Source organism: Dendropsophus ebraccatus, chromosome 7 (genome assembly GCF_027789765.1).
Source record: "Dendropsophus ebraccatus isolate aDenEbr1 chromosome 7, aDenEbr1.pat, whole genome shotgun sequence".
NCBI classification, from domain to species: Eukaryota; Metazoa; Chordata; class Amphibia; order Anura; family Hylidae; genus Dendropsophus; species Dendropsophus ebraccatus.
In genome coordinates this window covers 85,720,044-86,008,401 of record NC_091460.1, presented here as the reverse complement: position 1 = coordinate 86,008,401, position 288,358 = coordinate 85,720,044, and the positions used below count along the sequence as shown (strand labels likewise).

At 43.3% G+C, this 288,358-nt stretch overlaps 1 protein-coding gene and 1 long non-coding RNA gene across 13 annotated transcripts; both read left to right on the top strand.

Annotated features, from left to right (window-relative positions):
* The first annotated feature begins 16,230 nt into the window (after nucleotides 1–16,230).
* Nucleotides 16,231–20,053, top strand: LOC138796888 (uncharacterized). The gene is made up of 3 exons (XR_011363837.1): nucleotides 16,231–16,310; nucleotides 17,547–17,730; nucleotides 19,889–20,053. It is a non-coding gene; the product is annotated as an uncharacterized lncRNA (long non-coding RNA).
* Nucleotides 20,054–52,339: 32,286 nt separating this feature from the next.
* On the top strand, nucleotides 52,340–263,570 carry RAPGEF2 (Rap guanine nucleotide exchange factor 2). 12 transcript variants are annotated; one of them, XM_069977844.1, is made up of 30 exons: nucleotides 52,340–52,764; nucleotides 125,778–125,848; nucleotides 129,298–129,354; nucleotides 150,142–150,225; nucleotides 179,353–179,428; nucleotides 180,348–180,515; nucleotides 185,485–185,502; nucleotides 228,096–228,227; nucleotides 235,680–235,857; nucleotides 237,154–237,290; nucleotides 237,777–237,935; nucleotides 238,953–239,105; nucleotides 239,420–239,584; nucleotides 240,012–240,119; nucleotides 240,235–240,438; nucleotides 240,661–240,769; nucleotides 242,115–242,361; nucleotides 245,789–245,946; nucleotides 247,724–247,964; nucleotides 248,268–248,651; nucleotides 249,343–249,554; nucleotides 249,630–249,753; nucleotides 250,312–250,335; nucleotides 253,056–253,279; nucleotides 253,515–253,694; nucleotides 254,684–254,791; nucleotides 255,136–255,352; nucleotides 256,630–257,189; nucleotides 259,483–259,806; nucleotides 261,882–263,570. In XM_069977844.1, the coding sequence occupies exons 1-30, from the start codon at nucleotides 52,696–52,698 to the stop codon at nucleotides 261,905–261,907; spliced, it is 4,917 nt and encodes a 1,638-aa protein (XP_069833945.1). In that variant the 5' UTR covers nucleotides 52,340–52,695; the 3' UTR covers nucleotides 261,908–263,570. The 12 variants fall into 12 exon arrangements, with proteins under 12 accessions (XP_069833945.1, XP_069833940.1, XP_069833942.1 ...); XM_069977839.1 differs by having other exon boundaries at nucleotides 254,639–254,791; XM_069977840.1 differs by having other exon boundaries at nucleotides 52,341–52,764; nucleotides 254,639–254,791; nucleotides 259,501–259,806.
* The last annotated feature ends 24,788 nt before the right edge of the window (nucleotides 263,571–288,358 follow it).

Below are 288,358 nucleotides of genomic sequence, written 5' to 3'. Positions count from 1 at the left end.
GGTCAACCTCACCAAGGATGAAAGGTAGTGCCTAAGAGGGTCAGAATATGATGATGCAGGATTGTGTATGCACTTAATATTATAAGCTGCAGATTTTCTGCACACACATACTTATGGTCTGCAGTCAGCGGGGAAGGGTGGGGGCAAATTTACACTACAGGTATACAGGACCTCGGAACTATACACTACAGGTATACAGAACCTCCATCAACTATATACTACAGGTATACAGGACCTCCACTAACACTGTCAATGTTGTATATAACCAGGCTCAGCCTAACACTACCAGGTTGTATATAACACTGCCAATGTTGTATATAATGAGGCTGTATGTAACACTGCCAATGTTGTATATAACCAGGCTGTATATAACACTGCCAATATTGTATATAACCAGGCTGTATATAACACTGCCAATGTTGTATATAACCAGGCTGTATACAACACTGCTTATGTTGTATATAACCAGGCTGTATACAACAAAGAAAAATGTAAAATACTGTGAAAACCCCCCAAAAATTCTTCAAATATATAAATGCAAAAAAAACAAGGTCAGAGCATGTAGGACCCCTAAATAATGGTGATGGGCAGTTAATAACTGGGGATCAGGAGAAAGCTGAGTTACTTAATGGGTTCTTCAGTTCTGTATATACAAAAGAAGAGAATGGAGCTGTGGTGGGTGGGGCCAGTACTGAGGTGGGTGGGGCCAGTGCTACTAACACGTGTAATTTACTGAACTGGTTTACTATAGATATGGTGCAAGATAAATTAAATAAACTCAATGTAACCAAAGCTCCAGCTCCAGAGTTTTTAGGGAACTTAGTTCTGTAATTTCTCTACCCTTGTATGAAATGTTAAGTGATTCTTTGCTTACTGGTATTGTGCCGAGGGACTGGCGTAAAGCAAATGTAATGCCGATCTTCAAAAAGGGCACTCAAACTTCCCCAGGTAACTATAGACCCGTAAGCTTAACGTCCATTGTGGGGAAACAATTTGAGGGGCTTATAAGGGACTACATCCAGGAATATGTAGTGGCTAATAGTATTATAAGTGATAGCCAGCATGGTTTTACTAAGGATAGAAGCTGTCAAACCAACCTAATATGTTTTTATGAAGAGGTGAGTAGAAGCCTGGATGGGGGCGCAGCTGTGGATATCGTGTACCTGGATTTTGCAGAAGCGTTTGACACAGTTCCTCATGGGCGTCTGATGGGTAAGTTAAAGTCTATCGGTTTGGAAAGTTTAATGTGTAACTGGATTGAAAACTGGCTTAATAATCGTACCCAGAGAGTCCATGATTCCTACTCCGAATTGTCCCCGGTAATAAGTGGTGTACCCCAAGGGTCAGTACTGGGCCCCCCTCTGTTTAACTTGTTTATTAATGATATTGAGAATGGAATTAACAGCAATGTTTCTATCTTTGCAGATGACACCAAGCTTTGTAGTACAGTACAGTCTATGGAGGATGTGCAGATGTTACAGGATGACTTAAACACACAGTGTGTGGGGATCTACTTGGCAAATGAGGTTCAATGTGGATAAATGAAAAGTTATGCACCTGGGTACTAATAACCCGCATGCATCATATGACCTAGGGGGAGTTACTCTGGTAGAGTCGCTGATAGAGAAGGATCTGGGTGTACTTGTAGATAATAGACTACAGAACAGCACACAATGTCAGTCAGCTGCTTCTAAGGCCAGCAGGATATTGTCATGCATTAAAACAGGCATGGACTCTCGGGACAGGGATATATTATTACCGCTTTATAAAGCTTTGGTGCGGACTCATCTGGAGTATGCTGTCCACTTTTGGAACCCGATTCATAAAAAGAATGTTCTAGAGCTGGAGAGAGTACTAAGACGGGCAACTAAACTAATTAAAAGAAGATTAAAAGAATTACATTTGTTTAGTCTGGAGAAGAGACATTTAAGGGGAGATATGATTAATTTATTTAAATATAAAAATTGCCCCTACAAGAAATATGGGGAAAAGATGTTCAAGGTAAAACCCTCTCAAAGGACAAGAGGGCACTGTCTCCGCCTGGAGAAAAATAGGTTCAATCTCTGGAGGCGACAAGCCTTCTTTACAATGAGAACTGTGAATCTGTGGAACAGTCTACCACAGGATCTGGTCACAGCAAAAACAGTAGAGGGCTTCAAAACAGGCCTAGACAAGTTCTTAGACCAAAATAACTTAAATGTATATGTATAGAACCTATCACCCCTCCCTCTTCCCTGTATCCATCCCCTCCTTGGTTGAACTTGTGGACATGTGTCTTTTTTACAACCGTATTAACTATGTAACTATGTAACACTGTCAATGTTGTATATAACCAGGCTCAGTATAACACTGTTAATATTGTATACCAGGCTGTATACTGTATAACACTGCCAATGTTGCATATAACCAGGCTCATCATAACACTACTAATGTTGTAAATAACCAGCTGTATACTGTATAACACTGCCAATGTTGCATATAACCAGGCTGTATATTACACTGCCAATGTTGCATATAACCAGGCTGTATATTACACTGACAATGTTGAATATAACTAGGCTGTATATTACACTGACAATGTATATAACCAGGCTGTATATAAAACTGCCAATGTTGTATATAACCAGGCTCAGTATACAGTCTGATCACATGACATCTCAGTTTGGCTATTATGTATTTAGAATGTTTAAAGTTTTCAGTTTATTTCTAATGTGCATAAGCTACAATTTACATAAACAGTGCAGAACTGTCGGGTATATAGCGTATAAAGGGGTATATAGGGCTCCTGGCGATTTCCCCTTAAACAAAAAAAAAAGGTCATAGATTTGCCTCCTGGGCACCTTGGAACAAATCTAATTAACACACTGACACTTTATACCCAGGCAGCGCCGGGTACATTTTCTAGTTTTAAATAAAATTGGGACCCTTTGACACCTGATTACAATGTGTTGTGTCTTTATTTTGCATTCTTTGGTTTAACTTGCTTGGGGTTGGTGGTCCATTACCTATTGCAGAGCCATAAAGCTGGACATCTGTCTGCTACACAAAGCTATCACCTGCACAATGCGTGCAAGTAGGATGGAGCAGTGGACAGTAGAACTCCTGCATGTATGTGTGTATCCCTGGATTAAAGAGACACTCAATTCTTAAAAAACATGCATCGCAAGGTTTATACCTACATCTGCAAGGTTTGTGTCAGGGACGGCCAAACACAACCAGACAGTGGGCCCTGATCTGAACCCACCCACTGTCCCTGCCTAATTGCCTCAGTCGACCTTAGGCGGTCGCGGACAACCACGAAGACGTTCCCTGCACTGAGTACGTGGGACACAAAACACGACAGACAAACACAATAGAGAGTAGTGAACAAAGCTAGGTCAAACCACACGGGCAATGCGGTACAAAATCGGCACACAAAGAATAGTCACAGGTCAGGCGGGAGGTCAGGAACACGAGTAAGGAGGCAGAATTAGGAAAGGCAGGAATAGACTGGGGAGAACTGGGACCAGGGGTTACCTAATAGCCAGCGATATTACACAGGCTAACACTTTACTATATACTGGAACAGGAGCCCGGACCAAAGGCTGATTGGTCCGGCCTCCTGAGTCTAGCCATACTGCAGCTGATGCACTGCAGACCTAGTGGCCGGGTGCAGGACTCTCAGCTGCGTGCCGGCCAGCCGGCCGGCAGTCACGTGAGACCACGGCGCCCCTGGTTGCTAGGGACGCCGTCGGGTCTCCGTGACGTCACTCCGAGCTGGAGGCAGACGCCGCTGGATCGAGGTGAGGTAAGTTCCTGACAGTTTGGCAAAAGTTTTTTTTCAAGTGACGGTCAGACCAATCATAGCATATCATAGCAACATGGACACCACCATAAATATACATCATATATACTGTATGTTGCAGGGAAATGATAAAATTATGGATTTCATCAAATCCCTAAGGATTCGATGTACGTATTATGCATGTGTGTGTATTATGTATGCATAAAGGTAATATGCATTTCTTTATATCTGTGTATGATGTGTGTATATATTGTGCATATTTGTATGTAATATGTATGTACATGTTATGTTCACTTATTAGTAACTCCCCCTCCCATACCTAAACCTGCCGGGGACTCAGCGTTGCGTGTCAATTAAGCAGGAAGAAGCCTCTTTGACTCTTTGTACCAGAGAATAAAAGCATGTTCTATGCTATGGAGGATTTAAGGTACCATGTGTCTTCTTGACCTAACAGCAACAGTGTCAGCAGTTTGGAACATGAATTACAGCTGACAGATTCCCTAAAGGAGAAGTCTTATGGAACTATCAAATGACAGACAGGCAGGGGGGTGTGTGAAGATAATAAAGAAAGTATACTTACCAGTTTCTGTGCCCCGTAGTGCTGCTCTTGGGTCTCTCTCAATGCTGCCAGAAGTAATTTTCCCCCAGGCTCGGTGTATGTCTGAGCCCTGGCTCCTCCAGCTGCAATGTCAAGGAGCAGCTGATGCCTGCTCAGCCAGTCAGTGATCACCCAGCAGTGTTCTGTCCCAGTCTCTGATTGGCTGAGTGAGTGACGTTGCAGCTGGAGGAGCTGCAGTAGGCTGGCGTCTGTCAGATATTTTTAAGGAAGCCCTACGAGGGCACAGGGACAGGTAAGTATACTTTTGTTATTATGTTCCTGCACCCCCTGCCTGCCTGAGATTTGTTAGTTTTTTGACACTTCTACTTTCAAGAAAATGAAGCGGCACACTATGCTCATTGAATAGAGTGACTAAAAAGTTATTAGCAGTGAGCTAGCATCGCAGATCACATACACAGCTCTGTGCAAAGTTCTTATAGTAATGTGAAAGGTGTGACGCTGGTTATATCTGGTATATGTAGGGCGGGCCCTTAGAATTAAATTCCCTGGTGGGCACAAAGTACCCCAGTCCCACACTGCTGAAAACTGAGTGAGCAGGAGACTAGGCAGCATTGATTATTCTTGAAGAAGAGGGAGGAGGAAGGAGTGGTGAGGTGTGCCAGAGTATGGCACAAATAACTCCTATTTGACACTTTATTACAGTACGAGACAAGAGACTGTGCATAATCCACTGCACGGAAAATTACCAAAAGGCACCATGCTCACTAGGGGAATGCCAGTTACAGCACACTGTCAGCACCTTAGGTAGGGCCTGGGAGCTGACAGATTCCCTTTAATACCTATAAGCAAGCCGCTATTTATTTTTATTAGTGCTCAGGTCCATTAGAGCACAAACGTGATGTGACTTTAGTCAAGCTACAGTGCCTAGACAGAGTCTCAGATAGTCTGACATCCACCTCCTAACTCCTCACTGGTTCATTCTGCTGTTCTCCTCCTCCCCATCACAGCCCTGCCTCCTCAGATTGGCTGACTATAAACACAAGTCTATCATATGATCAACAGGAATTGTGTGCACAAAGAGCTGAATTCTACTAGAGCAATTGTAGAGCACAGAATAATGTGCAGATAGATACATAACTAGGCTTTTATTCACCTTGGGCCGTGGTGGTGAGCCTATGGCACTCCAGTTATTGCAAAACTACAATACCCATCATACCTGGGCAGCCATATCTTTGGTTATCCAGGCATAGTGGGAATTGTAGATTTGCAGCAACCGGAGGGCTGCAGGTTCCCCATTACTCACCTAGGGCAAAGATGAGGTTGAACCATCAAGTTATTGCTCAAAGAATTCCCCTAGGGCAGGCATGTCCAAAGTCCGGCAGGAGGGCCATTTGCGGCCCGCGTTCAGAACTTTTACGGCCCCCCAGGTATCCAGCTTGCTATTATCTGGCTGTGTTATAAAGCATATAGCATGTAGCATGTAAATTGGTCGGCCCTCGCACATGTTCACTTCATCAAATTTGGCACTCTTCGAAAAAAGTTTGGACATGCCTGCCCTAGGGGGACCGCAAAAGCGTGTCAATGTGCAAAATTACAGATTTTTGGTCACATCACACCTGAGAAAAAAATAGAATAAAAAGTGATCAAAACGTCATAAATTTGAATGGAGTGAATGGAGACATCAGGCTCTGACAGATCATAAATCATAGAGGAGCTTTCACACTGCGCTTGTTTTACAGGCCTGGCATTAGCTCATGTGTGGCTTGGAATTACATGCTGCTGTAAGATTGGAAGTCAGTCCCTAGCTGTTCTGCTGCCGGAGGCAATAGACACAGTGTCTTCCTCTTGTAGAATGTCATACACGTCAGTGTAATGTAAGCATTTCTATTAGTTTGGTGAACACAAAGAAAAAGAAGAAATATTGTTTGTTCAGTAGACGGGACCAATAACATAATCCCAGCTCTGCCCTGTATCATCTGGGAACGTCTGTCACAACTAGATTCTCCTCAGCAGAGAATGTCAGCTGACAAGACAAATTGTATTTTCTACAGCAATCTAAGTGACAACCTACCCCATGCTTGTGCTTATATATATATCTTCAGCTCTCCCACTGTAAAGAATTCTCATTAGGAATCCAGTCATATATGGTTGTATAACAGAAGTTATACAGTTATATCATAGTCAAATGGCTTGTGTCTTTAGAAATTCTCTTCTTTCAGTAGTTTTTGGACTGCTTTTGATTTACAGTCTATTATTTCAAAGGCTGTTGAATAATGACAGTACAATGGCACAACAGTTCTCATTGATGATTCCCAGGACCTGGATTTTTACTATAACTCATGGTGTTACTATATCATTACAATATATTTATACTTCTACACCTCCTATAGTGACAGATTGTAAAAGAAAAATGAAAGTGGTTGCCTGAAAGCATTGCTAGATCGTCCGGGCAGCCCATTGCGGATAGTGGCGGTCTGCTGCCGCTACTCCTATTCCACGGAGCGATGGCAGCAGATTGCTGCTATCACAGTCACTTGTTTTTCAACATGTTTGAAAAACAAGCGACACAACGATCAGCCAGCATGAACGATGCCGGCTGATCGTTGCCCTCTATTCCACGGGACGATTATCGGCCATATACGGCTGATAATCGTTCCGTGGAATAGGTCCTTCAAGTTGCCTATGTTCCCCCCCACTACCTGCTGGCCCTGGATTCTTTGATTTCCCCAGAGTTCTACTTTAAAGAACTACTGGTACTGTCAATCAAAATGTAAAAAACCTTCAAACCTGAATATTTAGGAAAGTAAAAAGGTTTTGGCGCATGGGATATTATGTGTGGATGCGTTGGTTTGTCACATTTTCACGAAACCAAAACAATAGAAAAAAAAGCACCAAAATGTGTCAAAACTGGTCTTAGAAATATCCCCTTATAGTATTTACTAGTACTGCTTATCAGAGGAAAGAAAGGAAGACACTACAAGAACTGTACGTTACATTTATGAGAGGCCGTATCATATGGTACTGCTGTGTAATGTTAAAAATGTCACTTAGAATAAGAATTATATAATATGTGTAAACCATACACTGGATAGGCTATTATTTCCCACCAGGTAACAAGCTCATATCTATTTCTCCCTTTAACCTGCAGTGAATCCAGACAACTACTGACTTGCTGCACGTCAGGCCTCATATTATGTTTTATCTAAAAAGCTTCTCTTCTTTTCCAATTACTAAAGAATAGAGGATTTGATAGACAGAAAAGCCTGTTTCCTTTTTCTCTGTGGAAGTTGCTAGGCAACACACAACCGATCAGCGGATCCTGGGTTAGCGCGGGCTCCATGGTGCTCCTGAGATCACAAATAATATACAGACAGCTGCTCAGCACCCAGTCACACAGCATCCAAAGGGTCATTTTACTAAATTGAACAAAAGGCATTTATGTGATGTTTGGCCAGAAAAACCTTCTGACTAATACGTTTACTGACAGACCTATAATTTATGTTTTCTGCTTTAAAATGAACATTTGTATACATGTATCTCTAGCCGCTATCTCGGCACCCTGATCCTTCTTTGGCTAGGCTCAACCCAAATTCAGCTATTACATTCGGATGTACCTTTCAAAATCTATCAATCAGCCAAACATATGCCTCAACATATACAGATGTTTATGTTATTCATTGACTTCTATTAAAATACACAGTATACAATTTTGTTTGCAAAAAGTTATATTTATTACATTAGTTTTTATTGATTTTAATACAATATAATATTAGGTACTACTAAACCATTATAAAGAAGTATAAATTCTTGGAAAGAAAGTACCAATTAGGAAGTCAAGACTGTATTGTATGATGAGTCCAAACATATTTTCCAGTTGTGGAGAAATTTGGCAAAGGAATTTAATGATGAGGTAAGGTTAGATTCATACCAGCAGTTGTTGTTGATATAAACAAGCTTATAATCAAGATCAAGGAGGATCAAGGAGCATGTTCATGACTACACAAGCATGGATGCATGGTGGCTCCCTATTCTAGTTCTTAGAGAAGAGTCACAGACAGGAGGTGACCCTATTGGGGATTCTTATTAGGGTTGCCAACCTTTCTGGGAAGGGGGGGGGGGTTGATTTAAAAATAATGGACAATTAACATTTTCTACAGAGCTGATAAAGATTATACATAATACAGTGAAACCTCTCCAAAAGGCCTTCTCTTAAAAAGAGTTTGCAAATGACTTGCATTAGCATTAGCGTTTACACAGAGAGATTTATCTGACAGATCTTGGAAGCCAAAGCCAGGACTATTAAGAGGGAACAGGTCATAAAGGAAAGACTGAGAATTATCCTCTTTTCAAATCCATTCCTGCCTTTGGCTTCAAATATCTGTCAGATAAATCTCTCTGTGTAAACGCACCATGACCTGCTCAAGAACCACCAGACTCAAAAAATCAAAGACACATCACTTTTGTTTTCACAGACAAAAAGATTGTCTCTTTTTATGGAGTGCCCAGGAACTTATGGACGGTTGGTGACCCTAATAGAGCACATGGGCAGTAGTTTTCTCTTTTACTTAAAGAGGTAGTGTGATGCTACTTATTCACTAAATAAGTGAATGGACCCCTTCCCTATGTTCCCCCCACCCCTGGAAGCATGGTGCATTATACTCACCGAATTACTGTCGACCCCGGCCGCCATCTTGGGACAATGACGTAATCTTCAGGAGGCCGGCCGGACCGCTCCAATCGTCCCTCATGCCAGCCCCCCTCCAGCGCTTCATCAGCTCATAACTATGCTCAACCGATTGCGGCTGAGCAGCTGATGACGCGCCAGAGGGGGTCCGGCATGGGGGGCGGCTGGAGCGGTCCGGCCGGCCTCCTGAAGATGACATGTTCGACCCAAGATAGCGGTTGGGGTCGACAGTGATTATGTGAGTATAATGCATCACACTTCTGGGGTGGGGGGAACACGGGGAAGGGGGCCATTCACTTAAATAACACACATTACAAAGTTGTATAACTAATGTGTGTTATTTAGTGAATAAATGTGTTGCACCGCACTACCCCTTTAAGAATGGCCCCACTCCTACAGAAATGTTTTCTTTTACTGCAGTTTCCATGTAATGATTGACTTGGGAAAACTAAAGATTCCATTTAAAAATTGCCTCTGTAGTAATATAAAAATATCATATGAAATGTATGTGTGCCTTGCGGCCATTTACATACTGAAGCGTATCCTCTAGTGTATTTCCTTTTTGTATGTACTTTCCATTATTTGTTATAAAGGTGTAACAGCTTCCAGTTTGCTCAGTAATTACACTCATGTGTCTAGGGCTTACAGCTTTATCCTCTAAGTGGCTAAATACACCACGACATACCCAAACATGATAAGTTTATTGGATGAGTCTGTGCTAATCATTCCTAACATTAGTTTACTGGCATAAATGAACTTATCGGCACTCTGGCCGCTCTAACACAGTGCAGGCCGCTCTAACACATATAATATGCATGCAGCTTTAAATTACACAGTGCATCTAATAGCTGACTCAATACATGCTACACTTATTGACAAAACACAATTCACCTGAGGGTGCTCTTACACAGTCCTATTTTCAGGTGTGGATAATAATGAATACTGAAACATAGCCCAAGGCCTGCACAAGTTTAGTGTTTTTTTTCTAGCCTGTACTGTATATTCTTTCCGCTATCAGGGTACAAACACACACACCGTATACGTAGCAGATACGCAGCAGATCTGCAGCAGATTTGATGCTGTGTTCAGTTATTTAGATCTAATCTGCTGCGTATTTGCTGCGTATTTGTTGCGTATTTGCTGCGTATCATAGCAGTAAATACGCTGCGTATACGGTGTGTGTGTTTATACCCTCAATGTTCGCAATCCACCAAAAAATACGGATTGTGTATCTGTAGTGCATCCACAATCAGTATTTTTTTGCAGATCTGTTAAATCTCTACTAGTTTAAATAAAGTTAATCAGGTCAAAAAAAAGATGTAACCAATTTGCCTAGTGCAGATCCGCATTTTTTGCAAACAAATACGGATGCCAAAAAGTTACAATCCGTAAGAAATAACGGATCCCATTGACTTCTATTGGTGAATTCACAGGGAAAAAAAATGGATCCACCCTAGGACATGTCATTTTTATTTTTATTTTTTGTGGATCAGAATGCAGACTGACAATGAATAGCCCTATAGAAATCAATGGGTAATAACTCAAGTATGTAACTGCGGATCTGCAATTGCAGACACAAATTCGGAACATGTGAATAAGGTCTAAGGCTATATTCTCACACTATAAACAACAGCTGTTTAGTGTGAATGGCCGTTTTCTTAACAGTAACTACAGCTGAAATTAATGATCATGATCATTAATTCCAGCGGTAGGTAGTGTTAAACAACGGCCACTCACATGGAACATAGTCTAAGAGCGGCCATAGGGTGGATTCACACATACCGCATTCACAGCAGTTATAGCGTTACAAGTTTCTCTGCTGCAATACCTGACAATATCTGTTAAAGTCTATGCCACTCCATTCCTGCAGCGCATTTAAATTCCACTGCAATAATATTGTGCTATAGAGCTTGGGAGCTTCTAGGCAGTTTAAACGTTCATGCTAGTGTACTGTGCTGACGGCAGGGCTGTGTCAGTACACTACTGCCAACCATACACTGACCCATTTGGACACCAATGGTACCCAGGCTCTGCACACTATATAAGTGATTACGGTGCAGTTTCTAATGACTCACAGGTGAATTCTCTGATTGCAGTCACTCACTTTTCGATTTCTTCTGGCATCACCATCACAAAGACTTTTCCGGCCACAACCTGTCTGCAGGGGGGCAGCTGGGGGTGACAGGGGCAGTTGGGCAGCAGGGGTGACTGGGGATGGGAGGCAGCTTGGGGTGATGGGGGCAGTGGGGAGTAACAGGTCAGGGGGAACAGCTGGGAGTCACTGGGGCAGCTTAAGGGTGACAGGGCAGGGGCAGCAGCTGGGGGTGAAAGGGGCAGGAGGGCAGCAGGGGTGACTGGGGAAGGGAGGCAGCTTGGGGTGATGGGGGGGCCAGTGGGGAGTGACGGGTCAGGGGAACAGCTGGGGGTCACTGGGGCAGCTGAAGGGTGACAGGGGGAGCAGCTGGAGGTGACTGGTGCAGCTGGGGGGTGACTGGAACAGGAGGAGCAGCTGTAGCCGATTGGAGCAGCTGGGGTGACTGGAGCAGCTGGGTGTGACTGGGGCAGCAGGGGGCCAGGAGCAGGGGGAGCAGCTGGAGGTGAGTGGGGCAGCTGGGGGTGACTGGGGCAGGAGGAGCAGCTAGGGGTGAAAGGGGTAGGGTGGGACAGCTGGGGGTGAAAGGGGCAGGGTGGCAGCTGGGGATGATGGGTAGGGTGGGGCAGCTGGGGGTGGCAGGGGAGTCAGTTGGGGGTGAAAAAGGGGAGCAGCTTGGGGTAACAGTGGAAGGGTATACATCACCAAGCCACATACACAATATACTACTCCCCTGCATCAGCTCCAGCACAGGACCCTGGAGGGGGAGCTGGAGCACAGATGGCAGGGACTGCCTGATTTGTTGACGGGGCAGCTGGGGGTTGCGTGCGCGTGGGAGGGGTGGAGCCTCCATCTGATGACCTTGAGAAACCTTTATGGCCTTGATGACCTTATGACCATTTAAAAAAACAATACTAGGAGTAATGTATCCATGTAAAGTATAAGTGGGTGGCATGGCCCCCCAGGTTTAGGTGTTGGAGTCAACTCCTTACAACAGTAAGGCTAAGTTCACACAATGTATATTTTCAATTTATTACGGCAGTTGTTGCAAATTGCAACACGGCCTTTGATTAATTGAAAATATACATTGTATTGAAGTCTGTGGGATCCCAGCCGAAGTGTATACACTCTGTATACACTCCGGCTGGGATTCCTTGTGGCCTCACGAAAAAACTGACATGTCAGTTTTGTGCGGAGCTATTCATTGAATAGTGGCTGCGCAAAACTGACTGTGCAGACAATGTAAAGTGCGGCTCCGGCCGCACTTTACATTGTGTGCTATGGGTAATTGGAATGTGGACACACCAGAATGCGCCCACATCCCAATTAAAAAGAAATGAAGTACCGGCCAGGATGAACTTCACTGACTCCGGCCATTTTGTGACACAGCCGTGTCACAGAATGGCCTGTGTCATAAGCTGTGTGAACCGGGTCTAAGGGCACAAACACACTGCCCCATTAACCCCCAGCCACAGGAGTGTATATATCACCGGGTCCCCCCTCCCCCGAAGCAAGCTTGAGCGGGGACCCGGTGATGTATACACTCCAGCGGCTGGGGGTTAACGGGGCGGGCTGCTGACAAACTCGCAGTGGGATGTCCATCCTGCTGCAAGTTTGTCTGCCCATAGAGTGTACAGGGCAGGAATCCGCAGTGAGAAAACCGCTGCAGATCCGCCCAGTGTGTTTGTACCCTATAAATGGAAACTCTGCACCTTACTGTGCTGCCCAATAAGACTTGCGACAGTTCACGATACTGCCTGTGGACTGCCTACCACTAATACAGTAGACCACATCTTATTGGTCAGCGTACAGTACAAATAGACAAGTTGAGAACCATATAGAGCTTCATATGTTAAGACAACTGAATAGATCCCAGATGTTGCATAAATGGTACAATCATTCTTTGGGCCCACCCTTCAACACTGCTTCTCTATCAGTGTTGGACTGGGGTACCTTGAGCCCACCAGAGAATTTAATTCTAGGGGCCCACCCTACATATACCAGATATAACCAACAGGAAACTTTTCACATTACTATAGCAACTTTGCACAGAGCAGTGTATGTGACCAGCAATGCTAACTCACTGCTAGTAACTGGTCAGTCACTCTATGCAAACAGCATGGTGTGCCACTTAATTTTCTTGAAAGTAGAAGTATCAGGACACTAACAAATCTCAGGCAGGCAGGGGTGTGTGGGAACATAATAACAAAAGTATACTTGACTGTCCCCATGCCCTTGAAGCGCTTCCTTAAAGATATCTGACAGTCTCCGGCCTCCTGCAGCTCCTCCAGCTGCAACGTCACATACTTGGCCAATGGATGACCCACTCAGCCAATCAGTGGCTGGGACGGGGCACCGCTGCAGTCACTGACTGGCTGACATTGCAGCTGGAGGTGCCAGGGCTGAGACTGACACTGAAACAGGGCGAAAATTACTTCTGGCAGCTGGGAGAGAGACCCAAGAGTAGCGCTATCGGGCACAGGGACTGGTAAGTATACTTTATTATCTTAACGCACCCCCCTGCCTGACTGTCATTTGTTAGTTTCACAAGAATTCTCCTTTAGGGAATCTGTCAGCTGTAATTCATGTTCCAAACTGCTGACACTGTAAGATGCTGTTAGGTCAAGAAGACACATGGTACCTTAAATATATTTGTCTGTGCTTCCATAGCATAGAAAATGCTTTTATTCTCTGGTACAAAGAGTTAAAGAGGCTTCTCCCTGCTTAAATGACACTTGGACACTGAGTCCCCAGCAGGTTTAGGTATGGGAGGAGAACAAATTAGTGAACATAACGTGTACATACATATAATATACAAATATGCACAATATATACACACATCATACACAGATATAAAGAAATGCACATTACCTAAATGATGTATACATAGTACACACACACATATGCACAATACCTACATCAAATCCTTGTGTGACCCTGTCACTTTATAAAAAACTTTTTACAAACCTTGCAGATGTAAGTATAAACCTTGCGATGCATGTTTTTTTTTTTTTTAAAGAATTAAAGGGGTTGTCCAGCGGAGAAAAAATTATTTTAAATCAACTGGTGTCAGAAACTTAGATAGATTTGTAATTTACTTCCATTTACTTCCCATACTTATCAGCTACTATATATCCTGCATTAAGTGTTGTTTTATATACATTCAGAAACAGTGCTCTCTGCTGACATCTCTGGCCGCATCAGGAACTGTCCTGAGCAGGAGAGGTTTTCTATGAGGACTTGCTGCTGCTCTGGACACCTCCTAACTCGGCCAGAGATGTCAGCAGAGAGCACTGTTTCTGAATGTAAATAAAACAACACTTCCTGCAGGACATACAACAGTTGAGAAGTGGATTTGAAAGAAATTTTTTTTTTTTTTTGTTGGACAACCCCTTTAAGTGTCCCTTTAATCCAGGGATATGCACATACATGCAGGAAATCTACAATCCACTTCTCCATCCTACTTGCGCGCATTGTACAAGTGATAGCTTTGTGTAGCAGACAGAGGTCCAGCTTGGGGTAGGTGGGATACAATCCAGTAGTGGCTGCACCTATACACACTCTGTGATACCCCCTTTCAATGAGCAGTGAAGTTTTATGCAGGTGTACTACAAATCCCAGCAATACAATGTAGTACAGCAGCACCACCAGCCACAAAATCATAAAAGACTACTGAGCACTTCTTAGGGGGTCTGTATGCAACACCTAATGTCCCCTTTCTGCCAGCAGCCGATTACCACAGTGTGCTGGTGAAATCGTGGTAGCAGCACTGCAAGTCCCAGCCAGCAGTCTGTAGTAATACTATTAAAAAACGATTTAAAGCCCTTAAAACGGCTGTTTGTTTGTATTGCTAGTATACACCCTGCCTACTGGAACGCTCAATCCTACACTGACGCTCTCCCTGACCAGCAACAGCTCTGATCTCTTTCAGCATACATGTGAGCCGAGCACTGCTGGCTGCGCTTTTTATATGGCAGGGTCATCTGATCTGGCCAACCAATCGCTGCTATCGACATGTATGGGTCCCACGTGATCGTAGGATGTACCAAAGAGTCTTCTGCATGTTTATTGGCTGAGAAATAGCGCCCAAACTTACAGGAAACGGATGATGATATTTTCTCGAGTATCGCGAGATGCTCGTCCGAGTAATGAGCACCATCGAGTACCCTAATGCTCAATCGAGTACCAAGCTCGGACGAGCATGCTCGCTCATCACTAGACACAACACATTGTAATCAGGTGTCAAAGGGTCCCAATTTTATTTATAATTACATGACACTGAAAATGGCAGACCCTCAACTCATGAAGAGTCACCTTCCAGCACTCAGGCGAGGTAAGACCCCCTGTGGGGGAAACCTTGAGGGAGCCATGGCTGGAAAGTTGCCCCTCCCCTGGGCTTAGAGGGTTATACCATACTATAAATATAATAAACTGGATGTGAGAGAACTCTGGCTGCAATATCTGTCACCTTACTGATGCCTAGGCAGATGTATCTCTTCTCCCTCACAGATCCAGGTCCACTTCTCAAGAAGGTGTAGACTTGATGAAGGGGTAGTCTAAAGCAGACCACCCTTTTTCCCCTGTTAGAACTTTCAAATTACATCTAGGGTAGGGGGCAGTAAAGTAGTCAAGCTCAAGGTCCTCTGGCGAACCCAAGATGGCACTGATCAGGGCGCGGTGCTTTGCTTTATGGAATCTTTCTTATGACATAAGCGCTTGTCATCACAGTGCACGGTTGCCATGGTTACTGCAGGTAAACACATCTTAAGCATTAACCCATTAATGACTGATGATTCGCTTTACTGCAGAGGACACTAAACACACTTGTAACCAAGCAAACAGCTTATGGTTAGGCCACACTAAGAACAATAAATAATATGTTTGATGTGGCCCATAGAAACCAATCACAGCCCAGCTTTCTTTTCTCAAATTACTCTGGTAAAATAAAAGCTGAATTGTAATTGGTTGCCACGTGCAACTTAGTCTAACTTGCCCATAGCAACCAATCAAAGCTCAACTTTAATTTTATAAAAGCTTGTTAAGATATGAAAGGTGAGCTGTGATTGGTTGCTATAGGCGAATCAGACTTTGTTTTGTCTCTGGCAGGTTGATAAAGCTGCTCCATTGCTGTAAAGTTTCCCTGCTCCCCGTGGGCCAGTCCGAGCCTGTTACCTATAACAGCATTATTAGGGTAAATATACTGTAGATACTTTTTGAACTGGGCTCCTCATATATTCTTCCCTCATGGACCACCATTCTCATATATGCTGGTCCCATGAGCCCCCTCTTTCACAAATGCTTCTGTCAAGGGTCTCCCACCCCCTCATACTGTATATAATGCTACCATAGGTCCCCCCCATCATATATACTGCTACCATAAGTCCTCTTTCTCATATATACTCAAAAAAAATGTATGTGACTATTTTTACAAAAAACAAACTCTTAGGGTATATTCACACGGGCGGGCTCGCAGCGAGATTCTCGCTGCGCGCCCGGCAGGTCCTGTCAGTTCCCATAAACTACATACTTGCTGCGGTCTAAACGACCGCAGCGAGTATGTAATTATACCGCCCTTAACCCCTTCTACTCCCGCCGGCTCCCCCGCTGTAAGCAGCATACATTACCTGTCCTTGCTGCACGGGTCCGGCGTCCTGCTCTCCCGCCCGGCCAATCAGTGGCTGCGGCTGGGCAACACACTAATTGGCCGGACGGGAGAGCAGGACGCCGGACCCGTGCAGCAAGGACAGGTAATGTATGCTGCTTACAGCCGGCGGGAGTAGAAGGGGTTAAGCGCGGTATAATTACATACTCGCTGCGGTCGTTTAGACCGCAGCAAGTATGTAGTTTATGGGAACTGACAGGACCTGCCGGGCTCGCAGCGAGAATCTCGCTGCGAGCCCGCCCGTGTGAATATACCCTCAAAGGGAAATCTTTCAGCTGTGTTTGCTGTTGAGAGCTATAGACACTGTGGGATAGTGCACAAAATTAAACTGTAACTTTCCTGGAGCTGATGGGGGTTTCCAAACTTATAAAATCACCTTTTCATTTCTCATTCAAGTGTCAAGGAGGTGAGGCCATACTGCTCAAATGCCACAGCCTGGCACACGTCCTTGTTGACCTTTACCTCCTTTAGGGGGCATTCACACATTCCTTGCACAGAAGATGTGCTATATACTGGAATCACCCAACTCCTGGCATCAGTTTAAATCTTCTCCCTACAGTACCGACACATAAGTCATGATGCCAGGAGCTCAACATTCCGTTCCATAGCACATCATCTGCAGGGAATATGTTAATACCTCCTTATATTAATCAAGAAATACTGTCATGATAAAGGGGAGACACCCGAATTGGTCTGTTTTTGTAATGTTCTGTGAAGTTTTTATTTGCTGCAATAAAGTTTGAAGATTTTTTTCATCATTTGCAGCTGTGGATCCTTATCTTTATGGATTGGACTACTTGCTAGGAGACGACCCAAGATGTTTAACCAATTGCTTCTGTCTGGAAACAAATAACTCTACATGGCATGTGAATTATTGTTTGTACATCAATCAAGCACCTCCTTGATTGATATAAAGAGCCCTGAACTTCAGACTAGAAGCAGCTTAGAGGTGAGTGAGGAGGCATCCCAGACCTCCCTGACCTGTTTTTCTTTTTCAGAAATACCTACAGCTGGATTTTTTTTTACAATAACCAAAGTTTTCTCCCCTCATCCATCATGGAATCCAAGGAGTTAATTCTGAACAAATAAAGCATCTGAGTGGATATGCTTCAGAGGTGACACATGCCATCAGCTTTCTAATCTTCCACAAACACTATCTCTAGATATAATGTGTGGATGAATCTCTAAAGAAACAGCTGGGTTACTTCCAAACAGCTTGGCACATTCTTTTCTGTTAAAGATTAATATTTGCTTGCTGTCTCAAGGAATGATTTACTGCAATTAAAGAAGGCAAATATTTAATGGCAGTGTCATGTTTATTAGGCCAGTGTATGGTAGCTAAAACAACAGCTCAAATGCATTTTATATGATGCATTTCCAAAACACTAATAGTGATCTAAATAGGCGTAACAAGTACAAAATGATGCAATAAGAAAGGTACTCACCTGCTGTAATGCCTGGTTACCGCTGCTCACCAATTCCTGCTGTCTTCTTGATATAAGGCAGTGCCCGCTGAGGCTGGTGACCTCTATTACCAGGCAATCGGGCAACCAGAAAAGAGCAGGAAGTGCTAGTAGCAGCAATCGTGATTGGTGGAGGATTCGTACAGATGACTACACTTTTTTTTGTTCATATTTTATAATGATGAACAATTTTATAGATATGGCCATACATATTTTAGTTTAGATTGACTGTCATAGTTGACCACACATGATTAATGACCCTGGGTAAAGTTCAAATGATTTTTCTGAGAATCTTCAGGGAACATTCTGCTTTAACTTAACTTTAACTATTGTGTGGGCAATTAAAGTTTACCCAGAAAGCCTTTTCAATGTATAACTTTAGATAAACACTGAATGAGAGTATGGAATGTCACATTTTTTTTATTAGTTTTTTATTAGTAGTTATTATTACATAGTATGTGTGCAAAAACAACACTTGGTCTATCCCAAAGATAGGTAATCTCAACACAGAGCCCATAGTCCTTACTGTATGCCAGAGGTGTCTTTCCCATTGGGCAGGGTAGGCAGCTGCCTGGGGGCCCATGACTTATAGGAGCCCCTCTGCACTCTGAACTGCAGCTCAGAGGAGAGACCAGGAGAACTACATGGAGGAGGTGGTCCCAGGCATCATCCACTAGAGCAGACTGAACAGGAGGAAGCAGGCACTGGACCGGATTCGCCTCGTTTCCCGGCCAAATCTCTGTTGCCGTTTGAGAGATGACCTGTGGCTGTATAGCAGGACAGGGCAAAAAAAAAAAAAGATGGGGACGTCTTCCAAGGTCCCAAACTGTCACTACCCCGGGTAGAGAGCACTAGCTGACCCACAAGAAGAGCCCCTCACTGCCCGGCACAGCCTGCATAAAAGATGTGCTGCACTTCTCAGTTCACAGCTCTGCCCAGGGGCCCATAATGCTGTTAAGACGCCCCTACTGTACACCATAGTATCAAACTGGTGAAAGGAGAACGAGCAATATAACTGGTCATTATGCCGACTGCATATGTGCTACCAGATGCCGTAGAACAGGATTTTTCAAGCAGTCTCCGGGTGCTTTAGACGATGACCAGAAAGTATGACAGCCAACATTCTTTACTTAAGTAAATAAATATAAGCTTTGAAGCTCCTCAGCTGGATTTCTCAAATTACTACAATGCATAAATGTATTAATAAGACTCATACTCAAATATCCAAAGTACCAATGCATTTACCATAAGTAGGTTGATCTAACAATTTCCACTGTTCACTGCTATACAATTGAATTACAGCATTTCTAGTGTAGGCTGCGGGATACCTAATTGATGAAGTCATTGTAATGGACATCTGTAGTCAGCGGCGGGTGATCAATATGAAAGGCATATCTGCACGTTTTCTTGCTATGTAATATTACTAAAAAATAAGTTCATACTTTTATATATACACAACATTATATTATTAGTACTAATGCAGCAAGACCTTAAAGAAAGATTTTAAAACAGTACAGTACTTAGTAGGTGCAATTCTTTGTTGATGGAAGATGTGGAACAGGATTTGACTGTTTTTATGGCATATGTCACAGATTCAATTTCTTCAGTCTGTCATATTAAGGCACCAAATGTCTCCCTCTGCAGCAGATGGGCAGTGTGTATGAGAGGACCTTTCAGTGTCGGATTACCTGTAACAAGGCTTACATGACCCACTCAACCTGCTGGCTCTCCACTACAGACTAGAGAAAAGGACTATTAAAGTACTAATCCGGTTTTCTGCCCTAGCAGCGTCAGGACTAAAGCAAGCAAGTTGACACTTTTTAACCCTTTGCTATAGCACAAGCTTATTATAATAAAATTATTATAAAAAATATTTATTTTTTTCACCAACCATAATATTTAACAAAGGATATAAACAATGACATGATTTAAAGGGGTATTAGGTTAGGATGTATATATAATACCATATTGATGTGTTTAAACAGAGCGATTTAACAGAGCGATAACAATCGTATTTGAGCGATAAACGACACGTGTAAAACACAGCGAACGATCAAGCGATGAGCGAGAAATCGTTCATTGTGATCTTTCAACATGTTCTCAAATTGTCATTGGTCGTTCGCTAAAAATTTGCAGATCGCTTTGTGTAAACAGTCTTTCACTGATTCACCCTATGTGTAAGATAGGCTAAAGCGATCTTAAAACGATCGCAATAACAATTTTTCCAAATGATATATTGTTCCATCTGAATGCTGATCGTTATAAAAAAACACATTGTTACTTCGAAATCGTTAATCGTTCGTCTCCGAATAATTTGGTTATGTCTGGATATATGTTCTCTAGATTCTCTGGAATAACAATATAAATCATGGACTAGCCTTATGGTGCGTTTACAAGGAACGATTATTATTCAAGTTTTCGTGATAACGATCGCATTTGAGCGATAATCGGCTCGTGTAAACACAGAGAACGATCAAACGACGAGCGAGAAATTATTCATTGTGATCTTTCAACATCTCAAATCGTCATTGGTCGTTAGCTAAAAATTTGCAGATCGATTCGAGTGAACAGTCTTTCACCAATTCACCCTATGTGTAAGAAAGGATTAAGCAAAATGTCTCCTCAGACACTGGTTACAGTCTTCAGTACCAACACTAGCAGAGATCACGGACACCATGAATCAAATATTGCACCTGGACAGGCTAGAGACAGAACGTCACAAAGAAAAGAATGCAAAAGGTTCCTTCAAAAAATGGAGAGCGTTTATTGAACACCACTACACAACGAGGGAAATTGAGGAGCTCATGTTAGTCTTCAGATACACAGAGTGGTACAACAAGGAGGCACTAAAAAAAAATACACTGGGCAAGCTACGACTACCTGACAGAAGGGGAGACGAGAGAAAAAGGGGGGGGAGGGGGGGTAACAGTTGGGTTGTGGGGCGGGATATAGTTACCAACTAATACTTTTACTGTACAACACTAAAGGGCCTATTACACGGGTCGTTTAGCTATTCAACGCGGCTGCAGCGAGCGGGTGAGTGCGGGAGGGGGCGGCGGGGAGCTTCGGGGGGGCTGCCCGGGTGATCGCTGATCGTCCGGGCAGCCCATAGGATATAGCAGCGTCTGCTGCCGACGCTCCTATTCAACGGAGCGACGGCAGCAGATCACTGCTATATCAGTCGCTTGTTTTTCAACATGTTGAAAAACAAGCGACTGCAACGATCAGCCGACATGAACGATGTCGGCTGATCGTAGCACTCTATTCCACGGGACGATTATCGTCCGTAGTGGCCGATATCAGCCGAATACGGACGTGATCGTTCCGTGGAATAGGGCCTTTAGTCACTTTTTCCGAATCCGGTGTCACAAATGTTTCGGTTATAAAAATGTATGAAGAGCTGTTCAGACATTATTCTGATGGTCAAACTAATTAACTCAACGGCTATATTACTTTTCTGTGACGCGATTGAAATGTTTTCATGGTTGTAACTCTACTGGAATGTTGCATTGTACATTATGAATATGCCAAGTGTTGTGACGTATATTCTAATAAAAAGATTTTGGGAAAAAAAAAAAAAAGAAAGGATTAAGCAATCATAAAACAATCGCAATAACGATTTTTCCAAACAATATATCGTTTCGTCTAAATCGTTATGAAAAACATATCGTTACTTCAGATTCGTTAATCGTTCAATTGGGAAAATTATCACTCCGTGTAAACGCAGCATTAGGTTTGCCCATCAACATCAGATCGCTGTGGGGACCATTAATATTATGATCTTAGAAAACCCTTCTAAATATCAGTCTGTTTTATTGAGATCATTATAGTTATGTTGTTTGATACAGTAATATGAAAATATTCTGTATGTTTATGGTACTTAATAGTAGTAATTTTACAGATCCAACATATTATTATTCTATAATTTAATCGCTCGCAACCAAACCCTTTTTCCGACCTTTATTCTAGAGTGATAACTTTCACTTCTGCAGAATAGCAGCTGAATGGACAAGTGTGGATGTGGAGGTCAGCTGTCAGTACATACTTGTAGGTACATAATATATTAGTCATATGTGACCTATTTATTATTTCATTGTAGTCCTCAGTATGTTTTTTTGCAGTCTATTCAGAGAAAGGTTAATAAAATCAATTATATCTAAGGTCTTCGTGAAGGGCTCTACTCCACTGAAATGTTGATGTTTGCTGAGTTAATCTTCCTCTGCATGAATATTGATATATGGATTCTAGAATGACATCCAACTGGGGATGTCACCACTAAAAGGCAAACCAAGGAAACCCTGCAAGGTACAACAGTTGTACAATTAGCTAACCCAAACCTTGGAACACTAATACCTACCCAGGATGTCTTTCTTTCTGTCTTTCTAAAATATAACAATAAAAGGCAGGGAACCTTAGGTAAGTTCCTTATAATAAACTTGGCCTTGGACTAGAGAGGCCTACAAACCAAACCTCACAGATACAGCAGAATTGCTTCCCTCTAATTCCAGATTTAGGTCGCAGTTCCTAGCCCACTTGTACTTACGACAGGTCTTTCGTTCGCTTAGACGGAAACTCACGGCTCTGGTTAGATGAACTATCACTCCTCCCAAAATTACCTGAAAAACTGATCTCCATTATTTACCAGAAACTATTATTAGATATTTCATCTGAGGAAACAGTTTCAGACTAGCCTGGGAGAAAGAATTAAAGGACTATACACTTATTGCAGGAAAGTGCTTTTTTCCCTGCAATTATTACTGCATCAAGGCTTCACTTCCTGGATAAGTCAAAACAATACTTGTTAACTCCTTTGGTTTCTCTAGATACTAACCAGATAGTATAGGACCCCAGAGTGGTTATACATCCTTAAGTTGTCCCAACATAACTTATGTTGGAGGTGTGGAAACTCCCCTGGTAACATTTCACACATCTAGATTACCTGTCCAGCACTTTTTGGACTTCCCGAACTGGAGAGAATGGAACCGCTGCACATCCCATCTATGGCTGATACTAATGCCGTTAGGCCTATATTAAAAATCAACACCAGAGTGTCTGTATATGAATTGATCAAGCCATATTGCCCCGTGTACCACCGCGCAGGTCCTCTGGTCCACACGGGTCCCTACGCTAACTCCACACCGTGTCGGTCAGCGACCGCCAACCCCGCAAAGCGTGCACGTGCAGGGAAGGGAGGCCATGGAACGGCCCTGCAACCCCAATGTCACAGGACCAGACCCAAAAAGCCCCACCAAAACCCAGCCAGCACCACCGGCGGGGAAGGCTGCCCCCAAACGACACAAGTATGGATATGGTATTACACTTACCATTGCTGCTCTCACAGAATGGGGAAGACATAGGGTCCAGACATGTGAGCACAGGCATATCCTGCCAATTTTGGTCATGTGGGTCTTATAAAGGAGTGCTAGCTGTTCAGAGAGGGAGAATTGTAAAACACGAACTGGAGAGAATGGAACCGCTGCACATCCCATCTATGGCTGATACTAATGCCGCTAGGCCTATATTAAAAATCAACACCAGAGTGTCTGTATATGAATTGATCAAGCCACTGATCAAGCCATATTGCCCCGTATTTAGCCTAGCGGCACTAGTATCAGCCATAGGTGTGAGGTGCAGCACTCTGTTTCTTCCCTGAACCACTTTTTGGACTTCCGTCTTAGACAATATCTCCAAAGTCACTGAGACATAGTCCCTCTCCCTCCCCTTATCCTACTTTGGGATCCGTGTTAATCGTTTACCCCCCCAAAAATCCAATCTAACTACTTACATGCACACAGCAACAAAATTATTAATCCCCACTTTATGGCACCTTACCCAACCGCCCTCCATTACGGCTTGGACTACTAAACTTGATCACTGCTGCAGAATGTAAGAACTCGCCAGCTGGGAGATCAGAACCGACAATAAATATGCACGCATGGAAAAAATATTAGAGAAACCTTAACTCCCTCATCCAATCAACCTTTAACTTAACAATCTCCTCCTGTAATATATTTTTCCCTCCACCCATGCCAAATAACCCATACATCTGAACTTCTAGACTACACAAAGCGAGATTATTTCTGCAAAATATCTCAGTACATCACACACAATCTGGACTGTATATAGCTCTATTTTGTTATCTTTACTATATTTTCCATTACTGCTCATTGGAATTGTATTCGTAATCGTAATCATATTTTATTGTTATATTCATGCACTTATCCTTTAATAAGCAGGGCACTTAATGTACAATGGATGTAATTCAGTTAACTCTGTTTTCTTAATAAAAAAAATAAAAGTAATAAAAAGAAATTTAGAAAAAAAAACCTTGAATGTCATTAAGTTGTGTTGCAGTGTATGGAACATGATCATAAGTCACAAGGCAGCTTGGCCACAATAGGGGACATTTTGTAAGACCATATTTTACTACAGTTTATTAAAACTCAAACACCATGCCTCCTCCTCACTTTGCCGGGTCCCTCTGCCTACCTATCAGGTGAGCAGGCTGCATTCCTTGAAAAAAGTGCTTATTTTTGCGCCACAGGGGAAAGAAAGTTCTCCTTTTTCCTTTCATCCATGACTTCTCCAATTCCTCAGTTGAGCTCAATGAACATATGTATTTTTTCGACCGTGTTAACTAAATAACAATGTAACTAACTGAGGAGGGATGTAAACTTATAAAGGTAAATACAAGTCAGGTCTGTAGAGATGAGCTGTGGAGCTTAGAGGCTTTATAGTCTGAACCCTTATCTCCCCTGGGACAGCTGAACAGCCAACACACACTATTCATACTCACAGCAGGGAATTGTAAGTGACTCAGCTTTTTCCTAATCACATCATACTAAAAGATTCATGACTTGACCTCAAGCCTTCTTGTAGCCACTAAGGGTAAGCACTCACGCAGTTCACAGGAGTGGCTGCCTATAACAAATGCTAGTTTCTCTTAACATTTCCATTCACAATATGGATTGTACATTTGTAAAGTAACTAAACTTTATTCACTCAATGTGAATTGTACCTTTGTAAGCAAATCCAAACATTTGGAATCCTTGTTTACAAGCAATATACATCTGTGTGAACCCTACTTCAAAGCCTAGTAAGAGATTCATACATTAGCAGTCTATTGTAAAAAAAAAAAAAAAATGTGTGAACTTGACCCAAAATTAACTTTAGATATTTCTCAATCCCCAGCAAAAGTATCAGCCCCTTACAGCCAGGAACGTATATATACGGTCCTGCTGCACGGGGCATCTGCAGCAGAAATGTATATATATACGTATGGCTGACGCGAAGGGGTTAAAGAAGCATTCCGTTTCTCTTTGTTTTTTTGTTTCTCTAGCTGCCACATATACTTCAGCTTCATTACAGTCCATAAGTATGCTCGGATCCTGCTGACGCCCATGTGACCTGTACAGCTTCAGTTCTGCAGCTCAGGAGGCCGGAAATCAGGGTCTCCAATGCATCTCTATGGGAGCATGCAATGCTTATTTAATCCTTTTAAATAAATTAGCAAAGATTTCTAACATTCAGTTTTCACATTGTCAATATGGAGTATTGAGTGTAAAATGATGGGGGAAAACATTTTATTTATTTTTTTTATTTTAGGCCACAACAATAACAGAATGTGAAAAAAGTCTAAGGGTGTCACAGACAGCAAATGTGGACACACTGTGCTACTTAACTGTTTTGGCTTTCCGATAATCTCCCGAATCAGGCCAATCATGACAACAATTATGGGTTATATCTTTTTGTCCTGACCAAAAATTATCTGCTGCATCGATTTGGGTAACAACAGGGAGGCAGATGGCTGACGACTGTGTAAAGAAAATAATAAAGTACCGTACTTACATACCTGTCCACACTGAACAAGGAAGAAAACAATGAATCCAGCATTCAATAAAACTTGTAAACTTTATGCCAAAAGTTAAAAATTCGACAAGACACCATTCAGACTCCACCAGACTACACAAATTGACAACATACCGTTGCTGTAACATAAATGCACAATTAATAATGAAAAAGCAATTCACCTCTAACATTGAGATCTAATAGAAATCTAGCATTTAAAGGGAACCTGTCACCCCCCGTGCTGGGGTGACAGGCTCCCAACCCCCCTATACAGCGCCCTGTACTCACCGGATCCCACTTCTGGATCCGGTCGGGTCACGGAGATCTCAGCCGCTGCAGCCCGGCGTGCGCTGAGATGAGTCCAACGCTCACAGTGAATGACAGAGCGCTGGACTCTCCTTTCATTCTCTATGAGTGTTGAACTCATCTCTCAGCGCGCACCGGGCTGCAGCGGCTGAGATCTCCGTGACCCGACTGGATCCAGAAGCAGGACCCGGCGGGATCAGGTGAGTATAGGGGGCTGTAGCGGGGGGTCGGGAGCCTGTCACCCCAGCACGGGGGGGTGACAGGTTCCCTTTAATTTAAATTGCCAAAATGCTTCCCTATCCAAAAGTTTGCAGTGAGTATATTTACCGCCTCTAGGGTGCATAAATATCTTCTCTATACCAGAAATACGACAACTATCCAGCTGTACATTGAGTTTTTGTAGGAAGTGCAAAGACACACTTGACCTGTCCACACTCCCCAGTGTCTTTCATGCTTCTGCCCGCTGTCCGCAGCCACCAGTGGAACTTCAGAGCTGGTCTCTGAAGTGGCAGGACACTGCCGCAGCCAGTGTTTGCTGAGCAGCCTGTCCCTTCAGAGACCTACTCTGAAGTTCCACCAGCAGCAGACAGAAGAAAGACACCAGGGAGCATGGTCAGTAATGTATGTACTTTATTATTTTACACTAAAGACAATATCTGTGCATCCCTTGCTGCACAATAGTCAAGCCATGTAAAAGGCTCTGTAAATAAGCCCCAATCTAGTAGATCAGCGCTCGTTTACATTGTTGATTGTGCTGTGTAATATGGCCCTACATGCCCTCTAGGTCTTAACCCGTTATCCCACTCCAGAACGTAAAAACTTGACTTCTGCGGCTAGAGGACAAAAGGTCACTCCATAAGTGTGGTCCCGATATTAGCAGCAGCTGGTTCCCAAGAACTAGAGTTAGTGCGAGGCACTGAGGAACAGGTCGAGTATAAATGGTCAGTGCAGTACCAAGGATGAGACAGGTATCATCTTCAGACAGGCAAAGGCTCAGCCAATCCGAGTTGTCAACAGGAGAGGGAGGTAGTACAGATGCAGGCCAGGAAGAAAGCATAATCTGAAGAACAGACACAGGTCAGAATACACAGGAATACAGCAGGAAAGAGGCAAAGGAAAAAAGCAGAGGCAAAACCAGGGAAAAGGTGGATTAGTTGGGCAGCAGAGTTAAGGCCCTATTACACAGAATGATTATCATTTAAAAATTCGCTAAAACGATCAAAATGAACGATTATCTGTCTGTGTAATAACACCCAACGATGAAACGGCAAATTAAAAATCGTTCATTTTGGTCTTTCAACATGTTAAAAAAATTATCGTTGGTAGTTCGCCAATTGTTCGCATATTTGTTCGTGTAATAAGTCGTTCGCCGATAAAACATGTTGTGTGGGTTGTCCTGAGGAACGATTAGCGACCATATAACGACGTAAAAGTGATCGTTCATAACAGTAATTAGTGAATATAATAATGTCAGAATCGTTTGCTTAAAGTGTCACTGTCGTGAAATTTTTTTTTGCAGAAATCAATAGTCCAGGCGATTTTAAGAAACTTTGTAGTTGGGTTTATTATCCGAAAAATGCATTTTTATCATGAAAAAGCAGTTTGAAGCTCTCCCCCCTGTCTTCATTGTTCTCCTATGGAGAGAGCTAAAGAAAAGACCAAAACAGGACAACAAAGAGTTAATCTACAAATCCCTCACCCGTTATCTGTTCTGACCATCACCAGTGACCTGTCTGAGCTCGGATTACAGCTGTCACCCAGCTCCGTGCCTGTAATCCTCTGTTATCTGCTTTCTGCTGCCGGCTAACTCCCTCCTTCCTCCTCCCCCCTCCCCTCTCCCTAGAGCAGACTGGGGACGTCTCCTGCAACAAGTCACAATTTTCAGATTTTTCAGAGTGGATGAAAAAGAGGAAGGAGGGGGGGACCTGGGAAAAGGCTTTTTACATGCAGATAATGGCAGATTTGGCTAATAAACCCAATTACAAAGTTTCTTAAAATCGCCTGGACTATTGATTTCTGCAAAAAAAAAAAATACGACAGTGACTCTTTAAAAATCACTAGTTATCGCTAGCGAACAATCGGTATAGCGAATCTTCAAAAGATAATCGCTACGTGTAATACGGCCTTTAAGGATAGACTGGAGGGGAGCAAGTGTGTTAGGAAGGCCGGAGAGGAGGATTTTACAGTAGTTGAAGAGGAACATAATTAGTTTGTCTAACCTGCTGATAGTTTCCCTTTAACCCATATCAGTTTTTTATATACCCCAGTCAGACATACTGAACAGCCAGTTTGAAGACTGGACTATTGCTTTAGCCAACCTGTTATGGTTAGGAATAATCGGAAGGATGACTGTTTATCCCAGTATAATGTCCTGGTCTGGCCTGTTTGAGCTAAGTTTGCCTTTGTGGTTATAGAACTATTTTTTATTCTGTACAGGCGATACATAGTCCGCTGTAGAGTTAATGACTTTAATCATTTAACAAGCACAGGACACTGTGTACTAGACAGAGCTTGTTTTGTTCAGTGTGAACAGCCGACACAGTTAACCCCAGGAGAGCGAGCCTTGTACTACTCTATGGCCTAAAATTCCTAAGACTGATTAACTAAGAGCTGATAAGTTACCCAGTCACAAGCAGTTTTGAAAGTTTTTCAGTGTTGCCAGGTTACAAAAAAACTATTGCTCAGAAATGGCCATACTTCAAGAAAAGAATCTGGCAATTCTAGGGTTTTTATATTTTTTAAAGCCACGGCTACTTAGTATTCCAAATCATGTCTTCATAAGAGATACAATGGATCTGAGCCATTATTTGTCCGGACAGATTTGGCTACACAGCTATTGAGTTGCTCTATCCTTATCACTTCTGCAGAATGGGAATGGAAAAATGACAACTATGTGCTTGCAAAGCTATTTGTGTAGTTGTAACGGTGCCCCTAAGGAATGCTGTATTAAATGTTCATTGCATTAGTAAAATAACCATTTAGACTTTACATAGTGCTCAATAACTTAAGACTTCAAACTTTTTCATGAGATAGTTTGAATTTCCAGCAGAGACATTAACTTGTGATGAACTTCTATGATATTCTTTTATGTTTGCCGTATAACTAAAATCAACTATGGAGTTGAATCTATTTCCATCTACCAATGCTTCTGGGAAGAATTGTAAAAAGGCCTATTTATCAAACAACCCTGTATTAACACGTTCCTTTGTAGTTTATCACTGTGAAATCAACCATTTTGTTTAATAGATTGCCTTTACTGTAAAAATACATTAAGGAAAGTTGTTTAAATTAAGGGCATTTTCCCCAGCTAAAATATGGATGGTGTATTCTAAATTCCGCTCAGCCACTCAGTGAAGGAGGCGGGATCCCGTCTCCTTCACTGACTGGCTGAGTGGACCTGAGACGTCACGTCTCGGGCCCGCGTCAGACACCTGGAAGCGGCCGGGAACAGGGCACCGAAGTACCGCAATGCGGGACCCGCTGCTGGAACCGGGGAGGTGAGTGGACGTCTTTTCCCTCAGCACCTCGGTCCCAGCGCAAAAGTGCCCCCACACTGGAGTACCCCTTTAAGTAGCAGTTAACAGAATTGTAATGGAGCTCTATTAAAATTCCGGTACAGTGATTACCGGAAGTTCTATAGGGTTCCATTACAATTCTGTTGATTGCTACTTAAGCAGTAAGTTGAAGGACAGTGTTTTTTTTATTTTTTTTATTAAACTTTATTTTATTTTTTTGACTGTTTTCCATCAATTAGTAGCAAAAAGAAAACAAATCACATATCAACATCCAAGTATAAATTAGAAATCACATTTTATAAAACAACCTTATATCCCCTTCCCCCCCACCCCCGTCCGATGAGAGAAAAATAAAGACAAATAAACAAAATGGAGAAGAAGAAGAAAAAAAAACAAAAAAACCCCCTTTCAACACTTTTCATACAAAGTGACACATCTTTCCCAGTCCCAGACTTTTGGTGCTTCTTTTGCTGCCCAGTTCCTTACCAACACCAGCCTAGCATAGAAAATGAGTCTCACTATGATCTGTCTCTGATTTTTTCGCAATTTAATGCTACCCGTGTCCCTCAAGAGAACGAACTGGACCGTTCTCGGGATTTTCACCCCTACCTCACTCTCCACTCTCTGTAGAATAGCGGACCAGAATTGAAAAATCTTTTCACAGACCCACATCCTATGTATATAATCTACTCCACTCACTCCACATCTCGAACACTGGTCATGGGGTTTACAACCAATCTTGTAAAGAAAAACCGGGGTATAGTACAGGCGATGGACCAGGTTAAACTGTACAAGTTGGTGATTACCTGACCTGGAGACCCTTTTTATATTCTTAAAGATTAAGGACCAATTCCAGTTCACCTCTTCCCCAACTTCTTTTTCCCATTTGTGACAGCTTCTAAGCCTAAGAGCTGAGTCCATTACATCATTACTCAAGTGTTTATACAGGAAGGATATTTCCTTTTTCCCAATATTTTGACCCATTAATTTTCCCACTAGCCAATCTTGCCCTATGACTTGCCACGACCTCTGTTTTAAGTCTGCCATCAATGCTGATTTCAAACCCTCATATTCTAGCCATAGGCCCTGGTCAATATTGAATTCCTCCCTTACCCAACTTTTAATTACCACTCCCCTTACAATATCCCCAACTTTCTGAATTCCCAGTCTATGCAACCTCTCTATCTTCTCTAACTTGCTAGTATTCTCTAAATAACGATTCCCCCAAAGCGGGGCGAAATCACAGAGTCCCCTAATACCACGCAACCTTTTCAACTCTTTCCACACCTTTATAAGCAGTTTTACCATGGGCCATTGTCTCAACTCTGCCACTTCTAGGCTCCCTGCCTCCAATTTTTGGAATATATCCCAACCCTGATTTTCTCCTTTTACTCTTAAATGGCCAAAAAAAGAGCTAGATCTATATTTCACCAACCAGTATACTTGTGAGGCCAACCAGTACCTTTTTATGTCAGGGACCCCCAGACCACCCTTTTCCCTTGAGATGCATAACATCTCCATTTTTATTCTAACTCTACCCCTGCCCCAAATTAATGCATTAAATAAGGATCTGATAAGTCTAAAGAATCTTTCCTCAATACAACATGGGGAAGCAGCAAACAAAAATAATAATTTTGGAAGGCACACTGCTCTAATTAGTGTAATTCTGTCCACCCTCGATATTGGAAGGTTTCGCCATACTTCTATTTTTCTAGCCAACTGATCAACTACCGGCTTAGTATTAAGGGAGTTAAATTCTTCCAGCCTCCTGGAGACACACACTCCAAGGTATCTAAAGGAGCCATTCATCTCTAGGGATCTCAAGGGGGGGAACTCAAGTCTCAAGTGTTCATCTAGAGGCAATAACACCGACTTGGACCAGTTTATCTCCAAGCCAGAGAAGGCCCCCAACTCCCTAACTATTTCCATCACCCTGGGAACAGATGTCTGCAGATCTTTCAAAAAAAGGAGCTAGTCATCTGCGTATAGAGACACTCTGTCCCCCTCGCCCCTCGCCCCAAACCCTATTAGACCTTTGTCTAATCTAATTTTAATCGCTAAAGGCTCTATACACAGGGCGAAGAGCAAGGGGGAGAGAGGACAACCCTGCCTTGTACCTCTGCCAAGAAGGAAAGGACCAGAGGACTCTCCTTCCAGCGAAACGGAGGCGCTGGCACCTGTATATAGCAATTTAACCATACTAATAAAGCCCTCTCCAACCCCAAAATTTCTTAAGGTCTCCCACAGGTATTCCCATTCCACCCTGTCAAAGGCCTTAACTGCGTCCAAAGACAGGATGGAGTGGGAGACCGGCGTTATTTCAAGTTGCATATTTTCATACAAGGAGTTATTGGGGATCCTTGCAGTATCATTCAACCTCACTCTATCCATACCTTCATCAACTACTGAGTTGAAGTCCGCTGCTACTAGGACCGGACACCCCGGAAATTTTTGAACATAGCTAAACAGTTGCAGCAATATGTCTGATCTAAACGGAGGAGGAAAGTACATAAAAGCTAAGATACAAATTAATCCATCCACTTTACAATAAAAAAATATAAACCGCCCCTCCCTATCCACCCTTAAATCCATAACCTCCCAATTAATACCCCGATGTACCAGAACTGCAACCCCTCTTGAATAATTAGAATGAAAAGAAAAATATTCCTTAGCCCACCATGATTTGTGCACCACATGCTTAGTTTCCTCTACTAGATGAGTTTCCAAGAGGGCAACAATACCTGGCATATAGTTTTTTTTTATATAACTCATAACTCCCACTCTTTTCCTCCTCTCATTTAGACCTCTGACATTCCATGTCAAAATTTTAACTGTCATTTAGCTAGAACCGGGACAGAAAAGGGAAAGAAGAGAAAGAAAGGAAGAAACCCCCACCCCCCACCCCCATACTGCTTCTAGACACGTCTGTGTCCAAGCTGCCTAACTTGGAGCATTCCTCCAGTTCTCCCTACCAAAATCATACCATTTAACAACTGCCAAATTACATGCCTCTATGTTCCATCCAAGTGCTAGCTTCTTCTGGCGAACCAAAATAATGGGCCCTATCCTCAAAAACAACCTTCAATTTAGCAGGGAATAACAGAGAATATTTAACATTTTTTTCCCTTAGCCGCTTTTTGATTCCCAGAAAGGCCACTCTTTTCTTCTGGGTTACTGAGGAGTAGTCAGGAAAAATAAAAATCTTGTTATTATTGACTAGGATTTCTCCCAACTCCCTACCTTTCCTGATAATAGCCTCTCTATCTCTAAAGCTTAGCACTTTGATGATAAAGGCTCTCGGATAGGCCCCTGGCGGTGGAGGTTTCGCAGGCATTCTATGGGCCCTTTCAATAGAGAAATTCCCTGACAGGCTTTCTTCCCCTATAGTTGTAACCAACCATTTCTGAATGAATCCAACCAGGTCCTTTTCTTCAATTCCCACCGGGAGCCCTACCAATCTCAGGTTACACCTCCTCGCTCGATCCTCCAACTCTGACACCTTTCTCTGCAAACTCTGATGTTCCTCCTTCCAACCCATCCATTCTCTTTGTATTATTTTTATTTCATTTTCCACGCTAGAAATCCTTTTATCAGACTCTTCAACTTTCTCTCTTATTTTACTCATATCTGCCCGTAACGTGGATATTTCAGTTGTAAGAGACCCAACCTGGGACGAGAGACCAACTATTGATGCATCACATTTTTGTATAGCGTGCAAAATGTCACTTAACCAGCTGGGCTGTTCACCGTCCTCTTTCCCTATTGCCGACAAAGATTCATCCCCCCCACCCTTTCCACCTATCTTCCACTTAGCACCAGCTCCTGGGGAGAAAAAACTCTTGTCTATTTTTCCAGATGACTTTTCCTTCCCATCTTTGCCCGGACTGTTCATCTTAGTGGCCTTACGATTTATCTTGACCACTTCCTCCCACTCCTTAGGTCACAGTCACTCCTCAACTTGAAAACAAGGAGATTCCAGTGCGACTCAAAACCACTAAAGGTGTTTGATCAGTTCAACCCCTGTGGAAAAAAAGTAAGTTTTTCAAAAGATAAGAACAGCGATAATCAGTAGATATTTGCAAGGAGACTCCTTATTTCTTAGCTCCTTCTCAGAAATCCTAGGGGAGCGAGAAAATCACCGTAGCAGTTATGGGTTTTGTGAAATAACACCTGCTTGGCCCCCCTTCGGTTGCTTACAGCCCCTGTAGCTGCGCCGGAAGTCACACCTCCAGCCGTGACAGTGGCAACAGCAGTTTACACAGACTCCCAAACGATATTCTTATCAAGCACTGCCTGTATTGACTCCTCCCAGGGACCCTCCAACTCAAATTCCAACATGGACTTTAAGAGTCCATCCACTGTTGAGAAAAAGTTAATAATTCCACCAGGGGCTGTATTCCACCTCCATGTATTAACCAGGTTACCTAGTTGGATCACCAAGTTCACAAAACCCCAAGTCACTCGGTCCAGCCAGACAGGGGCCACCCTATGTGCACAGAACGGAATCCCCTTTAACCAAGTCAGTCAGTTAACCCTTGAACTAAGGAACTCTCCACCTTAGCTCAATCAATGGCCGAATCTCAGGTGGATAGAAGATTAGTTAGTAGTTAGTATATTAGTCCAGCCATATAGCAGCCCATGCAAGCCCATAGTCTAGTGGCAAGCACCGTTTGACTACACCTTTCCTTCCACCAGATATCGGAGCAGGGATTACTGAAACCCCAAATCAGCTTCTTGGGAACCTCAATCACAGTCTCAGTGTCAAAGGGTCCTTATGCCTCAGGGCCCAAACCCTGTTCCCGTGGCAAAGTCCGCAGCAGTGAAAGGGTCAATAAATATATATGATAGTCAGTGATTAATTCTGGCCACAGCACTCCACAAATTACACTGAGAGTAGTGAGCACCTTAAAGCTTTATCCGTCTGCTGCCGGGAGACCGTTCCATATTTTTAAAACAGACATAGGCAACTCACCACCGTGGCCCCACTTCACCTCTCACCAATCCTCTGCTCGGTTTGATGCTCTGGCAGGTGAACCTCTCTCACCGGTCCCACCGCCTTCCGCACCTTTTCTCTGATGCGGCGCTTCAGACCGAAGCCGTCGGGGACCAAGACGGTGCTCGCTCTCCGCCCAACCGACAAGCCACCGGCCCGGAAAGGGATTCCACCTCCTCCACTGCAACGGACTCCAGCGGGCCACCGTCTCCTTCCCAACCCAGGCGTAATACTGTTTGCTCCAGAAGTGCTCCGACCTCTCTCACTGCTGCCCGCAATCCTTCACTCCGCTCCAAACTACCACTGTCCACGGGGCCCCAGCGTTAGACAATCATCGGCACCTCTGCAGCCTTAACCTCCTCTCACATGGCATGCTCAGGATCTCCTGGAGACTGGACGGACGAGGTGAGCCTCAGCCCCTTTTCATGCTCCTCCCCCTCCCCTGAGTACTCGATGATCAAATTTTGTTATTGATCTTCAAGCAACCCTATCATGGATCAAGAAGGACAGTGTTGGGGGTCTCAGCATCTGGAGCCCGACCGATACAAACCTCTGACATGTCCGATGATATGCCAGAAGTTTGTTTAAATGATAGGTACCCTTTATCAATATGCAAATTGTAGCACCCCTACCAATCAGCTACCACTGTGGCAATTATCAATTTCCCTTCATTATTTATCAGGTGCAGCTCTGAACTTTTGGTAGTGGACATGTTTGGTATTGCAATATAGTCGTTTTTCAAAGGGGTAATCTGTGACAGGAACTGTCCAGAGCAGGAGAGGTTTCGTAAAGGGGATTTACTACTGCTCTGGACAGTTCCTGTCACAGACAGAGGTGGCAGCAGAGAGCACTGTGTCAAACTGGAAAGAATACATCACTTCTTGTAGGGAATACAGCCGCTGATACATACTGGAAGACAGGAGATTTTTTTTTTAAATAAAAGTAAATGACAAATCTATATAATGTTCCGACACCTTTCGATTTGAAAGAAAAAAAAAATTGTCAGAGTATACCAGGGACAATTATCAAAAGTACAGAGCACAGTCCCTTCAGCTGATTGATGGGGAGGGCAGAGTACAGGCTTCCTTCAGATTAATAACCTATTGTAAGGTTATCACATCCAAACACATAACCTCAGTGCGGAGGAAAGGAAAGTGTTAGGAAAATATTTAAAATATATATCATAAAAGTAGGGCTGGGCGTTATTGGCCTAAATCAATATCGCGGTTTATCGCACATGTAGCCGCGGTAACGATAATTCAACGATAATTATGACACGCCCCTTTTAGCAAACCACACCCACTTGCCATGCCAAACTGGCGATATTTTGATTAGAAAAAGTAAAAAAGAACTGAACGGCAACCCATGGTTAGTCTATTATCATTATTACTATTTGTCATTATTAGGGGTCTCAGCAGAGACCTGGATGTGTATATACAGGTATACAGCCTTTACAGGATGTGTATACACAGGGGGTCATATAGGAATACATGTGTATAACTATATGGGGGGTGGATACGTGTATATGACTATATGGGGGGGATGGATTGGGGTGCATTACTATACAGGAGGTACATAGGGATAGAAGTGTATGACTATATGGGGGTGGATCGGGGTGTATGACTATACAGGGGGCACATAGGGATAGGGGTGTATGACTATACAGGGGGCACATAGGGGGAGGGGCAGATAGGAGTGTATGACTACACGGGGCACATAGGGATAGGGGTGTATGACTATACAGGGGGAGGGGCAGATAGGGGTGTATGACTATACAGGGGAGGGTGGACAGGGGTGTATGACTATACGGGGGGATAGGGGTGTATGACTATACAGGGGAGGGTGGACAGGGGTGTATGACTATACGGGGGGATAGGGGTGTATGACTATACAGGGGAGGGTGGACAGGGGTGTATGACTATACGGGGGAGGGTGGACAGGGGTGTATGACTATACGGGGGGATAGGGGTGTATGACTATACAGGGGAGGGTGGACAGGGGTGTATGACTATACGGGGGGATAGGGGTGTATGACTATACAGGGGAGGGTGGACAGGGGTGTATGACTATACGGGGGGATAGGGGTGTATGACTATACAGGGGGATAGGGGTGTATGACTATACAGGGGGGGATAGGGGTGTATGACTATACAGGGGGGGATAGGGGTGTATGACTATACAGGGGGGGATAGGGGTGTATGACTATACAGGGACGGCGGACAGGGGTGTATGACTATACAGGGGGGGATAGGGGTGTATGACTATACAGGGGGGGATAGGGGTGTATGACTATACAGGGGGGGATAGGGGTGTATGACTATACAGGGGGGGATAGGGGTGTATGACTATACAGGGGGATAGGGGTGTATGACTATACAGGGGGGGATAGGGGTGTATGACTATACAGGGACGGCGGACAGGGGTGTATGACTATACAGGGGGGGATAGGGGTGTATGACTATACAGGGGGGGATAGGGGTGTATGACTATACAGGGGGATAGGGGTGTATGACTATACAGGGGGGGATAGGGGTGTATGACTATACAGGGGGGATAGGGGTGTATGACTATACAGGGGGATAGGGGTGTATGACTATACAGGGGGATAGGGGTGTATGACTATACAGGGGGGGACAGGTGGTGTATGACTATACGGGGGGCACATAGGGATAGGGGTGTATGACTATACGGGGGGGACAGGGGTGTATGACTATGGGGAGGAGGACAGCGGTGTATGACTATACTGGTGGGGGGGGCGGACAGCGGTGTATGACTTTACTGGTGGGGGGGCGGACAGCGGTGTATGACTGTACGGGGGGGCGGACAGCTGTGTATGACTTTACTGGTGGGGGGGGCGGACAGCGGTGTATGACTACTGGTAGGGGGGCGGACAGCTGTGTATGACTGTACTGGTGGGGGGGGGGGGCAGACAGCTGTGTATGACTTTACTGGTGGGGGGGGGCGGACAGCTGTGTATGACTTTACTGGTGGGGGGGGCGGACAGCGGTGTATGACTGTACTGGTGGGGGGGGCGGACAGCTGTGTATGACTGTACGGGGGGGGGGGGGGGGGCGGACAGCTGTGTATGACTTTACTGGTGGGGGGGCCGAAAACTGTGTATGACTGTACGGGGGGGCGGACAGCTGTGTATGACTGTACGGGGGGGGGGGTATGACTGTACGGGGGGGGGGGGACAGCTGTGTATGACTGTACGGGGGGGGGGGGGGGCGGACAGCGGTGTATGACTGTACGGGGGGGCGGACAGCGGTGTATGACTGTACGGGGGGGCGGACAGCTGTGTATGACTGTACGGGGGGGGGCGGACAGCTGTGTATGACTGTACGGGGGGGGGGGGCGGACAGCTGTGTATGACTGTACGGGGGGGGGGGCGGACAGCTGTGTATGACGGTACGGGGGGGGGGGGGCGGACAGCTGTGTATGACTGTACGGGGGGGGGGGGGCGGACAGCGGTGTATGACTGTACGGGGGGGGGGGGCAGACAGCTGTGTATGACTGTACGGGGGGGGGGGGGGCGGACAGCGGTGTATGACTGTACAGGGGGGGGGGGCGTACATGGGTGTATGACTGTAGTCTTCTCAGTAACAGTACAGGACTGTAACATAGGAGGAATGGATGTGCTGCAGCTGGCAGGATACCACACACAGCTACAAGTTATCCTGCCTGCTGCAGCCCATTATTCCTCCTATGTTACCACTCCTGTACTGTTACTGAGGGGATGAGAGGACAGGTCAGCTGCTCCTCTACCTCCAGCGCTGACACGGCCGCATCCCTGCACACACAGGACAACGTGTGCAGCGCTCGCCGGCCGGGTGGGGGGGGGGCACTCGGACAGGACTGGTCCGGGAGGGGGGACCAGCACAGTCCCGTCCGAATTCCACCCCCCCACCCGGCCGGCGAGCGCTACACACGTTGTCCTGTGTGTGCAGGGATGCGGCCGTGTCAGCGCTGGAGGAGCAGCAGCACGTGAGGGCGGCTGTCCTGTACTCCCCACAGTGAGCAGGGACGCCGGACCGGACAGGTGGTGGGCGCATGGACGGTGCGGCTGGACAGGTGCGCGCACGGGGGGGCGGGGGGAAGGTCGCTTGGACCAGACGGGGGCGGTGCGGGCGATACCGGCGTCCCTGCACATGACGTGCAGCGCTCGTGCCGGGCCGCTTGTGTGTGTGTGTGCGCGCGCGCGTGGGGCTCTGACAGGACGGGCGCGGGGACATAAATATACAAAAATACCGCAATTACCGTCCTGGCTAAGTTGAAGTCGGTTAACCGACGCCAGTGACGGTATCGGTATTTTTGCGGTATACCGCCCAGCCCTACATAAAAGCCATACAAGCTCTAAAACTTAACACGGATATCACCATTAAACCGTCAGATAAAGGAGGAGCAGTAATGATTAGGAACTCATCAGATTATATCCAGGAAGCAAAAAGACAACTCTTGGACAGGAGATACTACAAGCCACCTCAGGAGGACTCACAGGAGACCCAGTCATTAACACATGGACTAAACCTGGCACCTGGATTTATCACCCACTACATTGACACACTCCACAGATAAAACCAAACTGTTAGGAATCATCAGCAAACATGTAGAGCAACACGGACAAGTGAGCCCTAAACTGATACCCAGACCCATATCTCTGCCTACTTACCACACTCTGCCCTTAATAGCAGCAGGTAACTTGGAGATGGTCCCTGTCCTTAGCAGGTGAAACACTGAACACAGTGTACACTGAACATAGAGAAGTTGATAGCCCGGGTAATAACTGACAGGTAGCAGAGGTACTGAATCATGAAAAAAAAGCAAAGTCAAAAGTCAAGCAAGAGTCAGGGCAGGTTGCAAACAAGAAAAGTCAGAAACTTTGACTGGCAGCATAGCTGTCAGTCAGTGAGCAGAGACAGGTCCTTTTTATTGCACTGGCTTAGGCTTAGGTTTTTTAAGCCAAAGCCAGGAACGGATTTAAAAAAAAAGGAGAAATCTTAGTCTTTCCTTCATGACCTGTTCTCTGTTTATAGTCTGTTCCTGGCTTTGGAGTCAAAATCTGTCAAATAAATCTCTCTGTGTAAAGGCAGCCTTATGTGTTGCATCTACCCACCCCCTACCCTCTCTTAAGGTCCTATTACAGGAAACGATTGTCGGCCATATTTGGCCGATAATCATCTCGTGTAATAGTAGACTCACATCAGCGCAAGTATTCTCTGATTTGGCAACCAGTAATTTTCACAATCACACTTTACCATGCTGCTTTTATGGTATGGTCACATGTGGCCGATTAGCAACAGACACTTCTGTAAATATTCTATCGTCTCAATAGGGTTGTGTCTGCAACGCCATTCAGATGCATAGAATGTTTTCAAAAATTTGTGTGACAAATCTGCTATGTGTGAACATATCCAAAATAGTCCTATAAGAGATATAACCAGTGTACTAACACTATGCCATAAACTTAAACTAGTAGCTAATATGCCTGCTATTTGTCATTTCTGGGTAGTGTTGTTCTCATATACAATTCCCAATGTAATAACTTCTCTTAAAGCCATACAGTATCCATCCAACCAACCCCCCCAACTGCTGCTTCTGTTGTTTAAGGACAGTAAGTCCTTCCCGATTGTGTCTTTTAAAATGCCTCTGTTGCCTTGGTTAGGGTAAAAAAATCATCTTTTGATCTGCAGCAGCTGAGTCATTGATGTGTTGGCTAAGGCAAAGAAGCCACATTGACTTGGCTGCTGCAGATTAAAAGATTTTTTTTTTTACTCTAATCATGGCACCGGGCACATTTTTAAAGATACAACCAGGAAGGACTTACTGTCAAACAGATACCAGTACCAGCGGTTTGGGGTGGGGGGTGGGGTCTGTTGGTGGATACAGGTTCACTTTAAACAGTTGGATAGAAAGGCACCTTGTATCTTTTTGATGTATCCTTAAAGCAAATAGTAATTTATACACCATGGCAATGTCCATTACTCAGAGAGGCTGGCAAGCCTTTTATCCCATCCTGTTTAGACAGAATCATGGAAGTGTACTGTAGTCCGGGAAACTGAGGATGAGTTGTGCCCTACTTTACACTCATTGGATATTATTAATAATGTAAATGCAGTAGTTTATCCCCCTGGGCTTCTCTGTTCTAGCTTTTTCCTCTCAGACCCTCTTTTACTACATAACAGCATACAGAACCTGCCTATAAGTCCGCCATTAAGAAGTGACACATGGGATTAATATGAAGGAGAATACTGATCTCATCTAATCTATCAAGCAAGCTGGTTCCTAGCGGTGAAAACAATGTATGTTACTAAAACAGGCATAGAATTTACATAGAAAAAGCCTACAATATTTAAATCATGATATAGGCCATCTTCTTATATAAAATACTCGTCAGACTTAGCCATTATTACCATTCCCGTGTGCAGAATATTACAGATGTCTGACTAGTTTCTCTGTATCTACAGTGAATCTGTCAGCTGCAATTCACATTCCTAACTGATGACAATATTACATAGCTGTTATATCAAGGAGACACGTGGTACCTTTTATAAATCCTTCTGTGTTTTTATAACAGAGGAAAAATGTGCTTATTCGCTGGTTCGCTAAGAGTCAAAGAGATGTTCTCAAGCTCCTGAGGCCTAGCATGCCTCCTCACTCCCTCTCCAATTCCTATCCCTGCTTGATTGACAGTCAAGGATCGGCTCTTAAAATCTAAGGCGTTTTGTAACCAAAAGGCTGTGGGCCTCCTATGGCCATGTATCATGGGCCACTGCTTTTAAATGCAATAAGGCTTATTAGTGGAAAATCAATCAGTGGTAAACAATGGTTCCCAAAAAGAAATCATTCTGTTGATTCCCAAGGCCTATAAGAATACTAATATTAGAATAGTAATGGAGACTCAACCAATAGGAGCCATACCAAAAAGCATACCTTCTGCTCCAGTATCTTCTCTTTTCTGTTAAGCAGGGCAAAAGCACTGCATAATAAAAGGACTGCCCCCATCTTATAGAGTATAACCACAAGGATATGACACTGATCACCAGAAACAAAGCATCAAGGTCCTTACAGATTAAGCTATGCACATATGTGTTGTCAGCTAACCACTGTGCAGGAAAATGCAATAAAGACCCATTTATGTGAATGTGGTAGTGTTGTAGGGACATACTATTAAGCGGATATTTTTGGCCCTATTCACATGTGCCCTGTGGTTTCTATGTGTAAAAGAAGTCACCATAATAAGGATAGAATAGGATAATTGGTGCCTGACTGCTGCGTTCCTATCCAGGTATTGTGGTGCCCATCAGCGTTCCTTTCTTTCCATCTAATAGGAACTTTCAAGACACAAATGTGAAAATACCCTATAGATGACCTCTCAGCTTCCATGTTTTATTCCTTAAAAAGAAAATCTCTTAAGTATCTTTTTATATAACTCTGCACTGTGCCATATAACTACTAAGCCATTCCTCTGTAATTACTCCTGTGAATGTTTACCATTTCCCTGTCATTGATTAGACCATGCAGGGACACATCCTGTTTACTAGGGGGTTGGTAACACCAGCTGTTAATGTATTCATATATTTCCAGGAGGAATAAAAGAGGGATGCAGAGATTAGAGATGAGTGAAATTACAGTAATAATGAAGCAAAGCACTTCTCTATTTCCATTATATCAGCCCCAAGATTGATTGTTTGCAGGAATTATACATAATTTACTTAGACAAGTCAGTAGAGTTCACATGCGAAAATTTTTTATTAATGTATTGTATTGTCCCCAAAAAGTTATACAAATCAACAATATACACTTATTACGGGCAATGTACATAAAGTGCTTTTTTCCCTACACTTACTCCTGCATCAAGGCTTCACTTCTTGGATAACATGGTGATGTCACTTCCTGGATAAAATGGTGATGTCACGACCCGACTCCCAGAGCTGTTTGGGCTTTGGCTGCTGGAGAGGATGATGGCAGGGGGACATTGAGGGACACAGGGCACTGGAGGGACACTAAGCATCCCTCTGCCATCATCCTCTCCAGCAGCCAAAGCCCACACAGCTCTGGGAGTCGGATCGTGACATCACCATGTTATCCAGGAAGTGAAGCCTTGATTCAGTAGTAAGTGCAGGGAAAAAAGCACTTTATGTACATTGCCCGTAATAAGTGTATATTGGTGATTTGTATAAATTTTGGGGGGCAATACAATACTTTGATAATAAATTTTGTTGGACTTCTCCTGTAAGCATTTGTCAACATTTTGTGAGGGTTCTTTAAAAAAAAGTTCTTCTTGTTCTAGCACTTTCTGATACATCAATCATATATGATAGGTAGTCAGTTGCCACATTGTTGAGTTTCTATTTGCTGCCCTGAATGAATGGATCCCGGCCCCATGCTGAGTGGTGAGATTCCCAGAGGTATTCCTACAGTCTGTCCACTTGCTTTAGGCTTTCTTAGTAAAGTGTATATCATGAAGGGTGGTCCTATAGTATGCTGACAGATCTGAGACAGAATTTTGGCTCCTTGCTGTGGCTTTGCTCAAGATTCCCTCCCCCAGCTATAGAACTGATTAGGCTAAAGGTAACATCATTTTCAGTTCTTACAGTTGTTGCTGTTCTCGTGCCTTAAAGAACATAGATGTACACATTTTTCGGGCTTACAGGCTTTATCAGATAACAATAACACTGCGCAAATTGCCAGGTACCTCTTCATAATAAGTTGACTCCTTCTTGCACTTGATTCAAATTATTGGTGGTATGGTTGTCTGTCACCCCTAAAGAAAAGATCCACAAAAAAGAGCTACTTCAAACCCCATTTATTAAAGGTAACATAATGCTCATAAAAATATTATAAGGCGATGTTCACACATAGTAAAATAAAAGCAAATTACGGATGTAATTTTGGGGTAAAAATATGTCTGTATTTTCATTGTAATAACGTATTGTGCTGCACTTTAGTCAATGGGAAATTGGACGGCAGTGCACACATTGTACTGAGTAATGGTTGTAACTGATTGAGACCATAAAAATAATGAACCTGCTCCTTTTTTTTGCATGCTTACACATTGTTTTATTTTGACTCAAAATTACACTTGTATTCTGTTATTATTTACTGTGTGAACATAGCCTAATATGAATTCTAACAATTAGGTCTATTATGCAGTTATTGGGGCCAAAACTAAGGGTGGTATTACACGAAGCGATTATCGTTCGAATAATCGTTCAATCGGTCGTATTTGAACGATTATCTTTAAGTGTAATAGTAGACAACGATTAAACGACGAACGATTGGTCGTTGGTCGTTTAATAGGTTTTGGATCTATTTTTATCGTTTGTCTTTTACACATCGTTCGCACATCGTTCGTTTGAATAAGATGTCGTTAGCCGTTCCCTGTTCATTCGCAAATTGAAAGGGGAGTGTTCTTGAATTTTGTTGCTCCAATATAACCGATAATCTTTCCGTGTAGTAAAACGAACGATTATTAGGCAACCGCTATTGCGATCGTTGGAGATCGTTTATCGTTAATCGTTAATTGAAAAAAATCGCTTGGTATAAAGCTCAAAAGCAGCTAAAAAAAACCCCTCACAACAGACAATGCAAGTGATTTTTCCCCCAGAAAAAGTTGAATCCAGATGTCAGTTGGTTGTAGGATAATATAAATTGCTATACCCACAGTGCATTTTTTCCCCAAGGGTTAATTTTTCCAAAATGAAGCATGCTGCAGCTATGGCATTATTTCACATAGTTTGACACTCATCACATATAGAGTCAAGAAGAGAACGAGGAAGTGGGGATTAGTGTGTAGCCAGGCACTGTCTAAATGGGGGGGGGGGGGGGGGGAAGGGGCATTAATACGTGTTTTTTTTTCACACCCTGCCATAGTTTATCTCACACAGAATAAGATATTGTAACAACACATAGAGTACATTAAACATATGAAAATGCTTATGAAATACATGAATACATCAGGTACAAAGGTGACAGCCTTTAGCATTAAAGGAGAAGTCCGGCCAAATCCTTTTTTTTTTTAAAGGCAGGGGCAGATGGGGAGATTGGGAACACCTCTCCCCGTGCATGCCATCCGCTGCTTGACCGGCCATGGACCCCCAATGGAAGGCATTTTCTCCCGAGTTGTGATGACGCCACGACTTGGGAGAAAATGCCTGTTCCGGTTGATGGACTGACCGCTTAGCCAATCAGTGACTGCAGCAGCGTTCCACCTTAGTCACTCACTGGCTGACCGGCCAGTCAATTAACTGGGTAGCAACGTTGGCTCTGGTTGAGATCCCTGTGCCCAGTAAGGGTCACGGCGCGGGCTCCAGCGCTGAAGAGACACCGGGAGAGGTGAGTTGAGAAAGTTCTTTATGTTCCCCTCCTGTCTCTGCTTTAAAAAAAAAGTATTTGGCCAGACGACTTCTTTAATTATGTCCAAGATTTGCAGCCCTGCATAGGCCTTACATCAGGCATGTCCAAAGTCCGGTCGGAGGGCCATTTGCGGCCCGCGTTCCGAACTTTTACGGCCCCCCAGGTATCCAGCTTGCTATTATCTGCCTGTGTTATAAAGCATATAGCATGTAGCATGTAAAATGGTCGGCCCTCGCACATGTTCACTTCATCAAATTTGGCACTCTTCGAAAAAAGTTTGGACATGCCTGCCTTACATGGTTAAACTCATAAAGGTGCCATGTAAGGTATTACGAGAGATGTTAAGCGCTTGTGACAAGTAGATCTTATTGTGTTGGGGGGAAGGGTTGGATTACTATCAACTGGATTACAGCTCTAAAAATACACCCATAGGCCACGTTCACACAATGTATTTTTTTTTATTAAACAGCGGCCGTTGTTGCAAGTTTGCAACCAAGGCTGATTGCATTAACCTCTATGGAATCCCTGCCGGAATGTGTCCACACTGTACTCATTGAACAGCAACTGCACAAAATAAACTGTGTAGACAATGTAAAGCTCAACTCTGGTTGCACTTTACATTATCTGCTAAGGCTCCTTGGAATGCGGGTACACCCAAATGTGCCCGTATTCCAATTAAAAAGAAGTGATGTTAACTGGGCCGGTACTGCAGTTGAACATCTCAAACAGCAACCGTTCTGTGACTCAGCTATGTCACAGAACGACGGCTGATTTGCCATGTGTGAATATGGCCATAGACACATTTTGCGTGCATGCTTATGGTGTGCATATACTGCACTTCTCAGGAGCCTTGTTGTAGGCAGAAGTAGCTACCGTAGTAACTTATTTCCCTTTTTCCTCTTAGCTTTTCACAGACCTTTATAGCCTCGGGAAAGGAAATGTCTCAGCTATTTTTTTTTTAAGCCCAAGGCCTCTTCCACCCACCTGCCATTGTATTGTGCACCTCTGGCTTGACAATAGCTAGTTTCTATAAGGGGGTTAGTAATCTTAGGGCCCTATTCCACCGGACGATTATAGTTCGCATAATCGTTAACGATCCAAACGACCGCTATTACGAAAGACCTGAAATCGTTCGCCCATTTACATGGAAAGATAATTGTTACTTATGATCGTTCTTGCGGTCGTCTCCTCTATTGCGTTTGTCACTACTGCGAACGACCGAACTTCTTATTCAATGCGAACGATTTGCGAAAGAGCAACGATAAAAATAGGTCCAGGTCTTATTAAACGACCAACGATTTGTCGTTCGTTCGTTAGTCGTTAACTGCTATTCAAACGAATGATTATCGTTTAGATTCAAACTATTTAACGATAATCTGAACGATAATCGTCCGGTGGAATAGGGCCCTTAGAAGTATCTATTTCTGATAAAGTGGAATAAGAACTAACAGATGAGTTGTGGATTTGGGAAATCTATCAAGAAAATACTACAAATGTCATTGATCACTTAGAAATAGTTTAGTTTTGTTGATTTTCTATTTGTTCTTTTACATATCCATCTGTTATAGCAACTTTTCAATTAACAAAGCTTTTTAAATGAAGGTATATATCTGTCAAGGCACACAGCATGTAAAAAATGCAAGCCTTAAAGGACAACTCCGGCGAAAATTTTTTTTGGCTTATTTAACACACATTACAAAGTTATATAACTTTGTAATGTGGTTAAATACCCGGTCTGGCCCCCTTCCCCCACTTTCCGACTCCCGACCCCCCACCCCGGAAGTTAAAGAATGTATACATTACCTATTACGGTCGTCACGGTCCTCTTCTCCCGGGCGGCATCTGGTGACGGGTGACGTCAGAGCTGGGGGGCGGTCCGGGTCTTCTTCCTCTTCGGCGTCTTCATTGAGAGTGAATGGGAGAGAAAAGGCTGCTGGTGCACATGCGCACCAGCAGCCTTTTCATTGGCTATAGCGCATCACATGGCTTCCAGCTTGCTCAGCCCTGATTGGCTGAGCTTGCTGGAAGCCATGTGATGCGCTCCAGCCAATGAAAAGGCTGCCGGTGCGCAAGCGCACAGGCAGCCTTTTCTCTCTCATGGACCCGGAAGCAAGAGACATCGCTGGACGGCGGACGCAGGTGACAGTGAGGTGGATGGCGGGCGAATGGAGTGGCGATCGTCACCGGAGGGATGGTGAGTATGGTGTCTGTGTGTGTCTGTGTTTTTTTTTTGGGGGGTCCCGCCGGAGTTGTCCTTTAAAGGGAATTGTCCATGCTGCTGGCACTCTGTAAACTGCCCCAGTACCTTGTAGCTGCTGGGTACAGCTTTCTCTCCAGCCCCATGCCTGTCTGTGGCAAGTTGACTTTTTGAATTATAGGTCTTTAAAGGAAACCCATCACTAAGATAATGCTATCTAATCTATAAACATCATATTATAGAGCAGGAAGAACTGAGGAGATTGATATATATCTTTATAAGAAAGATTGTATTGTCACTGTTGATGGACAGTGTCACTCAATGGACTGTACTCCTTAGCATGGAAACATCAGAGTTTTCAATAAATAAATTATGAGTTATACTAAATCATTCAAAAACAGAAAATTGCTGCAGCAAATACACATGAACTGTGCCATGTAACAATTTAGGTTTTTTTATTTTTTTTATTTTTGTTCAGAAAATTAGGATCTTAGCAAATGGTTTGATCAAACAGAATGTACCAACTGAGAGCTTCATAAGTGTAAGGTATTCTGGGAGTTGTAGTTTTTGCTATTCAGGGAGCTGTGGTCACAGATACATCAGTACAGGATGGGTCCAGGTCAGCATGTTGCTTCTGATGGGGTATTTATTTGGGTGCCCTCCATGATCAGTTCTATTGGTGGGCCACAGGTACCCCAGTCCTACACTGGGGCCTGCACAGACTACAGTACAGTCCTTTAGTGAGCCCTGGCATCTGTGCTGCGCTGTAGGGCCCTCTCAAGAAACCAGGACACATGTACCGGATACCTGGGGGTACATATGTGTGTGCCTTTAAGGCAGATAGTTGGAGAAACTAATAGATTATGGGGGCCCAAAAATGTTTTTGCACAGATTGTTTGTCTGCCCCAACAATCACCTAAAAAACTCCTGTTACACTATGGAAATATGCACCCAACACATTTCCCAGACATGCTTTTACACCTCCCTCCCTGCAATGTACAACCCGCAAACTTACTTTATAAACTTGGCGTGCTGTAATTCCGACAATAAGTGCCAGGCTTTTCTGCATTTGGGCAGTACAGCACGGATTGGACCCGCTGTACTGCGCAGGTGCCGCACAGTAAGAACGTAGGCGCACCGATGTGAGGATTGACGTGCCCCCCAATGAGGTCACAGCAATTATGCAGTCTTATAACGCGCAGAGGGTGATTACCGCGCCAAAGCGCCCAGGAGACAGTGGCTACATGCTGGCAGCTCACTGCCCAGATGACTACTTGGTGACAATTTACATACAGAGCGCCAAGTGTGTGAAAGCAGGTCTGGGAAGTGTGTTGGGTGCTGCTACAGCACATTGCCATAGTGTAACACACATTTTTTAGGTGATTGGTTCCCTTTAAATAAGGGCAGCATAAAAAAGTGACAAAAAAAACAGACGGGTGTATTACTTACAGCTGATTTGTGCTGCTTCCCCCCTGGAATGACATATAGACCACAGGGTCTAGGCACTGCCCAGCACCAGGAACAGGGGATGTAGGTGGTGATATAATGGTTATACTGGGTACAGCCATACCGGTATAATAGGGGATGTGCGTGGTGACATAATGGTTATACTGGGCACAGCCATCCCGGTATAATAGAGGATGTAGGTGGTGATATAATGGTTATACTGGGCACAGCCATCCCGGTATAATATAGGGTGTACACTACCATTACGTTTGGGGTCACATTGAAATGTCTTTATTTTTGAAGGAAAAGCACTGCAATTTTCAATGAAGATAACTTTAAACTAGTCCTAACTTTAAACAAATACACTCTATACATTGCTAATGTGGTAAATGACTATTCTAGCTGCAAATGTCTGCTTTTTGGTGCAACATCTACATAGGTGTATAGAGGCCCATTTCCAGCAACTATCACTCCAGTGTTCTAATGGTACAATGTGTTTGCTCATTGGCTCAGAAGGCTAATTGATGATTAGAAAACCCTTGTGCAATCATGTTCACACATCTGAAAACAGTCTGGCTCGTTACAGAAGCTACAAAACTGACCTTCCTTTGAGCAGATTGTGTTTCTGGGGGGTCAATTAAACGCACAAAAAGGCCAGAAAAAGAGAACTTTCATCTGAAACTCGACAGGCTATTCTTTTTTCTAAAAATGAAGGCTATTCCATGCAAAAAATTGCTAAGAAATTGAAGATTTCCTACAACGGTGTGTACTACTCGCTTCAGAGGACAGCACAAACAGGCTCTAACCAGAGTAGAAAAAGAAGTGGGAGGCCGCGTTGCACAACTAAGCAAGAAGATAAGCACATTAGAGTCTCTAGTTTGAGAAACAGACGCCTCACAGGTCCCCAACTGGCATCTTCATTAAATAGTACCAGCAAAACACCAGTGTCAACATCTACAGTGAAGAGGCGGCTGCGGGATTTTCGCCTTCAGGGCAGAGTGGCAAAAAGCCATATCTGAGACTGGCCAATAAAATAAAAAGATTAAGATGGGCAAAAGAACACAGACATTGGACAGAGGAAGACTGGAAAAAAGTGTTGTGGACGGATGAATCCAAGTTTGAGGTGTTTGGATCACAAAGAAGAACGTTTGTGAGACGTAGAACAAATGAAAAGATGCTGGAAGAATGCCTGACGCCATCTGTTAAGCATGGTGGAGGTAATGTGATGGTCTGGGGTTGCTTTGGTGCTGGTAAGGTGGGAGATTTGTACAGGGTAAAAGGGATTCTGAATAAGGATGGCTATCACTTAATTTTGCAACGCCATGCCATATCCAGTGGACGTCGCTTGATTGGAGCCAATTTCATCCTAGTACAGGACAATGACCCTAAACACACCTCCAAATTGTGCAATAACTATTTACAGCAGAAGCAGGCAGCTGGTATTCTATCGGTAATGGAGTGGCCAGCGCAGTCACCAGATCTGAACCCCATTGAGCTGTTGTGGGAGCAGCTTGACCGTATGGTACGCCAGAAGTGCCCATCCAACCAATCCAACTTGTGGGAGCTGCTTCTAGAAGCGTGGGGTGCAATTTCTCCAGCTTACCTCAACAGATTAATAGCTAGAATGCCAAAGGTGTGCTATGCTGTAATTGCTGCAAAAGGAGGATTCTTTGACGAAAGCAAAGTTTGATGTATAAACAATGTTATTTCAAATACAAATCATTATTTCTAACCTTGTCAATGTCTTGACTCTGTTTTCTATTCGTTTCACAACGTATGGTGGTGAAGAAGTGTGACTTTTCATGGAAAACACAAAATTGTTTAGGTGACCCCAAACTTTTGAACGGTAGTGTAGGTGGTGATATAATGGTTATACTGGGCACAGCCATCCCGGTATAATAGAGGATGTAGGTGGTGATCAGGGCCGTTTCTTGCTCCGGGCGGGGCGGGCGACGGCACGGGGCGCCGAGAGTTACCCCTCACCCAGACCCTCACCCGTCCGCCCGGCATCTCGCCCCCCCGATCTGTCAGATGAGCGGCATGGGACGCACATGTGAGCGACAATCCCGTCCGCAGCTGCCGCGACCGCGCTCATGTGACTTGTCCCGGCCGTCCCTGCGCCTCACCTACTGCCCGCACTCCTCCAATCAGCGCAGAGCGGGAGCGTGGGGCCGCTGCGGCCGGCCGTGGTGCACGCAGCCAATCAACGTGTTCGCCACGGCCGGCCGCAGCGGCCCAACGCTCCCGCTCTGTGCTGATTGGAGGAGTGCGGGCAGTAGGTGAGGCGCAGGGACGGCCGGGGCAAGTCACATGAGCACGGTCGCGGCAGCTGCGGACGGGATCTGACAGACCGGGGGGGCGAGATGCCGGGCAATGCGCACTACTACCGCTGCAGCTGAGAGGTGAGAAGACAGCCATCTATGTAATATGAAGTGGGGTAGTGTGTATGTGTGAGGAGGAAGGGGGGGGGGTCAGGGGTATAGTGTGTGGAGGAGGGGGGTTAGGGGGGATAGTGTGTGGAGAAGGGGGGTTAGGGGGGATAGTGTGTGGAGAAGGGGGGTTAGGGGGGATAGTGTGTGGAGAAGGGGGTCAGGTGGGATAGTGTGTGGAGAATGGGGGTCAGGGGGGATAGTGTGTGGAGGAGGGGGGGGTCAGGGGGGATAGTGTTTGGAGAAGGAGGGGTCAGGGGGGATGGTGTTTGGAGGAGGGGGGGGTCAGGGGGGATAGTGTGTGGAGAAGGGGGTTAGGGGGGATAGTGTGTGGAGAAAGAGGGGTCAGGGGGGATGGTGTTTGGAGAAGGGGGGTCAGGGGGGATAGTGTGTGGAGGAGGGGGGGTCAGGGGGGATGGTGTTTGGAGAAGGGGGGGTCAGGGGGATAGTGTGTGGAGGAGGGGGGTCAGGGGGCATAGTGTGTGTGTGTGTGTGTGGAGGAGGGGGGGTCAGGGGGATAGTGTGTGGAGGAGGGGGGATCAGGGGGGGATAGTGTGTGGAGGAGGGGGGGGTCAGGGGGGATAGTGTGTGGAGGGGGTGTCAGGGGGGATAATGTGTGTGTGTGTGTGTGTGTGGAGGGGTTAGGTGTGTGTTGGGGGGGGATTAATGGCGTAGTGTGTATGTGGGGGGGGGGGGGCGCTTTTATCAAGATTCGCCCTGTAGTCAAAATTACCTAGAAAGTGCCCTGGTGGTGATAAAATGGTTATACTGGGCACAGCCATCCCGGTATAATAGAGGATGCACGGGGTGATACAATGGTTATACCGGGCACACAGCCTGTTAGATGCGGAGAGCCGAGTCCGCGCACCGGCCTCCCTGCCCCGCCTGTCTGGCCGCCGCCGTCTGTGTGACGCCTCTGAGACGCGCTAGGTGTCAGTAGAGAGCCGCAAGGAGCGGAGTAAGGAGGACAGGAAGGGGAAGGAGGAGGGGGAGGTCTTCCTATGTTACTTGCACACCCTCTTCCTGCCCTGTGTGATGCTCCTGTGTGCCCCTCTCAGTATGGCTGCAGTGCTGAGCCCCCTGTGTGTGCCTGTGGGGGGCATGTGCCGGCCCCGGCGTGTATGAGTGAGCAGCCGCCACTTGCCGCTGCCAGGTGCCCGCCGCTCCCTGACACTGTGTCGCCAACAACTCTCGGATTAGTTCGCTGCGTCTTGGAGGCGTTTTCTCTGCGGGATTCTCCCCCTGTGCTTGTCAGCCGATAGGACGGAGCAGCCCGCCCGGGACCCTCACTCCTGCCAGATACCGCGCTGAGACCCCCCTCCCGGCAGGGTGCGGGCGGTCCGGGACCGGGACGGAGAAACATGGCGTCCTATGTGGATAATAGCTTCAGACAAGCGGTGATGAAGCCCCCGGCTGACAGGAGTGCTCAGGTATGGTGGGGGGTGACAGGAGGGCTCAGGTATGGTGGGGGGTGACAGGAGGGCTCAGGTATGGTGGGGGGTGACAGGAGGGCTCAGGTATGGGGGGGTGACAGGAGGGCTCAGGTATGGTGGGGGGTGACAGGAGGGCTCAGGTATGGGGGGGTGACAGGAGGGCTCAGGTATGGTGGGGGGTGACAGGAGGGCTCAGGTATGGGGGGGGTGTGACAGGAGGGCTCAGGTATGGGGGGGGGGGTGTGACAGGAGGGCTCAGGTATGGGGGGGGTGTGACAGGAGGGCTCAGGTATGGGGGGGTGACAGGAGGGCTCAGGTATGGTGGGGGGTGACAGGAGGGCTCAGGTATGGTGGGGGGTGACAGGAGGGCTCAGGTATGGTGGGGGGTGACAGGAGGGCACAGGTATGGTGGGGGGTGACAGGAGGGCTCAGGTATGGTGGGGGGTGACAGGAGGGCTCAGGTATGGTGGGGGGTGACAGGAGTGCTCAGGTATGGTGGGGGGTGACAGGAGGGCTCAGGTATGGTGGGGGGTGACAGGAGGGCTCAGGTATGGTGGGGGGTGACAGGAGGGCTCAGGTATGGGGGGGTGACAGGAGGGCTCAGGTATGGTGGGGGGTGACAGGAGGGCTCAGGTATGGTGGGGGGTGACAGGAGGGCTCAGGTATGGTGGGGGGTGACAGGAGGGCTCAGGTATGGGGGGGGGTGTGACAGGAGGGCTCAGGTATGGGGGGGTGACAGGAGGGCTCAGGTATGGTGGGGGGTGACAGGAGGGCTCAGGTATGGGGGGGGGGGGGGACAGGAGGGCTCAGGTATGGGGGGGGGTGACAGGAGGGCTCAGGTATGGGGGGGGGTGACAGGAGGGCTCAGGTATGGGGGGGGTGTGACAGGAGGGCTCAGGTATGGGGGGGGGGTGACAGGAGGGCTCAGGTATGGGGGGGTGACAGGAGGGCTCAGGTATGGTGGGGGGTGACAGGAGGGCTCAGGTATGGTGGGGGGTGACAGGAGGGCTCAGGTATGGTGGGGGGTGACAGGAGGGCTCAGGTATGGTGGGGGGTGACAGGAGGGCTCAGGTATGGTGGGGGGTGACAGGAGGGCTCAGGTATGGTGGGGGGTGACAGGAGTGCTCAGGTATGGTGGGGGGTGACAGGAGGGCTCAGGTATGGGGGGGTGACAGGAGGGCTCAGGTATGGTGGGGGGTGACAGGAGGGCTCAGGTATGGTGGGGGGTGACAGGAGGGCTCAGGTATGGTGGGGGGTGACAGGAGGGCTCAGGTATGGGGGGGGGGTGTGACAGGAGGGCTCAGGTATGGGGGGGGGTGACAGGAGGGCTCAGGTATGGTGGGGGGTGACAGGAGGGCACAGGTATGGGGGGGGGGGTGACAGGAGGGCTCAGGTATGGGGGGGGGTGACAGGAGGGCTCAGGTATGGGGGGGGGGTGACAGGAGGGCTCAGGTATGGGGGGGGGTGACAGGAGGGCTCAGGTATGGTGGGGGGTGACAGGAGGGCTCAGGTATGGGGGGGGTGACAGGAGGGCTCAGGTATGGGGGGGCGGTGACAGGAGGGATTAGGTATGGGGGGGGGGGGTCAAGACTGACTGACAGACAACTTTATCCTGTCTCCATAGAAAGTAACTGGGGGCCCAGGTGACGGAGTGTTATATCTCTGGCTGTCACTGGTCTGGGCTCTTCTATACCTGATGTAACATAGTGAGCTGTATGTACCTCGCTTTGGTGTATGTTGTTGCTTCTGACTCCTCTACACTGACTACACTACACTACACTATAGCGGTGTTACATAAATTATGGTCCCAGAAAATGTTGTTAGATCGCACATCTCGTGCCAAGTCCTCTGGGGTACTCTCACCATGATATAAATGACATTGATGTGTGGGCACTCACCTGGTGTAATAGTGTAAATACATAGGTCCACATTTGCCATGCTGACTGTTTCCCAGATTTAGATCCTGGGCTAGATGTTCTGTACAAAGTTCTAGCAGTTGTAACCATAAAATAGTGGGGTGCACGTTCATTCCCCACCACCCTACAACACCTCTGTTACTGGAACCATCACTGATCTGACAGCACTCTGTGAGAAGCCTTGGCATGGGCACATATGACAGCTGAGTTGCCGTCCCAGGTCTCCTAGTGATCACCCAGATCCATCTGTCATTGGCACATTGATGAATGATAGATGAAAACACAGCAGCATTGTGCTCACAGATCTGCCCTCACCTCACCCACGTAATTCCTGCTTACTGTGCCCGAGGTGATGGGCATCGGCAATGCTATGAATGCCACATAGACTTGTAAGGAACCCTCACTAGTTCCCCAACAACAAGTCATTGTCAATTGTTTCCTCTGTAACAACACGAAGCCCATTCCTGATAGACAGGTTAGAGACATATGTGATGTCACAGAGCGGGAGAAGTGTGGGCATGGGCACAATGTGCCCATTCTGTGTCAGGAGTATAACAGAGACTGGGGGTGGGAGTATTTATGTTCCCTCCTCTGTAGCTGGGCTGGGTCCTAGCAGATGATATCGTGCTGCCCTATATTGTCATAGCATGAGAGGGCCATGCTGCCGTGTGACAATGAACTTTATGTGAACACCATTGTCCCTGGGCTTTTCATTAGTGTACAATTTGTCACACCCATTTCTGGATACAATAAGATCAGTAATTGTTCACCTAAGGGCCTGTCTGCCAAGTCACTTCAGAGCGCAGAAACCTCATTACACACCGCCTCTGTATATTGTAGACCAGGGGCATGGTGCTGGGTCAGGTGCTGCCTTATAGCTGGTATCATCTGATGTCAGCACAGAAACCTCATTACACACCGCTTCTGTATATTGTAGACCAGGGGCATGGTGCGGGGGGCCTTGGTCAGGTGCTGCTTATGGCTGGTATCATCTGATATCAGCACAGAAACCTCATTACACACCGCCTCTGTATATTGTAGACCAGGGGCATGGTGCTGGGTCAGGTGCTGCCTTATAGCTGGTATCATCTGATGTCAGCCCAGAAACCTCATTACACACCGCTTCTGTATATTGTAGACCAGGGGCATGGTGCGGGGGGCCTTGGTCAGGTGCTGCTTATGGCTGGTATCATCTGATATCAGCACAGAAACCTCATTACACACCGCCTCTGTATATTGTAGACCAGGGGCATGGTGCTGGGTCAGGTGCTGCCTTATAGCTGGTGTTATCTGATGTCAGCACAGAAACCTCATTACACACCGCTTCTGTATATTGTAGACCAGGGGCATGGTGTGGGGGGACTGGGTCAGGTGCTGCCTTATAGCTGGTATCATCTGATGTCAGCACAGAAACCTCATTACACACCGCCTCTGTATATTGTAGACCAGGGGCATGGTGCTGGGTCAGGTGCTGCCTTATAGCTGGTGTTATCTGATGTCAGCACAGAAACCTCATTACACACCGCTTCTGTATATTGTAGACCAGGGGCATGGTGCGGGGGGACTGGGTCAGGTGCTGCTTATGGATGGTATCATCTGATGTCAGCACAGAGACCTTATTACACACCGCTTCTGTATATTGTAGACCAGGGGCATGGTGCTGGGTCAGGTGCTGCCTTATAGCTGGTGTTATCTGATGTCAGCACAGAAACCTCATTACACACCGCCTCTGTATATTGTAGACCAGGGGCATGGTGCCGGGTCAGGTGCTGCCTTATAGCTGGTATCATCTGATGTCAGCACAGAAACCTCATTGCACACCGCTTCTGTATATTGTAGACCAGGGGCATGGTGCTGGGTCAGGTGCTGCCTTATAGCTGGTATCATCTGATGTCAGCACAGAAACCTCATTACACACCGCTTCTGTATATTGTAGACCAGGGGCATGGTGCGGGGGGCCTGGGTCAGGTGCTGCCTTATAGCTGGTATCATCTGATGTCAGCACAGAAACCTCATTGCACACCGCTTCTGTATATTGTAGACCAGGGGCATGGTGCTGGGTCAGGTGCTGCCTTATAGCTGGTATCATCTGATGTCAGCACAGAAACCTCATTACACACCGCTTCTGTATATTGTAGACCAGGGGCATGGTGCGGGGGGCCTGGGTCAGGTGCTGCCTTATAGCTGGTATCATCTGATATCAGCACAGAAACCTCATTACACACCGCTTCTGTATATTGTAGACCAGGGGCATGGTGTGGGGGGACTGGGTCAGGTGCTGCCTTATAGCTGGTATCATCTGATGTCAGCACAGAAACCTCATTGCACACCGCTTCTGTATATTGTAGACCAGGGGCATGGTGCTGGGTCAGGTGCTGCCTTATAGCTGGTATCATCTGATGTCAGCACAGAAACCTCATTACACACCGCTTCTGTATATTGTAGACCAGGGGCATGGTGCGGGGGGCCTTGGTCAGGTGCTGCTTATGGCTGGTATCATCTGATATCAGCACAGAAACCTCATTGCACACCGCCTCTGTATATTGTAGACCAGGGGCATGGTGCTGGGTCAGGTGCTGCCTTATAGCTGGTATCATCTGATGTCGGCACAGAAACCTCATTACACACCGCTTCTGTATACTGTAGACCAGGGGCATGGTGCCGGGTCAGGTGCTGCCTTATAGCTGGTATCATCTGATGTCAGCACAGAAACCTCATTACACACCGCCTCTGTATATTGTAGACCTGGGGCATGGTGCGGGGGGCCTGGGTCAGGTGCTGCCTTATAGCTGGTGTTATCTGATGTCAGCACAGAAACCTCATTACACACCGCCTCTGTATACTGTAGACCAGGGGCATGGTGCGGGGGGACTGGGTCAGGTGCTGCTTATGGCTAGTGCCATCTGATGCCATTGCAGCACAGAAAACTCCTTACATACTTCTTCTGTACTGTACACCAGGGGCAACTGATTCCATGGTTACCCAGTGCACAACTCTTATTACACGCTGCTTGTCTATGGTAGACCAGGGGTATAATGCTGTTTATAGATGGTGCTTTCTAATGCCTGTGCTTCCTTATCCGGAGACAATAAGCCCGGCCCCAGCCCGGTAACCATGAATAGAGTGGTGCTGTACGCAGGAAGCGGGCCACAGTTCAAAAAAAGGACTGCGGTGCCGGCGTCATCTGATTCATGTGTAATTTTAAAGGGTGAACCTGATGGTTAAACTGAAATATAAAAGAGGTTGCACAGCCTGTATGTACAGTGACTAACTTCTCTGGAGTTTCTACTTCTTGTTGGTCACATAATGGTGAGTTCTTTTGACCATTGCTTAGTAATGCCCCAGAGCTGTGCTGTTCACTTGCATAAAGCAGGACAGAGGGCTACTGTGCCTGTTCTGGAAATGCCTCCTTCTTAGCACTTAACAATATACATAGGCACAACCAGTGCAGGGCCTTAGTGGTGGCTGTGAAAACAGCAGAATAAATGGTAGTTAGAATGTTCTGGAATAAAGCCATAGAAGTGCTGAAGGTATGTGAAAACTAGCATATGACTCCAGGGCAGGGAATATGAATCCCCTGTACTCATGTCTTTCCGGCACATCTGTACGTTACACATGTGGATTGCTGGGAGAACTTGCAGATGGGTATGTGACGTGTTTTTGTGTCCTGTGAGAACTTACCTTTTGCTGTAGTCTTTCTATAGAAGATGTATCCAAGAAGTGTGCACTTAACTGGCCTCTGGAGCGGTTGGTTTGTTCATTAGGATACATATATATATATCTGACAGTATACAGTAATGGAGTTTCTGCAGAAATGTATCCGATGTGCAGGAACTACGTCACTGCTGAATACAAAGAAAACTTAGTAGACGTATTTGGTGCATAGACCTATGCAGGAAATGATTCACTTGTCTTACAATAACAAAGGGGGGAAATTTCCTCACCGTTTCCTCGCTGGGTATGGCAGACAGCACCTGCATGAAACCCCCACAAACACTCTTCTGTGCTGCTCTTCTAGATGAGAATACCCCTTTAAGTGATCACATCTCCTGAATATCACTAGGATATGCTATCACTTTACTATCATTGATGGTCCGTTCCTCCCCACTGATCGCACAAGGAGATGCAGTGCTGGTCTAGCAGTGGATTACAGTGTGGTCCTGTATAAAAGAGAACTGGCTTGGTATCTGTTCTCTCTGCAGCTGTTCAAAGAGAATCTAAATCTGCGCTGCATCCCCTTTATTCTCCTGATTGATAGGGTCCCAGAGGTCTGACCTCCACCAATCCTAGTGATGGCATATCCTAGCAAAATGCCATCACTTTGAGATTGGGATACCCCCTTTATAGGCTGATCCCTACAATCTCCACTCCACACTTAGAAACTGGACCTCCTCTTGTGTAACTTCACTCCCTGCAGTAAAGCTAGTGGATCACTTCCCTAGTGTGCTGTGTCCTGTTGTCTGTATTACACAGCACTGAGCTCTAACAGGTATACCACCATGTAGAAGTCACTAGCCGCCAGCAGGAGCCAGGCAGATAATGCATTAGTTCCAGGGTTTCTCCTAGTGGATGTCTAGGCCTTTGGCACCCCAAGGGTTACACACCCATATTGTGGGTGCAGTCTTATTTAGGAAGATGCCACAATCTATAGCCATCTGCCTACTTTCTCCTGTAGACTGTAGTTTCCTTGCCTGGTTCTTATGAAGAGTGGATTTTCCCTGTTTCTTTGTTTAGTTAAGCGTGGCCTGTAGCTGGTAGCTGTAATTCTCCCGGGAAGGGAAAGGCTTACTTGCCAGTAATTCTTTGAGCGATGGTGCTGGAGTTCACTTGTAGGAAAAGTACTGCCTGGATGTGCAGCTGAAGAAAGGACAAAGCTACCTTTTATTCATTGTGTGCAGTGGAGCCGCAGTCACTTATAGCATGCTTTGTTTCTCCTCTGTGAGGATGGACCTGTACCTGGGCCGGAGTCAGTACCAGGCTTATCTGGGCAAGTGCCGGGGCCCACAGCAGCTTTAGGGGCCCAGAGAGGGAGAGAGGCTCGGTGCTCTAATGTTCAGCCTGCTCACTGTAGTGTAGGGTGAGAGGGCTGAACATCAGAAGACAGAGAGAGAGCAGTAATGTGTGTGTCAGTCAATCAGTAATGTGTGTGTTAGTGGTGTCTTAAATGATTGTGCACAGATGGATGAGGGGCCCACTGAGGCTCTGTCACCCAAGGGCCTGCAAAAACCTGGAGCGGTCCCTGACCTGTACTATACTGAATAGACTTTCCTGATTCCTATGATAGTGACCATTAGAAATATTATAACAGCGGATTGTCAGAATAGATGGATGACGGTATATAAGCCGCACTGATACATCGATCACTGAGGAAGGCTGGCTGGTGGCTGCAGGTCTGTATGTGTATGCTTCAGATAACGGAGTTCATAACCTCCTTAGTATATACTTTACAAGCATTGTCTGCAGTCCTGCGGTTATACAGCAGATGTATTGCATGTGACTGTAATCCTGTAATCTTCACGTGTAACCCTCTTAGTGCCCGGTGAAGCTACAGATTGGACACCCTTTTAGAATGGCACCTTTTCCTGAACTGTGTAAAGCGGAGCAGTCAGCGTGTTGTGTAAGAGCACAAGCAGTCACAGGGTTTATGAATAGAGAAGTTCTCTTACTTGGTTGCACAAGTTCTGGTCACCAGTCATTGGTGATATATAAGGCCTTATTCATCCATACAATGCATTACACCATAGGGTCATTAGTGTCTGAATTTATTGGCTTACAACGATGACATCCGTTCACATATGGGTGAAGACGAGAGAGTTTATATGTTTATTAATGAACCAAGAATATGAGGTGTATGAGTACACTGTAGACTTTAATAACATCTTTATATATTTTATTGTGTCCTCTACAAAAGATCTGCAGAGAGTGATGACTGTTGAGGCATACCGGCACCATAAAGTGGGTAGTACCATACTTGCATCCATGCATCACAGTGAGTGGTGGTTGTCAGCCTAGCTAATTTTAGAAGCCGTATAAAAGGGATTTATGGTAATGTTTAAACCTTTCTCCTGAAAGGTCTGATGACTACTAGCCACCATGTCCAGCTGATCTCACCCAAATAAGGTGCCGTTTCTTATGCTATTTAATATCGGATATTGCATGATGATGTTTGAGTCGTTATTCAGCCATGATAAGCCTTCCGGAGGGACAATACCTGTTCCAGCAGATATCCGCCTCTTATTTATTAAGGAGGGGCATGGGGACACCCCTGTACAGTGATGTGACATAGGATATAGTCACTGTCATTAAAACAGCTCTTTGCATGTCCAGAGTTATTGATCCCAGCGGGTGTCACTGCTGATACTCTCGGTGATCAGGGAAAAATGCCGGGGAGAGAACATGGCAGCAACGCAGTCTAGTTCTTATATGCCTTATAGACTTCTGAATTAGCCGATCAGGAGATACAGCCAGAGAGTGGACTGTGCTACTTTCACTGCGCTGTCTCCCAGGTTTATCTCCTGATCACGGAGAGTCTTGGCAGTGACACCTGCTGCGACTCTTAATGACAATGTGACAGGGAACCTGTCACATTGAAGGTGAATTCCAATCTGCATGCTTCATGTTATAAAACAGGTGGAGCTGAGCAGATGGATATATACTTTTGTATAAAAAGATCTAGCACAACTTTTGTCATTTATTCATGGAAATCTCTGCTCATTCTGGGCTCAGTAGTTAAGTGAGGGGGGCTAGTCAGTGATTGATGGCTTATTCCCCACACCCGTGTTTGCCAGTGACAGAAATTAGGGGTGAGATCAGCATGTGTTGGGTCCCATAGCATCTGCATTGTCTGTCTACTCCATTGCCTCTGTATGACCCTAATGTCCCCTAATTTATAGAAATATCATTTGTGGATGCTGTCTTGTACCTTTGTAGGGTGTGACCCCCTCATACCTACATAAGTTCTTATTTCTGGTGCACTTAAAGGGGTTATCCAGCGCTACAAAAACATGGCTACTTTCTTTCAGAGACAGTCCCACTCTTCTCTCCAGCTTGGGCGGGGTTTTGCTGCTCAGTTCTATTGAAGTGAATGGAGCTTAAAGAGGTACTCTGGCGGGGGGCTTTTTTCCGATCTGGCCAGGGAGGAGGTGGTTGAGGGCAACGATGTCCACTCACCTCCCCGGTTCCAGCGGCGGGTCCCGTATCGTGGCGCTTCGGTTCCCCGCTGCCTGGCCGCTTCCGGGTCTCTGACGCGGGTTCAAGACGTGACGTATTAAGTCCGCTCAGCCAGTCAGTGACGGAGGTGGGATCCCGCCTTCGTCACTGACTGGCTGAGCGGACTTGAAACGTCACGTCTTGAGTCGCGTCAGAGACCAGTAAGCGGACGGGCAGCGGGGACCGGAGCGGCACCATACAGGAACCGCTGCTGGAACCAGGGAGGTTAGTGGACGTCGTTGCCCTCAGCCACCTCCTTCCCGGCCAGATCGGGAAAAAGCCCCCCCCCCCCCCCCGCCGGAGTACCCCTTTAATTGCACACAGAACCTGAGCTGGAGACAAGAGTCGTGTTGTCTCTGAAAGAAAGTGGCCATGTTTTTGGAGCACTGGACAACCCCTTTAAGTGAATCTGTCAGCTGCAATTAATGTCCCAAACTGCTGATGCTGTAGAGCAATGAGGCTCATAGTACCTTTCATATTCTCTGGTGTACAGTGTCCAAGAGGCTTTCCTGAGCTCCTAAACTGCTGAGGGCTGTAACACCATCCCACTCCCCCTCCCATACCAGACCCTGCTTGAGACTTGGCTTCAAACTGACTGTCAGTCAAGCAGCCATGGATATGGGAGGGTACCATGTGTTTTGTAGACCTCCAGCAGGCCGGAATGTGAATTACAGCTGGCAGATTCCCTTTAAAGATTTAGATTAACTTCTGGCTTGTTTAGTCTCTGGTTCTATATCTAGCACCAGACTCCAACCAGTTATTGATTGTAAAGTTTGTTGTCCGAATCCCTTTAGGTTCTCTGGCTGTTAGGGCTGTTTAAGCCAAAGCCAGGAATAGATTTGAGAAGAGGAGAAATCTCAGTCTTTCCTTTGTTACCTGTTCTCTGTGTATAGTCCACTCCTGGCTTTGACTCAAAACAATCTGTCAGATAATCTGCTGGTGTAATAGGGCCCTTAGTATATGGTTGATTGTCTATAAATAATGTTTGATTTTAGAAGGATCACTGATTTGGTTTATGAGCTGTATTTATACATAGTACTTTGTGTGTGCTGATACACATGAGTACACAGGAGTTCTGTTATGTCAGTGATTTACATAGTATGTGGTACAGAACGCAGCAACAGAAGCATTTACATCAGCAAAAAGATCAAGTAGGATAAGCAGGAAAATGGCTGGATTTCCTCCATGGAGATGATTGGCTTACTTTACTGATGGCAATCTGTGTAAGCTATAAGAAGACTGGATTACTGTGTCTCTGGTACTATGTCAGTGGCTGGTGCGGATGTACTAGACAGGACCCAAATAGCACTAGGAATGGCTTAGATGATCTATTTTAGCCTTTCTGTATGCTATAGTATGCAGTTGCATGAAGTAAAGAGCGAGCGGCCGCTGTAAGGCAGGCGTGTGGATACTGATAACTAGATAATTGTTTTGCAGAGACTAATGTTAAAATAAAGATGGGCTTTTTCAGGTGACACATAGCAAAAACATGGCTGAAAGGGCTCTGAAAGTGGCATGACCGTAAACCCCAGTGACAAAAACACAGCATGGCTGTGGTATGTGTGGGTACACACCCTAACCTAACTACCTTGTTTTGTATTCATGATTGGTATCCACGTAAAAGATTGTTAGCATATGTACTGTCATAAACATAATCCTAATGGAATCTCGTTTGTATCACTAGAATCTTTTTCATCATGTTGAGATGGCCCTATATATAATAGCTGTAGGCCAAACTCTTGTTAGGCTGGGTTTACATATATAAGTTGGCATCAGTTGCGTTTTTTGCCTAAAAACTGACCACAACTGATGTCACAACTGATGCCAAAAATGCATCAGTTGTGATCAGTTTTTCTATCCGTCTTTTCATTAAAAACCATCAGTTCCCATCAGTTCCCATCAGTTCCCATCAGTTCCCATCAGTTCCCATCAGTTCCCATCAGTTCCCATCAGTTCCCATCAGTTCCCATCAGTTCCCACTAGTTGCGCTCATCAGTTGACATTTTTTTCCCCAGTATGTTTTCCTGTCATTTTCAATGGGATTTGCGGGGGAGCGCACGGGGGCTATATACTAAATTGGGGGAGCTCACAGGGGAGCTATATACTACAAGGGGAGAGCGCACAGGGGGGCTATATGGGAGGGGGAGAGCGCACAGGGGGGCTATATGGGAGGGGGAGAGCGCACATGGGGGGCTATATGGGAGGGGGAGAGCGCACATGGGGGGCTATATGGGAGGGGGAGAGCGCACATGGGGGGCTATATACTATTGGGGGAGAGCGCACAGCAATGCTGTATACTAATTGTGGGAGAGCACACAGGGAAGCTAAATATTACTGGGGGGGCAACAGGGGGGCTATATACTACTGGAGGAGAAACAGGGGGGGTGATATACTACTGGGGGACCAAGGGGGGACTATAGGGGAGGGGGAGAGCACACAGGGGGAGATATATGTTTATTTTGCCTGAACGCCGGATGCCAGAGCCGAACGGCATGCGTCCTGCCCGGCGAGGCATCCGGCGCTCTATTCGATTGAATTGGTGCGGCGCCACATCACCGAAGCGGCGGTCCGCCAGGACGCTGCAAGATGCGTCCTAACGCACCGACGGTCCGGTGATGCGGCGGCCGCACATTTTGAACGATCCCATTGAAAACAATGGGATCAGTTCAAAGATGCGTTTCCCTCCGGCGCTTTTCTCCTGCGCCGGAGGGAAACGCCGCTGCACCGCCGGACATATGTAAACCCGGCCTTACATCGATTCTCTCTAATCTCTCTCCTTTCACCTACTGTATACACGTACATTCAGTATAGCTGAGCATGCGTATGAGAGAGAAGGGGGCGTAAACTGCTTCCGAGCAATTTTGTTGGTGACTAAAGGCCCTATTACATGGAGTAGCAAGTGAGTGCCGACTGTCAGATCAGCGCTCGCTTGCTCCTTGTTCCCTGCTCGCTGCCGGTGCTATAATACGCGCCGCCAGCGAGCGAGGGGGCTGCGGGAGGGGTTGCCTATGCGATCTTTAAGGCCCTATTACACCAACAGATCTGATGACAGATTATCTGCCAAAGATTTGAAGCCAAACCCAGGAGTGGATTTGAAAAGAGGAGAAATCCAGTCTTTCCTCTATGACCTGTTCTCCTTTTATAGTCTGTTCCTGGGTTTGGCTTCAAATCTTTGGCAGATAATCTGTCGTCAGATCTGTTGGTGTAATAGGCCTTTAGATCATCCGTGGGGCCCATAGGAGAAGGAGAGATGACCAGCAGACCATCATTATTGTTCACAGATTTTTCAAAGACAAGGATCAGCTGACATCATGCATGTGGGCTTATCGTTGCCTTTTATGCTGATTACACGAAACGATAATTGGCCCAATTGTACGATTAACGATGTCTGAGTAATGATTTTTTTTCATAACGGTCAGCGTTTAGACGGTACGATATATCGTACGGAGATTCGTTTTGCAATCGCTTAAGCCTATCTCACACATTGGTTAAATCGGCAAAGGACTGTTTACACTGAACGATCTGCAAATTTTTTGCGAACGACGATTTTTAGAACATGTTGTAAGATCAAAATGAACAATTTCCCAGTCGTTTGATCGTACGATTATCGTTCGAATTCGATCGTTATTGCGCGTTTACACGTACGATTATCGTTCGAATTCGATCGTTATTGTGCGAATTCGCACGATAATCGTTCCGTGTAAACGCAGCATAACTATAAACTATTGCAAAATAGAGCTCCCTTAAATCATCCCCCATATTACACAGAACGATAGTTGTTAGTTACGATGGTTGCCATGATCATTTACTCCATCTGATCCCAGTAAATAAACAATGTGGAATTATGGTGCGTTTACACAGACAGATTTATCTGACAGATTTTTGAAGCCAAAGCCAGGAATGGATTAGAAAAGAGGAGGAATTTCAGTGTTTCCTTTATGATGTGTTTTCTGTTTAGTCTGTTCCTGGTTTTGGCTTAAAAAATCTGTCAGATAAATCTGTCTGTGTAAACGCACCATTACTCTGAACGATTAGCAAACAAATGAGGAATTACAGCAGATGTTTTGTGAATGATTAACAATGATTTTAGGTACAGCTCAAAAGATGCGATCAACGACACGCAAACAGTTTTTCAATTGTTGCCTGCATTCATCTGAAACGATTATGGTTTAAATTTGGAAAATATGATTTTTTTTGCATGATAATTGCTCCATGTAATAAGGCCCTTAGAATGACCATCTGGATAAATTGACCTTTACCATGATCTGCATTTTATGGTGCGTTTACACATAGATTATCTGACAGATTTTTGATGCTAAAGCCAGACTATAAGCTGGGAACAGGCCATGAAGCAAAGACTATTTTTCCTTTTTTTTTTTTTTTAAATCCATTCCTGGCTTTGGCTTCCAAAATGTCAGATAAATCACTGTGTAAACGCATTAAGGCCCTATTCCACCAACAGATCTGACGACAGATTATCTGCCAAAGATTTGAAGCCAAACCCAGGAACAGACTATAATCTGAGAACAGGTCAAAAAGGAAAGACTGGATTTCTCCTCGGTTTGGCTTCAAATCTTTGGCAGATAATCTGTCGTCAGATCTGTTGGTGGAATAGGGGGTTTACTCCGGACTTACATGGATGGAATAAAGATCTACCATTTGGCCTGAATGACTTTTTAGCTACAGCACCTGACTACAATGGATGTCTGCTTAATGGTGCATTTACACAGGCAGATTTATCTGACAGATTTTTTAAGCCAAAGCCAGGCACAGACCATAAACCGGGAACGGGTCATAAAGGAAAGACAGAGATTTCTTTTCTTTTCAAATCCACTCCTGGTTTTGGCTTCCAAAATCTGTCAGATAAATCTGCCTGTGTAAATGCGCCATTAGGGTTTATTCTTCGGGCGGACGAAGGAATCTGCCTGACCATAGAATGGAGTCTATGGGATGGTTGGACAATGAATCGGGAGCGCGTGGAGAAGAGTGGCAGAGTCTGTGGCAAATTATCTGTGTGATTTCCCTAGTGTGGACATACCCTAAGAAGAGGTGTCTGCCATCAGTTGGGTTCTGTCATGTTTGATCATGTGCATCTATGGCATATATAGTTGGTGGGAAATAATCTATATAGGCCTTTTGGGCCAGAATCTGTAGCTTGTTGGTAAGAAGAACTTTTTGTAGTGAAAATTATGTTGAAAGATGTATGGAGCTTTAGTATGACTGTGTGCAAGGCATTAGATAAAATGTAGATTGCATATATATGACTGTAATAAATAAAACAGCTCTAGTAAATATCTATCCATGTATTATTTGCATTGCTTGGGACATACCGCTTGCCATGTTCCTTCTCGGACAGTTGTAACATTCAGACTCAAACATTCTACAGATCCTCCTTTGTCTTACCCTATTTGTAGCCTGTACCTTGTAAAGGATATACAACATACCGATTAGCAAGAAGCCTCGGATTCTAGGTGTAATGTGCATTGAGATCAGGTTTTGGTGTCTTTTCCTGTGATTTTATTTTATTTTTTTCTCTCACTGGATTTGCAAGTGTTAACTTTTGTTTCTGTAAAGTTTCTTAGTAAGAAACTGAGAAATATATAAAATATATTTTTCTGTGCCCCAGAAATTCAGCCATGTATCTGGCTGCAGCAGGAGCCTCCCCCTCTGTCCTGATTTCTGGGTCTAGCGTTCCCTTAATATTTAGCACTTCCAATGGTGTCTTTGTTTCCTAAGCTGCTCTGGGTTTGGCTGATGCGTTCGTAGTAGTCATATGTGCCACTGAGTAATGTCTGTGACAGGATAAAAACAGCATCACTTGTCAAAGGACAACACTGACAGTGCTTTTCCACATTGTATGATGGGAAGAATGACACCTGTTTGTTCTCTGTGGCCGTCACTATGTAGGTGATAGAAGAGAGAGCTGTGTTACATTATCTACCTCCCCTGCCCCTTGGTAGTGTAGCACGTTTCTTCTGTACTAGATGAAACCTCCTTTTCTATATGAGATCCCTGGAGTCTTGTTCGCCCTGGTATTGGTATGATCTGAGAACAAGGAGCAGGCATATGGAAATAGTTGTGAAGTAATTGTGGACAATCCCATTTTTTTTTTATAACTGTAATTTTTATTGAAAAGATTTTTCAAATTTTTTTAGCAAAGACATAACAAAGAGGTACAGGGTATGTACAAAATAATGTAACAAACAGTAGAATGATGGGGTATCAGCAGTAGAAAACATATCAGGCACAAGTAGAGAGCAACAATGGTAACATCTAGCTCTTACATAGTCATAGTGGCACAGCGTAATTCTACAAAGAGAGGTAGTAAATGAGAATAATACAGCAGCTGCCAGCCGATGATAGATCACTGCTACTTATGGCCCAGGTGAGGAGTTGTAACCATACTACATCCCAATATTGAAACCCTTTGACAAACAAACAACACATACAGACTAAGACAGGACTCAACACCAAGGAGGTGGGGGAAGGGGAGGGAAGAGAGGGGAGGTGGGGGGAACAAGGAAACTAGGGTCTGCTGCCAGAAGTGGAAGTCCTATCAAAGGAGTCCCACGGGATCCATATGGACTCGAATTTATCAATGGCATTATTAAGGGAAGCAGTAAGCTTTTCTAGGGAGCGCAACTCCCGAATTCTGGTAAGCAAGCAGGGCCGGGAAGGAGGGGACGTCTGCTTCCAAGCACGAGCAATCAAGGTCTTGGCCGCCGTCAGGATAGTGAGTAATAGCTTTGTCTGCTTTTTCCGAAGAGTCTTTGGGAACAAATTCAAAAGACAAATTCCTGGGTCCCTACTAATGGTAGTGCCCAAGACTGTCGAGGCCAACCTGCAAACCTCTACCCAAAATGGGCGAATAAGGGGGCAATCCCAAAATATATGAAGGAGTGACCCCACACTACCTGTGCACCTCCAACAAAGCGAAGGGATAGCATTATTTAGTTTATGGAGGAGTTCCGGTGTATGGTACCATAGCATTAACAGCTTATAGTGGGATTCTTTATATGTAGTGCAAATAGAGGATTTCCCATATCACATCCCAACATTCCGGCGGAAGCTGTCTGCCCAATACTGCCTCCCACTTATCCATGTAGTGATGTCTAGCCTGGGAGCCATCAGAAGGTGAATTCACAATTCGATAAATATCTGATATCAAACCCGATGTAGAAATGCCACCTCTCACTAATTGTTCGAAGGCAGTTGGTTTCGAGACTGTGAGGGATCCCAGGCGAGACAGCATAAAATGGCGGATCTGTAAATAGGTATATTGCTCTGAGGACGGTAGCTCAAATCTGTCCACAATCCTATGGAAGGGGAGAAGGGTGCGTGTAAGCAGGTCTACAACGTCGGCGAACTGGAACAGCTTTTTGGAACCCCATAGCCTAACTGTATGAGATTGTAAACCAGGCTGGAAGTCAGGATAAAGAAGGAAAGAATTTAGAGGGGACGTTTTGGAATAAAGTTTAAATTTGGATGAGCAGGTGGACCAGATGTGCAAAGTAAAGTTAATGGGGCCAAGCAGGTTTAAATGGGAGAAAGAAGGCGGGCAGGGATGCCAAAGAAAGGAGTTAGGATGGAAAGGCGCTAGCCATACTTTTTCAATCTCAGCCCATTTCTTATAGGCTAGATACTTAGACCATGCAGTAATTTGTCGCAGATAAGTTGCATAATAATAATGTAGGATATTAGGAACCGCGAGGCCTCCTTGGGTTTTACTGCTCATCATAACCGAAGCGGGGATACGATGCCGCTTTGCCGCCCAGATAAATTTAAAAATGTCCCGCTGTAGGGTTTTTATCTCGGATAGTGGTATGCGCACTGGAAGGGTTTCAAAGAAGTAAAGCAACTTCGGGAGAATCGTCATCTTAACCGAAGCCACTCTACCCATGAGGGAGATGAAATGGGAGTTCCATTTGGACAGAAGAGCCCTGAGTTCTTTAAAAAGAGCAGGATAGTTGGCCGTATATAGGGAAGAGTACGCAGGTGTAAGATGAATTCCTAAATATTTAATAGAGGACTCAGACCATTTAAATCGAAAGACAGATTGAAGGTGTGTTACCGTGGAGTTAGGGAGGTTAAGGGGCATGATTTCAGATTTAGAGGTATTTACTTTATAACCAGAGAGTACTCCAAACCGGGAGAGCAAGGCCCTAAGCGCCGGCAGGGTCGTATGAGGGGACGACAAGGTGAGGAGGACATCATCTGCAAAGAGCATGATTTTGGACTCCTTGCCCCGAACTGAGGACAATCCCATTTTTATTCTATGTTCGGCATGTAATGAGGGTGGAATAAGGCCACAGGCCGCTCTATCTGATCCTGTTCCTTAGGATGGTGGCAGGATGGCGTGCTTTTCAGGAATATTGATATAGACCTCAGTGCAAGAATTTCTCATCAAGAATAAATCTGACAATGTACACTGTGTGCTCGATTTGACAGATTAGTTGCAAGCAATTGTCTTTCTGAAAATCTGTCCCATTCATCGAAATGAGGACGTTTCTGCTCTATGATGATCAGGGCAGTCGCAGACATCTCTGCTTATTGGGAACATACACTGATTTATGTGGGATCTGCCTACTGTCTAATATGTATGGCAATGAGAATGGGGGGAGGTAGAACAGCCATGTTGAATTTTAACGGCCTGGTTTTTACCCTGAACATAAGCCACCCACCCATATGGGCAGCTGGGAGTGCTACTTTGCAGGTATGATCTTGGATGGTGCATCACTATGCCACTGTTGTGTCCCGGTCATTGTTCAGATTGGTGGAGGGCCCAGAGACTTACAGGATATCCTAGCAATATGCAATTGCTTTGAATCTGTAGAGTTGTCACTCTTCATTACACTCGATAATAGCAGTAATGGAGTTTCTAGCCATGTGGAAGTTCTGCCTTGTCTATAAGACATATGCAGAATGCCTCTCACATCTTCCATGCAGCCAGTATACTGTAGCTGTTCACTTCTCTGGGTCTGGTCCTGATGTAGTTAAAGGACAAGTGCCATGAAAAACTTGTTCCCAGTAATTGAAGCACATTACAAAGTTATATAACTCTGTAATATACTTCAATCACCTATCTGCCTCCCTTCCCTGTCTTTTCCCCCCTCCACCCCCCACCAGGAAGTGTCCTAACTCACACAGACCTAATGACTGCCGTCACCGTCACCAGGCAGCTCCTCCTTGTGAGGATGAGTCATCAGCAGGAGGGCTGCTCTAGCTCCTGTTACACCAGCCTCCCCTCCCCAGTCCAAGTGATGGCTTGCAGTTGTTCTGCCAATGGGAGCTGAGCAAGCCTGTCACCTGACAAGGCAGGGGAGGCGGGAGGCTAGTGTAACAGGAGAAGGAGCTGAGAGAACAGCTTGGTGACGGTGATGACAGTAATTAGGTCTGTGTGAGTTTTTCACTTCCTGGTGGGGGGTGGAGGGGGGAAAAGACAGGGAAGGGAGGTAGATAGGTGATTGAAGCATATTACAGAGTTATATAACTTTGTAATGTGCTTCAATTACTGGGAAAAAGTTTTTCATGGCACTTGTCCTTTAATTACTAATATTGGCTAAAGTCCAGAGTTTGTCAGGTTTAGCTTCTTCACACGGACAGGGGGTGGGAGCCATGGGGTGCTTCTTCTTGGTCTTAGGGCTCATTTCTTGGTACTTTTTTTTTCTTTCCACATTTGTGGTAAAATCGGAAAAAAATGACTGGACAAGAAACATATAAAACCTGTATGTCCCATATATAATTCCTGCAGTGTATTTTTGGGACTGCTGCCCAGACATAGCGATGCTGTCACAGGAAAGTTGGATTTGTTGTGCTCAGACATCTGAGACTGCAGAGTATTGAAGTGTTCTTGATGCCGTGTTCCCTCCTAGATGTGAGCTGGCATAATAATAATGGATCAAGCATTTGTAAAGTGTTGGCCTTCAAGTATCTTTTCTCTGTGCTTTTTTAGTGTATTAAAGACACTTGTGCTCTGGCTCTTAATCTTTATCTACCACTGCTTATTGAACTATAACACCTGAAAAAGGGTGAACCACTGTAATGATCCCTGTATTGGCACTTGTCACGATGCAGGGACTGCATATATATTATATATATATTATACACACACGCACAGATTGAGTTGTAGTTGTACATTGCTCTTCTGTCTGACTCACCAATTTGTTACAAGAAACCAGTAAGCCTTTTCTCCCTCACATCTTGGTCTGTGGAAATGCTCAAAGCTTTCCTGGTCTCGGCCCGGTGTTTGATCTGGCCTCTGCTCATAGGTTCCAATGTTTTTAGTCTAAACACGATCATTTCATTAAACCGCCTTCTCTCTGAAGAAAACCTTCTTACTTGGATGAAGTCTGTGCTGGGTCATTACATCTGCAGGCATTTTTGATACATCTGCACCTTTTGAGATGAGGGCATCTGGAAACATTTTCAGCAGCACATGAACATGAACAAAGCACGCGTCCTGTGCCTGGCCCAGTACACAGCAGGAAGAGTAGGCGCACTTGACTTTTGGTTCCCATTAGCTACTTGGTACTATGCTGAAATGTACAGATTGGTTTGACGCTATAAAGGATCATTTCTAAATTGCTGGAGTGTATGGGTGGTGGGGATGGAGCTGGGGAAATGTGGGCAATAAGCAATGTGCTGCCAGTGCCTGGGTGTTCTGTGTTAGTAAAGGTGTCTATACACCTTCAGTAGCTGGAAGGTTCGCCTGAAAGCTATTCTTCCAACACCCTGGTATACACAAATGTCCAGCCCTGTTGAGCATGCGCATGTTTTTAATTGTGAAAAGAAGGAAAGCTCTTGCTGTGGAATTCTGAATTGGGGGTTAAAATGCAACATGCTGCCTTCTCCTTGAGTGATATTAATTAGAGATGAGCGAAGTAGAGTCGATCTGAACCCGAACGTGCGGTATTTGATTAGCGGGGGCTGCAGAACTTGGATAACGCTCTAAGGTTGTCTGGAAAACATGGATACAGCCAATGACTATATCCATGTTTTCCACATAGCCTTAGGGCTTTATCCAACTTCATCAGCCGCCGCTAATCAAATGCCGAAAGTTCGTGTTCGGATCGACTCGAGCATGCTCAAGGTTCGCTCATCTCTAACATTAATACATTATGTCCGGCGGGGAAAGAATCCATTGTGGAGCTTCCCTGTCTGTGCTGTCCGTGTTTCACAGAACGTGGGAATAAGCCCTTGGACTGTGTAGAACCTCACTGATTTTGTGACTTCTGCAAATTTGTGTAATGTCCAGGGTTCATCACAGGTGTTTTTCTCAGATAAATGAGCTGATTAAACTTGGTAATCACATGGCAAAGCCTGACAGTCAATTGAAGCAAAATAGCAAAAATCACATAATTAATTAGGCTTCGGCTATGTAACCAAAGAAAAGCTACAAAACTTTGAATGTGGAAACAAGGCTTTATAGTGAACGGTTGTATCTCTATTGTGGTGCCGCAGCTCCCCAAAACACCGAAACTGTGTTCTTTGTGATGCGTTCTTATCATATACAATACTGTAGCGTCCTTGACTCTCATGATTCAGAAGTCTTGGAAGGGAAGAGTCCCTCTTGGCTGTAGTAGCTGCAGTGTAGCGACATAACATACAGCAGATCAGGAGTCCTGATATTGTGGCAGTAGTGTTGGAAACGCTCCCATAGGGTTTCCTGGCACATGATGAAACCTGTGGTATAATTGCTCTGGGTGTTTGTCAGCGTTCCCCCGGTCCCTGGCGTCCGCCCTTATCCAGTTGTGGCTGCTCTCGGTCCCATTTCACTGATTAGAATTGAACCATTTCTTGTGCTCCTCTCCTGGGGCCTTGTATACTGTGGGCATAAAACTAGACCTTTTAATAGATTAACTTTGAGATGGCTTTATGGATATACTAAGCATGTGCTTCAGGAAACTGTAAAAGTATAATACCGGGAAATGCTGTCATACCAGTCACATGGACAAATGCGGGGACTGTTGAGCTGAGTTCTTCCTTATTGTCCATTTACTAAGTATTTGTGTGTAGTTCTCCTACATTCCCTTGGCTGAAAGCTGTGTAAGGTTTAGAGGCACCAACCTGCATTGTTATACAATCTGCATTCTTTGAAGGTTTTCCTATTCACATTGCACTTGTAGAAAGGTAATCCTGGAGCTCTTCTATTTGCAGGGAGTTGAAGGACACGGTACACTTGATGTTTGTATTATTACAGCTCTTATATTTAGCGTATTTCCTGGTTTATAATGCTTAGAATGTTCTCTTCATTTAGTGTATATATACAAAGACTTGGTCCTATCTATATTCTACTTGAGTGTTTAGTGTCCTCTGGTACCATGTAGATGCTTTTTGTCATCTAGAACTTTTTAAGCCAGCAGAAGCCGATCACTATCTGTGACGTGCTGCAGAGCAACTGATGGCAAATGCTCGTTCTGGTGTCATTGCTCCCCAAATGCTTGTTCAGGTGTCATTGCTCCCCCTTTCCATTACACATGAATGCTCTCTTTAGTGGAGCGTGCGCATGTCCTCAGTCAGGAATAAGTCACTGCTAAACATACGGTGGAGACTTGCTCACAAGAGACTCAACGACTACTCTCTCATATTCTCCATATCCATTGATGTCTATGCACTGTATGTAATCTTATAGTGTGTATATGCTGTCCATTTATTAACTTATACTGTGTTTGCAGGAATTATGGGCTTTTAATTAAGTGGAGTGAACAGTCACTACTAGACTACGTTCAGTGGATGAGCTGGTATATATTAGCATACTGCTTTGCCATTGTATACCACCACAATCATACTATAGTTTCTGATGTAAACTTCTTCTTATGGAGACCTCTGAACAAATTTCATGACAAAGTACATACTGTAGGAACATAAAGAATAGAAGTAGCAGGTGTATCCTGTAGAAGCAGTATCCTACCTGTTCATGTATTCATAACCCTATGAATTACATTGCTGGCCAACACAGTACAGTGCTCAGCTGCTATAGTTTGCATAGTATAGTCTCTCTTTGCACTGGGCTTTCAGTGTTACATCTTTCTTTTTAGGCTCCTTGTCTGGTGAATGTGGCGAGTGTGACAGAATCCCATGACTGGTATCCTCCCCACTTACATCCCCTATTGATGCTTTACTATCCCAACACAACTGCCAGAATGACATGTAAGGATGGATCTGATGTAAAGATGTTCTCTGAGGGCACAGTCCAGTCTGCAGGCGTCACTATAGAGCCAGAGGAGCCAAGCAGGTTGATTTATTCCTTTGTGGGAATAAGAGATTAGCGATCCTTGAGCACGCTCTTGTTCATCCATTCCTAAGCATGCAGCGTTTGATTACCAGTGGCTGAAGAAGTTGGATACAGCCCTAGGGCTGCCTGAAAAACATGGATACAGCCATAGGCCATATTCAGCTTTTCCAGGACTCCCTAGGGCTGCATCCAACTTCTTCAGCCACCGCTAACAAAATGCTGCGTGCTTAGGCTCACTCACCTGTAGTGGATATTATTTACTCATTCTGGGCTTAGCAGTGAGCGGTCCTACTCAATAACATCATTCCATATGCAGATTTATGTGCAGCTGTCACTCATGGATTAGCCTCTTTAATATGTATTCCAAAATGAGTAGAGATTTACATGACTAGATGACAAGTTTTTCTGAAACTTCTCTGGGATACTTATGGATAGCCTGGGAAGATACCTGTGCACCTGCAGTGGTAGCAGTGTTGTATATCATTATAAGTGTGCACTTTCCCCTTCTATTTATTGTATATATTCAGTGAAGGTAAACTGGTCCGTTATTGTCACAGGATATGTGATTTCCATGTTTTATGACACTCCAGACCTTGTGGTTGTGTATTGGCCCATGGTGACTGGCACTTGCCTTTCCATGTGACTGATCTTCTCTGGTGAATCCAGGTTATCCACTTGGAACTAGGGCTGGGCGATAATGGCCTAAATTAATATCGCGGTTTATCGTACATATTGCCGCGGTAACGATAAATTGAGCGATAATTATGACACGCCACCTTTTGGAAACCACACCCATTTGAAACACGACGTTTCGGCGTCTCCTATGCCATTTTCAAGTGGCACTTAGGAGACATAGGAGACGCCAAAACCCTGTGGTTTACTTATGAAGTTTGCTGCACATCATTTTATGGAATAAATCCACATTTTCACATTTGTACTACAATCAGAGTGCTGCAGAGTATTTTTTACTAGCTGATCCAAGGTCTAGGATTTGTCTGCTGGCCCCCACAGTGCTGCCTATATTGTTTGCTATAGCTATCTATCGATCAACCTCTCTATCTAAGATAGATAAATCAGAAGAATACCGCAGCACTCATGGGATAGAATTCAACACAACGTGTTTATTTCCCCAAACACGTTGTGTTGAATTCTATCCCATGAGTGCTGCGGTATTCTTCTGATTTATATTACCTATACCGGGTGGTCGCTGGTATGTACCGCCTGGCACCACATTCATCGCTACACGAGTGCTGCATTCATTCTGAATTTCTAAGATAGATAATAGATATTAGAGAGAGGAGATATATTATAGATAGATTATATATCGATAGGAGTCCTATCTATCTTGTATCTATCTACGATCTGTATATCTATCTATAATATATCTCCTCTCTCATATCTATCTATATATCATCTATCTCCTATCTATATATAATCTATCGATCTAATATAGATAGATTTTATATAGATAGGAGATAGATGATATATAGATAGGAGATAGATTATATACAGATAGTAGATACTAGATAGATAGATAATAGGTAGATAGATAGGAGATAGATAGGAGATATATATATATATATATATATATATATATATATATATATATATTATATAGATAGATAGATAGATAGATAGATAGATAGATAGATAGATAGATAGATAGATAGGAGATAGATAGATAGGAGATAGATAGATAGATAGATATATATCTCTATATATATATATATATATATATATATATATATATATATATATATATATATATGCAAAAGTCTGTTTGTTGGTCAGCTCACCTGCTGTGGTATAGCCGTCGGTGCACGGTAAGACCCGGAGCCAGGGTCACAGCATACCAGAGAAAAAAGTCCAGCACCAGGTCAGCATATACCATTAAAATTCCATACTTTATTAGAAAATCTTCACATAGGACAGTAATAAAAGTTTACGCGTTTCAGCGCTTCTCGCGCCTTGTTCACAACTGAAGCATGATACATACAAGCTCATATTGCTATATAAAGGGTAGTGCTGTACATCACATGACTAACCCCCAATTAAGAACCATATAACACATGTTAAAAACTTCACAGGCTTGGAAAGCAAGTTAACCCTTAAGGAGTAAGTTCAAAGTAGAAAGTGAATATAACCAATTTTAATAATAAAAATCTTACGATCCGTAGTGCAGATAAAGGTGGAGCGGTAGTACTGCTTGACTCGGGTTTATATGAAAAACTTAATTATGAAATGCTTGCGGATACCAATACGTATCGTAGGCTTTCATCAGATCCTACAAAGTTGTTTCAGACCAAACTCCAACGATTGGTAGAGGATGGTGTAGTTATGGGGGCTATTACTCAAAAAATGGCAGATTTTCTGCTGGTAGAAGATCCTATTACCCCGACATACCACTCTCTGCCAAAAGTACACAAGGGGATCGTCCCCCCCCCCCATGAGACCCATAGTAGCCGGGATCGGCTCTATGGGAGAACGACTAGGCTCATGGGTAGATCATTACTTGCAACCTTTGGTTACAGTAACCCCCTCTCATGTGAGAGATACGAAACATGTACTGAATATCATGAGGAATTTTGGTTGGTGTGAGGGGTGGAAATTAGCTACAATGGATGTGGTAGCGTTATATCCTTCCATTCCGAGAGAGATAGCTATTACATCACTAGAATACTATTTAAAAAAATTTGGCTCATACTCAGATCCAGAAATTGAATTTATCATTATGGCTACAGATTTTCTTTTAAGCCACAATTATTTTGTGTTCAATGAAGAATATTATTTACAGATCCAAGGAGTGAGTATGGGAGCCAAATTCTCACCACCCCTAGCAAATATTGTGATGTCATGCTTAGAGGAAAAATACATATTCTCAGCAAACAACAAATTTCTGAAGCATATTCAGTGGATCGGTCGTTATATAGATGACTTGGTCCTGGTGTGGAAGGATTCGGAGGATTCCTTCAAGCTATTTGCTGAGTATATAAATAACAATGAATATGGTCTGAAATTTACAACATGTTTTGGAGGTAATGAAGTATCCTTCCTGGATGTGCGTTTGGTGGCTGACACGAACAATAATTGTGTACAGATTATGCCATACAGAAAGGATTGTGCAGGTAACTCTATATTAATGGCTACATCGTGTCACCCACCACACGTCATCCAGAATATGCCCTATGGGGAGTGTCTAAGGCTCAAAAGAAACTGTAGCAAGCAAGATACATATGAATTGGAGTTGGAAAAACTAAAAGACAGATTTAAGGAAAGGAAATTTCCGCAAGAAATTTTGGATTCAGCAATAGAGAGGGCAGCATTAGTGAGTAGAGAAGATCTGCTGAGTGAGGAATTGTCTAATAGGAAAAAGAAATCTAAGGACAGATCGGACAATAAACAGGTAGTTTTCGTCACCACCTACAGTAAACAATTTTCTAAAATAAGCAAAATAATAAAAAAATATTTACCACTGTTGTGGCAAGATGACAAACTGCAGGTGATGACGAGAGGAGGAGTCAAAGTAGTGTCTCGCAGAGCCCCCACCATAGGAATGACTCTATCCCCCTCACTTTATGTTAGAGAGAAACCCAGGGAACAAACCTGGCTAGATGTGAAGGGGTCATATAAGTGCGGACATTAGCGATGTATAACGTGTTCACATGTTGCGATTTCCAAAGAAGTAACATCATGTTCTAATAATAATACATATAAAATCCAAAGTTACATAAACTGCAATACAACCCATGTAGTTTATGTTGCTACCTGCACACTCTGCAATGTACAGTATGTGGGGTGTACATCCACCAGCCTCAAAATGAGAATTAGGAAACACATATCAGATGTGCGCAATGAGGTGGTGAATGTGTCATCCCTAACCAGACATTTCAGGGAAACCCATGCTGGAAAGGTACAGTCCCTAAAAGTTATGGGCATTGAGAAAATCTGTCCACCAAAAAGAGGAGGCTCTCTGAGACGTAAACTATTAAATAGAGAATCCTTCTGGATATTTAGACTAGGAACGAGAGTCCCAGAAGGTCTGAATTCAAGACATGATTTGATCCTGACATATTAAGGTCTATAAATATATTGTCTGGTGCTTTATATACTACATTTAATGTAAGCAACTTTCTAGCCATGCTTTCAATAACCTATATGATGTATGAGAAAAATTGGTTATATTCACTTTCTACTTTGAACTTACTCCTTAAGGGTTAACTTGCTTTCCAAGCCTGTGAAGTTTTTAACATGTGTTATATGGTTCTTAATTGGGGGTTAGTCATGTGATGTACAGCACTACCCTTTATATAGCAATATGAGCTTGTATGTATCATGCTTCAGTTGTGAACAAGGCGCGAGAAGCGCTGAAACGCGTAAACTTTTATTACTGTCCTATGTGAAGATTTTCTAATAAAGTATGGAATTTTAATGGTATATGCTGACCTGGTGCTGGACTTTTTTCTCTGGTATATATATATATATATATATATATATATATATATATATATATATATATATATATATATAGATATATATATATAGATATAGATATATATATATATATATATAGATATATATATATATATATATATATATAGATATATATATATATATAGATAATAGGTAGATAGATGAGACATATCTATATCTATCTATCTATAATCTATCTAATTTCTCTCATATCAATCTATCTATCTATTTTACCCCCCCACATACAATTGTGGTCGGCACCTCCTTGCTCCCCCGGGCACTGCTCTCTCCCGCACAGGAATCCTCCCTGTCACATATATCTGCTGTCAGTGTCCCGGGCAGAGCGTCGCACACGGCTGCTTCCAACACTGACAAATGATAACAGGCCCCGAGGATTCCTGCGCGGGACAGAGTGCGGTGCCCGGTGGAGGGAGGATGTACTGACCTATACCTGACCCCCTGCATCCACTGTATGTGAGGGAGAGGGGGGCCACGGCTCGCTGTAAGTGCAGCTTCCAGAGCCGTCGGGCAGCAGCGATGAGCACACACTGGAGGGGAGCTGCTACCTGGAAACAGCCTGTCACATCTCCAGCCTTCTTCCTTACCCCCAGCAGCACTGTCAACAGTGTCCTGAGCCGAGCGTCGCACATGGCGCACGCCCCCCCCAGGACAGCAGAATAGGTTTACCCAGGCCAGGCAGCAGAGGAAGAGGGACGCGAGGAAGCCTGAGGGGAGCAGAGCAAGCGGCCGCTGGGTGAGGGGAGGAAAAATACCGCAGATACCGTCCTGGCAGACTTGAGGTCGGTTAACGACGCCAGTGACGGTATCGGTATTTTTGCGGTATACCGCCCAGCCCTACTTGGAACCATTGTGACATTTTCCCATAATGTAGGTATAGCTGCCAATACAGCAGATTTGTCTCTGAAACGCAGTAAGAAAAATGCTTGCTCAGTCCCTTGGCATGCTAATGGTGTCAATATTAAAACAGCAGAAACAAAGAACAAAAAGAAAGGCAGAGCGCCTCATAGAGTAGTACCTCTGGATTGAAATAATGGTCTAACACATGTAAAAAATCACTGCTCACCTTTTGGGGTTGTGGAAGCAGAGCCACAACACCCAACAGCACATGTAATGGTGTGTCCAACACACCTTCCAGGGATTGGGGTAGCAGCAGTCTTCACAACAGGTCTAAACCGGGCTCCTTGTGCAAGGACCCGTGGAGTCAGGTAAAACCAAAAGGTGCCAAAAATTACAAAAAAATGACCTGAAGATTGCACTCACCACCAAACAACGTAGTAGAAACCGATGTTCACATAAAACACGATTTATTCAGTCCAACAATAACGCGTTTCAGGGCTATGGCGCCCCTTTGTCAGATTCAGGACAAACATCTGAAACGCGTTATTGTTGGACTGAATAAATCGTGTTTTATGTGAACATCGGTCTCTACTACGTTGTTTGGTGGTGAGCGCAATCTGCAGGTAATTTTTTTGTCATTTTTGGCACCTTTTAATATTAAAACAGCAACTTGACTCTTCATCTGTGTAGCATTCATCAGCTGTACAGATACCCTTCAGCATCAATAAGGTTCTACACTTCCCTGTACAAAGTTACCTTAAAGAGAAGTCTGTCCAAAATTTTTATTAAAGTATTGTATTGCCCCCCAAAAGTTATACAAATTACTTCACTTTCTTCATAAAATGGTGACATCACGCCCCCTGCTGGAACTCCTAGAGCTGTGCGGTGGCTGCTGGAGAGGATGATGCCAGGACTGGACCTTGGAACCTAGAGTGTGTGACTAGGGCAATTGTGTGCCCAGCAGCTGCTGCCACCCCTGGCACAGTTGTGGTGCTGGTATCCCCATCCCCAGGATAATACTATTGCCCGTCTCAAGGCAGGGCAGTGTTCCCCTCTGCCCCGGGGGATGCTCAGTGTCCCCGCTACTGCCTGTCTCCCCGCTGCAGGGGGCTCCGCCACCACTTTCCCCCAGTTCAGGGACACCTCCCCCGGTTGGACCTGCTCGGATGTCCCCCAGGCGGTGGCACATCCAAACAAGCCGGCGTTGTGTTTACAAGTCCGCTGCCACAGCTGTCTCTTGCTCCCCAGCCAGGACTCCACTCCTCACATCCCCCTGCTGGTACTCTGCTCCATGGTGGATGGTGGATCCAGATGGAGCGGAGTACCAACAGAGGGGAGAGAGAGGCAGCGGTTGCGCAAACACTGTGCCTGGTGTTGTTCTGTTTTAATGTGCCGTTGCTTGGCCTGAGTGGGGAGCGGGCATGCCAGGGAGGTGTCCCCAAACTGGGAGAGAGCAGCGGCGGAGCCCCCTGCGGCGGGGAGATAGAGGCAGTAGTCAGGACACTGAGAATCGCCCGGGGAAGAGGGTAACACTTCCCCGCCGTGAGATGGGCAGTAGTGTTATCCTGGTGCACAGTTGCCCTAGTCCACACACTCTAGGGTTCAGGGTCCAATCCTGCCGCCATCATCCTTTCCAGCAGCCACCACACAGCTTGATGCAGTCCAGTAATAAGTGTATATTGGGGATTTGTATCGCTTTTAGAGGGCAATACAAAACTGTAATGAAAATTTTGACTGGACGACTTCTCTAAAACTTGCCTTAGTATCTATATCAAAACTGGCAAAGCTTTAAGCAGTGTAAGAAAGTGATGATGGAACATAGGGCAGAGTAATGCCAATGCACAGGGCCGTGCAACAACAGGCTGTCACTCTTATACCTATTGTGCGTTTTGGGGTGGAGCCGTTATGTAGCAGGGTAAGAGCTGGCACCATGCCCCAAAACATAAAAATTTACTTAATAAATAACCCATTTTCTTTTTCTTTTTTTTTTGTGTGTGTGTGTGTAAATTGTACTGCATGTTTTACTCTCTGCAAGCAAATGGAAAAAATGATACATCAATCAAGTGTCTGGTTATGATGTATCAAGTGTCTGGTTATAAGTCATTTAAATGGCTTTCATGTTAATTCCAAGAGTATTTCTATTCGCTTGGGTGTTGTTGGTCTGATCTGTGTGGTAACAAGTCACAAGTCTGTTTCTATTTTCGGCCTGTAAAATATTTTATTTTTACTGCATTATTATGGGGGCTGCCATCTTGGAGTGTGTGTGTGTGGGGGGAATTAAGGGTCCTATTAGACTAAGCAAACGAGAGCTTTGGGGCGTGAACGATGTGTACATTTAGCGATCGATTAGTGATGATTTTATGGTCAGCTTAAAAATTGCGATCAACAATGCTCAAGTGGTTTTTCGATCGTTGCCCGCATACACATAAATCGGTTGTCATTTAAATTTGAACAGTATAACAATATCTCACATGATAATCGCCTCATGTAATAGGGCCCTCAGATCACTTAGCCTAATGTTTGCATGCACCTTAGAAAGTCGTTGGGTTCTGACAACTCTAGTCTAAAGTCTTTGAGCCTTCCTGCTACCCCCCCCCCTCCCATTCTCAATAATGGAAACATGAAAGCCAAGAACTGTGAGTGATCCAAGCAGCAGATCGCCCGCTTCCCCCTCGTCGTATACAGTCATTCCTCTTTACGATAGTTCCTATGTTAGTGCCTCACGTGTGCTGGGTGACGTTACCATTAGCTTTGCAGGCTGTGCTTTGTTTTTCTGCCAGCAGCAGATGGTATATTTTTCCAGCGTTTGCCCAGCGTTTGTGGCTTAGTTATTCTTGGAAGGCTGGCACGTTGCTTTTGGTTTGCATACTGTGGCTGTGTATACTGGTGTGCACGGCTTTATCAGGTGCAGAAGTGATTTGTGTACCCGCTGCCGGCCTTGTCTGTGGCTCACATGGCAGGAATGCAGAAGCGTGCTCATGTACATTCCTCTCCTTGCAATAACACATGATCCGGTGGGTGGACCTAAGTAAACATGGGTGTGCCAAGCATGCACTGTTTGATGTCTTACCACTCAGACATAAAAGGAGAAGAAGAATACAGCAAAGTGGCTTAGTGCGTGTTAAAACCTTTCTGGGAGGACACTTTTATGCTTCCTTTACACTTGGTTACTATGACAATCATGGTTTCCTAAACAGCGATTTTTTTTTTGTAACATATGAAACAAAAATCCATCCATAGTTGTACTTTGTGGAGACGCTCCTCGCAGCCTGGTGTGATTGTTACAATATGCTGAGAAGTGATCCCTGCTCTCTGACTAATGTACATTTGGGTCAGCAGCTCTGCCACAAATGGTAACACCCCTGTGGGAAGAGTTTTACTTGCAGGAATGCCCCTATAATAATAATTATTGCTTTATTTATATAGCACCAACTTAGGAGTGTCTGACACCATGAGTGAGGGACCCGAATGTAGCATGCACTGCAAACTTTACAATCCTTGTGCTTAAAGCAAATGCACCAGCAGTACATTTGCTTTAGGGTGCTTTCACACCTACGGGATCCGCAGCAGATCTGCAGCAGGTCCGCAGCAGATTTAATGGTGCAGTTTTGATACTGTGTTTAGTTATTTAAATGAAAATCAGCTGCGGATCTGGTAAGTGTGAATGTACCCTTAAGATGTTCAACCACTGCCACGGTTCAAAAAAGGGACCCGATTCCTGCAAATGGCACCATTCTATTCCTAGCGGTAAAGCAATGGAGGCAGGCCGTCCAGCCCACATTGGGAGGAAACCCCTGCCCCTCTACGACACAGCCCCATTAGAATCAATGGAGCCGCATGTGTGGGAGTATAGCCTTAGGCTCCTAGCACACAATTTGGGTCTGAAGGGATTTGAATGCGACATATTCTAGTACAAGTGATGTGAAAGACGGCACAGAGAAATCCCTGGTGTGTGTTTTCCACTGTGGATTTGTCTGAAAGCATTCATGGCACATTTTTCCTGTGTGAATCTGCATGTGTACCATATGAACATTGCTGCGGTTTTCCCTGCAGAGCTCACTCCACCATACAGAAAAGGGTTAAATCCACACTGGGAATCTGTGAGAACCTGTCATGGAACAGATTGTCATATCCGCACTGCACATCCACTTCTGCACCATATGGATTCATGGCTTCTATCATTTACCCACCTGCTGCAGACACATGAGCTGCTGACTGGTGTGTATGTATATAGGTATATACATATATATATATCCATATCTCAGCACTTTGTCTTGTTGTCTTCCCTGTGACTATTTTTACACCTCTTGTGTGTTTCTCTCATGTGGATGAGACAGTGCTGTGATATGGATATGCTCCACTCTCTTTTCAGCGTGGACTCTTTCTTTTTTTCCTCTCCTCCTCCTCGCCTGTACATCAGGCATCAGTGCCTCTAGCATCCAGTGCAAGTATCCGTAATACATTACATAATGGCTCTCAATCACTGCGTCCATGTACGTGCGGCCAGCTATATTATCTGTGCTCTTCCACATGGTTTCCTCTGGTATAATCTCTTGTTGGAGGGCGACGTTACATTTAGCTGGCTCTTGGCTGTGCTGAGTGGAGTCAGAGAATAGTAAGTGGATATGTTTCTGCTGGAACGTATCCTGTTGACTATGTGGATACATCCTGTGGCTGTCTACTCCTGAAATAAAACTTGTACATTGTGATATTGTCCTGGCTGGAAGCCGGACTATTCTGTCTGGTGATAAACAGGAAGAATATTTATAGAAACTGTTCACTTCTAATAATCCATAACTTGTCTATTTCTACATTGTGGTTTCCTTTGGTTGCTGGGATAGTGCGCCCAGGAGCTCGGATACTCGGGCACGTATACATGAGCCTCACTCTTCCCTCCTCTATCTGGGCATGTCACCATCCTCATTCACTCCGTCTAATCACATGGGAAAGATATTCTAAGCATGTGGCACTGACGGATTTTTCTCCCCCCCCCCCCCCCCCCCCCCCTCTCTTAAGTCAGGCATAGTTGAACACCAGACATGCCCCATGATGTGTCAGGGAAATGATACCACTGCCAAGTAAACAGAGTTAAGACTTGTGTGGGTGTTTTCCTCTGAAGGCAGGATATAAGGCTGAATCCTATAATTTCATAGAAGAGTTACAGGCTTCAGGGTCTGGACAATTCTACCGCTCTATGGTGGGGACCTTATTTTTCAGTGCATAATTGCCATGGAAAGGATTTTGTTGCTATTGATACACTGGGCAAATGACAGTGGTGGTAAATGATAGCTGAGAGTATGCAACAAATATCAATGAAATGATTCTTTACTGTACAGTGATGGTGTATTGTGCCATTGTGGGCAGAAAGAAGGGTTAGCGTGCACTATCCTCACCATAGACTGAAAAGCATGGTTTGCTGCGTTTTTCTGTCTGAGCCATAATTAACTTACATTGCATACGTGTGCCACAGAAATGCACAGGGCCCTTTGCCTATCCAAGCACAAATACGTTGGCAGATCATTTTAAGATTTTTGGAATTCGACTCGCATGAAATGGTTGCATACAATGAAGATGATGTGGGTTTAACCAGTGAGCCTACACCTTCAATGGTCATTGGCCAAACAGCCATCTCCCCCTATCTGCCCATACACGTGAACGCTCAGCTTGTTCTGAATGGAGAGTGGGAAAGCCATTCTATTGATCGGCTGATGTCTCAGCCGTGGCGTTACACTTGTTCCCTTCTTTACGGCTGTCTCATTGGTGCAGAAATGCAGTGACAAGAAGGGAGAAGACTAATGGTTTAATGGGATGGAACTCTTCTGTATCACTGAGCACACTGGGCACAATATGGTAATGTCATTGCAGGCAGATCCTGGGTTCAGTGTGGTTCATAGTCATAAAGCAAGTTAGTGGGACAATCCTGAGACCTATAATGCTCTTGTTAGAAGAAGATATGGTGACTGTATAGATTTTGTGAAGGGAGCATACTTAATAACCAGCCTTTCATACGCACTTAGTCATAGACATCCATACACACACAAGAGTAGGGAATTATTGGGATGACTCTAATCCTGTTTATGTATACAGACACCCAGATTGTTTCTAACAATGATCCTAGTGGAAGAGATGTATGTGACTTCTGCCAACAGTTAGTAGCCATGAAAGCTAACTCCTGTAAGCCGATATGTCTTGGCTATGGTGTCGCGTCCAAACAATAAAGTTGAAAGCAAACCTGAACAATAGGATCATAAAAGACAAATCTTCTTAGTTTTCCGCTTAGTCCTGTCTCTAGGGGGACAAATATTTGCATTATGACTGATTAAAACATAGTTGTCTGGATTATTTATCATATATTCCAGATCAAGCTATATTTTACTGTATTATGTGCATCAAAAATGGTGCATTTACCTAGAATTCCTTGAGGAAGGAGTTTGAGCTCCGTGCGTAAGTCATTGCTCAAGCCTAGCTTAGGGTATGTTCACACCTCGTTTTCGGTCCCACGTCTGGCTGCACGTCCGGAATCAGTGAAAAAAGGATGCGGATGTGCAGCCCGGTGTGCGGCTGACGGCCACATTGACTTAAATGAGCAGGACGGAGTCATTATGTGACTATGTTCTGCTCATTTGCTGGACGTACACGGCTTTTGTGCAGGACTCAAAAGCTTGGTCAACTACGCTTTTGAGTCCTGCACAAAAGCCGTGTTTGTCCCACAAATCCCGTGCTGAGATTCGCCACAGCTCTTCGCTCAAAGAATTGACGTGTGAACGGGGCTTTAGCCTGGCGGAGGTGGGTTAATTGAGCAGGGCCTAAGTATCAGAGGAGGCCTAGCCTCAGCAAATTTAAGGGCTCGTTCCCACTGAGCAAAAGCAGCTGAATTTCTGCGCTGAATCAGCGCTGAAATTTCAGCCGTTAAAATAGGTGCAGAGCTAATTTCCATTGTGTTGAATGGAAATTCTGCTCTGCAGTTCACACAGTGGAATTTCCGCACTGAACTAATCCGCTTTCCGCCAGAAGAATGAACATGTTCATTCTTCCGCTAGCGGAAGCCTATACAAATCAATGGGGCTCTGATTTTCTGTTTCAGCGCGGATTCAGCGCGGAATACAAGCGGAAATTACTCGCTGAATCAGCGCGGAAATGGGGAAAAGGGGGGGGGGGGAGGAGGATTCTAGTATATGTTCTGGTATAGTCTAGTTTACTCACCAAATACTCGCTGAATTTCAGCGCTGAATGCATGCGGATTCAGCGCGGATTCCTCGAGTATTCCGCGCTGAATTTGTCAAGAGCTGATTACGAGCTGAACACTTTCCTAGCAGAATACGCAGGGATTCTGCTTGCATTCTGCTTATATTCTGCTCGGAATTCAGCGTCAGTTGATTTCAGGCGGAAATATTTCCTTGCGTAATCCGCTCCTTTTGCTCTGTGTGAACGTAGCCTTACAGTGTGTTACAGATTCAAGTACAATGCACCAATGACAAGACCTGTAATTGTTACTTCTGGCACCAGTACATTTGCTCCAGTGTAAAGTGAACCAATCAGTAGGATTGTGCTGATGTGGTTCCCAGCAGCCTAGTAGAGATCTAGTGTGCAACTCGCAGAGCCTAGCGCTTTTACAAAGAGGAAAAAGATGTTTTATTACACCACCTGAGGCTGGGAGAGGGGTGGCAACTAGTCACATGGGCAGGGAGCTACCTTGACTAGTCGTGGCTCCCTGCCTGTCAGTGCGCAGTGAAAGGATGATTGATAGGACGAGAGACCCATTAGTGGCCTCTCTGTCAATCATTCCTTCCCTGCTGCTTACAGGGAGCCATGACTAGTCACGGGTGGCTTCCCACCCAGGTTACTGGCTCTGGCTTCAATGATCTTTCAGTGTATCCACACCCTTACTTTCTGATTTATTTTAAAGGTGGTGGTTCTGCATTACACACTGAGTGATATAGTGCTGGCTTATATGCTTGCTTTTGTTATGTAGGTGCCCCCTTGCTTTGCATGGTTAATCTGCTGTCGGGTACTTATTATTTGGGGTGCAATGATTGTGGTCATCTGGCGGCTCGCAGACGTCTCACTCTAGCCGCTCTGTCTTCTGGTGCCAGTCCTTCTCACTTTTGCCTGCTGTCTCTATGGAGACTGTCTGCCTCCTAATCACGTCCCTCATTCAGTATATACCTTCTCTGTAGAAGGCAAGCACATGGCAGGGCCGGCCGCTACAGGCATTTCATAAATTGGAAAACAGAATTGAAGCCAGCTCGTAGAGCCTTCCTGTGGCAGAACAATGCCCTCATTTATACTGGGGCGTATTACCCTTTACCTAAATCTCCCCAGCAGGGGTTATGTAATGTATGGCGTACAAGAATCACTTGAGACACAGCCTGAGCCTTGTCTTAGTGAGAAACTGAAAAGCTGAATATATCTTAATCTGCTTTCTGAAAGCAATAAACCAAGTGACTCTTAATGTAGTTGTTATGTCACTTGACTTGTCTGTGACTTATGGCTGGGCTGCTATAAATACATTTATACACATACGTGTGTGTGCGCTGTCGGTACTGCAGATGAAATCCTGGCTAATATGGGGCATTGCTGTGAAATAAAAAGTGAGGGGATAGTAAATGCATCCAGTATATGGATAAATGATGTCTAGGATGGCGGTGGGGGAGGAGGTTATGATGAGTCAGGCAGAAAGCATTTTAGTCTGCAGTGGATACATTAGAGCCTTGTCTTAATGTGCATGATCCAATAAAAAGGCATTGATCTAGATTGATCATCTGAGTGCACCAGAGAGGCCACATAATTGGCATAACCAAAATGACGTGACAACCTTGTGTATTCTACGTCTCTGGCTTTGCTTTAACACTATGTTGTGGCTCGTGCATTTCAGGTCACTACATAACATTTAATGGTTTGAGTTGGGATAATGAATAGTAGTGGATTTCTTGTGAAGGTCCTTTTCAAATTTTGGCACGCTAACATTAACCCTTTTATATATGTTGACCAAACAAATACAGTTTGAAGCATAACAGCCCTTTCATGTAACTTTTTTGAAAAAGCTAGTGTGTGTACATGGTATTTTTCACCTCTGTCTCTGTTTAGAAAGTGAGTAGAAAATAATTGTTTTGTCTCTCATACAGGATACGTACACAATGTACACAACATACACACCTGCATATGCAGCAGCATAGATGACATTTTAGAGACCAGTACTAAGCAGCTTAAGCTATGACTCTTGCAGTGAGGTGGGATCTAACAAGTGGCACCGTATTTTTAAAAGTTCTGACCTATCAAAAGTTTTGATCGGTCAGGGTCTGTGTGTTCAGACCCATACTGATCGTGAGAACGAGTTTGGAGAGGACCATGCTGCATTGCAATCTGCTCCCTGTTCTGTGTCAGTGAAAGAGTTTGGCTCTATAGATTTTCATTAGGAACCCGACTCAACCCAACAGATCAAAACTTTTGAGATGTCTCTATGACATGTCAGAAGGTTTTTTAAAATGACAATATAAACTATAGATTACACTCAAACTTTTTGTATTGGAGCCTCAATCAACAGACCAAAGTGTGTAGAGGGAGTACGTGGAAAAAATAAAAATATTCCTCAGCCTGCCTAACTTTTTTCAGAAGGTCTTAACTCCATAAGCAAATGAGGCGGTTTGGCACACTGGGAATGTGACTACGGTCCTCAGTGCACCAATCTGCTGGGCTGTCTCGCCCCTCCTATTCAATCCATCTGGCGCTCTGCAGTGATGAGTGATGTCATTGCCGAGCACCGCCTTAATATTATGAGGGGCGAGGTGGCTGCAGCAACTCTGATATCAGCAGGTTCGTATGTACAAACCTGCTCATAGTTTCCCTTTAAGGCTCGTTCACACGTCCTTTAAAAATCTCTGTGGTCACAGATCCGCGACCACCGATAATTTTAGGAACCATTCAAATGAATGCAGCCATCCACATGATCTGTGCTGTGACCCCCACCGCAAAAAACTAGTACATGTTCCAGGGCAGATCACGGCAGTGCAGATCTCCCACCCCATATTTCTATTGGGGTATCCATGCCACAATCCACCTCTGGTCATCGCGGTGAGGATTACAGTGGGGGTTGTGCCACGGATCGTGTGCATGAGGCCTTAGCTCTGTAGTAGAACATTAAAATAACTGCAAGGTGAGTCAGTAATGTTGGTAAACCAGAGATCATTATAGTCAGGAAAATGACTGTGGAGCTTATAGGCACTTTTGTGTCAACTGCCTAACGAACAACTAGTTTAAGAAGCTTTGCTATAGATGCAGAGTGACTGAATACATCTCTATACATCTTTGATAACAAGTTACCTCTCCCAGTCTTCCCATACACCTGCCAAACATCCATGTGTTCATCTGTCATCGGAGACTCGGAAGAGCCCCCTGCCGATGGCTGAATCTGCCACTCCCAACCTAAGTATAAATTGTATAGAGACCTGTATATGGACCTACACCCGTCACAATGAGTTCTACCATATTGCTCACCTGAGCTTTTGATGTCATTATTAAATAATACAAGGAATGCATTGTGTATTTGGATATCTGCCCGTGTCTACAATACTCCTGAAGTTTCAGGTTCATGTTGTAAAGTCCTATTCTTACAGGTCAATGTCCAATGCATGTTGATACTAAATATCTATACCCATCTATTAGCTGATGCAACCTTCCCTCTGGAAGACTGCCAGCATCCATGCAAATCAATGGACGTTTCGTGACTTTACTTCATGCTGCGGAAGGCAAGATCAGCATTTTTATTGTAGTTTCTCTGATACTACAGAACTTCCTCCGGACCCACAATCCGAGTGGATTAAAACCTGTCTATTGATTTTCCAAAGAAATGTCCCCCGCGTTGTGCTGGTATCCTAATGGGCATGTGTGTCTTAAAGGGGTTATGCAGCGCTCGAAAAACCTGGCCACTTTTTTCCAGAGACCGCACGACTCTTGTTTTTAGTTCAGCTGTAGTTTTAAATTCGGCCGATTATCGCTCCGTGGAATAGAGAGAACGATCAGCCGATGATCGTTGTCATCGGCTTAGTTCATTTAGGTTCAAACCTAAAATCATCGGTTGCCACCCGCGCATGGCTACGTGCAATAGCGGTGCGCGGCTGGCGACCGACGATTTGAAAATATCATACTTTCCCTCACCAGGCTGCAGGTCTTCTCCTTCTCCCGGTCCCACACGGCAGCATCAGCTTCGGAGCGGCCTGTCTGAACTGACAGACCGCTCAGCCAATCACTGTCCGGGACCGCTGCGGTCAATTGGTAACGATGTCCCTGCAGCCCTCTGTAAATTATTGTTGGGCCGTGGAATAGGCCTAGTAATCGAGCCCCGATCTAGCAGATCGTTGATCGGGCCCTAGTCGGCCCGTGAAATACCACCCTTGGGGCCCTATTCCACGGGCCGATTATTGTTCGCATAATCATTAACGATAAACGATCCAAACAACCGCTATTGCGAAACACCTGAAATCGTCACCTATTTACATGGAACAATAATCGTTACTTATGATCGTTCTTGCGGTCGTCCTGTCGTCGCTATTGCGTTGGTCACTAATGCGAACTACATCTTGCGAACGATTTGCGAATGAGCAACGATAAAAATAGGTCTAGGTCTTTGTAAACGATCAATGATTTCTCGTTCGGTCGTTAATCGTTAACTGCTATTAAAACGAACAATCATCGTTTAGATTCAAACAATTTAATGATAATCTGAACGATAATCGGCCCGTGGAATAGGGCCCTTACACTTAACCGCAATGTAACCTACTTAATCTTCAGAAAACTGTCTGACATTGCTGTGGGAGCTTTGGCTCCCTGAATGAGTACACCCATTACAGCAATTGATGTGAGGAAGAAGAGTGGACTACACCTTTAACAAGTTTGCTATGACAACAGGGCTATTGTTCATGGGCCCAGCAATTACACATAAGTGATTGGATGGCTGCAGACATTGTGTGCTGTACAGTGGCAGGCCTGTGTAATACAAGGAAAGAAGAGGGGCAGCTGTGTTTCAGGTGGCTCTGAGGGTAAGCCATTCATCCAGGAAGAATGAGAAGAAATCTGGAACGTGACCAGTGCAATAGTGTCCGTACAATAAAGTTTTGTTTGGGCCATGGACAAATCTGGCACATGATGGCAGCAATGTTAATGCAGCTTTTGGTTATGTGATGGGTGGATATTTCTGCACATTTGTTGCAAAAGTCTTTAACACTGTAGTTACTGCTGGTAAATGTATACTGGCATGAAATGATATATGCAGCCTCACTACAGGATTAGTTCATCTGCTGGGCATCTCTTTGCTTTATGCAGTGCCATGTAGAACACAAGGAGAAGAGATTGTTGGAAACCTGGGTAAGAACCTTTGGTTGGTTACTTTTTTTTTTTTTTGTAGCTACTCCCCAAAGGTTTTGGTTTGGTTGCAAATTTTAGATTTACTATAAGGCTGGGTTAACACTACGTTTTTGCAATCTCTTTTTATCACCTGCTGCAGCCCGGTGATTACATTACCAGTCCGGGCTCTGGCCTGCTTTTTGGCTGAGCGGGGCCTATGGAAGCCTGCGAAGCAAGACAGAGTACGAATGGGTAAAGTATTCACTGGGTAGTTGTAGGTCAAGGGGGCGGGGCTTACATACTCCCAGTGGAATGAAAAATCCGCACTTGTAGGAGTGTTGTTCCGGATTGGCCCATGTAAATACACTGATCATCCAATGAACGAGGAAATGCTCATTGTTCAGATGACCACATCTTTTGTGCAGCCATTTAAATTGTTATTATTGGCTGCACAATGCCCTGTGTAAGCAGGTGATGTCTGGGGGGAGATGATGACATTAAAAGGCTGTGTGTATAATCCAGTGATCGTTCATGTGGCACAACCTGTGATTTATTTAACCATATGAGGTTCACGGGTTAAAGGGCTTCTACCTTAGCTATAAAAGTTTCAAAGCAGTAAGGGAGGCCCTGGATACAGAGCCATGATCAGTTTTGGGAATATTTACTTGCCTGTGTTCTTAGCAAAACCCCACACGCTTCATCTTTACTAGTAAGCATAGAGCTTAGGCTTACATTTATGCTTTGTATTATTCACTGTGGAATACCAAAAGCCGCCTTGTAGCACGCCTGATCCATACAGCAGGAGCTGAGCGGTTCTTAGAAGACTTCTTGTGTTGAGGAAGTACATGTTCCTTTTCTCTCGGTCATGAATTATGCACTTCCTGTAAGATAGTGGAAATGGAATCGTAGAGCTGCTCCTTGTTTGCTTTCTAGATGTATTATTTAGTAAGTCTTATATAGGTTACAGGTTTTATTTATATATGATATTTAAAGTGGTCATTCTCCCCCCCCCCCTCTTGCTTGTACATAAATTAGTTTCATACATTCACCCAGCTTTTTTTGTGCCCAGAATGTGTGCATTGTCTATGTTGGTGACACAGCCTGAAACAGAATACAAGAAACTGGGTTGTAGCCACACATCTTTAAATGGGAAGCAAAATGTTTTCTTCAGACTTGGTTCATTTCAATTTGCTAGAAATTGGCCCGGTACTGACAGGAATAAGTCACGGCGTGAACCTGAAAGAAAAAAAAAAAAAACATGTGGATTACTTCATCGACTAACACTGATTCTTTATTCCCAACATGAAAAACCTGTGCAAAGCAAATACATGATGTCCACAATGGCTCTTTGCATCTTTGCAGAGCGTCCTTCAATATACAGTGAGGAAAGTAATGGACAGGTTGGTATTTTTGGTTGACAGATAGACCTGTCTGTATATTCGCAATAGGAAGTTGATGTTTATTGGGGATACCATTACTGTACCTATCCCTTAGACAATATATTCTCTTTTCTGTGTTCTGCAGACCCACTTGGTATATATATATCAGCTTTCCTGAGGAAAGTATCCATAATAATAATAATTTTTATTTATATAGCTCCACCAGATTCTGCAGCACTTTACAATTCTGGGGGTACATACATAGACAAAAAAATAGACATTACAGAGATCTACATATAGTTATCCATACATGAGGAGTGAGGTCCCTGCTCCCATGCATGAGCTTACATACTATCAGGAGGGGGTGCGAGACAAAATGGTAGAGGGGCAAAGTGCATCATTGTTCTTATGGTCCGGCCATCTTTTAAAATAAGGTAGTGCAGGTAAGGGGGGTGAACCTGTCACCAGCCAATGCCTGCATGCACAGGTCTAAGTGCTTAAATGCTTGCTGTGTGTGTATGTATGTGTCTGTGCGTGCGTGGTGGGGGGGGGGGGGGGGGTTTGAGGGTAGCAGTCAAAATTAGGGAACCTGGTAGGCCTGCTTGAACAGAAGCATTTGCTCACAGTTAAAGTGGACCTGTTGTCTCTCATAACCTGGCTTTTTTTTTTTTTTTTTTTTTGCAGACTCTTGAACTCCCTGTGAAATAATCCTGTAACAACTTTTTTTGTAATTCCATGTTGTAAATTGCAGCTGTGCAGTAGCTTTGAACTGGTGTAGATTATAGCTATAAATTACACCTGGCCAAAACTTGTGAACTTGTCTGATATAGCTTTGGTTGATATGGACCCTAAATGCAGTCTGGTGTGTATTAGTGAGAGATGATGCTATTGATAGTGTTTCCTGCTTTGTTCTGAAGACCTTGTGAGAATCCAAATTAAACCAACCTACTGTAAATGGTGTCAAATTGTGTGTCTGTATGATCACTTTGCACCTGCCTGAAAGCTTACAAGTCATACATCGTCACTTCACCTTCCCTCATTTTGATGGCTATTGTGAATTTCTTTATTAAAAATGACTCCTTATCTTGGGATAACAACTCTAAATTGTTGTCAATGTCTGTGCACCATGAGGGGGGCTCTCAGTGGCTCAGTAACAGCAGTAATAGAGATGAGTGAATCTACAATAGTAAGGAAGCGAAGTGCTCTCAGCTATTAGCTTTCTGGTGGCTGCTTGAACTCTTCTCTACTCTGGGTGCCTGGAAAAGCTGGATGCAGTCCTGGGAGAAATTTTTTAGGAATGCTTCCAGCTTTTCCATGCACTTGGATTAGAGTTTAAAAGAAGCAGCCTGAAAGCAGACAATCGAACGTAGTAAAGCTCATCTCTAACTAAAATCATCTTGCCACTACTTTAAAGAGTTAATTTAATAAAACAATGCATGTTTGTAAAAATCTTTTAAAACAATAGGTAGACTTAAAAGGAGAGCTCATTCAATGGGGAAAATTGAGGGAGGCAGGGTGTGGTGAAAACATAATAATGAAGTGATACCTATTCCCGTGCCCCTGGTTAGGGTCCCTTTTATACGGAGCGATAATTGGATGAATCAGGCCGATTATCGCTCTGTGTAATAGAGAGAACTGTCTCTGCCTGTGATAAACTGAGCGGCAGCGGCCTGTCAGTGCTGAGAAGGCAGAGCTGCAGATCCCGGGGAAGGCCTGAGGAAACCAGGGAATGTGGTAAAGTAAGTCAATACTTTTATTTTGCACTTAAGGCAAGGGCTGCACAGACATCGCTAACTATGACTGCACAGCCCTTGCTGCCTTATAGTCAGTTTGTGTAATAGCACAGTAAACGAGTGCTGATATAGCAGATTGGCACTTGTTTACCGTTTATGATCGGGCCGTCTTATAGGACCCTTACCCATCGGTCACCTTGGTCTTCAGGACCTGTGACATTACAGCCTGGCTTAGAAATGAGCACTTAGCCAATCATTGACTGAGGCGGAACATCTCTTGTGAAGACACAGGAACCCAGTAGATTCAGGAGACCGAAGGCTGACAGTGAGGCTGGGTTTACATTTATCAGTTGCATTCGTTTCAGTTTTTTTTTTTTTTTTTTTTTTTTTTTTTAAAAAGAAATGGAACACAAAAAGGCATCAGTTGTCGTCCGGCTTTCTATCCTTTTTTTTTCCCCCATCAACAGGCAGGCCGTACGGCAGAATCCTGCAAGTCACGTTCTGAAGTACGGTGTTTCCGACGATCCGGCCATATATGGTGCAGATAGTTATTATTCCTGCTAGTTTTTAATTTTTTATTTTATTTTTATATTCTTCAAAGAGCAGCAGACGTCTGTGCATCATTTGTGAAATATGTGTTTTATTCTGGACTGGACGTGCCATAATGACTGCATCCATTGTATTAGGTAACACGGCTTGTGTGCCAAACAGGTGGGTTTTGGGAAGTAAAAGGATTTTGTATGGCTGCCCAGAAGCATGTGCTGGTGCCAGAAATGTGCATTCTCTTTTCTTCTTTTTTTTTTCCTTTTGTTTTTTGAGCCACAGGTTTTAAGTTAAGGACCCAGATTTACCAAACTGCCTGAAACCTACAGTGTCTGTTTTTCCCCACAGCAGCCAATCACAGCTCAGGCTTATTATCTTAACAAACTCTTTTTGGCCGTTATTTCCTATGTATTTGGGTCTATACAGGTGGTGGGTTATGTGTAATATCTTGTGACAAGTGTGCTTTAGAATCTCTTCATTTGTTGCCTTCCTGAATGGTATGGCTATCTCTCTAAGTTCGTGTTGCTGTACTAAAGCGGCCATTATAGATGCCCCCCTTCCACTACATATCTCATCCACTAAAGAATTTTCAGTTTTCTGCTGATCTCTGAGCTCATTCACATTTCTTCCTCTTTTATTAGTTGAACTCCCACAGGAATACGTTAGCAGACCCATCACATCTCCCTTTTTCTGACAGGAAGATTGAATCTGCTGTTTTAGGAATGAAATGATGTGCAGTTATGAGCCAGCACAAAGATGTTATGTTTGGCGTAAGTGCTGGTGGCCAACCTCTGGTGACCCAGCGCTCCCACTCAGTCAGGCTGGGGAGGAGGGTGGCAGGATTGGGAGATTTATATTACAATGTCACCAGTGCAGACTGCTCCTTCCATGAGATCATCTGCTTTGCAGGATAACATTAGAACTTGTCCCATCTTAGTATTTGTATTTTTATGACACGTAATTCCAGATGAAGGCAGGGCTGCTCTTACTGGTTAAATGGCAGTGGGATTTAACTCTCAGTACCAGTAATGGCTGTTACGGAAATTCTCGACTGGAAGGCTCATTCTTTCCAGCCTCTTTGTGGAGCTCTCCATAGGCTTTACACTGAGGGAAAATCAATATTTAACTTTTATTATTCTGGTAACCAGGCAGGCTATGAGCTGGAAGTGCCAGTATTGGTGGCTGAGAGAGCCATGTCAGCCCGTCGCTGAATGAGTTAAGTTTCCTTCTAACTTTAATGTCTACTTGGCATATAAATATTTTAATCAAAAATGAAATATTCATGATACATCTTGCCCTAAAAATGTCACTAAAGTCAGAAAGACAGGCAAATGAAGCATGACAGATTCTAACCAGCCACGTTTGGGTGGCTTGTCCTTACCTAGACGTATGTTAAAGCTTTAGAAGAGGTGGATGTCATTTCTTTCTGATGCACTACTTTACATTCAATAGGTGGAATAATAATGGGTATCCTTAGTGGTGAGAGACTGTGCTATGTATTATCAGTCCTCCGCAACACTAGCTGGCGCTGCTGCTTTCAGCTCTGATTTTTGTAAAACTCTCCCCGTCATGTTATATTGTATAGGCTTGGGGGGATACCTATCTTGTATCCTTGCTGGGATATGTCATTCAGTTGCACATTAACATTTGCTGTAAAAATGGATGAAAGCATTTGCTGTAACAATGTGAAAATTAGCTTAAAAGTGTTCCACATGGCAAAGTCCCAAAAATGTAAGACTCATTTTTCCTGTAAAAACACTGAGGCTGAAATTACTTCATGTAGGAGAGTGAATTGCACAATGGATCATTCAGGAGTGACGTGGGCAGGACAACCTGGTCAGAGAAATGTTACCATCAGCACATTGTGTAACTGTGACAAGTGGTCATGTGTGGCAGTGTGTTATATAAAGAGTGTAATGTAGTCAGCCGTAGGTTATAATGTGGAGGAAGGGCATATAGCAGCGATCCTGAATAGATTATCCTGATATACACCTTAATGTGAAGACACCTTTTTCTGGTTTAAAGGAAATCTGTCAGCACCTGGAAACGACCGAGGTGCTGACAGTCTGCAGTAAGTGAGAGTTTACTAGGGTACCTTTGCCTTAGCTCTCGAGGGAGGGGATGCTGTACAATTTCATATCTTTTTTTACTGTAATCAAGTATCAAAGAGGAGTCGTGGCTCAGTGTTTGTGCTGCACTGTGACACGCCACGCCACTCCTTCCTCCGCCTCTTTCTCCATGAATATTCAGCACCGGACGGCCCCCTGCATGCGCTAGCCTCAATTATCGCACATGCGCTGATGCTATTAAGGGAAGAGGTGCGCAGCCTGTGATATTCGTGGCAAACTGTCAGGACGGAGTGTGCGGCCCTCAACAGTATGAACACTTGAGTGGACATCAAGGGGGGGGTTCTGGCACGGAATATTCATGAAGAAAGGAAAGGTGAGGCGTGCCAGAGCGCGTCACGAACGCCTCACCACAACTCCTCTTTGACACTTGAATACAGTGGAAGATATGAAATTGTACAGCATCCTCCTCCCCCGGGAGCTAACGCAAAGGTACCCTGCTAACTAATAAGCTTTCACCTACTGCACGCTGTCGGCACCTCGGGTCTGCTGCAGGTGCTGACAGCTCATAAGACTAGCTAGAATTTTTGCTTGGTTGTCTCTGGTGGTTGTTCTTATAGGCCATGGATGGGGATCCAGCAGCCCTCCAGCTGTTGCACAACTACAAATGCCATCATGCCTGGAAAGGTAAAGCTTTTGGCTGTTCATGTATGATGGTAATCTTAGATTTGCAACAGCTGGACGGCCACATGTTACCCAACTCTGATATAAACCGTATACATATGTGAATGTAAACATTCTTGTGTCTTTCTATTCCTTTAGATCATTCTAGGAGACACTGTCACTGGAGATGAGCTTTTTGGGTTGTTTTCTTCTTAAAGCTGCTATAGCCATTATCTTCCTTGCATGCCTATAACATTGTTGATAAATGACCTGTGATGTGTTCCCTTCTATACCTGTACTTATGAAAAGTATACTTGCAGTTTAGCTTTTGATGATACCTGCTGCCAGAACTGTTTTGTCCCTGGGTGACTCTACTAGACAAGAAGCATGTAAACCATTATCACGGCTTGTATATGATTGGAATTCATCTTGGACACAATGGACTGGCGTCTTGGCATATCTTCATCACAAATGGAAACAGATGCATCCTCTTTCTGCACATGAAAGCCCTCCCATTGTGAGACCAGGTTATTGGTGTTCTGAGAAGAAAATGGGAATCAAATACCCTGGGAGACTCAGATATTTCATTCTCTTCAGGTCACTGAGATTTGGAGGAAGTTTGGTGGAGCGGGATGAAGATCAGGCTTTGTTTGCCAGGAGTAAAGCTGTCTCTTAAGCAGCTGAAGTTGTATAAGCGACCGCCTTGTATTCCTTTATACAGGCTTTACTAGGGCTGTAAATTACATGGCATCTAAAGCCTGACCTACACATTCTAAACTTTGCCTTTTAAAAGTCAGAATACCAATTCCTAAATGCATACCTTTCCAAGGAGTTATATGGGAAGTTGACTCTTGTAGCACTTGGTTTAATGCAGTGAAAATAACTGTTTTTCCTAGGTTACAAATCCATTGAATGTTCTAGAGGTCATCTCTAGGTCCTTTAGTGAAGAATAGAAGCAGCACCATGCTGAGATTTGGCTGCTGTCTGATAACCAACAATAGAAGAGTCTGTGTGTTTACTTAGTATAGGGCTGTGGTGCTATATGTCAGACAAATTATTACAATGGGAAATGTAAGTCATGAACTGTTTTCTTATTGGTTCTGGCCAAGTTTTATCTGAAACTGGGAGATATGTTATTTCCACTGGTAATAGACTGGTTGGTAAAGGATAGTAGACCTAGTCATATAGTAATTTATTGCTTGTATAAAAGCCAAAAGACTGTTTGATGTTATTAAAGTGCATAAGCTTTCTGGTATAAAAAGCCTGTGGCTATATCCCGTTTTTTTAGGGCACTCTTAGGGCTGCATCCAACTTCAGCCACTGGTAATAAAAAGCAGAACGTCTGTGCTCGATGGTCTCTCATCTCGGATGCGGATAAATAAGTCCGCCCCTGTATGTCTCATATGTAGATTCTTGGGGTTCTGTGAAGGAATTGAGAATCAGATAGCTCATGTTATGACCAACAGGAGCTACCAAAAAGACAAAGCTGCCCTTGCAGTGTGATCTGTCATAAATAAGGGCTCCGCTAATGTCCGTTTCCACGGTTTGTAGGCATTTGTTCATGTTGTGGTTATTAGGGGTTTTACTTAAAGGAGAAGTCTGTCCAGCATGCATAACGTACAATCCAAACTCACCTCTCCCTGTGCCTCCCCAGCACTGGTTTCCCCTCTGGGACCTCCCTCGGGCTCTGGTATCTCCTACACTGCTGATGTTGCCACCATCTCAGCCAGTCAGTGACTGGGGTGGTGGACACTGGGGATGTCACTGATTGGCTGAGCGAGCAATCCATCAGCTGGGATGAGAATTGACGTCATGACGTCATTGGAACTTGGGGGGGGGGGGGGGGGGGGAGTCTTCCAGTGGGGGTCCTGAAGCCTGTGACCTGGTGCTACGTGGTCAGGGGGAGAGGTAAGTAATGATTGTTTGCTATTTTTCCCCCTGCTGGCTGTGAAACGTTTTAAATTGCTGGTCTTCTTCTTTAACTGAATGTTAACAACCCACACAAAACAGTTTTCTAAACCAGTGCTTCTCAAACTGTGAGGCGGGCCTCACCAGTGAGGCTCCTCCTAGATGTTGGTGAGGCCCAGCTGGGGAGCTAGTTTTCACAAAAGTAACCGTGATCTGCACAGTCCTTTTGCTGTTTGCAAAAATCTTCATTTTAGCAACATTATTAATTTATTTGTACTTACTTTATTAGTATCTAGAGCTTCGGAGATGGGTGTAAGCTAGCCCTAGCATTATTTTCAGCTTTTATATGGACTTTCACCACAGATAGTGAGGCCCAGGCACCCTCTTGGTCAGTTGGGTGAGGCTCCAGTAGAAAAAGTTTGAGAAGCACTGCTCTAAACAAATGTGTCAATGGCCTGAGAAGAATGCTGCTGCTGCTGTTCACTCCGCGTTTTGTATCAAGTAAAAGCAATAGCGCCCGCACTAGTATAAAATGTCCTGAAACAAGCTGAATGGCACCCTTCCTTTTCACAAGTTGTTCTCGCCAAATGACAAATAGGACGCAATAGAACGGTAGATTGAAATTTTTTGTTAGGTTTTGAAACCTTGTGATGGTGACTGGGTATTACAGAGGACCCGTTCTGACTAGAGATGAGCGAACCTGGAGCATGCTCGAGTCGATCCGAACCCGAACTTTCGGCATTTGATTAGCGGTGGCTGCTGAAGTTGGATAAAGTCCTAAGGCTATGTGGAAAACATGGATATAGTCATTGGCTGTATCCATGTTTTCCAGACAACCTTAGAGCTTTATCCAAGTTCAGCAGCCCCAGCTAATCAAATGCCGAAAGTTCGGGTTCGGATCGACTCGAGCATGCTCGAGGTTCGCTCATCTCTAGTTCTGACCTGTCTTGTTTTCTGAATAACTTATTTTTACCATGATATTGGGGAAATCTTTTTATATAGCTCTGTGTTCCTCAGTTTCTCTGTACTTGTAGAATTGTATGACTTTTATAGGCACCGTCATAAAAGAAAAAGGGACACGCCAAAAGTTTTGATTGATCTGGGTCTTGTCGATGAGGAGAGAACAAACAGGGAGAAGTGAACAGTAGTGCATTGCTCTGCCTGACTCACAGTGATCTCCTGAGCGAGAAGATTGTTACCTCATAGGAAATATTTGCAGGTACTACTAGTCTGCTCAGGATAGTTACTTCAGTGTGAGAAGTCTTCAGCATATTTTTATGGTTGTGAAATGTAAAAAATGAAGTGATACAATCAGATAGTAAAACCATGCTTCTGACTGCCTGGGCCAGCTGCATGACATCGGACAACCTCTAATGCGGGACTCCTGACAAAGTGGCCGATCACATTGAATTTACTGCGGCCTACTAGTTTATTTGCAGCATTGGATAGTGGTTGTCTGAGGAGCTGCTGTGTGTGTCTTATTGTATGATTGTAATAGTTTGTTTTGATCCGACATATGTAGGATCAGCTGAGTATTATCAGCTTTCTTATGTGTGGCCAGTGTAATCTTAGGTGTATGCAGTAATGCAGGAACCTGATCATTGCTGGGTTAGTATTGGATTTATCACGATGTGTATCTGCCCCCATGCTGGGAGGAACACGGAGCAGTGAATCATTGCCACTTAGGAGCGTTGTCATCACACTGGTATTGTGGATGAGAACTGCTATCTTGTAATGAAGCCTGTGCTATTGATCCGTAAGGCTTTGTCTGGTGTTAAGCTAAATTACCTTTATATTTATCACCAGTATGCAGTAGCAGGCAGTAGCATTTCTTCAGCTTATCTTGGATAATGAGTGGATCTGAAGGCACCCCTGATGGAGCCCTATTAGCCTCTGTGTACCGGGTGGTCACACTTAGATCATCTTTTCCTTGATTAGCAGAGCTCAACAGGCGGGACTGTAGTTGTAAAGCATAGAGTAGAGACAGAGCAGGTTGCCCAGTGTGCTACTATAGAGGTGCAGAGGTAGCCATAGCACAGAGGGATTGGTGCCTTGGTGGCTGCAATACGCTCATCAGCTGGCTGCCTTTTAACTGACTGCCGCTCCGTGTTGCTCATCCCTGGGTGCTGGGAAAAGCTGGATCCAGTTCTGGTAAGCTTCTTCCAGTTTCCCAGGACTGGATCCAACTTTTCTTAGCACCCATGGAGGAGTGCCATGGAGAGGCAAACAGTAAAAAGTAGCCGGCTGATGAGTGGATTTTAACTAATCGATTTGCTTTGTTACAGTAAATTGGCTAATTTCTAATCTTAATATGCACATTTTATTTATTAATAACTGTTTATAACGTTGTCTTATATTCAGATACGGGCACAGCCTTGGGGTCCATACGGGGTGAAAATCCCAGAACCTGAAGCCAAGTCCACATGTGTAATGTGTCTTTTTCTGCGGTTTTTCTATGGCTTTCACCTCTGCTACATTAGAAAACATAAAAATCTGCAGTATGCTAAATATTCCATGTGTTATGTGGATGGGATTGGTGAAATCTCCTCTATTAGTATTATACTAGTATGTGCAGATCTATAGGTAACATCCGCAGCACTTAACAAAGGTGGGAAATGGAACATTTCATTATGACATTATGGTTACAGCGAGTTTCTGTTGTGCCGCTGCATCAGCGCTTTTCTGGGCACATCCTTAGTGGTCCAGTCGGCACATGAGCCAGATACTATACTGAATGGCAGACCTTTGAGCTGCTAGTGAGTCAGGTGTTTTTTTAAGCATTTTTCTGGTTGTAGTTTCATTGTATGTTAGAACCTGGGTTTCATTGCCCCTGGTTTTATAAATACTCCCGGACCACATCAGACCTGCCTAGAAGGTAATGTGAGTTACTTCCTTATCCTGGAATTGCGGATCCGTCTGTGTAGACACCGATGACAGATCTCACCTTTTGTCGCCAGCCTGCATGGTGTCTGGACGCTGAAGCCCTTTATGGTAACATTGTCCACAGGTAAAGGGCAGCCAACTCAGAGGTGAGTGTAAAAATAGTAGGGAGTAACTATGAAGCTTTGTCATGGGCATGCGTCGGGTTTTATGGACGGTGGTTATATGGCTCATAGCTGTCACACTTAGACATATAGGCAATGGCATTCCATCCTAGAGAACAGTCACCTGGGGTGTCTGATACACCTCTCCCCCATCCAAATATTTCACAGGTATGCAGAGCGTTTCCATCTTGTGCCGATGGGTGAATATAGATTTCTCATTTAATTGCTATTGGTAGTAGTATATAAGGACTAAGAATTAAGGTGTGTTCATTGTATATAACCTTGTCATACTCAACATTTTCAAGAACTGTTTGCTGTCAGTGAATGTAAGTATCTGTTTACATTCAGAGGTTAAGTTGTTCTCCCCTGGCTCTAGTCTGGTGATAGATGGCTGCCCTGCCCCTTCCCACCAGGTGCTTTCATACCATGCCGGTCCCTGCTGATCTCAAATGAACTAGCTAGTAAGCAGAACAATAGCTTTTGTTCATCTATGCATTGGAGGCTCTGGATCATTAGTCACACATTTCATTGTTTTTGATGGGTAAAATATTGCTGCATCCAATGATATTTTTTTCAGTAATAATTAACTCCACCTCAGGCCCTGTCAGTAGGGTCTGATGGGCGCTGCAGGTGACTGTTGTGCGTCAGACTTTGCACAGCATTGTGACTTTCATTCTAAAAATGTGTAGGTAAATATATAACATTTATACCCCTTAGCTATCTACTAAATATTGTACCCTTGGAATTACCTGGTTAAATCCATCACGAGCTGTCAATATGGCATGGCAGCATTAAAGGCAGCATAAATATTAAAATAGGTTTGAAGAACCTGCTCCCATGGTGCGTTGTAATAGAGTGGCTATGCCTTTTGGATATGCATCTGCCTGGGAACATGTGACCACTGAAGTAAGAAGCATTGGGCATTTCTCCAGTGAGGTACTAGAGGAAACAATACAGCCTTGAAGTGAGTTATTAAAGAAGTTAAATAGGCATGGCATCCCCTCCTTTATAAACAGCAGTGATACTATCATTAGTTGGCCCAGGTGATGGGTAATCCTGTGTGCCGAGCATTGTGTGGTCTCATTGTCTGTGGCTATAGCTTTCATTTTTGTTGTGTATATTACAGCTCTTTGCCCATCCAGGAGACGCTCTTTTTTTTGGTAGTACCGTATTGTGAAGTCGCTGACTGCTGCTATTATGTAACATCAGTACTAAAAGAATCCATAGCACTTATAACTGCTCTGTGAATGGAGACGTATGATTTAGATTAGAGATAAATTTCCCAGAGCTGCGTTGGACAAGTGCTTGATATTGTTTGGGGGTGTTGGGGGTCGATGGCTGTGTTTTATGATTTTATTACTTGCTAAATGATGCGTCGTGAAGTCTGGCCACGTTAGAATGATGCCTTTCAGAATATGTAAGTCTCTATACAGTTTGTTACTTCCATTCTCCCTGTAACATTACCTGTCATAGTTACACCATGGCTGGTAAACATAGTGTTAAGACGTAGACTGTTGGTCAGAATAAACTGCAACCATAAGGTGCGCCAGTCATGTCATCCATTACCCCCCTCTCTGTATGGATCCTTAGTTGACAAAGTTGACATGAGAATACAGTGGTGTAGCTATAGCAGCTGTCCAAATGGTCACACTTACCAGTGTAGATTCTCTTAGGTGACATGCTCCACATTTGTGATGAGTTTTGGATGCTATGTTAGATGAATGTCTGGGTCCTTACTGGGAAGATGCTTTAGCTTTCTATGTGACATGGGGTTTGCACCATAGTCAACTTTTCAATGGGAGCTCTGTGTGATCAGGAAAGTTAAAGGGACTGTACCACCAGGCCCATGCTGAAGCACTGGAGGCGGGCCGACCCCCCCTTAGTGGGAGGAAACCCTAGCCCCTCTATAATAGGGTTCCATTGATTCTAATGGAGTCACGTCATGGGGGGGCTAGGGTTTCTTCCCACTGGGAGTGGGTCGGCCCGCCTCCAGTGCTTCAGCCTGGGCCTGGTGATAGTCACTTTAAAGAGTTTTTTTTTTTCAATTCCTGAAAGAAAAAAAAGCTACAGATGAGGCAGATACACAGGCACAGCGGGGCACGGATGTACTGTGTATCTGCCGCCAAGACTCAGCAAATAAGGAGCGCTCACCCTGCTGCATGGGATCGGGTGTATCAGGACCGGAAAGCACGTAGGGAGACAGGCAGTGGGATGGGACACTGCAAGCACAGGAAGGGAGGGAAAGGCACTGATTCATCTACATCTATTCTAATTCTATACTTCTACATGCGCCCCCTGCTGGTGCATACACTTGAGACGTGACGTCACATTTTTTTTTTAGAGGAAGTGAGCCTGCCTGATGTACTAAATTGAGGGAAATTGCCCTATATGTGCATTTCCCTTAAGTGTATATTAGTGATTTGTATAACTTTCCTTATGAAATTACATTTTTTCCGGAGGACCCCTTTAAAGCCCTGTTCTCTGACAATACACAGCTCCTAATTAAGGACTGAAAACCTTCTATACCAGGGGTGTCAGACTTGCGGCCCTTCACTTGTTGCAAGACTACAGTTCCCATTATGCCTGGACAGCTAAAGACTTGTTGGAGGGATGCTGTTTAACATGTGATCTATAGGTAATCCCCATGTCACAGGCAGGGACAGAAACTACAACTCCTCATACCATATAGTTTATAGGATTATTTAAAGGAGTATTTTTATTTTAGGAGGGTATCCCATATCCACAGGATAACTTGCAGATTGGTGGTCAATTCCCAGACCGCAGTAGAGTTGTAGCACTGAATGAATGGAGTGGCCTGCGCAGGCATCCTTTTATACACTCCACTCTGTTTGTTTAGGGCTATTATTTTGCTATGTTCTGGGGATTGGCAGTGGTCTGATCCCCACTGATCTGCATGTTATTCCCTATCCTGTGCAGAAATTAGAGTACTCCTTTAATTGGGACTTTTATATACTATGACTCATCATAAAGCTGGCCATACACATAAATGGAGTGGAGTATGCACCCGCTCCTCTAGCTATATGGGACTGTCTGAGATAGCGGTGTGAGCTCTTTCAGCCAATTTCATGCAACCATGGTATGGGTGAATATTGGTGCAAAAATGCTTTAGTAGTAATCTTGCATGAAAGTGGCTGGAAACCCTGATTTACACACAAACAAATCAAATGACCACTAGGAGGCATGAATGAGTTATTACTATTCTCTAGTCAGCCTGGTAGTAGTTATATATCTTCCTGAGATGCTTGAATAACAACCAATGTGATCACACTTACTGCTGGCAGCATTTCTGTTTCCTGAATGACAAGTCTGCTTAGTTATATATTGTCTGCTCCTTATTGCTGCATAGCTATACAGGCATCTGAGCGACTACTGGAAGCCTATGTGGGAATAGTGTTGGTGGCCTTGTGGTTTTTCCAGTGATAGGAGGCATGGGTCTTTATCCGTGCCCACTGAACAGCCCAGCCGTCTGTGCATTTAGGAGGCAGGCACTGCTTATCGTGCTTACAGAAGGGCTTAATCTAGTGGCATATCAGGTCATGGAAAATTCTTGCCAACCTTGGTATAGAGTTTCTGTTAATAATGGTTGTTATCCACAGAAAGTAAGCCTGACTCTCATCAGATTGTAGTGACCCAGCATTGGCTGCCTTACGTGTTAGTAAACTATTTGTGTAGCCAGCCATCTTTAATCCCTACAGGCACAAGGACTCAGTTTCTGTCTCAAGCTGTTGCTGTTGAGCTTGAATGGCTGTGAATAATGCTTTTAAGTCAATAAAGCAATTAGACTGAACACAGCACAAATGACTGTTATAAGCAGCCTAAAACCACATGCCCAGTGATCCGCAGAGCTGTGTGTAGTGCCAGGCCGCACATCCCACTGTATACCCCATCTGTGAAATACCTAGTTATCTACCTATATCCCCTTATACAAGGGCAGTGGAGTGATTCCTGCTTTTGTGCAGGTTTACCTGTAAGACCTGGTTCACACTTCTATCGAGGCACGATCTCTGCGTACTTTGTGTGGCCTATTAACTTATGACTGTTACCTGCTAGAGATGTGCGCAGATCGCTTTGCATCTGAATATCAGTGGCAGTGGCTGACTAAGTTGGATGCAGCCCTAGGGAGTCCTGGGAATTATGGGTACAGCACTAATGGATACCAGACAGCTCCCATTGACATCATTTTGATCAGTGAAGTTTATTCTGTATGATTTGTAGTTTCTTCCAGGCTTGTAATTTCAGTACATTATCCTAATCAGTGACTGAGAGCTGTCTCTGTATAGATGGTCATTAGTGATCCCACCCACTGGACTTCTAATCCCAGAATAAGTAGGAATTTTAATCTGTACATTACAAGTTATACTGCATCTTTTTGGAATACTAGAATTTATATATAATTCACTCTCCATGCTGCTGACAGTGTTGGATAGCTGTTAAGGCAAGGAGACATATGGTACTTTTCATAGATCCGTTTGTAAAGAACGTCTTTATTCTCTGGTGCCAGTGGCTTTTCTAAGCTCCGGAATGCCCCCTTGCGCCCCCTTCCATCCCTATCCGTGTTTTATTGACGGCCAGCTGGAAGCCTGAGCCTGCTGACAGATCTTGCACCTTGCCGACTTAAGCAGGAGTAGGGATGGGAGAGGGAGCGAGGAGATGCAACACCCGTTAGCGTTTCAGGGGCTTAGTAGAGTCTCTTTGATGCTTGGCACCAGAGAGGAGGAATGGTATTTTTCTATGGTATGGAGGAACAGACAGATATATGAAAGGTAGGTACTCTGTGTGTCTCTCTGCTTTAGTGGAATGTAGCTGACAGATTCACTTTAAACATTTAATTTTTAGCTTATTTGGCCACATGTAGGAGCTGGGAAGCTGCTAGTAGGAGAATGGAGACTACGCCATAATTTCTCATAGCAGTCACAGACGTCATCCCTCTGTTGACCTGATGGGAGTTTCTGTGGCCCCTCTTTAGTTTCCTTTACTAGTAGTCATTTGTTTCCTATAGCTCTGTTGTGGTCTCCATGTCGCCTGGTTTTGCATACACCATTCATGTAGCAGCCATTAGCAGCAGCTCCTTTGTGAGCCAAGTACTATGCATGTAAATGCAGGCTAACAAGATGTGAGACACTGGGGCCTCCAGACCATTGGCCTTACGATGCATCATTCATGGACCTAGTGCTCCATGTTCATAAATATTGGATAACCCCAGAAAGTGTGCGTTGGGTAAGAGGAACAGTGAAAAAAAGGATATAAATAATGCATACGTTTCCAGCCTACGCTTATAGTGGCTTTCGTGCCACTCAGCAAAGCATATTTTTAGAGGGTAGAAAAGTCCGAAACATATATTCTGCTTACAGTGTTGTGTGTCTCTGCCGCACGTTTTAATGGTGCAGAAGTGAAACTTGCTTGCGTGTCTGTGGTGTCACTAATACCAGAATATTGTGTTTCATTCTTAGAAGAGTCTCTCAAAAAAAAAATAAAAGGGAAGACAAGACTTCACTTTTCTAATTTAGTATCCAGAAACTTTACAGTTCTTCTTTCTGTTTTATGTGTATCCGGATATATTTTCAATTAAGGAAATCTTCATGTTTAAAGGGGAAGCTATGTACCTGACATTTCCATAGTGAAATGTTTAGGTGAGTTTCACATGGGTGTTATACAGCCACAAGTCCTTGTCTGACTACAGGTCTAATGACTGCTCTGAACATCAGCTTGCTGTAATGTCTTTAGAATGGGTTCTTATTGAAATACAATACAGTATTTTTATGTCATCCGAATGATGCCAGCAAGAAAGAAGCAGATGGCAGAGTTTTACTATTTAAAGGAGACCTGTCACCATAAAAATGTAGTCCAATCTGCAGGCAGGAGGTTATGGAGCAGGTGGAGCTGAACAGATTGATATATAGTTATGTTGGAAAATTCTAGGAGAACTTGTCATTTATTCATGTAAATGTCAAGTGGGTGGTCCTACTAATTGACAGACAGCTGTCTGTGTGTATCTGCATATAGAGGGTAGAGCTGGGCGATATGGCCAAAAAATAAAATCTCGATTTTTTTTTTTTAAATTTTGGACGATTCTCGATTTAAATCTCGATTTTTTTTTTTTTCCTTTTTGCTAAATAAACAGAATAGTTTTGTCCTTGCAGCATCATATACTATTTTAATGACATTTGAGACAACTGTATTGCTTCTCACTGTAACAGTGCTCCCCTGTAGTAGACAAGCCCCCTGTGTGCCATTCTGGGCCCCCATATAGTATAGGAGATCTTCTTTGTGTGTTTAGTAGTGGAGGTATAGTGGATAAGGGGTGTAGTAGTACAGGTACAGATGAGGGCTGTAGTAGTACAGGTATAGATGAGGGGTGTGGTAGTACAGGTATAGATGAGGGGTGTGGTAGTACAGGTAAAGATGAGGGGTGTAGTAGTAGTACAGGTATAGATGAGGGGTGTAGTAGTAGTACAGGTATAGATGAGGGGTGTAGTAGTAGTACAGGTATAGATGAGGGGTGTAGTAGTAGTACAGGTATAGATGAGGGGTGTGGTAGTAGTACAGGTATAGATGAGGGGTGTGGTAGTAGTACAGGTATAGATGAGGGGTGTGGTAGTAGTACAGGTATAGATGAGGGGTGTGGTAGTAGTACAGGTATAGATGAGGAGTGTGGTAGTAGTACAGGTATAGATGAGGGGTGTGGTAGTAGTACAGGTATAGATGAGGGGTGTGGTAGTAGTACAGGTATAGATGAGGGGTGTGGTAGTACAGGTATAGATGAGGGGTGTGGTAGTACAGGTATAGATGAGGGGTGTGGTAGTACAGGTACAGATGAGGGCTGTAGTAGTACAGGTATAGATGGGCAGCTAGGGGGGGATGGAGGGCGACTGGGGGTGACGGAGGGCGACTGGGGGTGACGGAGGGCGACTGGGGGTGACGGAGGGCGACTGAAGGAGGAGTGGGGGTGATGGAGGGCGACTGGGGGTGACTGAAGGAGGAGTGGGGGTGATGGAGGGCGACTGAAGGAGGAGTGGGGGTGATGGAGGGCAACTGGGGGTGACTGAAGGAGGAGTGGGGGTGATGGAGGGCGACTGGGGGTGACTGAAGGAGGAGTGGGGGTGATGGAGGGCGACTGAAGGAGGAGTGGGGGTGATGGAGGGCGACTGGGGGTGACTGAAGGAGGAGTGGGGGTGATGGAGGGCGACTGAAGGAGGAGTGGGGGTGATGGAGGGCGACTGGGGGTGACTGAAGGAGGAGTGGGGGTGATGGAGGGCGACTGGGGGTGATGGAGGGCGACTGGGGGTGATGGAGGGCGACTGGGGGTGATGGAGGGCGACTGGGGGTGATGGAGGGCGACTGGGGGTGATGGAGGGCGACTGGGGGTGATGGAGGGCGACTGGGGGTGATGGAGGGCGACTGGGGGTGATGGAGGGCGACTGGGGGTGACTGAAGGGGGACTGGGGGTGATGGAGGGGGGCTGGGGGTGACTGAAGGGCGACTGGGGGTGACTGAAGGGCGACTGGGGGTGATGGAGGGCGACTGGGGTGACTGAAGGGGGACTGGGGTGACTGAAGGGGGACTGGGGGAGATGGAGGGGGGCTGGGGCAGCTGGGAATGATTGGAAAAAGGAGTACACATAGCCCCCCTCCCCTCACCCCGGCCACACATGCAGGTCCCGGTCTCTGCAGGAGGCTGCAGGGACTGTAGTGGTGATAGCATCGCTGCCATTACTGGAGCTGTACAGCGGGATCAGGGGTGAAGATCCTGCTGTACAGCTCCAGTAATGGCAGCGACGCTATCACCACTACAGTCCCTGCAGCCTCCTGCAGAGACCGGGACCTGCATGTGTGGCCGGGGTGAGGGGAACAGAACGCTATGTGTACAGCTGGGGGCGGTCGGTCGCGGCTCTGGGGGACTGCCGACCGACCTGCACCTCGCCGCACTTCCCGCCCGCCCGGCACCTCCACGCAGCGCCGCCCCCTCACTTCCCGCCGGCTGTAACCTGCACCTCATGCCCGGCCGGCACCTCCACGCAGTGCTGCCCGCCCTCTATCCCCCGCCCGGCACCTGCACCTCCCGTCCGCCCGCCCGACTGACTCTCCGCGCTTCTCTGCCCGCAATGATTTTTTGTGAAAATCGAATTTACGATTTTCACAAAAAATCAAATCGATTCTAACCTTCTGGGCGAATTAATCGAATTAATTCGATTAATCGCCCAGCCCTAATAGAGGGCATTACTACGTAGCCCAGCTTGAGCAGAGATTTCCATGAATAAATGACAAGTTAAAGTGACTCTGTACCCACAGTCTGACCCCCCCCCCCAACCACTTGTACCTTCGGATAACTGCTTTTAATCCAAGATCTGTCCTGGGGTTCGTTCGGCAGGTGATGCAGTTATTGTCCTAAAAAACAACTTTTAAACTGGCAGCCCTTTGGCCGTGGCTTACGTTGTGTATGCATTATGTTGGCACAACCTCTCCGTCCCTCCTCCCCACCCTTCTCATTATTATTAATTATTAATGCTCCAGGCAGATTGCCACCTATTCATCAGCTGTGAGAGGACGGCACATTGGCTGGATTGTAAAAGGGGTAGTGCGGCGCTAAACAATTATTCACAAAGTAACACACATTACAAAGTTATACAACTTTGTAATGTATGTTATGTATGTGAATGGCCCCCTTCCCCGTGTTCCCCCCAACCCCCCCCCCCCCCCACACACACACACACTCCAGACCTGGAAGTGTGATGCACTATACTCACCTGATTCGTATCGACCCCGTCCGCCATCTTGGGACAATGACGTAGTTTTCGGGAGGCCAGCCGAACCGCTCCATCCGTCCCTTATGCCGCCTCCCCTCTGCCGCGTCATCAGCTGCTCAGCCGCGATTGGCTGAGCATAACTGTGCTCAGCCAATTGCGGCTCAGCACAGTTATGACGCGGCAGAGGGGGGCATGAGGGATGGATGAGTGGAGCGGTTCGGCCAGCCTCGCGAAGACTACGTCATTGTCCCAAGATGGCGGACGGGGATTGACACGAACCAAGTGAGTATAGTGCATCACACTTCCAGGTCTGGAGTGGGTGGTGGTGGGGGAACACGGGGAAGGGGGCCATTCACATACATAACATACATTATAAAGTTGTATAACTTTGTAATGTGTGTTATGTTGTGAATAATTGTTTAGCGCCGCACTACCCCTTTAAGGCACCTGTGTAGTTTTTACTGCAAAGGAATAGGAAAAATGATGAAGAGGGTGGGGAGGAGAGACGGAGAGGTAGTGCTAGCCTAATGCATACACAATGTAAGCCATGGACAAAGGACACGGGGCTGCCAGTTTAAAAGTTGTTTTTTTATGACAATAACTGCATCACCTGCCGAACGGACCACAGGACAGATCTTTGATTAAAAGCAGCTATCCGAAGGTACAAGTGGTTTGAGGGGGATAGATTGTGGGTACAGAGTCGCTTTACAGGAGAAGTCCGGGGGGAAGGTCGGTAAGCATAACATGTACTTACCTCCCTGGCTCCAGCTCTGGGGTCCACTGTCTTCCGCTCCTGTTCCCAGCCACTTCTAGGTCTGAGTGGGGACCTGGGACATAACATGTCATGCCTGATCAGCCAGTCAGCAGCCGAGGCGGACCCGGCTACACATAGGACTGTACTTTACTGTACACCTTCTCTTCTAGATATATGGTAGTATAGTACATAGGATGAGGATTGGCTTTTTTTCTCTTTCTTTCCTGCAACTTGGATAGAACTATTCAATGACAATGCAGCTCCAATGCAGCTCTACTTTATCCACATGGTTCATTGTCAATGAAGGAACATGCTGTCCCTCCTCTCTTCACTCCAGTAGGTGTATGTGGCGCCTAGAGCAATGCTACGAGCAGTTGTATTATAGTCAGACACTTTTACACATATCCAGAATTTATGACTATTTTGCTCAGATTTCCGGACATGTGTTAAGCAAGATAAGTGAAGCTTGGTTTAGTAATAGACGTCCTCTTAAAGTGATAACAGACAAATCTGCCGTCATTTTTATCTTCACTTTCAACAGTATTGGTGAAGGTTACATGGCTACATGTGGACTGGTGTCATGTAGCTGTAAGGTAATCGTGCACAGAATTACTGTGGTGTATGTGCTGCAGCTTGTAGTTCAGAATTTCAAAAAGCATTGAAGTCTATGGTGAATTACATAGTATTACAATTTGTAAATTACTGTTGGCCTGTGAATCTAGGGTTTATTCCAATGTCCATATTGTATGGATGCTACGCATAGGGAACCCTTTAATGTACTGTTTCCCCGCCTGGCATGATGTATCACTATCATGGCAGGAGCAGGGAAACAGAATCTGTGTGGCACTGTAGTGACAGTGCCGTTTAGAGTCAAACAGTTTCCCTGCTTGCAGCATGATAGTGATTCATCATGCCGGGCGGGGAAACACTCCACTACAGGGCTTCCCTATGCGTAGCTTCTGTACAATATGGGAATAAGCCCTAAGGCTACATTCACAGGCCAGCATTTAGCATTAGTAAGCCAGAATCAGGAGGGAAAGTATAATGGAAAAATTTGCACCTTTCGTGTGTTTTGGACCCGCTATTAGATTTGGCTGACAAACGCTGATACTAAATAGTGACTACAAGTTGGAAGTGGGAGGCCACATTGTCGAATGCTAGTGAATGATACAAAACTGTTGGGATTATGGGCCGACATCATTCCACAAACCAGTCAGACCCCTTTAAAGTTAATGGGGTTTGTCAGACTCTGTTAGTCTTCATTGTGCAGTGCACATAATGGAGAGAACAAATGTGCTTCTGACACAGATGAGAACCTAGCCATAGTTATTAGGCGCTCACAAATGTACGTGTCCAAAAGCCTCACGGACATGCCCTCACCAGTGGCCACTCACTGTTACCAGTAATCTGACCACATTGCTGGACCATTGGCTGCTGCTTGAGGGTTGTTTCAGCAGGGTTTGCTAGCATTAGTGCAGCCTTATAGTCCCTTTTAGGATTTGTCTTGGTGACAGAGCTGACCACACTGAGCTTTCACAAGTCAGCCGAGATACAATTCCTGTCCCTGTCCCATTTCATTACAGGGTATATATGGTGTTCAGAAGTGCAGCCTCTGTTGGTGGATGGCTCTGTTCACACTGTCATCAATGGTTACATACATTATAACAGAAACCATGTAGTATCCAGTAAACTCTGGATACCACTAGTGCTCAAAGGATCCCCCAGATGTAGGTTTGAGAGTTTCCGTGGTTTTTATTATTTGGACATAGAGAATGTTGCTGTATAGATAGATATAGATTGTGTGAACATAGCCTAAAGCTGACCGTTGTTCTGGGCCACTAGCATCTCATGAATCCCCTCCCTAATACAGTCGCCTTCTACAGCTCAATAATATGTTGGACATGGCCACATCTTCACTTGGTGCTCACAGCTGTGCTTAGAAGATCTGCTCCTATTCACTCCATTATTGCTGTCCGGGACCTCTGTGATTTTTTTTTTTTGTGAGTTTTTATTTTTTTTTTCGGATTGTTTGGTATTTTTCTTCTTGAGCTCTGTATTCTCATGTTCCTGAAGCATTTGTTTGTAGAGCTAGCTCCAGAACACTTGTGTAGCTGTTCTGTGCAGCTGCTGGCTGGCTGCCAGGTTATGTGACCTAGGGCTGTAATAATGAGGCTATGTGTACCACGCTCCTGTATATGTGCACGGTATTACAGTGGCTAATGAGCCCCCAGCCCTGTGCTCCGTTAGAAAGGGGTCAGAAACCCACTCCAACATGTCATTGAGGGTGGAATTTACAGCAGGGCACTTACCATTAATCTCTAAGAGGCCGCAGCCTGTGCTAGAAGAGGCGCTGACAATGTGCCCATCTAAGCTTGTCCTAATTCACCAACGGCGGGATGACAGCACTCTTTCAGAAGCGTCCAGTCCTAATTCCTAGGGAATTGTTGCCTCTCGGTCGGTGCTACTGTGAGGAGAGCTGGGAGGACGGCCTCATTGCTTGTGCTGCTCTTCGGTCTCCCAGTTTAGTTTGTTTTTTGTTTTTTTCTTCTGATTTTGTTTGATGTTCTGACAGGTTGTTGGCGGTTTTCCATAGTGGCCTTCCATATTTGTGGAAAGGTGTATGAATGCAATGTTTGATAGTGATGTAGCTGTCACCTTCAGGAAGGATCATTATATGAACAATCTGTCGTATGTGGAGTGGAGAAATCTGCTAAACAGGTCCACTATAAAGGCAATAAAGGGTGTGTAAAGCCCCTTTTTATTATAACAGCAGCAGGTTGACTGGTTGTAACCATCATTTTTCTGCCCAAACCTTCCTACATACAAACAGCAATACCGCTATAAAGCTGACCTGGAGTGTTTAAAGCGGTTATCCAGCTTTTGGACACTTTCCTCCAGAGACAGCACCACTGTCTCCAGTTTAGTTGGGGTTTTGCGGGCTCTGTTCCATTGAAGTAAATGGAGCTTAATTGCAAACTACACTTGAACTGGAGACAAGAGTCATGATGTCTTTGGAGGAAAGTGGCCATGTTTTTCTTAAGCTTGATAACCCCTTTAAGTGAGTGTGCAATAATATGGATATTGGTCTGCTCTCCTATTAGCCCAATGAAACAAAGTTGTGTCCTGACTAATAACCCTGTGATTGATAAGTTGTGGGTTCACATGTAGATACAGTGCAGCCCATCATTGACTGCTGAGGAGCATAGGGGTGCTCCCCTTATAAGTCATTATGTGCTGCACTTACAGAGCTAGTACAAAAGAATAGAAGATACTATAATACTATTATTATTATTACTATAATAAAATGCCCTTTTCTCCGCTTATCAGAGACAAAGGGAAAGGCTCTCACAGCTTGTAGTGAGTGTTAGACTTCACTCCTGTGCTGGTTTACAGCTTATTCTGCTCAGTAATGCTCTATAATGTCCTCCATGCTGCTTCTAAAAATGTGCTGTAGTGATATAAAAGGGGGTAGGAGGTCTCCATGTGTGTGTTTTTGTGTGTGTGCAGAGTGTATGGGAGACAGCGTAGCATAGTGCCTATCCACTGCCACATCCAATTTATATCATAGTTATCAGTAGTGCTAATACACACACATATATGTCAGCTTAACCTAAAATGTTTGTCAAAATATCAGTGATCCTTAAAGCCTTGTGCAGTCTTCTCAAGGTTCTCGCTGCCTGTTGCGTAGGAGGGATCTAAGATCTGTGTGACTTGGGCAGGTAGTCTCTTACATAGCAGGTAAATGTTATCATCACAATTGTGGTCTATAGAACTAAATGTACTGAAATACTGCTCTGGACTAGATGTTACAAGGATAGTCTTCAAGCTAGTAGACTTCATGTAGCACTCTCAGGACTAAGAAGATCAATGTGCTCAGACAGTTCCTAAAATTCCTCCTAGGCTGTGAAGTTTTGGGTAGTAAGGTATCATGGGTACATGTATCCCCTAATAGTGCGGCTATACCTTACTTGGGATGGGATTAGTTGAGGAATTTCTGTTATCCTTGCCTTTATACATTTGGTAGTGCTGCTTTTCACTTCCTTAGACTGTTATACCCTAAAGGATATAATATGTGACTTTCAAGATGCTATGTGGAGAATCTACAAAACTGTTGTATTTGAATAGTTTTACAGTTTTACATCTTTGTGCCTGTCATATGTATACAATAAGTTGTAACTATTCTCAGGGCAACAGGAGGGGCATGGTCTCCAGAGATCTAAACTACTAGCACCTGTGATTGACATAAATTATACCGTGAATCAGAAATAATTCTGAGGTGTTAACAGCACGTGACAGACTTCTGATAGTCAAGATGGAGCCAAGTATGTGGAACTCAGGTCTTTAGAAACCATCTCCTTTCTGTTCTGATCAGTATGCAGAGGGAGAATAGAATAGCTACAGAAAGCCTCTTCTTGCCTTAGCCTCATGTATGTTACCAGACATCTTGCCATAGCCTGGTAACCTGTATACCAACTATTCCTCACTTGGTGTTAGGTTCCTGTGTGAATCTAATGTTCTGTTGTAACAGCGGAATACCTTTCTGTAGCTGGATCACATTACTGTCTTGAGCTGAGACTATACATGGAAGAAGCCTTGTACAATGGTACCTTGGATTAAGAGTAACTTGGATTGAGTGTTTTGCAAGAAGAGCTCACAGTTTTTCAAAATTGTATTTTGGTTTAAGAGCATTGCTTTGGTTTAAGAGCACCCTGTACTGGGTGGGAGCAAGAGTGGTGGAGGGGCATCATGGGGCATCAAGAGGCATCGAAATCATGGCAGATCCACTTCAGGCTGGGGCTTGCATCAGGGGACAGGACTGTGGAGGTAATCTCTTCATAGTAACTCCTCTCCCCCCGGACAGAGTGCTGCATGTGTGTGCCCACATATGCCCTGCTCATTCCTTCTATACTGCTGTATAGAAAAGTTTCTGTCACTGTCCTCCTGCACAGCTCTGTGATTCTCACTTTCTGATTCGTCCATGCTGACCACACACCCCTTCCCCATTGCTGTCATCTGACCACCCAGACCTCTGGCAGCAGCCCTGCTTCTCTATTGTAGCCTGTTGTACTACACTACTGCATTATGGGGATCTACAGTTACATCCTGAATCTACAAACTGCTGCTGTGTTTTCAGGTTTATGCACTTACTATACATTATATTCCACATGCTGATTTCTATACTGTACAGTAACTTATAATATCATATATTCAGCTGTTTCTAAATGTTTGTTTCATCTGTTCTACATGTTGTCCAGAATAAAAAAAATCAATGCTCTGGCATCAAACAGATGCACACGCCATCATAGTACCAGGCATACTATTGTCTGCAAGTTATTTGCACATATATATATATATATATATATATAATATATATATATATATATATATATTATATACACACACACACACACACACACACACACACACACACACACACACACACTGAACAGCATAAATACACTCAGGAAAGTGGACTTTATATATACAAGCTTTAGTGTTTTGCGTAATGAAATGTAGAGCTGCTATAACAGATCCTTTGTGTATAAGAGTATCAGTGAAACTCCACCGAGCACACACAGCTTGTTTAACAAGACACAGCCTGCCATCTTGTGGTGATCTAGTAAACTGCACCAGATGAAAGATGTAAGGATGACTAACTGTTTTCAGCTCTATTGTGTATATATGTATTTACAGAAGACCTCACCTTATCCAGATCAAGTTTCCACCATATAAATATATATTGGTCATCTTCTTTGAGAAGACCAGCACCCTAAAATACACATTTTTAATGTATATTTGGGTGGTTGCCTCAAAGAGGGTTCACCGTGTGCTCAAGTCTTTGTAAATAGTAAGTCTAGTAAGCAGCCATATTGTTAGACTTCTCTGTTTATATTGGGAGAGGAATATGAAAGTTCCTTTTTCATGTTGTTGATTCTGTTTTCATAATTGCTCGTTGTGGTTTTTAGCCACTCTATGGTTCTTCTTTATCAGAAACAGAACATAAGGAGCCGACTTACGGGAAATGGTAATTTAGTTTGGAATATTTAGCGTTTTCCTGAGGGATATTAATCTTTCTATCGATCTAGTCTGCCATATTAGCTTCTTACCAATCATTCGGTTTGTTACATTGTTTTTCACCTGTGCTGCAAACCTAAAAGCTGGTAAAACTGGATATCTCCTTAGAATGCAGTGACCATCTGCATGCAGCTTCTAAATGTCCTGTTGTATGCCAGCTATTGAATAGATTACTGCATGTCCTTGTCTTCTAGAGCAGTGTTTTCCAACCTTTTCAAGCTACCCCCGTGTGACAAGATGCTCCAGCTGAGCACCCGCAAGGATGTGATTTGATTATAAATGCTGCTTTAATAAGGTCAAGATCACACTAAAGCCATAGGGTCTTTATAAAGTCTTTCAGCAGTTGATTCCAAAATCAGAACCCCCCCCCAGCCCACAATGTGACTGACCTGTAGGACTCAGTAATAATGCTTGTCTGGGATAAATTTAAACTACACTATGGGGGAGATGTCAGTTTTACATATTTACCTCTCCCGTTCTGCATTGCCCGCGCTCAGCCATAGTCAGCAATTTCAAAACATCCGTTTAAGCGGCAATGCCTCAGGAAATGGAAGTTCAGCATAGGCGCTATACTATCTATGCTAAGCTTCAGTTTCCTGAGGGAATGGTGAGTGAAGGGATGTTTTGAAATTGTTGACTGAGGCAGAGAGTGGGGGCCTGCAACCTGGCAGCGGCAGCAGAACAAGAGAGGTAAGTTAAAAGAAATTTTAGTCTGTAAAACCCTTTTAGGAATGCAAAATAAAATTGATCTCTTCTCCAATAATAACTACTTCTTCTACAATGCCCACAGCTAGATAGAATACTTCCTGTAGCCAGGTATGCCTCTTGTAGCCAGATATGCCCCCTTGCAGCCAGGTATGACCCATACAACCAAGTATGCCCTCTGCACATGGAAATGTGACCTGTATCTTTGTATGCCCTTGCAGTCACATATACCCCTGGCAGCCTGAAACGTCCCCCTATGTAGCCAGATACCTATCCCCATTTAGCCACTTACCTTCACCCTTGCAGCCAGATACCTCCACTGTTGTCAGGCGCTACCGGCTGGGCTTGTCAGGCTGCGGGGAGGACTGGATCGGAGCAGTTACTGAGGACTAATCAGTGACTATTCTGAAACAGTCTGCCCACTCTACTTAATTCCCCCTTGCACTGCCCCCTATAGAGAATGCTGCTGGTGTGCTGCTGCTGAGGGAAGGAAGGTGAGAGGAGCAATAGTGATTGGTGCTGGGGCATTGCTGAATGATAGCAATGTCCCAGTGCTAAAAGCAATTTTTCACTCCTTCCACGTACCCCTTCAACCTGCGCAGTGAACCCCAAGTTGAGAAACAGTGCTCTAAAGCCTGAGTACTACTTTGTGGTTACCCTGTGTTTAGCTTTAGGGAGGTTCCCAAATGAAAGATTTCAACAATCCTGTCTATTTGCCCAAATTAGGACAATTTCCTTAAAAGGGGTTGTCCAGCTATTACCTATTGATATATTGCTGCTGGTTCATATAAAACAATAACCATGTTATGCTCACCCTTCCACCCTGACCAGGGTGTCCCATTGTGGCCTCTCGCTGAGCCCCTACTTCCGAAACAAACTTGTCTCAGCAGTGACAGCCAGCTCAGCCGATCACTTACCGAGATGGGACAGCTCCATGGCCAGTAATTGGCTGAGCAGGCAGTCTCGGAATTGGACCATCTGCAGTCAGCGAGGGATATCAGAGAGGCTACAGCAGGACATCAGGGAAGCGCAGAGAGGTAAGCATAACATGTTTATTGTTTTTTATAGAACAGCAGCAAGATATTAAAAGTTTTGCAATGCCGGACAACCCCTTTAAATAACTTAGCATTACAATGCCTTAAATATTTTTGGTTGTGTTTTATTTTCCTTAGGTGCAGGAATACTAGCAGAAAGGAAATGTAACTTGACTTTCCCATTTAAAGTGGGAAATAAGAGTCATAATTTCAGTTTCAGGGTAAGAAGCCAATTTTACTCTGCATTTACTGCTGCTGACCGTTCCCCTTTAATAACCCAGGGAACTAGTGCTCCTGTAAATTTTCTCTAGGTGTCTAAGTTCTAGGTCAGACATGTCAAACTCGAGACCTCCAGCTGTTACAAACTACAATTCCCATCATGTCTGGAGAGCTTCAGCTTAGGGAATTGTAGTTCTGAAACAGCCTGAGTTTGACACGTCTGTTCTAGATAGTGTGTGGAGGTTGCCTAGGCTCTGTTCACATGGCCGTATATTTGACTAGCCAGGATCTATTACATTTTTAATTTGATTGCTTAGAAAGTGCTCTCGGACTGCTCACATTCCAGGTTTACTAGCAATACTTCCTCAGATATCATTGCAGCACTCCTAAAACGTCATGGCAATCTCCGGGGCTCCTTGTGCATGCGTCTGGTAAGGCCAGCTAGTTACATTCAGATAGTAGCATTTGGTGGGATTGCCATGCCTTGAGTCATTTGAAAAAAGAGATGGCATGCTACATCAGACACTGTTTATGAGATTAAACCTCATGGACTCCTGTCGTCTTTAAACCTTGTTTACTATGTTACTATATAAGTCTATTGTTTCTTACTTTATGGAGGGTTTGCACCCTTCCAAGTACTATCATTGTAAGAAAAACAAGAAATGGCAGCTATGGCACCATTCAGACACACACCTTGAATGGCAGACAAGCCATGGATAAACAGACTCTGATACTCACGTCGTAGTTAGGCTAGTTCACACTAAAAATAACGCAGTAACCACAATGGTCTAGATTTACTAAAACTCTCAGTCTATTGCTTACTGTACATCATCTCTGAGTAAAGATGACATTTATGACGTTAATCTCCAAGCAGTCTTCTATGTACTGGTTCCCTGATATAATACTTTCAGGACTGTCATTTCCAGCTGGTGGGATACAGAAGATCTCCATCATCTAGTGACTCTCTAGTGTTCTCCCTGCTGACAGACTGACAGCAGACGTTTATTATAGAACCAATAAGGTTTACAATAAGACAGCAGGTTATGAGATCAGGAGCGAGGGGTTTTGGTGGCACTCTTCTGTGAGTATCCCATCCCCCTGCAGGGCTGTGTCCCCTCTGTGTGTGCTGGCTGCAAGGCTCAGCGACTGGAACACAGATCTGACGGTAGAATCCCTGGTTGCTGCATCCTGCCAGGGTTGTCCCTGGCAACCCAGAAATGGTGTGCTACCCTGGTGATGTCATCTACGAGGCTGTCACCGCCTTCCTGCCGATCTGCACAGGAATAGCAGAAACTGAAACCTCTCCAGCTCTGTGTGTCCGTGAATGTATGGTCTATTTTTTTCCTCTATTTTGTGACTCTTTTCAGGGCTAAATGAGGACACTGGGCTGTGGTAGGGTTGGCATGCAGGTAATGATATGTGAGGCCTGCGCTGTGGGCACTATGCTCCTGGAGCTGTCATCCCTTATGGGCAAAATGTCAGAACTGTGCTCGGTTTTTGAACGTTTTTCGAACGTTTTTCGAACGTTTTTGCGAGCGTGGATGGTGGGTTGTACCTGGCGAGTGAGGAAATGGTGAGGCTTCACATACAGTACAGTGCTGTATAAGACTGCTGGAGTGCATATACAGTGCAGTAGTAGTACAGGCAGTGCACCACCATCTCGCATACATTACAGTGCTTGGATGGGGGGGACGCTATACAGTAAAGGATGGGTGAGGAGTTGGTGACTACTGTACTTATGTTTAATGTCCTGTACAGTATAGTGCTGTTCTGTACTGTAGTGATTATACTGAGCACTTATCAGTGTAATAAATGAGTATTGTAGGTAATTATTGGTGGCTGCTGGAACCAATTAATCACATTTACATTATTTCCTAGGGGAAGACACGCTAGGTTTTCAAACTGCTTGGTTCTCAAACTGCCTTCCGGAACCAATTAAGTGCGAGAACCGAGGTACCACTGTATTTGTGAGGTCCTTGTAATAGCCATGTATGTGGTGCACTCCGTAGCTGCTGCCTACCCTCCAGTCACGTCAGTGTTGGCGCTCTCTGCCATGTGACCGTAATCCTCATGCCAGGATCTGTGTGTCCCTCAGAATTGCCGGCTGCTGTCCCAGGGGGCATTTTGCCCCAGTATCCTGCAGTTTAGTAATGAATTAGACCTTGCTTGGCCCCCCTTGGTGTAGCACTGGAGCCCAACTGCTGGGCTGGGGTGTAAAGATCGCTTTTTCCATCTGTCTGCCCCCCTAGAGAATGATTCTTAATTTAGTTGCCGCCAGAAAAGAAAGCAATCTATCAAACGGGTCGGCACTACAACTCTGCGGGTGTGGATTTCTTTCTTTTATGTGGAAGCCTTTCTTCCTCTCCTTCCTCTGGGCCCAGCGCCTAATGATTAGTGGATAACAATATTCCTATCCATCTGGAATGCCAGTCTGCATAATATCTAGCTTGATATTTATTCTGCAGGGTATTTCATCAAGGTCTTAAACCCTTACCCATGACTCCTGCATGCGCTTGTCAATTACTCCAACAAAATGTGTTGGCAGAAGCCTTGTTCGCTTCCTTAGTCATGACCTGTCAGGCGTTCCTGCTTCTTCTCAAGCTGAATAGGCAGGGAATGCAAATAATGACATATAGTTAATTGTTGTAAAAATGCTCGAGTGGATCAGAAAGCTATCCGCCAGTCAGATGGCTGCGGGGGGAGGTATAGATGGATATTAATGCAGTCATGTTACTGTCGCTCAGCATTAGTTTTATCTGTGGAAATTCTCTTTGAATTTTCCAGTTTACATCTTTATAAAATGTCAAATAATTTAGCAAATATTTTGCCTTCCTGTTTTGTGCACATTGTGAATTACTTATTAATCTACATTTCACTTGTTGCCCTTGGAAACAGTCAGCAGAGTACAGGAGTCCTCCCCTAATAGACAAGAACTCCTCTCCTATTCCCATCTGCACCAGAAGTTGTTAGGTCACACAGTTTATGTCCCAGACCCAAAAATGATTTTAACTTTGGAAACAGCTGTTCTTACGCCACCGTCATGAAAACCATAATGATAGTGGTAAATCTGTAAAACAATGGACATCAGTGGTGTCCTGATGATGGGCTGCATCATGGTGTCTGTTCTATGCAATGAAGAACACAGATTAAGGCCCCCTTCACACGTCCGGAAAAACCACCCGGATTTCCTATCAGGAAATCCGGACGGATTTCCGGATGCATAGACTTTCATTGGACACTGACACCCTTCCGGAATTTTCCGGAAGGGTGTCAGTTCCGGAAAATAGGACCGGATTTTTTAGAACCGGAGTCTATGGGAGCGCCCGGGCCCCGGACGCTTTCCTGATGCACATCAGGAAAGCGTCCGGAGTTCCACTCACCTTCCGCCTCTGCCCCGGCCTCCTGCTGCCTCTTCGTCCGCATCCTTGTCTGCAGGTACCCCCGGCGGCCACTCGCGTCACCCCGGCACCCCCCCGCGGCCACTCGCGGCACCCCCGCACCCCCCCGCGGCCACTCGTGGCACCCCCGCACCCCCCCCCGCGGCCACTCGTGGCACCCCCGCACCCCCGCGGCCACTCGTGGCACCCCCGCACCCCCCCCCACTCGTGGCACTTCCTGTTCTGCTTCACCATACAGAACACAAATAACAGTGGTTCCTTATCCTTTGCATGGTGAAGACAGGCCTCACTTTTTTGACCCCTCGGGTTATCGGGACTCCATCATGGTGGGCAATTCACTACACAAAATAGCACAGCGTGGTTGTGACGGAATCTGCAGCATATGTGCCTAACTGTTATTTATAGATTCTAGCAATGAGCAAACCTACAGTAAGAATCTAGTGAATAGACTGTCCATTTGTTTTGTCCTGAAAAAGCAGTGCTGCCAGTTTCTGGAAGAAGTCTGATATGAGTCTGAGGTCTCCTGCCTCGTACCAGGCTACTCCAGGGAGAGTGGAACAAGACTGAATGAATTGACGGCTTATTCATTAATTTGGTTTTGGCGACGCCTATTATAGACTGGCTCATCTCTAGTAGATATGCATTCTTTTCAACATAATTTTACTGTTCTGAAAGTGTTTCTTCTCCTTTTTCTTGTAGGACCTGGAGATTGTGTATTCTTACCTCCATGGGATGGAAGCCCTGTCCAACCTACGGGAGCATCAGCTAAGGTAAGACTCCTTCTTGTGATGGACTATAGGTTGTTGAGATCCATTGACATCTAGGTCCTGGTTCATGTCTGTCTGTGCTTTTATCTTTTATTTGCTGATCTCCTCCCATAGTGGTCAGGTAAGCCTTGGCTCCAACTTAAAAAATAAATTTATAGCAAAAGTTGAAGCTAGATCTGGAGATAGGTCTGTATATACACATAGAAGCCCCAGCTGTGTTGCTTACAGCTGGATGGATTGAGGCAAAAGGAGAATGTAGTGCAGTTCCCCAATATATTACTTTGTGTCCCAGAGAAAACAGATCTATGTATAAGGAAAAAAAAAACAGGCAGCCAATGGATGGCACTGATAACCTTATTGGGGAGAATTTTACCATTTACAACCCCGACAATAATTGTAAACCTTACACTGGGTTCACACTAGTATTTCTGCATCCTATCATGGCCACAAGTCCCAACCTGACTCTGGGTTTGATGACCTGAAAACTGACATCTGTCACATCATCATAGCTGCAGTCAGGTCAGAATGTGTGGCTGTAACACATGACTGCAATAGACTAGCTTTAATTCAGCCTGCTTCTTAACATCCGGATTCCAGATTTCTAATAAATATCCATTGGCCCAGTGCCTTTTGCTCATAGAAAAATGAAGCAACTACTGTATTAATATCTCACAGCAGGAGCACTAAGAGTTTTCTGCCACCTAGTGACAAAATGTGGTACTACATGACATCACAGGTATATCCAGCTGCAGGCAACGGATCTGAATACTCCATTTTTAAGGACTATAAGACCGTAGTGTTTGTAATGTTTCTTTTGGGGTTGCTATATCATACTGTATATTGTGCTTTTAGATGCAATGATTAAAAGTCTGTCATGTAGCAGTAATATAATGAGACTTTTTCTTTCTGTCATATAGAAAACCTTTTTCACTTTTTAGTTTGACCATCACCAGTATGTTATAGTGAATCTGTAGTGACAAATGTGGTGATGTAGAGCTTTGTGGATTACCTATATGGGCATATGCCTCAGTTTGGGAAAACGTACAGTTTGTTAGTTGTAGCGCATTGCCAGGTCTGTAGATATGTCTGATGTATTCATGAGATGTTGCCTCCATCATCCTACCACCCTGAATAACAATCTTCATACTACTACTGTACATAGGGATAACGCTGTCAATGGTTGTAGGAGAATGGGGGAGACCTTGTCTCATGGGTAACTCACAACTCTTGTTTTACTGCGCTGGCATTGCGCTGCAACAAAATATACATTCACTAAATCACACGCACATATAAGTGACATGCCGCTAAAATCATAGTGTCTGTCACTGTTTTATACTGTCACATCTAACATATTTAAAGAAAGCTTCTATGTGTCCCAACAGATCAGCCATCTCCTCTTCCTTTTCCATGATCGTGTGCTTTGTAGCCTACAACCTTTTATTTAGCCACTGTGGCACTTATTGGCACTGTAATATGAAGCTGTTCTCTATTAGAAGTAATACATACCTCTGTAATACACCATCTGATCGAGCACAGTGCAGGGTTTTTTCCTTGGTTGGTTTTAAGCAGGGTTAAAAAAAAAAAAAAAAGTATGTGACCTACGAATACTTTGGCTGTCATTGCTAATAAGAGAAATATTTGCATTTCCAAGTTGCCATGGATTAGGTGCCATGCTCATTTACAGAGTGGATATGGAGAGCAGTGCCTCTAGAAGATTTTCTGATAGAGATGATAGAGTCCGACATGACTTTTCCTGGGAATCATCCCCAATATAATTGCAAAGCAGAGGTACATCGACCTCACAGTCAGACACTGCACCCCGAGAATGCAGATGGTGTAACCTATATGCCATTTTGTCATGAATTGACTGCTGCAACTTGGGATTCAGTGTTTCATTATGTAATTTCTCTGGTCTGGTCTGTGAATGGTGTATTAGAGATGCAGAGAAAATGAGCTGACTGTGTATATGTAGGACCTTTCCAGGGGGTATACAGACTGACTTTCCTGGTCGTGTGGTGTATGTTGGTTGGAATTTATTGGGATGGCTAAAATTCTAGTTAGTGAAAACCCCCCCTCTGATAACCCACACGTGCGTGACTCCGCTGACATGGCAGGGAATTTGGCTGTGTAGGAGTTGTTGTGCTTCATGGCAGATCTGTGGCAGTATGAAGGAGCAGCTGCACCATTTCCAGAGCTGTTTGCAGAACTTTGAGAGCACAGTGACACTGCGCTGTTCCTGTAAAACTCTCGTCTTCTAATGACTTAATTGGTATGGAGGCGATCCAAGCCGGGAGCGTGGGGGGCGCAGGCAGTGTGTCGGCCAGGGATTCTGCTTTCCTATGCTTTCCTCTTCAGATGTATGTGACAGACCTGTACCTCCCCCAGTCTTTTCTTTATACTGTATGCCCATGGTGCAGGACTTTTATCCAGTTTTGGCAGGTCAGCTCCTGGCACATCTACAGTTTGATATATTTAAAAATATATTTGAATAATCCCCCCCCCCCCCCCCCAGCCTAATGAAAAAGGGGTATATGGATTGCATGATGGATCAGATTCCTGTTACAGCTCATTTTTAAAGGGGTATTCCCATCTTAAGGAGACACTCCCTATCCACAGCATAGGGGGTAAGAAGCTTATTGGTAGGGGTCCACTGATCCTGAGAAAGGTGTCCCGGATTGAATGACACACAGCATGTCTGAGGCTGGTGCTTCGTTCATTCCCTATGGCACCTCCAAACATGGCTAAGTTCAGCAGTGTTTGGCAAGCCCCATAGAGAAAAAACAGAGTGCAGATCACTGACTTGTTTTATGCTGCGTTTATTTCAGGGGAAAACCCCAAGAGCAGTGGGGTTCTCAGCGATCACCTTGTTATTAGCAAATAAATTCTTCAGATGGGAATAATATTGTCATATGCAGGTGGCATAACAGAGATCCAAGATGTTTTTATTATCAAATAAAGCATATATCCATGGATTTCAGATATGATTGTGTCCTATTTTTCTGCAAACAAATCAGCTGTGTGAATGCGGCCAAAAAGTGGAAACTCAGACTCCAGTGTGAATACAGCCTTGTGCTATTTTTCTGTCTTCCTGCATTTGTGTACCCTTACAGACACCTTGTTGTACATATATTGAGTTACTTTGCATACTGGATAGATGTCTTATAACTGTTTATGGTACTGTGGAATGCTATGATATTTCTATTTAGATGAAGTGGTGATGAGTTTAACAGTCAAAACATAAAGAAAAGAGGGATTATAAAAATACATCCCTGTAGCTCCGTATAATATGAATCCGTAAGTAAACTTGCTGTTTGTATTTCATTTTCTCCTCTCGTACATGCAAATAGATCATGTCTGCACCTTTTTCACTGTACAGGGCCGTATTACCGTGCTGCATATGTGTCTTTGTTTGTTCCCTTATAGTCATGTTAATCTGTCTTCCTGTATTGCAGATTGATGTGCGAAACTGTCCGCTATGAAAGACATGAGGCTAATGAAGTCTTGTACTAGTAAGTGTGATTTATTCTCCTTCTGCTTCATACACTCACCAGATGTCATATTTGATGCTTACTTGTTTTCCTACTTTTCTCCATTGTAAAGTTCTAGGAATTCATGTTTTGCACATTCTCTTTTCTCAGCGATAAGCCAGGAATGTGAAGTATTTGTTGGGTCTTACATTATACAACGTTCTCTCATTCACCAGCGTTTACTATTAAGGCTACTGATATATCATGTGCATTGCTGGATGTCCACAGCATTTACAGGCAGTCACCTGTTTCTCAGTATAGTCCCAGCGGTTCAAGTGAATCATAGTTACAAAGCCGACTGGGATCGGGGCTCGGAGTCATAGCAATGGCCCTAGCTGGCTGCCTCCTGCCTTCCCAGCCTTGATTTTATAGATCTCTCACTATTTTGGTACTATAGAGAAACACCAAACTGCACAGTCCTCTAAGCGCCTTCCCTCTATTGTTTATAGATATACTAATGCAGTCTTATGGAATAAATATGCATCCTGCTATATGGCAAATGGGCAAAACACGTGTAAGGCCATGTTCCCACAGCGTGACACACCGGCCTTTCCGTGACCCAGCTTGGTCAGCTTCGGATGCAGGCGCATCAGTGTGTTCCCGCATCCGAATTCCCTGCTGCTCATAGTGGAGTGTTCGGCCGATGAATAGCGGACGCAGAAAACCGACATGTCAGTTTTTTGTGGCGCCGCTAGGATTCCCGGCCGGAGTGTATAGTATGTGTATACACTGTGGCTGGGATTCCCTTAGCCTGCAGCACTATGTAAGTTCCGTCGTAATCACCGCTGTTGTTGCAACAATGGCCATGATTACTACAGAACTTACGTAGTGTCAACATAGCCTAACATTCCACTACTGTATATCGAGAGGAATCACAAACATGTGAATACTGACATAGTCATATGTAATGATATCACAATCTCACCAACTTGTTAGGTAAACAGACTCTATAAACCACAGTGCTTGAGCAGTAATAATAAAATAAAACTGTAAATAATAAAAGCACTAATAGTGCAGATAGATTGTTTCAATGTCTCTGAGTGTAAATTTCCACGAGCTCTTAGGATTGGCAGCCTCCATAGTCCTGTTATCCAGTTGCCCATATTAGTGGTGGCTTTACCACCCCCCATTCTTGCGCATATAGTTGCAGCTATGTACTGTAGGTGTAATTGGGTATATCCGGTCAATGCTTGTTTATGAAAGGGGAAGGACACAAAGAAAAGATTGTTTCTACAAACACCTTTCACCCCTCCCTGGCATTCTGGTCAGGTCCGAAGCCCTCACATCTGTGTCGCGCTCTCCAGCCCTGTGTGGGTTTTTCCTGATGTGTCAGTGTTGAATTGCCTTGTTCTGAGTACGCCATTTATGCGAGCCCAGCGGCTCAGATTTTTTACCGGAGCGCTCCTGGTATATCTCTCACTCTGTGGATGGGGTAGGTAGCACAGTGGTGGGAATCCGGGAAAAAAGTGCAAATGAAAGTCACAATGTTTTTATGAATATAATAATAGACCTCTTCCTCGGTGGCTTAATTATGAAAATCCATACCACTGAGACAGAGGTCTATTAGCATGTCGAAACACATTTTGCCACTCCATAGTAGGATTTTGGGGGATCATAGCAGAGTAAGCCTTTGCCTTACCCCTATACCATATCCTAAGTATGGAACTACCGCACCACCCAAACTGGTTGAGTAGTGTGGTGGTTCCATACTTAAATGACCCCTATACCGTATCCTATGTGACTATTTTGGTGTAAATTTTATTTTACATTGTTTGTGGGGTGCCTTTGTTTTTCCTGTGCAGCCTCTGTAACAAACATAGGTATTAGCTTGCATCATGTATGGGCTTTGTGTTAAACACTATGCACTTCATGCCCAGTATCCTATTGTTTAAACTGTGTACTTTTTATCTTTTTTGTATTTGGTAGTTACATTATACTTACCTATTTACTACCACCCACCCTTGTTATCTGTCAATTTTTTTTTTTATTCTTTTAGTTTGATGTACTCAATAAAATAAACTGTGTATAGACTTTTACAATACAGCAAAGGCGGCACTTCAAAATTTGTGAATAAAAAGTAGTTTTAATAAACCAAACCACTTTTTATTTACAAATTTTGGAGTGCTGCCTTTTCCTAAAGTTTGCTGTATAGCCGTTGGGGCCTGGGTCTGTGACCTGAGCCTTGAGCCACACAGTGCTGTTCTGCGAATATCTTTATTACTTTTACAATACTAAATGATTTCTTAAAAATCATTGCAGCTTTAGAGGAAATTGTTAGAAGTTGCCCGTTGAATAACATGTCTTCACAGCACTTGCCGGTATAAGGATGGGTAGAGATGGCAGTGCCATGTTAATCAGAATTTCAGCAAGGTATTTTGTTTCACATCTATCTAAATAAATGATCTCATAGGTTTTGGATCAGAGCCTGAAAGCTAAAACCACAAAGAATGGCTGTACATGGTTTATCAATTCCCTGGGGTGGCCAGATCTATTCTCTGTCACATTGAGAGTGTATAAACGGAGAAGGTGCGGCGTTTGTACAGTGTGTCCCTGTCACTTGCTGATTATGCCTATTCATTACGCTTGACCTGTGGTTTATTTTAGGCAAATCAGATGGACTGTTTGTTCCCGCAGATTTCTTGCTAGTTCATGTGAACATCAGTTTCATCCTCATTTATCTTACCATATGTAGTAGTGTCTGGAAAGCTTGGTATATAATGGTGCACAACATTTTGAGCATTGGTACATAAATGGCAGACACCTATGTCTTTAGCAAGGTAGAATTCCATCTTCAAGGTTTTTGTTTTTTTAAATTGCTGTATGCAACATGAAACCATTTTCTAATTAGTCTTTATTAAAAATTTCCTACTAATCTTCTACTCAGAGAAAAGCCCATAGTACACGGGGCGACATAGAGGAGCAAACGAGTGCTGTCGGCGCCCGTTTGCTTCTCGTTCCTTGCTTGCTGCCGCTGCTATTGCACGCGGTGGCAGCGAGCAGGTAAGTGCTAAAGGCTAGGGCCTAAAGGCTGGACCTGGGTTAAAGACTCTTAAAGCTGATATGTCAGCAGCTTTTTGCTGACTAAAGTAAAGGCAGTGAATCAGGAAATATAACCCTTATTTCAATCTGCCGCTGCAGCGCTGAGATATAAGCTTTATATGTTTTATGCAAATTAGGAGATAAAGGCTGCAGGGCTTAGGAGAAAAGGGTCTGAGTGTTGCAAGGCTCCTGCAGCCCAAGGGAGCGCCCCCTGGGCATTATCTATTAATCTGCGTATATCTTCTAAGTTTTTTTTTTTCTTTGCCCTGAAGTGAAGAAGCATTGTACACAGCATTTTACTTTCAACAGCAAAAGCTGCTGATAAATCCTCCGTAAGGGTATATTCACACTACGGAAGTGACGTGGATAACTTGCCACGGGATCCCTGACGTGACAGAATCTGCGGCAAGTTATCTGCGTTGTTTCCATAGTGTGCATATACCCTTAAGGACAACTCACACAGGCTGGTGGAATAGAAAGCAGTCTGCATGGGAGAATCCTATAGACCATTTAAAAAAGTAGAGAGGGAGAGAGCGCTAACACAGCAAGCTATAGGGATTGTAGTAGGGAACAAGAAGCACTTCCAAGACACACAATTTAGCAATATATAACTAGAGACTATTTAGCTGCAGGCCAGGGAATTGGTACCTGTACACCAATAGAAAAAAGGTTATGCAATATTGTAGTTTACCCTGCCACACTGGAAATATAATGAGATTATGGGATTGGACTACAAGGCTCGATAGGCCTACATAACGCTGAATCCAGGGATACTATGAGAATATTTGCTCCAATACTACTACCTCCATGCCTGTCTCTCCACTGTGTGGGGGCATCTAACTGTCGGACACACCATAAAGCGTTGTAGTACCGCAAGGCTCAGCATGCCAAGATATGAAGCCGTTCTCAACTCAACTTGTTACCCAGAGGTCCGAAAAGTCCAGGTAAGCAATGCTTGCTCCAATCAGTCCGTGCGGTGAGACTCTTGTGTGTCCTTGTAGAGCGATCTCCCTTGTCAACAGTCCTGGAATAATTTCACTGGAGCAATCCACTTGATAGTAACCAGGAGCATGCCCCGGCTGGTGGCACCGTTCTCTCTCGGGAATCCCGTATGACATCGCTTTTTGGAGACTGTACGGTCTCCTTTCTCAATCATTTGGTATACCAAGTTCCTGCAGTCCTTTTATCCGTAGTGGGACTTCCCACTTGTTGCTGAGTTTTGCTACAAAAATGCAAATAATTCAATTTCCGAATTTAGGCCTGTTAGTTGTAAGATGTTGAATTCAAATGCTTATTTACTTCCTATTTTGGACATCTTTATGTATATAATTAGGCACCATTTCACCTATAGTACTACGCCACATGTTTACTTGCGCTAGGCATTTAATTTACTTTGCTTGGGAGAGTGGCGGGTCACTCCCAGCCTTTAGCATCAGTGGTATCATAACACTGGTGTTAAAAGCTTCTGTTGGGTTGATCCTATACAGTTCTTTTCTTGTTATATTATGTATATAATTACATATCTTTGCGTGCTGTGTCTTGCGGTACTACAACACTGTATGTTGTTTCCGACACTTAGATGCAGAGTTTCTTTCCCTGAGACAGGGGAGAGAAACGGGCACGGAGGTATTAGTATTGGAGCGAATATTCTCATAATATCCCTGGATTCAGCAGGGTAAACTACTTTATTGCATAAGCTATAGAGATTGTTGAAGCAACATGTTTAAATGGAATGTCATCACACTTTTTATTTTTTTTCTAAGGGTAAAACATTTTTAAATAACTTCTCATAACTTATAGGGAATGTGTTGTCAGAAAATTATCTTTGTTTCGCGTGTGTTAGCTTTCTCACGCCCCTTGAGAAAGCTAATGCATGCGAAACGCGCGTAGGGGTAATGGACACCACACTATGGGTAACCATATGCTATGATACGGGCTTGCAGTAAGTAGGTTTTGCACACCGGTGCTTACCGGACTTAGGAGGCCATGTAGATACAAAGCAAGTTGTATGCTGTGGTGTATAGCTAGAGGTATAACCAGTAGGAAGCGGGAGATTGTGATCCCGCTGTATAGAGCTCTGGTGAGGCCACATCTGGAATACTGTGTCCAGTTCTGGAGACCTCACCTACAAAAGGAGATTGATAAAATAGAACGGGTCCAAAGACTGGCTACAAAAATGGTGGAGGGTGTCAGGCATAAACCATATCAGGAAAGACTTAAGGATTTGAATCTGTATAGTCTGGAGGAAAGAAGGGAAAGGGGGGACATGATTAAAACCTTTAAGTATGTTGAGGGACTAAATAAGGTTCAAGAGGGGAGTGTTTTTAGTAAAAAACTGAGCTCAAGAACAAGAGGACACAGTGAGAGATTAGTTGGGGGAAAGATCAGAAGCAATGTGAGAAAATATTATTTTATGGAAAGAGTAGTAGATACCTGGAACAAACTTCCAGCAGAGGTGGTTGGTAAATCCACAATAACATAATTTTAAACACGCCTGGGATAAACATACATCTAAGATAATAAGAGAGAAAATACTAAAAGGGCAGACTAGATGGACCCAGTGGTCTTTTTCTGCCGACAATCTTCTATGTTTCTATGTTATGTTTCTATGATACACTACATGGTTATAGTTAATATGATTTATGTGTGAATATAGGATATAGACACTGTGGCTTGTGGTCATCTTTATTACTGGATACTTTTGCACTGTAATTAAGTTGGAGATTTTTTTAATCATGTCAATAAAATTTGTTAAATATTTTTATATCATAGCCTTATAGTGTGCAATTGTAAAGTGATCATTACAGCAACAGGTGACACCAGTAAATAGCACTAGTATAAGACAATAACAGATCCCTATGGAATGATCTCTTCACCCAGTTTGTCTAGTAATGTTTCACATTCATCTCAGTGGGCCAGACTATTGTCATCTATATCCATGTCATCTTTAGAGTACGTCTCATGGATCTAGACAACAATGGACATGACCTGTTGTTTTTTTTTTTTTAACTTCATTTTATTCCTTTTCCTTATCCAACATCAATTATCAATAGAAAAATTACAATTACAAAACCATAATGTATAATTGCCAGACAGTAATACAAAGTCAATATTCTATATCACTCAGACTTTTCTTTACCTTAACATCTTGCCACATCTTGCAACGAAACAAAAAACAAACACCACATTAAAATTCTACCAGAACTCCCCCTATATTAATAATGTTTTTCAAACAGTGTCATGCATCTCTCCCAATTCTAAATCTCTGGAGGAATTGGGGAAATCCAGTTTTTCACCAGGATTAGTTTATTCTAAGAATCGTTCTTTCTTTCTTTTTTTTCTGGGCAAATGCAAACTGGAAGTATCGCCAAGCAAAGCAATCTGCGGGGTCATTGGTATATCTACACCTATTTTTTTTTTCTTATCGAAAACCAGGGATCACAGTTTTTCTAGCTTATCACAACTCCAAAGTAAATGTATATATCCAGTCCCCCCCCCCGCACCTAGAGCATCTATTGTGTGACCATAACTTAATCCTGTACATGAAAGCTGGTGTGTAATATAACTGACTAGAAAATGTACCCGGCGCTGCCCGGGTATAAAGTGTCAGTGTGTTAATTAGATTTGTTCTAAGGTGCCCAGGAGGCCAAGCTAAAGGTATTGTTTCATCTGAGTTAATCAGTGGAATTAGTGTATACCTGTAGTGCATAGTTGGAGGGGTTCTGTATACCCACAATGTATAGTTTTTAGGGGTCTCGCATATCTGTAGTGCATAGTTGGGGGGGCTGTATACCTATAGTGTATAGTTGAGGGAGGTCCTGTATACCTGCAGTGTACAGTTGGTGAAGGACCTGTATACCTGTACTGTATAGTTTGGGGGGTCCTGTATACCTGTAGTATATAGTTGGTGCGGTATACCTGTAATGTATAGTTGGTGGAGGTCTTGTATACCTGTAGTTTATAGTTTGAGGGTCCTGGATACCTGTAGTGTATAATTGGTGGAGGTCTTATATACCTGTAGTATATAGTTCGGGGGTTCTGTATACCTGTAGTAAATAGTTTGAGGGTCCTGTATAACTATAGTATAGAGTTGGTGGAGGTCCTGTATACCTGTAGTGTATAGTTTGGGGTCCTATATACCTGTAGTATATAGCTGGTGGAGTTCCTGTATACCTGTAGTATATTTGGGGTCCTGTATACTTGTAGTATAGAGTTGGTGTAGGTCCTGTATACCTGTAGTGTATGGTTTTGAGGTCCTGTATACCTGTAGTGTATAGTTTGGGGTCCTATATACCTGTAGTATATAGTTGGTGGAGTTCCTGTATACCTGTAGTGTATAGTTTTGGGGTCCTATATACCTGTAGTATATAGCTGGTGGAGTTCCTGTATACCTGTAGTATATTTGGGGTCCTGTATACTTGTAGTATAGAGTTGGTGTAGGTCCTGTATACCTGTAGTGTATGGTTTTGAGGTCCTGTATACCTGTAGTGTATAGTTTGTGGTCCTATATACCTGTAGTATATAGTTGGTGGAGTTCCTGTATACCTGTAGTGTATAGTTTTGGGGTCCTGTATACCTGTAGTGTATAGTTTGGGGTCCTGTATACCTGTAGTATATAGTTGGTGGAGGTCCTGTATACCTGAAGTATATAGTTGGTGGAGGTCCTGTATACCTGTAGTATATAGTTTTGGGGTCCTGTGTACCTGTAGTGTAAAGTTTGGCGTCCTGTATACCTGTAGTATATAGTTTTGTGGAGGTCCCGTGCACCTGTAGTGTATAGTTTTGGGTTCCTGTATACCTGTAGTGTCCTGTATACCTGCAGGGTTGTATTTACCCTGTATGGCAGTGTTATTCAGTCACAGTGTGTCGGTATTGGTCATGTCTGGTATGGGGGTGTTATCCAGTCACAGTATGGCGGTATTGGTCAGGTCTGGTGTGGCGGTGTTATCCAGTCACGGTATGGTGGTATTGGTCAGGTCTGGTATAGCGGTGTTATCCAGTCATAGTATGGCAGTATTGGTCAGGTCTGATATGATGGTGTTATCCAGTCAAAGTATGGTGGTATTGGTCAGGACTGGTGTGGCGGTGTTACCCAGTCACAGTTTGCCGGTATTGGTCAGGTCTGGTATGGCAGTGTTATCCAGTCACAGTATGGCGGTATTGATCAGGTCTGGTATGACAGTGTTATCCAGCACAGTATGGCGGTATTGGTCAGGTCTGGTATGGCAGTGTTATCCAGTCACAGTATGGCGGTATTGGTCAGGTCTGGTATGACAGTGTTATCCAGCACAGTATAGCGGTATTGGTCAGGTCTGGTGTGGCGGTGTTATCCATTCACAGTATGGCGGTATTGGTCAGGTCTTATATGACAGTGTTATCCAGTCACAGTATGGCGGTATTGGTAAGGTCTGGTATGACAGTGTTATCCAGTCACAGTATGGTGGTATTGGTCAGGTCTGGTATGGTAGTGTTATCCAGTCACAGTATGGCGGTATTGGTCAGGTCTGGCGTGGCAGTGTTATCCAGTCACAGTATGGCGGTATTGGTCAGGTCTGGTGTGGCGGTGTTACCCAGTCACAGTATGGCGGTATTGGTCAGGTCTGGTATGGAGGTGTTATCTAGTCACAGTATGGCGGTATTGGTCAGGTCTGGCAGTGTTATCCAGTCACAGTATGGCGGTATTGGTCAGGTCTGGTATGACAGTGTTATCCAGCACAGTATGGCGGTATTGGTCAGGTCTGGTGTAGCAGTGTTACCCAGTCACAGTTTGGTATACCTGTTGTGCCCTGTATATACATGTACTGTATAGATGGAGTAGGGGGTCCTGTATATACATGTACTGTATAGATGGAGTAGGGGGTCCTGTATATACATGTACTGTATAGATGGAGTAGGAGGTCCTGTATATACATGTACTGTATAGATGGAGTAGGGGGTCCTGTATATACATGTACTGTATAGATGGAGTAGGGATTCCTGTATATACATGTACTGTATAGATGGAGTAGGGGGTCCTGTATATACATGTACTGTATAGATGGAGTAGGGGGCCCTGTATATACATGTACTGTATAGATGGAGTAGGGGGCCCTGTATATACATGTACTGTATAGATGGTGTAGGGGGTCCTGTATATACCTCTACTGTATGGATGGAGTAGGGGGCCCTGTATATACATGTACTGTATAGATGGAGTAGGGGGTCCTGTATATACATGTACTGTATAGATGGAGTAGGGGGTCCTGTATACATGTACTGTATAGATGGAGTAGGGGGTCCTGTATATACATGTACTGTATAGATGGAGTAGGGGGTCCTGTATATACATGTACTGTATAGATGGAGTAGGGGGTCCTGTATACATGTACTGTATAGATGGAGTAGGGGGTCCTGTATACACATATACTGTATAGATGGAGTAGGGGGTCCTGTATATACATGTACTGTATAGATGGAGTAGGGGTTCTACCAGTTATTACTGTGGATGTTGTGAGGCAGCTTCCCTAGCAACCATTGCTCCCTGTGAAAATGAAAGCAGTAATCCTATTGGTTGCTAAGGCTCCAACTGCCGTGTCTGCTGCAGCTAATTATATCACCTGTGTTTGCAGTGAGGAGATTTTCCCATTCATCTCTATGGGGCGCCTCTCTTTCCCCTCCCCCTCCCCTCCTGTACATCTGGCGGGGACGGGACCTTCGCAATAACCTTCCCGGGCACCCAATGTATCTGTGTGCCAAATTTGGGGTCAAACGGTTCAGGCGTTTGGAAGTCTATAGAGGACAGACAGACAGACAGAAGGACAGACAGACAGACAGACTTTGATTTTTATGATATAGATGTACGATGTTGAATTGTATAATCTGGTGACATGCAGCTACTGAAACCTTTTTGATATTGTATATAGTAGACCAGTCCAGCACACATTCTTCTCCCAGATCCTGCTGCCATTTTCTTTGGCTTTTAAATTCAAAATCCACCTGGCATAACATATATTTGTACACAAAAGATATGCATTTTTTTCCTAAGTTGTTGCTTTCTACACATCCCTACTATAGGGTCAGCTAGGTGCGCCTGGCCTGATTTTATAAGGGGATCTAACTCATATCTCAGTCTACAATAATCAAACCATGCACTATGTGGTAGATTAAATGCAAACTTCGACACCTCCCAATCTTTCACCAACCTAGTACCACAAACGTCCACTATATTCTTGACTCCTGCTCCATATAAATACCTCAAAACCCTATCTTTTGAATTGATGGCAGATTATAGTTATCCCATAAAGGAGCAAACCCAAAGAGACCCCTTACTCCAAATAATCTCTTCCATTCTCTCCATGTCCTTACTATTACTGCCAACATGACCCCTTCTTTACCTATCCCCCTCTAAACTTCTTCCGACTCAAGTCTCTGAAAAATGTCCCATGTACCAAAAAACCTAGGACCTCTTTCACAATTCAGAAACTTAATAGTTCCCCCTAGAGTAAGCCAATAGATCTGAGAGGCCAGATGGTGCAGCTTAACTTCGGGCACTGCCAAGCCCCCTTTATTCTTGGGGGCACACAACAGGTCCAACTTAAGTCGGACTCTCCTGCGTCTCCATACCAAGAAGTTAAAAGTGGCTTTAATCCTCTTGAGGAATTTTTCCTTTATAAACACCGGGGTGATTCCAAACAAAAGTAAAATCTTTGGGAGAAAAATAGTTTTTATCAGCACAATCCTGTCTGTTCTCGAAATAGGAAGTCTCTGCCACACCTCTGCCAACTTGTCTATAATCGGACACGTATTCAACTGGTCGAAGTTTTGGTCCTTTTTCTTAAACTGCCACCCCGTTCACGCACATGGCACTGGTCCGTTCCCGAGCACTGGCCAGTCAGGAGTATCCTCCCTACTGTGATGTGGCTCAAAATCAATGGAACTGTGTCACAGAGTGGAGGGGGTTTAGTCACAATGAGGGGGCGGTGGGCCTGCCCCCAGTGCTTAATGCCAGACCGGTGCTTAAGAATAGACCAGCGCCATACACTTGAAGAGGGCGGTGCTGCTACTAGCATCCCCACGCTGGCTCTGATCCATTCAGGTAATAAACCTAAAGGGATGTAACTGATGGTACATTCTCTTTCACCTGTGCAGAGGTCATTACACAGGGAGGAAGAGGCTTAGGTGTGAGCCTAATGTAATCTTTTGTATTGGTGTCATCTTTAGCTCTAAGGGTGCGCTTACACAGAAAGATTTATCTGACAGATTTTGGAAGCCAAAGCCAGGAATGGATTTGAAAAGAGGATAGATCCCAGTCTTTCCTTTATGACCTGATCCCTGTTTATAGTCTGTTTCTGGTTTTGGCTTCAAAGATCTGTCAGATAAATCTGAATTCTCCCCGCAGAAAACTGACCTGTCAGTTTTTTTTCCGGCGCCGCATGGGATCCCGGCCGGAGTGTATACGATGTGTGTACGCTCCGGCCGGGATCCCATTGCACATAAGGCTATGTTACACACCGCAAAACTACGGCCGTAGTTCTGCGGCGAGAACTACGGCCGTAGTTTTACGTAGTGTGAACATAGCCTAATGCTGATCACTTTCCTTATCACCACAGACAGAATCGGAAGTCTCAGCATAGATTGAGGCCTAGTAATCAGAATGGAGGCTGCAAAGATTTCACACTTGTCTTATTACATAGACAGTAAAATGGAAAATTACCAAAAAAATGTTTAACATAAAAACAGTGGGTCACTTTCTGATGACACATTCCCTTTAAGAGAAACAGGGGCAGTGGTGGCAGCATTAGTGCTCACTGTAATCACATAGGGACCATGCACACAGTAATATTGGTAATGATGCACATAAGAAAACAATCACACAGTGATCTGTATGAACAGGCCCATCCCCTGTTCTAACACTGCTGTGATAAAGTAAATGTCAGAATCCTATACCACAACTTTTTCTATTTTGTCATACCAGGAAAAAGCAATAAAAGACAGTCAGTCTGAGTAATTTTTCAAAGGAGCCTACACTTTAACATCAGAAATCAGAAAATGCCTCACCACATAAGCTATGATGGAGTGCATGGCCACGTTTTAGAAGCTATAGTGAATTCTCTTTCCATAGTGTTCTCATGTTCGGAAAAATTTAGTTTCCAGCTAACTAATAATATGCCTGAGACAAACGTAATTGGTGCATAAGAGAGAGATTTCCCAGTTGTTGGCATCACGCATACCCTTACTGCCTCCCATATGATGTAATGTCTCCAGTCAAGTTAGCAGAATAAACATACAATTAGGCGATGTGTACATCAGATATTGTGGTGAGGCCGGCATGGGATAACTGGGGGTCCTGGCAAAAGGCAATGCATCAGTTACTAAACCCTTTTCAATAATAAACTCTGCAGATGATGGTGTGCATGTCCTTAAATTTGCATTATATTGGGGAGCCTCCTTCAATGTAGGGTTTACATATAGCATCCCCTGGAACGATCATCTCTTCATGCAGCCTCCAAGTCGAAAAATTCATTCCATATGCTGCTGTATTTTTATACAGAGGTATTCCAGGTTTAAACAAGATGCAGCATTTCAATAGCGAGGGTCAGAGTAGATGGGCAGACTGTTTCTTTGATCTCAGTAATATGGATCCCAAATATGCTAGTGTGCTTAAGGCAAAAGCTAATACTATACAACTACAGAATAAATTATTACTTGTTCTATGGTTCAGTTTACATGCATGTGTGATTATTATTATTATTTTATTATTTTTATCAGCTATATAGTAGCGCACCTGAAGCACTGACCAGATGAATCAGTGAGACTTGGTTGATCATGATCCTATTCACTAGTTATCCTCCCTTGGACCAGTTTGAATAGAAACTATCCACTGCACAAAAGATAGGACCCACAAGACCTGACCCCTTTTTTTTTTTTTTTGGGTCCTTAGACCCACTCATCTAGTCATTGTTGACATGTTTACATGCCTACACTTGCCCATTTTTCTGTAACCAACACACCAACTTTAAGACCTGGCTGTTTACATACTGCCTAAAGGCCGTATTACACTGCACAATAATGAGGGAAAAGCGAGAAGGGGCCTGGGGAGCAGCGGGAGCAGAGATAGTCCGGGCTGCCCATTGAAGGCAGCAATTGACATGACTGGAATTTTTCAACATGTTAAAACAATAGACCATGATCAGCGGACATTGTGCATGTCAGTTGTTTGTTGCCTTTTAAGATGCGCTAATACACCAAAGTAGAGCTGATAATTGTTTGGAAGTGTTTGTCTAACAAAGTTTATCTGTATGTGCCTTTTGGTGCTCAGATACATCGGCACCCAGTCAGAATGTGATGCTGATGGATCCGTGCATAGACTAGCACAGGCTATTTCATTGGCCTAGACATAGTTGGCCAGTGTCTATGTTCTGGTCATTTTTCAAACGTGTATGTTAGAGGAATAATTTGAGAAATTGTTCTGACCGCACCTGCACACCACCCAGGGGTGATGCGGAGGTCCATGTCTACATGTGAAGTGTATATGTACAGGAGAACATTCCAGACTGTCCTCTGTTTCTGCTGTCTCCATACCTCACTGAGCGGCAGATAAGACAGCGACAATCCCGCTTCCCGTATTTATTCCAGCATCATGTGATCACTGTCCAGCAAGCCATTTTGATTCCCAGGATGAGTTCTGGGGAGTTTTGCTTTTTACCCCAACAAAACATTGCAATATCTGAAACCTTTTTGCCTCTGAATATCTAGCTATTGTCAGTCATGATGGCGCACAGGTATTTCACATTATTTTTTTTCTTTAAGTATAGAAAGTTTTATGATCGCTTGTAATAAAATCTAGAGCGCTATGTGCGTGCGGCGTGCCACCTCTCTGCTTGTCAGATTAAGAGTAATAAGATTTACATCACATAGTTAATGTTAGAGTGGTTTAATCCTCACCACTTACATTTGGATACTTTGTGGTGACCTTACCCTCAAAGGTGAGGTAAGACACATGTTTCTTGTTCCACTGTCTTAGTGATGCTGCATGGTTGATTCGTCTTCACGTACCCATACACCTTCAGTAGCTGTACCCTCTTCGCTTTTATTCTTGTACGTACATTGAATTAGTATATACTATATCTTATTTTAGTACTGGCATGTTTCATTATGTAAATCCAGTTATGCGCCATGTTATGGTCCAGCTCTTAATATTACTAAAAGCACATGTGTAAGATGATAGCAGGGACTTGGAAGTTCCTAAGCGCATTCCTCATGGTGTTCACCCTGTATTTGATTATTGATTGGCTGCAATATGTATTTTTATCCTATTTTAAGTTGCATAAAACTAAATGGTCACCTGGAGGGCCCTCACGTAGTGTATGTTTGATCATCCTAATAGTGACTGTGCTTCCTGTACAGTTTCTGATGACACCGGCAGCAGACTGTATCAGGCTATGACATGTTATTAGGTAATAGAGTCTGCGATACTTCCTCACTGACTCACTGTCAGCCTACGTGTAAGGGTTGGTTAATATGTATGTTTATGGGAGTGTGCCACACATCATTTGTCAATATAAGGTGTTATAGTCTGTATAACATTGGCAGCAAAAGAGATGATGACCATACCATAGAGCTCATAGCAGCAACTTGTAGATCCTGACATGAGGCCTCTAGGTGTTTCTCTTTTATGTTCAAAAATCTGGGTTTTATTGTGTGTGCCCCTACCGTGTTCTCGTGGCGGCCGATAATACACTTACCAGAGTGGAGGAACTGCATAATCATTTATAGAGAAGTGCAGCAGTGTCCCCTACCTGTTCCTTGTCTTCTAGCAGATTTCGAAACCCCAGACCCCATAAAAGAGATATTGCCTACTGCAAAAGTGTGACCACTCCTGCTGTACCATTCCAATGTGGTGTGCAGTGATATCTGCTTCACCTATTTCACTAGGTCCTATCATTGCCAGAGCATGTTTATTTTTCCAGCCTAAGAATTTGCTATCTCCGAGTCCAGGATGTACAGGTGACTTGTGTACATTATATTATAATGGGTATATTAAAAAATAGTCTGTATTGGGGAAAAAAGGGTATTCTTCCTTACCTTGAGGGTTATCCTGCATATATTTAAGTTGTTAGTGAAGCTTGTCTATCAGCTGTTACCAACACAAGTTAAAGTGACTCTGTACCCACAATCTGACCCCCCACACCACTTGTACCTTCAGATAGCTGCTTTTAATCCAACATCTGTCCTGTGGTCTGTTCGGCAGGTGATGCAGTTATTGCCGGGACCCCGCTCTGAACGGCGCTGATCCCGGCTGATATGTGCAGCCGGGCAGTGCCTCTATTAGCAGGCGCGGGTCCCGTTGCCACGCCGGATAATTAAGCCTCTAAATGCAGCTGTCAAAACTGACAGCTGCATTTAGAGGCTTTATGCCGCAAGTCCCTGGTGTCTAGTGGGATGGATCTCCCCCCGCGATGCGATTCCGGGGGGGGGGGGGGGCGTTTGTTGGGAGGAAAGATCCATTCTTCTGCCCGTGCCGGGCCTCAGCGTCGCAATGACGCTGATCCCGCCTCAGCAATAGATTGCTGTGGCCTGCAGCAGGCCAAAGCAATCTATGACTGATGGAATCGATCTTTGCTGTGTATATACACAGCATTGAGCTCTATGAGAGATCAGTGCTGTCTATATAAAAGTTTCCCAGGGGGACTTCTAGTTTATGTAAAAAAAAAAAAAAAAAAAAAAAGTAAAGTGTTTTTATTAATAAAAAAATCCCCTCCCCTAATAAAAGTCCAAATCACCCCCCTTTTCCCATTTTACAAATATAAATAAACAAATAAACATATTTGGTATCGCCGCGTGCGTAATCGCCCGAACTATTAATTAATCACATTCCTGATCTCGCACGGTAAACGGCATCAGCGCAAAAAAATTCCAAAGTGCAAAATTGCGCTTTTTTGGTCGCATCAAATCCAGAAAAAATTTAATAAAAAACGATCAAAAAGTCGCATATGCGCAATCAAGGTACCGATAGAAAGAACATATCATGGCGCAAAAACTGACACCTCACACAGCCCCATAGACCAAAGGATAAAAGCGCTATAAGCCTGGGAATGGAGCGATTTTAAGGAACATATATTTGTTAACAATGGTTTGAATTTTTTACAGGCCATCAGATGCAATAAAAGTTATACATGTTATATATCGTTGTAATTGTAACGACTTGAGGGACATTATATAACAAGTCAGTTTTACCATAAGGCAAACGGCGTAAATGCAAAACTCCCCAAAATCAAAACAAATTCCTTTTTTTTTTTTCAATTTGACAGCGCAAATTATTTTTTTCCGGTTTTGCAGTATATTTTATGGAAAAATGCCTGTCATTGCAAAGTACAATTGGTTTCGCAAAAAATAAGGGCTCATATGGGTCTCTAGGTGAAAAGATGCAAGCGCTATGGCCTTTTAAACATAAAGTGGAAAAAGCAAAAGTGCAAAAACGAAAATTGGCTTTGACCTTAAGGGGTTAAACTTGCAGCCCGTGCCAAACGGGAGTATCTGTGCCCTAACTTTGCACCACCCCTCCGTCCCTCCTCCCCACCCTCTTCATTATTAGGAATGCCACTGGAACATTTTCTCCATGCTGAACACTGCACAGGTGCTTAACGATCCAGCCCATGTGCCGGGCCACCACAGGTGGGGAATAGGAGGCAATCTGCCTGGAGCATTCCTAATGATGAAGAGGGTGGGGAGAAGAGACGGAGGGGTGGTGCAAAGTTAGGGCACAGATACTCCCGTTTGGCATTGGCTTCAAGTTTAAAAAGTTTAAAAGTATTTTTTTAGGACAACTGCATCACCTGGCGAACTGCACGACAGATCTTGGATTAAAAGCAGCTATCCGAAGGTACAAGTGGTCAGATTGTGGGTACAGCGTCGCTTTAAGATTTGTGTGACTTTTGTATTTTGCACTATTGATACATGGCTGCGATGGGCTTTCATAATAATACATATATCGCTAGGAGTGCTCTGAATTGCATAGATGACAACGGCAAATGGAACCTTCAGCATAAAGTCTGGTGAATAAGTTTCATTTTCTGGCTGCATGCGGAACAGTTAAAGAATAAAAAAAATGAGTAAAGCAAAATGCCCCCAGATTTGGTGTCAAGTCATCTGCTGTTTTTGGTGGGTGTGGTGCGCCATCTAATGTGTTCTCTTACCAGAGAATGGCTGTGCTTGTTGGACTTCAACTGACAGGCCCTTTTGTCCTAAGGGAGATAAGTCGCCGCACCTTCTCATTTAGAACACATGAAGCTAAGCATGAGTGAACAGGGATGAAATTTATCAGTGTATAATAGACCCTTATCTTCTGGAAAAATGCCTGCCATATTTGATATTTGGACATTACGTCCCGGTATTCTTAATTATCCAGTTGTCTGTTCTCTTCACCTTACCTTGTTCTATCCTATTGATGGCGATTATTTATTTAGTTTTTTGTTTTATTGCTCTGACTGCTTCCCATTTGACAAGCAATATATTCATCATGTTATGGCTGGAAAATGTGCTAAAAATGAGCCAGAAATATCTCTAAGTATTGGATTGAGGAAAGCGAGAGTGAGTAAAAGACAGGCCTGGGAGGAGGTTGTGCCAGCATATTAATGTTTGACGGATCTCTTCTTTCTCCTTGCCCGTCTAGAAGACAAAATGAAAGTCATCCAGCAGGATATTTAATAATGCAAAGGGCTTCTGCAGAAGGGCCGCTCTACTGCTTTTTCACTCTCCCCAAAGGTGTATTATACCTCCTATTAAGCAGACAGTTGGCAAAGTTGTACTGGAGCCATGCCAGGCCTGCACTGCAGTAAATCAAGCATTGTTGTTTTCCGATCTTTTCTGCAAGATACCAAGGGCTATTGTTTGCTGAGATGCTGGAGCCAAAGCTGGACAGTCCTCAGAAGGCTCTGCTATCTCCTCAGTAGTCTCTATTAAACACTTATCCTGACCTTCCACCAACATATCCTACAGGCCCTGGAAAAAATTGGACCTTGGTGCCTTTATCAGTCTTGCTCTGCTCATTATTTAACAGTAGTAGCCAATGAAATTGACCTAACTATAAAACTAAGAACTGCCTGAAGGTAAGAGCGCCCCCATATAACTGAATAACTGGGCACAAGGCGATACAAAACAGACAAACATTGTGACATGGGCACATCAGTGCGCATTTTATTTGCAATATATTTAAAAAAACCAAAAAAAAAACCAAAACAAAACACATGCTTACTAATACATAACCTCTCTACGTCTATATTTTTAGTCCTGTACATAGAAACATCAGCCTTTCCTCCACAGAATAAGCATGCTGCAGATCTGACATGCTTGTTTCTCTTTTACTGGCAGGTGGAATTTGTAAAACACCATGCACATGTATTATGTCATTCACTGTGGATTTGTGGTCCAATCCATCAAATCTGAACCTACACCAACATATCCTGACTATTAGCTCTCACTTGACTGTCCAGAATACAGAATAACATCCTACTTCTATTATATCTTGTCATCCAGGTAAAATCTCTCCGTAAACCTCATACATTTAATAAGTGAAATCACCAGAAGAGAGGGATTTTATTTCCATAGTGAGCCGGCCGGTGGTACTTGATGCTGATGACAGGTCTCTTGGGGGCTGATGAACTGAGAATGTCGTCATCCCTTTTGTATCGGCCGCGTCACGTGGCACAAGAGCACAGCATGCCTCTCTGGCTTCAAGCTAATGGTTTCTGAAATGGCTTTTCCAATTCAATCTTTAAAGCAGATTTGCAGGGTTTCTTCTAGATGCACATTTTGATCTCTGCTTCCTTTCATTCCCCCTTTATATTTATATTTGTCAGAATGCAGGCTTGGATGACATAATGCGAGGGCCACAGCAGCTTAACCGGTTATGCACCAACATGCTCTGTAGTATATAATGCTGAATAGATTATGTTTATGTATATGCAGCCTTTGTGTGAGAATCCAAATTACGATCATAACAGCTCACTCTGTATTATCTCTCTATGCAATATGCTGAGAAAAGGACAGTACTGAGAATAGATCCCATGTACGTTCCCCCCCTAGGAACAGTGCCTTTTTATCACGGGCTGTGTCTGGTAGAACAGCTCAGTCCCAGTTTCCCTTCCCAAAAAGTGATGTCATGTTTCTAGCATATGCCATTACTTTATGATTGGTGGGGATATGGCCTCTGGGACCCCTAACAATCTTGGGAAGGAAGGGGCAACAGTGCTGGTTTAGTACTGTTACCCCTTCACCATTTTGCCTTTGGCAGTGGAGCTTCTATCACTTTCAGGGGTGAAAAGTGGCACTGTTTCTACAGAAAAGAAAGCAGATGCTGTTTTTTTTGTTAATCCCAGACACTTTTAGAAAGAGTGGATTGTCTAGATGTTTTTTTTTTTTACTGATTAGAGACAGATATAGAACGTGTTTGTTTGTTTTTTTGTTTTATTTTGGAAATGGGTTTATATTTTCTGATTTTAGTTTAGTGTTGAGAATGAAAACTGCAAGATATCAGCATAAATCCTAGTACATTATAGTGAGGGCACATGTGCCTGATCCATGCTGCCTGTGGTTGTTTGCTGGTTGTAATGATGGGAGATTGATGCATTTTATGGACTGGTTGTCCTTCTGATCTGTCAGTGTAGTTGACTATTAGGGCCCTATTACACGGGACGATTATTGTACGAAAAATCTTTATATCGTTTGAATTTAAGCAATAATCGTTCTGTGTAATTGCAGGCAACTCGGAAAATCTTTCATATGTCGTTGATCGTTGATTTAGATCTGAACCTAAAATTATCGTTAATAATTCGCAGTAATTCCACATTCGTTCGCTCAAGTTCTGCCTTTTTTCACTAATCGTTCAGTGTAATTGCCACATTGTCCATTGTTTTGCTTGGATCAGAAGGTAAGACCATCGTATTTAATATGGTGAACGATTTTATGTTAACGATAAACAATCTCGTTTGCGATTGTTTGTTAGTCGTTAATTGGTAAAAATCGCTCTGTGTAATAGGACCCTATCAGTTATAGAAATCAGTAGTTCTATAGTGTTTGGCCTCCTGGAGTCCATTCTTTGTCCAGGAACCTGTTATCAGTGGCTGTATAAAAGCCTCTTTGTTCAGTGAGGTCATTGAAGAGAGTAAATGCGCATTGGCTGGCCTCAACTACAGCAGATTACGTGAAGCATATCTATTCTGCAGACAGTACCGATACTGTTCTGTTTTATCATAGCCTTATTCTGAAGTCACTATACCATGCATTAGGTCAGTCCTGCTGTGTCCAGTAGATGGAGAAACACTATAACCCATCAGCATCTTTGGTCACTTAATGTTGTATCATGGAGCTCAGCCACATTTTGACTTCCTTTTTTATTTGAGACTTGTCAACTTTCTACATTTTTACTTATCAGCTAAATTGTGGGCAAAGCACAGAAAAAAAATTGCTAAAAAATGTGGATGCTAAAAAATCTAAAAAGAGTGTAGCGGTTTCACTTCCTGTTTAGAGTAGTCTCTGGTAAAGCCAGTCTTGTGCAATGCAGTCTGTGATTTCAGAATATACACGAATTCCACTTTTCATCATTTTCATCAAGTCTGGCATCATGGGTGGCTGTGTGCAGGTTACATTGCTACACACAAAATATTGGATTATTGTAGGTTGATAACCATTTTTATGTGTCACCTATGTGAAGTTTTGAGTTTGTGTTTATATATATTTTTTTTCTTATTTCAGCCCAGATGATATTGGAAGTTGCTGGTATATCCTCCTTTCTGGTTCTGTGTTCATCAAAGAGTCTATGTTTCTTCCCAGGAGCAGGTAAGTGAATGCATTACATGAGAGAATGTTTAAAGTATGATATATATGTTTGATTTTTTTTATATAGTTTATGGATTACAAAATGTAGAAGTAGAGTTCATAGCTTTCATGGTAAATTATTGTAAAACTAAATCAAAATACACTAAAGCTCATTTAATCATTTAAAGAGACAAATTTTCTGGATTGTCAGAGAACTAGATTATGTGAAAACAACCTTTCTTTTTTCCCTTCAAGAAGTCTTTGAATCTGTTCAATTTGTTTAAAGGGAACCTGACAGCTGTTTCATGCTGCTCGCACCACAGGCAGCATAGAACAGAGTCAGTGTTTGGTAATACAGAGAACTGAGATTTATTCTGAAGAATAATAGGTTTCTGAGAAATTGTAGTTTTAAAAGCTCCTGGAGACGGGGTAATTAGTCATCCTGGGGGCAGACTGCACCGCTGCTTTGCCCATCCACCAACCAATTTTAGCTGGGGCACACAGGGAGCTATTGTCAGTAAGTGCAGTGAGTACACTTGCTTATACTGTACACTGAACTGTTTTACTGTGGCCAACCCCTTTCATACTGCCAAAGCAGCATAAAACAGCTGGCCAGTTCTTTTTTAACCTCTTTCTGCAGTCAGTGAGGGGGTTCCTTTTTGTCACTCTATAAGTGTCCTTGTGACTGAAACTAAAGATTGTCATGGCAACTGGGTGCCTTACAAATGCCAGTGCCTGCCATGACGCCATTTGGGTTGCCTTTCAGTAAAATAAGAATATTAGTGTATTATTGAAGCAATATGATCACAGTAAAGTTTAACCAGAGGCGTAAAAGAAAAAAATAAAATAGGGTTTATTAGAGGGGGGGGGGGGGGGGGGAAAACCTTTGAATTTTTATTTTGAAATTTTTGCTTTTTACACTTAATTTTTTTTAGTTAACTTAAAGTGTACCTGTTGTAGCTTTTAAAATCTAAATCAACAGTAAAGCAAGTTTGCAATATACATTGCAAAAAAACCAAATCATTATACCATTTCCATGTACCATGTTATTGCAGTAGTTACTATATCAAGCATCACACAGTGTGGTGTATAAGGAGAATACTTAAAGGAAAGTGTACCAAAAGAATGACTAAATGAAGTTTCTATACAATCCGATCAGCGCTGCCAAGAAAATTCTAAAGGCGCCGTCCATTCCTCATTCCGCGAAGTTACCAAGATCATCTCCATGTTGTATATATGCAAATGTGCTGGTACATTCGCTTTAAGGGTCATTTACATCTACATTAAAATACTGACATGTCAATAGTTATTTCTAATGACGGTCAGGTTAGGTTCACACTACAGTTTTAAGATGATTACTTTTAACATACAGAAATCAAAACAGATCTATTTAGATTTTTTTTTTTTTAAATAATGGAAGTCAATGGGAAAAAAAAGATAGAAGCAGATGCACACAGTTGCATCCGTTTTTGCCTCCGTTTTTCCTTAAAGCGAATAAGTTAAACTGACTGCAATAATACAGTGTATCCTTATGCTTTAATGTAAAAACTTAAATATACTCTCTGGCATAGAAAACCTTGGCATAGAAAACCTTGATCATTAGTTGGGGGTATCCCATAAGGTCATGTAATAATTCACATCAGGAGAGTGAGGGGAGGACATCTGTGGACACCAAGTATGTCATATGGTCCCTCATCGCATTTTTAACATAATAATATTTGTGAAAATTCAGCTTTCTTTAATAAAGTTATGTAACTTTGCAGTGTAACATTATTAAAGAAAATATCTGTATTTTGTTTTTAAAATTCTTAAACTGGCAGCCATAAACAGAGAGAGACAGCCCCTTTGCTGCCACCAAAGGGAACTGCAGGGCTGCTCAATAACTGGTCCCAACACACATACACAGTTACATATTGCAAGTACTGCTGCATGGAGTGCTAGGGATACTGATCATTCTCTCAATAAAAATTAACATTAGTGTCTGTCACTAGCACTGCAGCTATAGTATGTGCTAGTGACATATTCAGCTCCCCCAGCTGTATTATCTAGTCTTATGATAACAAGCATTAAACAGACGTTAGGAGATGCTCAGTATTTCATGCACCAGTGCTTTTGATATCTAACTCTGCCAGGATCCGGGCCTGTGCGGCCCTGCAGTTTCTGACACAGCTATAGGGGGCAGCAGAGGAGCCATGTCACTCTTTCCTGCTGCCATTCAGTACTGTGTCCATGTTTTCCAGGGCTCTCTAGGGCTGCATATTAACTTGTGTAAAGCTTTGAGCATTTTAAAATTTATTTTTAATGTAAAAAAATGAGAGTACTCGGGGGACGATTTATTAATGTAGTTTTCTGGGATGAAAACCATCAGCTATATTTCTGAAGTCATTAGCGATGTTTTTTTAGAGGTGTGTCTGTATTGGGGAAAAGAGGTAAAGCTGCAGAATCACACTTTGTGGCGGAATACAACAGTAGATGTGACATGGTCTAGTCCCCCATACCTTATACGCTGCCTGGAGGTGTGCCTGAATGTGGTATATGCTGCACTGGGGTAGAGACTGGTGCACCATTACTATAGTGTGCCAGCAATGAAAAATCTCTTGTGTTCATTTGGTTGGGAAAAAAAAAAAGAAAGAATGAGACAAGATGCAATGTGTGTTAGTGTGGGTCTAGACTGTATCAATAATATAAAACCTACCTCATCTTGTCCTTTTTTGTGTCCTTTTACCCAATGACTAAAGTTGCATATGAAAGTAATTTCCTGCCAGTTTTCAGCTACACAAGGATTATGGATTGTGAAATGCATTATTGATGGGAGCACATTTCCTTAATGGTATGGAGGGGAGCCCTCTCCCTTACTGTTTTTGTTTGTAAGGAACAATCTTTATTATTGTCTCCCTTGATTTCTTCCCTGTAGGGATTTGTTACCTTTCCTACTTACTAACCACCACCTTTATCCAGATTGTTCTGGGTGGGGTAAGCAGGGCCCCTTCTCATAGTGTATGTGAATCACCAGCAGTCTGTCCTAGGTAACATGAATCACTTCCCAGTGGAGCTTGACTCATTACAAGGAAATGTGAATCACCAAGGTCAAAAAGATGAAGCATTAAAGGAGAACTTGCCTTTATCTACCCTTGGCATAATCTAAAATCTGACTGCTGCTCCTTACACCCTACTGGCACATTGCAAAGTGAGCATTGTAATACAATGCCAATCTCCTGCATCTGGTGGCTGAAGCAGGGGCCTTCCCCCCTCTTCCCTGGCAACAGTACAAAACTATAAGTACCTCCACCTATCAGCCTGTATCATTCAAGTCTAGGTTTAGTCGTCTTAGTTGTTAGAGTTTTATTTCTTAGGCAATACTACTGTGTATTGTACAACACTGATTACCTGTGTGGTTCTGTAGAAAAGCACATAGGGTCCTTCAGTTCTGTACCATGGGGTTCTAGACATTGTATGTGCCTTTGGATTATTGAGGTGACACATTTGTTTTCTGTTTGTATGGCATGGCATGATTTAGGGTGCCCTGGAGTCCTAGGGTTGCTGTTCCTCTTTGGTATCTGCACTGACACACTGCAGGAGGAGGAAGATTACGCACTGCGGCTGGGACAGATACCAAACAGTAAGGCTGGGTTCACACTACGTTTTTGCAATCAGTTTTTTTCTTGCAAAAAAGGCATGAAAAACGGATGGAAAAAACGGATGCAGGTGTGTGCATCCGTTTTGATCCATTTTTCCATTGAATTCTATTATATATATAAAAAAAAAAAAAAACAGATCAGAACGGATGTTTTTTTTGTTTTTTTTTAACGTACACAAAATATTTTAATATTGGAATTCAGTGGAAAAACAGATCAAAACTGATGCACACACATGCATCTGTTTTTTGAAAAGAACGGATCGCAAAAAGGTTGTGTGAACCCAGCCTAATTCCAGATAAAGCGAGTCTTCAGCAGCACTCACCATAAAACCACCTTTTCTTTTCTCACAAAACCATAGCATATCATTGAGGAGCGCTCAATCCTGGCCTAAAACCGTTTTGCGGCCGCAGCTCTATCTGAAGGCCTTGATAGAGAGCTCAAAATAGTTGTTGGCCGGGAGGGCGTGTTCCTTGATAGCCTGCTATGCGTTTTATGGGAAATAAAGGTCACCTATTATGGTGAGTGCTGCTGAAGACACTCTTTATTTGGAATTACAATGGACTATGTATATCTGAGCACCACTGAAGCACCTGTTTGCTTGCAGCTGTAGAATATTTGGATGTATATGACAGTGCTGACAATTGCATACCCGCAACAGATTTGCTCGCACACACTTTGAGAGGCTTGATTTAGTTTCTTCATATAAACAATAGTGAATAGCGAACATCGGAAAAATGTCCGCGTTCAGCTGTGTGGCCGAACACAAACAATCGGTATTTTACTTCCAGCATCTGGAGAAAATGGATGCCATTTGAGGGAGTCCTGGAAAAGATTGACACACCCATAAGCATGTTTTCCTGGCACCCCTAGGGCAGCATCCAGTTTCTCCAGATGGTGGAAGTAGAATGCCGAGCATTAGTGTTTGGCCACACAGCCAAACACGGACGTTTTTCCTGATGATGGCTGATCACTACTAAGCAATAAGTATAAAACATGGAGTCTGACACATAAATATATACATAAAAAATATGCATCCATTCTGAACCACGTGTGGAGATGTGTAAGATATTTACATACTTGTATAATGGCACATGCCTAGGCTTCCTGTAACAGATGCCTCACATTGTTATGCACCCTGGGTACATGTAGCAACATAAAACTGTACATGACACTTGTAATACCGTATGTTAAACCCCCTAGAGTTGAACATGCTATAAAAGAATCACAGTGCATAAAGCACATGAAAGATGAAGGCCTCAGATGTATGGTTTGGATTGATACAGGGTGGATTTGGTGCAGCAACAATACTTTGTACATCAGTAATTGTTAGCTGTGTAGATGCTTTCCCGCAAGTGTTGCACTGTAAAACCAAGTCGCTTGCCTGCCCTTTGAGGTGGAGACATGTAATACATACTCTATAGCTGTCAGTAATCCTCACCTTTAGGCAACAGCTATCTTTCTTCATCCCTATATACACATAAGTTTGTCACATGTTCTGACTGAAGAGAGGAGGGGTAAGCCACTGCCAGATTCTTCCTGATTGAGCCCTGTAAAGACTCAGCAAACAAGCGCCCATCTCAGTGATCTGCCCTTGCTTGCTTTTCAATACTGAATGTTGCTGAATGCCCTGAAGGAAGTCATGTAGTACTTTTCAATCAAACACAGTGCTCCCTACTGCCATCTCTGTCCATGCCAGGAACTGTCAAGTTCAAGCAAACCTCTCCAGCAGGGAGCACTGTGTCTGACTGGAAAGACTATGTGACTTCCTCTAGGACATTCAGCAGCTGATAGGTAGTGGGTGGATTTGGTTTATTGAATTAAATTTTAAAAATATTTACCTTTCCCGAATACCCCTTTGCTGGGACTAAATCCACAAAGTGCTGCAATACCAGGCACAGCCTCTACAAAATGAAGGGGGTTGTGTCTGATGAGCAATAAGTAGAGCAATGCTGTGGCCCGTTAAATTGACTGGACAGTATTGACCCCCCTCCCCTTCCCAATGGATAGTAAGGGCCAATCTACATATACAAGCGAACCCTTTTAGCTCCATATGCAAGCAACCCCTTTTAGCTCCATATGCAAGCAACCCCTTTTAGCTGATGATACAGATAAGTTTTATTTATTTTATTTTTTTTTATTAATTTCATACTAACATTTTAATAATGCTTTGGTATTTTTGTCAAAGGGGGACACTGCAGTAATAAACTCCCCCAGTCACTAGTTATAGAACTAGAAGAAAGGCCACTGTGGGACACCATGCACTGAATAGAAAGGGGAGGGGTCCGCGCTCAGAGCTGAGAAGATCAGAGAAGATACCATGCAGAGAATGGCAGCAGAGGGTAAGGGGGGTTATGACTGGATACTGCAGAGCAGTCAGCAGGAGAACCCATGAGAAATGGACATGTCACTTAGCTATGAAGAGGTCACTGTGGACACAGAAGAATCCTTGGGGCAGACTCATGACTGAAGTGTGTCACGGAACTAAGAACAGATAAGGAAATGCACCCACAGAAGGAGGATTCATTCTGGGACACAGCTTCTTGACATGACACAGCTTATAGACTAAAAACACATTTCACAGTGTATTACGTATTAGTCAGAGAAAAAGACCCATCCCTTTTTATGTTAAGAGAGGCAACAGACCACTGTATTTGTTTTAATGTGTCGTAATGTATACAGCCATCAGGAACTAGTGAAAAGCTGAGAAGATAAACCTAAAAATAAGGTTATTGCCACTAAAAATGTTGTTTAATCTTCATTATGTTATATAACAGTATATAACTTGTAACTTATTGTTAAATCCCTGCTCATTATGTACTTAGGAGTACACTTAGTTCAACTTAGTAATATTCTTTCCCCCTTTCCATATAAGAGTAAAATCAGCGAAATGTCAATTCTTTGAGCTGACAGCGACAGAGGTGGTGGTGCGCGAGTCCTCCCCTAGGGTGCCTTCACACCTACCGACTTGCAGCATTAATAACGCTGCGAGTCGGCTAGGTCCTGGCAGATCACTGTCAGTATATACACGCAGCGGTCTGAACGACTGCTGCGTGTATGTAAATCTGCCAGCCGCTTAACCCCTTCTGATGCCGGCCGCCTCCCCCTCCGCTCTGTATACATACCTCGTCGCTCCACGGGGTCCCGCCTTCCTGCTCTCCCGCCCGGCCAATCAGTGGCGGCAGCAGGGCAACACACTGGCCGGGCGTGAGAGCAGGACGCGGGACCCCGTGGAGCGAGGACAGGTAATGTATACAGAGCAGAGCGGGAGGCGGCCGGCATCAGAAGAGGTTAAGTGGCTGGCAGATTTACATACACGCAGCGGTCGTTCAGACCGCTGCATGTATGTACTGACAAGTCTGACAGTGATCTGCCAGGACCTAGCCAACTTGCAGCTTTATTAACGCTGCGAGTCGGTAGGTGTGAAGGCACCCTTAGAGATACTGTGGGACACTGAGGCAGACAGGATTCCGCAGCTGAGAGATCAGCCGATTTTTAATCCGTTTAAACATACCCTAATAAGTTCACAGCACCATTCCTAAGCTTATATTCTGGACATTTCATATCTTAACACATAAAGGATATCTTTGTGGTGTCTCCCCTCAAAAATGCATGCTAATGTGGGTGGACAGTGCCCTAGGGGTGGGCCTTAACAGCTGTGGAACCCCCATATCTCTTTCCACATTGGAGTGTTGGAACCGATCCTCTGTGACTTCATGATTGTCTAGGTCCAGCCCCCTCCACAGCCATTGGAATGGGACGAACTAAAGGTATAGGCCCCGCCCCCTCTAGGTCGGCTCATTGCAATTGCTACAGAGGAGGCCGGGCCTAGATGGCGATTACATTAAACCCTGCCCCTACGGCAATGTCTACCAACAATAACATGCATTTTTGAGGGAAGAGACCACAAAGAATTGCTTTAAGATGTGAACTGTCTGGAATTTAAACAATCAAAAAAAGAGATAGAGTACGGCACTACAACTGAACCAAACAGGATATTGATGCACGTGTAAATGTCCGGCATATAGTAACAGTGGTGATAGCTAATCGGTGGTGCTCTATGTATAAATGAAGTAGAGATGAACGATGTACATCAAGCAAGGAGTAAAGACATGGCACTCACCCGTCAAAGTCTTCACCGTTTCTTTATTAAATAACTGCAAACATGGTAAAACCAGGTATAGCGAGAGGACGCCTAGCGTGTAGCAGCGACACGCTAGGCGTCCTCTCGCTATACCTGGTTTTACCATGTTTGCAGTTATTTAATAAAGAAACGGTGAAGACTTTGACGGGTGAGTGCCATGTCTTTACTCCTTGCTTGATGTCTGGAATTTAAGCTTAAGAATCCTTATATGGAAAAGAAGTGACAATATCACGTTAATGATTGACAGCCTAGCATGCATAGAGAGATAACGGTCACTGATAAGAACCGCCCCCTGGACTCTTAACTGTACAGTGAGCAGAGATTTCAATTACTGGGTGACATTCTGAATGTTTAACCAGGAAACTGCAGGTTTTTTTTTTTTTTACAACAAAGTCTGCTGCATGTGAATATATCCTAATGGATAGGTTTACTTTACAAAAACTTTTACTGATTAGACACTGATAGGATCTATCAAACTATTGAGTAGCATTGAATATCCATAGTATGTAGAGTTCATTATCCTGTCATGTGCCATAAATGATCCACATCTTCCATGCTTGTTTTCAGGGTGTAATAGTATTGTGAGGGTGTAGGCAGTTTGACCTTGGTGGGAGAAAGTGACCCTGCTATGCTTGCCCTGTGTGCTCTTGAAGGGCTGCTACATAGATGTGAATTGATAATGAACAGCTGTCAGACAGGAGTTGAGCTCATGAATCTGGTATGTGGTGGCCATGGAGGAGCAACATGTGCATGACATCCACAGTAAGAGACATCTTTAGTCCTGGGGCGGTAAGTGAACAGCATTGGAATGTTTATTGTAGGATTTCAGTATTCAGAATACACTTGGTAACGATAAACATGTTACACATACTGTACATATACTGTAAGGTGAGGTTCATACAAGATGCAAGGGGAATCCATTTTACACATCTATATGGATTTATTTGCAGCATGGGCATGCAACACCCATTCACATAGACAGTCACTAATAATCCGATACATGCACAGACCAAAATACACAGTGGACTGCCTGAAATCTGCAGCATGCTTTATATTCCTAACATTTTATTGCAGCAGATTTCACTTCTTTCACTATGTGAGAGTTTAAATCTGGGCTAGAATCCACAACTAATGCCAGTCTGATGGTTTATCTCTGATGGTTGATTTGATCCTGTACAACCCATAGCGATAAGACCTAAAAAGCAGAAGCACCTCGCATATAGGATGGTGTTGCACAGCCTGTAAATGATGTGATACAATTGCTGTGTCCTATGAGTTATTGTTTAGTCTGGTGGTGGTACTCTGGCTCTTTGTGTTTTTCCCCTCTTATTATTGTTTGTGGCATTGCTTTCCTCCACAGTATTCTTTACATTTAAACAGTTTTTTTTAATAACCTTTTCCCTGAATTATTCTTGCTTCAGTTTTGCTTTCTCTTTTCCTTTTTAACATACATGAAAAAGAAGCAATTTATTATGATTTTTTTTGCTGTGTAGTTTTCACCACTGAAGTCAAAAGAAATGTCGATAACAGACAGTTGTCATGCTGTGTTTATTAATATACCAAAAAGATCAAGGGCTAACTGGTAACATCCGGACGCAGCATATTACACTCTAACAGCATTAGGCAAGGTGAACACAGCTATTACACACAGCAGCATTATTGATTCATGTTGGATGGATCGGTGATATGATACCCTTAGAAATCTGTGGGCCATTACTGTATGTCCATCCATATGGAATGCATGTCTTATTACAGAGAAGCAGAGAGAAATGCACTGTAATACAAATGATAACAGTAGCAGTATTTCTAGAGACATTCTTACTGTGTCTGTGTCTCCTAAGGTAGAATACAGGCGGTTATGGAGAATGTTTCAGTTGATATTGGGTCCTTGTTATGTTTGTAGTTCACTAACACATTAGGTCAGGGGTGGGGAACCTTTTCCATGTCGAGGGCCGGTCGGGCATTAATAAAATCATTCGAGGGCCCCATACCATGCGCGGCAATTAGTAGCGTGGGTTTGCAGCACCCAGGGCAAAGTATTGTTCCCCTAGTGCCCCTGCTATTGTAGTTAAACCCCAGTGATGCCCCTGCTATTGTAGTTAACCCCCAGTGATGCCCCTTGTAGTCTAGTCTAGCCAAGTCATGTCCCTGGTAGCCTAAATAACCCCCTATCAGTCATGTCCCTGGTAGCCTAAATAACCCCCTATGAGTCATGTCCCTGGTAGCCTAAATAACCCCCTATCAGTCATGTCCCTGGTAGCCTAAATAACCCCCTATGAGTCATGTCCCTGGTAGCCTAAATAACCCCTTATCAGTCATGTCCCTGGTAGCCTAAATAACCCCCTATCAGTCATGTCCCTGGTAGCCTAAATAACCCCCATCAGTCATGTCCCTGGTGGACTAGTTAACCCCCATCAGTCATGTCCCTGGTGGACTAGTTAACCCCCATCAGTCATGTCCCTGGTGGACTAGTTAACCCCCATCAGTCATGTCCCTGGTGGACTAGTTAACCCCCATCAGTCATGTCCCTGGTGGACTAGTTAACCCCCATCAGTCATGTCCCTGGTGGACTAGTTAACCCCCATCAGTCATGTCCCTGGTGGACTAGTTAACCCCCATCAGTCATGTCCCTGGTGGACTAGTTAACCCCCATCAGTCATGTCCCTGGTGGACTAGTTAACCCCCATCAGTCATGTCCCTGGTGGACTACTTAACCCCCATCAGTCATGTCCCTGGTGGACTAGTTAACCCCCATCAGTCATGTCCCTGGTGGACTAGTTAACCCCCATCAGTCATGTCCCTGGTGGACTAGTTAACCCCCATCAGTCATGTCCCTGGTGGACTAAATAACCCCCATCAGTCATGTCCCTGGTAGCCTAAATAACCCCCATCAGTCATGTCCCTGGTAGCCTAAATAACCCCCATCAGTCATGTCCCTGGTGGACTAGTTAACCCCCATCAGTCATGTCCCTGGTGGACTAGTTAACCCCCATCAGTCATGTCCCTGGTGGACTAGTTAACCCCCATCAGTCATGTCCCTGGTGGACTAGTTAACCCCCATCAGGCATGTCCCTGGTGGACTAGTTAACCCCCATCAGTCATGTCCCTGGTGGACTAGTTAACCCCCATCAGTCATGTCCCTGGTGGACTAGTTAACCCCCATCAGTCATGTCCCTGGTGGACTAGTTAACCCCCATCAGTCATGTCCCTGGTGGACTAGTTAACCCCCATCTGTCATGTCCCTGGTAGCCTATTTAACCCCCAAATAAAAAAAATAAACATCCCACTCACCTTACCTCCGTTCCCACGCTGACCAGGTCCTCTTCTCTCCCACGTCCTCATGTCCCAGGTCCTCTGTGCCGGTCTTCTCCTGCAGGCGGCGCGCGATGAAATGACGTCATCGCGCACGGCCCGCAGGAGACTGAAGACGCGCTGCTCTGCTGGGGAAGAAGCCGGCATAGACACAGGAGGATGCTGTGTGCGCCGGCTCCTTCCTCCTCCAGAGCAGCGCGCATTACAGGGGAGCTGCGGGCCGCGGGCCGCATCGGGAGGTCTCAGGGGCCGGATGCGGCCCGCGGGCCGGAGGTTCCCCACCCCTGCATTAGGTTCACAGGAGAAGCCACACTCTGTATGGTATTACTCAGTGGCTATGTGATCAGTAACTAGTATGTTTGTTTGTTTTTCCCCCTAAACATTTGTGAATATGATGAACAGTGTTCATCAATGAGCCATCATCTACTTACAAGTAAAATAAAAGGATGGTTGTATGGTTTCTCTGGCCCACCCCTCCCAAATCACTTGTATGCGCATGTGTGGGGTACAGACCAATAAACTAACACCCTCCTTCGTTTTCATTGTTGCCTGTGTCGGTTAATGGGGAATCTTGTTTCCATTATTTATTGTATTTACATGTCATACAGATAATCAGCTAGTGCAAAACAGGCCTATTCTTCTGTGCTGAACAATACATGAAGAGGATGGGGTCTGTAGCTCATCCTGGTCTTTACACATTCCATATTTGTCTTCACCTATAAGGCAGAGGTATCACCGAGTTATTAGGAGTTATTATAGCAATTGTACAATGCTGCACGCCTTCCAGGAGACTGATGAAGAGTAAGCTTATACGTGCCAATACACAAGACTTTGGGTATATTCACAGGTAGCACTCTTGTTGCAGAAATTCCTGTGACTAAAAAACTGTTAAAAAAGATAAAAGTTAAAAAAGATAAAAGTAACCATGTCCACTCAGGTGTGCAAAGACTTTACTCTTCCACAGCAACGCTTCTACCCTTCCCTGATGAAGGCAAGTGGGAAGAACTGGTTAGGACAGTTATGTTCACCCACTCCACACTAGTATCATTGTTTTCTTCACCCTGGAAATGCTGCATATAAAAACAAACTAAAAAAAACATTCTGACTTGCTGAAAGTTACTTTTTGCCTGTTATTAAAGTTTGGATTGCAGAGTTATGTTTTTTCAGTAGTTCATACCACAGGTCACAGGCAGATGCTGATGGTCCCAGCTATAGAGCACTTCATGATCAGATTACTCTAATGCCCCTATTACACGAGTCGTTTGGAGGAGCAAACGAGCGCTATTAGCGATTAGTGATTGGCCTGTCAGCAGAGACAAGCCGCTGTGAAGCTGAAGTGCGCAGACCCGGGGAGAAGTTAAGAAGAAGAGGAACCCTGGACCATAGATTAGGTATGTATACAGTTTAAACAAAGGCTGCAAGGACATCGGTAACGATGTCCCTGCAGCCCTTGTTTAACGATTATCGGGCCGTGTAATAAGCCAAGTAAACGAGCAACGATCTAGCAGATCGCTGCTCGTTTACAGGTATTATCGGGCCCCCATCCGCCCGTGTAATACCACCCTAAAGGTCCTTGGCTCAATCCCGAGTTAACAGATCACACATGATGAGAATTCAACTGACCGATATGTAATGTGGATGACAATCGTTAAACTACTTGTCAACTTTGGAAATCCCATTACTATAAGAAGGGTCCCCTTATGCCCCTATTCCACGAGTCGTTTGGAGCAGCAAACGAGCGCTATTAGCGCTCGTTTGCTCCTCGTTCCCCGCTCGCTGCCGCCGCTATTCAACGCGGCGTCAGCGAGCGGGTGAGTGCGGGAGGGGCGGCGGGGAGCTGCTGGGGGGGCTGCCCGGGGGATTGCTGATCGTCCGGGCAGCCCATAGGATATAGCAGCGCCTGCTGCCGATGCTCCTATTCAACGGAGCGACGGCAGCAGATCGCTGCTATATCAGTCGCTTGTTTTTCAACATGTTGAAAAACAAGCGACTGCAACGATCAGCCGACATGAACGATGTCGGCTGATTGTTGCACTCTATTCCACGGGACGAATATCGTTCGTAGCGGCCGATATCGGCCGAATACGAACGATATTGCTCCTCTAAACGACCCGTGGAATAGGGCCTTAAGTCTGTAAAGCAGAAGTGATGAACCCAATGCTATGAGACCAAAAGTGGTCCTTAGGCCTGTTTTTGCATGTAGAAAGTCTTAGGTTTATCTAACACATACTATGTACTTCTAATGTGTATGGGCACCTTTTGACTAAACCCTTACCTAACACAATGAAAACAGAAAAATATGTAATATGGTTGTACCGGGGATGTGGATTCTGCATAACAGAGGGGCCTTCTGCATAGAGGGCTGCTGTGGATGGAGCAGCCTCACAGCTTTATATGCTTTGCGACAATAAACCTACTTGATGACCCAGGGAAGGAGGAGATTATTTTTCTCAGGTGGTCCTTACCTTCTTTTAACATACTAATATTGGGCGCTGTGTAAGGCTGTGTAAGTCACACTATGGTTTTGCATGTAAGACTCTGTTCACATTGCACTATGCAAGCATGTTAGGAAGGGTCCTGGTGCAGTCACAGGTCTCTATTGCCTCTGCAAAGAGCAAAACAGTTCCCTTTTGGCCTCCAGTAGGCTGGCATACATTTTTACATACTGTATTGGAAAGGGCAGTAGGCTATGCTGATGTTTACCAGGAGCAGGACGTGAACAGAGCGGTCTTCTCTTACATAAGACCCCAGTCACATGGAAATACTAAACTGAGAATGAGAAGAATATGCAAGTGGAACAAGGCTTGTTCTGTCTGTGTTTACATAAGCACTGATGTATACAGGAGACAGAACCTCTATTATCTGAATGGCTGAAGATCCCAGGGGTCAGATATCTACCGGCTAAATATTTATGATGAATCTGTCTTTATATATGGCCAAATTAAAGTATATGACCTTGTGAAAAGCAGCGGTCTGACCCCTCATATGATCTGGCCATAGAGGTCAGGTTACATGTGACAGAGTATCATGCCTGATCGAAAAGGTTGGGGGGCGGGGTGAGATAAAATCTGCTCCCCTTTTTTTCAGTGGGAATACCAACCATAATTCATCGGGTGCAGATGTTTTTTTTCCCCCTGACCTGGCTTTAGAATCCATGTTGCATAAATTAGGAACCTGATTTCCTTAGATGACATCCACTTCCATTTCTGACAGCAGATATATAGATCTTAGGGTATATTCATATGCAGCAGATCTGTTATGGACAGGTTTTCAGTCACTATTGTGTGTGTGATGTTACCCGAAGGCTGTGTTCACATATTGTGATGCATTTTTACAGCAGTTTCAGTGAAATTGTGTATGCACTTAGCACAGTTGCTGCATAATGGGCAATTTTGCTGAAATTGCTGCAAAATCACATTAAAATGCAAATGAGGTAACACAGCCTAAAGGCTAGGGCTAGATAGCGATTTTGGCTGTAAGGTGGGTTGCACATCTAAAAATTGTCATGTGACATTGCATGGATTGTAGTGCACCACAGCTGAGTTACATGATTCACATTACATTACTACCCACAGCAGTATCAAGACATAAGAGTAAAGTAAAATAAAAAAAAATCATGGTAAATCCAACTTTTCACCATTTTGCTTACCTGCTGTAACGTCTGGATTTTGTTGCTGTGAAGACAGCAAAATACAATCTTCAAGATTCAATATAGATTTCTAATGCAAATTTACAAGCAACTGAAATGGCACCACTGTGAATGTTATTGCTCCTGCCAAGAGGGGACATTATATGCAGTAGATATACAGTGTGTGTTCTGTCTACATGGATGCATTGAAAGGCACTGCAGGGAGCAGTAAATACAGATAACAATAGGTGCTAGTGCAGGCCATAGTACCTATATTTGTGTGTTTTGCACAGGTATTTTTGTTGACAAATGCCTTATCAGTGTCCTATTAGTGTGTTAAGGCCTACAATTGTGTGTCACACAGATAATGGTTGGGGTTGCATATGGCTAGACCTGTCCCTGCATGAGGATCTGGTTATCAGATATATAGGGAATGTTATGCATAGAGGTGCTTGGCTCGTTGTCCGGATGGCTCAGGTTTCATGTTATCTCCCATCTGTGTTACATAATGCCACACCTCACTGTTGAGCACAATATGGCAAGCAATAAGGCACAACAGTGTCACTCAGGTAGGTAACGGTGGCAGGATGTAGTCTGTGTAGTATTAATAAGGCAGCCACTTCCAGTATGGATACATTGGCATCAAATTAGTGAAGTTTTTTAGTTTTATAAGCTTAACAAGTGCTTAAAGCAACTCTGTACCCACAATCTGCCCTCCCCAAACCGATTGTACCTTCGGATAGCTGCTTTTAATGCAAGATCTGTCCTGGTGTCCATTCGCCAGGTGATGCAGTTATTGTCATAAAAAACAAATTTTTAAAGTGACTGTACCACCAGGCCCAGGCTGAAGCACTGGAGGTGGGCCGACCCACCCTTAGTGGGAGGAAACCCTAGCCCCTCTATGATAGGGTTCCATTGATTCTAGTGGAGTCACGTCATGGAGGGCCTCCAGTGCTTCAGCCCAGGCTTGATGGTACAGTCACTTTAATCTTGCAGCCCTTTGTCAAATTGGCGTGTGTATGCTCTAGGATTGCAACACCCCTCCATCCCTCCTCCACTAGGAAAGGCCACGGCAGGATTTTTCCTATTCATCACCTGAACACTGCATAGGTGCCTTAACGATCCAGCTCATGTGCAGTGTTCACACAGATGATGAATATTAGAAATTGTTCTTGGGGCGTTCCTAATGATGAAGAGGGTGGGAAGGAGGGATGGAGAGGCAGTGCAAGCCTAGGGAATAGACACTCTAGGCCATGCCAATTTGACACAGAGCTGCAAGTTTAGGGTTGCTTCACACGTACCGCATCCGCAGCAGATTTCACGCTGCAAGTTTGGTAGTGTGAAGTTGAATGGGTCACATACCCGCAGCGGAATTTTCATTCTGCTGCCAGTATGTGACCCGGCCCCTTTTACCACCCACAGCCCCTGGCCCGGAGAATACATTGCCTGCTCTGCGCCACGGCTGTATGTGAGGCTCCCGACTCCCCTTGCTCCCCATAAGCCAATCAGTAAACGGCAGCACTGATGGCTGTGACCGCCTCACACACAGCCGTGGTGCAGAGCAGGCAATGTATGCTCCGGGCCAGGGGCTGTGGGTGGTAAAAGGGGCCAGGTATTGTATTGAGATGTGTGACGCTTGTGCTTCCCTAAGTTTAAATGGAGATGTAACATACAGACTTGGATTAGAGCTAATAGACTAAAGGGCATTGACTAAAGGGCCTTTTACCCTAACTGGCTATCATGTAAAAAATCGTGTGAATTTAAGCGATAATCCTCTTATGTAAACACGGCAACAATCAAACTACGAACAAAAAATTTGTGTCGATCACATCTTTTGAGCTGACCTCAAAATCTTAATAGCTCTCAAACACTTGTCATTTAAAATACATAGATGCAAGCGCAATTACTAGAGATGAGCGAACCTCAAGCATGCTCGAGTCCATCTGAACCCGATCGTTCGGCATTTGATTAGCTGGGGCTGCTGAAGTTGGATAAAGCTCTAAGGTTGTCTGGAAAACATAGATACAGCCAATGACTATATCCATGTTTTCCACATAGCCTTAGGGCTTTATCCAACTGTGGCTGCTGAACTTGGATAAAGCCCTAAGGCTATGTGGAAAACATGGATATAGTCATTGGCTGTATCCATGTTTTCCAGACAACCTTAGAGCTTTATCCAACTTCAGCAGCCACCGCTAATCAAATACCGAACGATTGGGTTCGGATGGACTCTAGCATGCTCGAGGTTCGCTCATCTTTAGCAATTACGAATTTTCCTATAGAACAGTAATTATGATCACATCAATGACTTTTCATCGATTTATCCTCTTGTCTAAATGCAAAAAATCATTTAAAAGAAAAAATCATCAGTTGCCTTTGGCTAAACGAGTGCTGTTGTGCTATTCACACATCCGTAGTGCCTTCTGTAGCAGCGGACCTATTACAACGTATTGAACTATGCGTGTGTATCTGTAACCGTCCACTATTGCAGGGACCCATTCTTTAGGAATCGGTGGTCAGTTTCGCACAATGGCTTGCCCATTTTTTTTTTTTTTTCCCAGCATGGATCATGGCCCCAACACATCTGTTACACTTATGGATGTGTTTATGGGTCCCCATTCTGTCTGCATTTTCAGGTCTCAAATGGGAACAGAGTACATGTATAAGACTCTTGGAAGTGACCTTTAGAAAATATGAGGTACAAAGGGTCATCTTTATCAGTGGAGTTGTATTAAAAAAGTAATTATGTAGGGTCAGAAAAACACCCCTGCTTTCTTCCAGAAACAGCACAACTCTTGTCTTCAACTTGTGTGTGGTATTACAACTTTGTTCTATTGACGTGAATAGGCCCTCGTCGTAATACCACACACATCCTGAGGACAGGTGTGGCACTCTTTTGGAAATAAGTTGATATGCTTTCCTAATGCTACATTTACACGGAACGATAATTCGCCCGATCGTACGATTAACGACTTCGAAGTAAATATTTTTCTTTTATAACGATCAGCGTTTAGACGGAACGATATATCGTACAGAAAATTCGCTTAAGCCTATCTCGCACATAGGTAAAATAGTCGAACGACTGTTTACTCGGAACGATCTGCGAATTTTTTGCGACCGTTCGTTGCGTTTACACGTACGATTATCGTTCGAATTTGATCGTTATCGTGCAAATTTGCACGATAATCGTTCTGTGTAAACGCAGCATAATTCTGGACTCCTCCTTTAAACAACACTTTTTTGCCACTCGTGAAGTGCCAGGGGTAGTGGGCATGGCAGCCATGTTGCCTGAAGCTTGACCACAGTAGAGTAGACTTGTTGCAGGATAGGAACCACATTGTATTCCTGTGGTGCCTATTATCTGTTGTGGATCCGGGTCAGTGATGGACTTGACAAACCCTTAGTGAGGCTTCAGTTTTGCATCAGTTTGTGTCATTCTGCAAAAACAGGTAATAAATGACCACGGGGTGGAGCCTGCCTAGGGCTTGCTAGGCAATGCATCAGTAAAAAATGGGTGGTGCATCCATGTGTCATCCAGTAAAATCTTCTGTTCAAAACTGATCGGTTTCCAAACCGGATGTGTGGATGACCACATTGAAATCAGTGGGTCCTTTTTCTATTTGTAAATCGGGATCCTGATTTATGGACAGAAAAAAATGGCGTGGATAAAGCCTACAATCCTACCAAAAACAAAACCCATGTTAAAAACACACAGTATGAACATAGCCTTATAATTGTACCTTGCATTCATGTGAATAGATGATTCAGATGATTAATGTGGTGCAGTCCCTCTTTTGTTAGTACATGGCCTGCGGTAGCAGCATGACAGCAGCAGAAAAGCTTTCTCTAGCCTGGTAGTGCTGTAGAATACAGACTAGTACCTGGTAGAGTAGGGTTAACCACTCTCCCAGTAATATCGCAGCTCCAGTAACACTTCCTGCCACAGGTGTGTGAACAGCTCTGCTGTCTCCCAGGTTCCTCCCAGACAAGAAGTGCTAAGTAGATTTCTCCCCCTCCTCCTCCTTCCCATCATTCCTGTGAGGATGGAGCTAGCTGGGGGTGGGGGTTGGGGGGCTCACAGATTCCATTAACACTGGTGATGAACAAGTTTACATTCCAGGCCTGAGAAGTGACATTCCGGACTTAAGCTGACGTGCAAAAGAGGAATGTGAAATGGGAGGCCCTGAGCAAGGGAGCAGTGGTGACAGCACATCCAGTAGCAGCAGCCGCTTCTGTATTACACCACTGCTTCCTCAATGGGAGTGCAGGACAGGCAGCCAGAACTGACTAGCTCCAAGCCAGCTGCACAGCTACGCCCTGCTCTCTGGGACCATTTGCATACAGTGTGGAGGAGACATTTCATTATCTCTATGGCCGGCTAAGCATTCCTGCAGAAAGTAAGGAGAATCAAGGAACCACTTCCATGTTCCTGGATACGTCATCTCTGGGAGACCTTGCTGCCTCTTCCCTTGGCAGTGCTCCGCTCTCTGGGATCCAGCTTGGACAGCTATGAAGGAAAGAGTTGGATTGGATTCCTCTTGCAGTTGGAGTCGGCATCTGATGTTCCTCTTTATATTTCTTCAGATGGAGATCATTTGACTGTTGTGTTATCTAGAGAAATCCAGCCACTCCACCACTACTCTACTCTGGGACTTGTTGGTGAAGTTTTGGAGTGGGACGCCTTCCACCATCCTGGATTGAGAGGTGTATGCAGTGGCTGAGCACCTGATCATGTACATAGCTGGGACCTCTCTGTGGATTTACCCATAGCTGGGATTGGATTTAGGTTTGCTGCGCATTTCTACCCTCATTTGAACAGTTTTTAGGGATTAATGAAATACCCTGCATCTGTCGAGCAAATACACAGGTAAATATACCAGCACAGTGCCAGTTCTTATTCTTATTTCAAGGATGAATGGAAAGACTTGGTATATACTTTATATTTTAGGTTAGCCATCTTTGGGGTCTGTTGCATATTTCCATTTCAGGAAAACTATAGTGCAATATGAGAGGAAGTTAGGAGAAAGTGACCCTGGGCTTGTGGCGTCTTGCATAGCTATTCCCTATATAAAAGAAGGGCTCCTTTATTAATTTACAGCAAGTATCCTTGAATTGCATCTATATATAATCTATAACTTACACTAGGCCATATGGTGTATTAAGTATGGAGCACCCAGGCCTCAAGCCTGAAGGTACTGTTGTGTGCTGGTTACATTAAGCTTTATTATGTTATGTGACCCAGAAAATTAAACAATAATGGCCCAGAACTGGGGATGCATTTCTTATGGATAATGATGTATTTCATTGTTTTTGTTTTTGGTTTCATGGAAAGGAGATACTGAGGTGAAAAGACATCTCTGCTGATCATGTGGCAGTACAGAGATTTGCAGCCAAAAGGGACAATGTCCAGGTACAATATAAATGTGCCAGGGTCCTGCTAGCTAACATGGCAGCTCACTGAAGCCGAGCATGCTGGGATTGGATGTCTGCCCACTGAAGCTGTATGCCAGAAGCCCCTGGGCTCTTGATCTGACTACTCTGTAGTGCATTTATGTACAGCATTGGAGAATACCCAGTATATGAATTCAGTGGAAACTTGACTGTCACCACATTTTGGCCTTACACCTGTCGAGAATATTTGAACATGGCCCCACATGTATGGAGCTCTGTGCTTATACGGTTGCCTATGTATGCCATTGACTTCAATAAAAAGAAACAACCCATGCCAGGACAATGTGTAGTTTATGGCGCTTGTGCATAAGTAAGACTAAAAGGCATAGACATAGAACCTATAAATTGTACTATGTATACGGTATAGACAATTTGTGGCTCTGAAACTATTGAGAAAGTCGAGCAGCTCAGTGAAAGGATTTGCTTTATGAATCACTCTTTATCGGCGCTCCAACCTTCCTTTAATCCCGCTGCGTGTTGTGTCTTGTGTGGAAGGAGGGCAGGGCAGCTGCTTCACGTCGCTGTGAAGTGTGTGCTAAGGAGCTAATAATCTCTTATAGACAGGGAGGGTCACAAATGAACACCAGGTTGACTTTTCCAATACAGTAGTTAGACTCCTTATATCCTGTCCTGTCAGTCCCCATTTATTCAAGTAAACTGGAGCTGAAATGATCACTACTGAATATTTACTGTCTATATCCCCTTTATTAGTCTCTCCTCTAGTTTTAGATAATATTTAAGGTGTGTTATAATTTTTATGTACTGGACTTTCATTTTGGCTGAATTTCTCCTTTAATGTTTCGAATTGAATTTGCTAGAAAGTGGATAGCCAGTCTAGGGACTGGCGGGGCTGCAGAGGTATAAGTTACTGCTCCAGTGTAAAAGTGGCACTGGGAAGCCATAGGGTTCTGTGTCACCGACGATAGGCATAGAGGGATGGGCTGAACTTTTCTGTCTTGTTTAGGGATTGTATGAGTTAAGTAAGGAGTTACCTATGTGAGTTTTGAGCCTTCTATGGCAGGCCATGCATGTATAATCACTTGGATTATCTGGAGAAAGAAAAAATACAAAGGATATTAGTATTACCGAAATCTCCATTTATTCTGCCATAATTCCTGTACCAGCAAGTTTTCATCCTACTAAGAAGCCTTTTTTTTACAGAGGTTTTCCGGGGGTTGTCTGGATCTGACCTCCGCACACCCGCTGATCTCCATGTCGAGCCCTCGTCACCTTTACGAATACAGCTGCAGGTAGAGCATGTGACCTCGTGGCACTCTTCATTCCTATGGAGTCGCCGGAAAGTGCTTACTCAGCTCTTTCAGGCGGCTCCATAGGAATAAATAGTTGTGGGTCACATGCTGTACCTGCGGCAGTGTTCATAAAAAAGAAACCGGGTGCTCAATACAGAGATCTGTGAGGGGTACGGAGGTCAGACCCCTGCAATCTCTATCTTGTCCTCTAATCTGTGGATAGGGGACAAGTTAATTTTTCCCGGACAACCTCTTTAAGCTTCAGATGGTTTTGATGTCACAGCATGACATCAAGCCTGTTGTTCAGCTGTCATGCTGTGACACCATTGTATACTACATCAGTGAGACGACAGAAGGGGCTGTATACATTCAGACATGGTTCTTTATAGTCTGCATAACCCATCCAGGGAAGGGGGATTGGTCTGCTAAAATTTAAGGTTCATGTTCATCACAGCCAAATCTGAGCCACCGAGTACGCAACTTTCAGTTTGGAACACATGTTAAAAGCTTGGGTTATTCTTGTCAAATGGAAAAAAAAATCTTGATTTGAAAGTGATAAAGAATCCCTTTTACAGTGTCACATGTTTTCAGACCCCATGCATGTCCAATGACCACACAACCAGTTATGTAATAATTGAATGGTTGGTATCACATTTCTGTGGTGAATCACATAAGTGGTCCTTGAAAGAATTTCTGAGCTGTTTGTTCAGTATGTAACTTATTACAATGGGGAATCATTTTCTGTCTCTCTACCAAAGAATTTAGTTGTTGGCATCTTCACTCTGGTTAACCTTGAGAAAAAATAGTGATATGGAAACCAGTCTACCCTCTCGTGTTAGACAATGCAATGCTTTGGCATCCCTGTACTTATAGCTTTAGCAAATACCTTTATGGTGCATCCAAGCTGCTTCCTGCTATGGACAGGAAATCTTGTACCAGCGCTGTCTGTGTGAGGCCATACATTCTTATTGCTTTCCTGTAATGGATAGCTGCTGTTTCTTTTATCAAAACATCCATCTCGCTTGGTTCCAGTAAAATCGGCCAAATCGATGTTAAAAAAAAAAAAAAAAAAAATCACTTTATTGTATAGTGGCTGATGTCATGATAAAATACATAGGATCAGGAGGTTTATAACAAATGGCATTATAATCAGCACATAGGCATAAAAGGCATATTAAATGTCCATTTAATCCAATTTACTTTTTTGAGGTTCTACTGATAAATTCCTTACTGAATTGTGGGAGTGCAAAGCAGCATAGAAGGACTCTATAAATGACACACATATGGTTGTATTTCTTGCAGACCTATTTGTCAAGCTCTCTGCAGAAACAAGCTATCTCATTCAGCGGCCCTTCCATACACACTAGCACACCCTGTTTAAATTATAAAAGTTCACTTGAGGATATTCTTATTAACCGATACAGTAACCCATCCATTGCCTAATTGTTTCATGCTGACTAGGAGTAGTGGGTATGAATGTAAGATATAATATTGATAATCATGATGATAAAATAATTGAATGCTCTATTTGCTTTTGTATATTACATCACATGGCAAAAAACTTGTTTGTAAATCTCCCCTAGCTCATCCAAGGAATAAAGCTAATGAGTCCGCTCTAGAAACCAGTCCTGGTACTTGTACTGTGCCGTGCTGCAACTTTGCTGATCTTTTCACCTGACCTGACAAAAAGCCTTGTTTTGAACCCCTTCCCCCAACTCACCGGAAGAGAATAGCTGATGGGTGTGCCCAAGAGACAAGTCCAGTTTTAGTCTTTTTTTAATCATGCGATTTTTTTTTTTTTTTTTTTTTTTTTTTTTTAAAGTCACCTTTACATGATAAAAAGGAGACATCTTTACTGTTAATCCTCTTCCTATGTAAAGAGACTTTCATAGAGCCCCCAGTGTTAAGCTGACCGAACCAGTCGAACATCAAATGTGTATAGGGCCCCCTGACATTTGTTGGCGGAGAAAAGGACCGGACATTAGTAAATGTCAGCGTTTGTTGTCAGGGAAGTAAGCTGCCACCAAAAGTGTCTGGCAGCAGCTTTTCTCCTTTTTGGGGCTCTTTTGGCAGATGGCAGCAGACTGTGCAGTATACATTCCTACAGAAGCCACTAAGTGGCAATAAAGTGGCATGTCTCAGAGCATACCCACCATATACCACAGGCTAAACATATGAAATGTATTGTGAAATAATACTACATAATAAATAATTCTTTAGCATTTATTGCCCATATGAAGTCATTCCCATTTAGCAGAGGCTATTTTCTCAGTGAAAGCCACTAACTTATGTTAAATATATTTCCCGGTGAAAGGACATGAGTATGTAGGACCTTTCTTTTTCACTGAGAGGTCAGATACTTGCCCTTTGCCCTTTCTGTTTTAAGCAGTGGGGTCTACCACTGTTGGTCTTTATGCTTTGAGCTATATATATATATATATATATAGTGCCCTGATTCCTTTGTGTATAAGGTTTGTTTCTTTATGTTCATCCCAGCGCTGATATTGACTGTGGTCAGAGGAAGTTATTGTTGTCATTGTCCCTTCCTATCTGGCATGTACTGTATGTGTTAATCAAGAATATGACTGGCATCATCTAAGTACCAAGTGATGGGTGTAGTTATCATTTGTAAGGCAGCAATCTATTCATTGTACTTTATGACCACCTCTTTGCAGGCCAAATTACCGCTCATTGCCTGTGATATTACACGCACAGACTGCGAGTTGGGAGGAGCATTCCCGGATTATCCTTAGATTGTAGAGGCAGGATTTTTCAATACATTGAAAGACCACAATCAGCCAACATCATGCATGTCGGGCTGATTGTGGTCTTTAACATGTTCTATTACACCAAACAATTATCAGCGTTGAATGGCTTGTAATCAGACAAGTATGGACGATAATCGCTTCATGTAATAGGGCCTTTAAGGTACTTATACACATTAGATTAACATTAATGAAAATTTTAAGATTTCAACCAAAGTGATTATTTGGTTGAAAATTTTTTAATTTATCAACAGATGATCATTTTAGACAATCAAGAAGAGGCTCATTTTCTGGAAAGAAATCTCAGATTGTTCCCAGAAAATATATTTTCCCTCTTCGGCCATTGTCACTGATCATGTATGGCAAGTCTTAACGACAACCAGTATTGCTTTTTATGGCGCATCCAAGCCGCTTTTATTGCTGTGACCACCCTAGTGCCACGTTGACCCAACATACTTTTACAATGACTAATGGCGGCTGTTGCAGTCTGCAGCACTGGCTGCAATTTTAGATATAAAATATCTAATGACATTGTGTTCTATGGAATTTTGTCCGGAGTGTATACACAATTTTGTGTGCGGCTGCTATTCTTTCAGTTGCGGCCGCACAAAGTTGACAGTGCAGACAATGTAAAATGCGGCTCTGGCCACACTTTACATTGCCTGCAATGGTTAATTGGAATGCCCGCATTCCCATTAAGAAGAAATGAAGTTCATCCGGCCAATACTGCAGTACTGGCCAGGGTGAACTTCAGACAGTGGCCGTTCTGTGACACGGCCGTGTCACAGAACGGCCGCTGTCTTACAGGGTGTGAACCCGGCCTTAGGCTGCATTCACACATCTGTAGATTTTTTGGGCCTATGCATGGTGAATGCATGCAATGGATTGTTTCCCTGCCCGTCATGATGTGTCAATATCATGTCTGCAGCGGGGAAACTCTTTGAATAGCCGCAGCACTGTAATGACAGAGCCGCAGGCGATTTTAAAGTTTGCCTGCTCCCCATGATATTGATACATAGTGCTGGGCGGGGAAACAATCCATTGCATGCATTCACCGTCCGTAGGTCCGCAAAATCTACAGATGTGTGAATGCAGCCTTAGGCCTTATTCACACGTCCCGTAATAGAAATCATAGAAATCAATGGAATCCGCTATTTTTTTTTACACATTGTAACCTGTTTGGCATCCTTATTTCCGTAAAATAATACAAATCAGTTATAATTGACATGTTGGGGGGAAAAAAAAGGTTTTACAGTAATACGGATACACTACATATGCTTAATCCATAATTTTTAGCGGATTGTACAGGTGGATAGCGGACTTGAAATCTACAGATTTGAAATACTGAACGTGTGCATAAAGCCTAAGGCCCTATTCCACGGAACGATTGTCACCTGTATCCGGCCGATAATTGTCCCGTGGAATAGAAGGCAACTATCAGCCGACGTCATTCATACGTTGCTTTCAAACATGTTTAAAAACAGTACTATGAACATACTTGTAAAAGCCAAAGCATTGTATTAAAAAGGGTTATCTAGCGCTCAGGAGTTTTTAAAATGTTGTTGCCATATTAATAAACATAACAAACATAATATGCATACCTCTTTGTGCTCGCCTGATGTCACAATGCAGTGTTGCTGGTTTCCTTCTCTGTCTGTAGCCGCCGTCACTCAACTTGAGACTGACCGCTTGTTCAGCCAATCACTGGACGTGGTGCTGTCTGCCTCAGTCAGTGATTGGCTGAGCAGCTTACAGACAGTGGAGGACATTGGCGACTACATAGGGACACCGTTGGTGCGTGGAGAAGTAAGCATAATATGTTTGTTATGTTTACTAATATGCCAACAATGTGTTAAAAATTTTGGAGTGCTGGATAACCCCATTTAAGTAAAGAGCTGTTAAAGTTTTTTTTTAAAACTTAGGAGGATCTCTGGTTGAATAAGCATCCGAAAAGTTAAATGTATGTATTGATGAGGAAGGTGCTGTCGTTTTGTCAGAATGAGGTCAAGGACAATGCGCTGCACTAAAAAGCAGAACTCATGCATTTTTTAATGTTATTTTGGCTCACTAGTCATGTCTGTAAAAATCAAGACCCATATAGTTAAGCGTCAGAAATAAGAGCCGACTTCACCTTAGAGTTCTTGTCAAGGGTAACCATAGATTGCGTGAGAGTTGCTTATCTAGGAAAAGGATTTTTTTTTTTTGTCCCAGCTCAGTTAAACAGAAGTATAATTGTATTTATATCTAGTGACTATTAGTGTGGCGAAGCATCTATGCATTTCTACATCAGCTATTTTATCTAGGGATTCATATGGATAACATGGTGTGGTGCGACGGCTGGAGTTTTCCTCAGCATTTTTATTTCAGCTATTCTGTCCAGATTCAGTAACAGACACACTTTCAGCTTTCCGATCCTTTCTTTTTCCCCTGAACGCCCTCACACTTTCTGAATAGCATGCTTTGTGCCCTGTCTGCGCTGCCTCTATTTTGCATATATGTGAAAAGTAAAGCGTTCCACCCAGAAAAGTTATCATTTTTCCAGGTCCAAAATTGTACCCCTGCCCAGGAAATGAGGCTTTTTCTTTCTCCTGATTTGGCGTTATTACCAGTCATTGGCAGGTTACTCAGATCCATTTATTGGGTCTCAGTGCTGAAATGTTATCATCCGTCATTTCTTTTCAATACTAGAGAATACAAGAGTCCTAGAGGATGGCATGAAGTAGTTCTCTATAATGCATTGCTATTGTACAGAAAGAGCCCTGTGACCTTTGCCATCTATTACCTGCCGTCATGTGTGCCCATCTGATATATTGGGGTGAATTACTGACACAGGTTTAGCAGTATCTGTCATGCGCCTCACACTGTGGATAGCTCTGACCTAATTTATCATGCTAAATATGTTTTTGATCCAGTAATCAGCTTTCCCTGCTAATCTGGACCTGTGATGTGTCCGGCATAATGGGCGGCCTGCAGTAAGTCACATGCCTGGTGCCGACTGCGGGGAGTCACACTTTCCTGATTACAGGAGCCATTTGTTTTAATAACGCTAAATTTAGTCCTGTGTGTGGATCAACATAAGCTATGAAAGTCATCAATCAATGTGGAAGTGAAGGGCTATTCTTAGGACTGGCTTTTATCAGGACAATAGACCTGAGTGCATGTGGGTGTACTTTTCTATAGACTTGCCAGCCTGTGCCAGCAGAAGTGTGGCATATGCAGCTTGCAGGCTCTAGTTAGCACTGAGGCACACCTGTGTGACCACCGAAAATGACTTTTTTGTTGAAGCAAAGTTAATCTGTGGTTGTTATAGTTCCTGTGTAGTGTGTCTTGGGGCCACCTAGCCCATTGGTATTGATTTCTAGACAATTCACTAAATATGGAACACCCGGGCCTGTCTGGACCTCATGAATTGTAATATATGATTTATTGGGGCTCTACAGTGTCTACCAATAGCACCCTGCTGCAGGATCTTGCAGTGGCTTCATTCATTCTTCTAATCTCCAGCATGTAAACAGTTTACATTGGCTTTCCGGCTATATGACCGACCAAGCAATAAACCAAATATACACTAGATATAAATCTGTATGAATAAAATATTCATAAAACATTTTGCCTATTACATATGTATAAAATCTCCCCACTTTTCTTACCTGGAATGACTGGGTGGTTATTGAAAGCCTACAACTTGGTAATAATTCCTTGAGGGCTGGGTGGCCTCTTTCTGTCAAAAAGCTTCTGAAGCATCGCCTGACTGCTCACTGCTTGATCTTCTTTGTGACTTTGACATCCGGGTATCCTTTTTGGCTAACCCCATAATCCATCCCTATCAGAATAGTCAAAATGACGTTACTGGAACAACTGATGGGGAAAAAAACTCCCCATTAGCATCCCATCCATACGTCGTCTTGAGATTAGATATTGACAATAAGAGACTGATTGTCTTTTAAAGCTATTAAGTTATCATCTAAATTGAACATCTCCAATAAACTTGGACTTCTTATGTCATTGTTTGACGACCCAGCTTTATTTCATGAGAACACACAATAAATGATCCCACGTTCCTTCCATCTGTCTTCTCACCTCTGCATTTGTCTAGAACACTCGCACTACCCTCACTTTATGATGTAAATTGTGTAATGCTTTAATGTTGATTTCCACTTTTATAGTGTTTATGCTGAGGGACAGATGGGACTCTTGACAATAAGTGGGACAGGCTTTCGGTTCCTTCATGTACATTTTATTGAGAAGAACTGGCCTTGATTGTTAACTGGGAAAAAATGGTCTAACACAAAATGTTTTATGACCTGCTTTCGAAACCAGTCCTGCAAATCTTTCAAGAGTGTAAATGCTGGCTACTAGTCAGTGTTTGTTCCTGCCAAGTAGTGTGAATGATGGCTCCGAGGACGGTGTGCTAATAAATAATAGATGTTACTATGGGAGTGTAAGGGATTGGTCACTTTTGGGTTGGGCAGACTCCTAAGGCTAGAAATTTCCTTTGTTGCGCCTCTGTTTTATGCTCTAAACTACATAGATTTTTTCCTTACATGAGGGGTTTATGCAGACTCTGCTGTGTATGAATAATATTTGCTTTTTATTCTTATTTCATTGTTGATTGTCTTTTTTTGTCCTTGGTTGGAGTGGACTGGCAATATGCCAGTAATATCCAGTGTGTAAAGAACAAACATCTGTCCATGAAATCTTACTCTGGGAATAAGTTCTCCAATCACCAGGATATGTGCTGAGCAGCGCTTACAGAGCATGTGAACAGGGGCCGTGATTGCTGCTATGGCTTTGGTATCCGGAGACCTTGCAGTTTCTCACGAGTGTTGTGCATGTTGGCTTATATTTATTACTGATCCATGTGCCCTTAATTGTCCAGAAATAAACTGTTCACATTCAACAGATCCTGAAGAAATGATCTTTACTCCCAGCTAATGTAGTTCTTTGTTTGATGTATCTACAGCTTTGGCAAGAGATCTGCTGGAAGCTTCAGGCGTGGCTGTGAATGCATTGTCTTGGAACCCTCCGAAATGATTGTGGTAAGTCCGCTTTTGGCATTTCTTGTACACTGCTCACTGTTCACTCACAGGCTAGCTTGTTTTCTTTCTCATCTATACATCTTTCCTGGGATATAAGAACAGTATTAAGTTAATAAATGTGGGATGGGTGTGGACTAGGGCCTAGTGTGAGAAAATTGGCATTCCAGAAGGAGTAATCAGACCACTTCCTTCCTGAGGGCAAAACCTTCACAATGCCCCTTGTTCTTTTCAATCACAAAATGTTCAGATTAGTGCTGTGTATGGATTAACTCATTCGGCATCACTAGAAGGAATAACCAAAGATCTGCACATTACAATAGAAATGCAGGTACCTTTATGCCACTATACCCATATTATAGAAAAAAGTTAATAGCATCCCATACCCATGAATTTCCTCACTAATATGTAGAATGCAGTTAATCAGGAATGAATTTAAAAAAAAGACATGACACCAGTCATCACAAGGCATAATGCTGGTGAGCAGGTTTCACCCAGTTGTATAGTGGCAAGCACCAGGATACACAAATGATCAAACATTAGGCTTGGATACTGCGGCCATATTGCTGATAAGAGTGGCTACCACAATGTCAGACTGTCCTGGATGACCATGTGCTCAGTCTGCCTCTGTGTGGTACAGTGTTTGCTACTATAACAGCAGTAGTGCAGAACTCAATGCTGGCAAAGAGCAAGATGGTGCTCTTCTGGAATTTTCTTAGTGTATGTCAAGAATTCCCAGCTTTTTAGCTATCACGGTATGTTGGGAGTTGTAGTTTTGGACATTTGGGGAGAACAAAGTGCTTTGTTTGATCTTAAACCTTAAGAAACGAGGTTCTTCCTGCTGATTGTGTCTCTTGCATAATCTGTCTTCTACTACTACTTGTACACTAAGAATATGCTACTTTATTTTTGTTTACTTCAGGTTGACTATATGGATGAAAATGAAGAGTATTTCCAGAGACAAGCGTCCCATCGGCAGTCTCGCCGGAGATTTAGGAAAATCAACCAGAAAGGAGAGCGGCAAACAATCATTGATACGGTGGACCCTTATCCAGTTGGCAAACCGCCTTTGCCAAGAGGCTACCACACAGTGAGTAATAACATACTGATCCTCTAAGCACTCTTTATTTACTGTATTTAGCCTAGGGGACCACTTTTAACATACTGACCTTACCAAAGTTATGTGGTTTTTGTCACTTTAATTGGTGGGACTCCAACCTCTCATTCTGAGAACCAGTCAGCACTCATGTAGCACTGTTTCCTTTTACGTTTTCCCTGCTTTCTTGCACTTTCTGCCACTGATTTGTGTGGGAAACTGCAGTACAGCTTCACTCACTTGAGGCTGTGCCGTGGTACTCTTTACAGCAAGGTGGCTGGGCTGCTGCTCTACTAGGACTGGTGGGGATTCCAGATCAGAAGGCATATCTATTGATTTTGGTCCCTTTTTTTATAAGATGGAAAAAACACCAACAAAATGTTTTTGGTTTCTGTAGATTTCTGCTGCAGTTATTTAAATGGCTGCTTCATGCTGAATGGTGTATATTACATAAAGGAAATGCTGTTACCTGAGGTTTCTGTAGCTTTCCTTTATTGTATAGGTGATTGACTGTTCATTCAGGGCTAATAAAACTAGAAACCTAGACTGTCCTGTTCTTCATTTCAGTGGGGGTAAAGATGACCCTGCACTGGCTTTTATGACGTGCTCCATTGACATATCATAAAAGTAAATACTGGCCTTACCCCTTAAAACTGGTTCTATAACTTGAGAAATAAAATTTTCTTTACTTAACTAAAAATGCTCTAAATGCTGTAGACTTGGGCTTTATCTGTTAAACTCATCTATATGACTGTCATCTATATAACTGATAACTGTGTATATAGACTGTGTGGATGCCCAATACTGGAAAGCCAAGCTTGTGGAGTATTTCACAAAACAATAGATCCCTTAATGGTTACTTATATTATACACTTGGGGGAGATTTATCAAACATGGTGTAAAGTAAAACTGGCCCAGTTGCCCCTAGCAACCAATCAGATTCCACCTTTTATTCCTCAAAGACTCTTAGGAAAAGGAAAGGTGGAATCTGATTGGTTCCTAGGGGCAACTGAACCAGTTTCACTTTAATCCATGTTTGATAAATCTCCCCCAATATGTTAAGTAGAAAATATCCTGTGAGAATAGTTCCCCGTAGACATACTGTAGGATAAAACATTGTTGTGATGTGATCTGAGGAGTCCATCTTCAGTATCTACACATTCATCCGTCTCTGCTACATTTTTGCTTCCCCTAGCGGTGTACTGGCGCAGTTCTTTTCCAGCATACTTTGCCCTTTGTATAGCATTTATTTGCTGGAGTTCTGGCAGATTTCAGGGAAGTAGGAAAGAATCTCCTTGTTATACAGTTATTAAATGTCCATAGTATTGCTTCCAGATGATGGGGAACACCCGTACAGGAACACAAGGCTTTTTGCTTGTCGGTGACCCTGTGTTCTAGTACTGTACATTGACATGTAGGACATTTCAGGAAGTACATTTTTTATGTTCACATATAGAAGGACTAAAAATAAAGATGATAGTGCAGCTATGTGATCTGTTTCATAGGGCTTTCTCACATGCTGAATGGCGTTGTTCTCCTGCCATGTGGCTTGTTACTGTGTACAGCACCTGTTTTACCATAAACTCTGGTTGTTTGCTGTAAAATGTATGACGTTTTGCTGCATTGTGATTGGCCACACAGCAGAAAAGGCAGCGTCATTTAATACATGAAAGCAACCTTAGCTTTTGTAAAGAGATGTTTTACGTGGACGTGAAATTTGTCCAGCAAAAATCTTTTTCTTTCAAAACAACTGGTTTCATAAAGTTATGTAGATTTCTAATTTACTTCTATTTAAAAATCTCATATTTTCCAGTACTTATCAGGTGCTGTATGTCCTGCAGGAAACGTTGTTGTTGTTTTCAGTCTGACACTGTGCTCTCTGCTGACACCTCTGGCCTAGACAGGAACTGTTTAGAGCAGGAGGGTTTTTTTGTTTTTTTTAATTCTTTATTTAAAGTGATGTCGGAAACAACTCCGTACTCAATAGGGATAAGGGACAAAACAACCAAAGAGTATACACAGTAACAAATAAAAGAGCCAGGAGGGGTTTTCTTTGGGGCTTTGCTACTGCTCTCTACTGTTCCTGTCTCGGACAGAGATGTCAGCAGAGAGCACAGTGTCAGACTAAAAAGAAAACATTTCCTGCAAGACGTAAAGCAGCTGATAAATATGGGAAGACTTGAGATTTTTGAATTGAAGTAAATTACAAATCTATATAACTTTCTGAAACCAGATTTTTTTTTGCTGGACAACCCCTTTAAAATCCACATTCAAGGACACATGTCAAAACTGTGTCCTTTTTAATAATCTGCCTCTTAAAGACTTGCCAAAACCATGTAACATTTTATCCTTCAAAATAAATGTAAGTAAATAATTGTTCTAGTGCTCCCATGGTGGATAATTGTGTGCAAGGGACTATTTACACGCAGCAAATTTGCTGCAGGGATTTCTGTGACTGAAAATCAGTTCAGTTTATCTGAATGGACTTGTTTTTGTGGCAAGCATGTGTATTTCTGCTAGACCTTTTTGGAAGGATGGAACAGGTACAGAAATTTCTGCAAACAAATCAGCCTCCAGTGAATATCCCCTAGGGCTATGTTCCCACACAGTATATTTGCTCAGTATTTTGCAACCAAAACCAGGAGTGGATTGAAAACACAGAACGGCTATATTCACACGTTGTTAAATTTAAGTGGATGGCTGCCTATTAATGGCAAACAACGGCCATTGTTTAAATTTATTAACAACAATTATTTGCCATTAAATGGCAGCCATCCACTCGGCGTCAACAGTGTATGAACATAGCCTTTCCTGTTTTCAATCCACTCCTGGTTTTGGTTGCAAAAATACTGTGTCAGTTATGTTGGTAGTAAAATTAATGCTGAAATGCTCATCTACCACAGACCCCATAGCTCCCATTCAAGTTTTGTCCAGTTTCCCATGCTGGTTACCATTTGTACAAGGCTTCTCGCTGTCTCAGCAGGACCTGCCTGCTAAGCCAATCCCTGGCCACTGTAGTGTCCTTCCACTGTCACTGACCTGCTGAGACAGCATCCGGAAGTAATAATGAGCATTGACCAGCATGAATGAATGTTATATTACTGGAATACCCTTTAAGCCACTCCTACTATATAGTAAGCCCTGCCTTCTTTTTGAGCCAGCTGGTATAGTGTCTAAAAATGTGGGCCAGTCTAGTAAGGCATTTTGTGGCCCCAAAGTGTGTATTTCAGATAGACAGTCTCTGACTGTGAATGAGTGTTCTCACATAATAAGAAAGATTTATCAAAACGGATGCAAAGCAGTATTGGGCCAGTTGCCTATACAATCCAATGAGGTTACTGTTATTTATTTTCTAAATGGCCTCTTGTAAGAGCTGGACTCTGGTAGCTACACCACTTTTTTTTTTCTTCTTTCTTTGCATCAGTTTTGATAAAGTCGTCAGGTGGTTATGATGGATGGTAGATGGGCGGGATCTTCTGGTGACAGCACTGCTGCAAAAAACAGGGGTAACCTACAGCCTAGCCAGCCTTGTGGGTATTATTCACATAACCGCATCACAAGACAGAAGGATTTGCTCTGCTCTTGGATTTAGAACTTTACGCATTGATATCTGACAGTCACATAACTTCAAAAGTATAAGTTAAAGCCCACGTGTCCTAGCTTAGCGGCTGGAGTTTATATGCAGACCCTTATTTATAGATCCAGGGTTACTGTGTGATAAATAAGGGGCAGAAGCCTTCTCCATCAGATGATTTCCTGCGCTCGCAGTGCAGTACTGTACAAGTGCTATGAGAAATGGCTGCTGCACTTTGCTGTCACATGATCCTCCCCGGCTGCGGAGTCCGCTTTTATCCTCTGCGCTCATGTGCTTTACTTTGTACTGTAGATATTTTGGGTATTTTTGTGGAAGTATTTAGGAATGTAAGAATGCTGGTCACGAGTTGCTGGTTCCATTGTAGCATTAGAAAGTATTACAAGCAAACGATTCATCACATCAAATTTTAGTTACGTAGCACACTCCATGCCTTGCATCCTGCCCCCCTTCTGCTTTGTATTCCATCTTTATTACTTTCCTTATTATCTCAACTTAACTTCTGAAGCATCTACCCCACTGCCAAGATAAGTAGCATTGCCAGGAGAGTTGCTATACGCATAACTGCTGAGGAGGAGGTGCTGGTAGTGGGGCATACTGTTATATAACTTACTAGATAATCCATTATAGTTGTCCATATTGCTTTTTTATTTAACAATTTTTCTGTATATGTTTGATTTACATATGTGTAGCCCTACATTATATTACATTATAATATGGCAGTCTGTGCATCTGTATAGATATTGCAATAGATAAGTTCTTTACCTACCAGTGTGGTATCTTGCAATATTAGAAGTTTATACAGAGGTGTTCTAGACCTAATCTCCTCCTTTTAATAAAGGAATTCTGTGAACAGTTTGAGCCATCAAAGCTGCTCTATGCAGAGGTCAGGGAGGGGAGAGGAACAGTACTTGGTTTTTCTGTTATGCAACAGAAAAAAAGAGAAAAATGTTTTGGCCTCTTTCATGACAAGTGCCCAGGAGGCGGGCTCTTGTAAGTGCCATAGTACATTTCTTTGGCCCTTGCCATCACTTCAACCAATGTTCTTCTCTGTCATTCAGATTGCACCTTGACCTTTGTCCGCAGTTTTAATGGCTCAGAATACTCTGCAAAGCGCTTTAAAAATATAAATGTGTATAATATAGCATGACGATTAACCCATGTATTCCAGGCCATTGGCATGGTGTTAAGTTGTGGTTTGGCCCGCTAGCTAGTGATAGTAAAATGTACGTATTGGTAGACATAGGTGGGGTTCTCATTGGCATGCCCTTCATGTGAACTTCATATTGATGGGATATTTAATAGCATGTGTTGGTAATGTTCATCTTTTCCTTTCCCTTCCTATGGCATTCATTTCATTTTGGCTCGCAGGAATGCACTAAACCTCAGGTATTGTAACTGTTATGTCTTGTCATAAGATGAAAATCTGCTGTTCAAGTGTAAGGCTGCGTTCACACAAGGTATATTGGCGGTAGTCCAGTCGCTGTTTTACAAAGTGACAAAATGTGTAGTAAAAAGTAGTGAACAAGAATTCTTGAGTGCCCATTGACAAGGGGTGTTTCTGTGCGCCCACCACCCCAACGGGATTTTAAATGTGACATAATATATAGATTATTGACATGACTGAAGCCAGTGCTGTTTCAATTGACATTTCTTTTAAAAGAACCTTTTGCTTCTCCTGACTTTTCTAGTTTAGCAAATATTTAAGTTTTAAAAGTTTAATAACTACATGAAATAACTATTCTGGAACACCTTATCATGTGGCACCCCATGAAATAACTATTCTGGAACACCTAATCACTTTAGACTTTAAGGGTTTTTTCTAGAATTAAAAAAACATAACTCCTTTTGTCCAGAACAGTGCCACTCTCTTATTCAGTTTGTGTGCAGTATTGCAGCCATGTTGCCCCCCCCCCCCCAAAAAAAAAACAAACAAAAAAAAAACTGTGCTCTTCTTCACACCATCCATAAGCTTAGATGCTGCACATTCAATATATTTCTGTATTACACTTATCTGTGTCTTCTTTCTGCTCTAAACTAGCTTCATTTTATCAATGGACAGTGGCACCTAGGCGGGGCTACATGGCAGTTAGGCCCTCTACCCACCTGGGAGATAAAGCCCAATTGCCACTGTCCATATAGGAGGGATGGAGCCTAGCCGCCACTGTCCATATAGGAGGGATGGAGCCCAACTACCACTGTCCATATAGGAGGGATAAAGCCCAACTACCACTGTCCATATAGGAGGGATAAAGCCCAACTACCACTGTCCATATAGGAGGGATAGAGCCTAACTACCACTGTCTATATAGGAGAGACGGAGCCTAACCGCCACTGTCCATATAGGAGGGATGGAGCCCAACTACCACTGTCCATATAGGAGGGATAAAGCCCAACTACCACTGTCCATATAGGAGGGATAGAGCCTAACCGCCACTGTCCATATAGGAGAGATGGAGCCTAACCGCCACTGTCCATATAGGAGGGATAAAGCCCAACTACCACTGTCCATATAGGAGGGATGGAGCCCAACTACCACTGTCCATATAGGAGGGATGGAGCCTAACTACCACTGTCCATATAGGAGGGATGGAGCCTAACCGCCACTGTCCATATAGAAGAGATGGAGCCCAACTGCCATGTAGCCTACCTAGGTGCCACTATTCATATTCGATAAAATGAAGCAATGTTAGAGCAGAAAGAAGACACAGACAAGTGTTATACAGGTATATACTGAATGTGCAGCATCTATGTTTGTGGATGGTGCGGAGAACAGCACATAAGGGGGGGGGGGGGGGGCGACAGTATGATGATAAAGAAAAGCAGCAGTGCTTTTTTCTAATCCTGGGAAATATTCTTTAAATTAAATATGGGGTGTGTCCCCACAGACACTGTCCAATCAATGCTGACAATGCTAAGCCATGTACATACACCCTTTTAACAAGAGAAATAGTAACACTATTGTGAATTACTGGTTTTGAATAACAAGAAGATAGCACAACCTAGAATTCTAATCAAAATCTGACCCAGAATTCTTATTTCATGGAGAATAGAAGTATGCAGCAAAATACATGTCAGGCCCTCTCTAAGTAATCTTTCTTACAGCATCACTGGCGTGATTCTCACCCACACCATTATCACCTCCAATTGCCTGTGTGTGAACAAGACCTTCTTGCTTTCCTCCAATCATATTGTCACCTGAATGTCTCTGTCTCCTATGCCTGCAGTGTAGAGGATAAATTGGTTGTCCACTTCCTGGCAGAAAGCCACAAATATGATCAATAAACCAGATAAAGATGATCACTATTACTTGTTCAGCCCTTCCCCATCCAGCGCCTGTATGACATGTGATTCAGGCCCATTACTGCTGCAGCCAGTTGGTGGCAGTAATGGGCGCTGTTTCCAGCTGTTTGGCACTTTACCATTAAGGCCATTGGCAGTATGCATCAGGCATGGTATGTCATTTGTGGTGGATTGTAAACTGATACTCTGGGGACTGCTGGCTCATCTGCAGCTTTTTTTTTTCTTTTAGGAATTGGAAAAAACTCTTTGAGGGTGTGTTCACACTTACCGGATCCACAGCGTATTTTCTGCTGCGGATCCGCAGCAGATTTCATTTAAATACCTGAACACAGCATCTAATCTGCACCATCAAATCTGCAGATCTGCAGCAGATCCGCAGAAAATTTGATGGTGCAGATTTGATGCGGTGTTCAGTTATTTAAAAGAAATCTGCTGCGGATCTGCAGCAGAAAATACGCTGTGGATCCGGTAGGTGTGAACGTACCCTAAGAGTGCGTTCACACGTACAGGATCTGCAGCAGATTTGATGGCCCAGAGTTACTTTGCATTGAATCTGCAACTTCAAATCTGCGCCATTAAATCTGCTGCAGATCCTGTACATGTGAACGCACCCTAAAGGAAACCTGTGACATTGTACATGCTATCCCATCTGCAGGCACCATGGTAAAGAGCAGGTGGTGCTGAGCAGATAATGTATAGTGTTTATAGCATTTATTGATAGAAATCTCTGCTCCTGGTGGGCTTTCTTAATGATTGACAGCCTTCCCTGTGTGTTAGCACATATGGAGACAGCAGGCAGTCACTGAGTAGGACTGCCCAGAAATATATACGCTCTATATAGTATCTGTTCAGTTCTTCCTGATGTATGCCATGCTGCCTGCAGATGACATATTCATTGTGACATCACTGGTGCCACTATCTCTCTATATCCTATCTGTCTGTCTGTGGTGTTAGGAGGCTAGTACGCTGGAGCTGTTGTGCTGGTTTTTAGTTCAAATTCAGTGTTTGCTGTGATTTGGTTCAGAAAAGACTTCTATAGCTTATCTGTATTTAAATCATTGCGCTAGTTGTGATTTTCATTCCAAGATGATTTTCATGGCCTGTCTGTGTTAAGATCATTGTGTTTCTGTGCTTTATTTGATGCTGTTAATAGTTATGCAAGTCCAGTTTAAAAAGTGTCATTTTTATTTGGTGATTCTTTTATGCTCCTAGTTCCTTGTAACATTCAGCATACCCTTTTTCATGATATACACCACACATACCACACATACAATGACATTATGAATATAACCGGTCATGTAAGTGTAACACACAACAGTTCTTACAGGAGTTCTCGTTTCTGCAGTCATTGTGCTCAGATCAGAGGGCGCTATTATACGTACTTCATAAATGGCCCCTATAAAACAAGCTTAAAGGGGTTATCCAGTGCTATAAAAACATGGCCACTTTCCCCCTACTGTTGTCTCCAGTTTGGGTGGGGTTTTAAAACTCAGTTCCATTGAAGTAAATGGAGCTTAATTGCAAACCACACCTGAACTGGAGACACGGGTGGTGCAAAAGTGGCCATGTTTTTGTAGCGCTGGATAACCCCTTTAAAGAGGTTGTTCAGAAGAAAACACTTGACAGTCTATTCACAGTTGCTGGCCAGTCCAAATATTGATAGCCTTTTCTGTGGATAGCCTATGGATTTTTTTTTTTTCCTGGACAACCTCTTTAAATTTACTCCTGTGTGTGAAGAAAGAGAGCGGCATTTAACTGTTAGGTTTAACAGAGCTTAACGAGTACAAAATCTGTATGAACAATAGCCCGGGAATAAAGGTAAGCGATCTTGTGGCCCTAAGGACCTGCCATAATTAGAGGCTTCTTGGGTTGTGGCCTGTGATCTGACATCACTTGCCATTAGGATTAATGCATTTTTTATGGTAGTACTTGCCCTCTATACATACAGGGACTTTTCCAGCAAAATTGTGTTTGGTGACATTTCAGTGACTTTATGATACAATATAATAGTGAAGCCATTCTAGGCATCTGAAATGTGTAAATACTGTCACTCTGGTTTATGTTGGGCAGTAGATAAATCCTATGTGAATAGTTGATGTCAGTGGGCTGGTTGCATTGTGTTGACCCATCAAGGGGGCGGACTGTCTCGTAAAACCTCCATGAAAAGCAGAGGTTGTAACCGATTACAAGTAAGCACCGTGAGCTAATGTGATGGATTGCAGTCGTATAAATAAATGATAAGCTGCACATTGTTACAAGGTCCAGGGTCACGTCACCAGTGTATTTGTATTTTTATTAGGTCTTGGGAAATGTCAGTGTTATCTAGACCCAAAGATACGCTGCGCTGTTGTGCAAAAAATATACACAGATTAACAGCTGTTTATAGATGTCCTGACCTTTCCTAGGGAGGTCACCCTGCCGACTGTCGAAAATGACATTCACAAAGTTTGTGCTCATCATCTGCATGACATATGGACAGGGCTTTAAAATGCTCAGTATGGTCACTTGTACAGTTTGGGGCAGGATTACTAATACCAGCTAATTCTTAGATTAGACAGTCTAATGCTGCGTTTACACGGCGCGATAATTTGGCCAATCGAACAATTACCGATTTTGAAATAACTATGTGTTTTTTTTATAACGATCAGCGTTTAGATGGAACGATATATCGTTTGAAAAAATCGTTATTGCGATCGTTTAAAGATCACTTAAGCCTGGAGGAGTGGCTTAGCTATGGCGGCGTAAGGACGTGTCTGTGAGGAGCTCCGTCCGCAGCAGTGCATTTCAGGAAGATTGCAGACCCCAGCAAACCACCTGCTATGCCTGGAGGGAGCAGACGCACGGCAGCAAAGTCTACCACTCACCCGACCCGCACGGTTTCGCTCCGCAACAGCCTGGATCGGTTTGTGCGGTCCCCCAGTCCCGGCGTGCACAGAGACCTTCAGCCTGTCATGGCGCCGACGCGCCGAGAAGAAGAGGAGCGCGCGGCACCTCAGTCAACCCCCCCCACGCAGCGATAAGGGCGACCCGCTGTCTGCTACCTGGACCGACCGAGACCCTTCGTCCTCACCCTCTCGCTCCTCAGTGGCCTCCGATATCCAGCCCGGGCCCTCTGCAGAGGCGCAGGTAGGCTCCCTGCAGGGAGAGCTGCAGCTACTAAGGGAACTGATTCAGGCCTTACCCTCTAAGCGGGACCTACAAAGTGTAGTGGAGAGAATAGAATCTGCCCAGCAACAGGCGATAGAGGGTGTGAGGGGAGAAATTGAGCAGCTGGCCACCAGAACCAGTGCCACAGAATCGACAGTGTCTGCCTTAGATGCCAGAATGCAGTTACTGGAGCAAGAGGCGTTAGTGCCCCGCCGCCATTTGCAATCTGTGGCGCTGCACCTGGATGACCAAGAGAACAGGGGGAGGAGAAACAATGTCCGAATTAAGGGTCTACCAGAGCTCTCCCCTGCTGATAACCTTGTCACGCGAGTGTCATGCCTTTTCAACCAACTAACAGACCGGAAGATGCTACATTCTGCATCGACCGGGTGCACAGGGTGTCCAGAATATTTCAGAATGCTAATGCTCCACCGAGAGATGTTCTGTGCCGCCTGCACTACTATACTGATAAGGAGCTGATTTTGAGAGCTGTAAGAGATAACAACCAAATCACGTTTGAAGGTGTGGATCTTCATCTCTACCCTGATGTCTCGGCTCGCACTTTGTATATGCGCAGGCTGATTCAACCGCTGCTTGCTAAGATCAAAGATGCTGGGGCCACTTATCGTTGGGGCCATCCGTTCCATGTGGTGATTAGAAAAGACTCTGCCATATTTACTCTTCGTCACCCGGAAGAGCTGCCTAATCTGTTCAACTTCCTGGATATACCCGCTATAGAGGTTCCGGATTGGCTCGCGTTGGGTCGTGTGGATCCGCCTACCAGCGCACCTAGAAGGCGAAGATCATCCCGCACCATCTCCAGGGATGAGCCGGGATACCTGGTTCAAGGGGAACGACTGCCTGATCTGTCTAACCCGTTCCCACTGGAAGCCTGAGTGGCAGCTCGTGTGTGGGATTCTCCTCTATGAAGCTCAATTGTTAACTGTCAGGGACAGGTCGTTCGTTCGAGGAGGAGTGAGCACTGTTGAGTCCAAGGGGCCTCTCACTTTGTAGTCCTCGACACTCTTCAGAACTTGGCCGTTTATTGTTCATGCACGGACACATTGGGCCTGTGTTAACTCGGGACTCTGGTTATAGGATGATACGGTTTTGTCTCAAATCTGCTCTGTGCTCTCTTCCTCCTTTGGTTCCTTTTCTACCCGTGCAGTTCTTGAGGAATCTCACTCCTTGAGAATAGTTTAGAGACCTGTCAGTGCATTTGTTTTTAGTGCAGGATTCATTTCTGCTTCCCCCCTTTTCTCTCCCTCCCTCCCTTCTATCTTCATTTTGGGGTCTGTTTACAGTTGGTCTTCGCTCCTTCGGGATTGTGGTTAGTGAAATGTGCTGCTGTGGGGGACTCCCTCTCCCATGGTTTTCTGTTCCTCCACTTCTACTTCTGTAGGTCTGTTGGTCCTACGCGCACTTCGGTGCTTTTCTGATACTCTTTGGTTCCTTGTTCTCCCTTTTTCTTACTCTGTCAGTGTCTTCTAGTTTGCTTCTCTATTTGTATTTATCAATCTACCTCTCTCCCCTCTGTAGCCCTATTGTCTACTTCCTCTCCTCTCCCGGTCCTTTGTTCCCCTCCTTGACTGTGTGTGCCTGTGGAACAACCCTGCCATGACTACCTTTATCCAGCAAGACTTTGTGCTCGGTACCCTGAATGTGAAAGGTCTGCACGACCCAGGCAAGAGGTCGATTTTGCTTAATTTCCTAAAAGCTCAGCATGTACAGGTTGCGTTTCTCCAGGAGACTCATATAACTGCTAATGCTTTGTTTCAGTTAACTAATCGGTGGTTTTCGTCGGCCTATCACAGCTTCACGGATGACTCTAAGGCGAGAGGCGTGAGTATTTTGATATCCCGCTCTCTTCCTTGGGAATATGTGGATTCTCGCAGTGATGGAGAGGGTAGGCTTTTGATGGTTAAGGGCAGGATTGCTTCCTCCTTATATACCCTAGTGGTGGCCTACCAGCCTAATTCAGGTCAGGATAGCGCGCTCAGATGTTACTTGGAGCTGATGGACGAGTTCGCTGAGGGGACAGTGGTTCTGGGGGGTGACCTTAATGTAGCCCTGGATCCAAAACTGGACACGTCTAAGGGGCACTCACATTTACCTAATACGACTGTAAGGGGGTTGAATGACACTTTACACAATCACCACCTTGTGGATACTTGGAGAATCCTTCATCCAAGGGACAGAGACTTCTCGTTTTATTCGCCAGTCAGGGATATGTATTCCAGGCTGGACTATATCCTGCTCAAACACAGAGATCTCCATCTCCTCACGGAGGCGGAGATTGGCTCTATCACCTTCTCCGACCATGCCCTAGTCAAAGTGAAATTGTCTCTCCCGTACCCTTTGCCACGGCAATGGAATTGGAGGTTGAACGCCTCCCTCCTATCTGATGTAGTGGTCCTCGCTGACCTTAAGCGTGCTCTTGGCGACTATTTCCTTACCAATGCCACCACAGACATATCTCCCGGGGTCCTTTGGGAGGCACATAAATGCGTAGCTAGAGGGGTGCTTAAACAACATGGGGCCAGGCTTAAGAAAGAGCACTCGGCGAAGACCCTACATCTTCTGGATAGTGTGAAGGAGCTGGAAAGTAAACATAAGCAGTCTCCCTCTGAGGAGAATAGAGTTGCAGTGTTACAAGCGCGTGACCTTTTACGTACACACCTTACTAAAACAGCCAAAGCAAAATTGGCCAAATGCAGGCGTCATTTTTATGAATTTGGCAACAAATGCGGTCGCTCTCTAGCTAGAGCGCTCCGAACACAACAGCAACTATCTTATATTCCGTTTATTCAGTCCAACTCATCCACGCGGGTCCACACCTCTTCCGCCATTGCAGAGACATTCAGGCAATTCTACATCTCTCTTTATTCAGTGGATAAGGAAAATCCGGCAACACTTGATCCTTCTTTTGGGGATAAGATTCGCCGCTATATAGCACAGAGCGGCATGCCTTCTTTGAGTGAGGAGGATGTTGAGGCGTTGGAAGCACCCATCTCTGAGACGGAACTTGCAGCAGCCGTCAAAGCCACTCAGACAGGAAAATCCCCTGGGCCTGATGGGTTTGGGCTTGTGTATTATAAAACATTCCTGAGTATACTCAGTCCCCATTTCCCTGCTGCCTTTAACTCCATTTCTCTGGGGGCATCCCTGCCGCTTGATACCACGCGCGCTCACGTGGCGGTGATCCCCAAGCCGGGGAAGGACAGTGCCCAATGCTCCAGTTATAGACCCATCTCTCTCCTAAATGTGTATCTAAAGCTTTTTTCGAAGATTTTAGCGTCCCGGCTGGTGGTGCTTTTGGACCCTATCATACATACGGACCAGGCGGGTTTCATGCCGGGACGGGAGGCACGGGATAACACCATGAAGGCCATTAACCTTATCCATAAGGCCAACCTCTCAAATTCGCCCTTAATGCTGCTGTCAACTGATGCCGAAAAGGCATTTGATAGGGTTAACTGGTCCTTCATGGTGGAGACTCTGAAATTTCTTGGCATTGGGCCGTCCTTCCTCGCATGGGTGACTTCGCTATATGCTGCTCCTAGTGCTCAAGTTAAGATCAATGGCGTTATGTCAGAGACCTTCCCTATCCGCAATGGCACGCGGCAGGGATGTCCCCTCTCCCCCCTCATTTTCATCTTGACATTGGAGCCGTTTCTGTGCTATATTAGGGCCAATCCCAATATAGAAGGAGTCCAAATTCAGGGGTCCCATTATAAAACAGCGGCATATGCAGACGATTTACTTTTTTTTATCTCCAATCCCCGTATTGCCCTACCCAATTTGTTGGCGGAATTTGCCGAATACGCCAGGTTGTCTAATTTTAAGATCAACTATGCAAAATCTGAAGCCTTGAATGTCTCTCTGGCGCCTGAGTTAGTGGCACACCTGCGCTCCTCCTTCAGCTTCACCTGGGCCGCCCATTCTATTAAGTACCTGGGGATTCATTTGGCCCAAGACCTTAGCACCTTGTATCAGCGTAATTACGTCCCCTTACTGAATCACATTAAAACGGACTGTACCCGCTGGGCGAAAGGCCTACACACCTGGTTTGGGCGATGTGCGATCTACAAAATGAATATCCTACCCAGATTACTGTTCCTCTTTTAATGCCTGCCGATTAGGGTGCCCGTGGCATTCTTTCACTCCTTGTCGGCAGCCCAAACCCGCTTCATTTGGGGGGATAAACCGGCTCGCATACGGAAAGCGCTCCTCACGCGACCAAAGGACCAAGGGGGGGTGGGGCTCCCAGACCTAAAGAAATATTACCTGGCCACTCAGCTCACACACATAGTGGATTGGTGCAGAAACGGTGCTAGGAAGCCGTGGGTCCATATAGAGCAGTCCTATACTGGGATCCCTCTGAAAGGAATTGCATGGTTGCCCGCCGAGGTCCTCTCTGATCTCAAATACCATCCAACAATTGGACCGACACTAGCGGCATGTGCGGAGGAGGTAATCAGGTGGCATTTTGTGCCTCTTGTTTCCAGTATGACTCCCATTTTGGGCAATCCTAATTTCAGTCCTAGCTTGACCGACAAAATTTTCCGCAAATGGATAACGACTGGAATTTTCAGAGCAGATATATTCCTGCGTGACAATAACTGGTTGTCGACGTCTTTGTTGGGGGACATGACTGAACCCTGTCCTTTGGGCCACTGGCGGGTTGCGCAGCTTAGACATTACTTGCTCTCACTCCCCCCTCCTGCCCTCTTTGCAGGCTCACGTACTCCATTTGAGACGTTGTGTGCAGAGACGGACCCAATCAGACATACACTGTCCCTGACCTACCAGATGTTGAGCTCTACCCCGGAAGCACCCCCTCCTTCCTTTCTTCTGGCTTGGGAGACCGACCTGGGGATTACGCTATCTGACTCCCAGCGACTACGTATCTTTTATCTGACTCATAAGTCGTCCATCAGCTCTAAGTTCCAAACACGCCGTTTCCCTCTACCCTGTTCCCCCCCCCCTCTTTGTCTTTGCTACTCGGTCTGTTCTCTCTGTGTTCTTCTACTCCGTTTTCTGAAAAAGGTGTGGACGATGTCGGCAGGTCCGCCCGATTGTTCCTGCATCTCTCTAAGAAGTGTTCAGGCGGGCAGTGGGTGTTGCTTTGTAACTTACGATGTGATGACACATTTTGCGGTATGTTTATGCTGATGCAGGGTGTGTACCTTGCTGTACATCGTTTACTTGTGTAGTGGTGATAAATAAAGAATTTCAAAAAAAAAAAAAAAAAAGATCACTTAAGCCTATCTTACACATAGGGTGAATCGGTGAAAGATTGTTTACACGAAGCGATCTGCGAATTTTCAGCGAACGACTATTTAAGAACATGTTAAAAGATCAAAATGAATGATTTCTCGCTGGTCGTTCGATCATTTGCTGTGTTTACACAGTACGATTATCACTCAAATGCAATTGTTAATGTGAAAATTCAAACAATAATCGTTCTGTGTAAACGCAGCATAAGAATGTTCCAGATTCATTAGCTCATGTTTCATGTGTTTGGCTATAGACTGCCTGATTCCAGAATCTTGCACCAGAATTTACACAATTTTGCCTGCATCCCTTTAGGATTCTTTTACACACAGATATCCGTCATATTATTTGACATATTTTTTAAAGCCAAGCCAGAAATGGATTTAAAAATCTTATCACCTGTTCTGTTTATAGTCTTTTCCTGGCTTTGGCTTCAAAAATCTGTCAGATATCTGTGTGTGTGAAAAATATGTGGAGCAGGAGACATCCACACCAATTGTGAGACATGATTGTCTTGCCTCTGCAATTTGCTGTGTGAATAAGTCCTTACATGTTGTTGGCTCTCCTGGGAGCTGTGCGCTAGCCAGAAAAAAAACATGGCTGTTAATAAACGTGTGAATGCTCAATAAGCAGCAATTACCAGATGAGCCGCTGATAACAATGATTGTTCTGGCGGAATTATCGATCAGAATCTGCAAGAACTGATGGGTTTGTGGCACAGTTCTCCTGCATACACACAAGGAATCGGAAACGTGTGACTTGGTAATGGCCTCAGCTCTGCGCATTTTGTTGTGTGAGCTAGGACCACTTCTGTTCAACCACTGTGTGTGGCTGCTTGTGGATGAGTGGAAACGAACACAACTAAAATGTGACCCATAGTGCGTTGTGGGGTTTATAAAAACACAACGTGCCTTAGAAAACTTGCAGCATGTGAACTGAGCGCAGAGATTTAATACTCTAATGGATTTTTTTTTGTTAGCTTTCTTGCAAAAACAGCACCACCCGTGTCCACAAGCAATCAAGCGCCATTCACTTCAGTGGAGCTGCAAAACTGTACCCAAACTGAGTGCTGCTGTCTCTGAAAGAAAGCAGCCATGTTTTTCTAAGCCTGGACAACCCCATTGTTAGCAGCCTGAGGAAGGTGCTAGCTCAGCCCCGAAACATCTTGCTTGTTGTCGGTTTCATGTGAATAAAGGCTTAATTGAAAGCGGTACCATCCTATTCGTTTTTGTCCTGAGCCAAGGCTGCTGTAGTTTATCTTGGCCCTTGGATGTTTTGGAAGTGAGCATCGTATCGAGAGGGGTTACAGATGTCCTGACTATAAGCAGGACAGTGGACACTATATAGCCATACCATCAGTAGTGTTGTGCCTGCCTGGGAGCACAACACTGTAAGGTTAGTCTGACCTATATCCTTATTCATTGTGGAGAATGCTGCTGAACCTGCTGCACTATATTAGCGTCCGTTTTACCTGATAATAGTCCAATGCTTTTCTCTGGTATTTCCCAGTCCTGTAAACCAGCTTTTGCCTTGACAGCTGAGGTAGCTGAGGTTTTTCGAAAGACAGGAATATCTGGCTTTTTCTACACTTAATGTCAGGCATTTCTCCAGCATTGCAGTTACATGGCTCTGTATGCGATGCTGCCACTGCTATAGTAGTATGTGTGAAGATCATCATACATTTACATGAGAAGTAAAGAATTAGCACTCCGTATAGTGTTGTACATTCCTCCGGAGGGATTTGTGGTGGGGGGGCTGAATACCACCAGTGTGTCACTGCAAGCGCTATCTGTTTGCATTGTATTACTCCCTGGCTGGGGGTGCCTTACTAATGGTTCCATGGCTCCTTCAGTAGCTGTAGAGTGCTGCCTATGTATATGCTGGTGGTAACGTGCCGCCATGACATTAGTGGGGGAGGAGGGTTTAGAGAGCTGGTAACTTGTAGCCATAGCTGTGCTGTGGGCCGTGGAGTCCTCCCAGCGCTGGACCTGGAAGACTCGGTGTGACGAGTGATTGGGCTCTGCAGTGAATGAATAGCTGGGAGATGCCAGGCTGGGTGGGGCACCTTACACAGCAGAGGTTGCCATGTGAACGCTCCACTGCAGGCTCCACACTGAAATATTCAAGGAAAATTAACCTAGTTTGATGTGAAAAGTGAAGTGAAAACCTGTGAAGAAACTCATCATAGCAGAGTGATTTAAACCTTTAGTCCTGGCTGCTTCCTGCCGCACACACAGGCTGCTGACACAATACACACTATATTCCGCCATTATACATATGATCTTACCTATAGGTGGCCATGACTTACCTCTCTAATCCTCTCCTTGTCCCCCCTATACACTGCACTACCAGGGCAAGGTGGAGCTTACTCTCCCAGAACAAAGGGGTTGAGCAGTGTTTTTTTAAAATTTTTTATTACACCTTACCCCTATCTCCATCTTCATCATCTGTAGGTGGACGGTTGGGAGGCCCTAATTTTATATTATACTGAGTGCCAAACCTGCTGAGAGCTGTCAAAAGTAAAGAATGTATGGGGACCTTTAGAATATTACATGTCCCGTAATCCATAATGCACATCCATAATGCGAATCTCCCGTTCCACCACATCCCAAAGATGCTCTATTGGATTGAGATCTGGTGACTGTGGAGGCCATTTGAGTACAGTGAACTCATTGTCATGTTCAAGCAGAAATCGAGACTCATCAGACCAGGCAACGTTTTTCCAATCTTCTACTGTCCAATTTCGATGAGCTTGTGCAAATTGTAGCCTCAGTTTCCTGTTCTTAGCTGAAAGGAGTGGCACCCGGTGTGGTCTTCTGCTGCTGTAGCCCATCTGCCTCAAAGTTGGACGTACTGTGCGTTCAGAGATGCTCTTCTGCCTACCTTGGTTGTAACGGTCGGCTATTTGAGTCACTGTTGCCTTTCTATCAGCTCAAACCAGTCTGCCCATTCTCCTCTGACCTCTGGCATCAACAAGGCATTTCTGCCCACAGAACTGCCGCTCACTGGATGTTTTTTCTTTTTCGGACCATTCTCTGTAAACCCTAGAGATGGTTGTGCGTGAAAATCCCAGTAGATCAGCAGTTTCTGAAATACTCAGACCAGCCCTTCTGGCACCAACAACCATGCCACGTTCAAAGGCACTCAAATCACCTTTCTTCCACATACTGATGCTCGGTTTGAACTGCAGGAGATTGTCTTGACCATGTCTACATGCCTAAATGCACTGAGTTGCCGCCATGTGATTGGCTGATTAGAAATTAAGTGGTAACGTGCAGTTGGACAGGTGTACCTAATAAAGTGGCCGGTGAGTGTGTGTGTGTGTATATATATATAATATAAGCTGTTGGTCTAGGGAGGCCCATACTGAGAGATTTGAGACTGTATCCCATGGAGGAATGACAACAGTTCTGACTACAATACAAAAGAGCATGTGTCTCTTGAGTCTGTTGCGTCCAGCCACATGGGTTATATACATTCTGATGAGAATGTGATTGTTGAACCACAGTAAAATTCTATTAGAATGAAAGCCTCCTTTCCAGGGTGCTTATTCTTGTCTTGTGTAACACTTTATATCAATTGCTGGGTAAGTTTGTCATTTGCTCCACCTTATTGAATACCCCAGTCACATACTGTAATGCAAATTGATTTTACAATTTTCTATTTTTTTACGTGACCTCCCTGAAAAAGGCCATCAGTCTGATTACATTACCCTGATCAGAGGAGAGGGGTCCATCAACGTCTTCTACTGAAAGCTTTGTCACAGGGAAATGTATACACTGCAACACACACTCACATGTGTCTATAGGCATGTTTTTCTATTATTACTATATACACCTGTACATATAAGGCGGCCATGTATAAAAGCGAAGGAAGCCGAGCTGTTGTGAGGGTGTGCGGCAGGTCATGTGGATGAGCTGTGAATAGTATGCAGTACCAATCTCTGACTCTGCTGCTACAAGTCTATTTTTACAAGTTGCATCATCCTTGCTGCAGAGCACAGAAGTCTTCGGGGATTCGCTGTTCTTTTCACTTGTCTTGAAGAGAGAGCTGCATTTGATGTCATAATTTTTACCCACAATTGTATTAATATGCACGCCTATATCTACATATTTGTAAAGGTTGGCATATTGCTTTGTCAAATCTATCATGTTATGTATGGTGATTTCTTTATTTATTATCCGGGCCTGTGGAGTCAGTAGAAATTAATGGACTCTGGCTTCAAAGGAAAAATATTAAATATGATATATGTAAAAGTACATGCATAACCTAATGCACATACACAGTCCTATTAATGCTTGGTGCGTGTTCACATGATAGAATTTGACATATATTCTGCACTTTAGTGTTCTACTACCAAACCTCTCCATGTTATTTTCAGTAGGAAGCGACACCAATATTTTTTTTTTTTTTTGGTGCATGGAAACCAACCAGCCTCCCCGCCCCCTCCCCTGGCTCTCACAGGCTCGTTGTTTGGCGTTTAAAAGCGCTGGCAACGGGCAGGGGAACGAGGAGCAACTGAGCGCTGACCTTATTGCCACCGACATCATCTGTTGGTAATTGGTCGGGAGAACCCCAAACACACTAGGTGGCCGAACCCACCACTCATGGCAGATTCAGCCATCACTCTAAAGTCTAAGATATGTGAGGACCTTAGGGAGAATAGCTCCATAAGATATGGCCATACAGAGTACCAGTACCCAGTTGAATAGTCAAAGCATGTCAACCTTAAATCTTTTATTTATTTGTTTGGCATCAAATATTCTGCAGTGTTTTATAGAGCTCACCATCCATCACATTGAGGTCTGTCTCCAATCTAAATTCCACATTAATCTATTAGTATATTTTTTCGGAGTCTAAGAGATAACCAACATATCCTTTATTTTCTCTGTGTTTGCATGGGTTCCCTCCAATCTCCATGCACACGTTGTACTTGTTAGGATTCAAACCCACCCAGCGCTTCAAGGCAACAATGAGCTACTATACTCTTGACATTCTGCAATATTACTTTATGGACGACAAAATAGTAGCATACTCTTTACATACATATCATAAAAATGATTCTCCAACTTGTGGTTACGTTGTAACATCATTTCCATACTTATTTAAGTGGGTAGCTATCTTCCCTTCTTTTTCAATGACTTTAGTGTTCTCATGTAGCTGGGAATGCATGTGCCTGAAACCACACCCCCATGCGGTCAATAATTGCTGCCTGATGTTTCTTGGAGTTATCTGCAACATTATTCGGCTATTGGGAAAAGCATGCAGTGTGGTTTTGGCCTCATGCATTCCTAGGTATGTGAGCATGGCTTTAGAGATCCAACGGAGTCATTTCTGATAAGGTCCCTTTTACATGGCTTGATTTCAAGTTGTACACGAGTGCTGATCCGTTAGGTTGGCGGTCGTTTGCAGAGCCTTCACAAGGCTCCATGATTCGTGCGGCTGGACTTCAAGAAAGATAGCTATGTAGAGATATATGTAGGCGAATTTACAGTACTTGAGAAGCAAGGCTTTTTGCTAGGCTGCCTTTGAACACTATGCCGCTCATCTCTGGACGCCTGGAAAAGCTGGATCCAGTCCTTGGCAACTGAGAGATCTTTCCCAGAACTGGATATAGCTTTTCCAGGCGCCTAGAGCAGTGCGGCACAGAGTTCAAAGACAGCCTTCGCCTGATGGCAGAGCTCAGCTAAGCGTTTCGCTTCTCTAGTACTGTAAATTCGCTCATTCCTAATTTTAAGTCCCAGTGAGGACAGGGACCAGAACTGACAAACTATGTAAAGGGCTGCATTATCAGTTGGCGCTATACAAATAAACGCAGCATTATTTTTACCATCTGCCAATTGTCTAATGATAATTCATATGTTTAACTTAGAAACAGAACAAAACTGTCAACTTTTTTTACAGAAAAGAATCGAAAGAGCAATAGCTCTGTGTGGATTTACACTTTTTATTGTAAGTGCCCTAAGCCCAGTGCTGTAGGAAAAATTAGAGTGTCCTTGGTGGGTATATGGACTGACCAAAAAAGAAATACATACTTCAACAATGGTATGCTTCAAGCGTATTTATCTGATATTTAGCAGAATACAGTTGCACTAGCTAATATTCACCCACCACACACTATCCTAGTTGAAAGAGAGTTGTTTTCTTATTGATGTTATTAGAACTTTGACGTAAATAGGCATTTATGTCAATGGTATGGAATATTTTATTCCTCATACAGTAAAAATGAGCACAGGATTCTAAAATTAATTTATGTACAAAGTGTCTCTTTAACATTAATAATAGTTTGAAAGGAATGAATAATAGCATAAAAAGCCTAATTATGTGTGCCCTGGTGTCTAAAGCTTTTACCTCACTGTTTGATCACATAAAATAAAATTAGTTTAAGGAATTAATGTGCCCTCATGCCAATTTTTTTTTCAATGCCATTTTTCTTCAGTAAAAAAAAAAAGATTGATCTGGAAACTGCATCAGGTAGGCACATGCAGTTTAGCCTCACTAGATAGGGCTATAATATGAATTGTCTGAATCTGAAACACATAAAAACTGCAAACACATAAAAACTGCAAATTCACAACAGAAATTCTGCCTTTTATTTCTGCCATGAAAATGTGCTGCATGAACAATGGCAGACACTCCCATTGAAATCAATGGGGGACCACTTTCATATTGTAGATTTAAAGCAAAACATATAGGGCCACATGTCTCATCCTGTGCAAATGGCCGATTTGCGAATAAAATATTCGCAAATCGGCACTTTCCGCCGAGTACGCCAGGGGGGCGGAAAGGGGGCGTGTAGTGGGCGGAACGGAGGGCGCGGACTCAAGAGTCCGCGTGATTTACTATCCGTTCCGCCCAAATATACGCCGAAAATCTACTCCAGTCCTCAGCTGGCGTAGGTTTTCGGCGGTGCACACCGGCGGGCACGGGATTTATGTAGAGGCAGTCCGCCTCTACATAAATCTCCGGAGCTGTGGGGGCATTTTTAAGTCCGGCGTAAAAAACGCCGGACTTAATAAATGCCCCCCATACTGTGTATATGTCTTTGTATATATTTACATTTGTTTTTTCTAACCTGCCGTGGGACTGTATGATGGATGCCATTAAGTGTTATGCGTCATAAGTATATTTTGGGTAATCCAATGGAGTCCTCAACATGCAGTGTGAAAGTAGCCAGACGTGATAAGGAACAGTTGATGTATGCCCCATTATATGGGGATCGGTGTTGTGGAGCAGTCTGTGGTTCTTATCTTAAATCCTCAGGTGCAAACATTATCTACATAAAATAATTCAGAGGTTGGTTAGCATGCATAGAAGATCAACCGTCACCACGTTCAGCTCCAGGAATAGTCTTTTCTTGTTAAAAATCAACCATATACTGTAGGTGTACCCATCTATCATGCACATCACAGGGACGTGTCAGAGATTGTGATAAACAAAGGGATCGGCCATGATTTTCCATCACTGCCGACTTCTATCACCACTGGCATTTGTTTGTAGTGGTTCTAGATGGCCCCATGCATGCTTGGCTGACGGACGGATCTGGCGCAGCAGTGGGTTTGGGTCGATATAAGTCTAAGGGCCCTATTACAGGGGCCAATTATTGTGCAAAAAATCATTATATATCGTTGAAATTTAAACAATAATCATTCTGTGTAATTGCAGGCAACGAATCGAAAATCGTTCATATGTCGTTGATTTAAATCTGAACCTAAAATTATCGTTAATTGTTCGCTGTTATTCCACATTTGTTTGCTCAAGTTCCGCATTTGTTTACTAACTTACTGGGATGGTGGCACTGTTGGATTGCTGGTGGAATTAATAGCTTTGCAATAAACTGCAATAATAATCTAAATGACCTTCCTAAAAAGGAAACTTGTTTCCTATGTACCACCCTGCCCTCATTCCTTGTGCCATGGTCTGCTAGACAAAATAGATGTGGTACTCCTAGGTCTTCAGCCCACGGTTCATCATTGTTTTCACATTGTAGACTCCATTTTACCCATTACTGATACTACTGTGGTAGTATCAGTTATACAATGAATCTAGTAAAGGAGTTATCCGGGATTAGAAAAACACACAGCTGATTTTTTTGCAAAAACAGAACCACCCCTTTCCTCAGGTTGTATGTGGTATTACAGAAAACACCTATAATATCCAGGACCAATTAATATATGAGCAAAGCTATTGCATGAATCAGTTATTTGTGTTTACTGTTGTCAGCGTATTGGTGCATACTGACTTTGGCAATAGCACTTTATACATGTTTTATGCAACAATGCTGTATTGGTGTTGCAAAGTGTTTACACGATTATTTGCATTTGCACTTTAAAATAACATATACCATGTCCTGACTATATGGTCTCTCACCTCCTTGTTTTTAGTTTTTGTTATGTCTTGTGGTGATGTAAAGATTTGTTGTTCTTCTACATTTGGTTATATATTCATTTATTGCTTTTATGGTACTGAATATTATTGTAGGTGTATTGTATGTGGTATTACAGTTTTGCTACATTCACTTCAATTAAACCAAACTGTAAAACCTACACTCACACTGGAGACAAGAATGGTGCTGTTTCTGAAGGAAAGTGGCCATGTTTTCCTAAATGGAAGTGATGCAGATGTGATCAGATCTTACATTGTGCACTCTTTGGGTTGGAAACCTGTTAACTTGTCAGTTTTTTGTATTTATTTTTTTGTAAATAACCTAAATCACTCACTATCCTCATTCTACTCAAACTCAGATGCCCCTTATCCAGCATACCACTCCCCACTATAAATACTAGGATAATGGAGAGCTGGCAAGCTGTCCCTTTGACTGTATATAGAATAAATACAATTGTGGTCACCTGTGAATTATAAGAATTCTAGTGACCACCATGGCTTCACAGGTAGGTGAAGACATTGCTGGACAGAAATATGGGGGGAGGGGGGGGGTTGAATGTATGTTCCCCCCATCATTCTGTAGATGCTCTTTACATTCCTAATACAAGGTATTTTATGTCTAGTACACGCCTTAGAAATGAACTGCTTGCTGGTGCTGTTCTTTTAGTGCCCTATTAGTATGTTAGCTTTATGGGGCATCTCAGGCATATAAAAGCTCTCCTCTTACAAGGCTGGAGGTGGAAGGTGGTACTACGCCTTCATGCTTGGTAGCATTATCCTTATTAACAAGAAGCCCCCTGTTTTACATCTATAAGCAGGAGGGAAAAAAACCTCTGTTCCAATGTTACATTGCTAACCTCCCTTACCACTAACCCATCCTGCCTTTGGCAGCACAAATCTATTCCCCTCTCCATGCAGCCAGGATTGTGCTGAATATTTAATGATAGATTTTATTTGGTGGGTCTGTGGGAGTGAGTCAGAGGTGAAGTAAGCAAGGTAAGAGCCTTTTAACCTTTTAAGTGCTGAAGGACATGCGTAGCGATGGCAGGCTGCGAGGAATTGGCCGTTGTAGACTGTGCCAATGCAGTGTCAGAGCATGGGTGTGCCACACTCTTCATTTTGGAGGGGGAGATTGTGGAGTGAGAGCACCTTTTCGGAGGATTTCTCACTTGGTTCTACTCATTACCTTGACTTCATTGGACTGAATTAGAAGCCTGTGTTCCCAGGAATCCCTCCCTCTAAAAGCTGCTGTAACACAGACCGGAGGCTGCCACTGCTTATCTGACTTGTCCATTTTTGCTACCTGAAAGAGTTAAGAACGTGAGGGGGCGATTCTGGAGGAATGCGCCTTTCATGTGAGTTGAATATTTCAGAATATGAGGAGAGAAGACACTAAGGGGAGAATTCTGCTTACTGTTACATCACTAGCCCTGCACGTTCTCTGCAGGTTAGGAGAACACACTGCAGTCACTTGTTTTTTTCGGCAGGAAGCAGCAATGCCGATCCCTTCCTAAGAGGAATTTATTTCTTATTTAGAAAAGGAAGCCTTCTCGCTACCCAGGAAATGGCTTTCCTTGTGCGTTGCTATGCCAACTGCCTGCAGCCATGGTCCTCCAAAGTAAGCACAATAATGTAATTATATTGGCGTATTACATTCTGACTCTGGGTGTTAGAGAGGAGGGGGTAGTAGATGTGTGTTTGTGCCATGCCGTAATGCAAGGGATGCTTTGGGGTTGAGATACGCTTGTTGGATTTCAGAGGGATGGGGATCAGTAAATGCAACGTCTATCAATGTCACACTGCTATGATTAATTGTGCAAACTTGGTTAGATGAGCATAGAAGAGCCCACTGGTCAGTGATCAGACCGCAGCGCTAGCATCCAGGGAGGAGGTTCTTCAGCACACTCTGCCCTGGGCCCCCTCCCATATATATATACACACACATACGTACATGCATTAGCTGCTTCCACGCTATGTAATGGCTCTGCATGGCAGCTAGTGTCCATAAACCTGCAGATCACACTGGAAGACAGTATTCACAATGCCTGACTGCTCACTTACGGCTGTCTCCTGTTCGGACTAATCCAGTGCAATATTAAGGCTTTTGGAAAGGACTCTGTGGGCGGTCAGCCATTTTTTTTTCCCTTTCCTTTTTTTTTCCCTCTTCACCCCTCACCCCCGCCACTTCCAATCCTCCCCCTCCTCCTCCTCCTCCTTTTCCTCCTCCTCTTTTCCTCCTATTCTTCAGTTTCAGCTATGGTCTTGCTTCTCTGAAAGAATGCTGGATGGATAAGATTTCATTAGTCACTTTGCATTCAGAGATGCTGGGGCTCCCAGCATTGTGAAACATGGAGACAGATGCTGTTGTGAGGACTGCAGAGCTGAAAAATAGTCCGACGCTTCCCAGCTCATCCTTTATCCCTTTGCCTCGGATGGTCTTGAGGTGGTTGCTCTTGCCTGCTGTCGCGTTTTGCTGCATGTCTGTGGATGTGATTCTCGCAATTCTCCTGAAATTTGCCCACCATGTATAAATTCTCGCCAGCCTGCGTTACCTCATTATGAAACCGCTTGCGTTCTCATCTAGCCATGGAATTATGGGGCAGCAGGAGAAGCACTATGTGAGTATGAGTTTCTGCATGTGAATCTGATTGGATTGTGCCATAGAAAGAGAAGTTATTGTAGGAAGTGCTGGGTAAAAGCATTTTTGTGTTGTTTTTTGTCTATATTGATGCGTCTGTAGGGTGAAATTCAGATTTGCACTAGTAGGCGTCAAGTGACAGCAGATGGTACGTGTTGATTGTGAGCTTGTACTTATTTCATTTATTTTCGAGGGGCTCTTGGGTTTCCTTAGCAACAGAAGAGCTCCGAGGTCTTCGTACTGGTGCAATACTTTTATCATTGTGGAGAAAGTCATAATATATAAATGTAATAGAGCATAAAATCTGTGAACACGTGTATACTTGATGCTATGAAATCTGTTGCTGGCTTTGTAATTTGTGTCTTTTAATATCCACAAAAGTGGACTACTGATAAAAAGTCACTTTGGCTTATAAAAATCCCCCTTCCCCCATATGCCCAATAGAGTAAAAAAAACTTCATTTCTCCTCCCACTCTGTGTACTTGGTGTTATACATTACATGTGATAGAAAGTTGGAGATTGGTAATATAAGTTTTAGTAGAGACTGTCTCTGTGAAGGTTTCTATAGCAATGAAAACAGAATGACATGTCTTGTGCCCATTGGGCACCTAAAGCGTGGCTCCATTTCTCCTATGTCTGAATATCTGCTTTTTTTCTGCTTCATATAAACCTGTAATATCCACATATGCTTTTAGGGTTTAACCTCTGTAGTAGAAAATGAAATGAAAGTGATCCTACATGCTTATGGCTCTTGGTCACACAGGGGTTAATAAGAGCATTCCCCTGAATTATAATTGATCCCATGAGTCAGCGCCACTTTTGTCACACAGTAATCCCTGTTTGTGGAAACGCACACACAGGCAGAACACCAGAACTCCTTGAATAAGGGCCACCCCGATTGGCTGAAAATGTGCAAGCTGTCTGGACAGGAAATGTGGGCTCTATGATCACTCAGTAATTAAGTCGATGTATTAAAGGTGAAAAGTTGCTGCAAAAATGTATATTGGCATAGTTTACTGTGTGATTGTGGCCCTGCTTAACATACATGATGCCAAATCTATAGCCGCCTATGTATCTGGGATGTTAGGGTGATAGTATGGTTGCCATTTAAACTCACATACAAGTGGGTGAGTCCTGAAAGGTAAATCTTTTAGCTGCACAGAAGTAAGGGTGTTTGAATTTTATAGTAATGTAGCTTTGCCATTCTGTCCTTCACACATGCTGTAAGAATTGTAATGGTGGCCATCTTACTTGTCATCCAGCTTTCCAAGAAGTGTCTAACTGGGAAGCAGCTGGTCTAGCCTCATGTGTGGGACTTGATGGACCCCCTGTCCTAAGCTTCAGAAGGTGTATATTTCTACATAGACAAAGCACCAAGCCCAGTGGGCCCTCGTACCCGCCCATGGTTTCCTGCTACTAATACTAGACCTGAGCTCACCTGAAGAAATTATTTTATAGTTATTTTTATAGTTATTTCCAAATGCTCCATGACTTCCAGGTAAGAAAAGTTTACCTGTGAACATCATATATTACTCTACCTAGCCGAATAAATAGTGTTTTTACAATGTGTTTCACAGTATCTGTCCAAGGTATACATCCTGGGGATACCTCTGAGGGGGTGTTTTTTTATTCATTTTTTTTTTATTCTTGTTTACTGTACACCTTTCTGTGGACTAGCTTAGACATCCATACTGCAGACGAATGTAGACACTTGTACTTTATTAGCCTAGATGTAAACTGGAATATACAGTAAATATAGAATAACTTAGGGTGGAAACCGCCTAGAATGGCTGCCATCTATATCATAAAAATCAAAGTCTGTCTGTCTGTCCTCTATAGACTTCCAAACGCCTGAACCGTTTTACCACAGATACATTGGGTGCCCGGGAAGGTTATTGCGAAGGTCCCGTCCCCGCCAGATGTACAGGAGGGGAGGGGGAGGGGGAAGAGAGGCGCCCCATAGAGATGAATGGGAAAATCTCCTCACTGCAAACACAGGTGATATAATTAGCTGCAGCCTACACGGCAGTTGGAGCCTTAGCAACCAATAGGATTACTGCTCTCATTTTCACAGGGAGCAATGGTTGCTAAGGAAGCTGCCTCACAACATCCACAGAAATAACTGGTAGACCCCCTACTCCAACTATACATTACATGTATATACAGGGCCCCCTACTCCATCCATACAGTACATGTATATACAGGGCACAACAGGTATACCAAACTGTGACTGGGTAACACTGCCACACCAGACCTGACCAATACCGCCATACTGTGACTGGATAACACTGCCACACCAGACCTGACCAATACCGCCATACTGTGACTGGATAACACTGTCATACCAGACCTGACCAATACTGCCATACTGTGACTGGATAACACCGCTATACCAGACCTGACCAATACCACCATACCGTGACTGGATAACACTGCCACACCAGACCTGACCAATACCGCCATACTGTGACTGGATAACACCGCCATACCAGACATGACCAATACCAACACACTGTGACTGAATAACACTGCCATACGGGTAAATACAACCCTACAGGTATACAGGACCCCAAAACTATACACTACAGGTGCACGGGACCTCCACAAAACTATACACTACAGGTATACAGGACCCTAAAACTATATACTACAGGTCTACAGGACCTCCACCAACTATATACTTCAGGTATACAGGAACTCCACCAACTATATACTACAGGTATATAGGACCCCAAACTATACACTACAGGTATACAGGACCTCAAAACTATACACTACAGGTATACAGGACCTACACCAACTCTATAATACAGGTATACAGCACCTTCACCAACTCTATACTACAAGTATACAGGACCCCAAATATACTACAGGTATACAGGAACTCCAACAGCTATATACTACAGGTATATAGGACCCCAAACTATACACTACAGGTATACAGGACCTCCACCAACTCTGTACTATAGTTATACAGGACCCTCAAACTATTTACTACAGGTATACAGGACCCCCGAACTATATACTACAGGTATACAAGATCTCCACCAATTATACACTACAGGTATCCAGGACCCTCAAACTATAAACTACAGGTATACAAGACCTCCACCAACTATACATTACAGGTATACAGCAACAAATATTTACTACAGGTATACAGGACCCCCGAACTATACAGTACAGGTATACAGGACCCTCACCAACTGTACACTGCAGGTATACAGGACCTCCCTCAACTATACACTACAGGTATACAGCCCCCCCCAAATACACACTACAGGTATACAGGACCCCCCCCCAACTATACACTATAGGTATACAGCCCCCCCAACTATGCACTACAGATATGCGAGACCCCTAAAAACTATACATTGTGGATATACAGAACCCCTCCAACTATGCACTACAGGTATACACTAATTCCACTGATTAACTCAGATAAAATAATACCTTTAGCTTGGCCTCCTGGGCACCTTAGAACAAATCTAATTAACACACTGACACTTTATACCCGGGCAGCGCCGGGTACATTTTCTAGTTTAGTCTAAAAAGGTGCCGGGACAGAGTACAAGATATCTACCTCTTGGTGCAGCCAGTGCAGTGATGTCCCTGTCACCTGTGGCGGTCCACTTACTACATAGGACAGAACTCAGTTGCTCTATTTGTTGCTGGATAAGGATAGTGTGATTATACGTTTCATCGTCTTATGGGGGGGGGATACAATTTTCTAAATCGGCTTTTTATTGTGTTACAGCAAAAAGGCTTTGTTTGTGGCAGGTGGCTGCATTATAAACAATACCTGCTTTCTGCCCAAAAAACTTTTTTGCCCAAATACTTTAACTACTTTAAACTACCCATCTTTACGATTTTCTTTGTCGGTGTACAGAAATGTGCATTTTCATTATGTGGTGACCATTATTAAAGTGTAGGTGGCTATAAGGGGAAGTATTAATGTGTGTGGATACTGAGATCTGTGTTACTGTGAGGGGTATAAAAGGTGGCACTGTTTATGGTATGGCAGAACATAAAGGAGGGAACTTTCATTGTCTGATGCATCGGCAATAGTGACCACAGTTATGACTCATTTCTGAAGTGCAGTAGTGGTAGGCACAGAGCAACACTGCAGATATTGGGGGCAATTGGGGGGGAAACAGAGACATCTGGGCATCAGACTCTGCATACAAGTTGTGGTTGGAGAAGTCTTCCTGGTGGTCTAGGCCAGATGGAAAATGGGAAAAGTGATATGATGTCACTGGATGTACTGTAGTAACTAGTGCAGGACCTATTTAGTGGTAATATTGGTCTTTCTATAGTGGTTTTTTTTTTGTTTGTTTTTGTCGCTATGTAGTCTTAGTTGCCATGGTGTGGCAGTATTTTTATTTAGCCCATGTATAGTGGTTTCATTAGTAATATTGGTCCTTGTAAAGTATTCTCTATTTATTGCCAGTATGGCCATGTTCAGTCACTGTCTGAATGTAGTAGTCATAGTGTGGCAGTATTTAGGCCATGTGTAATGGTATCATTGGAAAGATTGGGCTTTCTATAGTGTATTTTACACGATAACAGTATGGATTTACTTTATTATTGAACAATGGCATTATTTGGTCCTGGTATATTTGCTACTTTTTTGGTTCTGGTATATTCGTTATTTGATGACTACTTGTGCAGATACATCTTGTTTGTGTATGTAAAAGTTAGTAGGCTGGCCTATGTCCTGGTGCTTGTGTCTGTCCAAGGAAGTTGTAGAAATCTGCTCAACGGAGATCTGCACATCTCCTTCTGGTCTGTGGGAATGTGACACTGCTGTTGGCTTTCAGCTTTTAGAGCTCCACTCTTCAGTGTACCTGTTAAATTTGATTCAGATCAATGTATGAAATCTTGGGGTCCTTTTTACACGTACACTTAAATTGCTTAATCGCTTGTTTAGTGATAGTATCTATATACTGTGAACAATGTATATTTACACTGAAGACTTTATTTTGAGGTCAGCTCAAAAGATGAATGCGAACAATTTTTACGTTCATAGTTTGATCGTTGCCACATTTACGGTATGTTCACACTGAGTAAATCAGGTGGGATTCCGCGGTGTGGCTCTCCGCCAAGTGATCCCGTCCGCCTCAGTATGCCATAGCTTGTTTATGGTAGAGCTTGTGCTCCTCCGCTGTCGCCGCTCTCCCCTCAGAGAATTGACTTGTCAATTCTTTGAGGGGAGAGCAGTGGGGGCGCGAGAGCTCTCCCATAGACAAGCTATGGCACACTTAGGCAGACGGGATCTCCGCCTGCAGAATTCCACCTGATTTACTCAGTGTGAGCCCTTACACCAGATGATTGTCACTTAAATTCAAACAATTTCACAGTTTACCTTTAGGGTGCCTTTACACGTACCGGACCCCCAGCGTTTTTCACGCTGCAAATTTGCAGTGAAATCCACTGCGGATCCAGTGTCATTCAACCCCAATGACAATACATCTACCCCCCCCCCCCCTGCAAGCTAGAGCGGTGTGTGCAGCGTCCAGAGCCGCTAGTTAGGAGTAGAGAGCCGTGCCCGGCAGAAGCACAGCGCTGAGCACACTTGAGGGGAGCTAGATTGAGCCTGCACGTCAGCCTGCACAATCTAAAAAGTGGTCTGTGCGGGAGGAAGGATGGGTGCGCTGTCACTGTAAGTTGTGCTCCGGCCGCCGAGGGGGTTAATTTACATACTCGCAGCGGGATGTCAACCTTTAAAGTGGATCTGTCAATTGTTCCGCTATCATCTTTAAAGGGGTAGTTTGTAAAAAATCTCCAGTCTTACAGTACTTATCAGTTGCAGTATGTCCTGCAGGAAGTAGTGTATTCTTTCCAGTCTGACACAATGCTCTCTGCTGCCACCTCTGTCTATGTCGGGAACTGTCCAGAGAAGTAGCAAGTCCCCATCGAAAATCTTTCCTGTTCTCCAGACTGTAAAGAATACGCCACTTTCTGCAGGACATACATCAGCTGATAAGTACTGGAAAACGTGAGATTTTTTTTTTTTTTTATAGAATTGCAAATCTCAGGCATTTTCTGGCAGTTGGTTTCAAAAAAACAAAAACCACTTTTAGTGAACTACCCCTTTAAACTTAGGGTACGGAGGGAGATGAGAGAGGGTACGGAGAGAGATGAGGAGTTTGGGTATTCTCTAGAAGGGGATTTTTTTGTATCATATGAGAAAGCAACTGCTAGGACTCATGGTAAAGGCCTTAGGAGTCCCCCACAATCCTCAGGTCCTGATGTGTTTTTGTACCCAAAGAGAACTGACAGTCATATTATATAGGGAGGGATTAGGACTCACAGGACCTGGCCATAGACTTTCCATAAAAATAGTATATCTAAAAAAATAAAAAAAGTAAATCTAAGAAATTGATTGTCAGGTCTCTGTAAAGTTGGTGATGTCACGTCACATAAACTGCCAACACCTGCTGCAGCGGTGGGACAGACTGGAGAAGCAGGAGCTGGCAGTTTATGTGACGTGACATCACCAACTTTACAGAGACCTAAACACTCCATGCTGTAGTAAGTGCAGGGAAATGCACTATAGGTGAATTTTCAATAATAAGTGGCTATTAGTAATCTTCATAACTTTTGTTGGGCAATAACATATCTTAAAATAATTTTGACCGGACTTCCCCTTTAAGCTGTGGCAGGTGCAAGTGGATATTGACAACACATTATTGACTTTTTATATGATACATTGGGGTTCATGTATTTTAATGACAAAAATATTGCTTCTGTTTTTGCCAAAGTAGAAGGAAAAAAAATTCTGGAACGCTTGATGGCAAATCCCAACATAACCTCCTGATGTAATTATAGATAGCTTTATAGTGTAGAATGTGGTTGTATTATATGGTGTGTCATAGATTGGCTGATATTTTCCTTGCACCGAGGCAATGCTCTATTTTTCCCAGATGGGGATGCTGTAAGGGTCCTTTTACACACACAGATCGCTTTAAGGGAACCAATCAGGAGCATTTAGGGTTCCAGGTTACAATAATGATATGAGGAATGCTGCTGTGTTCCCTACCGTATAAACTGCTTGTTTGGCATTGCCTCGGTCTCTTAAAAAAAAAAATGTATTTTTATTCCTCTTTGCATTGTATGCAAATCAGCAGCGACTAGTCATGTGGGTGGTGTCTCCTCATCAACTAGCCACGGTTCCCTGGCTATAATTACTCCCCCCTGTACTGTAATCCTGCCTCTTAGGATTTCATTCACAGGCCACAAAGCCTACTACACAGAGAGGAGTGATAACAGCCCAGAACCGTGACTAGTTGAGGAAGAGATACCACCCACATGACTAGTTGCTGCTGATTTGCACACAACACAAAAAGGAATAAAATTACATTTTCAGTAGGAAGGAGGCAACAGGAAGTGAACGGTTTATATAATAGGAAACGCTGCAGCATACCGAATATCATCATTATTGTAACTTAGAACCCTAAATCCTCATGATTGTTTCCCTTTAATCACTTGTTTAGTGATTGACAAGTGGTGATTTTTTTCTTTTAAATGATAGGCCTTCAGACAAGAAGATAAATCTCTAGTTGCTGAGAAGTCATTAATGTGTTTGTGAATATTCGTAATTACATTTGTATCTATATACTGTGAATGACCGAAAGTCTTGAACGATTAGCTATGATTTTGAGGTCAGCTGAAAAGATGCCATCAACGACATGCAAATTACTTTTTTGTTCGTAGTTTAATCGTTGCCTTGCTTACACCAAAAGATTGATTAAATGTAAAAAAATTTTTGCATGATAATCGGCCTGTGAAAAAGGCCCTTTAAGCCGCTAATATCTGAATGATACTTTGAGGCCATAAATAAGAGTTTGTAATATTTACCTCCACTCTCCTGGGCGTTGAGGGACAGAAAATGTGCCAGTTATGTTATTTATGTTATATTTATGGACATTGTCAGGACCTGAGTTATGAGATGATAGACATAAATTACAGTGTGTATGTGCTGAAGAGAGATACACTAGGTACTACTCTCTCTCTGTCGATATACAGATGTAACCTAATGTGGCAATGACTTATTATTGACGACATCTCACTTTAACACTGTTGATTCCAATGTAAATTGCTTGTCTCCTTTGAAAGGGATTCTTTGGGGACCCTATTGAAGCCATAAATTCTGTAACTATCAAGTAAAGTTCAATGAAGACCTGGCGGCTCATGGAAAACACATGTTCAGGGGTAATGTAGTCAGGGTATTAAAGGGAATCTGTCAACACCTGGAGCCAACCCGATGTGCTGACAGTCTTCAGTAAGTGACAGTTTACTAGTTAGCAGGGTCCCTTTGCCTTAGCTCTTGAGGGGAGGGTATGCTGCACAATTTCATATCTTCCACTGTAATGAAGAGTCAGGGTGTATTCACACATACAATATCTGCAGCAGATTTGAAGGCGCAAATCAAATCTGGGCCATCATATCTGCTGTGGATCTGCTACAGATTCAAATCTGCACCATCAAATCTGCAGATCCTGTATGTGTGAACGCACCCTCAAAGCGGAGTTGTGGTGGGGCATTTGTGCCACACTTTAGCATGCCTCACCTCTCCTTCCTCCTCTCATTTCTCCATGAATATGGGCCTGAGAGGCCGAAGCCAATGGCCACACTTGGAACACTCAACGTGCATGTGCCACTCCCACGGTCTACGGCGCCTGTGCCAACAACAAAGAGAAGAGGTGTGCGGCCTGTGATAACAGTGGCAAACTGTTGTGACAGCGCGCACGGCCTTTGACAGAATCGGCGCATGTGTGATTGTGCAGGAGGCTGTTTATGGAGAACGGTGAGGAGGTAGGAGTGGTGAGGCGTGCCTGATCACAACTCCTCTTTGACACTATTACAGTGGAAGATATGAAATTGTGCAGCATCACTTCCCCCGAGAGCGAAGACAAAACTAGTAAACTGTCACTTAATCCACACTGTCAGCACCTTGGGTCAGCTCCAGGTGCTGACAGTTTACCTTTAATTTCTTCAGGTGAGAAAACAGAAATTTCCCTCATTGGACACATTGGAGAAATCCTATTAATTCTTATGTCCTAACAAAGAATCATTATGGTGCCATCACATTGACTACAGGCTTAAATGCTGGATAATACAGAAGTTGTATATGTGAACAGGAATACCTTCACACAGACTTGCACTGTTTGGTATCTAATCTCTTGACAACAGTGTGTCTTTTGTAAGTCCACCTATACATGCAATTTTCGCTCTCCACCAATAGTGATTTATCATTCACCATCGAGAGATGATTTAACAAAGCCATCTGTAATGGTTCTCTGGTGTTCATTATAAATGAGTGTAGGGTGGCATAAATAGAGCACTGGCATTACCAGCAGTGGCACAAGAGACTTGTCCACCACTTCCAACATGCTTTGTAGGTTGCCAGCAACTACGTGTTTATTAAAGTCAGTTGGCTCATTGATTTTCTGTTTCCTGTAGTTACATAGTGAATCATCTGCAGTGCTTAGTCTATACCACTCCTGACTTTATAATATAGGTCACCAGAGTAGTTTTGCATTTAAAAAATGTTTTTGTAGTGCAAAATACAAACTGGTCTAGCACTCAGGAATCCCTTTCACATTACTATTCTTAGGCCTTTGTGTTAGGTGCTTTTAGCCAATGACTTAAGTAGTAGTTGTACTGTACCGTCTCAATCTATTAGGTGAGCATATTACCTTGCCTGTAGACAATGTGCTCTAGAGCTGTACTCTCTAATCTGTCATCTGGATATACGAACCCTGCACTAAATTCCTTCTCACCAGTCCAGAAAGCAGTCTCCATCAACAACTTTCTTCACTGTTACAGGTATAAATAAGCTCCTTTATGCCCCTCCAGCACCCCGCAACTAAATGCTATGAGTGTTGGTTATATGTCCCTTAATTTTTTTTTTTTTAATAACTTGCTCATCTAGTAATGTGGGTGGTCTGGACATCCTAACTAGTAATGGCTGGCGGGAAATCTTGTCGGGAATCACGCCTCCCTGGGAGCATCGACAGACAGGGGTGACCCCTCTGTGACGCTGATGCTCCCAGGGAGGTGGTATTGCCCGTGAAATGACCTGTCTCAGTCAGTGATTTGCTGAGTAAGCTGTCACTCCCGAGACAAGTTTGTCTCGGAAGTGGAGGCTCTGCAGTCAGTAAGCCGGTGACCCTAGAGGAGAACAGCGAGGGAGCGCAGACCGGTAAAGATAACGGGGAGATTTATCAAACTGGTGTAAAGTAGAATTGGCTCTGTTGCCCCTAGCAACCAATCAGATTCCACTTTTCTTTCCTCACAGACTCTTTGGAAAATGAAAGGTGGAGTCTGATTGGTTGCTAGGGGCAACTGAGCCAATTCTACTTTACACCAGTTTGATAAATTTCCCCCAACATGTTTATTGTTTTATATGCACCATCACCAATATACTAAAGAAGGATGACTTCTGGACAAGCCCTTATTATTATATGTCCTCTCTGCGCCCTCGGCCTGACTGCCTTGCTGGGTCTGTTATTGGGGACAGAAGGATCGGTGAATGTTAGACTGCTAGACCTTTTGTTTCCCATGAAGTTCAGTGCTGCCAGTGGGATGTGCCAGCCGCTCTGTACCAGTCCTGCATGTTTACAGAGGTTTTTATTGATAGCCATGTAATACGTATTACATGGGGCAGTGTTATATATAGTACCTGTCATTAAATCCATTGTTGGATTATATGTGGTAATGGGAATCAAAATCAATGATTTTGCTTGAAAATATTTACAGACTATATGATCTGAATGACCTGGAAGACCTAAGGACACATATGAAGCCTGGTGATCCAGGCTTAGAAATTTATGGCCACTTGGGGCATATAGACATGATAAAGAATTGTAATTCTTGTATGACTTCTCTATGAGCCAAAACTAAGAGCTGCCATGGCAGAGTCTGTCAATACGTTAAATGGCAGACTATTGAAGCTGACTTTTTTTTTAAAATATATACACTATATCAACATATACACTAGAAAATGATTTTAATGTGTACATCAGTGTACCTTTACTAAGTATGTTACAGACTGAGAATACGGAAATTTGTATATTGCATACTTTTTCATGGCAGTCAATGAAAGATTTATGTAAAAAGTAAAATATGTTTTGCAACAGCAAACTTGTTTTGAGATCTGCTTCTGAGAGGCAGGTGCAGCAAATGTCACAAACTACTTCCCATGTCTAGGTACATTTGTATTTAGTTTACCACCCCTTTAGAGTGTACTATTTATTAGGCGTCTTCATCCAATTGGTGTGCAGTTTCTCCTGTCTCCAGAAGAGCAGATAACTGTGGATGAGACCATGCTGGATGAGTTCTGTTGAATCAGTATAGTGATTCTTGTGCATGGAAATCACCCAGCATGGTTGTATCCATAGTTACCCCATCCTTTGGGGCAGGAGTGACTGCACACCAGTCGGGTAAAGTTCCCTAGCGACATGTACCCTTTAATGGCTCCCTAGTGTAGGGTTCAGCTGGTGACAGATTGTATCATTTTACATTTTTCTGCTACTTGCGCTGCTCTGAATAAATAATTAAAACCACACCTTTAAGTACTAAGAGAAAAAATAGTATTGGGTGTATAGATTTTCGGCTGTTCACAGCTGAAAATGAGCAGCGATCAGCAAGATTGGCATTCGTTTGCAGTGCCTTTACAAGACTGCCCGAATGATCACTGCACCGTTTGTGCGCCCATTTAAATTCATTGCTTTTGGTCGCACATTGCCTCTTTACACAATTTTACCCACACACAAAAGATATGATGAAAGAACAAGAGGGCATTTTCCCACTGCTTGGCTGATCCCTGAGACTTTTACACGGGCTGAATGAGTCTAGGATCGCTCATTGCCGATAATCCCATGTAAAAAGGACGTTAGGGAAAGAAAAAATACGGTTGGGGAATACTGGTGCACCTCCTAAATTCCTCAAAAATAACACAAACAAATACCTGAGAAAAGGAAGAACTTTTCAGTCCCTGTTTAAACTTCCCTCCATAAATGCAGAACTGCTTTTTAAAGGGTTGGATGTTAGCAAAAGAGAATGTCTTATATTTCTGAAACGCCTGAATGGGGAGGAGCTGCAATACTGAGAACAACCCATGTATACAATTGGCCCTGTAGTATGAGCAAGATCGGATTACACTGTCATGACATTACTATGGGCCACTCATACTATGAAAGTCTAAATCTAAGATGGTGCATGAAGTATCGATGATGTCAGATGTAGTTGTAGAAAGAAGATATAAAGCAATCAGAGCTTTGAGTGTCAGGCCTCTCTGACAGAGATAAGCCTGTTCATTACATAGTTACATAGTTAATACGGTTGAAAAAAGACACATGTCCATCAAGTTCAACCAAGGAGGGGATGGATACAGGGAAGGGGGAGGGGTGATAGGTTCTATACATATGCATTTATATTATTTTGCTCTATGAACTTGTCTAGGCCGGTTTTGAAGCCCTCTACTGTTGTTGCTGTGACCAGATCCTGTGGTAGACTGTTCCACAGATTCACAGTTCTCATGGTAAAGAAGGCTTGTCGCCTCCGGAGATTGAACCTTTTTTTCTTCAGGCGGAGGCAATGCCCTCTTGTCCATTGATTGCTATTTATTCTAATGGTGACCAAACTAGTTGAATTTCATAAAGAAATAAACCTTGCAGGGATTCAGAGTCTAAGCATTTGTGTATGCATAATTTCTGGAAAATTAATGGTCACGGTTGAAGCTTTGCTGCCTATGAACAATGGTTTAATTCAAATGGCAAGAGGTTTGCATGAAAAGCAATAGGAATTCATTGGGATAATCCCTCACAAATACCGTAGCCTTGTGTGATCTATGAGGAGCTTTGTTCTAAAATACGGTACAAAACACACACTACATTTGCAATATCCTAGTTTTTAAAGTTGAATTTCAAAATATTTTCAGAATAGATTTAATGCTCTTTTGAATGGAAACAGCCTATCAATATATCTGTATACCCATCTATTCCTGTCTTTAATATTTTAGAAGCAAAGAATATGCAGAAATCTGATGCCAAAAATAATCCAGATACTGATTGTGAGTCTGCTGCAAAGAGGCTGAAATATGACTCTGTAGGTCAGAGGTTCTCTGTGTAAATGGAAGGAAACTAGCATGTTCTCTGTCTATTGTATTTCCTTGCATTCCTACAGATGTGGCACAGACCACTAGACTGTACCCAGTCTCTGTACACAGATGTCTCCTGGTGATGGGCATACACTGCATGGCATAGAGGCATTGTTTACATATCTGTGATATCTGCTCTTATACAATATAAAATAAAGCCCAGACAGTACTTTCCTCAGGTTTATATACAGTCAGCTGACCGTCACTGCATGGGGCTAGTTTTATTCCATTCTCCAATCTGTTGCTGATTTTGATGAAATTGATGAGGACGTATTGTACATTGTTGTTGTTCTTAGGTAACTGATTTAAATGAAATTGAAAGTGTATAAAAAAATTTTTTGTCTGTGTTTATGCGGGATGCATCTGGAAATGTCTGGCAACCCAGCTAGGCTAAGTTCACACCACCCCTGTTTCCATTGTTCTGATCTGTCTTAGCAGAATGCCAGATAGAACTGATTCCATAGACTTTAATGGGATATGTCAGGTTTCTGTTCCATGCACAGTTTTACCAATCAAAAAGTGGGTGAAGTTAATAAAAAAACATGGAATCTGTTCTGATGTTTTTTCTGGTAACAGATATATTAATTCTTATGGGAACAATTCTTGCATCAGTTATGAAAAAGCCCATTTTTTTGTCTGGTTTCAGATCTACATTGTCTGACAGGTCAAACATGTTACCTGTTGACTTGTAGAAGTAAAAACCCTATTACATGAGACTCTTATGGACCAACAGATCTGCAGGATTAAAAACCATTATTATTTGGCTCTATGTATTCCCATGTAATAGGGGTTGTGTTCCTGACAATAATGGCTGAAATATCCAGTGATTGTTCATGCGTCCCTGTCTGCACTATAATGGAGCCATTATAGGCTCTTTAAATGAGCATCAGCGCTTGCATCAGGCATGGCTCTGCCTGTGTCATTCTATCCTTACACAATGGCTTACTATATAACTTTCAGTAGTTCTGCTACTCTATAAAATGATATGCACTAGTTCACTGATTTACCTTCAGAAGAGATACAGAGGCATTGTCTATTAGAACACCCAGGGAAGGCTGGTCATGTGATATAGCCAACAACATGCAAAGCAAAGAGTCATTTGTCTCGGAGGGGGATCCTGTTGCTCTCAAGATAGGTAGCCTATAATTATCTTCTCTTACAAGCAGCCTAGTATAGACCTGAACTTCTAGAATAGAGAAAAACCTTCTCAATAAAAAATAAAAAAAAAAACCTCTAGAACTAAAACCAGCATTTGCATTGTAGTAACAGTTAGGTACTGACTGTAAGAGCCCTGTGCTCTGTATGGGATAAAGTGATTGATTCTCTTGCTGCGGTCCTGGAAAAGTTTATTTTAGGTCAGGCTTTCAGCTCCATGCCACACACTTGCCTCTCACTCTTTATACTTTGTTAAATTTTATGATGGAAACCTGAATGGTGTGATGCAGTACTGAACACAGTCCTTGCTGTTCCACATGGTTCAGAATTGACTTTGGCATTTATTCAGTTTTGTTGTTCAGTGACATTGCAGCCTGCACTAAGGAACAGCAGGTAACTTATTTCACTTATGGCCTCCCTAGTTTTCACTTGGCCAAAAACATTGAAGCATTTTTTGTACTCCAGTGCCTTGTGTACTCTCCAATGAATCGATCACTGTTTTGTAGCTGTCAGCTCAGCCAAATCCTTCCTTGTGTTATAAACCATGATAAGTTGTAGATCCTTCTCGTATCCTAGTGTCTGTGGCCACCTTTTGTACTACACAGTCTAGTCACATTCTTATGACTACTTCCTAAGGAGGTCACGTTGAGATGTGCAATAGGCTACCTGGGCATAAATGCCTGGGTGATGGTGGTGCTATGTAAGGATGTATTATTACTATTGTTATTATTATCATTGTTATCATAATCCCTCCTCTGTTACTCCTCAGCAGGAGATTGTCTCTACTATATGGGGATTGTGAGCTTACTGTAAGTAATAGGAGAGAGAGTGCTGCCTTTAGTAATGAGGGATACTTGCTTTTCTAAATATTGTGACACTGATATTGTGATCGTAGAACAAGCACATGACCACTGCATCCCTCTGTGTAAAGGCGGTAGGATGCTTGGGAAGCTGACATCTGAAAACCATACAAGCATTAATAATTCAGAATTACCAAAGTGCAAAATGATATATAACCTGGACGTGTAAGCAGGAAACAACCAATAAAAACATTATTTACTACTAAGGGGAACTTTGTCCCTGTAATAGCGAGCCAGAATTTCCTTATTAGAGGCATATGTACTCTGACCTTGGCATCCGTAAGTTTCTGTTCCCAGAACCACCTTGCAAATAGTATACTTTTTGAATGATTGAGCTCTGCTAGGGGCAAAGGGGTGGTACGTGGCGAGGTTGTCTTTAGCCCATGGGTGGGGTAATGGATTGGATGTACGTGGTGGCAGTCTGTAGGCTTCTGCTTTGTGTGAAGGGCTGGTATCTGTAGCTCCTATACAGCGAGTGATGCTGTATGGGAAAATGACTCCATCTAGCTTACAGTTATATAATGTTTTGTAGCAGGACTTCATTTTGGTGAACTAACCCTATTGCCAAGCTTGTAAAATTCTTTGACGCTATTCTTTCAAGCAATGTTTTTTTTTTTTTTTTTTTTTAAATCTATCTCTAATTTTATAAGAAATGTTAATGACACTTTAGTGTGTTGGCAGCTTGTCGTTCTGAATTATCCCTCTAAATAGGATCAATGGGAATGAGTTTGTTACGTGTAATTACATGTATTGACTTTTGCTGTTAAATCACTGAACTGTGCAACCGATGCGCTCTTTAATGTTGCTATCCATAGACAGGGAATAAGGACGCATTATAGCAGATGATAAATGGGCATAATCTTTACACGTCTTCTAAGTGCCTGGTTCCTCCCTAATTGCTGAACACCATCCTTATAGAACATTAAGTGTGTAGTAAATTTGGATGGGAAATTGGTTGTGGTAAGTTAATGACATTTTACCTGAATGTATACAGTACATTGGTATAAATGGTTAGCTGGAGTCCTAATGAAGAATCTATGGAGTGTGTCAACCTTGATTGATTGTTTTATTTATTTTTTATACAGTTTATTTTTTTTTACATGTTTCAAGTAGCAGCAAAATAATATTTGGAAATGATCTTATTCCTCTTTTTGGGCCGCCAAGAAGAGTTATGGGTATGGAATGTAATAGCGCCTTACTGAAAGATTTATGCATTACGTATTAACCCATGTAGCAGTCCTTACTCCCTTTTTACTTATAACCTGTTATATGTATAAATAGTTCCGGTTGATTATATCTGTACACCACAGTAAGTTTTCTCCAATATATATTTAACCTGCAATGTGACTATAGAGTTAACAGACGTATTATTCATAAAAAGAGTCCTCTTTGTAGTAGATGCTATTTTATTAAGGAAAACAAAGCACAGATTCCTGTAGTGCTTAGAGACCAGCCGCATATTTATATAATCGTGTACTACATAGAGAGTGCCAAAATGGAGCTGTGCCAGCCTGATGAAATCATATTCCTCATATTCCTGGAGATAAATGGCAGAACCATTGCCCAGGCAGCAGTGGAGCTGAAATCTTTTAAGGGCCCATTCATTTTACTGTCAAAGAAAAAAAAAAGTAGTAATGCAAACTGTAAATTGTGTAAGTAATATCTGAAAGAGCAAAATGTGGGGGACGCAACACCTGAATCTCACATATTTGTATTACAGAATATTTGTGACTCCAAATCCTCCAACCAACATATAGCGTCAGTGGCTGGCAGTCATTTCTTTCATAGTATAGAATGAAGGTGCATATTCATTATATTAATGGCAGTAATAAAACAAAATATCTTACTTGTGAATATCATTAAGGTAATCCGAGAAGATCAATGGCCTAGTGAGGCTCTCATATATAAATGGAACTTTATATTCATCAGCCGCGATGGAGATATATCACATGGAATGTCAAAAGGCTGCATGTGTTGTTTTTTTTCTCTCAAAAATATTAAACCTATAATGCAGTGCTTATGTGGAATATATGTGGGAAGGTCTTAACTATGTGATGTTGTCATGGACTCCATCCTAAAGAGGGACGGTCACATTGAATATGCAGTCTGATCTGCCAACATAATGTTGCAGAGTAGCTTGGTATAGTTTTCAGTAGAACCTGTAATTAAAGGCCCTTTAACAGGGACTTGTTATCACTAACCGTTGTTCTTAGGAACACACATTCAGCTGATAATCAGGGCAGTGCCCAGTGAGCCCACTTGTCACCTGGTTTGATTCTTTTGTCTTGCAGTACAGCTCTGATCATGGTTATCAAATGCATAGCTGTCTGTGAAACCAGAGATGTGCGGCCAATGACAATTGCATGTTAATGGCTGCACAATTTATCATGCCTTGTAAAGGCACCGCAAGCGAGCGCTGATCTCACTGATCAGCACTTGTGTAAAGCCGTACGCTACCAGATATCGGGCCATGTAAACCCTTATTAACCTTAATTCCTGGCTGTAAATTCATTCTGCCTGTAGAAGTCCAGTAGGGGGGTACCAATCAGTGGCATTTCTTTTTGTATGTACACCTATAGGGGCAGCCTCTCAGTCACGGTGTAGGACCACGTTGCGTAAAATGAGCAGAAATGTAAATGAATAAGTTATGAAACCCTCTAAGAGTCTGTGCAGCTCCTCACACTCTACATGCTGCCGTGATAGCATTTCCACCAGTAAAGAATTGATCAAAAGGTCATAATGGTAACTCAGACACAGTTGATCAGCAGTGAACTTGACTTACTGCTGTAAATAACATGGAACCCGGTCTTTACAAGCTCAACATTTATTCCAATAAAATAATAGAAGTAAAGTCTGCGCTTTTAGTGGCTTCTAATAAGCGTGTGACACAGAGATCCTGTCAGCTATAGCATCAGGGAGTTGTCTCATAAAGAAGATGGTGTGCATCTTGTGAGCTTATGTTATAGCACTAAGGGTACAAACACACACACCGTATATGCAGCAGAAACGTAGCAGATACGCAGCAGATCTGCAGCAGATTTGATGGTGCAGATTTGATGCTGTGTTCAGTTATTTAGCTCTAATCTGCTGCGTATTTGCTGCGTATCGCATATCGTAAATACACTGCGTATACGGTGTGTGTGTGTTTGTACCCTTAGGGTATAAACCCACACACCGTATACGCAGCAGGTATGCAACAAATACGCAGCAGATTTGTTGGTACAGATTTGATGCTGTGTTCAGTTATTTAGATCTAATCTGCTGCGAGTCTGCTGCGAATCTGCTGCGTATCGCAGCAGTAAATACGCTGCATATACGGTGTGTGGGTTTATAGCCTAAGACACAAAAAGCAGCCCTTTGGCTTAAACCCTGCTCACCTGGGGGAGGAGGGGTGGCCTCCTCGGTGCCATATTAGGCCAGCGCTGAGGCCTAAATCATCATACAAACCTACAAATCTTTTTGTCTGATATCCTGCTAAAATACACAATACAAATCTACATCTGCTCTGAGCAGGTGCAGACTCGTCGCGCAATGCCTGTGCCAGGCACAGGACTGGCCGGCCATACTAAGGGGTCAGGGCTTTTGTTATCAGACAGAGTGATGAATGTAGGCAACATGGACATGGACATGCAGTTCACTTGTGGTTTCTGAGTTGTAACAACTCTTCAAAATTAAAAATATATTTATATATTATAACTTAGCAGGATTTTTTTCACACCCTTAGGCTGGGTTCACACTACGTATATTTCAGTCAGTATTGTGGCCCTCATATTGCAACCAAAACCAGGAGTGGATTAAAAACACAGAAAGGCTCTGTCCACACAATGTTGAAATTGAGTGGATGGCCGCCATATAACAGTAAATAACGGCCATTATTTCAATATAACAGCCGTTGTTTTAAAATAACAGCAAATATTTGCCATTAAATGGTGGCCATCCACTCAATTTCAACATTGTGTGAACAGATCCTTTCTGTATATTCAATCTACTCCTGGTTTAGGTTGCAATATGAGGACCACAATACTGACTGAAATATACATAGTGTGAACCCAGCCTTAAAGTGACTGTACCACCAGGCCCAGGCTGAAGCACTGGAGGCGGGCCGACCCACCCTTAGTGGGAGGAAACCCCAGCCCCTCCATTATAGGGTTCCATTGATTCTCATGGAGTCACGTCATGGAGGGGCTGGAGTTTCTTCCCACTGGGGGTGGGTCGGCCCGCCTCCAGTGCTTCAGCCTTGGTCTGGTGGTACAGTCACTTTAACATTAAGAGTATAAACCCACACACCGTATATGCAGCGTATTTACTGCTGCGATACGCAGCAAACTCGCAGCAGATTAGATCTAAATAACTGAACACAGCATCAAATCTGTACCAACAAATCTGCTGCGTATTTGTTGCGTATCTGCTGCATATACAGCGTGTGGGTTTATACCCTAAATGGGTTATCCTCAATTCAAAAAACAGCACCCCCTTTGTCCTTGTCATTGGGTGTGGTATTGCAGCTCTGTTCCATTGAAGTGAATGGAGCTGAATTGCAATACCACGCACAACCTAGACATGGGGGTGGTGCTATTCTTTCAGGAATATAGTTGTATTTTTGTATCCTGGATAGCCCCTTTAAAGAAGTGATTCTACATATAAACTTGTAAGCAGCAGACATGCTAGAAGAATACCCTACCCTATATAGGTGAGAGTGGAGAAGATGTGCACTTCACTTTTGGTCCGAGAAGAAATGTTAGGTTCTGAGTGTTCCGTATATTGGACCCAGATTTTTCTGGCTCTTAGTGCACAGCGTGGCCGCTCTGTCCTCTGTCCTGTTGTAGCTTGGCTTTTGCTGGCCTTTGTCAGTGCAGCTGTTCTGTTGGATGGTAACAAGTGAAGCAGGTGGGGGAGGGCTGGCGGCTGATGCGAGGTGATTCAGTGTAGTGAATACTGCCTGATTACAGGCTTGTGACACATGGCAATGAGCTGCTTCTTTCAGCATCTTTATCATTATAATACCGTCTTGCTGATGCCCATCTATATAGCGGCGCACTGATAATTGCCAGTGATTGCGTTCCGCATAATTAAACAGCTTCCTCCTGATCATGGAGATGATGAGATCTGTGGTGGATACGCATAGCTTACCTTCACAACAACAAGGGGAGGGCTCATTCTCCCAGTTTTGCAACATCCAGCACTGTAGAGTAATACATGACTCAAACTGGTAATAAATATAGCAATAAATCAGTAATAAAATTGGCGATCACATCGGGCTGCTGTCTGCCACTGTAGAAAGCATTGTCTCATATGCTTAGCGGAGTCACACAAGGCTAGGTTCGCACTGTGTGCAGCATATGTCTGCAGATGACTAACATCCATAAGCTGCCATTTTCCCAGCTGAAGCCAAAAGACTATCCACTTGATCTCCAATTAGTTGGTATATCAGTATACCTTTTTTTGCTATATATGTTTATTGCCTCTGTATAGGACAGAACAGTAAAAATAGGCAGTATAGAATGGGAGCCTATGGGTGACTGATTCCACTATTTGCCTGTACGTACGGTACGTCAGGTTCTTCTCCCATCACATACTAACATTTGTGTTTTTTCAGATTGGCAGACGGTCTGTATATGTTAGATACGTAACATTTAGTGTGGGTTCATACATGGCGGGAATCATGACAAGCTGACTTCCCTTTTTGTAACCTACAAGTACTGCGAAGGATCTCAGTCACCCATTTTCTTAGTAAAGCATGTCTGTGGAGTTGTGGGGAAGAACAAAATTACAGGAATTGTCTTTACTTTTTGTGTTACAATGACTGGAATTCTGAATATGTAAGAAACCATACAAGTCTCATGGAATCCACACCATCAATAATCCAGGTGCAGGATGAATACATTGCGCTGCTCCAAGGGGAAGACTCGTGTTTCATCTTTGCTTCACTGGCAGATACTATGCTGTCATTCATTCTCTCATTGTTAAATGTCTCTAAATTAATCATATTTCTAAAGGGAATGTTACTTTGTGTAAAGATGTAAATGTTCACTCCCTTTTTCTTCATTTCCAGCTCCCTGCTGACTTCACCAAGCTGCACATTACAGACAGCCTACATCCCCAGGTGACCCAGGTGTCCTCCAGTCATTCAGGATGTAGCATTACTAGCGATTCTGGGAGCAGCAGCTTGTCTGACATCTACCAGGTAGGAGATCATGTGGTGTTTAAGCTGTATATGCCATCAGAAACTCATTCATGGTGGTGGTCCTGTGGAGAAAACTTCTGGATGACTTTTTATGGTCTTAGAAAGCATCTTATGATGTATCCGGAATATGGTACTGGTGGTTATCTGAAGTAGTTTTCAGCAGCTCTTTTGTGAATGATCTCACATCCCTTAAAATCCAAGACTGTTATATGTCCCTATTTACTGCATAAATGTATGCTATTAAAACCATACCTTTTTCGTATAATGTGTTTCAATTGCAAACACATACAACAACGCATACATTTCTTTCGCAGGGGTAGAAACATATGGCAAAAAGTATGCAGATACACAACACACTTGAATATGCTTCTCCATAGAAATGGCTATGGTAATGTATAGGTTTTAGTCTGTTTTTTTTTTTTTTTTTTTTTTTTTTTTTTTTTTTTTTTTTAAACATAAGGGCGGGTTCACACTACGGAATTCTCGCGGACAATGTCCGCGGAATTCAGTCAGCTGTCCGCCCGCACGGGCACTCGCTTTTCCCCCGGCTCCATAGACACCATTCTATGGGCCGGCGTATTCCGCGATCCGCTAAAAGAAGTGACATGTCTTTTTTTCAGCGTATAGCGGAATACGCCGGCCCATAGAATGGTGTCTATGGGGCCGGCGGAAAGGCGCCCAGATGTGCGGGTGGACAGCTGACGGAATTCCGCGGACATTGTCCGCGAGAATTCCATAGTGTGAACCCGCCCTAACACAAAAATAAAGATTTATGTGAATCTAGCATAATAAAAAAAATTTTTTTGCATCCTTCCTAAAGAATCTATAGTATTTTGTGAGGGCTCATGAGAGCTTGTAATACAGGGTGTGTGCTAAGACTTAATGGAGTAGTCCCTATCAGTGTCGGAGGGTAGGAAGGGGTGTACCCTATTTGGCATGCACCACCAAGCTATAGTGAAGGGCTGCGGCTAAGAGCGCATTCCTGGTACCAGTCGTGTTTTTAATAAGGATTGACTTTTACCACTTCTGTCTGTATGCTATAGATTTTTTATAGTGTTGTCTTGAGAGAGATTGATGTTTATTAGTTTTTTATTGATTCGTGTCTATTTTAGACTGCCCATGACAACAATACCCTGTTGTACTGGGGGCGACTAGAGCACTTATGGTTAAAATACTGTTTATATGTTATGAATCATGGCCTCACAGAGATTATAAGGTGGTAGAATAGTTGATGTCAGCCTGCATTCATTCAGCTCATTTTTTATATAGAAATACAGTATATATAATATACCATAATATATAGTATATCATATAGTACCATTTATCTTTGGCAAAACAGATCTATTTAGTTCTACTACCATTTCCCAGGCTCACCTATGTATGAAACCAGCCTGGATGCTTGGATGAGGATTTGATGGTTGGCTGGTTGTGTGTAGTAAGGCACATGAAACCATCGGAATTGTTTACATGGTATATGTTGTCGCCACATCTTGATGGTGTAGGAAGATGGTACAAGCAAACTTCAGCTAAATATATATAAAGAGCTACCAGAAAATTCACATTGAAAGGATTAGGGCTTTATATATGCATGTGGCCATTAAGAAGTGAAAGTGGTAGTAAGTAGTTGTTGTTGTATTAGTAGCTGTTGCAGCCTCCTTCAGCCCATCTTGTGCTGGCAGATGGCTCGCATAGCACTGTCCTGCACTTACAGTCTGTGGGCAGATTGAGAATCTGCTAGTAATTAAATAGCTGCGTGCAGACCGGGCGCCCAAATCCAAGCCTGGCAGATGTAGTGTACCAGGAAGGTCTGTCAGACGCTTTTTGCCAGCTTCCAATGAACTGAAGGGCCTGGCAGGAGAAGGCGGTACAGCTCTGCCTGTGCTACATGGAAAAATCTGCCCTGCCGTCTACTATTAACTTAGATGCAGCAGTAAATCTATTTTTTAGCTGATGATATGGTTCAGAGTCTGTTTCTTTTTGGAGAAACTTGCTGCAAAGGAAAATGTCATTACAGTTGACAAAAGAGGTTGCTGACTTATGACGAGGTTGCTGACTTATGACGTACCCTATCACTTTATGAGGTAGAAATGACCCTTTAAGTATTGTAAATAAGGGCATAATATATATATGAATTCATTCCCACAGAGGGATCTCAGGTTCTGCAGACATCATTGTTTATTATTTTCCTTCATTTTGTGTTACTATCAGGTTGAGGTGAATATGTTGAGATGAATATATATGACTGATCCTCAGATGAGCTGAAGCACTGCCATGTCTGTCTCTTCTTTACCCCTAGCCTTCAAGGACTGCTGTCATGTACGGAGTGTAGAACTATGACAGACTCTTGTTTATAGCCCGGGTAAATCACCCTGGGAACCTAAATGGGGGCTGTCATTTCAAGCTCTTGATATAGTAAAGCTAAACATTTTTAGAGCTGAACAAAACAAATTTGATTTCTGCAGGTACTTAACATTAGCTTGCTGAGACCGCATATGCTAAGTTGCTTCTTCTATGTTTCCCTGAGTTCTTTGCATTGTAATTTATAGGTGGAAATCAGATGATATAAGTTCAATGTGTTTTTAATAAAGATTGGTGTATGTGTTCCATTGGTTTGGGTAGTAGGCACTGGAGGTAGGGTTAATAGCCAGTTAAGGCTGAATAATACTTAATAACAACATATTAGGTTTTGCCGTTACCCTCATGCATATGCAGAGCGCCAGACCAATGGCAGATTAATGGGCTAAAGACCCCCATTTAGCCAATAGAATTTTTCCCCTATGCCAAGTTTATTCTATTAATAACTAATAACACTGTAAAGGTTTTTTCTTCTCTCATTTTGTTTTCTCTGGTATCATCTTGTATTAACAATGGCACAGACAGTAATGGCAGTCATGTGAGGTTGGGATTGTGTGGAGGGAAAATAACACAGACATTTTCTTCATATGTGAATAAATTATGACACTGCATCTTCTGATGGCTCTCAGCATTGATCTCATAACAGGCCTCTTTAAATATTAATCTACCTTCTGAATTTTGTATGGTGAGCGTTTTGCATGGTAAGAACGCTCATTAAGAAAGAGACAGACAGACTTGGTTAAATGAATGAGACAGACTGATTATTGGTTCAGCTCCTGCAGGGTCTCTCGTGTATGGCGCGTGGATGGACAGCATTGAAGCTTTGTACATTCTATTTTATAGTCAGTGCTCTTTGACTCTGCCCATCTCTCTTGGAGATGTCTCGTTCCTTTCTAGTCCTAGCCATCTTGTTTTATTTCGGATTCATTGTCGGCTCTTCTGGAAAAACCTGACTTCATAAGGCCTAGAAATATTCCCGACACAGTATTAGGGGCTAGATGTACCCATCTAAACACGCTTTACACAATGCTATTCCTACACATTTTCTGCGAGCGTGTCCATGAATGTTATAATCTATTAATTGTATTAAATGTTTGCTTTACCTCAAACCAATAAACAGAAAACAGGCTTCCACCTTGTATCATGTTACAGATAAATGATTCATACACCTCTTGACTTCAACTTGCATCGCCAAACCTCAGGACAACACAGAAAAAAAGTATAATGGAAAAAATTGGCCCCTTCTGTGTGTTTGCCCACTTCTGGTTCTGACTAACAGATGCTGATGCATAATATTGCCATGTGTAAATGATATTTCCCATCAAGATTTTAGTGGCAAGAGGCAAACCTATCAGAATCACCTAGCCCTCACTACCTCCTATGATTTCTTAGCTATTGCGGACTGTGGATGTGTTACCTTTACACATCATATTCTATTCTCTCAACATGGTGAAGTCTTAAGGAAGGTAAAGCGTGTCCTTCGGCTGCACTTGTGACTTGACCTGAATGTAATTGTCATTACCTTGCCTGTACATAGATCATGGCCTGTCTCAGGAGCAGCTGAGGACAGACCTCGGCGGTCTATAATGTATGCTCTGTTTAGCGGTGGCAAGATTCTGCTTCCTGAATATGATCGTGTGTTGCCATAAAGCATTTTCTGATGGGCAATGTTGTTGCAAATGCAAAGTCACTAGGGCTTTTTGCATTTAGAAAGAGTGACGTCTACTCTAATTGCCTACATATAAGAATGGGGATGGCAAGTAAGGACACCTTTCAGTACAGACTACTGTCTTTAACAGAGATGTCTGCCCTGTACAGACACATTAAAACTAAAATCATAGCTAAAGGAGTTTGCAAAGTACTGCATGACCAGTCCAGGAGCCCATATGACTTTTTACAGTAGCCAAAAATAAGACCTTTTTTTGTTAATCTAAGAACGATCCAAAGCTTTAGGGTGAGTAGATACATCACATACTTTTGGAGTAATTTCAGTTGTGGAATCTCCTCCATATAATAAACATGCTGGAGATTCTCTGATCAGAAACAGGTCCTGTCTTCTGGAAATGCAGACGATGTGTACTAAGGATTCCATTCATTCCCATTCAGAATGGAATCCTTTATCCATTATTAGAAAAACATAGCTGCTTTCTTCCAGAAACTCTCTTTGGGTGTGCTTTTGCAGCTCCGTTCTTTTGTAGTGAATGGAGCCAAGCCATACCACACACACTACATTTTACTACTTTTTTGGAACACTACAGATAAGCTTTTCTAATCCTGGATAACCCCTTTAATGTTTCCCACCATATGATGGTGAAGCAATTATATAGTGTGTGTGTCTCTTTATGCCATCAGAACAACCTGATATCCTTGAATCATTAGGAACATTTCCATACTTGGATAAAATTAAACTTTTATATTGATCAAGAAACAAAAAATATGTTTAATAAAATCAAATGTTCCTTTAAAAGAGAAGTCCAGGGTCCGACATTTAGATAGGAAGTTGCTGAACATAACAACGGGTACTTCTCCCCAGCTCCAGCGCTGGGTTCCGCTGTCCTCCACTCTAGTTCTCTGTCTGAGCGGGGAACCAGGACGTGATGTGTCAGACCTGCTCAGCCAGTCAACGGCCATAGCGCGGTGTCTGATATTTTCATCCACCTCCCCTGCTGTTTTAAAAAAAAAATGTCAGACCCCTGACTTCTTTAATTTGTTATGCTATTATCCATGAATACTTAAATACTACATTTAGGGGTTAGAGGGTGTTTGAAAGTTATTTATTAGCCATGACTACCTAGAAAGAAATGAGAGCGTCTGGCAGTGCAGATCTATTGACCATTGGTCCACTATGTCTTCAGCAGCAGTGGAATTGCTGTCATCTGTTTTTGATAATCTTAATATTATTCATCCATAGCAATGTCAGGAAGGTCTGCAGGTGATTTATTGATGCCAGGGGTTCATAGCAAATGAATGACGTATTGCATTTCATTAACCTTCAGGGCTTGTACTATATTTTAGCATCTGGAGGGGTTGCCATCTGGTTTGGAAAGACTTTTCAGAGAAAATTTCTCTGTTTGTCAACATTGTTCAATATTGTCAACATTAGGGGAACAATGACCAGATCACCTAAGAATAGAATACATACTGTAGTAGGGGTGCCCACATGGGGCAGATATGCAGTAGAATTTTCACACTATAAATTACCATGTCAGTTTTGATTTTTCGCAGCCTGTGGATGAAATCTATTGAAATCAAATGATTTAAGATGTAATTCACTAGTGGTGTGTTTACACACAGAGAGATTTATCTGACAGATTTTTTAAAGCCAAAGCCAGGAACAGACTATTCACAGGAAACAGGTCATAAAGGAAAGGCAGAGATTTCTCCTCTCTTCAACTCCTTTTCTGGCTTTGGCTTTAATAATTTGTCAGATAAATCTGTCTGTGTAAACACGCCATAAGGATTCTCCAAATCTGAATCAATCTGCAGCCACTGCATGGGAGTAAACCCAAATTGCTTATAGTGTCACTGTTAAATTTTTTTCAATGGTCCAGGCAATTTTAAGAAACTTTGTAATTGGGTTTATTAGGCAAATATGCCATTATCTGCATTCAAAAAGCCTTTTCCCAGGTTTCCACCCCCCCCCCTCATCCACTGCTTATTATCAGGAAATCTGGACTCTTTTACATCAGTCGGACCCTGTCTGTTCTATGGAGGGGGGAAGAGGGAGATTAGTCGGCAGCAGAGAACAAAAGATTACACAGCAGGGAGCTGTGTGAAGCTGGTATTCAGAGGTCAGAGAGGTCAATGCTGATGTCAGAGGAGATAGCCCTGTGATGTAGCTGTTAATTAACTCTTTGTTGTCCTGTTTTGGTGCCTCATCTTTCCCAACCCCTACCCTCTCCAAAGACAATAATGAAGACAGGGGGAGAGCTTTAAACTGCTTCTTCATGATAAAAAAAATGCATTTTTCGGCTAATAAACCCAATTACAAAGTTTCTTAAAATCGCCTGTACTATTGATTTCTTAAAAAAATAAATAAATTAACAACAGTAACAGTTTAAAGACACATTCTGGGCAAACTTGTGTACTCATGTAAGCATGAGATTATAGCCGTTTCCTAATCTCTTTTCTTCATGGCATATAGCAGGATAGTGTGATATAGTGTGCTCATACATTAGGACAACGATGTGTGCAACACTGATCTAAATGTAGTTTTACATTTTGGCCATTAGACTCTTATCTTAATGGTGCGTTTACACAAAGATTTATATGACAGATCTTAGAAGCTAAAGCCAGGAGCAGACTATAAACAGGGAACAGGTTACAAAGGAAACACTGAGATTTCTCCTCTTTTTAAATCCATTCCTGTCTTTGGCTTAAAAAAATCTGTCAGATAAATCTGTGTAAATGCACCCTAACAAAGTAAAGTTTGTTTGATTAGCACTCCAAGTCATCAGGCTATCAGGGCTGCTCTGCTCCCTGCTGCTTCACCCTAGGTTCTGGGGAAAAGGTGGATCCAATTGGATTGGATCCAGCTTTTCCCAGCATCCTGGGAGGAGTGGAAGGAAGCGGAGCAGCACTGATAGCCAGCTGACTTGATGAGCGGAGTGCAGATCAAACGAAGTGCTTCATTTTGTTTAGGGGAGTGATTTGATCATCTCTATTGGCCATATGGCTTCTGTCAGACATGTCCTCTTGGCTACCACTTGGTATGTACTGGTTGTTACATGGAATATAGCCTCTGCAGCTGTGAATAGGCAGTGCTTTTGTAAGGTTACAAGTTGTTGCAGTGTAAATTATCTCTGCATGGTGAAATTACCCTTATGCGTCATCCCTCTAGTTGTGTGTAAACTGCTGAATGTTCCTAGTGCTCATGTAATAAATGGTTGGATGTTTGAAGAGCTGGCTGCAGCAAAGATGTTAACGTTCAGCCACTGAAAGGCTGTCTTATACAGTATCTTGTGTAAAATCAGACTGCTATTGTAAAACATGTGAATTGTGTACATGCATATATCATTTCTATAAAAATTAGGTTTTGTACTTTAGGTATGCACCACTGCTTTTTGTGATAACATTTTATGTTGGACTTTTAATCAGGCCACAGAAAGTGAGCCCGGAGATATGGACCTGAGTGGGCTACCAGAGACTGCTGTGGACTCTGAAGATGACGACGATGAAGAGGACATTGAGAGAGCATCCGACCCTTTAATGAGCCGAGACATTGTACGAGACTGCTTGGAGAAAGATCCCATTGACCGGACAGATGATGACATTGGTAAGCCTTGTTACCGGTAGTTACCGACATCCTCCCTTTTTAATCTTGTTTATTGCTGAGATCCACATGCCTCAGGTAAGGTCAGCATCCAGTAATCAATCACTAAAACTACTCAAAATACTGGGACATGATGAATGGGAAACCTTCATTAATATGTATATGCACAGAATGTACTATGGATTTACCTTGCAGCCTGTCCATGTCCTTGTGATAAGTAATAATCCCCAGTCCCTGGACCTTGCTTTTCATTTTATGTTCGGTGCAGTCCAGGATTTCTGTGTACTCCTTACAAATTACAAATGATCTCATTGCTGTACATTATGTTCCTTACATGGGCGGTCTTGTCTTTTTAATTTTTTTTTTATTTTGTGCTGTCATCCTGTAAAAATCTTATGGTGTGTTTACACAGAAAGATTATCTGACAGATCATTGAAACCAAAGCCAGGAACAGACTATATACAGGGAACAAGTCATAAAGGGAAAAACTTAGATTTCTTCTCCTAAATCTATTCCTGGCTTTGGCTTCAAAAATCTGTCAGAGAAATCTGTGTTTAAACACACCATTAGAGTTTTTTTTTTCCTTTTTACCATTAGAGGTTTTAGTATAAATAATGTTTAAAGAATTTAAAGCTAATTTTATAAAAAGCATCCATATGTACCAGAGGATAGAGCATACATTTCATTGTATGATAGACATCTGACGCCAGAACTTGGTTAACCCACCATAAAATAATTTTTAGTGTTTCTTCTTTTACCTCTTTTACCCGCACTATCCAAATTTACAACCTTGGATGCTTAGCTTTCTTTATAGATCATCTTACTCATTTATTGAACTACTTTTTGCAGAAATGTCTTTCCTGTAAAGTTCAGTGTTGATTGATTTTATTTCTCATAAAAGTGTTGCCTCTCGCTGTGCTGCTGCTTGCATCAAGCAGGCAGCCATTTCCCATCCCAGCATGTTTTTTTAATGCGAAAATAAACTTCAATCCATTTATAAATTCTTCACCTTTAGTACTTAGAATGGGGGTTTAGGTGTGTGTGTGTGTGTGTGTTTGGACCTTGTATGCATCGCTTGCAGAAGGTATTATCCAGGATTCCAATAAGCATAGCTGCTTTCTTCCAGAAACTGCAACACCTCTTTATTGTATTTGTACAGTATTATTAGAAGTCATTATTCCAAAGAGAGATCTCGAACTATTAATTTATTGGTTACTGTTAATATTATGTATTCCCCCCCCCCCCCCCAAATACATTTTATTTTGATAAATAATAATTCTCCCTTGATCTGTGCTCTAGAACAACTCCTGGAGTTCATGCATCAGCTTCCAGCTTTTGCCAACATGACAATGTCTGTCAGGCGTGAACTGTGCGCTGTCATGGTATTTGCGGTGGTGGAGCGGGCAGGAACCGTTGTACTAAATGATGGAGAGGAGGTTAGTGATTCGTTTTTTCATTTTTTCATGAGGGAATGTAATCTGGTATGAGTGGTGGGTATCTGGTTCTTGTGAGTTGTGTGAATTTTAGATAGTAACTGACGTGTGGTCCATCTCAGTCATGGTGCAATACATCATTTACATAAATAAAAGGAGTGGGGGGATTTATCAAAATCTGTGCAAAGGAAGATTATAGCTGTTGCTCATAGCAGCCAACCATATTCCAGCTTTTATGTAAGAAACAATCTGATTGGTTGCCGTGGACAAATACTTGGTTCCTCTGCACAAGATTTGATAGATCTCTCCGACGCTCTTTTAATCACCTTTTCTAATAAATCACTTTAATAGTTGTCTGGCGGCACTGTGGTTGCTTTCTTAAGCCCACAGAGGTGACATAGGAAGAGATGAGCACCTCAGTATGTAAATGTGTTCAGCAGGATTTTAATAGCATTTAATTTAATTTCCGTTTTTTTTCTGGCTCTATAGCTCGATTCCTGGTCAGTCATTTTAAATGGCTCAGTGGAAGTGACATATCCTGATGGGAGAACAGAAATACTTTGCATGGGAAACAGCTTTGGAGTCTCTCCAACCATGGAGAAGGAATACATGAAGGGAGTGATGAGAACCAAAGTGGATGACTGCCAGGTATGTAGGTGAAGATCTGAGCCAGACAGTACAATATCCCTTTGCCTTTGACAGTCTGGCCCTTCATCTTACATTAAAAGGAAAATCCTGTGTATAGCAATCCCCAGCCTTCTCCCTGTAGCTGAATTTAAATGTCAACCATTATTTTAGTTTTTGCTTATCTAAACAAGATTTGTAGCTTTTTGTTACTTAAGTAATGAAAAGGATCTTGCTTATAAAGATGATTTTTATTTCATTCGCTCATTGATTCTGTGTTAATGTCTATGGAGTTATTCTGATGCATACCAGTGATTTTCCCCCGAAAACATAATGGGGTGAATGGGCGTTAAGGTATAACAAGCTTTTTGGCTAACAGAGTTCTTCTACAAAATAGTGGGTTATGCACCTGCACTAGGCTTCAAACAGATAAAGCAATCAGCACTGCTACTGGCTTAATACATTGTTGGTGGTGGATATGTAAATATAATGGTACAGTCAGTTCTTACGGGGGTGCTCGCTCTATGAGGGCAGTATTAGCCGCTAATTTTCAAGGTACTTCAAAGAAGAGACAGAAAGAGGGCACTCGCCCGTTATTTCACTTCTTTATTCTTATTTCATGCAGCCATAATCCATAAGCCGGCACTCGCCGGCGAGGACACCAACCCCCTCCACAGACACGTGACAGCTGTTTTGCACGTTACCTACGTGCTTTCGACTGACGTCAGTTGAAGCACGTAGGTAACGTGCGAAACAGCTGTCACGTGTCTGTGGAGGGGGTTGGCGTCCTCGCCGACGAGTACAGGCTTATGTATTATGGCCACATGAAATAAGAATAAAGAAGTGAAATAACGGGCGAGTGCCCTCTTTCTGTCTCTTCTTTGAATTACTTTGAAAATTATGCACCTGTACTGTTTTTAACTTTTTTTTTTTTTTATTTGTACCATGGATTCAAACATGCTCATAGCTATGAGGGATCTAGTACTTAATATACAATGTTTGTTTGATTTCTTCTATGCTAAATATAAATTCTTTCCACAGTTTGTTTGTATAGCCCAGCAAGACTATTGTCGCATCCTGAACCAAGTGGAGAAGAACATGCAGAAAGTGGAAGAGGAAGGAGAAATTGTCATGGTCAAAGAGCACAGAGAGCTAGATCGGACTGGCACCAGAAAAGGCCACATTGTCATCAAGGTAATAATAAAGCCTGCACCTTCTGGAAGATATCTTCAGCCAAGACCATCGTATTTTTTATTTGGTTAAGCATTGTTTTTGCTAAGTTTTTCCGGTGTTTTGTTACAGATGTTTTTTTTTTCCATTCTATTTTTTTATATTTAAATTAAGTACAGTTTGTTTTGGGTTTTATGGGAAAAAAAGACACCTAAAACACCTGTGAAAGTGGTTTTTTTTTTTTTTTGTAACAGAGCTCTTATGGTAGCCTTTGTTTTAAGCTTTGCGGTTTTGTTGCTTACTGTATCTGTTGACTATGTTTTAATGTTTGTCTGTAGGGAACGGCGGAACGCCTGACAATGCATCTTGTAGAAGAACATTCTGTGGTGGACCCAACGTACATAGAAGATTTCCTCCTAACCTACAGAACATTTTTGTCAAGCCCCATGGAAGTTGGGAAGAAGTTGTTGGAGTGGTTTAATGACCCTAGCCTTAGGGACAAGGTTAGAGGAAATGTTTAAATTGTAAAGGGAAAAAAGTCTGACCTTGTAAAACTGCCGCTTTGAAGGATAATGTAAATTTTCCTAAAGTTGACCCCATTTTTGTAATAGAGTCATGACCCATTTAATATATCTTTAGAGCAGTTGGAGCTCTGCTAGTCTGATAAAAGTGAATGGGACCCAGCTGCGATACCTATCACAGCCACTATGAAAAGTACTGCTTGTGCTAATACAAGCACATGTAAACAATGAAGAAGCTGCATCGCTCACTCAAGCACCATGTACCCTTGAAACAGCTATTTGGTGCAGTGATGATTGTATAAGCAAATCCTAATATTGGTGGAAGAATTGTTTACTGAATGTATACATCTATTTCTTATCTATAAGTGCTGAATGTTGCTCTCCATACATCCCATCCTTTATATTGCAGGTGACTCGGGTAGTGCTGCTGTGGGTAAACAATCACTTTAACGACTTTGAAGGTGACCTTGCTATGACTCGATTTTTAGAGGAATTTGAAAATAACTTGGAACGAGAGGTAACATTTTTCATTGTGTACAGTTTGTGGTTATATGCATATAGTATCAAATAATTTATGTTCAAATATTTTTAATTTGGTATGATTTTAATGCTATTTTCATTTTGCTTTTCAGAAAATGGGTGGACACCTGAGGCTATTAAATATTGCATGTGCTGCCAAGGCAAAAAGAAGATTGATAACACTAACAAAGCCGTCTCGTGAAGCCCCTTTGCCTTTCACCCTGCTGGGAGGGTCAGACAAGGGATTTGGTATCTTTGTTGACAGCGTGGATCCCGGAAGCAAGGCTGTTGAGGCTGGCTTAAAGAGAGGGGATCAGGTATAGTAGACCACCTTCTGTGTGAGAAATCTCTGCTACTGACTGCTGAGAAAGAAAGGGAAGAAAGAGCTAGTTCAATAATTCATGTCAATTAAATCTATTACCTCTACAATTCCTATACATTAAAGGGAAAAAAGCTGCTCCAAACAGTTCTTTCTCAGGAAGGTAAATGTCACAGCTTGGATTATTAATCACATTGAGTTACTTGCCCTTTACTTGTAGATACTGGAGGTGAACGGTCAGAATTTTGAAAACATTCAGCTAACAAAGGCTATGGAAATCCTAAAGAATAACACTCACTTGTCTATTACTGTGAAAACCAATTTGTTTGGTAAGTGGATTGCATGAAAATAATAGTTATTGGAAGTAGCGCGCTCTTGTCTAGGAATATATATTGCAAAATGTGTGATTTTTATAAACACCAGAGCCAAACAATAAAAAATCTTAGGTCTGATTTTCCTGTAAAACATAGTAGCCGTGTGTGTAAATCTATATAAATTATAAACACACTGTGCTGTGAAGTTGGTAAGCCACAGCTCCGACTCCTAAATTTTATCGGGGACCGACATAAATGGCCAATCAGCGGAGCAGAGTTATTTATCTAGTGTAAAGTAGACCTGGCTCAGCAGCTTCCAGAAGTGAATGAGGCAAAGATATAAACCAGATTCTCCTGTGTGTGCAGTGGATGCAGCCAGTCTCCAGCCACCATGTCCTGACTAACTCAAAACTAGAGTAGATGGACCAGGTGGTCTTTTTCTGCTGTCAATCTTCTCTGTTTCTAACTAAATAGTCACCATACATAAAACTGCTAACAACGCCGATACCTGCAATACAGAGGTCAGACATAGGCCCAGATTTATGAGCGTCATCCTGAGGCTTGCAGTAGCGCACAGCAGCTGCCACCCACAGCACTGGATGAGACTTGCTGTACTACGCATGTGCAGCTTGATTAGAGCTTTGGCGTAACGCTTTTCCGTTGACTGAATGAATTTCCCATTTCAATTCAATGAAAGACAAGTCAATTCTTTGGCAATTCATTGAGTCAATGGGACAGACGGAACCACAAGCCGCGTGGACTCCGTCTAATACATCCATTGCTGCCTAATATATCTCATATCCTGACAGGTGCAATTGTCAATGTTATTAACTTCAGCTATCAGTGGTTTTTAAGCTATGGCTAGTGGACATAGATAGATCTATCTATCTCCACTAGCCATAGCTTAAAAACCACTGATAGCTGAAGTTAATAACATTGACAATTGCACCTGTCAGGATATGGGATATATTAGACAGTAAGGGATGTATTAGACGGAGTCCGTGCGGCTTGAGGTTCCGTCTGTCCCAAAGAATTGATATGTCTTTCATTGAATTGAAATGGGAAATTCATTCAGTCAACGGAAAAGCCAAAGCTCTAATCAAGCTGCACATGCGCAGTACAGCAAGTCCCATCCAGTGCTGCGGGTGGCAGCTGCTGTGCGCTACTGCAAGCCTCATGATGATGCTCATAAATCTGGGCCTATGTCAGACCAATAAATTATTTAATTAATTTATGTTTGTAAATGCATGACAGGCATATACTATGTCTGTAAACTTCACCCTTGCTGCGTTCAGACTTTTTCCCTTTGTACATCTTTGTACATACTGTACATCTTATTTTTGGTTTTAACTTTCTCCAGTCTTTAAAGAGCTTCTAGCAAGAATGTTGGAAGAAAAGAGAAATAGTGCCCCACATTTACCCAAAATTGGTGATATCAAGAAGGCCAGTCGATACTCTATCCCTGATCTCGCTGTTGACGTTGAACAAGTTATTGGACTTGAAAAAGTCAGCAAGAAGGGTAAAGCCAATACTGTAGGGGGAAGGAATAAGCTGAAGAAAATCCTAGATAAAACAAGGATCAGCATTCTGCCTCAGAAGCCTTACAAGTAAGGATATCTGTTTGTGGTCTTTTTCTTTTATTGTTGTTGAGAATATTTGCCCTTTGTAGTATTTGTAGTGGTCTTTTGATTAGCATAAAGATTTTAATGAAGACTAAATAGGTTTTTAACAGTTGAGATTATTTGTTACCAATTTAAGGTTTGATCTTAATAGGGGTATTTCAGCCAAAACCATATATCATCTCTCCACTGTATAGATGATAAATGTTACATTGGTTTGTGTCCAACCACAAGGAGCACAGTCTCAGTTGATCAAAGGCAGAAATTTACTGACGACATTAGATGCAACATGTGTTATGCACCAGATCCATGAAGTATGTTTGGCTCTGACAGCTATTATTCTGTTTCCGTGCACACTCCGATGGTGACAGGGTCATAACACAATAAGCAGAAGTGTATAGGTGTGCTGATGCTTGAAAAATACTTGCAGTAAGGCTTAGAACCCCTGCGTATAGAATACAGCCTGTTACTAGTCTCTGCTTCTTCAAGTCCTAAAGTCATAAAAAGTTCATTGTATCATTTGAAGGGCTATTCAATAGCATTCTAGGGCGCTCTTCAAAGTGACTGGGAATAGCTTTTCCTGTAAGCCACACTAAGCCTATCCCAATCACATTGTATTTTCAGATTAAAAAAGCTTCTGGGTTTAAGATTTTTTCTTAAAGGAAATGTGTCATCAGAAAATGAGCTATAGGTTAAATGCAGTGTTATGCGAAACCATCCTGAAATCTTGCAGTTTTTACTCTGAGAACACTTCTCAGCAGTTATCCTAGGCTGGGTCAGAGGTTATTTCAGATGCTTTTTTTTAGATTTTATCAAAAATGGCAGACATGATATTGCAACATACTATGCTGTTTTGTCCACTATAATGCAGTATACCTGACAGACCTAAAGTCAAAGGGGTCTGTGAGACATAGTTCATGTCTGGCATATAAGTGATTCTTTGTTATTTTCCTTGTTCTGTGCCTATAATGAAGCATAGCAGCAGAAATCACAATATTTGTGAACATATCATTTTAATCACAGACGAGATTACTGTGAAAAGTAACACGAATTCATAACACAGGATCAAACAGTTTACAGTAAGCAATGGTCACAGCGCCTTTTCCTCCCCCTCCCTGCAGAGTGACCTGCACACAGGTCACAGAGCATGTCCAGAAAGCTCTTCCATTGAAGTCAGTCATTTCCTCTGTCCATGTGACTACTGTAAAGCTCATATGTAAATGGTGTTAAAAGCTGCTCAGGCAAGATGACCGCTCACATAATCATGTACAAAAACAAGTCTACAGAGTATAAAAACACTAGTAAAAATATGTAGGTGATGCATTCCCTTTGAGTTAATCAGTGGGAAATGGCAATTACTTGTCTAATACTTTGGAATCCTGTGTGTCCGCCTTCTAGCTACATAACGCTGCTGCTTCTGGCTATAGCATGATGCCATATATCTGAAGGAAAGCATCTGTAGCTCCAGGAGGGAGAAGCACCAAGGATACCTCCTAGCACATAACGTCAGGATAATCGCAGTGTTTTCCCTTGCCCCTGCTCACTTCTCGTATGAACTCATATCACTGAACTCACACAGCCCCATTGTCCTTCTGCTTGACATTAATTTGTGGCTGTCGAAATAGACATGGAGGAAATTTACACATGACAGGATTTGTACTTCCCCTTAGCAATTCTCCTGAGTGTCAGGTGAAAACACATTTACAGTACCTTGATGAAGTTCACTGACATTTGATTTTCTGGAAAGCATTATCAGAGCACCATGAGCGGGTTTTATACCTTTCCCCCCTCTCGTACATACATACACAAAGGAGGAACCCTATGCAGCCGTCCACAGGGTTCCAAAGACTCAGTGATAGCATTATTACTTTCCATGCTAAGCTGTTGGGATGGACAATACATAGTGTTGCTGGAAGCGATTTAGAAGAGTAGGAAACATTTCTGCTGTACATTGTGCTTCTGTTTGACAATGCTCTGACAAATCTGTTAGTCTTTGCCAAGGCGTCTCTCATTTTCACAGGAAATGTAGTATTGAATTCTGTGTTTTTCTAGTCAAGTATGATGGGATCCGCAATAAATGCCCCAGACAGAGATGTGTCATAGTAACAGGCCAAGCTAGGAATGTAATGAAACATTTAGTGTAGCTTAGTAAAATAGCTGCACTTTGTTCTGGTTTTATTGTTGCCCAAATTGTTAATTAGATTTGTCATCATTGAGGTCACTCTGCCTGCTCCCAGCACTGGGGTTAATCTACCTGTTCCCAGCACTGGGGTTACACTACCTGCTCCCAGCACTGGGGTTACTCTACCTGCTCCCAGCACTGGGGTTAATCTACCTGTTCCCAGCACTGGGGTTACTCTACCTGCTCCCAGCACTGGGGTTACTCTACCTGCTCCCATCATGGGGTTAATCTACCTGCTCCCATCACTGGGGTTATTCTTCCTGCTCCCATCACTGGGGTTACTCTACCTGCTCCCAGCACTGGGGTTACTCTACCTGCTCCCAGCACTGGGGTTACTCTACCTGCTCCCAGCACTGGGGTTACTCTACCTGCTCCCAGCACTGGGGTTACTCTACCTGCTCCCAGCAACTGGGGTTACTCTACCTGCTCCCATCATGGGGTTATTCTACCTGCTCCCATCACTGGGGTTACTCTACCTGCTCCCATCACTGGGGTTACTCTACCTGCTCCCAGCACTGGGTTTACTCTACCTGCTCCCATCACTGGGGTTACTCTACCTGCTCCCAGCACTGGGTTTACTCTACCTGCTCCCATCACTGGGGTTAATCTACCTGTTCCCAGCACTGGGGTTACTCTACCTGCTCCCAGCACTGGGGTTACTCTACCTGCTCCCATCATGGGGTTAATCTACCTGCTCCCATCACTGGGGTTATTCTTCCTGCTCCCATCACTGGGGTTACTCTACCTGCTCCCAGCACTGGGGTTACTCTACCTGTTCCCAGCACTGGGGTTACTCTACCTGCTCCCAGCACTGGGGTTACTCTACCTGCTCCCAGCACTGGGGTTACTCTACCTGCTCCCAGCAACTGGGGTTACTCTACCTGCTCCCATCATGGGGTTATTCTACCTGCTCCCATCACTGGGGTTACTCTACCTGCTCCCATCACTGGGGTTACTCTACCTGCTCCCAGCACTGGGTTTACTCTACCTGCTCCCATCACTGGGGTTACTCTACCTGCTCCCATCACTGGGGTTACTCTACCTGCTCCCATCCTTGGGGGTTCCTCTTCCTGTACCCAACACTGGGGTTACTGTGTCAGATTGCTTTCCTTTACCAAAAAACATTTTCACCCCTTAACTTTGTGGTGTACATATGTAAAAAATAGGCTCGTCCTTCATTGTCTGCCTTAGATCTGTTGTATGAACTAACATTCTCTATTTCTGTGTTTCCAGTGACATTGGAATTGGGCAGTCCCAAGATGACAGCATAGTTGGTCTGAGGCAAACTAAGCATATGCCCGCCACTCTCCCAGTAAGTGGAACCTTGTCATCAAGTAACCCGGATTTACTGCAGTCTCATCATCGTATCCTGGACTTTAACACCACTCCAGGTGAGAACTCGCTTAATATGTGTCCGATCACAGCCACGTCTCATCTGCTGAGCCCGCTTACCCATCACTAGGCAGTGACATTCTCAAGAAGCTGTGAATGCTGATCTGTCTTCATTAACGCTGTTGATTGCACAAGACATCTCTTAAGCAGCTGCCAACGTGTGCCCATATTTATTTTTCCACTTTTAAGGCTATTTTTAGCAGGCGTAATGATAGAAATGCATTAGTCAGTCATAGACTATAATGAACTGACTTACATTTTTTATCATTCTTTTAAATATCTGCCCTTTTAATCTGTTTTTTTTTCTTCTTTTTTTCCTGCTACATAAAATTTGAGACGAAAATACAGTGGATTGTGCCATATATTTACTGCACAGTCTGCATAAGAATATTGAATGGGAATCTAACCAGAGGGCAGATTTTTTGCAGTGGAAAATTCATAGTATCTCTGCAGGTTAATCGGCAACAGATCATGCAGAATTCTTGCTGGTTTCAGTGCGGATTGCACAAATATTAAAATAGTGCATTTGAAGCTGACTTTCTTTCCACAGTAAAATTCTCAGCAAAGACTTTTTGTGCATTTCTTGTGGATTTTGACTTCCACATTCAATTAAATGTGGAAAATCCTCATTGTATATTTGGTATGTTTTAAAGGAGAATTTTTATCTAAGTATTGCATTGCCCCCCGAAAGTTACTGCTGATGCAGTAGTAAGTGCAGGGAAAAGGCACTTTATAAGCATTTCGCGTAATAAGTGTATAATGGTGATTTGTATAACTTTTGGGGCGCAATGCAATACTTAGATAAAATTTTTTGCCAGACTTCTTAAGGTATTTTTTTATAATTTTGTTTTATGACTATACTAATGAAAGGTTAGGTTAGATCCTTCTGTAAAATATGTAAATGAATGAAACAGAATGTGTGACTATGGTGTTTACTTTAGTCCCCTATTTGCAGTTAACCTAGATCTCATCTGCTGATCTGTTGTGCTCTGCCACAGAAAGCAGTCATTAAAAGGGCTGTAAACCACTGTTTATGCTATAAAGTGTGTGTATATGAATATAGATATAAATGTGTGTAGATTGTAATTTTTTGTCTTGGTATTAAAAGGGTTGTCCAGCGAAAATCATTTTTCTTTCAATCAACTAGTTTTAAAAAGTTATATAGATTTGTAATTTACATCTATTTAAAAAAATCTCAAGTCTTCCCCTACTTATCATCTGCTGTATGTCCTGCAGGAAATGTTATTCTCTTTTCAGTCTGATACAGTGCTCTCTGTCAACATCTCTGTCTAGGACAGGAACTGTCCAGAGCAGGAGAGATTTTCTATGGGGATTTTCTACTGCTCTGGACAGTTCCGGTCTCGGACAGAGATGTTGACAGAAAGCACTGTGTCAGACTCAAAAGAAAATAACTGTTCCTGCAGGACATACAGCAGCAGATAAGTTTGGAAACACTTGAGATTTTTAAATAGAACTAAATTACAAATCTATATAACTTTTTTAAACCAGTTAATTTGAAAGAAAACTATTTTCGCTGCATAACCCCCTTTAACCACAAACTTAGGCTTTACACTTCATAGCTCTGTATTGCCACTCAGTGGTTTAGTCCTGTAAATGCATGTTTTGTTCTCACACTTTTCTTGTCACATCCCAAAAAATGCAAAGCTTTCGAAAACCACATAACAGATATTAAGTGCATTGTTTTAACATAAAATAAATGTGTAATTGTGGTTCCTCTAGATTCTACTGTGTTTTTACATATCTATCTCCTCCTAGATCTCCCTGATCAAGTGTTGCGAGTGTTTAAGGCCGACCAGCAAAGCCGCTATATAATGATAAGCAAAGACACTACTGCGAAGGAAGTGGTAGTTCAGGCTATCCGGGAGTTTGCCCTGACTGCTGTCCCTGATGCCTACTCTTTGTGTGAGGTGTCTGTTACTCCTGAGGGTGTCATCAAGCAGAGGCGACTCCCAGACCAGCTCTCTAAGCTAGCAGACCGAATACAGCTGAGCGGCAGGTATGGCATCTTATCACATTTATTGGGGCTGCATATTTCATTTAGAAAAAGTCACTTGTTTCCTGTTAGTCTATTTTTTGCATCAGCCCCTGATGTACAATTCCCTAATTGGAATCCTTGACCGAATTATTCAGATGATGTAATCCTATTGCCTAGTTGACTCTTCTGTAATCTTAGGTTTTACTGCCATCTAGTGGCATAAATGCACAATTGCAAATTTGTCACTTTATAATAGAATCTGTTGTTTAGACATTCAGTCTATTTTACTGGATCTTGCAGTTAATCCAGTTTTCTTATTTTTAGGTATTATCTTAAAAACAACATGGAGACAGAAACCCTATGCTCAGATGAAGATGCCCAGGACTTGTTAAGAGAGAGTCAGATTTCACTGCTTCAGTTAAGCACTATTGAAGTGGCCACTCAACTATCAATGAGAAATTTTGAGCTTTTCCGTAACATTGAGCCAACTGAGTACATTGATGACCTCTTCAAGCTAAAGTCAAAAACTGCTTGTGTCAATCTTAAGAACTTTGAAGAAGTGATCAACCAAGAAACCTTTTGGGTGGCTTCTGAAATATTAAGGGAGACTAACCAGCTGAAGAGAATGAAAATCATTAAACATTTTATCAAGATCGCACTACACTGCAGAGAGTGCAAGAATTTCAACTCCATGTTTGCAATTATAAGGTAAAGTCTACAACCTATTACCAAATCAAACTACATGTATGGGATTTCTCATGTCTTGGCAGAGAGAGAGCAGCTATGTCAGCATATTAGAAAAGTAAAAATATATTACAGCCAATGATGTAATCGAAGCCTGTTACCACTTTGATGCTATTCAAACCACAGGTTTTACAACTATGATTCCTCGAAAACACTGCAATATCTCAGAGAGAAACATATCACAGTGATTAAAGAAACCTGTCCCTGTTTCATGCTGCCAGTAGTTTGGGCAGCATGAAAGTGATGACAGGTTACATTTTTATCTGCACAGGAACATAATTCCTATCCTGTAACTAGTACCTCTTCTAACAAGAGCAACAAGAAAATTCAGTAGAGCTGCTAGATATTCCACACCAGCCCATATACATGCTATAAGTGGTTCAGCCCAATATTTTGGTGTTTGCAGGATTTTATGACCATACAGCTTTTTTTGTTTAATGAAAAAACCTGCTGACCTTTACATGTTGGCAATAATTGCACCATATAATCTATATGGCCCTGCTGGGTGCATTTACTGTACTCAGTCTTCTATAATGAAGCTGCTGCTCTCTGTAGATAAGACCTATTTAAAGTCCCTTTCTATAGTATCAGATCTAGCTAAACTTGAGTTTCTATGGCCATAATCTGTTTACCATTATTCTTTGTTTAATTTCAGTGGCTTAAATTTGGCTCCAGTCTCAAGACTGAGAACAACATGGGAAAAACTTCCTAGTAAATATGAAAAACTATTTCAAGATCTTCAAGACCTGTTTGATCCATCAAGGAACATGGCAAAATATCGGAATGTATTGAATAGCCAGAACCTGCAACCACCCATCATCCCTCTGTTTCCTGTTATTAAAAAAGACCTTACTTTCCTCCATGAAGGTGAGTATATTATTACAAAATTGTGTATAAAACCTTACTAGAAGCTTTAAAGCTAAAAGTGTTGTTTTCATCTAGGCAATGACTCAAAGGTGGAAGGATTGGTCAACTTTGAGAAACTAAGGATGATTGCAAAGGAAATTCGCCACGTTGGTAGAATGGCTTCAGTTAACATGGACCCTGCCCTGATGTTCCGTACAAGGTGTGTCACCCCCCCCCCCCCTTTCGGCTTGTGAAATTGCAGAAATTGATTTAATATAAAAAATGTACTTCTGAGGTGACACACTACTTCCTACTGGTAATGTGATGTCTTTTCTTAGAGATTGTTAAAATCAAATATCGGTTACTATCAAAAAAATAAATACATATATCTCTGATATAATGCAATTTGGCCTTCTTAAATCTGCTGAAAGTAGTTATATATACATATAATAAGTTTTTAGTTTTTACCCTTAAAATTAAAATGTGGATTCTTTTTACTTGTATGTCTCTTAAATATTTGCTAAGGCCCAGCAAGATTTCTCAATACATCAGTTCTGTAGGAAACATTTTAGCTGATGTGTGTGTATCTCTCTCATGTTAGGGAACATCAGGTTTATTGAACCAGGCCTGATGATGCTCCCCTATGTGTGCCATTCAGAATTGTCTGTTGGCTTCCCTTGTGTCTTGTCTTGTGGTCTGGGCCTTTCTTTCTGAGCTTGTGATCTTTCTTTCTCACTTTCTATACACTTGCTTCTCCCTCCATGGCTCTCACTTGCAGGAAGAAGAAGTGGAGAAGTTTGGGGTGAGTTTGTTGGTGACCTTGTTGCTCACTGCCACATTATTTCCATTCTACCCATTCGCAGTATTTCCTTTCTTTTGCTTTTCGCTTTTTGTTACCTTTTAACCCTCTTGCTGGCAGACTGATGATTTACTGAAATGACCTACTCTTAGTCCCTCAAAGAAAACAAAATGTCACAATTTTTGGATTATTTATATGTGCAAATTACAGTTATACTGTTGCAATTCATGGAGACTTCCTTTACGCACGACGCAGTATTGATTCTTCGGAAGCATAACTATATTGTGTGTCAGCCATAGCAATCAGATATCTTGGTTAAATGTAGTGAATATCTGATGAGTTCCTGTATTGAGGTATATCTATAGCTCATGGTTATTCTTAAGCAAGCCTGCCAAAATGAAAAACCAATATATTATGTTCTGGTTTTAATTGTTCTATTGGCTTGGTAAGTAAAACATTATGCAGAGGGTAACTCAAAGTGACAAGACCGCTTCATCTTCCTCAATAACAGTTAATGGTCCCTGCTGCATGGTCATCAATGTGGGCCGCCTCATACACTAACCAGCTACTTTACTGATCCCAAAACATACATAGTTAACACTGTAATCTTCATCACCAAGCCACTCGCCACCAGTAACTGCAGTAAAACCAGACAGTCTTTGCTGCATGAGCTTTTTATATATTTTTTTATACTAAGAATAGTTAAGTTAAAATTAGTTTTTCGAAACTCTGGCTTAAATGGAGCAGTCACCGTGAAAATGCTATCTAAGCTATTGGCGTCATGTTATACAGCCTGAGTGGATTGTTATACATCTTTATGGGAAAAGATTCAGTATAACTTGTAATTTATTGCTTAAAATCCCAGATGTTTTTATGCTGAGTCCAGTCGATTGAGTGACACTGCTCACTGGACTCCTTAACACGGAATGAGCAGGGATTTCAATCAAGAAGTTACAAGTTACACTGAATAATTTCCCACCAAGATTTATATATATCTGCTCTGCTCTTCCTGCTCTATAATATGATGTCAATAGATTAGATACCATTATCTTGGTGTCAGGTTCCCTCTAAAGCGATACTGCAACACCCCGTACCCCTTATGAACTATGTGCAGTTCTGTGAGTTCGACAGTGTCACCTAGGCAGGGCTCTCTCCAGGGAGCCTGCAGTTGTCCTTCCTAAATGCAGTGAAGCCCCTCCTAGATGACTTTTTTTACCAATGGAATGAAGCGATTTTAGCACAGAAAGAAGACACAACATCTAAACTTGTGGATGGTGCCGAGAACTGCACGTAGAGTAAGGGGTGGAGACAGTATAGCTTTTAAGGAGTTATCCAGCCTTAGAGAAACATGGCCACTTTCCTACAGAAACACAACTCTTGTCTCCAGTTCAGGTGTGGTTTACAGTTAAAGGGAAACTATCAGCAAGTTAGACTAATCTAATCTGCTGATAGCTCCCTATAGCGCCGGGGACGCTGAAGAGGAAGGTATATGTCTTACCTTCTTCCTCAGCACCACTCCCATGCTGTTAGTTGGGGTAAACTCCACTCTGGAGCACCGTTAAGAGAACTGCTGCGTCACCAGCACTGTTAGGAGCACTGCCACGTAGCAGTCACTGCCATGTTTACCCTGATTAACCATGCAGGACCAGCACTGAGTAGGAGGGTAAAGGCCCTATTCCACCAACAGATCTGATGACAGATTATCTGCCAAAGATTTGAAGCCAAACCCAGGAGTGGATTTGAAAAGAGGAGAAATCCAGTCTTTGCTTCATGACCTGTTCCCTGATTATAGTCTGTTCCTGGGTTTGGCTTCAAATCTTTGGCAGATAATCTGTCGTCAGATCTGTTTGTGGAATAGGGCCTTTAGACACATACCTTCCCCCTCAGGTCAGATTTGTCTAACCTGCTTTATAGTTTCCCTTAAGGGTACAAACCCACTTGACGTATTTGCTGCGTGAATCAGTCTTAAAAATAAGCAGGCAAAACGCAGGTTGGCTTTATACAATTGTTCTACGTTAAAATACGCAATTGCGTATTTTTGAAGCGTGAAGCTACATGCGTTTTTCGCACAGGTTGTTAACAACTGATGCTTTGCTAACAACAAGCTTCACGCTTCAAAAATACGCAATTGCGTATTTTAACGCAGAACAATTGTATAAAGCCAACCTGCGTTTTGCCTGCTTATTTTTAAGACTGATTCACGCAGCAAATACGTCAAGTGGGTTTGTACCCTTAAGCCCGATTTACTTAAATAGAACTGAATTGCAAAACCCCACCCAAACTGGAGACAAGAGTCTTGCGGTCTCTGAAAAAAAGTGGCCATGTTTTTCTAGTGCTGAAAAACACCTTTAGGGTAGCTTCACACATAACGTATCGCTGCGTTTTGAAAATCTTGTGAAAATCAAAACGCGCATGTAAAAAACGCAGCGATACGGTACGTGTGAAGGCACCCTTAATGTTATCCAAAATCTGATTGGTTGGAATCAGATTTTCAGTGGCTTTGGGGTTATGCTTTGGAAAAATATTTTTTTGTAATATGTAGTTTTTTTGTTTTTCTTTTTACTGTGATATCTAGTAGTTTTTTTTTTAATTAGCTTGACTTACTGGAATGAGGCATGATTAGAAAAAATCTTATATACAACCCCTGCATGACCCATACATTTTAATATGTTGCATCATACAGAGAATGAGAGATTTTATTGTTAATGGTGTTTTGTTTCCAGGTCACTTAGCCAAGGTAGCACCAATGCCGCTGTACTTGATGTGGCACAGACTGGAGGTCACAAGAAACGAGTACGACGCAGCTCTTTCCTAAATGCCAAGAAACTGTATGAGGATGCACAGATGGCTCGCAAAGTAAAGCAGTACTTGTCCGATTTGGATCTCGAAATGGATGAAGAGAATCTACAGACGCTGTCCGTTCAGTGCGAGCCAGCAACCAATACATGTAAGCAGCATTTTACATACACCAAAATCTGTTCAGTTGGAAGTTATTTTCTGGGCTCTTTGACTATTAGCCATGTATGCTGCTAAGGACTTGTAAACTGCATTCATTGTAGTTCTTAATTGTGCTGGAATTGTTTATGGATAAGTGCTGCAGAATCTGTTGGCGCTATACAAATATTAATATTATTAATGTTTTATGTACATTCAATTAACTACTTTTTTATATATACTTAAAGTGCCAAAAACACCTTGTGACAAAAGATCAGGGAAACCAGACACATCACCTGTAGCACCACGTGCAGCAACGCAACAGAAACAACAGCCGGCATTAAAAGCAAACCAGGCATTGCAAGTGCCCGCCGTATCACTCTATCCTTCAAGAAAGAAAGTTCCAGTCAAGGATCTTCCTCCCTTTGGTGAGTAAAATTACTCCTTTTAATGGAGTTTAGTTAAATATCCCATACTTTGCGGAGTTGTTATATGGGTGCTATATCTGCTAGTTTTATTTTAATTTTAAGGCTTTAATAAAAGCAATATTTTTTTTAACTAGTAGGATTCATTAAAGTGTAACTGTCATAACATCTTTGCTTAAAGTACTAGTCCAAGTAAATATAAGAAAATCTGTTCACTTATCAGGCGGCTTTCCTGCTCCCCCAACTTATTTGTTTACTAACTTATTAAATTACTAAGGGGAATCCAAAGAGCATGGAGTGAACAAACTTTCAGATTCAGAAATTAGGTAATAGAGGAAATGCAAGGAGAGAGCTAGAAATACACACTGTTTGCTTTCTTACTCCAATTCTGCATTCAAAGCTTGTACTGCTCTATAATGGCCTGCTTGCTGCTGTTACTTTTGAGGGTCTGCTACAGAGAGGCAAAGAAGAAAGATCCCCTGGTATTCGTGTCCAGTCTATTTAAAAGTGCTTAGCAGCTAGCCTCCACTGACACTGGAGCTGAACTCAGGGAAAGCTGACACTTCAAAATGGAGCCTGGAAAGGGTAAACTGGTGAAAGATGCCAAATTCAAGTTTTAATGGCCACAGATATTGCTGCTTCTCATGTTCACACACAGGATAGCTGATCCTAAAATGACAGTTACACTTTAAGTGGCTAGGGAAGATAGGCCTCCCTCCGGTATGTGTCCTAAAGTTTAAAAACTAGTGACTTTATTAGGTGCAACTTTGTGGAGTTCCCTATAAAACTTCCTTCCTTTAATTGGTCACTCTTGGAATGTTTAGAACAATGTAGAGATGCCAGCTTCCCCTAGTAACATTGTAACTATTCTGTTACATTGTTTAAGACTCGGATCCCCTCATTCCATTAGATCAGGTTCTTTCATACTGCTATGTCCTCTTTAAAAGGCATCAACTCGCCACAAGCGTTAAAGAAAATTCTTTCGTTATCAGAAGAAGGAAGCTTAGACCGACACAAGAAAGGGGCAGATGACACGCTATCGAATGCTTCCTCGCAGCTTTCTTCTCCACCCACCTCTCCACAGAGCTCTCCTAGAAAAGGTATTACGGCCAAATGTTCATAATACTACACTCTACATAGACGGCACCGTTACCACTGATGCGTAAACGGATAATTGTGCTACTTATAGAACACAGAGGAGACTCAGTCAGTAAGGACAATTACACCCTTATCACATTCTTAACTTCTCTTCTACACATTGAATCTAAGCTTCAGCTCAACAGGTTATTTAACCACTTCAAGATTAGGGAATTCTGTGCCGCCAATTTTCCATTTTTGAATACTTTATTGTAAACAGTAGTAGGAGTACAAACTAGCATTGATAATACAAAGTGAACACAGCAAGCTGTAAACCTCTTTCATGTGGTAATAATTTGCTCTGCAGGTTACACTTTAGCAGCAAGTGGCACTGTGGATAACTTCTCAGACTCTGGGCACAGCGAGATCTCTTCCCGCTCCAGTATTGTTAGCAATTCCTCATTTGATGGCATGCACCTGCATGACGATCGGCGGCAGAGGCACTCAGTGAGCATTGTCGAGACTAATCTAGGCTTGGGACGGCCTGAAAGAAGAGTCATGATGGACGCAGACCACTGCATAGGGTATGATTCTTAACACCTTATTTTTTTATGGATGAAATGTGTTTGTTTTTTTTATTATATATTTGCCTTGTTCAAAAGCTGATTTATATTGTCAGTTTCATTCATGGCAATAGAAAAAAATACTTAAGCTCATCTGCTCAACAATCAACCAGACCCATAGCAAGTTAATTACTGTTACTTATGCCTGTGTATCATCAGATATTTTGTAATGTTCTATTACCTTAAATTTGTATTCCTATTTTGACATTTGACATATCCAGCGGATACATTATAAATGTCTGATAGATGCAGGTAACCCATTTGGGACATGCACTCATATCTAAGTCGAGGGCCTCTGGTCAAAGAAGCCAAAAACAGCCGAGCACTGTTTGTTACTCAATGTTAAATTGTAAATGCACCTTTAGGCAATATTACCACACTGTTTAAATTGAGTGGATGGCCACCATTTAATGGCAAATAATTGCTGTTAACAGATGTTATTTGCCACTAAATGACGGCCATCCACTTAATTTCAAGAGTGTGTGAACATAGCCCTTCTGTGTTTTCAATACTATCCTGGTTTTGGTTGCCAAATACTGAGCAACAATACTGTATGTGAACATAGCCTTAAGGATATAGCCAACACACACAGCTAAAACACTGCAGATTTTCTCTACTGCATCTCCATACATAGCGCTGCAGCTGGAAATCTGCTTCATTACTAGATTTTACTAGAATCTACTAGATTTTCTGCTGCAGATTTTGGTATGTAATATGTAAAAATATGTAAAAATCTTTCTCATGATTATCCTTTCTCATGATTATCTTTCTCATGATCACCTTTTTATGCCCTAGTCCTTAAAGAGCATTTTACAATAGGAGATTATTAGGCAAAGTTGCAGATTATTATCCCACATATAAGACCCAGCAATCAAGCACCAAATGACCAAACAATAGTTTGGTTACTGATCGCTGGGATATATTACAGTCATATTATATGTCAGTCAGCAGAGGATCGCCTCATGTAAACCTGGGATGTGCTGCGATGTAAGTCAAGGGCATCATGAAAGATCTAGTGGTAGTCTGTGCAGCTCTACACTATTTGAGCCATTTAAAATCTGCTTTTAAGTGCTAAATGACTAGGTCAGTGCCTGTCTCAGGCAGTAATAAACCTGTGTAAAAACAGCCTTACTCCCACACAGGTCATGGTTTAACTTTGTCATAATATCATATCATATATAAAATTTTTAAAAAAATTTGCTTAATACTGATTTTCTTTTTCTTTTTTTTTTTTGTAGTCCTTATGCACATTTGGCTGAGAGTAGAGGCTTATACGCTGCTGCAACGGTTCTGTCCTCTCCCAGCATGGAGGAGCTCTCACAGGACCAAGGTGATCGGGCATCATTGGATGCTGCAGACAGTGGACGTGGTAGCTGGACCTCTTGTTCTAGTGGATCTCATGACAATATACAGACTATACCACACCAGAGGAGTTGGGAGACTCTTCCTATTGGTCATGTTCATTATGATGGCACATCAGATGGAGCAGGTTTTTGGCCACCAGGGACTCATTTAGACCAGGTCATTTTTCCTGATCATAGCACAAAATATGGAAGACACAATCAGGGACGAGAAGCTTTAGATCAAGCACAGTCCAGAGCAAGCTGGGCATCATCAACTGGCTACTGGGGAGAGGACTCTGAGGGTGACACTGGCACCATTAAGAGAAGAGGTGGGAAAGATGTTGCTCTTGAAGCGGAAACCAGTAGCATAACATCCCAAGCATCAGAAGAAGCTAAGGCTCATTCTTTGCCCACACACATTGCAGTAACTGCCTCGTCATCAAAGGGTCTTATTGGTAAGAACTTGCTATATTACCTCTTTTATCTGCAGTAAATGTCTTTGTGTGACTATACAGTTGACTTATTTGATTAAGCAATAGATTAGGGCTGCAAACCATGGCTAAGACCAGGTATCTAGTAAAGTTGTCACACTACTACAAAGCTGAGAGGTTTCTCTAGTGATTACCCTAAAGCACAGTGGTAATTAACAAAGTAAGCAAATAAAAGGGGTATTAAATGGGTATCCCCATCTGCTAAGTAAGCAATTTTGCAAATGGTTTTCAGTAGCAAAAATGCTTACTTTTGTAGCTTTCTTCCATTATTGTTGACAGCTCATTGCCTATGTTTCAAACCAGCACTTTCCGCTCTGAGAGTGGTGGTTGAGCTGTGACAACCTGGGGGGGAGCGCTGGTGAGTATACAGCAGTGCTTCTCAATTCCAGTCCTTAGGCCTCACCAACAGGTCATGTTTTGAAGATTTCCTTAGTATTTCACAGGTGCATCAGGTATTATCACAGGTGATCTTTGTATGGGATATGCTCAAAACATGACTTGTTGGTGAAGCCTGAGGACTGGAATTGAGAAGCGCTGCTCTACAGCTTTTATGTCTCCCACTCAGATCTCAGGCTGGATTGTTTCTGGGGACATGTAGTATTTCAATGGAGGACAGATGCGTTACACCACCACCACTACCACCACCAAACTAATCCAGTTACAGGGCAGTGCCACCATGAATCCGGGGGGGGGGGGGGGGGGGGGGGCATGAGAAATCCCCTTTTAAGTTCTGTTTTCACAAAAAAAAACTAGACATTAGCAAAAAATGACAGCTCTTCTCAGTTGTGGCATGGTTGTCATATAGCCGGCATGGTCTTCAAAGTTTCCTAAAATTTGAATTCCTAGCAATAGAAAAAAAATTGAAAGTCCCAGATCCACCAAGTTCAGTATGTTCCTTTTATTAAATGTAGTAAAAATCACTATGACTTCTCCTTTCCAAAGATTTTAACCTCTAATGACCACAATACATCTCATCAGCAGGGAAAAAGTAGTGTCAGCAGGGCTCTAACTATCAAGGAAACCTTCTATCCTTGTAGTTTAACTCCTTGCTGTAGGCAAAGTTTAATTGTGGCATTTAGACTTTTGTTACACAATTGCTGGGATGCAGATGAATTTCTATAGCAGCGGGTGCCTTACGAAGGCCCCCAGGTATGCCACATATAAGACCACACCAGACTTGTTAATTTGCTTTCGAAAAAAGGAAAAGAAAGCAATCAAAAAGTCATATGTACCTAAAGATATGGTACCTTAATGGCGATAATGAAAAAAAACTTCTTGGTCATGAAGGGGTTAAGGCGGCTATACATTTTTACTAACTGTCAGCCAAACGATTGTTTCCCAACGTCCCCTTACATATTAAACACATGCTCAGCACAACTGAATGATCATGTGTTCCCTATGGGAAGGGGTAAGGCCCTGCCAGAATGCACTGGTGTATCCCTGTAAGAACAAGAGTGTCAAGTGTTGAAAAGCCATCACACCTGACCCCACTCTCCCCCAACATCATCTGTTGTTGGAGTCTCAGGAGGTTCCCATACAGCTTATGGTGCGTTTACACAGATTTATCTGACAGATTTTTGAACTTAAAGCCAGGGACAACTAGAGAACAGGTCATAAAGGAAAGACTAAGATTTCACCTCTTTTCAAATACATTCCTGGCTTTGGATTCATCCATCTGTCAGATAAATCTCTCTGTGGAAACAGACCATAAGAGAGGCAATGGTGGTGGCATGTTTTGCTGATTTTAGCATAGGGTCCATAGGCACCTTTACCCAGTGTTCAGCCATTGTGCAAACAGAGGACATACATAGCAGCCATGCATTTTTTTTCTTCTTGAATGTGATTTGATTAGTAGAGGTCCTAATGGTGCGTTTACACAGAGAGATTTATCTGACCAATTTTGGAAGCCAAAGCCAGGAATGGATTTGAAAAGAGGAGAAGTCTCTGTCCCTGATTTTGGCTTCAAAAATCTGTCAGATAAATCTGTCTGTGTAAACGCAGCATTAGTCCTCAAGTACTTAATGGTGTAACGCATGGTCACTGGAGTATCAGCCTGATTTCAGGCTCCATATACTGTAGCTTAGTTTCCAGTTATTGCTTATACTACAGGATAAAAAGTAGCCAACACTGCAGACAATAGGGATTACCCATAGGCAGTAGTAGATGTCTATAGACGGTTTATTACAGTTTGTATTTACTTTTTGTTTTATTTACTTTGTTTCGTTTCTGTTGTTACAATAATTGTCTCTTATGGTAGTGTATTGTGTTACCACAGCACGGAAGGAAGGCCGTTACAGAGAACCACCACCAACACCACCAGGATATGTAGGAATTCCTATAGCGGAGTTTGCGGATGGACACCCACAGTTGTCTAGGAAGCCTCCAGATTATAACGTAGCTCTACAACGCTCCAGGATGATGGCGCGAAGGAGTGACAGTGAAGGAGCTCCAGCTACATCTCCACCCTCACATAATCAGCCTTGTAGCAAGCCAGTTAACAAGCCACAATGGCATAAACCAAATGAGTCAGATCCACGGCTTGCTATATATCAGGCACAAGGGGTACCTGCAAAAGACGATGGTAAGTGTCCTAAGAGATTAATACCTACTTCTGATCACTGATCACTGCGTGTAAGTGTAAGTGGCAGGGGGAGTCCCCTGTCACTTACCGATCGGGACCTGCGGGGGTCCCCGGCGTTAAAACGGACGGCCGGAGGTCTCTCAACTGCCTCCATGCAGTCTGATTGGCGCTCTGGTCACTGAGCCTGCACAGGCAGGCTCAATGAGCAGAGCGCCGATAACACTGATCAATGCTATGCCTATGGCATAGCAGTGATCAGTGTAAAAAAGGAAAGTAATGAATGTGCAAGTCCCCCAAAGAGACTTAAAATGCATTAAAGAAAAGTTAAAATCACTAACGCACTACCCCAAAACCCCTCCCCCAATAAAAGTTGAAATCACCCCCATTACCCATTATATAAATAAAACATATAAAAATAAATAAACATATAATATACCGTAGCGTGGGTAATTGTCCGATATATTAAAATATAACAAGCGTCATTGCGAACGGTAAACGGTATACACGAAAAGAGGGAAAAAAGTGCGCGGATTACCGATTTTATGTTACGTTATATATATATATAAAAAAAATATAAAAAGTGATTAAAACGTCCGATCTTCACAAATATGGTATTAATAAAAACTAGAGATCATGGCGGAAAAAATGACACCCCATACAGCCCCGTAGGTGAAAAAATAAAACCGTTATAAGCGTCACAATAGGCCCATTTTATTAATATTCAATTGCCAAAAAAAAGGATTTTATTAAAAAAAATATATAACATTAGAGAATCTGTGTAAACCTGCATATGGTTGTGTTTGGACTGACCTATAGAGTAATAGTATCATGTCGCTTTTACCATATAGTGCATTACGTAGACACAGGAACCCCCCAAACGTTACCGCATTGTATTCTTTTTTACGATTTCACCAATTTATATCTTCATAAATAATACATTTGGGATTCCATCGTACATGTTATGGTAAAATGAATGACGCCATTACAAAGTACAACTATTCCTGTAAAAAACAAGCCCTTACATGGTCTTGTAGATAGAAAACTGAAAGTGCTGGAGCTCTTAGAAGGGGAGGAGGGAAAAATGAAAGCGCAAAGATCAAAATTTGCGCAGTCCACTGGGTCATTTTGGGCCTGGTCCTCCAAGGGTTAAATCATTCATATGTAAGAATTAATCTTCTGGTGTAAACACAGCCAAAATTGTTCATGCTGTTGATTGCAACTTTTGAGCTGACCTCAAAATCATTGTTAAAGAGGACCTGTCACCCCCCGTGCCGGGGTGACAGGCTCCCGACCCTCTGTTAGATCCCCCTATACTTACGTGATCCCGCCGGGTCCCGCTTCCTGTTGCGGTCGGGTCTCGAAGATTTCAGCGCCCGAAGCCCGGCGCGCGCGCTGAGAGATGAGTCCGATGCCCATAGAGAATGACGGAGCATCGGACTCCTTATTCATTCTCTATGGGCATCTGACTCTGCTGTCAGCGCGCGCCGGGCTTCGGGAGCTGATATCTCCGGGACCTGGCCGGCTCAGGAAGCGGGACCCGGCGGGATCATGTAAGTATAGGGGGATCTAACAGGGGGTCGGGAGCCTGTCACCCCGGCACGGGGGGTGACAGGTGTCCTTTAATCGTTCTCAGGTCTTTCAGTGAACACTGAATATATGTTAACGCTATTACGATCACATTAATGACTTTTCATAGCGATTTATCATCTTATCTAAATGCTTATTATTTAAAAGAAAAAAATCAACTTTTGTTCGGTAAACGAGCGGTTAAGCTCCACAGGGCACATATTGTTGTATGTAAGTTTATTGAGTTCACAAAGAACAACTGGACATAAGGAATATAATATGTTCCGTAATGAAAACTGTTCTAAACATGTCAGTATGATCTGATGCTTTTTTTTAGTACCGTTTCTGAATGTTATAAAAACCCGTTTTTCATAAAATGCTTATAAAAATTATCTGAAAAAAAACCTAACTATTAAGTGATTTATCTGTGTGTGTGAAAGGACCTGAAGATGTTTTCTGTAAACACATCTTTCATATAGTTCTAATAGATTTTTTTTTCTTTTTTGCAGATGATGAACAAGTGTCAGCTGTATGAGGTTAAGACCCAGTCCTGTTCTAGGATACGTCACCTAAAATGAAGAGCACAAGAGGATGCCCTATGTGACTGGAGTCTGTGGAACAGTTTCCTCCTCCTTATCTGCCTTACAAGCAGCACTGGGCATCTAACAACCTTCTGTTCTACTCCCTGGCATGTGAAATACTGTGAAGACATCTCTGGCACTTTTTGTCTTCTCTGAGCTGTGTTCTCGAGAAAGACTGTGCAGGAAGCTGCAATCTGATGGTAGCTGGCTGAATCTTGCACAGTATCATTCCAAAAGTGTCAGTCACCACATCAGCAATGACTTCTATTGCACTTCTTCATGCCTGGATGGTGTCTTTTTTTTTTTTTTTTTAAATCTCGGTTTTATCTTTTAGTCATATATCTAGCTTTGTCTACTGTTTGTATGGCAAGCTAGTCATGTGCTTATATCAGCCATTTTTAAGTTCAGCTGAGATTGCATTTCAATAGTCTCTGTTCACAGTTTTTTTCTGAGTTGGTTTTGTTCTGTTTACAATACTGTTACAATACGACCCCAGCGTGAACAGTCCTTTGTCATGGGAAGTGCACGCTCTGCGTTTGTTACATCAGGATATTTACAGTGTTATTTCACACCTAAGTTATGACTTATTTTTTTATGTTTATATAGAGATTTTTAATTGGGAAAAAAGAACTGGATTATATTAAAGTTATGGCAGCTTGGGACATTCAAATAATGCTACTAGTTGATAATAGAGAGTAAATTGGTAGCGTTTTTTTTTTTTTACGCCTCCATCTAAAAAAAAAATCAATCTATTCAACAACCATTGTCATTTAACTAGGCTATCCCCAGCAATGCAGCACATTCATGTATATGACATGCGGACTTTGCGAAATGCCATTGTGGGATACTGCACTTGTCGAGAAGGCTAATGTGTTGCATTCATCTGCTCACAGCTGCTATTTTACACTTTCATGACTTTCTCCTCCCTTTGCACAGACTCCGGATACCTGAAGGCTGCCAATCCGAGTAATACTCCTGTGTGAGGAATTTATGATCTTGGATTATTATGATTATTTTTTTTTTCCATTTGATCTAAACTGATCATATTGATCAGTGGTTAAACATATATATATGTATACAACTTTAAAGAAAACAAGGAAAGAAATTACAGTGTTTTTTTCACTGTTTAAAATGACAGCAGTGCTTTATTTAATGATTCTCTATCCTGTTATCATGGCTTTTGTCTACCTTCCCTCTATATCACATTGTCAGTTATGCCTATGTAATTTTACATGTAATATGCATTTATTTGCCAGCTTTTTTATGTAGGTGATGGACCTGCTGCGTAGAGGCAGACAGAAGGCCAGATCTATCTCACATTGCACAAGTTCTAAGCATCATATAATGGTAGATTATAGGACTGCTAACCTCAGTTCGCTCTGTGATGTCAAGTGCAGAATGTACAACTAACTGGTGATTTCATCATGCTTTTGATACTACTTGTACCTGTATGTCTTTTAGAAAGACATTGGTAGAGTCTGTATCCTTTTTGTATTTTTAATACAATAATTGTACATATTGGTTATATTTTTGTTGAAAATGGTAGAAATGTACTATGTTTATGCTTCTACATCCAGTTTGTATGAAGCTGGAGAATAAATAAATATTATAACAGTTTCGGGTGACTGATTCCTGATTCCTTTACTGAAAAATATATATGTGCACTCACAACCAGTTCACATTGCATGATATCATGGACGAATATTGGAGATTTGACATCATAGCGGATTTACAAATGTCAGACCATCAACACTTTTATGTACCTAGACCAACTTTAAGGGAATCTGTTGGGTCAGAGAGACACAAATCTCCTTTCATATATTTGACTGTGATTACAGAGCGCAGAACATGCTTTTATTATATAGTATGAAGAGTCAGAAACCTCCCTGCTCCCCCCTCCCATATCTGACCCTGCTTGGTACTCTGCTTCTAGATGTAAATCAAGGGGGAGAAAGGAGACATTCCAGCTTGTAGCTATTCAGGAGCTTGGGAAAGCCTTTCTGACTCTTTGTATCAGAGAATACAATCATTTTTCTACATCCTGGAAGTACAGCTGGATATATGAAAGGTACTGTGTCTCCTTGTCATAGCAGCTATGTCTGCAGTTCGGAAAGTGAACAATGGCTGACAGATTCCCTTCACCAAAGAACCCCAGATTTTTTTTTTCCCATTTAATGCTTATTTACCAGCATTATCATAACAGCGCAACTGGTTTCCTTCTAGCTCACTTTCCTCCATACATTCATAGAGGAGTCATGGGAACTCCAGTTTTACTGCTAGAAAATGTCATACACAGTTTGTAAGCCTTTCCTTTGCTTCTGATTTACACACTTAATATAGTCCCCTCTTTCCAGTCTAATGGTATTATTCATTTTATTATTGAATTCTTGTACTGTGGGCGAGTCTTTCTGAATCCACCTGGAAGCTATGACTTTACAAACCTGGTAAAACATTCTCTGTATCGCTATCCTGTCTGTATCCTCAATTTTTTGGGGAATGATCCTAAGAATGCAAGCTTTTGGGTCCATGGGAGTAGTGAAGCCATATACGCTCTCAATTATGCCCACTGCTCCCTTCCAAAACTCCTCTAACTGGCTATACTCCCACATCATGTGTAGGAGAGAGGCGTTTTCCCATTTGCATCTCGGACAGTCTGCAGATGGCCAAGCGCCAATTTGTAGGAAAACAGGCGTTTTATAGACCCTATGTAACAAAAACAGCTGTGATAGCCTTTGCGATTCACTTAATGACACTATGGTAGAAAGTTCTAAGACATTGTTCCAGTGTTCATCAGACTGCCCACATCTCTTTCCCATTTTTCCCTTATTGTCAACGGGAATCTAGTAAGGTGTTCCTGTAAGAGTTGGGTATACAGTGTTGAGATTACGCCCCTAGCAGAATCTTTATTGGAGCACTATATGAGAGGTAATTGTGAACTGTGTCTGCCGAGCTTGGGCTTGGCAGGCATGCCGTAGTTGGAGGTATTGATAAAATCTGGTATGTGGAAGGTCAAAGGTAGTACGTAAGTGTTCAAAAGTGGCAACCTCACCATCCTGCAAAATCTGGGACAAAAACAGTACACCTTTATCCTCCCACGGGAAGAAACCTTCTAACTTAAAAAACTCTGGTAACAGGGGGTTACGCCACAGTGGTGTATAATTATTAAATCCGTCAAGGCCGAGTAAAGACTTTGCTGTGGTCCATACCTACCCACCCAATTGGTTTCCCCTGTCTCCAGGGCCATTATAGGTAACCTGTGCCCGCTCAACCACCTGACCAGTAGTCCTGTCTGTCCCCAAAAGCCTACGGTGCCCCACCCCCTAAAGTGCTGCAATTGGGAAGCTAAGAAATAAATATAAGGGTTTGGGAGGGCCAGGCCACCTGCGTCTTCGGAGCGTCTTAAGTTTAATTCGCGGTGTCCCTTTGCGCCATACCAAGTCTTGAAATATACCTTGGATCCTATGGAAGAGACGCAAGGGTAGCCAGACAGGTGAGTTGTGAAGGATATAAAGCAGTTGGGGCATCAAAATAATTTTTAGCAGGTTACCCCTTCCTTTGATGGACAGTGGAAGTCGGCAACATGTATCCACCTTCAATGTGAACCTGGAGAGTAGGGGTAGAAAATTTTTGGCAATAAAGTCCTTTGCGGATGGGGTAATTATTATTCCCAGGTACTTGAATTGAGTAACAATTTGTAATTTAGTAGAGGTCGTCAATCCACCAACCTGGTAGCAGTTTTAAAGGTAAGATAACTGATTTAGTCTAGTTTATGGAGAGTCAGGATCGTGTCCCAAACTGTTAAGTTATGGACATAATATTAGGGAGGGAGGTAAGTACATTGCCAACATACAAGAGCATGTCATCAGCGTACAATGACACACGCTCTTCCATGTTACCTCTGACAAAGCCCTGGAAGGCTACAGACTCGTGTAGTGTACATGCGAGCAGTTCTATAGTGATCGCGAAAAGGAGGGGCGACGGGACAGCCCTGCCTCGTGCACCTCCCCAACATTAACCCCTCAGATAGGCCTCCATTAGCCCCTGCTCTAGTATGTGAGTATAGGAGTTGGTCCCATTTCAGGTAAGTTGGTACAAAGCCCATTTTTACCCTAACGCCCATGACAGCACCCCTCGAGAGCACCTCCCACCGCAGGACAGGAAACCTAGGAACATAAAAGCTTGACACACCTCTCAGACCTCAGTTCAGGTTTCCTGTCCTAGCGCATGGGAGGTCTGGGAAGACGCTCCTGTGGGAGTGAAGATAAGCTTGATACCGGGTAGTCGCAGGTCCCCCGTCTGCCGGTCCGCACTGTGGGGCTCCCTGCAGGCATGAGACTCCTCTTGTGGAGCAGCCTGGAAGCCTGTTGGGGAGTCTTCCTGGACATCTGCCTGGCTCTGAACCGCGGGTGGCGTGGCTCTGGTGGGGTCCGCGACTCGTGGGGGAGACGCCGGCATCCATGTGTGTCGGCTTCCGGTTTTCCTGGGCGTCCATAGTGCGGCGTGCGCACGTGATGACGTCTGACGCTCCGCATCATTTCCGGCGTCTGACGTCACTTCCAGTAGGGTGCCCGGGACCGTGCTATTTGAAACCCTGGACGCCAGTGTGCAGCGTCCGAGGCCTGTAGCGTCCACAGGCACTGAGACTTCCTCCAGCCGACACCTTTCCAAGGAGTATTGCTGGTACACCTGCAGCATGTCTGAGCCCTCAGGAGGGGATCAAGGACGCCACGATTGTGGTGAAAGGGAAAGGAGTGACAAGAGAAGCTCCAGACCTAGTCTCGTACCAGTGAAGACCATAGGATGGGTGAGAGTTCCCTGGTTGTTTATTATCTTTCTAATGGGGGGATTCTCGCTGTTTATGTTTTAGAGATCACCGCACTGCTCTAAATCTCATAGCAAGGAGCGGCATCGCCGCAGAGAATGTGGATAGTGTAGAAGAGAGTTAAGATAGGATTATCACAGATCCCTGTGCCCTGCATGCATTGATCATCTGGTAGCACAAGAATCCCAAGCCCTCGCAGAGAGTATCAAGAAGATAGTGAGGGATGAAATAAATACTTCCCTAACTCAGTTAAATTTAACCCCCCAGGCTTATGCCCCAGGTCCTTCAGGTGCTCAGCCTATTCCAGAGCCAGCTCCGGTGGTCTCCTGGAGAGATTTAGAAGAGGGGGAAGAGCAAGCTGTACATTCTGAGGAAGAGGAAGCTACCCCTAATAAGACTTTATGAATTAGTCAGCGAAAATGCTTCACCTAAAATCTTTTTTTGCCCTTCCTCTCTAAAGCAGCTGATTTCCTGGCAGATGCATCAGTGGATTCCTTAAAATTATCAGCTAGGGCAGCGGCTTTGTCTAACTCGGCTAGAGGCGCCATCTGGTTAAAATCCTGGAAGGGGGACGTGGCCTCAAAAGGAAAGCTATACGCTATCCCCTGTGATGGCGAACATTTATTCGGCCCTTTCCTAGATTCTATTCTGGAGAAAGCGTCGGACAGAAAAAAGGGGTTCCCCGCCCAACCAAAATCGCAGGAGACATCCCAGGGTAAAAGACGATATAAGAGGCCCTTTCGTCCCAGACAAGACTCCAACAAGAAGTTCAGGGTCTCTGGGAAAGGGAAGGGGTTTCTTTTCTCTTCCAGAGACAAACCAAAAGACTCCCAATGACGTTTGTCCGGTGGGGAGGCGTCTGTCCCTTTTTGCCCCAGCTTGGAGGGAAATTTCCTCCAGTCCGTGGGTTCTAAGTACCATCTCCTGGGGGCTCCTGTTAGAGTTCAGAAGCTTCCCAGGGGACAGGTACCTTCCCACCAAACTGATGTCAGATGGGGAAAAACAGTCTACTATGGAGAAGGAGGTCCTTTTTCTGATAGGAAAGAATGTGATAATCCCTGTTCCAGTCTCTTAACAGAAGAATGGATTTTAGTCCCCACTATTTCTTGTCAAGAAACCAAACGGATCATACCGAGTAATCATCAATTTGAAAGGTCTGAACTTACATCTAAAATAAAAAAAATTCTGCATGGAAACTCTCAAGTCTGCTATTCATCTTCTATTTCCACAGTGCCTGGTGGCATCAATAGACTTGGAAGATGCATATTACCATGTGCCAATTCATCCCTCGCATCAAAGATTTCTGAGGTTTGCAGTGTACATCAGGGGCCGTTGGGCCCATTTCCAGTACAAGGCTCTTCCATTCGGGATATCACAAGCCCCGAGAGTGTTTACAAAAATAGTAGCAGACATGGCAGCCTTTAGCAGACTAATAGCAGACTCAGCCCAGACTCTTACCCATCAACTGGACCAAACATCCCAAATAATAAATTGGTTAGGATGGAACATCAACATGAAAAAATCCAACCTCATTCCATCCCCTCGCTGCATCTTTCTAGGGTATCTGCTAGATTCCACGGTACAAATGACCTTTTTAACCGAGGTGAAGTAACAGATAATCCAGGAAAGAGTTTAGATGCTGTTTTTGACCTTCAGGCCATCATTAAGAGAGGCAATGTCTGTTTTAGGTCTTTTAACATCTTGTATTCCAGCAGTGAGGTGGGCTCAGAGCAGGACAAGAGACCTTCAGCAAAGCATCCTGTCAGCCTGGAATGGCGCCCAGAATACACTGGATCTACCATTCCTCATGACATCAAAGGCCAGGTTATCCCTACGATGGTGGATGATTCCAGACAACCTATCATCAGGGATCCATTGGTCCACCTCCCCTCTGGTAAGAATAACAACACATGCCAGCCCCTGGGGTTGGGGGGCACATATAGGCAGCAGATTTCAACAGGGACGACATATTCCTCCTGCTGAAGAAGAGGTTCGACAACCCATCGATCTGTTCGCCACAAGGAAAAACAGAAAGGTAAAAAGGTTCTGCTCTCTAGACCCTCGGGACAACCCGACAGCAATAGACGCCTTCTCCCTACACTGGAAGGGGGAAAAAGGATACGCCTTTCCACCGTTTCGTCTCATCTCAAAGGTGATCAAGAAAGTGCAGGAAGACAAAGCAACCCTTCTATTAGCTTAGTTTTGGCCAAGAAGACCATGGTTTACGTGTTTAAGAAACATGTCAGTAAGTCAGCCATGGGTGCTTCCGGAGATCAAAGATCTGCTAAGCCAGGGACCAGTAAACCATCCAGGGCCTCCGAGCCTCCACTTCACGGCTTGGATGCTGAGCGGGTCATTCTAAAGAGAAGAGGATTTAACGACCGTGTCATCAATACCTTATTGGCAAGTAGGAAAGATGTCACATCAAACATCTATTTTCGTGTCTGGCGGGCCTTCCTGAAATTCTCTAAAGGTAATCAGGACCCATTAAATGAACCTAATTTCCCGCTAGTGCTTAGTTTCTTCCAGGCAGGACTAGATATGAACTTGAGTCCTAGCACTTTAAAGGTTCAGATCTCAGCGCTAAGTTCCTTCCTAAATTACAAATTGGCGGAGGACACTCTAGTAAAGAGATTCATAACAGCAGACACACGTCTCAATCCTCCTAAGAAGGTGATGGTGCCGCAATGGGACTTAAACTTAGTCTTAAATGCCTTAACAGCAGCTCCCTTTGAACCAATAGATGATTTGTCCATTATATTACTATCAAAATGACCTTTCTTCTAGCTATTACTACCGCAAGGAGAGTAAGCGAAATCCAAGCCTTGTCCGCTCATCCCCCCCCTACACTTAAATATTGGAGGACAGGGTAGTCCTGAAAACTCTTCCGACCTTTTTGCCTAAAGTGGTATCAGAGTTCCATAAGAACCAAGACATCATCTTACCATCCTTTTGCAATAATCCTAAAAACCAAAAAGAAGCCACTTTTCACACACTTGATGTCAGGAGGTGTTTACTGAAATATCTAGAAAAAAACTTTTAGGGCAGTTGAAAATCTGTTACTCCAATTCTCAGGTCCGAATAGGGGTAAAGCGACTACAAGGGCTACAGTCAGCAGATGGATTAAGCAGACCATAGCTCTAGCCTACTCTAGTAAAGGTATAGACCCTCCTACATTTTTTACAGCACATTCTACTAAGTCACTCGCAAAATCTTGGGCAGAAAGAGCAGATGCCACATTAGATCAGATTTGCAAAGTGGCCACCTGGAAATCGGCTCATAGGTTTTTCTTAACATTATAGAGTTCAGTTAAGACCAGTTTCTGACCTGGCTTTCGGCCGAAAAGTTTTGTCTGCCGCGGTCCCTCCCTAAGAAATTTTCTATTCTAGTCCTCCAGGGGTGCTGTCATAGGCATTAGGGTAAAAGCAGGATTACTTACGGGAAATCTTGTTTTCGGGAGCCCATGACAGCAACCCCCATAAATACCCTACCCTATTCTATGTGTATATGTACATTCATAGCCAGATGTTGCTCTCTTTTAAGTTATTGTTATATTTTCTATCTACCCCCGCTGGAGTACTTATGTTTGAACTGAGGTCTGAGAGGTGTGTCAAACTTTTATGTTCCCAGGTTTCCTGTCCTGCGGTGGGATGTGCTCTCCAGGGGTGCTGTCATGGGCTCCCAAAAACAAGATTACCTGTAAGTAATCCTGCTTTTTTCATGACCACCCATAGGAAGGCCCACTCGACGCTGTCGAAAGCCTTCGCAGCGTCGAGTCAGACCACCGCCGGGTATTCTGCGTTTCCCGCCCCTCAGTTGAAGATTCACATGTAATCGTCGTAAGTTTACTGCCGTTGATCTGTCCGCCGTAAAGCCAGACTGGTAATGGTGTATTAGAGATGTAATCACCTGTGTCAATCTATTAGTGCCCGGGCCAGCAGCTTGACATCATTAGTCAGGAGAGAGATGGGCTGATAAGATCCCAGCTCCCTAGGGTCCTTGCCAGGGTTCTGGATCACAACAATAGTGGCCTCTCTCATGGTTGGAGGCAACAAGCCATCCTTCAGGGAGTCTTAGTAGACCTCCAGCAGCTGAGGTAATAGAATATTTTGGTGTTTTTTGTAGAATTAAGCTGAAAGACCATCACAACCTGGAGCCTTCTCATTGGAGAAGGACTTGAGCGCATCTTCCAGTTCCTCAACAGTTAGAGGCCCATCCAACAACTCCCTCTGCTCAGAAGTCAATATGGAAAGATTGACAGATTGTAAGTAATAGTCCAGCTCAGTTTCTGACATTGTCAGGGTGGAGGTATAGATGTCAGCATAATAATTATACAATACATCTAGGATGTCTTTGTCAGTGGTAGCTAAGCGTCCCCTAGCATCTAACAGTTCTATTATATGATTAGGGCCCTCTTGGGACTTAACTATAGTGGCCAATAGGTGCCCAGCGCTTTCCCTTTCCTGAAAAAAAAAACGCTGATTCTGGAAGAAGTGTTTGTCTTCAGCAACTTTCAATAGGTGGTCATTATACGACTTTTGCGCCCCTTCCCACCTAGTTTTAGTCAGTGATGTAGGATTCGATATCATAGCACATTCTGAGCGTTGTACCTGGTCCCTCAGTGCGTCAGTCAGTTGTCTAGATTTAGTTTTGTAGGCACTGATCTTTTGTATGTAGATTCCTCTGATGAATGCCTTCATGGTCTCCCAAACACAGAGAATGGAGGCAGACTCTGCATTGATACGAAATAATTCTGTTAAGGCTATCTTAACAGAGGAGTCCACATCCACGAGTTGCATCCAGAATGGATGAAGCCTCCAAGGCATGGGGCTCCCACCTCTCCCAGAACCCAGCATGAGACAAACCTTAATTGGAGAGTGGTCAGAGACACTTCTAGGTAAGTATTGAATATCTGAAACATAGGAGAGTAAAGACAGGGTGCCTATCGCCATATCTATCCTGGAGAGAGTGCGTTGAGAGCCAGAGTAATAGGAATACCAGTAGCGAAATTAGGTGGGGGCAGAGGGGGCTGCATATTGGCTGTATTGGGCCCCCTAGCATCCAGCAAGTGCAGGGCCCCGCTGGGTGCTGATCCTGGCCATTTAATCATTCCTGTGGCCGAAGGTAGAACAATTCTGCCTCCAGCCACAATAGGACGCTCAGCTGCAGTTACAGGCGGCTTCCGGCCTGAGCGGGGCCTGGAGCGGCAAGCGGCTTCTCTGCAGGTCGGAGTGCTACCTGCTGGGCCGCCCGACTGGACCAATGAGATCGCCGCTGGGCCGCAATCTTCAAACAGCCGCGCAGGGGACACACTGGCCAGCCTACCGGGAGTCTGGGGGACACCTCTCCAAGCTCCCGCTGCACAGCCTCTGGCCCCAAGCGCTGCCCGCTACACCCGCACCTGTCATACAGGGAGGCACGCCTGTCTGGCTTCAGGGAGTCTGAAGGAGGTCTCTCTAGGCTGCCGCTGCAGAGCCTGTGGCCCTAGCCACACACACTCTGGTGTCAGCCTGCCGGGACTCCAGGGACAACTGTCCAGGCCACCGCACAGCCCCCGTTCTCATCTCTAAGGTGTGCTCTGTGTGTGTGTCTGTGTGTCTGCACTGTGGTCTTTCTCTCTATAAGGTGTGTGCACTGTGCATATACACATACAGTGCACACTCCCTATATACTCATATGTATAGTCCTCTGTATACTGTGCATGAATGTGTGTGTATATATGTGTGTATATATATATATATATATATATATATATATATATATATACATACAGTGCACACACCTTATAGAGAGAGAGACCACAGTGCACACTCTACCTCACTCTATACAGTATATACACACACTCATATGTATAGTCCTTCATGTACACAGTATCAACACAGTGTACATGGAGGAGACAATACAGAGTGTGAATATACAGTACTGTGACAGTCTCCTCCATACATCGAGGACTATACATATGAGTATATAGAGAGAGAGAGTGTGCACTGTGTGTGTATATGTGTATATGCACAGTGCACACACCTTATAGAGAAAGACCACAGTGGCACTGTGCATATGCACAATGCAGAGAGAGTGCACTGTGATCTCTCTCTATAAGGTGTGTGCACTGTGGTCTCTCTCTATAAGGTGTGTGCACTGTGGTCTTTCTCTCTCTATAAGGTGTGTGCACTGTCCATATACACATATACACACACACAGTGCACACTCTCTCTATATATACTCATATGTATAGTCCTCCCTGTATGGAGGAGACTGTCACAGTATATTCACACTCTGTATTGTCTCCTCCATGTATACTGTGCTGGCTCTGGTGCTGTTTATACAGTCACTCTACTAACACAGTATATACAGCTACTGGCAGCTGGGGGGATAATGCAGGAAAGAGTAGGAATAGGTACAGATAGTGATAGATTTAGCAAAAAAAAAAAATTATAAAATTGAGAATCGTCCATAATGTTAAAAAAAAAATTTTTATGTGTTAATATATGTGAAATGTAGACGCCTCTAACACTGATCTTAATCTTAATTTACTATGAGCAATGGAGCAGAATATTCCCTTTATTATTAAGAAAGCATTGTCGTCAAGTTAGGTTCCCTTTTGGTAACATAATCGGTTGGGGGCCCACTCAGACTTGCTCGCCCCCCCTAGGCTGAACCCCTAGCTTCGCCCCTGATACTGTTTAGTATTAGGATGGCGCAGTCTCCATAGGTCACTCAAGCCACACTTCTCCAGCAAACGGGACATAGCTGTAGCCCCTACACCTGACTGTGCAGTAACAGGAGAGAAACGGTCAAGCTGTGGCAATAAGACATTATTAAAGTCTCCCATTATGAGAACAGGTACTGTTGGTAGGGATGCAATGTATGTTAATACACATTTGAGCACCTCAGCATTATAAGGCGGTGGTATATAAATTGCTACTAATAGTATAGAGATTCCATAGATGTCACAGTGCAAGCATACAAAGCACCCCTCATTATCTATTTTAGAAGAGTGACGCGCAAAGGGTATCTATGTATAAGGATGCTGACTCCCCTAGCGTGTGTGGAAAAAGTAGAATGATACGCTTCCTGGACCCATGACTTGCGTACCAGTTGTATGTCATCTCTGGTCAAATGGGTTTCAGAGAGGCATACAATTGCCGGGTGAAGCGAATGTATGAAGGAGAAAATAGCACATCTTTTAGTGGCATCTTTTAACACTCTGACGTTCCAGGCTAAGACATTAACTGTATCAGTAGACCTAGCCATTGCATATACAGAACCATAGATTGTAGCCACAGAATACTCCACCCTAGCTCAACAAGACTTTTCTCCCGCATGGCACGTGTACAATAACAAAATAAGAAAAAGACAGAACAGGAAAAGAAAAACTCTGGAAAAGACATAGTTCCCCACAAAGAGAACAAGTGAGGCATTAGAAAAAACTCTGAGCCCTCCGCTAGCCCAGCAATATGCAGACGTATATAATCATAGTACCACCTCCTCCCACACTTCCATAAACGGATCAGACTATTAGTGTCCCTGTGACACCGTAACATAACCTAAAAGGTTAGGCAAAGTGCTTGAACATAACAAAACCGTTGCAACTTTTAGCAAGAGCAAGTAATTTGCTATATCTGCAGGAGGAGGTACATCAGAATCAGTGGGGTTGCCAAAATGTTTGGGAGATTTTGGAGACTGGGAGGATGAGTAGGGGGAGAGTAGATCAATGCCCTCTGTTTGCTATGGCAGATAGAGTTTAGGTTAAGTAAAGAAGGTAATCGAGTTTAGGGGTATATCCCAGTTCACCCCTATGTTTAATAATCTACTCTTGCCGGAGTTGGCGAAAATTAAGGAATGGAAATTTTGGCATTCATATGGTATGCGATACGTGGCACAATTATTTTCAGATAATGGGGAGTTCTTGTCATGGGATCAGTTAAGAGGGAAATTTGGGTTGCTGGAGAATGCACTATTTAAGTATATGCAAGTAAAACACGCAGTTGGATACACAAAGGAAAGCAATTATGTACAGATCACAGATAATAATTTGTGGCAATGCTTTCTGGAAAGTGAGAGTTTCAGATTAAAGGTGTCCGGTATATACAAATTTTTGAGGGGGTGTCAAGAGAAGGGGAATTCACATAAAAGTACTAAGTTGTGGGATAAAGATATTGCACCAATAACCACGGAAGAATGGTTGAATATATGGAAGTGGGGGAGACAAGCCTCATATAGTCACGATCATAGATTATCACAGTGGTTTATTCATTACAGGCTTCTTTATACACCGAGAATATTGGAAAAATTTGGTAGGGGGGGGGGGAATAATAAGTGTCCAAAGTGTGGGAAGAGTAATGTTGGTTTTTTTCATTTGTTTTATGATTGCAAGCCAATTTGTGAGTTCTGGCATAAAATAGTAGAAATGGTTAAGGTACGATTACAACTCACAGAAGTGGGAGACCCAAAGGTGTGGTTGTTAGGTCAATGGGAGTAGATAGCGAATAGAAGGAAAAAATTGCTGAATGAACAGTTTTTTCTAATAAGAATAATGATTGCTAGAAAATGGATGGCAAAAAAAGAGTCCGGTGGTGGAAGAATATACTCCAAAGGTTTGCAAGATTATAAATTATAAATATATGCGGTATCTTATAAAGGAGGGAATTTAAATTTTTTTTTTCGCCATTTGGAATCCCTGGTTAGAATCTATGCCTCAGAACAAAAAAATTAGACTGCTACCAAGATTAAGGTGATAAAGATAAGTTAAAGGGGTACTCCAGTCGGGGGGGCTATTGTGGGATCTGGCCGGGGAGGGGGTGGCTGAGAGAAAAGACGTCCACTCACCTCCCTGGATCCAGCGGCGGGTCCCGTATCGCGGCGCTCCGATCCCCTGTTCGCGGCCGCTTCCTGGTGTCTGACGTGGGCTAGAGATGTGACGTCTCAAGTCTGCTCAGCCAGTCAGTGACCGAGGCGGGATCTGAGCGGACTTGAGACATCAAGTTTTGAGCCCGCGTCAGACACCAGGAAGCCGCCGGAGCGTCGCAATATGGGACCCGCCGCTGGATTCGGGGAGGTGAGTGGACGTCTTTTCTCTCAGCCACCTTCTCCCCAGCCAGATCCCAAAATAGCCCCCCCCCAAAAAAGGTCCTATAACCATAAAATCGGTTAGACAATTTGAAGAATTGGTGATCTCCTTTTTTTTTTTCTTTTCTCCTCCTTGGGTATGGGAGGGGGGGGGGAGGGGGAGACAAGGCGCAAAATAGGCTCAAGATTAGACAATTAAATTAGTAAAATAGCATTGGGCTATGGTAATAAAGGTTTCTGAAATTACATAGTTAGACCGAAAAATAGCATATGGAAAATGTGAAGTCAAAAAGAAACATAACCGTCCCATAATGCAAGAAAATGCTAAAGAAAAAGGGGGCACTCGGGCGGGGGTCGTGCCTTTGTCGCAAGCTGTGCCGGACAGTAAGGTAATAATTATTTGTGAAATATATTTAAAGGTAGCAGTAGATCATATCCTCTGTTGTCGTGACCTTTGGTGGAACTTGCCTTGTGTTAAAAATTTATCTCCCTAGGGACCCTGGTTGATTTTATTAAATGGTTAGCCGGTCACCAGGGGAGTAAGGAAGAAGTGTGATACCTCTGCAGTGACAGTGGAGAGGTTCAAGTGCAATCTTAAAATGGGCGACCGGATGTTGGTTGGACGTCCATCAGGAGAAGGTGGGGGTCTGACAATCTAGGTCTCGCTGGGTGTGAATGGATTCATGGATGATGGAGGCCGCGGTGGCTTGGTCTACTGAATAGGGTGTGGACATAGAGGATAACTAATTCTGGTAGGTTATTTCTGTTTGAATATCAAATTTCTTTTTGTTTTCTTCTTCTTTTTGGCAGTTGGTTTTATAGTAATATTCAATGGTGTCTGGTTTGGGCGAATAGAGCAAAATATAGATTGAATAGTTAGTAGAAGGTGGTAGTAGGAGAAAGATGAGTATTTCCTCAAGAAATTTTGAAATCTTTCGGTGTATCGCATTGTTACTCTACTGGAGAAACTGGCTTTGTATTGGTATTGTGGACATAAATGAGTATTTGCTTCTTGTGACGGTGGGAAGGGGTATTTATGTAATTATGACTATTTGTGATTTTATGTGTTATGATGTTTGTTTATTTAAAGGCAATAAAAATTTAAATTAATAAAAAAAAAAGTTGCAACTTGAAGAAAAAGAGTGAAGGCTAGCAATCAGAAAACACCAAGGGAGAATGGCATAATTCAGGTGTCCTGATGGAGAGTGCGTTCGTTATTGTCCATCCATTGCATTGCTGCTTTGGGCGTCTCAAAAAATGGGTAGTGCCCAGAGCAACCACTCTGTTTTGCAGGATAGATGGTGAAATATAGGACTTGTAGAGCTCTTAGGCGCTTGCGTATGTCTATGAACTGCGCCCTTCTTTTCTGGACATCCATTGAGAAATCTGGGTAGATGGATATCTTCACACCTTTAATGGTCAGATCATCATGGTTCCTGGCCAGTCGTAATATGGTCTACCTGTCCCGGAAATGAAGAATGCGCATAATGACAGGTCTTGGCGGTGCCCAAGGCGGTGGTAGGCGAAACGGGACACGGTGCCCTTTCAATGGCAAAGAGGTGAGAGAGGTTGTCTGTCCCCATTTTATCCTTGAACCAAGATTCAAAATAGGCCACAGCATCTTTTCCTTCCGCTTTTTCAGGAACTCCCAGCAAATGTAGATTATTGCGCCCCAGCCGATTTTCTATGTCATCGGATTATCAGCAGGGCCACATTATGCACGACACGTTTCAGATCACGTTTTATGGGCTGCGAGTGGTCCTCAAGCTCGCTTAACTGACCCTCCACCTCACTGATGCGCTCTTTCATTTTCCTCATGTCTTGTCGGACAAGGTTAATGTCCTCTTTCAGACCCCCTATGTGTGTATGCAGGAAGGCACTGACTTGTGTGAAGGCTGCATATACATCATTAATCGTAGGATTATCAGCTGGGGGGGGGGAGCTGTGCTGCCATGCTACTGTTTCTTACGTGAGGGGAGACGTTATGCACAGTGTTATTATGCAGGTCCGAGGCTCCCTCCTCTAATTCTCCGATTCCTCCTCTTGGGGTTCAGCATCGGACCATTCTGTGCGCCTGGCAAACTGCTTTAGGCGGGAGGCAACTGCCTTGTTGTGCTGTCTGGCCGTGGCGCCATTTTGAGAGCGCGGTGTGGCGGACCAGCCAGCCTTCTCCTCGGTCTCTCTCCTCTGTCCACGCCTCATTTTACTCATAACCTGGTCCACAGGGTCTCCGGCAACAGTTCTTCCGATCACTCCGCTCTATATCGGGGTATCATCACGGGGAATACGGTTAGCAGGATACTGTGTGTGGGAGCTCAGTATCCGTACTGCCGCTCACATCGCGCTCAGGCCACGCCCCCGTGTGAAAAGACTTTAACAAGCACCTTCAATCTCTGCTTTCTGTGGGGATACCCTGCTTCCTCCAGATACTTTATTCTCCATTCCCAAAAAATCCTTCAGTGATTTCCTGCAGTTTTACACCTTGACTTATGTCCATATAAATTGGGAGAAATACTCATGAATTGCAATGGAAATGCTCAGTTTCCCATTATTTGAACACTTTTCCATATGAGAAATATTTTTTTTATTGTTGAAAATCCTGTTTGTGAATGTTCCATTTTAGAAACATACATTGATGAACAATCATTGTCTAAGACATTCTTTAGTTGTGTTTCTAGTCTAAGCACGAATAGAAGGGCAATCAGAATTTTATTTTATTAAACAGTGGACTGTGTAGTAATTCATAGGGATAAGAAATATACAGCTCTTTCCTAGAAACTGTATCTTTTGTCCAGTGGTTGTATATGGTAATGCAGCTTGTGTACATTCAGGCTTGTTTTACATAAGCACTATACAGTCACATTTCTCTTTTTGTATCACAGATTTGGTGACTAGAGATGCAAACTGTCAGCATCATAGATCTTCATGATTCTACTAATTGGGGTTAATGGATCTATGGCAGCGAACCTCAAATGCTGATATATATGCTGTAAGGACCTGGAGAGATGCCTCATTGCATTGTATTAATACAGTTAAATGGGTTTTCCCATGCAAAGTTCTGGAGTAATACATTAATAACACTATTCCAACATTAGCGATGTGAAACAACTGCTCTTCAGTGTCTTTTTCACCATTTTTAGCCTATTTCATCATCTCTCTGTAGATTTTTCTGTGTATTCATGCTACCAGAAAGCAGCTGTATTTTCCAGGAGGGCACTGCAGTCCGTCCTTTAGTAAGATTACAGATCACTTCTCCAGTCTCCCTTTGTAAGGCTGCGTTCACACTACGTATATTTCAGTCAGTATATTTCAGTCAGTATTGCAACCAAAAGCAGGAGTGGATTAAAAACACAGAAAGGATCTGTTCACACAATGTTGAAATTGAGTGGATGGCCGCCATATAACAGTAAATAACTGCCATTATTTCAATATAACAGCCATTGTTCTAAAATAACAGCAAATATTTGCCATTAAATGGCGGCCATCCACTCAATTTCAACATTGTGTGAACAGAACCTTTCTGTGTTTTTAATCCACTCCTGGTTTTGGTTGCAATACTGACTGAAATTTACTGACTGAAATATACATATACTGACTGAAATTTACGTAGTGTGAACGCAGCCTGAGGCTGAGTTATGTGGTGGTCACTCTATGGCAGTAATATTGGTCTGTATATAGTGTATACAGAGTCATTATGCGGTGGTCAGTCTATAGTAGTAATATTGGTCTGTGTATTGTGTATATAGAATCATTATGTGGCGGTCATGGTGTGGTGCTAATATTGGCGTGTATATAGTGTCATTATGGGGCGGTCACTTTATGCTGGTAATATTGGCCTATATATAGTAAAGTTTTCTTTAATAATGGTATGGAGGTAATATTTGGTCCTGATAGAGTGATTTTTATTTTATTTTTTAAAACAATGCATATAAATAGTTTTTGTGTTTACACCACTAGCGGCGGTCCCGACATGTGGCGGCAGTCCCGACATGTGGCGGCAGTCCCGACATGTGGCGGCAGTCCCGGCATGTGGCGGCAGTCCTGGCATGTAGCGGCAGTCCCGGCATGTAACCTTCTGAATTGACTCAATGTGACTAAGGGCCCTAATATACAGAGCAAAAATTGTCCTAACCTGGACGATATCGCTCTGTGTATATAGAGACAACTGTAATCAGCTGATCATTGTCTTTTGGCAAGTGTAAAAATCATTGTCTGATGATTGTGCGTATAACATAATAAAGCTGTTACTTGACATTGTGGATACAGTATCGCTTTAACTATGGTAATTTGCTGAGTGAAGGGGAGGTCCCAATGAAACTCCTCACCCTAACACAGTGATGGCTAACCTTGACACTCCAGCTATTGCAAAACTACAATTCCCATCATGGCTGAACAACCAAAGATATGGCTTTGGCTGTCCAGGCATGATGGGAGTTGTAGTTGTGCAACAGCTGGAGTGTCAAGGTTAGCCATCACTGCCCTAAAACCTTCTCTATGTATGTTAGTTAGTCTAGCACATAAGTACAAAACTGTAAGAGACCTACATATGTCAGAAAAAACACACACACATACTGCACGTTAAAGCCAAAATCAGGAATGAATACAAAGAATAGAAATTTAAATCTCATATCTCCCAAATTTTAAAGAAAGGAAAGATGAACAGACACTATTTTTACAATTTTGCTCCACCTCTATCCCCACCCCCATTCTTTAAGTATCCAGAATAGAGAGAGTGGGAAAATCTGTAGGGTGGAGGAAACCTTATTGCCACATGCTACTTTGTGTATCAGCTCCCATATTGACATACCCCTTCCCCACTGAGGGGTATGTGGCAATAGAGAGTTAATGCTGGAGGAGAAAAACTATGAAGCTGAAAACTTTATCTAACTTATCAAGGTCTTTGTATCTATTTTTATGTGAATAATTGGATTTTTCGCCCATTTTTGGTGTGTAAGTTCTACTTATCTAAGTATTCGACGAGGGAATATTTTTTTAGACTTTTTTTTTTAATCTACCTGTTTTGAGTATTCACTCAAAAGTTTGCATAATCTGGGATTAGCCCCCAATTTATCATTTGCGACTTTTTAAAAAGTCACACAAACTGGTGCAGGCCTACAACTGGTTAGTACCAGGTGAACTTTTCCTTTTTTTGGGGGACTTTTTTACTTAGATACATTCACTATGCCAGTGTTAAATTTTAACAAATCAGTCACAACATATTGGAACAAAATATACACCAATTCTCATTAGAAGAGGCACACACACATGACTCTTTAGTAAATATTTCCTAGTATCAGCCTAGTACTAATGTAAAAAAAATCTTTTGTTAATAGTAATTGTGTTTAGACCCATCCCTGGTTGTAATTTCAAAATACTGATGCAAAATATGTTTAAGTAAGGCAATATATACTAAAATCCTATGCATTCGTCTTCCAGGACCAGTCAAAAGCCTACATAAAATCACGATTTCTCGCCTTATCTGTATACTGTGGAACGAATATTCAAACTGCATACTAATCCTTAGGATTCACAGAGAAGCTTTTTCTATTGGAAGAATCTACCAGACAAAATCCGTATGAAAATTTTGAGGCATACTGCCACATATTCTCACTTTTTGTGCCATAGTTTTGCCATCAAATCAGCTTCATGCTAATTAGCCCAATGCAGAATCTCTGTCAATCAATTGATATATCACTCCCCCCCCAATTGCAAATCTGTGAAGGTATTAAACAATGTGAAGCTTCTTTCATGCAAATTTCAAAGCTGTGTGAATATAAAATTGCATGAGAACATACTGTAAGTGATAAACTTTCATATTTGTGACTTTTTATTAACTATGTAACCTTAACAAAAAAAAAATAGATTTTATTTGAATTCAAAATGTTTAAAGGGAACAAGTGCATCATTACTGACATCTTGTGGTAAGTATAAGCAGTGCCATTTAGTTTTCATCTTGATGGTTATTTAATTCATAAATGAGGTGTAATTTCCATATTCTAACCAGTTTCCATAATAAATATGTCACCAAACTGTATAAAAATCTAAACTGATAGCAATAACAATACATGTTTGGACAAAATCTTAATTCCCATCTTTCTGAAAATATTCATGACATTGCCATGTGCAACTAACATTGGCAAGCAGGGTATACATGCCATAACCATAGAGTGCACATTGTAATGCCAAAAAATGTGCATATATGTGTGCTGTTACCATCTTCATATCAAAAATACATAAAATGCTGTAAACAGTTGTTTTTCTACCTTTTAATCCAGTTTTAGGCCATGTTCATATGCTGTAAAACAGCAGCTGTTCTGCGGCCATAACACAGAATGGCCGCTGTCTGAGATATTCAATCTGGCCCATACTGTAGTCCATGCTGGGCTAACATTACTTTTTAATTGGAATGCGGGCATATTAGGGTATGCCCACACCCCAATTAGCCATAGCAGACAATGTAAAGTACAATCGTGCAGCCACTATTAAATGAATAGCAGCCACACAAAATAGACATTTGAGTGTGTACATTGTGTATGGACCGCGATTCCATAATAGTTAATGTGATCAGCCACTGTGATTAATCAACGGACCTTGTTTATTCAAAAAATACATAGTGTGAACAAGGCCTAACATTTCTAATGATCTGAAAAGGAACTTATACTGCCATGGTACTGTCAATGAAATGGTCTTTCCCAGACAAGCATAAATCAATCAGCTGCTCTGTACCAAGGAGCACTGTACAGTGTCTTGGTTGGCAGTGGCATAGCTATAAGGCGGTTCAGGGAAGAAACAGAGTGCTGCACCTCACACCTATGGCTGATACTAGTGCCGCTAGGCTGAATAAAAAACACATCAGAATTTTGTGTATGAATTTTTCAAGCCATACTGCCCCATGTACCTCGTGCCGGTATCTGATACACATGGGTTCCTACACTAAGTCCACACCGTGCCAGTCAGTGGCCACCAACCCCGCAGGCGTGCACAGTCAGGGAACGGGGGCCATGGGACGGCCCTGCGACCCCCATGCCACAGGACCAGACCCAAAAACACCACACCAGAACCCGGCCAGTGTAATTCCTTATCCAGACTTGTGCTGCTTGGGGGCGACCTTCTCCGCCGGCGGTGCTGGCCGGGTTCTGGTGTGGTGTTTTTGGGTCTGGTCCTGTGGCATGGGGGTCGCAGGGCCGTCCCATGGCCCCCGTTCCCTGACTGTGCACGCCTGCGGGGTTGGTGGCCACTGACTGGCACGGTGTGGACTTAGTGTAGGGACCCATGTGTATCAGATACCGGCACGAGGTACATGGGGCAGTATGGCTTGATCAATTCATACACAAAATTCTGATGTGTTTTTTATTTAGCCTAGCGGCACTAGTATCAGCCATAGGTGTGAGGTGCAGCACTCTATTTCTTCCCTGAACCGCATTTTGTTTCTCTCTTTTCTCCGTGTTTTGCACTCCTCCTGGTGAGACCCACATGACCGCAATTAGCAGGAGACACCTGAGTGCACATGGTTTTAATCCCTCCTGTTTTTTCCCATTCTGTTTGCTGCAGCTATGGTGAGTGTAATTCCTTATCCAGACTTGTGCTGCTTGGGGGCGACCTTCTCCGCCGGCGGTGCTGGCCGGGTTCTGGTGTGGTGTTTTTGGGTCTGGTCCTGTGGCATGGGGGTCGCAGGGCCGTCCCATGGCCCCCGTTCCCTGACTGTGCACGCCTGCGGGGTTGGTGGCCACTGACTGGTACGGTGTGGACTTAGTGTAGGGACCCATGTGTATCAGATACCGGCACGAGGTACATGGGGCAGTATGGCTTGATCAATTCATACACAAAATTCTGATGTGTTTTTTATTTAGCCTAGCGGCACTATTATCAGCCATGGGTGTGAGGTGCAGCACTCTGTTTCTTCCCTGAACCGCATAGCTATAAGGCTCTTAACGGTCGTCACTGCGATCAGCCGTATGCTAGGGGCAACACACCCTGTCACTCTGCAGTTCTCTGCAGTTGTATCAGAAATCGCTGATACAACTGAATAGAGTTCTGGCAGGAGCTAGGGAGCCCCGAGCTTTCCTGTACTACCATTTTCTCCTGTGTAATGCTGGCTGAGCAATTAGCTCCCTACCCCATTACACAACATCTAGACCTTTCAAAATCTAAATCAACAGTAGACGTGATATAAAGCAAGTTTGCAATTTACATTCATTATTAATATTATTTTTTAGTTATTATGAAAAAAAACAGCACTTCCTGTTTTCTGATAGTTTTTTTTTTCTCATAGAGTCAGAAAACAGGAAGTCCTGTGCATCCCAGGCCATCTGTGTTACAATTGGACTGCACCATGTTAAACAATACTATAGCGAGTGCAAGCCCTAACAATTCAAAGTGCAAACATCCCAAAATAAAAGAAAAGGACTGAAAAGAAATGGACTGCACCTCACAAATAACTCAAATTAAAACAAATTTTTTCACATTTTATTTCACATTAATGCAAAGACCATTAAAACCATTTAAAATACAAACATGTCACTGGCCAAAATACAGCCATGTGGAATCAAACCCACAAATTCAATACCTTATGTAATGACCATGATCACAGAGAATAATAAATAATCCCAATATACACTCACCGGCCACTTTATTAGGTACACCATGCTAGTAACGGGTGGTCTTCTGCTGCTGTAGCCCATCTGCCTCAAAGTTCGACGTACTGTGCGTTCAGAGATACTCTTCTGCCTACCTTGGTTGTAACGGTTGGCTATTTGAGTCACTGTTGCCTTTCTATCAGCTCGAACCAGCCTGACCATTCTCCTCTGACCTCTGGCATCAACAAGGCATTTCCACCCACAGAACTGCCGCTCACTGGATGTTTTTTCTTTTTCGGACCATTCTCTGTAAACCCTAGAGATGGTTGTGTGTGAAAATCCCAGTAGATCAGCAGTTTCTGAAATACTCAGACCAGCCCTTCTGGCACCAACAACCATGCCACGTTCAAAGGCCCTCAAATCACCTTTCTTCCCCATACTGATGCTCGGTTTGAACTGCAGGAGATTGTCTTGACCATGTCTACATGCCTAAATGCACTGAGTTGCCGCCATGTGATTGGCTGATTAGAAATTAAGTGGTAACGTGCAGTTGGACAGGTGTACATAATAAAGTGGCCGGTGAGTGTACAAAGATATGTGTATGCAATGATCAAAGAATATAAATGTAAAATATGATTCAGAAAATTGTCACCAATAAACTTAAGTATAATGCCAATGCAAAGATTAAAGTGCAAGTGCAGAAAAAATAGTGCAATCAGAAATATCTTAGTATAATACAACCAGCATGGTTGTCACATAGTAGGTTAGGACAGAGCATCCCCAGGCCATCTGAGCACTCTCAGAGAAGGCAGTCACGTGGTTGATGGACACATTAAGACGTGACTCTCTATACTGGCCGGAATTCCTGTGTTTAGTCTTTTTTTACAACCAGCACAAGACTAAAAATTTGCCTCCAGGAGACTGAACCTGGATTTCTGGTAAGTTCAGCTTTAAGTACAGCATTAGAACAACAACAAAAAATAATGGATGTATATTGCAAACATGCTTTATTTCACATCTTCTGTTGATTTAGGTTTTGAAAGTTATAACGCAGTGACACTTTGAAGGTGGTGGTGGGGTTACAAGTAGGGTAAATGTATTATTACATTGTGGTCATTCAGATAAATGGACATTTATGTCATACAAGGATTTCTAGAATAGTCCCAAATGGGAGACCCTCATATTGAGAAGCTCTCTTTTCTTGCTCATGAGTTTATTTACCCATCTCTATGATGTCCATAGGACCTAATGGAACTTATTGGCAGGGTTTGTCTTCTTGAGGGTACTATTACACAGAACTATAATCACCCAAATCGGCCCTATCCGTCCGATTATCCTTCCGTGTAATAAACACAACGATCAACCGATGATCGTTGTCATCGGCTGATCGTTGATATATGTTTGGACTTATAATTGTCGGGCACCAACCGCGCATTGCTATGTGTAATAGTGGTGCGTGGCCGGCGTTTGACTATATGCAAACAGAATATTTTACCTATCCACGCTCCAGGGCTGCTCCTGCGGTCTGCTTCTCCCCAGGTCCCGCATGCTCCAGCTTCAGTGCGGCCTGTCTCAGCTGAGACAGGTCGCTCTGAAGCTGGAGCGTGCGGGACCTGGGGAGAAGCGGACCGCAGGAGCAGCCCTGGAGCATGGACAGATACAGTATACAGTTTAAGCAAGGGCTGCAAGGACATTGTTACCGATGTCCTTGCAGCCTTTGTTAAACGATTATCGGGCCGTGTAATAGGCCCAGTAAACGAGCGCCAATCTAGCAGAATGGCGCTCGTTTACAGTTGTTATCGGGCCCCCTGAGACACTGCTTTCATGCAAGTGAAAATAAGGAGGCAGTTCTTTACAGCATAATTGTGTTCTGTCTACCAGGCTCATTATGCTAATTATAATGTTATGTTAAAAGCTTTGTGTTAAATTAGCTATGCTATTCAGTGGGGTTAGAGCACCATCTACCGGCTGTATGTGGTATTAACTCACTTGTAAAAGCAAAAGGCACGCATTTTGGGCAACCAGATTAGTCTTAAGCAGGAAGTTCCCCACAGTACACTATATTGCACCCTCCTGTATTGCTAAAGTTCACTACCCTGGACAAAGTACATCTTGTAAGAGAAATATCTCTGTTGCTGTGATTTTATGTTATGCAGAACTGTTCACTGAGTTAGATTGCAGTTGTGTACTCGGGGAGATGGTGATTGTTAGGAAGCTATGTGTTCTAATGTATAGGCAGCGATCTTGCCATGTGCTTTCAGTCATCATTACTTTTACCTGTGTTTTTGTATTCTTCTAGTTTTACCACACACACACATTTATATATTCATGCTTTAAACCAGTAAACAAGTTAGACTAAAGAGAACAGTCTGCTTCTTTTAGAAAACAGAAAAGGTTTATGCTCTATGTTAAGCAAGCAGATCAAAAGGCAAAACTTGCTGCAGAGAGAAGCAGCAGCTGCGCTGGCCAAAGCAGAGTTCCTGGAAGCTTTGGAGTTTACAGAATCAAAGAAACGCATCAGTATACTTGGGCCACACCTAGAACAACAAGATCCAGCACAGCACGTCTCAGAGTATGTCCATCAACATCCCGGTATAGATGACGACCATAATTCACTACATCAATCAGCCTATAGAGATTACCAGTAGAGATGAGCGAACCTGCCGGCGTCTGATTCCCGGCGTCTGATTGTCTGCCCGCTCCGTGGGGAGGGTGGATACAGCTGGAGGACCACCTAAAACTGGGATACAGCCTATGGCTATGGCTGTATCCAATTTTTCCAGGCGGTCCTCCAGCTGTATCCACCCTCTCCACAGAGCGGGGAGACAGCGGCAGTCAGAAGCCGAGAGTTCAGGTTCATACGAACCCGAACCTCGGCAGGTTCGCTAATCTCTACTTACCAGAGACCTTACCATGATCTCCAATATTACAAGCAATACAAAGTGCAACAAAGAGATGTCGGCTACAACTACCATTCTACAAAACAAACAAAAATTGTACTAGCTGATATTCTACCCCAATGGTACAACAAGCAAATGCAAAATGCAATATATATGGGGATAACCTACTGGGTGCCACAACAGCAAAACAATACATATACACCTACAAAAAATATACTGTACCCAGATGTAATATAGTCACAAATGAATTTTATTGATAACAAAAACATATATAAAACTACAATAAAAACACAAACTGAATCAGAACGGATGATTACAAAAACATGGGTAAAGTGCATATACTAAAGTGCCGGCCTGTAGCAGGAATGTGCAAAAAATGCAAGTGCTATAAGTACTGCAAGTAAAGTGCCTGGCACAATAAATAAATGGGGTCTACATGTTCAGCAAGGGTTCATTACAGTAAGCAACATATCCCAAAAGACCATAAACCGATATCACAGAAAGCCCTATCACTGAAACATTACCTAAGATGTGTGTTCATACAATACCCATGAGGTGCGCCCCGACGCTCGTTTCGGCAACACGCCTTTCTCGAGGGGTAGCGCCATATTGCTAGATCTGATCTTTTATATCCCCTATTACTGGCTCTAACCAATGAGAGACTCCATTCCAATATTAATAATAAAAAATTAATTTTTGCACTGTGCACAGTAATTTTGCACATATTTGTACACCTTTTTTGTAAATATATCACTTATCTAGTATTAGCACTGACACAATTTTTTCTTGTGCCTATGGCACATTATACACAATTTTTGTGAGCAAATTTTGCACATGTATTATGTATTATATATTGCATTATATATTGAATCATGGGGCAGATTTATGTTTTTCTATCAATCATTTTAGGTGTCTTTATTGTAGTTTACAGCTGATTAGATGTTATGCCCATTTATACACTAATGACACTCATGCATTCCGTTATTTTGTCCGCATGTGTGCGCATGTGCAAGGTCTCTCCCGACATCACTTGCGGCT

Coding starts and splice junctions, on each gene's coding strand:
- RAPGEF2 (XM_069977839.1), top strand. CDS start 52,696: ATGGCGTCCTATGTGGATAATAGCTTCAGACAAGCGGTGATGAAGCCC. Junction 239,106..239,419: donor AAGGCCACATTGTCATCAAG/GTAATAATAAAG, acceptor GTTTGTCTGTAG/GGAACGGCGGAACGCCTGAC. Junction 253,280..253,514: donor CGAGCCAGCAACCAATACAT/GTAAGCAGCATT, acceptor ATATACTTAAAG/TGCCAAAAACACCTTGTGAC.